The sequence below is a fragment of the Lepidochelys kempii genome, chromosome 11 (genome assembly GCF_965140285.1).
Source record: "Lepidochelys kempii isolate rLepKem1 chromosome 11, rLepKem1.hap1, whole genome shotgun sequence".
In the NCBI taxonomy this organism is placed as follows: Eukaryota; Metazoa; Chordata; order Testudines; family Cheloniidae; genus Lepidochelys; species Lepidochelys kempii.
Window position 1 is genome coordinate 20,645,659 of NC_136390.1, and position 288,358 is coordinate 20,934,016.

At 40.2% G+C, this 288,358-nt stretch overlaps 1 protein-coding gene across 1 annotated transcript; it reads right to left on the minus strand.

The window, feature by feature from the left end:
* Positions 1 to 36,496: 36,496 nt before the first annotated feature.
* LOC140895919 (von Willebrand factor D and EGF domain-containing protein-like) lies at positions 36,497 to 235,294 on the minus strand. The gene is given in 28 exon segments (XM_073306827.2): positions 36,497 to 36,627; positions 45,169 to 45,264; positions 47,423 to 47,518; positions 62,557 to 62,652; positions 64,435 to 64,530; positions 65,302 to 65,397; positions 66,171 to 66,266; positions 77,670 to 78,587; positions 102,797 to 102,949; positions 104,848 to 105,000; positions 107,493 to 107,630; positions 114,078 to 114,297; positions 116,010 to 116,260; positions 123,481 to 123,594; positions 150,720 to 150,899; positions 167,805 to 168,602; positions 170,171 to 170,265; positions 174,151 to 174,365; positions 178,234 to 178,507; positions 186,421 to 186,494; positions 189,751 to 189,968; positions 194,331 to 194,466; positions 197,886 to 197,975; positions 214,253 to 214,518; positions 214,781 to 214,837; positions 218,983 to 219,211; positions 234,326 to 234,510; positions 235,228 to 235,294. Coding segments are annotated over 28 exon segments (5,538 nt in total).
* Between the last annotated feature and the right edge of the window lie 53,064 nt (positions 235,295 to 288,358).

Genomic DNA, 288,358 nt, shown 5'->3' on the forward strand with positions numbered 1-288,358 from the left:
ACCTGTAATGGGAGGTTCTTTGAGATGTGTCGTCCCTATCTGTATTCCACTATCCACCCTCCATCTCCTCTGCTTTGGACTAGATTCCATTACAGTAAGAGGGAGACTGGAGAGAGTTGACACACACTACCTCTGATGCCCTCAGCTAGGAGCACAAGGAAACCCATAGTCAACGGACACTGCTAAGAAATGCTTCCAGACTCAGGCACATGGCACGCCTGCACACTGCACAGCTTGAAGAACCTTTAATAGAAAGACCTAGACCTATTAGAAACATGGGCAAAAATCCTAAATGAGATTCTGCTGTAAAATTACTGGCTAATACTTCTAGGGAAAAACAATAGAAAATATAGAGCACCAATGGGAAGGGAAAACCTGGAAGGCAGTAATCCTGAAAGAGAACTATGGTGGGATGTGACAATTGACAGAAAACTAGACATGCTTTTAATATGAAATGGTAGCAGAAAAGGACCAGCAATTTTGAGCTGCTATGTAGTTGAATAACATTGCAGGGAAATAATCATTCTCTAGTCAGCAGTAGAGCATCCACTCCTGGAATACAGTGTTTAGTTCTAGGAAGTTCTGCTCCCATTAGAAACCCACTTTGGGGTAGACTGAGCATTTAGGCATAGCCTTGTGTTAAGGGAGGGCACATCAGGAAGGAATTCTGATGTTTTCAGTCACAATTCTCCAATTGCTCCTTTGCTCCTCCACTTCTTTGGGAGAATAAGGGTTTGTCTATATGAACTTAAGTTGCCTGCAAGCGAGGGTGTAAATCTACCCCAGACTAGCCTGTCACGCACTAACAGTCCATGTGGACCTTTCAGCCATGCACTATAAGTTCCCTAGTGCGCTTTGATCTATGCTGTTTTGCAATGAGAGTAGATCAAAGCACACTAGAGAACTTTTGGTGTATGGCAGCAGGGTCTACACAGACACTTAATGTGCTGCAGGCTAGAGTGGGGTAGATTTACACCCCAGCTTGCTGCAAACAGAATGTTTGTACATACAAGCCCTAAATTACTTCACCGCTTTTAGGAGTACAGCTTACTCGCCTTACCCTGTAAACAGCCAGTTCTGGGGAGTGGGTGTGAGTCATGGCCCAGAACTGAAGTCCAAGCAGCCTGAACAGGAAGGAGGAGGAGAGTCCTTCCTCCCCTTACAAACCTGCAGGGCATTTTACCCATTTGCTATTAACTTGAATAAAAGCAGGATCAAGGCCTATATTCTGCAAAGCTATTAACAAACTAATGAACAGCAGCAAAAGTGATCAGGGAACTGTAGGATTTGACTCATCAGGAATAACTAAGAGTTAAATGCATACAGAATGGTGTAAATACTAAGCGAAGTGGTGGGCATATGATGGTTATCTACAAATATAAACAATGACAGAGAATTAATGAGATTGGTACTAGGAATAATGGGATATAATTAAGTAAGGGAAAAATTAGGCTGACTTCTATGAAATCCAGAAGGATGTCCCTATGCTGGTCATGGAATTGCAGGGTGATATAAGACTACTGAGAGCTACAAAGTGTATACAAAAAGAACAGGAGTACTTGTGGCACCTTAGAGACTAACAAATGTATTTGAGCATAAGCTTTTGTGGGCTACAGCCCACTTCATCAGATGCATAGAAATGGAGCATATAGTAAGAAGATATATATACATACAGAGAACACGAAAAGGTGGATACAATTATGTGCATACAATTATGTGACCTGGGCAGTGAGGTGAAGTTGTTGTGTATTGGGTTATGAGACTTTCTGGCTTAATGTGTGTGTGTGTGTGTGAGAGAGAGAGAGAGTGTGTGTGTGTGTGTGTGTGAGAGAGAGAGAGAGAGAGAGAGAGGAACAGACAGGAAGGCAATTCCATGACAGTAGCGTAGTTCCAGACCCCAGCCTGAAGTAACACAGCTGTTCTGCCTATGCTGGAAGCTAAGAGATCAAAGGGCTATAAACAGTTCAAAAGGGTCTTAAGAAAAGTGGGCAGGGGAGGTTGATCAAAATGACCAAGCAGCTTTTAAGTGAGACTCTCCCTGAAATGGGGAACAAAACAGTTTGAGAGTTAAGGGAATGGACTCTGCCAGGAGGGTCTATAGGAAGCTTAGATCTACCAGGTCCCCATGTGGATAGACACCTGGTAGACTAAACATGCGTATGGTCTGTTTTATTATTTTAAAACCTGTTTTTTCTTAAATGTTTTTGTTCTAATTAAATACTTTGCTCTACGAAGGCTGTCTGGTCACTGTTTATCATGGTCATTGCTTCTGGAAGGAACAGACCTGCAGGTGCTAGACATAAGTTAGAGAGTCTGAGAATGGGAGAATCGCATGGTTCCATCCTGAGAGAAGTGAGAGAAGGGGATGCATTCAAAGAGACCAGGAGAGGTCAGAAGTGCCCTTAGCTCAGTAACAGTGACAGTCCTTTGAGTAGTGGTTGAAGACTTTTCACAGAGGGCACTATAGAAAATTTATTTTTGGGAGCAAAATTGCTTTGACAAGGAGATGGACTAGATGATTTAATAGGTCTTTCATATCTTTCTAGTTTACTCGATGTTATGATTCATTGTAATATAGTGCCAAAATAGCAAATACTATATTTATTTTTAAGGGATAAAGAACAGAGTGAAAAAACACAAATTTTAAATCTAATTGTCAAGTGAAAATTGACAATTTATATTGGCAGTGATGATTTCTGTGCTTACAGGGATGAAAGTTGTTCTGGCTTTAAATCCATATCCTGCTAGAACAATATTTGGTCAGATAGCATCAATCTCATCTAGGTTAAAAAACTACTTTTGCCTTTCTTACAAGAAAAAGTATTATTGCAAGCTTGAAGCATTGAAGAAAATGTTATTGCCTCCAAGGGGGCATGCCATCTTAATAAGTCTTATCTTCAAGACAAGAAAAAAATGTACTTTCCAAATCCTGCTTGCATTATAAACCACTACTTACAAAACCTTTGTTCTAAAGTGCTGGCAATCTTACCTAGGGTAGACATTTTACTGTATTTAAAAGGTCTCCATGGATACTAGTAAATCTAAGGTGAACCCTAAAGCCCGATGGATATAATAAAATCTAAAGTTTTTGTTTTTCCAAGTTTTTGCTAGGCTTTTCTCCTGGGCATTAAAATGTAACTTTGATTTTGCTAGTCTAACTTAAGTATATACTTGGCAGACATTCTTAAGAGACAGGTTTCAGAGTAGCAGCTGTGCTAGTCTGTATCCATAAAAAGAAAAGGAGTACTTGTGGCACCTTAGAGACTAATAAATTTGTTAGTCTCTAAGGTGCCACAAGTACTCCTATTCTTAAGAGAAAAATAATTGAAATAATAAATGCATTCTGCTAAGAGAAGTAGTTGAAGATATAGTACTAGAACTATTAAAATGATTAGAACATGGAAATGAATTAACAACATAATCAAAAAGTCCGTCTGGGTGACAAGCCAGAAAGGCCATCTGGTAACGTGAACAGTTGGCACCACCTTATTATATATTGATAAGGTCTGGTGACTGTTGAATCACTGTAACGGAAAGAGAAATCACCCTTTCTACTGATGACAAGCTGAATAACAGGTAGTAATTAATACAAGAGAACAAGAACATGGCTAGGCACAGAATGTTTCCAGTAAATATAAACATGCTTCCCCCAAAACACAGTATCTTACTATCAAACATAGGGCTCCAGGAAGCAAAGCCTAAGTATAGGGGCTTTTCTATGCAAAAATGCTGTGAAGCACAGTGAATGTAAGGGAAGAAACCTTTAGTTACAGCATGTTTCTCAAGTCCATGACTGGCTACTACAAAATGCTGGGTGTGGAGGGAATGGAGCCCTTTCATGCTCTCTAATGCAAACTTTAAAGCCCTGTCTTGACTAGGGGGGGGAAAGGTGTGTTCTTGAGTTATATGCAATATAGTTGTAGCCATGTCAGTCCGAGGATATTAGAGAGAAAACTTCGGTGTGAGTTCATTTGAGAGCATAACGATTGTCTGGTTTCACCCACCTAACTGTTGTTGGGGCATTGAGTGTACTGGATGAGATATACCACATGTTGTGACAGGAATGTGTAGGATGCCATCTCCGCCTCAAAGAATTCTTTCACAAGAAGAATGACACCACTCATAATTACCATGTTCCCACTGACATTCCTAAGAAAAAAGAATAATCTGACTGAACAACACAGTGTGGACGAAACCACAGTCCTGATCATTACACTAATTTGCTTCAGGAAAAAAATTGACCGCAAAATCTTTAACAAACATCACATTCACGATAATCTCTCCACTGCCAAGAGGACATCCATACAGTCCCTGAAATCTAACCACAGAGGGGATGCCATTGTAGTCCTCAACCATGATGACTACGTTAATAAGGCCAACTGACAACACTCCGGGACCAACTACTATAAAGAACTCCACACCACAATTCACACAGGAATTTAAGGATATCCTGAAATCCTTCCTCGAACAACTGAGTCTACAAACTTATTCCCCACAAACCCACCCCAGGAACTTTCTAAATGCTTTCCAAAATACACAAACAAGGGAATCCAGGCAGACTGATCATATCTGGCCATGGTCAGGACGCATTGAAACCATCCTCAAACCACTCACGCACAAAGGGTCAGCTTCCTCTAGGACACTACTGACTTCCTCCCCAAACTCCCCAATATTTACATCTTCCCTCAGAACACCATCCTCTCTAACCTGGATGTCATTTTCCAATACACAAGCATCCCTCACAATGACAACATAGCTGCCTGCCTCAAATTTCTACAAGGCAATGGACAACCCTCAGATATCCACCCCAAACACATTGCCAAACTTATCCATTTCATCCTCACCCATAACAATTTTACATTCAACAACAAAACACTTTGTCCAAACCATGAGAACAGCCATGGGTACTAGGATGCTCTCCAATATGCCAACCTGTTAATGGGTCACAACACCTTCAAAAGATGAGCCTGAGAAGTTAAATTCCTATTTCTGCTAGACATTAAAAATCATGGACTCCAGAGACAATGGTTTCATGGCTATCTTCTGTGAAAACAACATATAGCTTATCTTCACTAAGATTTTATCTTGAGTCAGCTAACTAGAGTCAAGAAGACATCTTTTTTTCCTAGCCATGACAAGGCCTGAGGGTATTTGCTTGCATGAATTAGGATCCCTCAAGAGGTAATGCTGACCCATCAGTATTAACTACATTAGGAATATCCCTGGAGTTCCTCTAGAGATGATGAATGTAGACCTGCTATTTGCAAAGGTGACCCTCCCCACCCATCACAACCCTCCAAAACGTGTGGAATCCAGGCTGTATCAGCTGGAGGGAGAGGGGGCTTAATGGTTTGGAGAGAAAAATGGTGTCACAGAGGTCCCCTTTCTCCCTTACCAGCCATTTTCTTGGCTGGTACTTGAGTGCCTTTCAGCCCCTTGGAGCACTGGCTATAATAATGGCTATAAACATGTGATCTCATGCACCCCCCAACCACCATTAATGCAAGGTTAATCAGATTTTTAAACCTACTAAGATCAGGAAAGTAAGACCAAAAAATTGCCAATTCTATTTGGTTTGGAAATTTAATATATGAAACACAGCTTACAACTGTATATGGTAATGCAGCAGCATCTGTCCTGATGGTGTGAAAAATGTTTATAATGAGTTAACTGTTTCTCTGAGTGATCAATAGGCAGAGAAAATCAATGCAAAATTCAGACAGGACCACACAATGTGGAATGTAGTGTTCCTTGAAGCTAGGCAATCGACAGTTTTGTCTCTCCACAAAACCTCTCCACTCAACTTCCCAAAAGTCTGAATCTATAGGAATCTGCACTGAAATATAGAAAAACATGCCCTAAAATGTCCTCTCCTTCATTTTTGATATCAAGAAAAAAGTCTTTTAACATACTACTCCGTTATTAAGTCTGGCCTGTAGGCAGCTGCTTTCTGCTGGCATTTCCTGGATAATCGTAAATAAAATTACAAAAGTACCATTTGTGAAATACTTGCAAAATAAAATCCCTTTAGAAGGTGGAAGTTTGCACTGTGCAGTATTTATTAGAGAGCTGCAAGAAGGTAGAATGAAATGAGAAGGGAAGTCACATGGAAACAATTCTCCTCTTCCTGGCCTATCGGGATTTTAATTACATTCTGCTATTTCAGAGTCATCCCTATTTATTTACCCATCTTCAGTCATTTTTTAAACTTGGCCTTGGTGTTCTAGTGTGCTGGCTGTCTAATATACTGTGTCCTACATGATTTTCTTAGTCTGTAATTGGCCGTGAATGCTGTGATACTTTCATATGAATGGTGTTTTACAAAAATTCTCACTTTGTGATTTTCTATGCAGAGATACTGAAAATAGTGAAGTGTGGTGAAAATCCCCCAAGAATCAGGGTGTTTAACATTGCTTTTACTGTGCTTTTAATGATGCTTTGAGCTGCTTACAGTGAAATTGTAGTCTACTGTGAGGCCTCATATACACTGGAGAAATTTCCCCCAATATTCAAATTGGTTCAGATAAATCAGTTAAAAATCTAGTTAGAGCCAAATCATAGACTGGCCACCTGCTATTCAGACCTCTTAGGGTATGTCTAAGGGTATATATATACACTGCAATAAAAATACCCATGGCTGTGGCTGAGAGCCCAGGCTCCAGCCCAAGCTCAAACGTCTCAACTGCAAATCGTATAGCCCTACAGCCCAAGCCTAGCAAGCCCAAGTCAGCTGACATTGGCCAGCCGTAGGTGTTTTATTGCAGCGTATATATATACCCATGGAATCTGGTCTGAGGTTTGGATCTAGCTGTTTTAAAACCAATTGGAATTTGGAGTCAATTTTTCTCAGTGTAAATTGATACCACAGAGCTAATTCTCCTAAAAATGCAGCACCTAGTGGGTGTTAAGGGATAATCCCCTTGGGATGCAACATTTATCTCCTTTGATTTATGAGAGCAGGAGAGAAGCTGCCACTGTCTTCTGGAGGCATAGGTTGAAATTTTAAGAAAGGATGCCTTTTTATACATTTTCCCATCAAGGGATGTGGCCGAGTAGAAATTTCTGCTTGTGACACTCTGTACCTCAAAGAAGTACCCTGGAACCCCCATATTCACTACCATCTTATAATTGATATGTTTGGTACAAAGTATACCTTGTGAGGTAACATTTTTAAAGGCTCGATCTGTTGAACATTAATATCCTGTATGTGCTATCATTATATGTGAAGTTATGAAGTATTGCTCTCTGTGTTACTGAAATATGTTGTGAGGTTGGGAACACCTACAATGAGCCTTTCAGTTACAACAAAGGAGGGCCAGACTGACGTTGATGGCCCCTCAAGAAAAGAATCCACTATCCCAGGGACTCCTTACAGAAGTCACATATGAAATGGAGACACTGCTTGATGCAAATCTTGCTTAGTCTGTTTAAGTTAAAATTTAGACTGTGGATTTATTTTTGTTTCTTAAGTAACCAACTTTGATCTCTATGCCTGCTACTTATAATCACTGAAAATCTATCTTTTTGTAGTTAATACATCTGTTTTATATTTTACCTAAAACACTGTGTTTTGGGTGAAGTGCTTGGGAAAGCTCACCTCAGTCAACAAAGGCTAGTGTATGTCCACTCCACATTGAGGGAGTGATGAGCTAGATAATGAGCTTATACTGGCTGAGCTTCTGACCAGTGCAAGACAATATAGTTCTGGGGTGCAAGGCTGGGGAGCTGGGGGAAATTGGCTGAAGCCTCCCTATTGATGGTTCATGAGTGGGGAGATCAGTCCTGTAACTCAATTGGGTGTGTCCCTGCCTGAAGTCTATGTAAGTGCAGTGCCTGTCAGAGGCTTGTAGCTTGACATCGGCATCACCGTGTGAGAGGCAGCACAAATTAGTGGGTTTGGAGGGCTCAGTGATCCCACAGTCTATGTTGCAACCTGGGGACCCCGTTACAGTGCTATTATAGTGAAACTGAAAAAATAAAAGGAGTACTTGTGGCACCTTAGAGACTAACCAATTTATTAGAGCATAAGCTTTCATGAGCTACAGCTCACTTCCTCAGATGCATATCGTGGAAACTGCAGCAGGCTTTATATATACACAGAGAATATGAAACAATACCTCCTCCCACCCCACTGTCCTGCTGGTAATAGCTTATCTAAAGTGATCATCAGGTGGGCCATTTCCAGCACAAATCCAGGTTTTCTCACCCTGAATTGGAATTCATTTGCAAATTGGATACTATTAATTTAGGCTTAAATAGAGACTGGGAGTGGCTAAGTCGTTATGCAAGGTAGCCTGTTTCCTCTTGTTTTTTCCTACCCCCTCCCCCAGATGTTCTGGTTTAACTTGGATTTAAACTTGAAGAGTGGTCAGTTTGGATGAGCTATTACCAGCAGGAGAGTGAGTTTGTGTGTGTATGGGGGTGGGGGGGATGTGAGAAAACCTGGATTTGTGCAGGAAATAGCCCAACTTGATTGTCATGCACATTGTGTAAAGAGTTGTCACTTTGGATGGGCTATCACCAGCAGGAGAGTGAATTTGTGTGGGGGGGGTGGAGGGTGAGAAAACCTGGATTTGTGCTGGAAATGGCCCACCTGATGATCACTTTAGATAAGCTATTACCAGCAGGACAGTGGGGTGGGAGGAGGTATTGTTTCATATTCTCTGTGTATATATAAAGCCTGCTGCAGTTTCCACGATATGCATCTGAGGAAGTGAGCTGTAGCTCACGAAAGCTTATGCTCTAATAAATTGGTTAGTCTCTAAGGTGCCACAAGTACTCCTTTTCTTTTTGCGAATACAGACTAACACGGCTGTTACTCTGAAACCTGAAAAAATAAAACCCACTTTATTATAAGCAGATACTTGAAGGAATGCCATAGAGGCAATGTCACTCCATAAGCCTTTCATTAAGGATTTACTATATGCTAAAAAACTCATGGAGACCATCTGAAGAAAGGGCACAAAATCATCTTGAAGGGGTCCCAGGAACCTGGAGGCTTAATTATTGTTGTCTTTTAATGTTTGTAAGACAACCAGATATGAGGCTGATGAGGGTTATCTAAGTAACTAGACAGGCAAGGAAAGCCACAAATGGCCAGAGCTGCTGCAGACACATAGAGCCTCTGCAGGGAAGGACCTGACGTCCCGCTCTTCCTTAGAGTTTTGTAATAGTCCTGTTGGATTCCATGAGTTTATAGGAGGGGAAAACCCCATTCATCTGATACACTATGGGCAAAATCTCTAAGGAAAACCTCGTGGGGATTTGCTCTCCATTAATCCCTTCCAGTGGATTTTCCTGTGGGAGAGGGCACTTGGGATCAATAATACTTTACAAAGAGGGAAAATAACAACACATGCTTCTCATAGATGAGGTAACTGAGGCAGTCAGTGTCAGACCTTGGACTAGGACCTAGGTTTCTTGCCTCCCATTCCCAAGCCCTTGGCTGAGAATGGCTTTCTAAGTGAGTTCCATAATATTGGAACTAAATGGGCCCATCTCAGAGCAACATTTCTTATCGAGTCCTATTATCTCTCTTTAAAACGAATGAGTCTTATCCATATTATATACCTCTTGATAAACAAAAGTCACAGTGGATTCTAATCTTAAAATACTGTAACTTCCAGGAGGAAAACAAGTTAGGTAGCAGGCTAAATGACTTTTAATTGTAACTCATTGGTCAAATTTGCTTTTTGTGGCTAAAAGATTACTATTGTGTGACAAAATCTGTGTACCGAAGGCCAAACAGAATAATGTATCACACTTAAGAGTATTTCACAAGAGACAGCTTACTTCAGCGGAGTTTTGAGAGCCTGATCTCTCAAAAATAAATGGTTATTAAAGTGAAATATTGGGCTACATGTAATATTACTTAGCTTGTTGCATAAGAATGCTGAAAAGATGTTATTGGTAAAGTTAGTGACTGCAGTAAAGAGAAAATTAATATAATAGCCAGAAAGATATGACAGCTTATGGAAAATCCATTTTTTACCTTAAAGGGATTGTTCATAATTGTTATTGCTTTCCCCACAGTGGTTAGAAAATAACTTACTTTTTTCTTAAGTGGCAGTAGCCATGATAAATTTTCATAGTTGGTTTATCTGCAAAAAACTGAGATTCCATAATAAAATAATACAACCGTAGTAAAATTAAGTTTATTTGTATTTTCTCATTTGTTTGTGCTCAGAATACAGGTTTATCAAAATCAGACCATGTAGGAAGAAAATGTGCATACTATTTGTAGTCATGGTGTGCATTAATAACAGCGCTACTGCCTGGTAACACTGCACCATTAATACAATTTAGCACTGCTTATTTGCTGTAATTTCAGCTACGCACCCTCAGGCGTTCATGCAACAGTATACAATGCCTTCTGTTATGTTTACAACATACACATTTCCACAAATCTGCCCCATAAATTTGACTCCGACATGGTGATGTGATGAAAGTTTTAGACGTGGGAGGGGAATTGATTGAGCAGTGTATAAATTCTACTGGAGCTTTCTCAGGCAGCAGCCTTCAGATTGCTGCCACCAGTGTTCCCCATGGTGGGAAAACTTAAAGCAAGAAGAATACCTCCTTTCTTCTCCTGCCTCCTGCTGTTTCAGAAAACAAACATATAAGCTCTAGAATACTGATTTTGCAGCATTGTGGACTATTACTGTACAATACGGTCTTATTTTCACAATGGGGATACCCCACCTGGGTACTATAAGGGGGTGGGGGAGAGAAGAGGTTGTGAAGAGCTGATGAATTTTATAGTTCTGTGGATATCTTCTGATTGTGCTAATGGAATGTGTTGGACCTAAAATCTATGCTAGGGGAAAGCTGGTGTGAGATTCAATGTGAAGGTTTCACACAGTTCAGATAGTCAGACTTCTATTGTATTCTGAGGACCAACAACTATTAGAGAGCAGGGGTGCTTGTAGACACCAGGTAGTACTTTACAGCTGTACCTTAGGTAACTAAAGGTTACCACTAAAAATGGGCCAGCATGCTTCCTGAGGTGAAGACAATTAATTTGTTATAGCCGGAGTATGTGTCTACTGAAGGTTAAGTGCCAGTCCAAGGGTTTTATACTAGACTGAACTAACCTGGATAAACCAACATAGAAAGTAAGAGGAAAATAAGTCTTGTAACTTTACTAAATTAAACAATTCAACTATTGTGACTGGAATCATCACACCCAAGCAGCACTGAATTTTATCCAGTCATGTCAACTGGCCATCAAGTGCTAAGTCTCTTGTAGTGGCAGTATTCACAGTCAGTTCTGTGTTTTGCTGGTAACAATTGAAAAATAATGTGAACTATTTATATTAAAAAGTTTTCATTGACATCTCTTCTAGAATTTCTGATACAATCAGCTTTTATGTATGTAACCCCAACCCTGAAGCATGGCTGCAGCCTTCTCCCTTTTCTCCTCAGGGTTAGGGTTCTGGGTTTACCTATAAGTGTGCCTGGTGTCTCCACCCAAGGAAACACCTTCTAGAGTGGAGAACACCAAGATTTGATCCTAGGGAAAATATTTAACACCATCTCACACAGAGGAGAGTCAGTCAGAGCACACAAAAATAAAATAGTGATTACAATTCTCAGAGTAATAAAACTGTAACGGGGGCTTTATTAGGTATGGGGAATGCAGAGTAAGGGACAGTGGAAAAGGGGATTGGGATAATAAAAGATGAAAAGAACAATACATAAACTCTACCCCTCCCAACATTCACAGCCAGTGCAAACGACTCTGTGCTCCCTCCCAGCACAGGGAAATAGCCTCAGGGCATGTCTACACAGCCAATGTGAGCGGCAGCGCTCTAACACGTCTGTGTAGTCGCGGCGCTGGGAGAGAGCTCTCTTCAGACCCATCTTTCAGGCAGACCCCAGCAACTGCAGCTATACCCACCACCAGGGTCCTGGTAACCAAATCAAACTAACAGTCTGTGTCAGACCCACCCTCCCACAGGCTCTCCTTCCCAGTCTGCTCTCCTTCCCAGTCAGCCCCTAGCTGAGCTGTGGTCCCTCTTTTTAGCCTCCCCTTGCAGGCCTGACGTGGAGCATAGGTGAAACAAGGTGGGGCTGACTGGGGTCACTGCAGCTTATTAACCCTTCCTAGCCAGTATGGAGTTCATATACCCTATCACTGAAGACATGTAGTAAGATCTTCAAACAAGATACAAAATGCTACCAAGTTTTCTACTTCTGCATGCTCTCCACCTACCAATGCATCTGAATTTACACATCAACCACCCCCTAAAAATTATCCTCTTCCTGCTTGGGTGCATGATGGAGGAGTTTTCTTCTATCCCAGAAATGTTTCCTGCCCTCACAGCTTCCTGAGTGCTGAGCAGACCTTCCTTTCTCTAAGCCACATGCCCTCTCTGACTACTAATAATCAAAAATGCAACCTACCCTTGCTATCAGATTAAAGGGCCAAAGATTCTTTTGGTTTGTGTTCATGTTGTACATTGACTTGGGGATTCTGCTCCCCGTAAGGGGTTGTACTCTCTCTGACTGGGCTGAAGGCCTAAGTCACGTCTATAAATGAAGGGTGCTGAAGGCTCCACTGCGGAAACTGAGACAGTGCTGTGCCATACTGTGAGGGGTGTGCATAGATGGCTCCTCTGCCACATTCCCCAAAAAATCTTCTTTGGGAGGGATTGGCTCACTTCTAATCTGAATTTGAGGTGCACAATGTGGTGCTGAGTTGATACTTTTGGTGAATTTTGGAGGAAGCTTGGGCTTTTGTGAATGAGGATGAAGAGAATCTATCAAAATGGAGAAACAATGAGGTGGGAGAGGGACAATCAGCTACTGAGTCAAATGTAATGTGAGGTGTGTGTATAATATAATGACACAAACCCCTCAAACTATATACAAAAAAGCCTGTATTAAGAATGCAAAGTCAAGCACTTGAAAGCTGGTAAAGGGAAGGTTTACATTTGCCTGTCAAATCTTAATTCAGCTCCCTTGTATGTCTATCCTGTGCACTGAACAAGTGAGAGGTCTTGTGGGGGAAAAATGTGATGATGTAATTAGACTGTGTCATAATGAAAATGTGTGTGTGTGTATATATATATATATAAAAGTGGGGCAGAATTAAGCTTCCGTGGATAATTGTAAATCTGGCATTTCCTAATTTCCAACTTTGACATTGCAACATAAATTACATTTGCTTACAATAGTTTTTGTGTATAATTTCCTAGGTTTTTTAAAGTACAAAGGTAAAAGTATTACAGTTTTACATAGTAAAATTCAATCTTCCATCATGCTTCATCATAGGGTTTGAACCCTGAATTTTCAGCACTGACTTTTACTACTTGAGCTATAGGACTAACTACGGTAGCTGGTAGCAGGTAGCAGGAGATGGCTGTTATCCCAGGAGGAGGGATGGGTTGCTGACAATTCATATTGTGGCTGTGCGGGGAGGGAACCTGTCCCAGATATCTCTTCCCCACCCGAGAATGTTGTTGGGGTCCTGCCCCAAGAGGGGGGATAAGGCTGCTAGGGCCATGTTCTTGGTGTGTGGGGTTTTGAAGCAGAGTATGGCTTTTTTGCCCCTCTTAAACCCCAGGAGGTTAAGTTCCTGCTTCATGTGGCCCCTGAGGGACTATGAGAAACTGGAATCATATGCCAGGTCTGGGCTTATGGGGGCAGCTTAGCTCTGTGATCTCTTTCTCCTGTACCTAGGAATTGCGGGAATGCAGCTGCATGTAGTAAATGTGGGGAGATAGGTAGAAGGGAAGATAGGGAGAAAGGTTCTCAGGGGAAGCTCAGCTTGGCTTTCTCCAGCTGCTGTAGCAGCTCCCAAATGTTCCTAGTGCAGTGTCATCTGCTTCTGCTGCTTGTGGGACTGGTCCTTTAAAATGCTCAGTTCTTTTTAGCAGGCTGCTTCAATCTTACTGCAGAATGCAAGTGAGAGAAGGGCAATAGTGATTTTTAAGACTTTACAATACTGCTAAACCTGACTTGAATTTCACAGGAGACAGAAAAGGCACTACTCTAACCTGAGGGATTGCTTCCTGCTGCAAACAATGGTGGTGGTAATACTTCTCAAAAAAAAGGTTGCAAGAATCCTTTATAATAGAAAGTGTTAGGCAATCTATATATAGGGGTCACTACCGGCTCCCCCTAGAATGTGTGACATAGGCTGTCCATTTACTGTATTTTGCATTTCTTATTTGCTCATAGATTTCAGACCATTATGGACTAGATTGGCATAAGATCCTCCCCTTGTTCAGCCAAGTAAGGGCTCCCCACACTGTGACCTCTATCACTGGTGGGGAGGGGGGACTGGTAAAAAAGGTTACTTGACTAATTATCCCCCATAAGCAATTACGCAGGGCGACACTTTGACTCTGCTCCTGCCCCACACCCTTCATGTCTTGCCCCTCCCCAGCTGGAGTAGCTGGCCTGGCAGATGTGAGGTGAGTACCTTCTCCATAGAATGATTTGCGGAGCAAGGGGAGAGGAAAGGGGGAATTGTGAGTAAGTCACAGTGGAGTCTATGATCGGCTGTGGTGGCAGCATGCCCATGTGCTGTCACCTAGGCTAGATTGTAACTTCTTAATCTGGCCCTATGCAAAGAACTCTGTTCTCAGAAGATACGTCCCTTGTTTGTGGAGTCTTTCCCTTTTTTTGAGAGTCAGAACTTGCCCACGTCCATCCTCCTCTCTTGCACTTCTAAGATCAAGGTGAGATAGTCTAGAGACGTGGCCTGTCTGAAGAAAAGACCCAACTTGTACTTGTTCTGTTCCCATACCTGCTGACTTAAGAAAATGCAATGAAACAAAGGGTGTCAAAGCTCAATAAAAATACATAGAGCCAGTTGGTTAAAGGGCTTTATATGTTACCATGAGGGCTATACCCACAGCTGATGAAAATTGACTTTAGTGGAGTTATGATGATTTATACCAGCTGAGGGTCTGGCCTTCCATTTTAGTTTTGGTGAATTCTCCTACCAGCAGCCAGTGGCTGAGATTGAAGCAGCAGGCAAGCAGAGTCTCTCTTGTCTGCCCTTTAATGTTCCTTGTAAAATCTTAGGAAATTCCCTATTAGATCTCCCCTAGAGTTGTTAACACAAGCTATTGTTTCCATGGAGAATAATGTCCTACTGTCAAATTAACTTGCACTGAGATGCCTTAACAAAGCTTCATTATTAAGCGATTTCCATGATATTTGAATGCCCCTGTCATAAATATAAAGGGAAGGGTAAACCCCTTTGAAATCCCTCCTGGCCAGGGGAAAGCTCCTCTCACCTGTAAAGGGTTAAGAAGCTAAAGGTAACCTCGCTGGCACCTGACCAAAATGACCAATGAGGAGACAAGATACTTTCAAAAGCTGGGAGGAGGGAGAGAAACAAAGGGTTTGTGTGTCTGTCTGTAGTCGTCTTGGCCAGGGACAGAACAGGAATGGAGCCTTAGAACTTTTAGTAAGTAATCTAGCTAGGTATGTGTTAGATTATGATTTCTTTAAATGGCTGAGAAAAGAATTGTGCTGAATAGAATAACTATTTCTGTCTGTGTATCTTTTTTGTAACTTAAGGTTTTGCCTAGAGGGGTTCTCTATGTTTTTGAATCTAATTACCCTGTAAGATATCTACCATCCTGATTTTACAGGGGGGATTTCTTTATTTCTATTTACTTCTATTTTTTTATTAAAAGTCTTCTTGTAAAACACTGAATGCTTTTTCATTGTTCTCAGATCCAAGGGTTTGGGTCTGTGGTCACCTATGCAAATTGGTGAGGCTTTTTATCCAACATTTCCCAGGAAAGGGGGAGTGCAAGTGTTGGGAGGATTGTTCATTGTTCTTAAGATCCAAGGGTCTGGGTCTGTAGTCACCTAGGCGAATTGGTGAGGCTTTTTACCAAACCTTGTCCAGGAAGTAGGGTGCAAGGTTTTGGGAAGTATTTTGGGGGGAAGGACGCGTCCAAACAGCTCTTCCCCAGTAACCAGTATTAGTTTGGTGGTGGTAGCGGCCATTCCAAGGATAACGGGGGTAATATTTTGTACCTTGGGGAAGTTTTGACCTAAGCTGGTAAAGATAAGCTTAGGAGGTTTTTCATGCAGGTCCCCACATCTGTACCCTAGAGTTCAGAGTGGGGGAGGAACCTTGACATGGTGGCGCAGCGGTGGGATTAACCTGAAATCATTTTGAGATCCAGTTGAGATTTTTTGAACTAGAAATACAGATTTTAAAAAGGAATTTTTAGGAAGTCCAGAAGGCAGCTTTGAAACTGAAAGCAGCTTGGTTTCTCTCTGCTTTGTGGCCAAGCAGAGACAAAAGGGGATTATCTTGTGAATTGCAGGTTTCATTTGCCTGGAGGCAGGGTACTTAACTCCTGCAGGGAAATTCACAGTCTTCCAACCCAGAGGTTTGTTTTTTTTTTTCTTTTCTTCCTAAAAGTAAATAGGGGGTGTGTGCTCTACCCATTTGCCTGGAGACAAAAGTGGCAGGGTTTTTTTTAGGATTTTGATTTTTTTTTTTGTTTTACAAGGAGCACAGGTTTGAAAAGAAATTTTTTTTTTTTCTTCGTTGGGCTGGGTAAGCAGGTTTCCAAGTAGTTGGAGGTTTTTTGCTTTAATTTGGGCCCAGAGCAGAGACAAGGGAATTGTCTTTTTCTGTAGGCTGACAATCACTATCAGAGAATAGGTATTCTATTCCAGCACAGCAAAATTTTACAGCCAAGTTTTGTTTGTTTATTTCTAAACCTCAGGTGTAAAGTTAGTTAAAAACAGAGAGGTTAGAATGACCAAATCCTCAGCTCGACTACAGCTGGAATTAGCCAAATTTCAGGCTGAGGAAAAACAAAGGGAACATGAAAGACAGATAGAACTCATGCGGCTGAAGGAGGAGGTACAGGAGGCTGCCCACAAGAGGGAAATGGAGGCAAGGAAGCATGTGGAGGAGGTGGAGAGGATAAAGGCCCAGCAGAATATACCAACAAACCCTAGCAATCCTTCTCCAGGTACCACTTCCCATCCCAGAAAGTTCCCCACCTACAAGGCAGGTGATGATACTGAGGCCTTCTTAGAAAACTTCGAAAGGGCCTGCCTTGGGTACAACATCTCTACTGACCAATACATGGTAGAGCTGAGGCCGCAGCTCAGTGGACCCTTAGCTGAGGTGGCAGCTGAAATGCCTAGAGAACACATGAACAAGTATGAACTGTTTAAATCCAAGGCGAGAGTCAGAATGGGGATAACACCCGAGCAGTCTCGTCGGAGGTTCCGAGCCCTAAGGTGGAAACCAGACATGTCATTTACCCGACATGCCTACCACATTGTGAAACATTGGGATGCCTGGATATCAGGAGCAAGTGTTGAATCTCCAGTAAATTTGCCCTTCCTAATGCAAATGGAACAATTCTTAGAGGGTGTTCCTGAGGAAATAGAAAGATACATCCTAGATGGGAAACCCAAAACTGTAATCGAGGCAGGAGAGATTGGAGCCAGATGGGTGGAGGTGGCAGAGAAGAAGAAAACTGGTCGCAGTTGGAGCGGAGACCAGAAGGGACCACCCCAGACCACACCCTATTACCGGGGGCCGCCCAAAGCCCCACCTACCTCCCAAAGAACCCTCCAGACCCCTTATCGTCCCACCACCCCATTCTCCAGCAACCCTCCTCGTCCCAGTGACCCGTCAGCTGGACGATGTTTTAAGTGTAACGAGCTGGGGCATGTAAAGGCCAACTGCCCCAAGAACCCCAACAGATTACAGTTCATTGCACCGGAATCACACCAGAGGTCCACAGGCCCAGATACCTCCCAGATACCCTTGGAGCGGAGGGAAACTGTGAGTGTGGGCGGGAAGAAGGTCACTGCGTGGAGGGACACCGGAGCACAAGTGTCAGCTATCCATGCTTCCTTAGTGGACCCCAATTTAATCAACCCAGAGATCCAAGTGACGATTCAACCCTTCAAGTCCAACTCTTTCAATTTGCCTACAGCCAAGTTGCCTGTCCAGTACAAGGGCTGGTCAGGAATGTGGACTTTTGCAGTCTATGATGATTATCCCATCCCCATGCTGTTGGGGGAAGACTTGGCCAATCATGTGAAGCAGGCCAAGAGGGTGGGAATGGTCACCCGCAACCAGGCTAAACAAGCCGTGAGGCCTAGCTCTGTTCCGGAAACTTCTATCAGGACCCAGTCAGAGGTGATGGACCTGGACCCCAGGCCAATGTCTGCAACAGCAGTAGTGGATCCAGTCCCAGAGACCCAGACGGAACCAGTCCCAGAACCGGAACCAGCCGAACAACCAACACCAGACCCCGTGTCAGCACTGAATCCAGTACTTGCAACCTCAACACCAGAGGGCCCCACCGAACCTGAACTGGCAGCAGCCGATAACCCTACACAAGAGGCTCAGCCGGAGCCTGAATCCCAACATAGTGCACCAGCGGAGAGCGGTTCACAGTCAACAGAAACAGCTCCATCCCCTATATCGCTTCCAGAGGGACCAAGCCTAGGTCCACAATCCCATGAGGAACTGATGTCTCCAGCATCAAGGGAACAGTTCCAGACCGAACAGGAAGCAGATGAAAGCCTCCAGAGAGCTTGGACGGCGGCACGGAGCAACCCACCGCCTCTCAGCTCTTCTAATCGATCCAGGTTTGTTGTAGAAAGAGGACTTTTATACCAGGAAACTCTTTCTGGGGGACACCAGGAAGACTGGCATCCTCAGAGACAGTTGGTAGTTCCAACTAAATACCGGGCCAAGCTCTTGAGCTTAGCCCATGATCACCCTAGTGGCCATGCTGGGGTGAACAGGACCAAAGACCGTTTGGGGGGGTCATTCCACTGGGAGGGAATGGGCAAGGATGTTTCTACCTATGTCCAGTCTTGTGAGGTGTGCCAAAGAGTGGGAAAACCCCAAGACCAGGTCAAAGCTCCTCTCCAGCCACTCCCCATCATTGAAGTTCCATTTCAGCGAGTAGCTGTGGATATTCTGGGTCCTTTTCCGAAAAAGACACCCAGAGGAAAGCAGTACATACTGACTTTCATGGATTTTGCCACCCGATGGCCGGAAGCAGTAGCTCTAAGCAACACCAGGGCTAAAAGTGTGTGCCAGGCACTAGCAGACATTTTTGCCAGGGTAGGTTGGCCCTCCGACATCCTCACAGATGCAGGGACTAATTTCCTGGCAGGAACTATGAAAAACCTTTGGGAAGCTCATGGGGTAAATCACTTGGTTGCCACTCCTTACCATCATCAAACAAATGGCATGGTGGAGAAGTTTAATGGAACTTTGGGGGCCATGATACGTAAATTCGTAAATGAGCACTCCAATGATTGGGACCTAGTATTGCAGCAGTTGCTCTTTGCCTACAGAGCTGTACCACATCCCAGTTTAGGGTTTTCCCCATTTGAACTTGTATATGGCCGTGAGGTTAAGGGGCCATTGCAGTTGGTGAAGCAGCAATGGGAGGGATTTACACCTTCTCCAGGAACTAACATTCTGGACTTTGTAACCAACCTACAAAACACCCTCCGAACCTCTTTAGCCCTTGCTAGAGAAAACTTACAGGATGCTCAAAAAGAGCAAAAAGCCTGGTATGATAAACATGCCAGAGAGCGTTCCTTCAAAGTAGGAGACCAGGTCATGGTCTTAAAGGCGCTCCAGGCCCATAAAATGGAAGCATCGTGGGAAGGGCCATTCGTGGTCCAGGAGCGCCTGGGAGCTGTTAATTATCTCATAGCATTCCCCACCTCCAACCGAAAGCCTAAGGTGTACCATATTAATTCTCTAAAGCCCTTTTATTCCAGAGAATTAAAGGTTTGTCAGTTTACAGCCCAGGGAGGAGACGACGCTGAGTGGCCTGAAGGTGTTTACTACGAAGGGAAATGTGCTGGTGGTGTGGAAGAGGTGAACCTCTCCATGACCCTTGGGCGTATGCAGCGACAGCAGATCCAGGAGCTGTGCACTAGCTACGCGCCAACGTTCTCAGCCACCCCAGGACTGACTGAACGGGCATACCACTCCATTGACACAGGTAATGCTCACCCAATTAGGGTCCACCCTTACCGGGTGTCTCCTCAAGCTAAAACTGCTATAGAACGGGAGATCCAGGATATGTTACAGATGGGTGTAATCCGCCCCTCTGAAAGTGCATGGGCATCTCCAGTGGTTCTAGTTCCCAAACCAGATGGGGAAATACGTTTTTGCGTGGACTACCGTAAGCTAAATGCTGTAACTCGCCCAGACAACTATCCCATGCCACGCACAGATGAACTATTAGAGAAACTGGGAAGGGCCCAGTTCATCTCTACCTTGGACTTAACCAAGGGGTACTGGCAGGTACCACTAGATGAATCTGCCAAGGAAAGGTCAGCCTTCATCACACATCTCGGGCTGTATGAATTTAATGTACTCCCTTTCGGGCTGCGAAATGCACCCGCCACTTTCCAAAGACTTGTAGATGGTCTCCTAGCGGGATTAGGAGAATATGCAGTCGCCTACCTTGACGATGTGGCCATATTTTCGGATTCCTGGGCAGACCACCTGGAACATCTACAAAAAGTCCTTGAGCGCATAAGGGAGGCAGGACTAACTGTTAAGGCTAAGAAGTGTCAAATAGGCCTAAACAGAGTGACTTACCTTGGACACCAGGTGGGTCAAGGAACTATCAGCCCCCTACAGGCCAAAGTGGATGTTATCCAAAAGTGGCCTGTCCCAAAGTCAAAGAAACAGGTTCAATCCTTCTTAGGCTTGGCCGGTTATTACAGACGATTTGTACCGCACTACAGCCAAATCGCTGCCCCACTGACAGACCTAACCAAAAAGAAACAGCCAAATGCTGTTCAGTGGACCGGAAGGTGTCAGAAGGCCTTTAACAAGCTTAAAGCGACACTCATGTCTGACCCTGTACTAAGGGCCCCAGACTTTGACAAACCGTTCCTAGTAACCACAGATGCATCCGAGCGTGGTGTGGGAGCAGTTTTAATGCAGAAAGGACCTGATCAAGAATTCCACCCTGTAGTGTTTCTCAGCAAAAAACTGTCTGAGAGGGAAAGCAACTGGTCAGTCACTGAAAAAGAATGTTATGCCATTGTCTACGCTCTGGAAAAGCTACGCCCATATGTTTGGGGACGGCGTTTCCACCTGCAAACCGACCATGCTGCACTAAAGTGGCTTCACACCGTCAAAGAAACTAACAGAAAACTTCTTCGGTGGAGTTTAGCTCTCCAAGATTTTGATTTCGACATCCAACACATCTCAGGAGCTTCTAACAAAGTGGCTGATGCACTCTCCCGTGAAAGTTTCCCAGAATCAACTGGTTAAAATCGTCCTTGAGATGTGGAAAATATTGTTAGTCTTTATGTACTTGGTAGTATATTTAGAGATGCATGTGTCTTATTAACTCTGTTTTCCTAGAGCTCCAGGAAGAAATCCCAGCCAGTGTTTCACCCTAGCTGAGATTTGGGGGGCGTGTCATAAATATAAAGGGAAGGGTAAACCCCTTTGAAATCCCTCCTGGCCAGGGGAAAGCTCCTCTCACCTGTAAAGGGTTAAGAAGCTAAAGGTAACCTCGCTGGCACCTGACCAAAATGACCAATGAGGAGACAAGATACTTTCAAAAGCTGGGAGGAGGGAGAGAAACAAAGGGTTTGTGTGTCTGTCTGTAGTCGTCTTGGCCAGGGACAGAACAGGAATGGAGCCTTAGAACTTTTAGTAAGTAATCTAGCTAGGTATGTGTTAGATTATGATTTCTTTAAATGGCTGAGAAAAGAATTGTGCTGAATAGAATAACTATTTCTGTCTGTGTATCTTTTTTGTAACTTAAGGTTTTGCCTAGAGGGGTTCTCTATGTTTTTGAATCTAATTACCCTGTAAGATATCTACCATCCTGATTTTACAGGGGGGATTTCTTTATTTCTATTTACTTCTATTTTTTTATTAAAAGTCTTCTTGTAAAACACTGAATGCTTTTTCATTGTTCTCAGATCCAAGGGTTTGGGTCTGTGGTCACCTATGCAAATTGGTGAGGCTTTTTATCCAACATTTCCCAGGAAAGGGGGAGTGCAAGTGTTGGGAGGATTGTTCATTGTTCTTAAGATCCAAGGGTCTGGGTCTGTAGTCACCTAGGCGAATTGGTGAGGCTTTTTACCAAACCTTGTCCAGGAAGTAGGGTGCAAGGTTTTGGGAAGTATTTTGGGGGGAAGGACGCGTCCAAACAGCTCTTCCCCAGTAACCAGTATTAGTTTGGTGGTGGTAGCGGCCATTCCAAGGATAACGGGGGTAATATTTTGTACCTTGGGGAAGTTTTGACCTAAGCTGGTAAAGATAAGCTTAGGAGGTTTTTCATGCAGGTCCCCACATCTGTACCCTAGAGTTCAGAGTGGGGGAGGAACCTTGACAGCCCCGTATTATATAAAAATGTAAACATGCAGTCCTTACTGAGAGGAGGTTTGACCAGACTGAAGGCTTTAATCTACGTTTTGATGACAAGAAAAAACAAGTTGGGTTAATTTCTGCAGCCACTTCGATGAGGACTTTTCTGTCTGGGTAGTTCCATTCCTTTGAAAATGAGAATATTACATCTCCCCATAAATATTTTATGAACTATAATGTCATCACTCTTAAAAATAAAATATTAAACATTGTAAATGATATTTGACCTCAAATACATTTTTTTTACAGGCTCAAAGCCCACTCTAATTTAAAATGGTTTCCTGCCATGAATATTTGAAAAAAAAAATAAATAAAAAAAGGAGAAATATAGTGTGGTATTTAGAAAAGGAGGCCTTGTGGCACCTTTAGAGACTAACCAATTTATTTGAGCATAAGCTTTCGTGAGCTACAGCTCACTTCATCGGATGCATACAATGGAAAATACAGTGAGGAGATTTATATACACACAGAACATGAAAAAATGGGTGTTACCATACAGACTGACAGGTTTCAGAGTAGCAGCCGTGTTAGTCTGTATTCGCAAATAGAAAAGGAGTACTTTTGGCACCTTAGAGACTAACCAATTTATTTGAGCATAAGCTTTCATGAGCTATAGCTCACTTCCCTTACACACTGTAAGGATTGTGATCACTTAAGATGAGCTGAAAGTGTGGCATTTGTTTCAAATTTCAGTTTGAAACAGGAATTGACAATAAAGTATATCGTCCAGAATTAGCACCATGTCTTCATCAGTATCCCCTCAAGATTGTAGGCAGGGTGCCAGATATGTGTTCATCCTTTTAGTTACATCTTAGAAATCATGTTGGAACTATGGAAAACATATTGCTGTGACATCTGCAGACATTTTCAAAATATACTCCAGTAGTTTCACTTACGGTTTTTCCAGATATATTTTGTAAGGTGATTTTTAAAATGTGTTCTTACAGTTGTCAGCTGAACACTGAAGCTCTGAAAAACAAGGATGAATTCATTAGGCAGAAGTGCTGTATTTTTCCCAAAATTGTTTGGAATTGTTGAATAATTGAAGCTGACCTGTTGTTCCCAGTTATTCAAGACCATGGCTATTATAGAAATGGAAGTAGGCCCATACTAGAGTGTCAATCCTGCTCCCTTTGGAGTCAGTGGCATAGCTACTTCTGAGAAAAGTGTATGACTGTAGGGCTCTGGTCCTGCAATCAGATCTTGTAGCATGGACCGCTGCACCCATGCAGAGCCTCTACTGACTTTAGTGGGGCTCTGAGCTGAGTGGTGCGTCTACAATAGACAATCTGATGCAGAATCCGAGCCTAGTTATGTCCTCCTACATTGCAACTAATACTAAGAAATCCAACAATATGGCTCTGTGCAATCCTATCTCTGGGATGCTTTAAATTGCAATTTGATTTGTGTCGGAACTGATCTGGAGATGGGAGGAATTTCTCTGCTTCTGGTGGCTTTTTTACCAGACTGGTTTGGTTGAAGAACAGAGGAACTAAAAGTCAGCAAAAAGTAACGTGCACATTGTGTTTTTTCTTATCACACAAGGGTCAGTTTCTCTTCTTGGTTACCTCAATGTAAATCTAGTATAACTGCACTGAATTTAGTCTGGATTTACATAGGTATAATAAAAGAATTTGACCCCAAAGCATGGCTAGCCAGATGTGAAATAAACAGTAGGTATATTTAATGATCAGGTATCCAAATAAATGCATTAATTGGTATGTTTTTATTTGTGTCACACATTCAGTCCTCATACCAATTTAAATGTGTCATCAATTACAGTTGTTTGTATTTAAGGGGATTTAGTGTTTGTTACAGTTACTGGCTTGACTGCTCTGGTGACTGTGTAAGGAGCAATCACTATGCATTTGAGAGCTGTATCTGATCATGTACCCAAAAATATTCTTATAATCATTTCACAAATAGCAAATCCTGGTCCAGAACAGGGCAGATCATAAACTTCACCCCTAAAAGCAATGGAGTTACTCTGGATTTACATTGGGGTAAGTGCAAGCCTAATCTGGCCCAAAATAATTACCTTGGTTTAGAAAGTGAAGAAACAAACACCTCCAGTTGTCTCGTAGTAACAAAAAATCCCAGTGCAAATCAAGAAGTTGAAATAAGTTTCCTAAATGGATGTTACAGAATGGTGTGGGATCAGACTTCACTAAATATTCAGTATTATTTAATCATATATTTATGCAGTTTATGCACATAAGAATTTATCCTTGTTGAATGTCCATTCTCTCTCCCAGGGAGAGTTCATTTGTTTATTCTTGCACTTAAACTCATGATTCAATCTACACAGTACCTCATATCATCCCCATCTTTCCTCTTTGTGGAGAATCAGGGAGTTAGATGTATTTTTCATAAATAGCATGTGGTCCTCCATTTACCTGTGTGCTATTATCCTACCTGGCTGCATAGATTGAAATCAAAGGAAGCTGTAAGGGAGGAAACCAACAGGAAATGAAATGACGACAAGAATAAGGTTCTATCATAGACAATACCAAGGGTCCTTGGGGAAACAATAGGGAAGCTTTTAAGTAGGAAATACTGGCAGCCTGATGCCAACTGGGCTGGTAAAGTTTGCTATTTAAGATATTAAAGCCTTAAGCATACTAGACTAGGCAGATAGGAGGGGTTGAGTGGGTTGCCAGCAGTGAGGTGAGTTTGTCACAGACAGACAAACTGCAGTTAGCAGGTTGTCTCTCCCAGCACAGAGAGGCTACTGGACTGACTAGAATTTACCAACATTTGCAAGGAAAGATAAAGGCTTCTTTTTTATTTTATTACCCCCTTCCCCCCTCTCTTCCCCTCCCTTCTTTTTTTAAAGTAGGGTTCCAGGGTGATGTGATGACAGTGATCTGTGTTGCTAAACAGATGGGCTGCTGCATCTTGAATTAGTAGAAGCTTTTTCAGGCACCTGGTTTAATTCCTAAATAAGATTTAAAATCATCAAGCTTGGTGGTCATGAATACAAGGATGTTCTTGTCTTGAATAACAGGTGTATTCCTAACATTAAAATGCAGCTATCAATATCAGAAACCTACTATAGAATATAGGTGCAACACAGAGCTTTTGTATCAGCTAGTCTAGTTCCACCATGCTATTATGACAAATCTGCCTTGCACCTGACACACTTCTAGGGCGCTAACAATCTGACAAATCTATCATGGATAATGCATTCTGAAAGCTGCTTCACGGGGAGAAAAAAGCAGAGAATAAGTGCAGCCCACTGGCAAGTTTCTTTCCCCCTGAGGCCCTAAGGCAAATTGAGCAAAATTCTCTGGATTACACTGGCAAACTATTCACAGCAGTTGTTCAGCTGCTGGGAGATGATATTATTATAGCAAAGGTGCTAATGAAATGCATGGTTTAAATTATTGACGCAAGTCCTCAATAGGAAACAAAATAAGGTCTTGATCCTGTCCCATTGCAATTCATTGCAAAACTCCCATTGACTTCAATCGGTGCAGGGTCAAGGCATAACAGAGTTAAACATACAGAATAGAGCTGGTCTAAATTTTTCACTTCAGATTTTTAAAATAAAAATGGCCTCTTTTCAAAACATATTTTTTGTGTTCTGTGTTTTGTACAGCACCTTGCACAGTGCTGTTCTGGTCCATGGCTGGCGCTCCTAGGTATTAATGCAATACAAATAATAACTGATGTTGGAAGTGATAACTGTGTACAACATATAAAACTACTGAGTTCAAACTAGTATCCCAAAGGGTATAGCTGTAGTCTTAAAAGTACATACTGTATTATGAACACTACAGGTATTATAATGGCCCTGGTCCTGCTCCGATTGATATTAATGGCAAACAATTCATTGATCATAATGGTACAGGATCAGGCCAATAGAGAATTAACTTAGTAAGGAAAAACCTGCTTTTCTGTGTTAGTAGCTAAATAATCTAAATCTAAAATAGCTTTCTGTATAACTTGTGTATAGTTAAGCATCTTTAATTTGGGATGTGTTATGACTTAGAGAATTGGCACAGAACCTTTCTATAGGTCATCGGTTTGAAACCAGCCCAAGTCTGTACTCATTTTTAATTCATCATCTGTTAGCTTTCCAATGATCCATGTAGAGTAGGTTTTCAACAGGAAGACCAAGAATTAAATGAGCAGGGAGACTGGATTATACCTCTCACCGCTATGGATGGTCTTGCTAGGACAGTATTAGTGCCCCCTATTGCATTGCCCGTGCTGTACCTGGTCTATGGATAAATAATGGAATTCTGTCTGCAACCTTTCAATATGGCGCTTTTCAGGAGCATGATTCAGTTTATTCTAAAAATATTCAAATGCTGTATCTGAATTCCTAGCACTTTCTACTGCGAGTAGAATTGTTTATTTCAAGACTTATTGAATTTCTTAATTCTAAAAAGGCTAAAATATAAATGGTATGTAATAGTGGTAATATCTTTCCTTCTGATATACCAGCTAGCATGTTCATATTTCTCCACTAAGATTTTGCTTTATTTTTCTCCCTTATTGAATATTTCTTTTCTCAGAGATTCTGAATTAATTTGTTGCTAACACAAAAATAGTTTGGACAACTTTGTGTGTGTGTGTGTGTCTGAGAGACTATTTTAAAGTTTTAGTTAAGAATAATGATAGAGACATGGGACAAAGAAGATTAACTCCTCTCTCTCTTACTGCTGCCCCTCTTCCCCCCAAAATTGGATTTTTTTTTATGACTACAATATTGAGAAGTTATAGGGAAACTAGCTAGGCCAGGGGTTATCAAACTGGGGTCAGGACCCCTGAGAGGGTCGCAAGGTTATTACAGGGGAGGTCGCAAACTGTCAGCCTCCACCCCAAACCCCACTTTGCCTCCAGCATTTACAGTAGTGTTTAAATATAAAAAAGTGTTTTTAATTTATAATGGGTGGGGGTCGCACTTAGAGGCTTGCTGTGTGAAAGAGGTCACCAATACAAAAGTTTGAGAACCACTGAGCTAGGGGTCTGAAGAGTTGAGACATCCAGATAAATGGATATATAGGGTTTGAGAGTGAATTAGAACTCCTAATGCAGCCCACCGATAGATGATTAATGATGAGTAAAAAACAACTAACTAACAATTCTATTGTTTGTTTTAATTATTCCCACACAAGACAGTTATGAATGTTGTATTTTATTTGGACTTTATATGCTGTGGTTTTAAAATGATTTTGAAGGCAGTCTCCACAACATGCAAAGTATTGGAAGGTATCAAGATGATCTGCTAAAAAGTAAATTATTTATACAGTGCCTGTCCCTGCCTTGCATTACTTATAGTCTAATCTGGACACGGTAAAGCCAGCAATGACAATAAGCACAGAGTGGTGTATATGTAGAGGACAAGGTTTGGAATAGTAAGATCCTGCATTGGCAGGGAGATGGACTGGAGGGTTGGGCAGCTTGGCTATGAAGTGGACCTGGGAGGCTGGAAGCCCTTGGGTCCCTGGCAGTCTGCAGGGCTGCACAGCTCCTGAACCATATACCCTGGAAGCCAAGGCAGCTGTGATATTGAAATGCTTCTTGTCTGTTTCATGGCTGCTGTTCAGTGGTGATTGGCAGTGAAATTGATAAGAATCATGTCAGTTTCAGTCAACAGCTGTTCTGGGGAGCATACTTCCTTTCAGAAACACCATGTATCAATGATTTTGAAATGAAAAAGGTATAGACTGGTAATCTACACATCAGCTCAGCCTATGGTTTAGTGGTGAAAGAGCTAGTTAATGAACTGCATGGGCTGTGCTACCTATCACCAATTGTACGTGTTTCATGATTCTGCACAAGCTGGTGCTGGAGACGCAAAGAGTCTCTTCTGCTAACTGCACAATTTCTCGTATTCTGAAGATAAATGAAGATGTACATGGTCTTAAGTAGCCTCTTCTAAAAATGCATTGAGATGCACTGAGGCATTGCAATCTGTTTTAGGCTGCCAAATCCAATCTTGGCAAGGACTTTCTGTTCATTAGCACTGTCTATCACAGATCTTATGGAGGCAAGGTAATGGAAATCCGTCTCTTATTGATTAGGGCGATAGCTGGAAAAAAGGCATAATTGCCACCCTCAATTTAATCTTGTAGATACCCTCTGGTGCCAACATGCTGCCTTTGTAACAATGTCTTCCTGGCACAGCGGAAGTGAACTCTCAAAGCTTAAGATGAGATTAGCACCACCTAACTATGAATCTAGCTCACCGTGGAGCTAAGATTCTTCCCCGCTACCTTTTTTAATACCTCCATTAATGGTGCAGACTGTTAGTGAGTCTGACACCATTATTCATCTCTGTATATCTAATAGAAAACTTTTAATGCTCATGTCCGTTTAGTCATCTTTTGCATTCCGCATGCAAAACTGTTTACATCAGTATTTCATAATAACTGAATACAAATATTGTAGAAAGGTAAGGAATGAAGACCATTTATTTGAAAAATGGAGTATGGCCAAGTTTAAATGCACTTTTATATATACAATAGATGGTGTAGAAAGAAACAAATATATGCTACCCCTAAGTGGCCAGTAGGGATTAGGGGGAATTTTTCTGCAGGGTTACAATGCCAGCAGAATTTCCAAGCAGTAAACATCTAGTCTGTAATGTTGGAGGACACACACATTCTATATTTTAAATTTTACAAGATTACTGTCAAAAATCTTGTTTATTCCTTCAGTGTTTGTATGTAAAATACCCACAGATCAGATCTATTTACTGCTGCAAGAAAAACAAAGGGATCAAAATATTTTCTCAGATGAGTACAACCATTAAAGTCACTATTAGGTGAAGAAGGCAACACCAAAATTCCCATGTACAACTCTGTCAAGCACCTAGATCTTGCTCGACAGTATATCTGATTATTCTACCAAGACTTGAAGAGCGAGTGTGGGGTATCCCAATTTCATCCTCAGAGTTATTGTACAGTACCTGAGACTGTCAGAGTTTACATTTTTAAACTATTTTTGCAAGCAAACATATAGCCTGAGCATCTGTGTCCTTGTTTCTGGCCGTTGCTTCCACCAGTGTTAGTAATGTTGGCAGTGCTAAAATAGAGAGAGCTAGGCAGCTGTTGGCATTTTAACCACTTTGTTGTCTAATTCCATGTGATGGCACAGGGCTAGAGTTTTAAAGGTATTTAGGTTCGTAGTAGGGTTTTCAAAAGTGCCTCAGCATCTAACTCCTTGGGTGCTTCAGAAAATCCCATTAGCTGCCTATCTGCATCTTAAGGTATCTAAATGCTTCTAAATTAGCTGTGGGTACCTGGAGTGTTATCTGTATTGGCACATCTACCACTGGACGAGCTTCACTGATGGAGCAAAACTGGGAAATGTTAAGGTTGGGGAGGGGAGCCTAGTGAAGTCTAAAAATCAGCATTCCAACAGATACTACAAAGTTACCTCCTATTCTGAGTACAGGAGGAAACAAAGTCCAATATCTCAAATAGATGCTGGCACTTTTTTGGCAATTATTGGGCAGTTACCCATTCCTTTGCTTTGCAAGCCCTCAGTTAGCCATGTTTATCTAGGTGATCTTACAATCTGGAGCAAGTTCAAGAAAGCAATTCAACATTACTACGACCTCCTCTCCTGTACTCAGGGTAATAACATTTTTTTCAGTAAAAGCAATCTCTGAATTATTAATTCTTCTCAGCAAAGTGAATAAACAATCTGATTTAAAAATATAAAAAGAATGAGGCAATTGATTACTTCCACACTTTTACAACAACAAAAGAACACAAACGAAAGTGTCTTTTCTATAATGATCCGCATTTCATTGTGAAATTTGGCTCTTGCAGGAAGCAAGTACTTGAGCTGGTGACACTTCAGCTATAGAAATATGGATTTGAGCATTGCCACACCACATAACTTTGCAAAAGTAAGTAAATCTCTTGGTATACGCTCTGGAATCAATTATTCCTCATCACGACCATATGATGCAGGAGGGAGAGCATTAGCAATTTCTTCACGCTGCATCTTCAGCCAGCCCAGAAGAAAAACGTGCACAGTGCCAGATTACTAGCATCCAAATGATTGTCTTCATTGTCCTTCTGCTATGTTATCTTCATTCTATTGGGATCTGCAAAGCAGAAATGAGTATTCATCTGCTTAAGGGACTATGTAAGAAACAGCCTTGTGCATGTGGTGTCACGAAACAAGTTTAATATGAAAATGTCCAAATGATTTGTTGTAGCTGTCTTATTTCCTTCAGAATTTTTTATGTAATTACGGCAAACCCACTATCCACATTTTTCACCATTTGACCCAAGGAGCAAAAGTGTTTATTAAACTCAGTAATACACAAGTAATGAAGAACATGATTCTGAAAGGGATTAAGCAATGAAGTGATGAATGGAACAGTTTCCAAAGCATGCTCATAAAGTGATATCATCTAGCTAGGCTGATTTCTTCTCCATCACTTCAATAGGGAAATAGCTATATTGCTAAAATGGTGTGGCTTAGGCTCTCTTATTTGCAGTGGCACTTGGCACTTATGGAGCCGGAATTCAATTTCCTTCCTCTAAAGCAGGCATGTCTACAAAACCAATGTGCCATTTCCACATAACGCATGGAGATTGTTGGCTCCTGGCCCGCAGGTGTTTCAGGGCACTTATCCTGTTTTCACACTGCAGAGGTTGTCCGTGAACAGCATCTTAGTTTAAGTACTTGAGTGAATATTCTTGATCCCAAAACAAGATAATAGATAATGTGAAAAGCTTTGCTTTATGCTAATGCATACATTCAAGTACCCATTTTGAAAGGACAGTTTTATGGAAGTCCACATTACACAGCACATAAAGATTTTGACATTAATTTATTACTTAGGACAGGAGGAAAGGTGCTCCTTCATCTTGCTGTATCTCTCTCTATTTGATCACGTTTTCGTTGTTAGCATCATATCATGTTTGATTCTAAAATACTGTTCCTTAGGTTCCAATGGTGATATTGGTTTGCTGTGGTTTATTTATGAATAGTGCATGATATGCTTTTTGTTTTAAATTACAGCAAAGAGGATTTCCACAAGTGTCTGCTTGAATTTAGGTAGGTTTAGTTGCATAGGTAGTAGGTGGCTAGGGCTAGAGGGGACTCAGTCTTCCCAATCTACCAGCCCATCTCAGCAGGCAAATGCCCCTGGCATCTCCAGGGCCAGGAAGTGGGTGGGGCAGGAAGAGGGAAGACCCACTTGCACGTGACAGCGTGCCAGGCTCTTACAAGTGCCAATGGGCTGGATGGAGAGTCTGATTGGCCCAGCCTCATGGCAAAGGAGGCCCTGCTGCCTGCCTTCTTCCTGAAAACATCCCTAAATTCATACTAGAAGCTCATGTTCCAAGGCACAGGCCCCACTTTTGCGAGTTGAGCTCCATAGTAAGAGCCATTGTGAGGCAGGCTCGCTCTCCACATGCCAGAGAAAAGGGCTTGAGCATCCATCTCTCTGCCAGACAGAATGGGCTCCTCCTGCATGTACACCAGCATGGGAACCTGCCCACTCCTCACAAGAGAGCCATTCTCCATAGAGCTGGAAGCCTGGTCACTAGTTGTTTTACTCTGCATGTCCAAAGAATATTTTCACCCTCGGCCTATCTTTAATTGGAGTGGGATTTAGTTCTTACATGAAGAAATTTCCATAGCTTTAGGGAAATACTACTTTACAGGATCTTATAGGATGGCTGCATGAGGTGAGATATTAAAAAGTAAATCCAGGTGGAATATTTAAGTGTAACATGCTACAAGGGTCCTATGCTCCTTAAAAAAATGTCATTGAAGTTGCAATATTTACTAAGGAGTGCAAAAGTGCTAGGTATTCTTATTACACAATTATCTTTGCAATCGCACCAGGAACACTTTCTGTGAGATTATGGCAGCTGAAGTCAAAACAGCTCAAATAAGAATGTTGGTAAAATCTGTTTACTTCTGCCAGGTTGGAGTGATTTTTGATAGGTGGCAGACACATGAATTACAGTTTCCTTATCAGTAGTGCTATACTGGTCCCACATAGACTTTAAGGAAGAAGCATAAGGGAAGATGCATCCCTCCATTTGTGGAAGAAGTTGGGCAGTTGTCCAGGGATGGAATAAAATTAACCTTTTTGAAAATTTAAAAATTAAACATTCACCCTTTTGAAAATTTTAAAATTTAAAAAGAGAATTCTTTCAATCTTTCTCACCCTCCAGTCCTTCATAGGCTTTTGCTTTGTCTCAACAGCATATTTCTTCAGATACTCTTCAGCATCTACTTTATGGAGCAACTGTATGTATGCAATAACATGATGAGATTGCTATGGTAACTTGTTTTTAAATAGCAGGGTAATTACTCTTACAAATTCCCTTGTAACTAACTAGCATATAGTCTAGCACATTCAATATATTTGTAATAGAATAGCACATACATTAAATGTTTCTTTTTTCACATATATTGCTTCCTTTTTATTTGTCAAGTATTTTTGAGTATTTCATTTTTAAAAAACTCTGCTTTATCCCTTTTCTGACTTGTATACTCCAACAGGTGTATAATGGAGAGTTACTCAGTTACAAGCATGAAAAGTGGGGTTTAATAATGGTGTGTGTGTGTGTGTGTGTGTATATATGTGTATATACACAACTGAAACAAATATTATTGACATTCAGTATGTTTTTCACTGACTCCAACAAAGTAGTTTTAAAATACCTAAAACTTGTTTTCTTGTATTTTCAGGCTTGTACTGAAATCAATTGAATCTTTGGCATAATATTCACTGGATTCCTTTTTAGAGACTGAATGGCCGCTTGCTATTCATGTAGATTTACAGGTGAATTCAAGCATTAAGCAATGTCTGACTTCAGGCTTTTCTTTTTAATTATCGTTATTTTCTGCTGTGGGCTAGAATACTGAGCATCTAAGTCCCTTTATAATAAATGTATAGGCATTTGAGACATGTGAGTACAGTTTAATATAAAAACGTTAGTAGAAGGTAATTGGAAACTGCAGTCTGGAGCTGGATACTTCTCAGTGTGGAGTCATGTACCATTTATGGCCAAACAGAACAGTGTAGGTAGCTTCTGTTGATTAGTTATGTACCTATTTAAGGTTTCAGAGTAACATCCATTTTAGTCTGTATTTGCAAAAAGAAAAGGAGTACTTGTGGCACCTTCGAGACTAACCAATTTATTTGAGCATAAGCTTTTGTGAGCTACAGCTCACTTCATCGGATGCATACTGTGGAAAATATAGAAAATGTTTAAAAAAACCATTGGGGGAGGATTTGGAAGCCACTAGGTACACTACAAATAAGACATCTGTCACAGCTAGTGTAAGCTGCCATTTTTCAGTAAAACTTTCATATGTAACAATGTACGATTGGCTAGGGATTACTTTTGTTTCACTGGTTTCAGAGTAGCAGCCGTGTTAGTCTGTATCCGCAAAAAGAAAAGGAGTACTTGTGGCACCTTAGAGACTAACAATGAATTTTTCCACTGAATGCATCCCATGAAGTGAGCTGTAGCTCACGAAAGCTTATGCTCAAATAAATTTGTTAGTCTCTAAGGTGCCACAAGTCCTCCTTTTCTTTTTGTTTCACTGTTACTCTTACATTTTGCTAAAGTGTGGTGCTAACCACAAAGATCTCTATACTTTGATTATTTTGTTGGGATCACCTCTGCTACCCATAATCAAGCCTATCCTGATGGCTGCTTTGATTTTTAAAAGCTAGCAGGAACACTTGTCGTCATGCTAAATTATCTGCCTTGACTATTTGCAAGATTCAAATTGAAAAAATACAAAAAGGTATAAGAGTGATAATTGTGCTAGCAAATTCATTATTCCTTGCCATTATTTTGGCAAGTTGCTTTTAACAGAACTCCAAAACAAAGTAAACCAAAAATGTCAGAAAAATGAATTGCAATTCACTGGGCAACATAATATGCTAAATTTCATGAAGTGTAGATGATTCTTTAGGAATGCTGACAGCACAAGAGTCAGAATACCATGGAGAAAAGAATACCATGGAGAACACCATGGAGAAAGAGAACACAATGTGGTCTCAGAAATTTAGACTATCCTAGTCTTCATCCCTGTCTAAATAAGAGTCTCCTAAGATTCCTTTTTGCTTGTGGAAAGGAGCATCTCCTACCAATTATTATACAGAGATGTCTCTCCTCTTGCACTCCATCTCTGTCTTCAAGACAGTTTCTTACCCAGGCTCTGGAAAAGAACTACTAAAATGTAGCATTAGTTTTAACCTTTTCTGAGACTACTTCTAATGGACAATTGGACTGGCAATTAGTTTTAAGTGAGGGAAGTCAATCTTCTAAATTGACTGCCTAGTGATTACCTTACATTTCTTATTCCTTCTGTACTAGGCAGAAAGAGAGAGATGGGCAGAGATTCAGTTAGATGCAGAGGTATAGTCACCAGGAGCCTCCTCATGCAGCTGGTGCTGTGTGAAGAGGCTGTCCAGTAGCAATTTAATCAGGATTTCGTGACAGATTTTATATGCCACCACTATTGCATTGGTTCTGTTATCCAAAAGTTCATAATGAAAATGAAACAAAGCACAAGACTCTGTATATTTATGTGCAACATTTCTTCCCACCTATGCTAATAAACCAGTTTATTACTAACAATGTTAATGAAGTTGGATATTGGAGGAAAAGGTCTATTTGCATTTTGACTATTTTGATTTCCTGACATATGCTCTGAAACCAGACTCCAATGCACCAGGCATTATTAGCGCTGACTTTAGGATGTTGGGCTGTAATGAAGCTATTAGATAATAGGGGTAGGGAAAAGCCACCTAAGCCCCTTTCATTTACAAGATTTCCATCTTTTGATCAGGACAATGCATTGTCATAGTGCAACTATTGGCAGAGACCCTGGGTGGTTTTCGTTTTCCTCTGTGGCATGGGGCACAGGTCACTTGCAGGTTTAAACTAGGGTAAATGGTGGATTCTCTTTAACTTGTTGCATCCGATGAAGTGAGCTGTAGCCCACGAAAGCTTTTGCTCTAATAAATTTTTTTGTCTCTAAGGTGCCACAAGTACTCCTTTTCTTTTTACGGCTACAGACTAACACGGCTGCTACTCTGAAACCTCTCTTTAACTTGAAGTCTTTAAACCAGCCAGAGATTGGGGTCTGTTACAGAAGTGGATGGGTGAGGTTCTGTGGCCTGCTGGAGGTCAGACTAGATGATCATGATGGTCCCTTCTGACCTTAAAGTGTATGAGTCTAATTCTATATTCTTGCAGGATGGATCATGAAACTCAAGATTGTCTCACAAGTTTCAAAAGGGGTATGTGCATGTCTCCTTTTTTGGGTTCTCCTGCGTTATTGAGGATCCCCACAGGGCTAACAGGTATTGTAGATGGCCTGGCTCTTGTAAACATGTACAGTATGGAAACAATTATAGTAGCTTCTCTTTCTTCCCACACTTACTTATTGTGCTGTGGTACACTCATATGAAAAATGCATGCACAGTATTTTATTGTTCTCGACTATGAATTGCAACAAAGTTCCATTTTGTTTGTGAAATGGCATATTGTAGTGGACATTCACGAACTATAGTGATGTTCTGAAACAAACCTGATAATCCTGGTTTGATACACCAAAAAGGGCATCTCTTGCTGTGCTAACAGAAATCCCTTTGATGCAGACAATTGCTTTCAGTTATCTTGACTTCATATGAAAAGTCGAAGTGGGATATGAAATAAAGCATTTTAGAAAATGCAAAGCATATTCTCCTAAACCACAGCTGACCAGTTTAATAGATTTTATGTATCTAGAAAATTACAATGAACCTCATTCATTTTATCTGTAGCTTCTGATTTTAATGCCAAAATAGACGCTGTCTTTTAGTATGCTAATGTAACTGTCAAAATGCATAGTTAATGGTAATTCTGAGGTTAAAATCTAATTTTTAGTATAGAATACAGTATATATGAATATACTATCATATTTTCTCAGTTGTCATTATTTAGCAGTTGAAAATATCTTGACTTTCCCCAGCTCTTGAATATAAAAATCAAGCTTTCTTTAAAATATTTTGATAACGTTATTCACCCCTTTCATAAAGTTAAAGCTATAAATGAACATTTTCTCATAAAACTATGTAAAATACTTCAGTTAGATTGAATTATTCCCCCCATCTTACTAGGAGAATTCAATATTTTTGAATTTGCATGTTACCTTCTTTCTACAGGTTAAACCAGTATATCCACTTCTACAGGCACATACATTTGGTCTTATACACCTGCTTCCAAATAGACACTTCTCACAAAGAGCTACAAATAAAATAAAAGATCAAGTTAGTTAAAAATACCCTTGTCATAAGAATCATAATTAGATTAGGAATACTCTGGCTATTCTTCCTCCCCTACTCCCCACCCCATGCTGTGACAAAGTGAATTTTGATCCAACTTCTGAATTTGGGTGGGAAGAAGGGTTGGGGGCAAAAATGATTTTTCTTTAGTTCCAATAGAAAGAAAAATAGCAGCTTTAAAAAGATCCTTTTTTGACTTGAGATGGAAGAATGTTAAATATACAATCCCAAAGACTATGATATCACAAGGGGAAAAACAACAAGATTGTACAATTTAGCGAATTGCATACTGGATAATTTTGGAAACCAGGACTTAAGGACAAATTTCCTGCTCTTGCAGAAACAACTACTTGCAACCCATTCTAAGTTTAAAATGTAAGCCAAATTAGAAAAGTGTTGTTGGTATGAAGTTTTAAGAGCACATCAGTTCATTTATAGTGCAACCTATTTAAATATATTCAACTAATAAAACAGTCTCTTCCTCTTTGTTTAAAGTAAGAATTACCTGATTTCTAGCCTGTTTCTCATCCTAGGTTTCAGAGGAACAGCCGTGTTAGTCTGTATTCGCAAAAAGAAAAGGAGGACTTGTGGCACCTTAGAGACTAACCAATTTATTTGAGCATGAGCTTTCGTGAGCTACAGCTGCTGTAGCTCACGAAAGCTCATGCTCAAATAAATTGGTTAGTCTCTAAGGTGCCACAAGTCCTCCTTTTCTTTCTCATCCTAGTTAGCAGCTTGTGCTCCTAAGACATTGTTTTGGCAAGGAAAGAAGAAAACAACCACTTCATAAGGACCCAATCCAAGAAGAACACACATGTCATGTTGTTATTTTAATTAGATCTCAGGAGTTAAACTTTCCTTCAAATATTGCCAAAATGTTCTGTCCTAGCACAGCCATTACTGGGAGTAGAGCTGAATGGCTTTCAAACCAATCAGACGTGAATCAACTGGTGGATACTTTTAAGTGTATTTTCATGATTCTGTCTGGCAGAGACCTATGGAAAGTCATTAACCACACACTGTCAAATAGAAGTAAAATAAAAATATCCCTCTATCTAGGTTGTAATACCACCCCCCTCATCATAGTAGCTTAGTGAGATACTCCATTTTTATAGTCAAATCTCAGAGTTAGTGCACTTTAATATCTCATCCTAAAGTTTATTGCACAGGACACTGTGAAAGTCAAGTGTATCTACCTCAAAGTCAAAGGGCCAAGTAAATACTTCTGGAATTCCAACCTGTTGTTCTGGAGAGTCTAGTGCCAAGACTTTTAAACATTAGTGCTTAGAGTTAGGCTCCAAAAATCCATATTTAGACATCCACGTGAGTGGCCTGATTTTCAAAAGTGCTGAGCATGTTAAAGCTTTCATGGAAAACTGTTTGGCCTACTTATACAAATATGCTAAACCAATTTGATTTGTATGGAATAAAGCTAGTTCAGATCTGAAGCCACAGGTGAAACTTCTGGAGCTCATGATATCAGATTCTTAGATACAAAATTATATCCACTTGCAAACAATGAGAGTTGTCATAAGCAGCTCTGGTAGACAGTGGGGGAGACAGATGACATTTCTGAATAATGGTTCCTCATGCCATTCTTATGCCTGGAACTTGTTGCCTTCTGTCCACCACTGGAAATAAATTGGCAAATTTACAGCGTTGTCACAGCAACTAAAGTGGTTTGGGGATTGGTGGGTTTGCCTTATAAAAAAGATTAAAAGATTTGTATAGGTTGGCTAAGGCATGATGTGTGGGGTTGGTGAAATGGAGAAAGAGACATGATGGCAATCTACAGATGTTTAAACCAAAAAATAGAAACACCAAAAGCAAACCCTTGCTCTTCAAGTGAGAGCTATACAGTATAATGTGGTGGGGAATCATCCTTCTTCAAAGAGAGCGGTGTACATTCACCCTTAGTACCTGCTCTTCGCCTTGGCATATGTTACTGTGCATAGCATAAGCTCACAGAGACCTGTCCAGGCCCCCAGACCGCAGATAGCATGCCTTTGGGAGTGAAGAGTGTCAGAAGTGGACGTTTGCTCTGGAGCGCAGTGCTCCGTGGGGGGGGGGGGGTACAGAGTTGGTATCTCTCCTTGTTAGTACACTAATTAGGGCAAGAGTTTCCTTGCAATCCTTACCCTCTCCTGTTAGTACCACTCAGTGAGTTTTTGTCTTACACAGGGAGAGAAACTATTTATGGTGTTACTAGGTGTAATGTGATTAGTAACACAGGCTGTGGAATAGTGGGGAGTGATAAAACCTCATTACTTGGGATATGTGTAATCAGACTAGACAAGGCTCAAGGAGACGTATACTAGTGAACAATTCTACAAGGGCAGGGGCAGGAATTAGATGATCTAGCAGGCCTTTCTTTGACTAATTTTTTGAGTCTCAGATGATGCCAAAAAGGAAAAACTAGAAAAAAAAATCTGAAATGGAAACACCTGCCCTCCCCAACTCCCAGTGCTGTGAAAAAAAAGAGCTCAGTTAGGGAAAAGATTTTATAAAAATTCAGAAGACAATTGAAATTGAAATCAGAGAGGATAATAACATAGCTGAAGTCCAAATGAATATTTCATAAATGTATTTACAAGGGACTCTAAGCCATTAAATACTAAAAATGACATAGGCTCTGTATGCATTATCCTGTACAGACTCAGCAAGGAAAGTTGTTTAATAAGACAAGCTTATGTTAAAATTATAATCAATAAATGCTCACTACAATAAGGGATTTATCCCTGAGTGTTATAAGAACATAGCCGTAATTTGCATGCAAATGACAGTCTTCACTGACAGGTTTCAGAGTAGCAGCCGTGTTAGTCTGTATCCATAAAAAGAAGAGGAGTACTTGTGGCACCTTAGAGACTAACAAATTTATTTGAGCATAACCTTTCGTGAGCTACAGCTCACTTCATCGGATGCATTCAGTGGAAAATACAGTGGGGAGATTTTATATACACAGAGAAAATGAAACAATGGGTGTTACCATTCACACTGTAACGAGAGTGATCAGGTAAGGTGAGCTATTACCAGCAGGAGAGCGGGGGTTGGGGGAGGAGAAAACCTTTTGTAGTGATAATCAAGCTGGGCCATTTCCAGCAGTTGACAAGAATGTGTGAGGAACAGTGGGAGGGAGGGGAGTGAAATAAACATGGGGAAATAGTTTTACTTTGTGTAATGACACATCCACTCCCAGTCTTCATTCAAGCCTAAGTTAATTGTATCCAGTTTCCAAATTAATTCCAATTCAGCAGTCTCTCGTTGGAGTCTGTTTTTGAAGTTTTTTTTGTTGAAGAATTGCCACTTTTAGGTCTGTAATCGAGTGACCAAAGAGATTGAAGTGTTCTCTGACTGGTTTTTAAATGTTATAATTCTTGACATCTGATTTGTGTCCATTTATTCTTTTATGTAGAGACTGTCCAGTTTGGCCAATGTACATGGCAGAGGGGCATTGCTGGTATGTGATGGCATATATCATATTGGTAGATGTGCAGGTGAACGAGCCTCTGATAGTGTGGCTGATGTGATTAGGCCCTATGATGGTGTCCCCTGAATAGGTATGTGGACAGAGTTGGCAATGGGCTTTGTTGCAAGGATAGGTTCCTGGGTTTTTGTTGTTTGGTGTGTTGTTTTTGTTGTGTGATTATCACTACAAAAGGTTCCCCCTCCCTACCCCGCTCTCCTGTTGGTAATAGCTCACCTTAGCTGATCACTCTTGTTACAGTGTGTATGGTAACATCCATTGTTTCATGTTCTCTGTGTATATAAAATCTCCTACTGTATTTTCTACATCCATCTGATGAAGTGAGCTGTAGCTCATGAAAGCTTATGCTCACATAAATTTGTTAGTCTCTAAGGTGCCACAAATCTTCATTGAGAATCTTTTTTTATTTTTTAAAAGGACTCAAAGGGTTACAGAGAAAATCTGGAGGCAAGCATGTCTGAGACACTATTCAGAGAAAGGGAAAGAACAAGAATGCTCAGGAAATTATGAGGCTATCAGCTTGACACTTATACCATGCAAATAAAGAGAACATATTCTGAAGGGCAAATCAGACACCAGTATGTGTTCAATAATTTTAGAACTGCAGATAACCAGCATGAATTTTAATAATGAGGATCCTTCATGAGTATAACCTTCTACTTTATAATTTATTGGAATTATACCCCAATCCTACAGTCTGATCCACATTGACAGACTGCTATGCCTAGGTAGAACTCCACTGACTTCCTTAGGGTTCCATTCAGGCATATATTTGCAAGAGCAGGTTAAATTATAGGATTTTAGTCTTTGTTGTTTTGATTTGACGATCCCACGATGGCTCGAAGAGAGGGGTGTGTGTTTGTGCACACATGCACAAAGGAGAGTGCAGGGAGGAACCAGGTAGAGGGAGGTTAATAGGGGCCTCAACTTTAAACGAATTTGATAGGAAACTCTGCTGCCATGGAAACTGCCACAGCCTCAGTGATGTGTTCTATATATTTTTAAAGTTTGTTGTAGAATTTTTAGAACATTTGCACTGAAGTAATCAAAAGTCAGGGGCAGGAGACAGATAAAATATATTTCAGTGTAGATTCAGCCTTAATTATGAATAACATTTCACTCTTTTGTAAGATCATTTCCCTGCATTTGCAATAAGCTGTGAAATCTGACCATTAATCCCTCATACCATCAAGATCATACTGTATATACAGGGCAATGTGTAAACCACCATGGACCTTATTTGCTGGAGTGAAAAACCTATTTTATCGATCCTTCCTCAGAAGCTATTCTCTTCAGTTAAGACGAGTGGGGAAGTACACTGGTCTGCCAACCAACCTCTTTATTTAAAGCCTAGCAGATTGGGGCTATTGTGCTCTGTCCATGACTGTTGAAACAATGTCTCCTAAATGTTCTCATCCTAGGCTGTACCCTTGTCAGTTTTGATAACATGCTTATAGCCAGTGACAGGTGGAGGGAAGGTGCTAGCACGCTGGTCACAGAAGTCTGATTCTGAGTTTAACACACGGGATGCATCCGATGAAGTGGGCTGTAGCTCACGAAAGCTCGTGCTCAAATAAATTGGTTAGTCTCTAAGGTGCCACAAGTCCTCCTGTTCTTTCTACAGCATCAGGAGTTTCTAAACCCTATGCTATTAATTGTACAAGTAGCAAAGGAAGGTTTCTTTGTATCACAGCGTCTCAAAAGTGGCACTCAGCACAACTGTTCCACATGATGTACAACCTGATTAATCATCTGTGAGATTTATATCTGGTTGCAGAGTCAAGTGTTGCTCTCAGTGAAGCCTTTTCAATATACTTTGTAGAGAAAGACGATTCATATTTACACTGAGCTAATAATCTTCACTGCAGAGGAACTGTGAGGGGGGAGGATACGCACAGAACCTCGTCAGTGGCGTCTCAGCTAGTGGCGCTTACTGAAATGCTGGAGGAACTCTGGGGTGCAGCTTTCAATATAGATCCATGTTCGCCCTGTCGGGCAAAAGCCAGCAGGGGGATTTTGTATCATTACAGTTTTTAATTGTTTAAAGTAATTATTAGCCCCCAAAGTTGAAGAAATCCATATCTTAAATTTCCGAGTTTGAGGACACTGAGAGCTCCATAGCAATGTAGCTACATCTGGATCCTAAAGCTCTCCTTGACCACAGTCAATTGGAGTTGAGGCCTCTCTGAGATACAGACACCACAGTGGTCATGTTGGTCAGTGATTTCTTTCTGGTGATGGAGTAAAATCAGATGGCCCCGGTGATTCTTCCAGATTTGTCAGCTGCCCTTCACTACCAATGACCATGAAGTGTTGTTAGTTAGTAGGTGGAGGTGTCATGGAGTGGAGTCCTTCTTTCTGAGAAATCCCAGGGGATAACTGCTCACTGAAGCCTCCCGAGCATATATGAGGTTCTTGTCATTCCCTCTGGTACCACAGGTGGATGAGGCTATTTGGTTTATGGAGAAATATGGGCTGTAGTTCTTCTGTCTATGGATGACTCCTGGCTTTGTATTTTCATCGCTGGGGGTGGCCGACTGACTTACCCAATGCTGAATTCAGACTGAAGCTTAGCCGGTCAATCCAAGAAATTAAATTTATGACCAGTGGAATAAAGGTAAAACAAACATGTTGATGGTTGCCAGTAAAAGTGATCTGGATTGTGACTTGGGGAGTGGAAATTGTCTTTCATAAAGCTGAAATTGTTTGGAAACATGTACTGATATTAACCTACAAAAATGTGCTCTTGTATGTCTGCTGGCTACTAATTATCTTACAGTGCATTGTGAAAATGCTACTCTGTCTTTTAAGGCTGTGGGCGAAAATCTGTGCTTGCTTACAGTGGTGCAAGAATGGAGTGGATCCACTGAAATTCTTCTACAAATAAGAGCAGGATTTGACCTTGTGTGTCTAAGCAGAAAGGTATAGAGGCTCTCCAAGGATGAAGCAGGCCGTTTAGAAAGCTTGCAGGTTTGAGTTTGAAAGGCTTGATCAAAGCACTTTTGTGTAGGAGAGGCTATACAGAGCCCAATGCATCCTTGATATTATTTAATTAGTTTCAACAGAGTCACACCACAGATGGATTTGGCCTAGCATGAGTGTGGGCTGATTGGTGATAGGGAGCAGGCTAGAGTAACTCTAGTGTAATAACAAAGGATCGATTGGTAACCTGTGACTGGACCCAGGCCTCGGTAGCACCATTAGTAATCTGCCTGTCCGTGCCTGCAGCCAACACTGTGGGCAGTCCTATAGGTGAGCTGCCTCAGGAAGCTCATAACACTTGGGCATGTACATAATTTTGTATAGACTCCTGAATATTAGTGAAGAAAACTGTATTCAAAATGCAAAAATCCAGACATACTTTACTGGGTTATTTCCATGGGAAAATCTTTTTTTTTTTTTTTTATACTTAACATCTGTAAGGAATACGACTTATGGTTCCACTGCCTCGTCTTTGCTGCACCACTGAATACTCGAGAGCAACACTCTAAGACCCAAACATCTGCTCTCCCACTATAGTCTTTTTTTTTTTCCTAAAAAAAGCAAAATTCCATACTCAGTCATTATTCAGATTTGCTGTGAGACCTAGACGTTTCAGCCAGTTGTTTTTCTGGACAAAAAGCTGATTAAATTGTCAGGTGCCGTGAAAACACTGGAGGAAATAGTAAAAACAGAGTGAATGTCAAACAAACAGGTTTGGTGCTGCCTTCAAAAGGCCTGACAAAATAAACAGAAATGTGCCTAGACTCTGCATTGTGGCTAACCGTGTAAAGCAGCAGAAACTGATACAAATATTGAGTCTTGATAGTCTTTCCCAGTGAAGAACCTGCCTTTGGTGGTGGTGATGGGGGGAGGGATGAACTGGACTAGGTATGAGTCATTAACTAGTAAATAATTTAAAACATTAAAAAATGTGAACTAATATATGTGTTTGGGTCAGAGACAATTATACAACTGATGAGATGTAACTGGGCCAGAAAGATTGCAAGACATAATTATACACTGCCAATGGAAAAGGAGAGAAGGAGTGACACTTTACTTATATCCCCAAATGTTTACTGCCTTTCCATTGTGATGTTAGCAACATGCATGAATCCAAGGGACACATTTAAAATAACCAATGTTCTTCCCCTCGGGCCACACTGTTCAGTCTCTTTGCACATGGAAACTTTGCTGGCTTGCGGGTTTGCACAGTGCTGCAGCATTTGGGTTACAAATATAGTAAGGGGTTATTTTAAAAGTATTCATGTTGGCATTTTGAAAATGTGAAGATTTTCCTACCTTTTAAAATAGCATCCATTCAAGTAAATTAAGGCCTAATTCTCTCTCCTCTATTCAGGACTTGTCCACATGGTGGGATAATTCACCCTCCGAGGGTATGATTTCTAAAGCACACTCATGTGTTTATATTGTAATTGCATGTAGACCCTGCCTGTGCGCATACAATAAAGCTGTTTCAAACAGTATTCTGTTAAAGTGCACTAAAGAACCTCTAGTGTGTACCAGAAGTGTCTGCATCGATCAATTAACATGCAACATATTAGTGCTCTTTAGAAATCACACTTCTGTAGGGTGCATTACTCTACCATATACGCAAGCCCTTAAATTGAGTCAAGTAGTCCCACTGAAAACAATTGTTCTACACATGGAATAAGGGACTACTCAATGAGAGTAAGGGAGGCAGAATTAAATCCTAAGTGTTTTATTATCACGTTATTCAAGTCACATAAATATCATGGAGGATATAAGAGAGACAAGGCAGGTGAGGTAATATCTTTGATTGGACCAACTTCTGTAGGTGAGAGAGATGAATTTACACAGACCTGAAGAAAAGCTCTGTGTGGCTCAGAAGCTTTTCTCTCTCCCCAACAGAAGTTGGTCCAATCAAAGATATTACCTTACCCTCCTGTGTCTCTAATATCCTGGGATTGACACGGTTACAACTGCACTGCATATATGGAAAATATATGCAGTTTATAAGGATGGCTGTCATAGTGTTTTAATGAAAGAAGCACTTACGAGTCTGACACAGCATTCCTATCCATCCTTCAGAGTATGCACAGATACTGGGGCCTACACATTCTCCACCATTCAGACACTTCTGCCGACAAACAGCTGAAAAAACCAACATGAAAAGTGGGCAAATGAGAAGATCCATGAGTGTACTCATGTGCATGAGCTGTTTTAGAGGGTAACATGCTGGCAATTGCTTCACATAGTTATTTTCAAAATGGTGGAATCTCAAAGAATTTAATGAATCTTCTTCACAAGATACCATAATTAGCATTTTGAATTTCTGTGATATTACCTCCCCTCCCCAGAAAGAGTTCTCTCAAAATGAGTGGCTGCTGGTAACATCAAGAACTAGGTCAAGTACACTGGCACCAACAAATTAAGGTACTCTTTTCTGTATGATATATGATACACCCATATCAGATGTTCCAAATAAATAGGGTGTGATGTTCATTTACATCACAACACAGTTTAAGTGATTGTCAAGGTTCCTCCCCCACTCTGAACTCTAGGGTACAGATGTGGGGACCTGCATGAAAAACCTCCTAAGCTTATCTTTACCAGCTTAGGTCAAAACTTCCCCAAGGTACAAAATATTCCCCCCGTTGTCCTTGGACTGGCCGCTACCACCACCAAACTAATACTGGTTACTGGGGAAGAGCTGTTTGGACGCGTCCTTCCCCCAAAAATACTTCCCAAAACCTTGCACCCCCACTTCCTGGACAAGGTTTGGTAAAAAGCCTCACCAATTTGCCTAGGTGACTACAGACCCAGACCCTTGGATCTTAAGAACAATGAACAATCCTCCCAACACTTGCACCCCCCCTTTCCTGGGAAATGTTGGATAAAAAGCCTCACCAATTTGCATAGGTGACCACAGACCCAAACCCTTGGATCTGAGAACAATGAAAAAGCATTCAGTGTTTTACAAGAAGACGTTTAATAAAAAAATAGAAGTAAATAGAAATAAAGAAATCCCCCCCTGTAAAATCAGGATGGTAGATATCTTACAGGGTAATTAGATTCAAAAACATAGAGAACCCCTCTAGGCAAAACCTTAAGTTACAAAAAAGATACATAGACAGAAATAGTTATTCTATTCAGCACAATTCTTTTCTCAGCCATTTAAAGAAATCATAATCTAACACATACCTAGCTAGATTACTTACTAAAAGTTCTAAGACTCCATTCCTGTTCTGTCCCTGGCCAGAGCAGCATATAGACAGACACAGACCCTTTGTTTCTCTCCCTCCTCCCAGCTTTTGAAAGTATCTTGTCTCCTCATTGGTCATTTTGGTCAGGTGCCAGCGAGGTTACCTTTAGCTTCTTAACCCTTTACAGGTGAGAGGAGCTTTCCCCTGGCCAGGAGGGATTTCAAAGGGGTTTACCCTTCCCTTTATATTTATGACAGTGATGTTTGTCACTGGGATTATTTTATATGTATGTGTATACATAGTATATATAATACATTATGATTCTGTGTGTATATGTACTGTATATGTAAATATACACTGAGGAAAAATGATCAATATTATACTTTAGGAACAGCACTGAAATTAACATTGTGCTGATTCCCAAGCCTTATTCATCACCAGTACTCCTAGGGTGAAAAAGGCAATACATTAATCCATCTCCCACACAGTGTCATCTTGTTCTTAAATTTATTCAGCTTATCCGCCAACATCATGGTAATGAATAACTATGTAAGAAAAAATATTCCCTGAAACATTTTAAGATAAGGTGATTTTTTTAATTGCATTTTTATGTAAACTGCAGTGAGATGTGGTAGGCTTAGTGTAAGAATACATCAGTCTCAGAATTATGCACTGCAATGCATCTGATGACCTTGAAAGTATATCAGTTTGGAAGGCTTTACTACAGGCTTTAAATAGTCCTGTATTTTGAAATATATGACATTTCTCTGTAAAATATAACAAAATATGTGTAGTTGGTATGACCTAAAATCAATACTTCAAGTTTAATACCATAAAAATGAGTTTCCATAAAAATATGCATAACAGACAGCTGCATGAGATAGAACCCCTTGGTTCCCCCACCTTTCTTTTTTGTAAACATCAAATGTTTATATCATTTTGTACATAAAACTGTACATACAACTGTTTTTCTTTGTAAAATGCCGAAGTAGCAAAACAAGGTCTATTCACTATATTCTTTTCTAATATTAAAAATGATTACAAGTCATTCTGACTGGCCTATGTACAACACAATATTGTGTTTGCTGGGAGGCAGAGATACTTACGTTTATTACACCGCTTGCCCCTCCAACCAGATGGGCAGTCACAGACATCTGGGCTTATACATTTCCCTCCATTCATGCACATGGGATCACAGATACCTGCAGTTACATATTAAATGAGGAGCATGGTTGATGGTACGTATTCAGGCAGACTTTACTTCAGGATGTATTTACATCATTTTGTAAGGTTAAGTTGTTGTAATTAAAAACAAAAAGGTAATTTGGATGTGAAAGTTTTAAACTCTGGGGCTTGCTATCTTCGATAAATCCTTGTGAAATTTGCTGAGCTCCGTTGTGCAAAAAACCTTTCAGTGAGCCTTCAGTAAGAACTGCCTCAGCGGAGAAATGAGAGAGGCATTAATTACAATGATTCTTGAAAAAGCAAACAAGAAATCTTCTGTGGCAGCTGCAGACAGACCAGTACCACTTATTACTGTTGATTGCCAAATTCTTGTGAAAGCTTTCACCTCTTGATTGAAAAACATGTTCTCAGACATTCATCAGTTCAGAAAGGACTTGAAGAGAATAGATTAACTTCAGACAATTTCAGGAAAACTTTTTAGTATTTTATCAATCAAGGCTAAAGACAAGATGTTTCCCATCTGTTTTGAAATATGGCAAAATTGTTGCACGACAAGTTCAAATATTTAGTTTTTCACTAAATTTATGCATGTGATAAAGACACATCTTTATCTTGCTGCCAATCAGGATAAACTGTATAATTCTGACACTTTTTTAAAAACTGTGGAGTTTTCCAACTACTAGAATCATTTCAGCTGAATTCTATAACCTCTAAGTCACATGGCATTTCAACCTGCTGCTACTACACAGAATTTTGCAAATGCTGTGTTTGATTTAGATATTAATGCTGTGATCATATGCTGACCATTGTATAACAACACACTTTGAGACCTTGTGCAAATGATACATTCCATTTTGTGGTACAGCAAGTGCTTTGGCATGTCCTGTACAATGGTCTTGCCATCGAATGGGTTACAAATAAACCACTCAAATGGCTACAAAGAACAGGAATCTTTACTGTCTCTGGTCGAGGATAAAGTCATGCAAAAACTCTCCAAGCAAGAATATTGCAACTGTTTACAAGAAATTAGTGTCCAAAACGCCAGTAATTCATCGTGCAATAGAAGGATAACATCCTCTCAGGCCTGCCTCTGGTATTTTCTGATCGTTTGGGAAGCTAATGCTACCTATGTCTCTGGGACCCTAAACCGGGCACACTGCTTCAATAACTCTTCCTACCTGATCACTCGGTCCATTTCTTACACTTGTTTGCAGATGCAGCCATACTAGCAGTCTTCTCTTTGTGCTTCTGCACTGATCTCAGTTGTCTCCTAGTCTTTGATATTACTCTGTGCTAAGGGTCTTTCAGCACAGGGATCTGCTCTCAGATAAGCTGATTTTTACTCTGCTGGTGAGGTAAGATTCAAAGTGGTAGGGACTTCCAGGGACCAAGCCCTTAAACTGTCCCTCTTCTTTTTCCTTTTCCCTCCACCCTCTCTGTCTTGTACTACAGTCATTGTCCCTGGTCATTTCGAGAGGGAGGGGTATGCCACGGGGTAAGGCTAACAATGAGTCAGCACTCCTGGTAAAGTAACAGGTGTTGTAACTGCTAGTCATAACCAGAATGAGTTCAGGATGCAATGACAACAAAAACTTAATTCCTTTGGTGTATGTGTGTTTTGTTTGTTTCATGTCTCTCCTGTAGCAGACTTGTAACCTAAGTTCTTGTACTGTATTATAATTTAATTATAAAATATTTTAGAGGTTTAGAATTTAGTAGAGAGGACCTCAAAATCTGACTCTGGGTTTCACCCCCCACCCTAATTTGGTGGCGTTTAGCTTGCTACAAAGAGAGAGTCACACAGCAAAATCTGTATTTTTGATTCCAGGACACTAAACTTTTCCCCCAAAGTTTACAGCAATGAGATCGAGGGTTTGGTTTGGGGCCATCTATAAAAGTTAGATCATCTGTACTCATGTGACCCTAAGAGCATCCCTATGCCAGAAGGCAAGGGGCTCGCTGGTGTCCAGCAGTGAGTTTCAGCAGTGACTAGTCCAGTGTACCTATCTCTCTGGTGTCAGAATCTGAATCTAAAAGGTGTCATGCAAGGTACCCAATGCAAACCGGTAGTATGTTGGTCATTAATATTATTGTGTGGTGCATTTACGGGGGATGTATGGAAAAGTACAAATATGTACAGAAAACTGTTCTTAAAATGTGTGTCAGGCAGGGCATAAATTGCCCCTCCCTAGACAAAGGACTGTGGTCCTGCCTGCTCTCCTATGTAAATCAAACCAGAGTGGCCAAAGACAATGGGTATTGGAGATTGCAGGAAGATCATCTGCATTGTAAAAATCACCAGTAGGAGAGGAATGAGCATGGAATTTACATCGGGCAGCCTGGCATCTACACCCAGCAAGGGAAAGGTACTTTATCTGGGGACATGGCTCAGAGGAAAACATTTCAAAGGTTTACTGGACTATGAAGAAGGGGCCAGGTAAGCCTGTGAATTATGCTTCACCTAAGGAGTCTAAGAAACCAAGTGTTTTGAGCTCGGTGTCTTGGGTCCTGGCTAAAGGTCTTACCAGTAAGGCTGGAAGAAAGACTATGGTGAGAAAAACTGCTTTGAACAAAAGACTCTAGTTTGTTAAGACGAGTTTTATTCTTAGAAGGATATTTTTACTTCTGTTTGTTTGTAACCATTTCTATCCTTATTTCTTATTCTTGGTATCACTTAAACCTATGTCCTTTTGTTAATAAACTTGTTTTACTTTTACCATAAACTAACTCAGGGCTTTGACTGAAGTGGAGGGTTTGTCAACCCCAGTTATGTTCATAAGTTGCTGCGTATTGTCTCTTTAAAGGAGCAGAGAACTTGATAAGGTATTGTGGGTTTTACAGTAAGAGGGGCTGAGTGAAGCAAAGAAGGATGTCACTGATGAACTGGTGTTCACTGATTGTTACTTGCTAGGCATGGTTTGGACTGGCAGAGTCTTGAAGAGTTTGCTGGCAAGGCAGACAAGATGGAGTGTTACTGAGGCTGAGAGGATCACAGTGGATCACATATTCTGGGAACCCCAGCAGACAGTCACACCTTGCAATTTCTAGATATCACAGGCCCTTGAAAACATCCCCCCCCACTTTACCCCCCTGCAAAAGCCACGAAAGAGGGTGGTAACAAAAGCGTTGTAGAAAGCATTTAAGCAGGGCTTTGTCAAAAGCGAATGCTCCATGATTCAATTTACTAACTACTTTTTCTTCTCACCATATACCAAGAATCACACTTTAGCAGGTAGTTTCTAGGGTAGGTTACTTGTCTTAGATGCTATGTGTCCATGTTTTATTCCAATATATACCTCCTTTGGGTTTCTTAAAAATTAATTGATAACTATTTCCTTACTTTGCAATGAGAATACAACAATAAGCTCTCAGGTTGGGTTTTTTTCCTCCTGCCAGACCTTCCACTCCATACGTAGACAACAGCTGGAATCCAAGGGAGTTCAGGTGTAAATTAGGTCAGTGGGAGTTCAATTTGAGTAAAGGCTGAAGGTTCAGGGCCAAACATATTCTGAAGGGCTAGAGCCCTTCTAACTTTATGTTCATGTGTGCTTGTGCTCTCTCTCTCTCTCTCTCTCTCTCTCTCTCTCTCTCTCTCTCTCTCATTGATAGCAATCTCACAAGGAATCTGTATGTAAATGAAGATAACTTTCTTTCCTTTTCCCCCTTCCACTGACACTTCTGCCTCACTTTCCCTTCCCTTAACTTTCTTAACTAGAATTCCATTTTCATGCCCATTAGGCAGAATTCTACATTTATTAATTTTAACTAGTTTTGATCTTTCTTAGTCCCACCCCACGGCCTCTGTGGAAGAGCGCCAATTTCAAAATATGATGCACTGGAGAGGTTCATCATGGATCTATAACCTATCCTGAAGGACAATCCCTCACTCTCACAGATCTTGGGAGACAATCCCTCACTCTCACAGATCTTGGGAGACTACAGATAGTCCCCCAACCTGAAGCAAATACTCGCCAGTAACCACACACCACACAACAAAAACACTAACCCAGAAACCTATCCTTGCAACAAAGCCCTTTGCCAACTCTGTCCACATATCTATTCAGGGGACACCATCATAGGACCTAATCACATCAGCCACACTATCAGAGGCTCGTTCACCTGCACATCTACCAATGTGATATATGCCATCATGTGCCAGCAATGCCCCTCTGCCATGTACCTTAGCCAAACCAGACAGTCTCTATGTAAAAGAATAAATGGACACAAATCAGACATCAAGAATTATAACATTCAAAAACAAGTTGGAGAACACTTCAATCTCCCTGGTCACTCGATTACAGACCTAAAAGTTGCAATATTACAACAAAAAACTTCAAAAACAGACTCCAGTGAGAGACTGCTGAATAGGCTTGAATAAAGACTGGGAGTGATTACACAAAGTAAAACTATTTCCCCGTGCTAATTCCCCCCCCCCACACACACACATTGTTACTCTCACCTTCTTGTCAACTGTTGGAAATGGGCCATCCTGATTATCACTACAAAAGGTTTTTTTCTCCTGCTGATAATAGCTCACCTTAATTGATCACTCTCATTATAGTGGGTTTGGCAACACCCATTTCTTCATGTTCTCTGTGTGTGTGTATATATCTTCCTACTGTATTTTCCACTGCATGCATCTCATGAAGTGGGTTTTAGACCACGAAAGCTCATGCTCAAATAAATGTGTTAGTCTCTAAGGTGCCACAAGTACTCTTCGTTCTTTTTGCTGATTCAGACTAACATGGCTACTGCTCTAAATCCTATAACGAATCTGATATGAGACAGCTTGCTGGCAACGCAGGGCACTGTTATCAGAACTAAAAACCCACTGCCATGTTCTTTACTTTATGGAAAGTTAGGTTTACTAAGGTTAAGATAAACTAGGATGACCAGATTGCAACTGTGAAAAATCAGGACAGGGGGTGGGGTGTAACAGGTGCCTATATAAGAAAAAGCCCCAAATATTGGGACTGTCCCTATAAAATCGGGACATCTGGTCACCTAAGATAAACCCTTTTTTGGAGCTGATGATTCAGGTTTGGAAAAAGGGATGATCTCATGCAACATCTCAGGTGAAGAGTGATTTTAGTGGAGCAAGAAACATAAATGTAGGAATTAAAATAATAGACATCGACAATGCTCACACCGTCACACTGATGTATACAATTCTTTCTCCTGTGTAGTCATAGGTCGCCAGAACAAGCAAGATGATACATAGGAACTCTGTTCCCTGTAACAGCTATTCCTCTCCTGCAGCATTAGTGCCCGCTGACCGTATATACTTACCAACAACAACTTCCACTATACCTTTTTAAATCTCAACCTCAAAAGCAGCTCCCTTAAAATGTAACACTACCAAGCAAAGCCAAAGGAGCCCTGAGGCAATGTTAAGCACAGGGCATGCTTTCCTACAGCTGCAGATGATATAAGTAACCCAGAATATCTCTCTGTTCAAACAGTCACATTATTAGTCAGTGATAACTAATAATTCCTGATCAATTTGAAGCTAGTAATAAAAACCAATTGTTGCCCTTAGAATCTGAAGGAGCAAACAGAAAACTCTTCATGCTGAACCTAACACAGCAGGCTGAGAACTTCTGATTCATTCACCCCATTATACCTTGTATCCCCTTCATTGTTTATATCCCCTTCTGATGGATTACAGTATTGCTCAAACAGCCCAGACTTTAAAGCTACCCTAGGAAACTAGAGTTTAGTTATGACAGAGACAATATTAAATCAGTTGCCTGAAATCTTGACAGTGACAAACCCTTTAAATGTAGGATGTTTTCGGAGCACACTGCAGCAACTGAAGGACTGTGCACTAGCTTTTCCTGAAAATGATCATGCAGAGCCTATTTAGCTCTAGTACAATAATCACTGTCATCACCCATCCCGAATCAAGCTGGTGATAAGGAGACAGAGGCCTGCACAGCTGCGCTGACTGGGAGATATGCTTTTCAAGACAGCTTTGGGTTTCTTTGCCCTGCAGAGGCTGAGAAAATTGGCCTGAATGATACATTCTAGATGGAAGGCAGAAAGTAATCCCAAGCAATAACATCTATTCTGGCAGGCCAAGTAAATGTGTCAGGATATAGCTTACAGGTGATGCTTACAGAAGAATGAATGTAAGTGGGAAGGGGGAGGACAACACTCATTCTGAGATGCACACTTAAAATAATTCCTTTAAATCAAAGTCATAAATCTGCTTTTTTTAAAAAAAAACAACCCGCCCCCCCATGATTTATGAATCTGCAAACAGTGACAGTTCCTTAAAACTATCAATTTGGTTTTCAGGTGGCTTTTTAGGAAATCCTAGTACAGTTTTATCTTTCTTGTTACTTTTCTATTGTTTTGGAGAGCAGGGGGTTTGACTGGTCAAAGTGTAGCCTCTTGCACATGCACATGATTTTAATGTTTCTCCATTTCTGCTTAGTTTTTATCTTGATTTGCGACAGCATTCACAAAAACAAGGAGTGAGAACAGGAGAGGCATGACAGTAAGACTACGTCGTGTGGGACAGCTTCAAAAATAACTCTGATGTCACAGACTAGTCTTGTCAAGAAATGCAGATGGAAGCAAAGAACTCAAGTGTGTGGGGGGGTCGGGGGGAAATGAAACCAACATATTTGAATGTGGTGGGGATCAGTGTTAAAACTGGAACTTTGAGTTCTTTGGGTACGAGTATCACATGTATTGTCTGTTACTAGAAAAACTGGAGAGAGTGTCTATTCTGGTAACAAGAATATCTTAGTGATGCTGCTTGAATTTCACAGAAATAGCACTGTCCTTTTCCCTATGAGAGGAACTGAAGGGCCAAATCTCTGGTTGGGGTAAGTTGGCATGGCTCCATTGACCAGCTGGGGATCTGGCTCAAAGTCTCACTAGATGTGATATGTGTCTCAGGTAAGCTGCCCAAATGAAGCATTTTTCTGATTGCAGTGCGGAAAGCCTTGACTGGATGCTTCCATACTCCAAATACAGCCTTGAGCTGGCTGCATGCCATTTTCGCCTTTGAATCTGCCAAAATTAGTGTGCTTTGGCCATTGTGTCATTATTTTGGATTTACTGTCCTGACACTAACTGAAGTCCAGTTCCGGTAAAAGTTTTCATTCTGCCCTTCAGTGGGTATACCAATTGATGCTCAGCAGATCACTAGGTAGACAGATGTAACAATATATCTGCCTCTATGAAGGTCCCAATGCATACAGCTCTCCAAGAACATGTTATGGATTTGGGACACTGAGGACTTTTGTCCTTTTATTCCTCTGAAGGGTAGCATAGCTCTAGTTTTGCACGAGTCTTAAGCTTTAGATGTATGTGTTGCTGAGCTTTTTTATGCACATTGATTTGGCTTTGTAAACAAGATAACTAATTTTATGCCTAAATAACGTAAAACAACAAATTCAGTTCTACCTTGGGATGGGCGGGCCACAATATGTATGTAAAACCACACACATCTTGCTAAGAACACTTTTTTTGTGTCCTAAAGATTTCCTTTTACGGATCCAACATGGTCATCCCGTTCAGATGAGCATCCAAACTTTTGGATGCTTATCCAAATCAAACCCTTGTGAGGACTATGCATCGCTAGCTCTAGCCTTGCATGTCTTCCTGACAGAGCTGCTAACCACTTTCTCAATAAATTATCTTTCCATATGGTAAAAATAATCTTGTGGAAAGCTCTAAGGGATGCACTCCAGGAGAACAAATTGCTACAAGACACAGAAGCAGCTGCAAATGTAATTGGGATGGGTGTGGTGACAGTTGTTTGCATCCATAATATTCTCATCCTTCTACACCGCTGTGGTGATGTGAGTTACCTAGCTGGTGCTAGCGTCAGACTGATGTGTGCCTATATAAATATGATTATTTGAAATACAAGCATTATGGATTAGAAAAACATAAAGTAAATGAACAGCTGTATGACCCTGGAGCTTTCCTTTAGTTGTATTATGCCTTTAGTTCTGGAACATATCCAAATATATTTACTGATAATTTTAGAGCTATTGAACTCAGAGACCATCCCTACTTACAGTACTAGGCTATTAAAAATGGGAAAGATAATGAGATACTGAATGACCAAGGTGATGCAATGGACCAGGAAGAGAAATGAGCATTCATGTCAGTATGTAATATATTGAAAGTCTGTTGCATATTCATCAACGTTGTCAGATGAGTAATTGTAGTTTGTTACCTGGCAAGGTTGACCGTGCTCTGTCTCTAGCAGTCTCCTTCTCAGGCAGATAAGTTGATTTCCAGGTAGCTTACTGTGTGCACAGCTCTTGAATAAGAACTTACACCTAGGTCTTGTCTGCTCTTCTTGGATATTAATGATCTCATGGTCATTTTAATAGGGGTAGGGGATTTTCCCCTAACATTCCATGTCCCTTATTCTTTAGTGTTCTAATTGTCTGCTTACCAGCTGGCAGTTTCCCTCGAGGTATTTTCATTTCAGTGGTAATGGGCTGCCTATATGTATGTAGTTTATGTTGTGTTACGCAGTCCTTCAGAACGAAAGGCATTATACACATAGTGTGTGTACGTGCAGGTGCATGTGTGTAAATTATACATCTATTGATTTTAAATAGATTATTCCACTAGGAGCTGCCAACGATAAAGGTTATGGCCAAAAAATCATACTTATACTGTTGCAAATTGCATTGACTTCAGTTGCATTGCATCACTATATCTTAAGTAGAATACAGTAATACTTATTCTGTCTGTGCAGCCTTTTAATGCATAATATGTGGAATATCAAGGTGTATTCTCTGCATAGATTTTATTCCCATTTTTTTAGAAGTTTTGGGTTTGGAGAAATTTTCCCTTCATTGTAGACTTTATATTTCATTAAGTCATTGAGGCATTGTGGAAATGTGTATATAATTTGTTTTGCTCAGCAGCTTTCTTGTCATGCATGAATAAGAGGTGACAGAAGATTCTCTTATACATTTATGTTTTCCTCTGTTGATTGGTTTTGCAGCGTCTGTGCGTACATTATGACCAGTCAGTTAGACATGTTTTCATTGCTGTGAGTGGGCTAAGCCTTTGTTGATGCTTGCTGCAACTCAATTTATCTTCTTCTGTGCAAAGAAAAAGAAAATACAGGCAATCTTGACCTCTGGTAGGCTTACAGCATGAGTATAAGAACTATTATTGTCTTTAATATGTTTTCTCTGTTATGCTTTCACTTTAAGAATAAATGTGCTCGGTTAGAAAGAGCTGTGTGGTAACTGGTGACAGCTGGCAATTAAAGCTGATCATAGCCTTCAAAAAGTAAGCAGAGTGCAGACACTGTCTTGTTTAGGCAATTGGGTTTGCTGGTTTTATTTGCAAACATTGGATCAAATTCTAGAGTCCTTTCTCAAGTAAAATTCACAAAGAAGCCAGTAGATGTTTTGCCCATGAAATGAGTAAACACTGAGTAAGGACTTTTGGCCCACTCTTCAGTACATACTTTAACTCCTACCCAGATGGATTCTTGCACACGTTGATATATACAGATTAAGGGACAACTTCCTCCCATAGATGCTCAGAATTCCTATTAAAGTCAATGTAAACAACCACATCTGTACATCTGAGAAGAGAATGTCGTCTTTTAAAAAGGGCTTTGCCACGCACCGTGAATAAGGGGCAGCACTTAGTATTGCTGCCCCAGGAGCAGACAGGAACAAGATTGTGAGCCTCAGATGCAATCTTGTCCCTGTTTTCTTCTTTGCTCCGGGGAATCCTATATCTGGCTCCCCTCCACGCATCAGTGGCAATGATTGTTCCCCTCCCTCCTGTGTGGGAAGGGAGACTAGCAGCACTGCAGAGATTGTTCTCCCTCTTGTGCTATGCCCCATGATATGAATATCTGGGAAAAAGGAGTAAGGTGGTACCGTATGCTAATTTACTCTCCTGCATGGGCATGTAGGAGGAGTCACAACTGAGACCTCCATTTCCTTTTCCTCTGTCCCAGTGATACAGTGTTCAATCGGTTGTGCCTAATGAATGGAGATATTCCTGACAATATATTACAAATTGTCAAAAAGATGACTTGGTGCAGGTATAATTTGGTAAACTACCTGCTTCTACAATCTAGAAGGCTCTAATTTACAGAAGCCCACATGGAAAGGATGGGATACAATAAATGAGTGATTTACACAATATTGCAGTGGTTAGCAAAAGGCTATTTCACAAACCCACATGTTCACATTTCCAAATTAGTTTGCCTCTAGCTCTCAGACTAGCAACATCCTCATGATATCCAGAGGGGAGGAAAGCAAAGTTGGAAGAATAAGACTGAGTTATATTGTATGCAGTGTTTTGAAAATAAATCCTGCCTGCAGGAACTATTAGAGTGAAGAAAAAGTTGTCTACAAAGATTGGGACCCAAATGTGCAAAACCTCAACTTCAGTGTGATGACTCATGTGATGTTATGGGTTTGCAGAGTTGAGCCCCAATTTTTCTACCAGACTTCATAGAAGAATTAGAAATGTGCAGAATTTTGGGGTGTCTCTATTTTTTAAAACCTGTCTGTCCAACTAGCTATCTAGATTTGACAAGTGGCAACATGATATACTGCTAAGAGAGATATTAGAGTTCGGGTTGCTAATTTGTTTGGAGTTCCCAGCGTAGGGGTGGAAGAATGTTGTGTTGTTCTCACATGAATTTCACTTGCTGATGAGCTCCAGAGGGAGCTGTGTCCAGATTTTTGATTCAGAAAGGAAAATGCCAGAGGTGAGTTAGAGGGTAGATTAAAAAGGATAAATGGAAATCTCTCTTTAAAGAAAAAATAGAGGATCAAGCCTTTTATTGGTTTTAATTAAGTTAGCATTATTTTTAAAGTAAGCTATACAAAACATAGGTAATAAATATCTGGAATTCTACAACATTTTCATTACTGTTAATTTCTGTAAGGTGTCAATATGAATAGTGTGTTTAAGCCCCCAGGAAGAAAGTGAAGTTCCAAGATTGTTTTTACATGGCACTTTCCTTAAAGGGAAATAGAACAAACCATGAGTTGCTTTTCTTTATTACTGAAGCAGCTGTAAGTGTGTTTGATGTAAAGCCGATCACGAAAGATATTTTATTTAAAGGAACTGCCAGTGTTTGCCTCTTTATACTGAGTAAGACTGATTGTACAGAATGGAATTCTCACCCAGTGGGAATACAAAGTTGCTACAGTTACTGATCCGTAACTGTACATTTTGTTGTCAGGTCTGACATTTCCTCACTCTGTTTGTGGGTGTCTGGTTTGCATAATCACTGTGCGGTTGTCAGTAAACACAGGTGCAAATCCTTGTATTCAGCTTTCAGCCAATGAGAACTGTGTGATTTACATAGCTGTTGTCTGCTTAGACGAAGAACAAACATACACTCACAACTTGAATGTCTTTCCTTTTAAAGTAAGGAAAAAAGAAAGAAAAGGTCGGAATGACGGAGGCATGGTGCATCCTCTCTGTCTAACAAAATGGTAGCTGTCAGGCAGACTCATTTAGGAATGCAAAGGTGTAGAACACTGGAAGTGAAATAATAAATTTGGTAACTATTCAAGCCATAAATAAACTTGTATTCAATTTGCAAATATGTCTACTCTGATTGGCTGCTATGTTCCCTCTCCTCTCATTCTCCCCTTTTACTGAAAATGTGAAGCTGCCAGCAATAAATAAGGCCACTTCCTTCTCAGTCCTTCACCTGAAATATTCACAAGAAAAGGAAAAATGCCCCAAAGCACCCAAACAGGGTGTGGAGGTGCCCAGAGGGAAAGTGTTCTCAACGCAACACTGTTTGGACTCATTTTCATCTTTGCCTCCAACCTTTCTTCTCTGCAGACCAGCAAGACCCTTGTTAACATCACAAGAATACTGACTTCCCCATCTTCTTTCAGTTATGAAGAGAGAGAGAGAGAGTGAGAAAGTGTGTGTGTGGGGAGCTTTACTGAGCACTAGAAAAGGGAAAGGCAGAAGAAAGCGGAAATGAAACAATTTAATTTACATTCCATCTCATTTAATTTGTTTTAGCATCTTTTTGCAGCTTTTTCTTATCTTACATTTACATTTTGACTGTTTAATTTAAAATTTCAGTGGATCTGGGTAATAATGGTACACTGGGTTAATAAACATCTTAGCTGCCAGCCTTAGAGTTTGTTCATTTGGGATATGGTGGTTATCTAATCAGCAGAGAACTCCTTCAAGTTGCCATTTAAATAATTTGATTTAGAACCCTACTGTATATTCATCTTGCTGGACACTGACATGTTTCAACTGATACAAATAATATTTCCTCCTAGAATATCCCAGGTAGTTACTCACTACACACAGACTAAGGGTAGGATATCCTTTTCAGACTAGTGTGACACTAGTTTAATTCTAATGGAACTATTCCTGATTTGCACCAGTGTAAGAGAAAGAATAAAGTCCTAGGAATAGATCTACTCTGAGAACTTGGGGGAAAACACTAATAGCCTGGAAGAGTTTAATGTAACTCTGTTAGTTTATATTAAGTCTGTAAGGCATAATTAAAAGGACCTGATAGCGTGACATCCAATGGATGGTTTTCTCTTAAAAATTCTGCTGATGTCATAATTCCGAATTTTGGTTGAACTGTTTTAGCACCAATCAATGTGTTCTCACACATTCCAAAAGAACTGATGGCATTTAAGCCAGCAAGCAGACAATTCTCTCACCTTGCACAATTGACTTGAAACTGACATGCATGTAGGTCTTGATAGTCTGCAATTGGGAATTGTTATATCGCTAACCCCTCAATTAACTTATTTTCTAGTAACTCATTACAGCCTTTCTGTTGCCATATAGTTATTCCTTTCCCTTCATTCTTTGTGTAAGGATATCCACTGGCTCTATGCAATTACTATAGCAAGTAATAAATCCTGAAAGAAATAAAAAATCCTCACCCAAGGCACAGATGGATTATATCCTCATCTCAGAGGCACACAGAAAAGCCTGCCAAAGCGTTAGAAAACCCTCCCCACCAAACATTTATCTCCGTGTTTGTAATGTGATCTTTCCCTTTTCTATTCAACCCCCCTCTATATTCTTAGTCCCACCTTCCCATACACCACCTCCAATTAAATAGCCACTTTGAGTCACTGAAATGACAGATTTCAGAGTAGCAGCCGTGTTAGTCTGTATTCGCAAAAAGAAAAGGGGCTCCCCACTGTATTTTCCACTGAATGCATCCGATGAAGTGAGCTGTAGCTCATGAAAGCTTATGCTCAAATAAATTTGTTAGTCTCTAAGGTGCCACAAGTACTCCTTTTCTTTTTGAAATGACAGAAGTTCTCCCAAGCAGATGATTCTTTGTTGGGGGAGGGGGCCAGGAGCTCACTGCTGCCATCCCATATTTGGCTGGAGTCTAAAAGTCCTTTGGTCAGGTGGCTGGGGGCTCACTTCTCCAGATACTCCTCCTGCTTTTGACAGTTAAGACATTCAGTCAGGGAACAGTAAGCATACCATGTGTCTTAGGTGACCAGTCAGATGGCTCAAATAGTTGAATACAAAGAATATGTGAACAACCCATAGGTCCATATGTATTTGTAACACCACTTTATTGAACTATTATAAATAACATATTTATAAAATGGTGTGCAGACCTGTCTAAATGGGGAAAAAAAAAACACACCAAATGTGAATCCCGTTAGCAATCAGTGACCATTCAGCAGCATGTAAGTATGGAAATAATTCCTTGTACTTATTTCTGTATTCCTCATAGACAATTAATGGTCCTTAATTCAATCTCAGAGGATATTAAACCAAATAAAACAGACAGTTAATTGCTGGTTACTGGAGTGGAATGGAGGAATGGATTTTATTTGGCTAAAACGGGACAAGAATATTTTGATAGTCACTGAAAATTTTGTTACGCTAGTTAGTGGCTAGCCAGGTAGGCAGCAAAACTTCGTACACTTCTTGAAAAGAGCTTAAGTGGAAAGAAACTATTGTGTGGGCTGGTAGCAGCTAGACAACTTAGGAAAAGGCTTCCCTAAAGCTGCAATCATTATCAACTGCTTTTCTGCTGATCTGTCTTGAGCAATGGTAGCGTACTTTAAGCTAGAAACAGCACTTTTCTAATGTACTCTGACCTCAAAAACAAGATGCCGAACATAAGATATCCCCCCACGCCAATCTTCCCTCCAGCTTGTTCCTGCCAGAATAGACTTTTCAATTGTATATTTTGCAGCCAGGCAGGAACTGTGCATCACGATTCTCTCAGCTGAAGGGAAGCAAAGCTGCAGTATGGGGACTGAGAGAGCTGTTGTTGCTGGAAGGAATTTTTCACTGGCTTTTTGTCCCTGTGTGTGTGAAAAATAACGTGCTCTAAAAATTTACAAGTTCTTCCTGCCAAAAGCAGTTGTTTTCACAGTTCTCATTTTGCCAATTTCAACCTGGTTAAGGGGAAAAAAATAAGTTTTCACCTACCTACCTTAAGCTCCTTGGATGACACATGCTGGAAAGTGCAGTAGAATCAGTAAAAATGCCAAAATAACAAATTACCCCTTAAGAATAAAAGCCTCAAACATGAATAGCTGTGTGGAGTTGAAGAGACATTTGAAAGTGATAGGAGCAAAAGGAAAAGCAAAAAGCATTATTAACCAACTATATTAATTAAGTTAGAAGGAATGGTGTTTTGACATTTTTAGGATCCCAATCAGCTGCTATGGCTTTAGCTTTAATTTTCTCTTGCAGTAAATTTAATGAAAAATAATTAAGTCATCTCAGAATACTGACTGTTCAACTCAATCTAACTGCATTTAAATTTAGAGATAGGACTCCAGCAAAACACTTACTCCTAATGTTTGCTTGACATGATGGTATTTTCATTAACCTATCGGTACTGAATGCAAGCAAAGCTTGGGAAATGGGATGCTCTGTCTTTTGTACATAGGCTACTGATATACGTGCCATGGTATAAAAATCGAAGATTAGAGCATTAATACAAGTTAAATGTTCTATTTAACATGCATGGGAGGGAAATACATCCCTAGACAAAAACACATATCTGAAGCAGAAGATGTTCGGAAAGAAAAAGGGAAATTATATAGCTTACTTTTCTGACACCTTCTTCCAGCATAACCCTCAGGATAGGTGCACACATTATTTCTCACACAGTGGCCACCATTCTTACAAGGAGGATAGCAAAGAGCTAACAAAGTGAAAGAGAAGAACTTTAGGTCAATTTAGCATCATGATTTCAACATTTTTAAAAATTCGATTGAAATCAAACCCTGTAAATGTGCCACTGTCCTTTGAAAAACAAGATAACTCAATGCAAGAGAGTTGTTTAACTCATTCCAGTGTTACTCTCCCAGTTAAGAGTGGCAATTCTGTTGGAAATGCAACCTCTGTAATCTCAATGGGAGTGGGGCATTCTCTGGTCACTGAACAAAGGTGTCAGGTTCCATTAAAGGTCCTGGCCTCCTTTGATTGGGGGCAGAGAAGGAAGCATCACTTGCGGTGGTAGCTGGAGGAGAGGCTAAGGTAAGCAATTGTCCATGGGTGCAACTGCGGGTGGGTATATGTGCCCTATCCCTTCAGATGGAGTCCTCTTTCATGCCTGGATCAGGGACAACCTCTCTGATGGGGGAGAGGATATATTTTTGGCTCTTGTTAAGGAGGGAATTGTTAGCTATCTGGGAATTTGATTGTGGGTGGCAGGAGGCAACCAAGGTAATTGGTGGCACCTTCTTGTGGCAGGTGTCTGGTGCTTGTTGCATAGGAGGTCTGGTTCCCTGGTAAACCAGGGTTGGAAGTGGATTGAGGGAAGGCATCCCCTAAAGAAACTGGAGAATAGGGTTGGAGGAGTGGGGTGCTGATAGCAGCCCTCAAATATTTGGAAACAAGTATGGAAGGAATTATAACCTGCACTGTTATGAATTACTGCTGGATAGTTCCCAGATGAGTTAAGTTAATAATGCAGCAGCCTAAATAAGCCCTTGAATCTTGTCTTTCTTCCTGTAAGTCTGGGAGAATGTACTGGGGGGGGGGCGGGGAGAGGGAGACAAGCTTTGCTGTAGCAGGATGCTACATACCTCCCCTATCCCTGCAAACTAGAACCAAACCACAAGCAGTTCCAATGCTCTCCAGTGTGAATTATTTGGGAAATCAATAGGTGCTAGAACCATAGTAATTTTATGGGTGCTCATCATTTTAACTCCCTAAGGCAGAGGCCATCCTTGAGGAGATGAGATTTTTGACCCTTTTAAGAACTTTAGCGTTCTTGAAAGATGCATTTTTGTGTAACCCTACAGAACTCTATATGTATCATGACAACTAATGGAAGCACACAAGCATATATCTTGGTGCGCTCAGGTCTTTGTCAAAGGAAGGAGATAAGAGAGAAGTTTTAACTATTGATCCACTAATTGCAGCATCAATGGCCTATGATCTCTGCCTATTAGCAAAAGTTGCACTCTGCTGCTGTCTGCAGAAAATGTTTGGCTATCTAGCAACTTTCAAAATGGAACAAAGTATTGATGTGCAGAAAAAAGGTTTTTGTTTGTTAAATGTCACAGAAATATTTGTACTTTTTGGTTTGAGACGCACCTTGCTCTAAACCAAACTCACTATAGAGTAAGATGATGATCCCTTTTTTTGAAAAACATAAATACTTGTCAGAGCAGAGCTATATTTTAAAGTTATTAATTAGATGTTAATTTTGTCATGACTTGCTCTAATTAATTTCAGATGAATTGTTTAGTTCTCAGCAATACATAAATATTTAGTCCAACATCAACTCCTTGAAAAAAAACCCGCAGATTTCCAATGTACTATAACAGGAAAATGGCATGGATGGAGTTGACAAAACAAATTCCTTTGTATAATACGTACTGCATAAAGTCAGATAATCATTTAAATAGACTTTATCACTTACCATATCCATTAAAGCCTGAATCTACTATCCATGTGATATATTGAACTTTCTTACCAGTTTGGCACTGAGGTCCATAGAAGCCATAAGGACAAGCACAGGTATTTGGGTGTACACAGATTCCACCATTTAGGCAAACAGGGCTACAGATAGCTGGATATAAATAGAAATTCAATCAAAATCAATTACTCTCATTCTTTTAGTTTTAAAATATTAGGAGTTGGGTTCTCTTTGCTTCTGCATAAATCTGAAAGATATCCTAGCACATTTCATTTGAACAGAAGTTTTCTCCAATGCTAGCAAAAAATGTCCCATTTGTCTAGCAGGTCTGCTGTGTAGTGTATTGGTTGTCCTAGCAGTGGCTGGATTTCAGTGATGCCTTAGCATAGCTTTAAAGCATTTGGGGATCCTGTGGATATACTTTAATAGTTTATTTCAGATGTCTATCGATGATTTGCGCAATTCATTTGCTTTGACTTTTGTATCTTGCCCAAGATTTTTAAAGTTTATACTTTTTCAAAGTATAGTGGCTGTTTAAAATAGCTTTCCCTCTCTATCTCTTTTGTCTTTCTTGTTTCATAAGAATTACATTATTGCAAGTGCAAATGAAGAAATTAAGGGTCACTGGGATATTTCAGATTAAATTAAATGCAGCTGTATAAGGCTGGGAAAATATGAAACTATAGTTTGGATGAGAGGCTACCATGGCTTATGAAACAATCACCTACAAAATCAAAATGTGCATTCTCCATCAGTAAAGGCATTTTCTTCTTTTACACTTACATGATCAGTACTAGCTCCTCATTTCTTTTTTTATATTAATTCCTTTAGTAATTCCCAGTATGATCAGCATTTTGGGCAAATCACATGGGTTTCAGATAGAGAAATGAATGCACGAGACACCAATGCTTTCTAAATGTTTACCTGTTTCACAAGAAGGACTGCTCCATCCAGTTTTGCATTTGCACTCATCTGGTGATACACATTTCCCACCATTACGACGATGTCTGTTGCATATCACTGCAAAATAAACAATTGATTTCAAGAGTAAATTTAAACATGAAAAGGATTAGGGTCAGATTCTGCTATCAGTAATACTGATACAAATCCAGCAGCAACTAAGAGTTACACTGGATTTATGCTGGTAAAACTGCGAGCAGAATTTGTCCCTTTGGGTTTTTTTTAATCCTTCACGTTTTTGACAAAATCTTGCATCCAAAATTCTTAACTTTTATGTATCTCAACTATTCTGCTGCAGAGCTAAAATTATTTTCCTGTCAAGGCAACCTGATATTTAAATCAGATGCAAGGACTGCAGTTATGAAACTGTAATATATGTTTTGCGATTCAACTAATATAGAGTGTTTTGAAGGCTGACTTCCGCCCCCCCACCCGTGTGTTCTATATGTTGAACCTATTTTGTAACTTGTTTTGCACAATGACATGAATCTTAATGGCTAAGCTTGCCTGTTTGTATTCTCAAAACTTAGTATTACTGTATTCACTCACACAACCTTGCATTTCACAATCGTTACTGTAAATAAAGCTTTTTTGACCATAGGTGCTTTTATGTAACAAATGTGGATACAGATGTGCCTAATTTTACATAACATAAATGTACTTTTGGAAAACATATTCCAAGAAATGGTTTAGCCAGTGCATTAAATATATTTTACTTCAATTTTCTTGCTCTATTCAATCATAATTTTGAGGGAAAATATAGGCTTTTTGTGTTTTATAATTTTCTGCAGGTGCCAAAATGGGGGTGAAAGACTAAATTGACTTATACATACTTGTTTCACATCTAGGACCAACAAATCCATAAGCACAGGAACAGCTATTCTGAGCCACACAGGTTCCTCCATGCTCACAAGGTGGATCACACAACACTGTACAAATCACAAGTAGACAAGCAAAGAAAGGAACACAACTTAATGCTACAGAATAGACTGAGCACAGCTCTATGCATTTCTGAGTCCAATACTCACTACTTTTTTATTTCCTACAACAGCATTATTATTTTTAAATATTCCTCTACAAAGTGGCTGCTTACAATACCATTATGTGGGAAAACCCTGGCATCACCTTGATAAGACGGGAGTAATAATGCAAATATGATATAATATTAGTATGGGAGTGACCACCGCCACAGCATATTGATTCCTGTGTTAAGCCTCTGAGCACGCACATTTTGAACTCGATATTTTCAAATGTTTTAGAAGACTTGGTGTGAACAGGCTGCTTGTGCAGTTAATATTAAAAAGTCTTTGGTATTTCTTCTTGGCTTGTGAATGCTCAGTAAACATTACATGGTGTCAGAGTTGTACTGAACCAAAGAAGGAGTAATTACTTCCTCCAAGTCCAATGGCTTTGCAAGGAAATGTAGCAAAATGCTATCCATTTAAGCAACAGTTTTTGAATTTTTAATCTGCAATGTGGGATCTGCAGAGAAAGCAACTAAACCATAGGCAATAAATTTCTCTACAGGATGTGATATTGTAGTATACCATGGCTTTCTACCCAAAGAAGAAGAGGAGGAAGCATATGGCACAAATCATAGATAAACTTGGGACGTACTGCAACTCCAGAAAAACATCATTTGTGCGAGGCAGTGGGTTTTCATTTGAAATGAAGGCTATTATGAGCCAGTTTAAATAGTAAACATCAGTTTAGGGAACTATGTGATTCAATAAAATTGAGGCTTATATGTGGAATGACTAGTCAGAAACAGAATGCTGCAGGAAACTCCTTGAAACTTTGACATGTAGATTCAGGCTTCCAGTGACTCTGTACAAAATAAGCTGCTAGTAAACATGGCACGATTTCAAAGGGAAAAGCTAGAAATGAGAGGAATCCAAAATAGGATTTAAAAAGTTTCCTGAAATCCAAAAATTCGATATGCTAGTGGGGAAGTTCATCCCTGTACAGAGGACCAGCACAAGGCCTATGTACCACTTAGTTCCCACTCATGCACTCTTTAGAGTAATGGTCCCCAAACTTTTTCTGTCGCGCCTCACCTTACTCGTAATGGATCTATCTGCTGTGTCTGAGACCAGGGCTGGGGCCAGAGGGAAGTTGGGGGCAGAGCGGGGCTGGGTAGCGCTTCCCCCCCACCCTCTGTGGGGGCTGGCCTGCCCTCCTCCCCCACCTAAATGTTCCTCTGTGCCCCCTTAGGGGGGCTGCCCCACAGTTTGGGGACCCCCTGTTTTTCAGGGATGAATTTAATCCAAGAGGAAATACGCAACACAATTAAAAATGAATGTAGCCACATGCTTGGCAAACAGCAAGGCATTGGTTTAGATCATTCTGTAAGTACACAGAGTACAAAAGAAACAGCAGCTTGGTCCACAAATCTAAACATGAATGGCAGAGTTGTATCTGTTAAAATGGATATGAAGATAATGCAATGTTATTCCAATGTTATATAATATATAACTACCTAAATGTAAACAAAGCTTCTTCCACATTCAGATAATAAAGGACTACTAGCAGGGAAAGTAACTATTACAACTTGTTCTTAAAACCAGTAACACTTGATAATACCTTTTCAAAAGATAAATGGACATCTGCCACTTATGCTGGGTCTGAAAAATTATGCCACCAAGTTATTTTAAAAATGTTGGGTGTACACACCACACAGTTACATAAAAAGTAGACCGAAACATACTGAGAAACATTTGAGATGATTTCCTAGACCTGAGATATCTGGATAGAGAATAGCACATGAAGACCAACAAATCATTAACTGCTGTGATCTAGCTCAGTGGTTCTCAAACTAGGGCCACCGCTTGTCCAGGGAAAGCCCCTGGCGGGCCAGGCTGGTTTGTTTACCTGCCGCTGCAGGTTCGGCCGATCATGGCTCCCACTGGCCGTGGTTTGCCGCTTCAAGCCAATGGGGGTTGCGGGAAGTGGCGTGGGCTGAGGGATGTACTGGCTGCCGTTCCTGCAGCCCCCATTGGCCTGGAGCAGTGAACCGCAGCCATTGGGAGCCACGATCGGTCGAACCTGCGGATGCAGCAGGTAAACACACCAGCCCAGGCCGCCAGGGGCTTTGCCTGAACAAGCGGTGGCCCTAGTTTCTGATCTAGATGACAAGTAAAAATATATAACATGAAATAAAGTGAACTAGGTATTGAAAAGGTACACACACTCACCCTGTGCATTTGGAAGGCTAAATAAAGTATAGATGGATCCACAAGTTGCAGGGATTCACATGATTTACATAAAGCCATAATGTGAACATTATCCTCTCAAAACTTTTTAAGTTGCAACGAAGTGCTCGGAAGCAAAAAATATTCTGTGTCAGATGCAGGATGTGTATTTTGGTAATTAAAGTTAGAGAAGGCATACTCTAAGGAAGTGACTTTTAATAAACCACTTTGACACTAACAATTTAAATGAATGCCATTTGGTATTAGTTCTGCTCCTGAGGTATTTCAATGCATATCTTTGATGTTGAAGTTGTACTGGATGATTATTTAATTTGGTCTAAAGTCCTTAAACACAATGAAAGACATAGACAAATTATGCATTTAGTGTGTGAAATACATAAATCTTGGTGCATTTTTTGTTTACTGTATCTGTACTGGAAACATGTTGAACAAAGATGGATTAATTGCTGACCCAGATAAAATAAAAGTACTTCTTGAAACACCAATTCCTAAACATAAAGAAATCTACAGAGGCTCATGGGTGTGATAAACTGGGGAAGATTTAAGTCCAAATTTCTAAGATCAATAGATCTTTAGAGAACTGCTGAAAAATGATAATGCCTTAGATTTATAGCACAGATATAAAAAGGCATATCAATAAGCAAATACTTAGCATCAGTTTTAACATAATGAAGCCAGTTCCACTGCCAGTACATGGATTTTATGAAGAACTAGGTGTATGGCCAAGTACCAATATATTAAACAACAAATGTGTCCTTGTTCCATTTGCAAATGGTACATGGACTGTCCTGATTTCTGCACGTATATTTATCAATTGTAACTATTCACTAAATAACTAGATAATTTTTTCAGTTTAGGATTGTGATTGGTCATCTAAATCATAGTCTTGTTTTTGCTGCCTGAATGGATTACTGGAACTTTTAAAATAGGAGATAAGGAATGGCAGTTAAGAAACAATGAATAGCTAATTCTCTTTATAGTGCATGTCATGATAGTTATAAACCAGACTTCTGTAAAGGAAAATAAAGTGTCTCTACTCTATTAGAATTCTTTTGAGCATGTTACAAAAAAGAATTGATAAAGAAGAAGTGGTTGACATAATTTATTCGGACTTTCAAAAACCTTTAACAAGTCTCTCAACAGGCTATTTAGGAAATTGTTTATATTTATGGAGTGCATTTTTGTTTATTTGCATAGCTACAGTAAGTCAAAGATATAGGGTTTACATTTTGCTCAGATGAATTAGTTATATAGTTGGAAATGGCAACCTTAATATTTACATTTCCTGATTTCTTTTGATTTTTAACTATGCAGTCTTCAATACTGCATTAATATAGTTTTATGAATTTGAAATCCGTAAGACTGGAGAGCTTATCTGATTTGCTTTGGGGACATACTATGCATGTAAACTGTGACATGAAGCAAAATTCAGTGATGATGTAAGAGGGCCCAACTCCATTGGTGTCAACATTTGCAGTTCCAGTCCTGACTGAAATCAGGAAGTGCGGAGGTGCATGAAAAGGGGTCTGGGGTGGGTGGGTGGGAGGAGGCAGAGGGGGAGAGTCAAACTTTTCTCAAACATCTGAAGAGGTGTATGTAGCTTTAGTTTAAGTTTAGCAAATAAATCTTTCCCATACTTTATCTGAACTAATACATTCACCTATGATAGTTACTGGAGTAACTCATGGTGTCTCATACTGCAGGATTTTCATGATTCCAGAGTAACTTGTTCTACTGAATGTAACTATACTTGGTGGAAGCAGACGAGGGAAATAATGGATATTTATAAAGAAAAGATATTTGGCATCGATCCTAAATTATGTTAAGTAACTACAGCAACCCATATCTCTGGACTATAACAACCTGATCCAAAGCTTATGGAAGTCAATGGGAGTCTTATAGCTTGGAAACTAGGAGCCCTTGCATTAGTCGATCTATTGTCTGCATGTGCGTTTGAAAGACTGCAACACAGGGACAGCATTTACATACAAGATTTTCTTTATTAATCAGGAATGAACAGTGTTCTAACACTATGCACTTTTCTGGACACACAGGTGTCTAAAGACAGGCAGCAATGCACCATGATTTTAAAGTACATGACCATACGCTTTATTTCATAAAACTTGTGTGACCAAGTACTATGCCAGGCAATTTAAACTAAGTGACATTCAGATGTATTATTTCTTCCTTCACTGTGTATTTTGCATGCAAGATATCAAGTAATTATGTCCACTTCAGTGGACTTCCTTCCTCCTGCCCTTTCCACATTTTAAGAGGTATTTGAACTGTGGAAAAAACATGCTGTTTGTGATGTCAAAACATTTTACACTTAGTGTGACATTTGAATATTAAATATAGGGTAAAGAAATTCTGCTGCTGGAGAGAAGCAGAGGGTGAAAACAGTACATTAGCTGCAGAGAGAGAGAGAGAGAGCATGTGCTATCGCATAGTATAAGAAATGCATCTACTGGGCCATTCCCTCAGGAATAGAAATATACTGGGTGTTTTAAATTCTTTTCTAAAACATATTTCCTCTATATTATGACACACAATTTTCCACAAATATTTTATAAATTGTACAAAAGTATTACAGTGATTTTTTTGTTTAAAACCTTTTTGGATGGCATAAAATTTCAATAAGGAGAGAACGATTGTGACAGATAGTCAATCTTTCTGTCAAATTTATATAATATTTATAATGTAAAACCCAAAGATGAGAAGTTGAGATGTTGTTAGTGTTTTCTATGAACATCAGATTTTTTTTCAAAAGAAAAAATCTGCCACAACCCTCACCTCTGAAAGTACTTTCATTGTGTTTAATTTTTATTTTAAAATACGATCATATCATTTTTACAGGTCTCGCCACTATCCCCTTTGGAATACCTGCAAATTACAGGGGCTGTACACATTTTGAGACAGTTCTACAAATCGCTGAAATGATATAGACTTCTTACTTGAAATCTAGGTAATGGATATGGAGCCTGTACATACTATGACTTGAGGTCCTGCATACTTTCCAGTAAATCAAGGCTTCATGTTTGATTTCACTTATGTGCTATTCTGTTTCAGCATTTGAGAGAACTAAGCAACATCAGAACAGATATCATTAGAAACTGTTACTGTAACAATTATAAAATTATTTATCTTCCAACACAGATGAATAGAACAAGCCTCCAATAGGTAGAGATAAGGTTTGAATATGCACAGGGGAAAAATGGGTTATCTGGCCAGCATCCAACACCACAATTTTCCATTTGAATAAAAATGGATTGAAGCTTTTATTTGAATTTAGGGCACATAGAGAAAGAAGATACAGTAAAGGTGTATAACAAAAATGTATAAGTGACAAGGATAGACTTTTAGATTGGCAGTCTGTTTGCCATGGTAGAGCCCAATACAGTTCCCATGACAGTAAATGGAAAGAATCCCACTGACTTCTATGTGTGTTGAATCAAACTCAGTGTTCCTAGTACAGTATGTTTGTGTTTGGTCAGGATAGACTGCATTTAAGAAGAGTATTTTATTCATTTCTGTTTGTAAAAAGTATTTATCAGCATCTAGCACATTTTATCAAATAAGCAACAATAAAAGCATTAATCTTAAAAAAAAAAAAAAGATAGGCAGCTTCATTAAGACAAAGTATCATAGTGAGCTAATACACATCTTGGATTGGGCCCCAGACAACAGATAGAAAGGACTGAGGTCCACCAATGCTCAAGACCTCCTACACACAATCACAGGGAATGGAATACTTGGGGAGGGGAGAGTATTCAGCTAATCATACTGATGATCCCCATGAGAAGGCTGAAACCCCCATTGGCATATAATCCTTTCTAATATACCCTGGAAAAATATTCTTTTCTGTCCCAGATTCAAATACCACCTCAACCACTGTATGTGTGTGCAAGAATCACCTTGAGTAAATATTCTATCCTTTTCATACCCCAAACTATGGTGGTGGCTAGAGACCAGATTTACAAAAGTCCATGAGAATTATGCACCTAATTCACCTAGATGTTTTTGTAAATCCCACAAAATCCTGCATTTTTAGGTGCATAAGTACCTTTGTAAAACCGGCCCTAAGCAACTGTCTTTTTTTCCCTTTAGTCACATCTATGTGGAAAGTAGAAGACTCAGCTGAAGAAGATATAGATTATACAATGACATCTAAGTCACTTTTTACCTATAGAGCAGTTGTAGCCAGTGTATCCAATCTTACAGGGGCATGTGTTGGGAGCTGTACATGCCATATTCCTTCCACATGGATTTTGACAAACAGCTAATAAAGTAACTAAATAAAAGTTACAGGAACCAATAAAACATATAAAAATGATCACCAAGTTAGATAGTAATGGACAGATTCTACTCTTGGTTACCTGTGTACTTTTCAGCACAAAATTGAGCCAAAGAGTGTATCTAGTTAAACTATTAAACTTTCAGAGTGACACATGCCCCTCTGCAGAAGGCTGGCAAAAAGTATGTGCACTACCAAGCAAAACAATGTCTAGGCTATGTGCTGGCCTTTTGCAGAGGGCTGTATTTCATAAATGTATCAGGACAACTAAAAGAGCTATTAGATTTCAATGGTATGGCAGCTCTGATCACTGTTCCTAAAATAATCTCCCATCATAGCAAATAGGAAAGTAATAAGAATGACTTTCAGGTTGGGAAATAAATAGAAAATAGACTTTTATTTCATGACTAAAAATGCAGACAATGCAGTAACAGTTCTTGTTAGGCTGTATTTCTGGATTTTTTTGCAGAATGGCATGTCAGACTAATGTCAAGAAAAAAATGTATTTGAATTTTTGTCCAATTTAATCAGTTGTGAGTATCTGCCATCAGAATTCCATTTCCAGTGGCTTTTCCTTTCCCATTAAAACAAATTATAATTATTATTAATTTGGTAACGACAAAGCTGTGAGTTTTCCCGCTTGACAAGTGGCCATCCTTAATTGTGACTATTAGTGCACTGGTTCTAGTTACTCCCCCGACCGAGGTATATTGTAAGACCAGCATAGTCTGCACAACTCTAGAGACATCATGTGTTCAGGAGAATATCTGTTCCACATAGGTTTTATTTTCTACAGGAAACTTTTGTTCCCATTTAAAAAGGGATTAGAACGTAAAAATCCTTCAAACTGCTCCTAAGGCAATATAGTTTCAGGAAATAGCCTGCATTCCACAGAGATCGACTTCTACCTGTCTCTACTGCAAGGATTGTTATCTGTCAGTACCTCTACATTGAACATGCGTGGGGGTGGAGAATAAAGAGTTGAGCCGTGCATTTGGCTTGAATTCTATGTTGTTCTTGATTCTAAAGTTTTACATCTGCCAGTAACAAGCACAACAAAATACCAGAACAGAATGTTCTGTTGACCTCATTTCCAATGTTGAAATGATCTGCCTGGGATAGAAAATTACAGTACAAGCTCCATCCCTGGGTACCCTAAAGAATCCTATATAACGTAAACAGCTACTCCTAGTCACTCACTACTGTCCGTACACACCCTGTTAAATAAACCTAACCCCAGGGGAGGAACAGCATTTCCTTCAATATTTTAGTAGTTAAAATGCCTTTGAAGTTACAGGCTTACATCACTTTACTACATTGGGAAATGGAATCAAGAACATAAATAACATATTTCATTATGATTTAAAAATCATCACAGTGAACATTTCAGAGCACCAGTCTGTAAGGATATGTGGAACGTTAAAGTTAAAATGTACTGGACAAAACATGCAAAAATATATTCTGAACAAGAATCCTGTTTTGGCTAGGTATGGCTTAGATGAACTAATTTCATCTGTTGTTTCTCTGATTCTATAGATATGGTTTAAAAAGAGGTACTGAAAAATAACAGCTTTGTAAATATTGTGGAATGTCTTTATCACACTTGGTCAGTGATGAGCAGTGTGCCACAAGCCTGCTGAATGTGTACCACTATTATTCATTGGCAATTTGGTATTTGTCCTTTAAGGGTATGTCTACACAGCAAAGGAAAACTCACGGCTGGCCTGTGCCCGCCAGCCTGAGCTGAACTTGTAGGGCTCAGGCTGTGATGCTGTTTCATTGCTGTGTTGACTTCCGGGCTTGGACTGGAGCCCGAACTCTGGGATCCTCCCACTCCACAGGGTCCTTGAGCCTGGAAGTCTACATGGCGATGAAACAGCCCTGCAGCCCGAGTTGGCTGGCATGGGCCAGCCGTGGGTTTTGCTTTGCTGTGTGGACACATCCTCTAAGGGCACTTGATGCTGATCCTGATTCTTTTTTAAGTTTCCCTCCCTCACTTCACAATGTAGGTTGATCCTTTAGCACAAGCAAACACACTCATTTGTGTACACGTGCACAAACCTCAATAGGCCCCTGGCCCTCCTGTTTCCTTTCTGTAAGTCTGCAGTTGACTGTAGCGCTCTCCTTCTCAACCCTTCAAGAGGTTCTCAACCCTTCAAGAGATGTTCTCCATGATGTGCTATAGGTCCCCACTATCTCATTTTAACACTGAACTACTAAAAAATAACAATGTGAGTGCCTTCCACGCAGAAAGGACGAAGCCCTTTACAAACTGAGCATTTAGGAATAAAAAAAGGGTGGTGCTGTAGTGAAAGAGATGGGGAAGGACCCTCCTCTCAGCTCACCTGAAGAGGGCTGAGCTAGTGCCAGAGAGTGCAGGAGAGTTGGGGGTGGGGACTCTCGCTCTGCCTGCAGAGCTGGTGGCACCAGAAAGAGCAGGGTGAAGGCAAGACGGTAGTCCTGCTCCCACTTGCACAGTCAGGGAGCTGCTGAAGGGAGTGTTCTCCATCAGAGCTGCAGCACTTTTGGAAAATCTGGCCACTCCATTTAGGTACCTAAATCTGAGCTAAGATCATTGAAAAATCTGCCTGGCACATTCAAAAGTAGGAGAGTTATTTGGAGGGAAGAGTCTCTTAATGAAGGATCTCAAAGGAGGAGGGAGCCACAACTATGTTTAGAGTCAGAGAAGACAAGTCTTTGTCCTAAATGAGGAAAGAAAATCAAAAAAACCCCAAAAAGTTTGGTTTGGTTCAGGAGAAATATTAAACTCTGGGCTGATTCTTATTTGCCCCAAACCAGTTCCCCTAGGCCTAATTTTGAGCACTCATTAAAAAAAAAAAGTCTGGATTCTGTCACACAAAAAAAACATCACTTAGTGCAGTATATATTATCTTGGAATATTTTCAACCATTACTATTAAGCACAAATCATATTTCTTAAGCACCACAGGTATCAAACCTTGCTACAGATGGGCTGCTTCCTTTATCTAGACGAATTCCATTATGAAATAAGATGGTGGCAGCTCTCAGCAGACAGTTTGAGGCTGTCAGCAGTTTCACTCATTGTTAGATCACAATACCGGAGATGCTGCATCCAAGCGTAAAGATTTCAAAAAGCTTGGACTCGTTCGCGCTTTGATCATCTGCTCGGTTTTGTTGTCTGTTCTTAAAGGGTACTATTGTTTCAGGGGAAATCAGTACCGTCCTGGCTAGACTGTCGGCGTTTTAGCAGAGATGATGGCAGTCCTTAATGCAAGGAATTTTCATCATCTTTCCACCCCCTGTCAGGATGAGTCTGCTGCTTTTGACATGGAAAGAAACATTAACAGCTGGGGGTACAATAGATGTTCCTCAGGCAGATCCAGCAATGGAGGCATTTTTGGTCCTGTTCCAGGCAGGTGCACAGTGAAACTTTTGATGGAGCAGACTCACAGAAGACACAGACTTGTTATTTTGTCAGGTGACATGGTTAGCAGCAAGAGAAAAATAAAGGATGTTTGTGTATTGTATCAAACTCAGACAGAGAATAATGTTGGTAATAAAGGATTTCATCTTAAGGACTCTATAGAGGGATTTTCAGTAAGTCTAGTGATCCAAGGTGAAGGGAGGGAGCTAAGGAATGGCAGCTAAGATATTTTTTGAAGAAAAATAACCATCTGCTTGCTAACCATGCTTATATACAAAGAAGATGTGTGTGCCTCTGTAAGGCCAGAATTTGGGAACCAGCCATTCTGCACTAAGTATGGCTCTGGGAGTGCCATGGTCCTGAGGCTTCTGGGTATCTCTCCTGTCCCTGGGGCAAGATAGGGCAGCCTCAGGACTGCACTGCCTTATGCTTGTGTACCCTTCCTGGGCCAGTTCAGCTGGAGGTTATTGTGCCCTGATGTGGCCCCCTTTCCTGGGTAGATTCCAATATGCCTCCCCCAGTACTGGGAACAGTTTGCTGCATGGCACAGAGCTGGCTACACCTGCTGTACCCCACCTGGGGATTTCACCATATTGTGGGAAGCCCGAGGAAGCCAGTAAAGCCAGCTTGAATGCTGCTGTGCACTCCCAGAACAGTGAAAAACAAACTTAGTGGGGGGCAGAATCTGGCCCATTGTTTGTGTGTGCATAACATGAGAATGTGTGTGTAAAAGGGAATTAAACAGACAACGCAAACATTTTTGCCTATTAATCTTAGCAATGCAAGGCTAGTTACTGTATCGGCTTTTCTAAGGGATTTCAACAGAGGATTTAATGATATGTAAGCGAATTCACTTCTTTTAAACAGTATATAATACCATTGTTTCTCTAAGGTTCTTTAAGATGTCTAATAAATGAATACACTTCTGGAACTATGCATGTCAGGTGATAAAGTCTATTCAGAATACTAGTGATGGGATTTAAAATTGCTTTCCAAAGTAGCAGAAACTTTGTTGTTTAGCAAAATCTAAATTGTCCATGGCATATGAAGTTTGTGTAGACTTCTGGAGCCTAATTCAGATGTTTCTTACACCAATCTTGCATGATTGTAATTCCATTGACTTCAAAAGCATGACTCCTGCCTTGTCATGGTAAGTGCAATCAAAATCAGGTGCGCTGTTTCTATTGATTACACATTGGTAAAATAAAAATACCATTAAATTTAGGGAAAAAAGCTGTTTGTTCTGAGCTATAAAACAAGTTTGTTCATTATTTCAAAAGAAAACCAGGCTTTTGAAAAAATTGAAAAAAATTGTGATCCCAACTGACAAACCCTGCAAACTTATAATAAAAAAATCATTTTGCACAACGATTAGCACTGAAAATATTGAAGGGTGTTCAGCAGTTTCTTTTTCCTCTTACCTTGACATGTAATTCCATCACCATTGTATCCAGAGGGACAATGGCCACATTTAAATCCTCCATCTTTGGCTGGCTCACATTGCACTCTGTTAAAACACGGTGTATTAGCATATGTGATTTTCTTGTTTGGATGCAGCATCCTGTTAATAGTTTTTAATAGTGCCAAATGATCCACTCTTGAGGCACTTGACTTTCTGATTGCAGTTCTCTGTTCTGGAATCCTTGCTTGAGCAAAAGTTCTGGGAAGTACTGGGAAGTTAGCACTTTGGGGAGCCATACCCGAAAAAGGAGCTCTCAGATGGAATGAGGAGGTTAGTGGTGCTGTCAAAGCAGACATCTTTGGCTGCTCTGTTCTAAAAGCATGGGCTGGTTTAGTCTTTGTAGTTGCAATCCTACTGGACCATTTTCCAGGAGAAAAGTCAAATGTTGGCTGGATCCGTCGAACAGCATGTGGCCTTGTAACTAATAAACTTGTGTTCTTCTCATGATGGGGAGAAATAGTCCCAGCTGCATGCGATCTAACATTTAGTTTATAATCGGAGGAGATCTGGGTTGTCATTCTGACAGTTGCTGCTTTGGGAGTAGGTTCTTGGAGCAGAAGTAGATCATGTGTAGAATTTTTTATTTTTACTTTATTATGGGAAGATGCTCTTTGAAGTAGTGAGGAATCTGGATCAGTATTCCTTGTATCTGATGCCTGAGGCTGGGAAACCCTCCTTTTCAAAGTAAGTGATTGAATATCAGTGACTGTTGGGTTTCTTGTCATAAGGTAAGCATGTTCTAGTCTTGGGATTTGAGCCTGGGAAAGTTTAGAATCAATATTTCTTGACTTTATGACAACTTTTTCTTGGTAGGAGCCTTTAGTGTCTATATTACCTCTCTCAGCAGTGTCTGTACGACTGTAGGAAGATCTTGACACTAGAGTTAAAGGAAGATATGTATTAGTAAATCTACTGGTCTAAATCCACAAAAGGAACAATGACGCATCATCTTAATAAATAACAGGGTATCATCAACATGGAAGAATGAAATCCACTATACAGAGGAAGAGACATAATAAGTCCTGAATAACTGAGTCCCGAATAACTGAGTTTGTTGTTTGGATTGTGGTATCATCCAGGAGCCCAGTTGTGAATCAGAGCCTCACGGTGCTGGGCACTGTACAAACACTTAGTAAAAAGACTCTGCCCTGAAGAGTATACAGTCTAAGTGTAAAATGAGAGACAACAGATGGACGCAGAGAGGTGGAGCAGCAGGAAATGATGAGACAGTATAGTTAGCATGATGGGCAGTGCTTTTGACACACTAGCACTATTAAGTTTTTGTAGGCATCCTGGCAAAGGAGGGTTTTTTAAGGAGGGATTCAAAAGAGGACAATATGGTGGCTTTAGGGATGTTTATGGGGAGCTCCTTCCAAGAAGGAGCAGCATGGGAGAAAGCACAAAGGTGCTTGTTTGAAAATATAACAAGTGGATGATAAAGACTGGCACCATTGGCAGAGTGGGAGTTGGGATAGACCTTTCAGTAGTTGTATGAGATGATAGATGAGGAGGAGATGGGCTGTGAAAGGTGTTGAAAGTGAAGACAAGTAGTTTGAATCAATTCTTTCAGAAATATTAATTGCCATATGCTGTGTCTAATGAATGAAGAAGCTATTTTTAACAAGTTCTGGCATGCTCACTCCATGGCACAGGGCTCATTTCAGCCTGTGGGACTGTGCCCTAGGCATACAATCCTTGCATAATTACTCCACACTTTTTATATAGATGTTTAAGGACTACCTAAATAGCAATAATCTTTACAACGCTCCTTCTGAGGTTGGTGGTATTATCAGAGCTGACCAATGAAAAAACGGAAGTACAGAGATTAAGTGGCTTGACAACAGTGAAAGAGAGTTAGAATCAGAGCAAGGACTAGAACACAGGAGTTCCTGGCTCCCAAAGCAGAGTTCATTGAACTAGTAAACCATATCCTTGTCTCAGCTGATGATGATGTGTTTTTTTCTCTCCTGGAACACAATGGGGCATTGTACCAGAGTTGGACGCTGCTAGTGATTCAAGCAACAGACAACAGCAGTAAATAAATATAAGTATTGTACTGCACAATACAAGATTGACAAATGATCAGAGTGTAGAAAAACGGGCAGAGAGAGGAAATGAGAGAAGAAGAATTCAGAGATAACAGAGAAAAAGAGAAAATAGGAGAAGTAAAGGGATTTTTAAAAATGAATGAGAGAAAGAAAGATGAAAGAAATATCCCCAGAGATAATTACCAGTCACAGACAAGAAGTACTGCTTCTAGAAAATCCAATTCAGAGATCAAGAAGCGACAGGAGTGACAGTGGAGGCCTGAATCGCCACTTTGACAAATTTCTGAAATGAACACTAATAATAGCTTTGAGCTCCAGCCATCACAGTGGAATCAAATCGGTTTTATCCTAAATGAATGTTAGTAACTACCAAAGGGATCAGCCTGGCAAACTAGAAATGGAAATCTTCCATTTGCCTCCTGATCAGGTACAATAGATGCAGTGTAATCTTCCAAATAAGACCTGGCTAATGTGCTCCAAGCTGCACCTCTGGGAGGAGGGAAGCCCTCCTCTAGGTCTGAGTGTTTCTATGACCATTCAGCCTTTGGCCTCTCTGGTCAGAATGCCAACAAAGGTGGCAATTGAGCTAACCGTGGTTGTAAAATTGTGGGGGTGAACATCTGCTCACTATGGTAGTTACTGAATTAAGATCTCTGATAGCCATTTTCCGTAGGCCACCATAAAGCTATAAAATATTTATTTTGAATTGAATTTTGGACTCAATTCAAATGCGACTTAAAGGTGACAGTCTCAGTATCCCATTATCCATCCCCAGCACTACAGCAAGTTTTCACTAATATGGTCCAGTGCAAGCTAGTTAAGACGAGATCATGATAGAACTTTTCTGGCAGAGCCAGTAATTTTTACTGGGCAATTTTTTTAAACAGACAACAAAGAAGCATTCTAAGAGATTGCAGACTCAGTTGTCTGTAGTCAGCAGCTTTCTTCAATCCGGTGTACTTCAATTTATTTTCCATACAGTCGATCAATATCTTATAATGTATAACTTATTATCAATGCAGAGTGTGATTGGATGAATCTAGTTTTCTCTGTGATGCCAGTGTATGATTACATATTGGCATGGATGAAAATAACACCAAAATGACAGGCCGAAGTACTCAAGGTTATATTATGGTACAAAAATACATTTTTACTCACTGCCAGCCTTTCCACCTACGTTAACTAGGAGATATGCAGTGGTGAAGTGATTGAGTTTATTTTTTTTATAGGCACAGATAAGAGAACGAGGGCTGATACACCACTACACTGTTCCAGTTTCATGCTGCTGTTAACTCCATTAATTTCAAACTGGAGTAACATAGTGGTGAATCAAGCCCTGAGATTATCGATTTTTATTCTTCTTCTCTATCTGGTGAAGATTGGGATCTGAATGGCCGGGTCCAGATCTCAGAGACTGAACATTTAACCCCCACCCCACTCTCAACATGCTACTTTTGAACTATGCCACCTGGGGATTCCCCTCTATGGGATTTTCTCTACACTGGAAGTCCCCAGACACTCAGTTAAGACAGCTTTCCAGCTACTTTGTACTGGAGCAGCATGTAAGAGCCAGAGAGGAGGCCCAACCTGACCCACAACATTTGACCTAAAGTCCATCGTGACAGTGCTGAGAAGACACAGCAAATTCTGATTTTCTTTCTGATGTGAACTGCAGTTTCCAGGCAAATATTGCACAGCTGTAGTCAAAAAGAAGAAAGTCACGCCCATTCTCAAAGTAATAAAGGATCTGTATGAGCCTGTGAACACAATTGGTCTCAGATACAAGAAAATGGATCAGAGACACTCCAATGCTGCCACATTCCAGGGAAAGAAACAGACACTGAAAACCAGAAGAAAACAAGTCTAACGCATTTGTCGTCTTCTGAGTTTCTTGTCTGTCTTCTGTGCCTTGGCAGGCTTTCAAAAGCATGCCAAGTCCAAGGCCAGATTAAGGCCAAATGGGGCCATAGACACATCAAAACATAGGCGTCCGGTGTAGAACCTGCCCCTTCATCCCCCAAAACATCAGCAGCATGGGACTCCCTTCCCTCATTTCCCCCTAAGGCAGGCAGCAGTGGATCCTTCTCCCATATAAATAAGCCCTTTGTTTTCAGTTTAAACCGATTTTTACCAAAAATTCCCGAGTTTTACAAAAAGTATTATTCATTTTTTTCCTGATTTTTCACCCTACTTTTGTATCATTCAAATAGATAAAAATAACTTGTTTTATTAGGAAAATACAATCCATTGCATGAGATATATGTATTATGATAATGCATTAGTCTGTCTTTCTATATGCAAAGCTGCCTGTTGAAGTAAGGCTATGTATAATTCTATGTATAAAGTCTAGAAGTACACACAATGAACAAACAGGCACACATGCAAGCTCTGAAGTGCATGTGCATCTGAACATAATGATGAATGCCCACCGGGTATATATTTCAATCTGTTAGGAGATAATGGTTTAAAGATCTGACACACTAAAACTGGAAGAAAATGAAAATCTGTTTCAGAACACAAGGAAGTATTCAAAAGTTTAAAAAAAACAAAAACAGGAGAAAAGGATGAAGTTGAATGTATGTGCTGCAAATGGTGTGGCCCAATTATTAAATGTAAATACTTATAGGCTAATAGTTTTAAGTCTAGAACAGTAAACTGTTTATTCAAATGAAGAGTTTTATTTGGGGATTAGAGTTATACTGTTAAACTCAGAGGTGGCATTAAGATCTGAGTTCTTTTTTAGTTCTGCAGCAAACTACATAGATGATTGAAATTCAAAGCATTAATCAACTGAATACTTTTTTGCCCTGGCTTTCCGTCCACCAAAATATACCCCAATATTTACCCAGAAAAATTATTGTTTTTTGAACTGATTTTCACCTGTTTTTGTTGTGGTGGTAATAAACACCGATAAATTCCTGAGAAAAATAAAATAAAATCTGAAAACGAAGGGCCCTACATATAAAGAGGCAGGGTTGGCAGCAGGCCCCACAACATAGCAGCTGGAGTGTGCCTGCTTGACAGGTGGGTGGGTGGACCTGGCGCACTGCACTCTTCCCCTCCTGCCACACATACAATCCTCTTTTGGAATGGTGTGGGTAAGGGTGGCACAGAACAATGGGTCTTGGAGTGAACATTTTATTGAGATCCACAGAGCAGTTCACACCACTCCAAGCTATTGCTCCAGGCTACCTGCAGACTCAGTTATTGTTGCTTTGTTTATATCTGGGTCTCATTTTCAAGCTTTTCTTCACATGATGAGAGCTAGAAATGTTTGTTTCTTTTTTTAAAAAAGCATACATTCTGATGCAATCACATGACACCAAGATCTGTAGCCTAACACATGGTCTGATAGTGCCTATGCCTTAATCTAGCCCTCACTATGTCCTGAGACCTGACTAAACACATAAAAGTGATGAAGCACTACTCTCCAGCTCAAGAATTGGCTATGACATTCTCTGGCAATGCAGAGTATTATTTCACCTTTGCATCCTGTTAGCATACAACTGTTTCACAATGCAGTAGATAATTTAAGAATTCACCTTATTATTAACACAATTTAATACATTTACAGTTTGTATATCTTTAGAGCCATTCACATTTAGTAATACATTCTGTGTAGCACATTTCTCATTCAGAAAAATGTCCTCAGAGAAACGTTTTTCTGACATATTATACTGTGTGGTTCATCCTTTAAAATTTGAAACACCTACAAGCACATACATCTCATTTAAAGTGTCAAGAGAGAGCAGAAAAATTACGTTGGTCTAAGGAATCTTGTTACCAAAGTATAAGGTATCATTCTATTTAGCTCTCTCCCTCTCTGCATTCATACTTTTTAAAATTTGCCCAATGAGAGAGGAACACTGTGACCCCATGTTTGGTAGAAGAGGAGAAAGCAAGAGAGAAATTTCACAATATTTTGAAAAAGAGTGATCTCATCTTTCCATTTCCCCTGGTCCCAACCTGCCCCCTAACTGGGGAACCTTTCTACTATCATTTGTTTCCATAACAACACTGTGGTGAAACCCCCTTCCTCTCATCTATGAACAACACCTCCTACAACCATCATCTGTGCACACACCCTTGACTCTCCCCTCCCTGCTGTCAAATTCTTCAGAATTGTACCCCATCTAGACAAGTGTCTAGATGCTTTTTCAGTTGCTGTAGCCTCTTGCTGTCTTCCCATAAAAAGCAACAAGTCCCAATCCCCCTAGCTGGGAACCCTCAATCCCTCCCTCCAAAAAAAAGCCTCCCCACTAATCAACATATGATCTTGAGCCCCAAGCCTTAGAAAGGACCTGTTTTCAGGTTAAATGAGAAATGAGCACATCCTTAGTTAAGATTGGGATGGGAATGTACATTTAGATAATAGTTTCCATTTGAGGATTCAGATTCTCTTTTGTCTTAATGTCAAAGGTGGAAAGTTAAACACTGTGCAATAAAAAGTGAACTCTTTGCACTAATTTAAAGCATAGTTGTTAGGGGGCTTATTCCTTCACCCACTTACTTCCCTGGTCCTTCTCACATGAACAGAGAGCAACAATACCCGAAGTCCAAAGGTGCAAACAATTCGATGTTTATTGGGGTGAACTTCCAGCAAGCATGATTCCAGTTTCCTTCCTTAGTATCCTCCTTCCCAGCTCTGACACCACAGAGCCTTACACCTGTGTCCCTGTTCCCATTCCTACCCTTAGCCAAACATGATTCCAACTTCCTTACTCCCATTCCCTGTTCCCATTTCCCCCTTTAGCAAAACATGATTCCAATTTTCTTACCCCCATTCCCTGTTCCCATCTCCCCCTTTAGCAAAACATGATTCCAATTTTCTTACCCCCATTCCCTGTTCCCATCTCACACCCCCACCCCCACCCCATCACTTCCTCATTGACTACAGATTATATAGTAAAACTTGAGTTCTGCTTAGCTATACCTTAACCAATCATTTTCCTGAAATTTAACTAACCAATCCTAACATATTGTAACATGATTATGTAACCAATTATATCCCACCACCTCAATTAGTTTACACCCAGCAAAATTAATTATACAGCAGACAGGAACAATCACAGAACCAGACAGAGATTATACAGACAAACAACAGCAAAGTGGGAACTATAATGACAAAACAATACAGAAGTGAGGATTTCACATCCCAGCTATTGATAAGTGAGTTCTTGCCAGACAGGATGCTATCAAACTAAGTTTCCTTTTACATTTTCTAGGCACTTCCCTTTCTCTGGAGGTGATAGGAATACAATCCTGTCCTGATAGTGCCTAACAGCCCAATAGCACCTTATTTCAATGTGACTAGTTTGGAATGTGAGGATGTGACCGTTCGCTTCCCAGCTTATGGCTGCCTCTGCTGCTTAGCCAAAGGCCTTAGCCTAAGAACAGGGCCTCAGACTGTCACAGTAAGAGAAGGCCCTTACACCAGCAGACAGTGATTTTGATTCTCTCTTTTATACCTCTATCACTAGCCAAGTGATAAGAATACACCTAAATTCTTAGAGTACAGGCCTTTGCAGACAGGCCTGAATATCTATATCCTAACAATAGTTACCATGAGCTGCTTCTTTTTTAATCAATCACCGCTTTTAAAAATATGAAAATAGAGAGGTATTAATATTCACCTTATTTTTAAAAAAGTTTACATTGTCTTTTAAAATGAGTTTGTTCTCATCCTTGTAACTGTTTTCCCACATCACAAAATGGATTTTGGATGAATTGGCATTCTGGGCCTAAGTAGTGCCCGGGATGGAATTTACAAGTGGTAAAAGAGATGCAGTGGCAGACATGTGGGTGGAAGCCTGCCATACTATGCCTCATTGAAATCAATGTTATCAGTCCATCACTTCTGTGATCATTAAGTTCACTCACTAATTTATTTACAACAAAATAAAAGAATGGACATCTAGTTTTCCTTTCCCTACAGACATAGCTTATCCTCATAGAAAAGTTTCTCTTGACTTAGATGGTGATGTTGGTGTTAGGCTGCCTCTGTAAATTCTCTTCCCCAGTGCCCAACATGGAATCATGAACAATAATGAATATTCTAAGGTGTCGACATTCTCCAACTGCTTTCTTTTTACAACAGTTCCATTCTCCATTTTAGCGTTTAAGTGTTTTGTTTGTTAAATGTGGCCACATCTCTCAGAACATCTGCAGCGGTACATACACAATTCTACAAAACCATGCAGAACTTTGCAATGCAAATTTGTTTTGTGCATATGAAATAGAAAATTGCACAGCTCTGCCACAAAGCATTTGTAAAGGAAAAACTGGGATCTCCAGCCAGCTCTGACGTTAATATCTACGAAAAGATCTGTGTATTCAGAGTACAGCAGTCTCTCAGATTTAAAAAATGAATCTGCTTCATCTAGGCTTGTATTTCCCCCCTTCTCCAGGTTCATTTTCTGTGAACATTTAAGTGACTGAATTTTATTCACAAATATTTAAAGAGAAATATTGAGAGCTTGAATGCTCCCAGTCCTGAATAACAAATTGTAAACGTGTTGCCGGCACCCAGTGCCGAGAGGCTGAACAACAGCTTGAGTGGTTCGTTACCCGGTGTGCTACACCCAATAATCACAACGGGGTGGAGAAGCAGAAAAGTTTATTTGCAGCTGCAAAAAGGTACAGGGAGAATAAAATCTCAAATCCTGCACAACAGAGCAGGAAGTTACACAGGCTTTTATACATCCTTTTTTCCAGCATACTTATCCAATAGCAAGCTGCTCCAAGTATCCATATAGCCAGCCAATCCAGTTCCCAGCTAGTTCCCTGATTCTCTGTATCATTTGTTAAACTATACATAAAGCTGCTTTATTCAGCATTGTTCTTCCATATCTCCCCTGTTTGGCCTTGCTTAGTTTCAGGCAGTCTGACTCTGCAACATACTGTTGCAGATTCTCAGCATAACTGCTGTGTGTGCCTCCAGGCGGGGGGGCCAAGGACACTTGGGCCTAGCACGCAGAGCTGCTGCGAGTGCCTCCAGGCAGGAGGGGGGGGCCAAGGACACAGGGGCCTAGTGCGAGGGGGCTTCATCGACACTCGTGGTCTTCCATCCCCTCGAGTTACCTAGTGGCCATGCCCCAGTGTTCCCAACAAACGCACACTCAAGTATTTGTATTAGAATTGCTTTATTTTATAAGGAAGGGGGGACTACTGGACATAACACTGAGATAGAATCATGTTGTGGAGCAGGCAGAAATGGAGATCCCAGAGAGGCATGTGTGGTAAACATGTAGGTAAGCCAAGGGATACAATAAGCAGCTCAAAACTCTGGATATAGTGGAATCTCCAGTGCTAATTATTTAAATACCTTCCAGCACAGACAAGGGGGTGAAATCCTGTCTCCGTTAAAGTCAACATGGGTAGGTCTACATGGCCTGTGCAAGCCAGCCTCCTAGTTTGGGTCGACTAGAGGGGTTTGCACTAGCGCTATGAGAATACCCGTGCAGATGGCCCTTTGAAGTTGCAGCTCAGGTTTTGAAGTCTAGGAAGGGAAGTGGGCTTCGGAGCCCAAGTCACAACTTCAAAGTGCTGTCTACACAGTAGACAGCTATTTCTAGAACGTGAGTGCAAACCCCTGTCTGTCAACCCGGGCTGAGAGTCTTGCTTCCATGGACTGTGTAGACAGACCTTATGAGTTTTGCTATTCTGCGATTTCAGAAGAGACAGGATTTCACCCAGGGTTCACCCCAGAGTCCTAGAAGAGAGGCAATTAAAGGGCGGTGGGCAGAAATGCTCCCCTTCCACTGCTTTTGGCCTTACTGTACCCATACAAACAGACACAATATTTGGGCCATGGTTAGGGCCCTTCGTTTTTGGTTTTTATTTTATTTAATTTTTCCCGGGAATTTATCAGTGTTCATTACTGGAACAACAAAAACTGGTGAAAATCAGTGGAAAAAACTATTAATAACTTTTCTGGGTAAATATCTGGGTTTATTTTGGTGGATGGAAGAACAGGGAAAAAAGTATTCAGTAGGGTAATGCTTTGATGAATGGAATTCAATGTGGTTTGCATCCAGAACTCAACACATGCTACCTCTGAGTTTAAGAAAACAATATCTCTCTAATCCCCAAATAAAACTTTTCAGTTTACTGAAAACTCAACAGTTTACTGTTGTAGACTTAGAACTATTAGCCTATAAATATTTACATTTAATAATGGGGCCATAGCATTTGCAGCATGTACACTCCATCGTCTTCTCCTGTTTTTGCTTTTTTTGTTTTTTGTTTTTAAACTTTTGAATACTTGAATACTTCCATTGTGTTCTCATATAGATTTTCATTTTCTTTCGATTTTAGTGTGTCAGATCTTTAAACCGTTATCTGCTAGCAGCTTGAAATGTGTACATGGTGGGTGTGAGATTCATCAGAACATTCATATGCACTCATACTTCAGAGCTTGTATGCATGCCTGTTTGTTTATTGTGTTTTTCTTCTAGACTTGTACATAGCCTTACTTCAACAGGCAGCTTTGCATATACATACAGACTAATGTGTTATCATAATACATATATCTCGTGCAATGTTTTGTCTTTTCCTAATAAAACAAAAGTAGGGTGAAAACTGGGAAAAAAAGAGAATACTGCTTTGTAAAAGCCAGGATTTTTTTCAGGGAAAATCAGTTTAAACTGAAAACAAGGGGGCTTAGTCATAGTGAGGCACATACTAGCAACTTGATACCATAGTGACTGGACAGACAGGTAGATACTGAAAGATGAGCTACTAGAGCTGTTTATACTGGACTTCATTTAATTTGGGAATACAGCCATTTTGCCCCAGTACCGGCATTAACTGTTGGGCCTGATCCTGTGGGGGGTGCTGAGTGAGAAAGAAAGAAAACTCCAATATTCCTCCTTTTCCACTGACTTTTCCCCACTCCTTTTTTAAGGACCTTTGGGTTTTTGCAGCTTTCCCCCCATCCAGATTTCTCCATTTATTTGCCAAAGGAGTTATTTTGACCAGAACTGGTCAAAAAAAATTGACTAAAGGTTTTTTTCCCATCAAAACCAAGGGTTTTAAAGAAATGGCCTGGAGGTTCGGACACTCATCTAGGGTGACCTAGGTTCAAGTTCCTACATAGCTTGACCCCCGAAAAGTAGGCTATCTGCTAAGCTACAGCATTAGTCTCTCCCTCTGGTCCCCTGAGTAGTTAATTATTCATCTCCAAAAGACTGACTGTAGATTAGGGCACTTACCTGAGATGTGGGAGACCCAGGGTCAAGTTCCTGCTCTGAATTAGGATGAGCAAAGACTCAAATGTGGGCCTCCCAGACTATAGGACCGTGTCCCTAACCCCTGGCTGTTCTAGAGTGAGGGTCTTGCATAGACTTTTTTTCCCTCTCACAAAAAATGTCGAAAGATTTCATTTTCAATCCACATTGGAATAAAAACAGATTTTGAAACCTCAACATTTTTGGTGAAAAGGAATAGTCATTTTCTGGCCAGCCCTACTTTTGAGAGCAATGGGCTGCCTCCTCACCTTGGGATGATTGCTCAGCAGAGTCTGGTACAGCAAGGCTGTTCAGCAAATGTACTAATGCCATTTCCTAGAACTTATATCAGAAGAAAATTGGGATGGAGGCTGAAGACTTAATCATTGCAAAGTGAGTAATGCTGAAATCTTGTGTTATTTTATAAGAGAAAGGTTGTGTTATGAGGAGACAATCTATTTACTCATGTTATATTAATGGCCGTATTTATCTCCCATAATGAACAGTTCAGTATATTTATAGGATTTTCAATGGGACTCTTTGACATTTTAATCCATTTATTGATGCACTTAAATAAAATAAGATCTAAGAATTTGAGAGCTTAAGTCATTTAAGGCAAACATATCAATGAAGATACTGAATGAAGGTTGGAGAAAATTCTTTGCAACTGTTTGATATGAGAAGGAATGGAATTTATTTCTCACTGATCCCTTTAATACTCGAGGAGTCTCAAAACAACACCCTAGAAATAGTCACCTTATTTCTAACCACTTCATTATGAAAAAGACAATATGGAACAAAAAATATGCAACAGAAAGCACAATTCTGTGACTCAGGGAACGTAGTAATGCAGACAAATTAGGGGCAAGATGCTGCCCTAATTTATACCCATTTCACACTAGTGTTGCTTCATTTACTTCCTTGGAGTTACTTCCATTTATGCCTGCATAAGCTAGAGGAGGGTAAGGCCCTATGAGTTAAACTCTACTGAGGTAGACAAAATTATGAATGGAACAGGAAGAAAGATTTTTACTAATTATTTATATAGTGCCAATATAAATGTGCATCTGATCTATTTTCCCATGCATCATACTTGTTGGAGTTTGATAGTTAACTCTTCAGAGCAAAGACCTCGTCATTCTGTGTTTGGCAAACAAGATGAAGAGGGAGTGTCAAAGAGGAAGTCAACTGTCATAAATATAAAGGGAAGGGTAAATCCCTTTTGAAATCCCTCCTGGCCAGGGGAAAACTCCTCTCACCTGTAAAGGGTTAAGAAGCTAAAGGTAACCTCGCTGGCACCTGACCAAAATGACCAATGAGGAGACAAGATACTTTCAAAAGCTGGGAGGAGGGAGAGAAACAAAGGGTCTCTGTCTGTCTGTCTATATGCTGTTTCTGCCGGGGATAGACCAGGAATGGAGTCTTAGAACTTTTAGTAAGTAATCTAGCTAGGTATGTGTTAGATTATGATTTCTTTAAATCGCTGAGAAAATAATTGTGCTGAATAGAATAACTATTTCTGTCTGTGTATCTTTTTTGTAACTTAAGGTTTTGCCTAGAGGGATTCTCTGTGTTTTGAATCTAATTACCCTGTAAGGTATCTACCATCCTGATTTTACAGAGGTGATTTTTTTACTTCTATTTACTTCTATTTCTATTAAAAGTCTTCTTGTAAGAAAACTGAATGCTTTTTCATTGTTCTCAGATCCAAGGGCTTGGGTCTGTGGTCACCTATGCAAATTGGTGAGGCTTTTTATCCAACATTTCCCAGGAAACGGGGGGGTGCAAGTGTTGGGAGGATTGTTCATTGTTCTTAAGATCCAAGGGTCTGGGTCTGTAGTCACCTAGGCAAATTGGTGAGGCTTTTTACCAAACCTTGTCCAGGAAGTGGGGTGCAAGGTTTTGGGAAGTATTTTTGGGGGAAAGACATTTCCAAACAGCTCTTCCCCAGTAACCAGTATTTGTTTGGTGGTGGTAGCGGCCAATCCAAGGACAAAGGGAGGAATATTCTGTACCTTGGGGAAGTTTTGACCTAAGCTGGTAAAGATAAGCTTAGGAGGTTTTTCATGCAGGTCCCCACATCTGTACCCTAGAGTTCAGAGTGGGGGAGGAACCTTGACATGGTGGCAGAGGTGGGATTAACCTGAAATCATTTTGAGATCAATTTGAGATTTTTTGAACTAGAAATACAGATTTTAAAAAGGAATTTTTTTTTCCTTTGGAAAGGAAGTCCAGAAAGCAGCTGAAACTGAAAGCAGCTTGTTTTTTCTCTGCTTTGTGGCCAAGCAGAGACAAAAGGGGATTATCTTTGTGAATTGCAGGTTTTCTTTGCCTGGAGGCAGGGTACTTAACTCCTGCAGGGAAATTCACAGTCTTCTAACCCAGAGTTTTTTTTTCCCTAAAACTAAATGGGGGGGGGGGGGGTATTCTACCCATTTGCCTGGAGACAAAAGTGGCAGGGTTGGTTTGTTTTTTTTTTGAATTTTGATTTTTTACAAGGAGCACAAGTTTGAAAAGGAAAATTTTTTTTCCTTTGGGCTGCTGGTAAGCAGGTTTCCAAGTAGTTGGAGGTTTTTTGCTTTGATTTGGGCCCAGAGCAGAGACAAGGGAATTGTCTTTTTCTGTAGGCTGACAATCACTATCAGAGAATAGGTATCCTATTCCAGCACAGCGAAATTTTACAGCCAAATTTTGTTTGTTTATTTCTAAACCTCGGGTGTAAAGTTAGTTAAAAACAGAGAGGTAAAGATGTCAGGCACCAAGGCACTACACAAATTGGAGTTAGCCAAACTGGAGACATTGAAAGAAACCGAAAAAGCTCTAGAAGCTGCTCACAGGAGAGCAATGGAGGCAAAGGAGAAAGAAAGCGAGGCAGCGAAAGAGGCAGAACAACACCAAGCGGCTGCTCACAAGAGAGCTATGGAAGCAAGGGACAAAGAACTGGAGGAGAAGGAAAAAGAAAGGAAATATGTGGAGGAGATGGAGAAGATAAAGGCTCAGCAGAATATCCCAACAAACCCTAGCAATCCTTCTCCAGGTACCACTTCCCATCCCAGAAAGTTCCCCACCTACAAGGTAGGCGATGATACTGAGGCCTTCTTAGAAAACTTCGAAAGGGCCTGCCTTGGGTACAACATCTCTACTGACCAATACATGGTAGAGCTGAGGCCGCAGCCCAGTGGACCCTTAGCTGAGGTGACAGCTGAAATGCCTAAAGAACACATGAACAAGTATGAACTGTTTAAATCCAAGGCGAGAGTCAGAATGGGGATAACACCCGAGCAGTCTCGTCGGAGGTTCAGAGCCCTAAGGTGGAAACCAGACGTGTCATTTACCCGACATGCCTACCACATTGTGAAACATTGGGATGCCTGGATATCAGGAGCAAGTGTTGAATCTCCAGTAAATTTGCCCTTCCTAATGCAAATGGAACAATTCTTAGAGGGTGTTCCTGAGGAAATAGAAAGATACATCCTAGATGGGAAGCCCAAAACTGTAATCGAGGCAGGAGAGATTGGAGCCAGATGGGTGGAGGTGGCAGAGAAGAAGAAAACTGGTCGCAGTTGGAGCGGAGACCAGAAGAGACAACCCCAGACCACACCCTATTACCGGGGGCCGCCTAAGGCCCCACCTACCTCCCAAAGAACCCTCCAGACACCTTATCGTCCCACCACCCCATTCTCCAGCAACCCACCTCGCCCCAGTGACCTGTCAGCTTTATATATACAACTGCAGCAGACTTTATATATACACAGTTTCCATGGTATGCATCCGATGAAGTGAGCTGTAGCTCACGAAAGCTCATGCTCAAATAAATTGGTTAGTCTCTAAGGTGCCACAAGTACTCCTTTTCTTTTTGCGAATACAGACTAACACGGCTGTTACTCTGAATCCCAACATAGTGCACCAGTGGAGAGCGGTTCACAGTCAACGGAAACAGCCCCATCCCCTACATCACTTCCAGAGGGACAAAGCATAGGTCCACAATCCCATGAGGAACTGATGTCTCCAAGATCAAGGGAACAGTTCCAGACCGAACAGGAAACAGATGAAAGCCTCCAGAGAGCTTGGACGGCGGCACGGAGCAACCCACCGCCTCTCAGCTCTTCTAATCGATCCAGGTTTGTTGTAGAAAGAGGACTTTTACATAAGGAAACTCTTTCTGGTGGACACCAGGAAGACTGGCATCCTCAGAGACAGTTGGTAGTTCCAACTAAATACCGGGCCAAGCTCTTGAGCTTAGCCCATGATCACCCTAGTGGCCATGCTGGGGTGAACAGGACCAAAGACCGTTTGGGGGGCTTATTCCACTGGGAGAAAATGGGCAAGGATGTTTCTACCTAAGTCCGGTCTTGTGAGGTATGCCAAAGAGTTGGGAAACCCCAAGACCAGGTCAAAGCCCCTCTCCAGCCACTATTGAAACCCCATCATTGAAGTTCCATTTCAGCGAGTAGCTGTGGATATTCTGGGTCCTTTTCCGAAAAAGACACCCAGAGGAAAGCAGTACATACTGACTTTCATGGATTTTGCTACCCGATGGCCGGAAGCAGTAGCTCTAAGCAACACCAGGGCTAAAAGTGTGTGCCAGGCACTAGCAGACATTTTTGCCAGGGTAGGTTGGCCCTCCGACATCCTCACAAATGCAGGGACTAATTTCCTGGCAGGAACTATGGAAAACCTTTGGGAAGCTCATGGGGTAAATCACTTGGTTGCCACTCCTTACCACCATCAAACAAATGGCATGGTGGAGAAGTTTAATGGGACTTTGGGGGCCATGATACGTAAATTCATAAATGAGCACTCCAATGATTGGGACCTAGTGTTGCAGCAGTTGCTCTTTGCCTACAGAGCTATACCACACCCCAGTTTAGGGTTTTTCCCATTTGAACTTGTATATGGCCGTGAGGTTAAGGGGCCATTGCAGTTGGTGAAGCAGCAATGGGAGGGATTTACACCTTCTCCAGGAACTAACATTCTGGACTTTGTAACCAACCTACAAAACACCCTCCGAACCTCTTTAGCCCTTGTTAATTATCTCATAGCATTCCCCACCTCCAACCGAAAGCCTAAGGTGTACCATATTAATTCTCTAAAGCCCTTTTATTCCAGAGAATTAAAAGTTTGTCAGTTTATAGCCCAGGGAGGAGATGACACTGAGTAGCCTGAAGGTGTCTACTATGAAGGGAAATGTGCTGGTGGTGTGGAAGAGGTGAACCTCTCCATGAACCTTGGGTGTATGCAGCGACAGCAGATCCAGGAGCTGTGCACTAGCTACGCGCCAACGTTCTCAGCCACCCCAGGACTGACTGAATGGGCATATCACTCCATTGACACAGGTAATGCTCACCCAATTAGGGTCCAACCTTACCGGGTGTCTCCTCAAACTAAAACTGCTATAGAACAGGAGATCCAGGATATGTTACAGATGGGTGTAATCCGCCCCTCTGGAAGTGCATGGGCATCTCCAGTGGTTCTAGTTCCCAAACCAGATGGGGAAATATGTTTTTGCGTGACTACCGTAAGCTAAATGCTGTAACTCGCCCAGACAACTATCCAATGCCACGCACAGATGAACTATTAGAGAAACTGGGATGGGCCCAGTTCATCTCTACCTTGGACTTAACCAAGGGGTACTGGCAGGTACCGCTAGATGAATCTGCCAAGGAAAGGTCAGCCTTCACCACACATCTCGGGCTGTATGAATTTAATGTACTCCCTTTCGGGCTGCGAAATGCACCCGCCACCTTCCAAAGACTTGTAGATGGTCTCCTAGCAGGATTAGGAGAATATGCAGTCACCTACCTTGACGATGTGGCCATATTTTTGGATTCCTGGGCAGACCACCTGGAACATCTACAAAAAGTCCTTGAGCGCATAAGGGAGGCAGGACTAACTGTTAAGGCTAAGAAGTGTCAAATAGGCCTAAACAGAGTGACTTACCTTGGACACCAGGTGGGTCAAGGAACTATCAGCCCCCTACAGGCCAAAGTGGATGCTATCCAAAAGTGGCCTGTCCCAAAGTCAAAGAAACAGGTTCAATCCTTCTTAGGCTTGGCCAGTTATTACAGACGATTTGTACCGCAATACAGCCAAATTGCCGCCCCACTGACAGACCTAACCAAAAAGAAACAGCCAAATGCTGTTCAGTGGACCGAAAAGTGTCAGAAGGCCTTTAACAAGTTTAAAGCGACAGTCATGGCTGAGGTTTTTCATGCAGATCCCCACATCTGTACCCTAGAGTTCAGAGTGGGGGAGGAACCTTGACATCAACACACACACAACTTTGCAGAAGAAGTGGGCCTTAAAGACATATAATTTGGTCTGTTCCTTTATTTAAGACTCAGAAGTTTTATTTTTAATTTTTTTTCTAAGTTTTCAACCACAGGCTGGGTCTTTACAGATCAAATTTCTGATGAAAATCAGTATAAAAATATTAAAAGCTTTTTTTCAGTTATAATTCCAGACCAGAGAGATATAGATATGTTTCTCAAACCAAACCTCTGAACCCTACCATGTTTGTCCGCCACTCATTTACCACATATTTTAGTCTGGTTGGGTATGTAACTTTTTCCCTCTCCTCAAATAGCTCTACTGGTTTCCTTTCTGGTTTATTTCAAGATCCAGTTTAATGATGTATTCTTTGACTTCAAAACTCCCCTTGGATGTGCTCCAGCCACTCTCACAGTGACCTTCTCCTTCTCTGCTCCTTTGTTATAGCCTTCTCTATGTGTACCTTACTACAGTTGGGACAAGAGTCTTTTCTTGTGCAGTTCCTGTCCAGTATCTCTCTCTGCTTTATCATCACTTCACCACATTTCAAATCTCAACATATAATGTCTGCTATTTATTATTTAACTCTCTAATTGTATTACTTTAGCAACTATGTAAAGAATGTCAGGATAGAGTTTCCAGGAGAGACTGTATAAAAAACAAAATTGTATTTTGTATTCTGGAGATAGCAATATATTCTACTTCTGCTTGATATCATGAGTGTCTGAAATATTAATAAAAATGGCACTCTTATCTGATGCCTCATGGGCCTTCAAACTCTTTCTCTTGGCTTAGACAGGTTGATATATATTCTTAGTGGCTTAGATCAACCCAGATCCTGTCTGCAGTGTCCCTGTCTGTTTCCATACAGACTGCCTCAGAACTTTAATAGCAGGGTATAGAGGAAATTCATGTTTCTTCAAAGGAAAAATGGTTTGAATTTGAATATTTTACTGAAGTTCTCCTTTCACTTTATTCAAGTAGTAAATGGCCTAAAATTACAATTACATTGTTTTGAGTGGTAAATACATAAAAATGAGTTACTTTACATATGAAAGCCCAGAAATTATCTGAACTGTGTCTTGTTGAAGACTAATAAGATTGTCTTTTAATATCACATGAGCACATCTAAATGCCCTCAGTGAGATTTTTCCTTTATATAATTTCCCAAAATTTCACAATCACTTTCAATTGAATAAATCTGGACAACCATCTTTTAAAAAAAGAACATTTTAGATAATAGCTTTTCTGAGTACATACTGAAACTTTTATAGAGTTTTTAGCTAGAATTAACTGGCAACAGGTCAACCAAATGAAGCACAAGACATTTTTACTTATGGACAGTATTAGCATGTTAACTCTTAGCAACAGCTTACCAATTTGCTGTACCGAAAGAAATACTACAGATTCCGGATCCAAACCTGGTGCCAGACAACCCTAAATCCCATTTGAGAAATATATAAATAACTGATAACATTAGTGCTGAATTTGAAGTTTGCCATATATCTAAATAGCCTCTTTTCCCAAATGCAAGGATTTTTCAAAGAGGGACATGTAGCTATTATATTAAATATACACTTCATTGTGAAAGCTACTCCTGCATTTAGAAACTGACAGCATCCTTGACACTGACATAGTCTATTCTGATATCATCCTTTTAAGAAAGTGTTTATATTTTTCTACTTGAAAGGGAATAATAAGATGGGCAAGAAAGAGCATCTTCCAGGTTCACTCCAAAGAGTAGTTGTATTACATGTAATCCTTTCTCTTCTTAGGCTCTGGGAGGATACAAAGGATTTTATTATTTTCAAAGCTGCAGGAATGTCCATGGTGAAACAAGTTGGGGCCTCTTGGAGATTTGATACCAAAATGACAAGCAAATGGGAGCCAAATCTCTCTCGTTCTGTTTTTAGATAAAAGTAAGTGGAGAGAAAAATTGATCAGGCATAATGGGGACTTTTTGCCTTTCCTTTGAAGCATTATGTATTGGTCGCTACTGAAGGAAGGACCTCAAACTTAGTGAACCAATAGTTGGATTTGGTGTGTCAGATCTTAGGTTTCTAAGACTGTACAAATAAATACAGTAATTCAGTAAATAGAACCTCTTAGTGCTACTCTTAAATAATCTAGATTCCAAGTGATTTGTCAGCAGTCACATGATAGACCAGTAGGCTCGGAGCATGTTTCTTAGTGAGAGCTTCTGAGAGTCTCCTAGACCCTCGCTTTTTCCTAAATAATTAAAAAAAAATCCCCAACACTTTAATAATTGAAATTATCCTCATAATACTTTATGGTGCATATATCTCCTTTCATCCACAAAGATCCAATAGTGTTTTGTAAGCTGTGTATAGTAATCATATCACCATTAAAATATAGTAAATCTGTCTACAGAAATGTACCGATTTATTCCAGATTCTGATGCATTTATCTGCATTGAATATTATGTCACTCCATGAGTAGATCTACTGACGTGAATGGAACTACGGTTGTGAATAACTGCTCACCAGTGTGAGTGGGCATTCACAGCCTGGCCCTTAGTAACTTTAGTTAAGGGTAGTGGGGCAAACCCCTGTTCTAATGAAAAATGCCTTGTGATAATGACAACAGCAGACAGGACATTGATTTTTAGGGTTTCATTCTAAAAAATATCACCCACAGTAAGCTGCATGGAAGCCAATGTAAACCTTGGACGTGAAGGCCTACTTTGCCCCTGCTAACATACTGTGGTTCCAGAGAATCTAGGTATTTCACATTAAGCCCTACCCATCCGTATTATGTTTATAACCTCTTTCTCTTTAACAATTCCTGTGCTGTTCTTATTTCTTCTTTAATAGCAAAACTCCTGTTTGACTTCAATAGGGCCCAATATGAATTATTGTAATTTTAAGTGTCTTTAACAAAACTGCAACTCTACCATATTTATGAAAACAGGAACTTTTCCCTTTAAAAAGCTGCCTGATATTACTACTATATGATTAAAGGGGCTTGAAAATGTAAAAAAGAAAATAATCTGGCTCTCAGTTCTGTCACTGTAACAAACTACAAGGCCTCTGCCCTCTATAGATTATTTGTTTGGAGGCTGAGTTGTTATTATTACCGCTTAAGAATCATGATGGCACTGTGATTGCTTAAGCAAAAAAATGGCATGGTCTTGGTAGGAAAGGAATGTAATCTATACTTGATGTTCTGATTGAATGTAAATATTATTCATGGCATATAGCTTTGTCCTTTCCCTGGTGGTTTTATGACTTGGGCTTCATTGGTCTCCTATTGCTGAGTTACATCATTTGCAAAATATATCATCTGGGCTGGAAGCACTTAACTGATAGAGTATATGGATAGGCAAAGCTGGAAACCATTTTTCTTTTAAATTATATAAACATATTCTTCCCACTGTGTATACTTTAGGGTGGTATATCTGAGTCATAGAATATACTATAGAAGCTTCCTTTGATAATCTTTTGGAAATAGCTAGTATTTTAGTGAGTATTACTAAAAAGGAGAAAAATGGAAATGCTATCAGATCTTTCAGTTTCCTAACAGCTGAATAGGAGATGGCTTTTAGCTGCAAGCAGTTAAGCACTGATAGCACAGAGTTGTCACCCACCCCAGCAATTCCAGAATCTTCTTGATACTGTTGGGGTTATCCTGCATCCCACACTGAATGCTCTGTGAGTCCTTCACAATCATTTCCATTAAATGCCATCCTACTGTGACGTTTTTGATGCAATGTTACAATGCTTCTGTTACCATGTTGTCCCATTCCCTTATGTGTCAACACAATCCAAAAGATTGTGGTGCATAAATTTGTCCCATGGGTTGAATTTAGCAAAATGGCAAACCCTAAGCATAATGTGCAAAGGGTCTAAAAGATGGAGCATGGCACAGGCAGCTAGCGACTTCAGAATTCTAACCCCAGTTTTCTCATTCATTATGCTGTATGAATTTGAGCAGGTCACTAAACCATTGTGACACAATTTCCCCCCATGTATAAGGGGAATAAGTGCAGATAGATGAGGGCTGCTGTGACTCTGACTGATTAAACCAGACTAAACAAACACCGGTAACATCTGACTAGCACAGTTACTGCAACATGCAATACCAATAATGCCACTGCTACCTCACAGTAGGACGTCAGCTGTCTTATTTGTGAAGCCAAGAATGCCAGTAATATGACCTGTGATACTGTATGTTTTCATTTAATATGTCCCCCTCTCCCAACCAAAGGAGTGATAGATATTTTATCCAAAGCAGAAAACAGTGACTAGCAGTAGTGAATAGGACTAAATGCCTTAGGCTTTCCTTTTCATCACACTGCTAGCAAAAAAAAAAAAAAAGGATATTGATACTACTACTAAATAAAAAATCCTAGGTTACCAATTTGTTTATTTTGGGGTAAATACGGGCTTGTTTTGTTTTTTGCCTAAAAACAGAAAACAGACATTCCTTTTTAATAAAAGCAATAAACTTTGCCAAGTGCATGAAACCTCATACAATTTCTGAGACGGGGCATGACTATATATAAGTGATATGAATCAAGAATTACTGCTTTGAAATCTAGTAGGTGTAAATGACATATAAAACTAAAGGTGTAAACCATTATAAAAATGTGCAAGTGAGAGCAGATTTAGGCCTGTATTCAGCTCAGAAACTGATCTGTGACACCGAGGAATTAACTGTAACTTGAGTACATCATTAGATTAACTCTTACCACAAATCAGTGGTCAGTAAATGGCACTTTGGTATTTATAAATCGCAATGGAAAGACATGAATGTGTGTCTTCTCATCAGAGACTGTTTTAAGACACAATTTTCTGAAGGCATGAAATAACATCTTTTCGCCTCAGCTAATGTACCAAGGCATTTTAGTAAAGATGGGCAATTCTGCAATTTCTGTATCAAAACATATTTATCCCTTAATCCTTAAATCATGACAATTGAATATAATACAAGTCAAAACCGTCCAGCAAAAGATGAAAATGGGAATTAGCAAAAAGAGCTTTAGATTAAAATTTCTGGCCCTGGAAACAACCAGTACAAAATCTCAATACCTCCTCAAGCGCTTTAGCAACTCGGAGAGGATTCTGTATGTTTTGTTGAATGAATGACAGCAATAGTTACAAGGAAGAGAAGCTGTTATTCAAATGGGGATTTCATAATAATCATAATCCATAAATGTACATAAATGTAATTGAAAGCTTTTGTATCTTTTAAACATCAAGTACTATATGGTACATCTGCTTAAATCACAGAGCATTTGCGCAAGAAAGTTAAGCTTTGCATTCCGGATATAAATTAAGACACAAATACAAACTAATTGTTTGATGTCTGTTATCCTCAGCTGAGCTGCTGTAGCTATTTCCTTTTTTCTCCTATATACTAAAGCAAACTGCTTTCTTCTTACCTTGAAATATACATGTTTGTAGAGCTATACAAGGGCACTTGGGTTGACAATAAAATCTAGATAAATGATACAACAAAAACACAAAGGAATGAAGTAGTGGTTCATGTGGTCTGCAAAGGCAAACATATTTACCCTTCTCCAGTGCGCACGAGAAATACACACAACTCTGTGAAATCCCTGGAATTATGAACAAATGATTGAGCACTCACAGCTCTGATGGAATTCAATGGGAGTTGAGTAGCACAATCTTTGAAAAATCAGGCCACTTTGACATAAATGCCTACTTCAGGCACGCGCATTTGCAATGAAAAAGGCTAGAACTGTAGGTCAACATTTTAAAAGATATTCTGACTGCTAAAATGGAAAGGAACAAGCAAGTGGGCTCCTATTCTGGAGCAGGAGGCTGAGGAGAGAAGTAAAGACTCTCTCACAAATGGTTTACATAAAACGGGCCAGTTTAAAGTTTGGACATATCCAAGGAATCATCTTGCAACCCTTTCCCCCCCATCCAAAAAAAAAATACTCAGGCTATTTACCACAGAATCCTAAAGGTTTTTCCCCCCAGGTTTATTCAATCTCTGACATAAAAATTGCTTTTAAAAGAAGCGTTTTAGTTTTAGAATTAATCTTCCTTGGAGCTGTGAATTGCATGCATGAATCATAATAAACTGTACCTCCTCGATAAGTGTTCATTTTAGAAGACACACAACTTCTTCAATTAGTAATTCTATAAGTACAATGCAAGAAGCGTATCTGATTTACCCTATCAATATTTTGTACCAATATCAATTCAATACCTAGACTGTAGAATGTATGTCCTATGCAATGGCATTTGAATGACCTTAAGGGCATAGACTATGTATCCTAACATTTCATTAGCACAGCAAGGTGAACTTCTGTGCAACAATGCAAAGGTTAGTTTATTTATATGCACAATTATTTATTTTTTTGCTCATCTGCATTCAGGGCCTCATCAAGTTATAGAACAATCAATACCTGACTTTGTGACTCTGACAAACTTAGTAACATACTGCCATACTTACATAGTCATTGCTAGAAAAGAGGAAAGATGTTTGGTTTTGTTCTTGTTACCTGTAAATTCAGAAAACTGGCTAAAATCAATATGCAGTTCAAAGTGGTTGGATGACGCCTACACTAATTGGCAAATTTGCTTCCTTCTTGACAATGTTCACTAAAATATCACACAAGACATGCTCATTGATTTGTAACAGAAATGTGGTTTTCCAGAATGAGGCTTGAAGGGTAGCTTGAAAATCAGGAGAGTCCAATTTGAAGACTTAACGCAATTTAAAAAGATCCTCAATGAAACATGACTTCTTTAAACACATTCTGGGCAGGAAGCAATACGAAAAGAAAAAGTATCCTCACTGTTCTTAGAGATTAGAGAGGATTTTGTAAATTTCATTAAGATTAGAAAGCAAGATCTAATGATGGATGGTTGGTGGGTTGAACCCCTTGCGAGGTCACATGCACTATTGTTTCCTCCTGTTTTAGGTTAGGGTCCATCTTTGCTTCCATCACAGCAGAAAACCTCTTCAAATGACCCACCCTCCAAGAACAACTGAGTTTCAGAAAGCTGCAAGGAAGAAAACTGTTCAGCTTATGGAACACACACTGAAAGATTGTTTGGACATTTTAATTATCTTTTGACCCCGGCTATTGATACATGCCTCCTTGCTTACCTCCTCCCTTACAGGTCACCTTGACATATGCATGTCTTGTAACCAATGAAGCAGGTAAGAAGGAGGGTAGGGTGCTATTGGCACAAATCGTGCTGTTCTGACTGATAATAGCACAAATTTTATGCTTGCGGCCCTGTGTTAGAAATAAAGGTGGGGTGATTCTTCTTTACCATGGCACCCATGAAGTCCTTCACCACAAAACTGTTACTGTTGTAGACAGCCTGCTGAGTCTGGGTTATCTCCACTCAGAAAGAGTCAAATATTTCTGGCTGTGACACTTTTCTAGCTACTCTGCCAATTATTGTTCAAAAGTTTTGACTGATTGAGCATTATACATAAAAAAGAAATATGGTATATCATAGTATTACACCACCACAGCTTACATTTTCTCATAACCTTACCTCAAAAAACATTTTTAAAACCCCAAAAAGTACCTGGTCTAGGAGTTTGTGTACAGATTCGTCCATTTCCAAAAAAGCCTGATGGACACCGACCACAAATGTACCCAATATCAGGAGGTTTACGATCAACACATAAGACCCCAGGGAAGCATGGCCTATTGGCAGGTCGTTCAGGAGCTCTGACACCTAAAAGAGTATCCAAGAACTTTTCTTTATTAAATTAAATCTTTATTAAAAGTGAAACAGTGACTATATAAGCCTAGCCAAGGCTTTACACTACTTTTATTCTTTTAAAATATAATTAACATCAAATGTTTCCCAAATCTTATGCCAAACATAAGAATGTCCTGAAGGCACAATGTATCAGAACATCTGTTTCTTATTAAAGCAAGATTTATTAGTCCTCTAATTATGTGTTTTAAAGTTTATTACTCAGAGTTGCTTGGCGTTTATCATGGACAGAATAGAAATTGTAATTTTCAGCATAAGTGAAAGATTAACAGGGTAAGAAACTGCATTATTCAGATATCCCATATTTTAAAAAATCATTGGAATCTATTTGGCAAACCATATTTTGGCAAAGGTAATACATTACCTTTAGAAATATATTGTAGAGTTCTGCATATGGTTCTGATATAGAAATTGTCCAGGAAAGTCCGTTATGTGACACAAGACTCTTTAAATTCATTTAATTTTGTACAGAGTTAAATAATAGTAGAGGTTACCTGGCAATATGTAGTTATCTGGCCTAAAACAGAGATAACAAAGGATGTATAAAGTCTGAATGGTGGTTGTATTTCTTTTTAAACTGTCTTCAGTGGGCTCTAGATTATGACAATCAAATATTTTCAGTGTTAATTCTGCACATTGGTTGCAAAAGAACTAGTACAAAGTAAACTGAAATATTTATGGATTTATGTGGTTTTAATGCAATGTGTAGACTTACTTTGGATAGTGGCTACCACTGTACAACTACACAAAAGGGTAAGAGGACACAAAAAACAGTTCTCCCACATGAACCCCTGAACAACAGCCAGTCACAGACCTCATCTTTCTGCTTCTTGAGTGTACTATAAGTCCCAAAATGGTGCGGACCAAACTGCAGGCTCATGCCAGCATAAGGGGAGTGAAGGATTCCCCATGTTAAGGGTGGAGCAGTGTCCATTGTAGTGTACGTTTGCTGCTCCTGGCGGCATTATGTCTGCTGAAGGAACAAAGATTTTGGGAGATGTATGTTCCCCCTCCAATTATAGGCTGTGGCAAAAAAAATCCACAATAGATTCTTAATATATGCTTTGAGTCCATATTTCTTGCATGACTGAAGCTCCTGCATAACTCTGGGGCTGGACATGGACTCCAGGAGAAGACTCCTGGCAGCCCATGACTAGGATAACTTCCTATTAGACGTCAGTGCCTTTGTCTATTTTTTTATGCCAGCAAAAGTGGAGTCCCTCCGATAGGCATGAATAGAGATTTCAGTGCTAACCCATCCAGAGCTGGAGAAAGTTTTCTGGATGAATAGTTTATTCACTGTATAATACAGTTTTGAGTCAACCAAAACTATTCCCAAACTTGGGTTGAATTTGGTGAATGGTTTTCTCAGGAATTTTTTTTTAAGTCTAAGTGTTTTGATGTTTTTAAAATAAAACATTTCAACTTTACATATAGAAACAACATTTCATTGTGAAATTTAGCTAGATTTCTTAAAAAAAATAGAAAAAAGAAAACTCTGAGAGCTAAGTTAAACTAAAAAAGGGTGAAAAATTGTTTTGGGTTGAACAAAATGTTTTGCTTGACCCAAAACAATTTTTATTTTTATATTTAGTGTGTTTTGGTTTGGCCACCAAACTGAAAGATCCACCATGAATCTTATCCACACTAATAGTTCCCGTACCTATGTCACATTTTCTAGTAATAATGCAACATTTCTGTGTTCTCTGTTTTTTGCATTTGGCTCTGTCTTATTGTGATGTGCTGGAAACAATTATTTGTGATTATAAGGATGTAAAATGTATGAAGTCTTGGTACATAAACTGCAAATCTGAAAAGAAATGTCATGGCATAGCATAACTTTACATACTTACCATGTGTGTCACTACCGTTAACACTCTTAATTGCAGGAGCTTTCTTTGCCTCTAAGGGTTGCATTGGCCATTCACCCTCTATCTTGTTCAATTCACCTTTGGCATTATTATTATCAGTAATGAAATCTTCTGTAATGTCAGCAGTGGCCTCATCTGTGATAGGAAAGCATATGGAGGTCAGGGTAGCAAGGTGTTAGAGCTTAGCTGTGACTGATGATAAAAACCAACAGTAACAGCAAATCAAGTAACCCCCCTTTGTTTATCCTAGAAGCCAACCATAAAACAAATGCAAGCAAAGCAGATGAGTCAGCTGCTGAAAGTCATCAGGACTTCAGTACAAAAATTATAAGAAAATATATACTAAGCCCAAATTACCCAAACTTTGCTTAAATGAGAAAAACACCCAATATGCATAGTGGTCATAGAGATGTAGCTGTTAAGGGGTCCACAAGTTCCGATGTGTAATGTGGCCTGGCTTTTCAGATCTAGATTGAATGCTGGGATCTATAATCTCTCTGCCCCATACTTCTATATGAAAACGAGGACAGCTGTAAGCTATGTAGTAAAAGTCTGTGGGCTGATTTTACAGCTGCGCACATTGGATACTCCTGTACACCGTGCACAGAGATGTAAAATGAAAGGACTGATCATTAGAGACTTTTAAAAATATTAATTTCCTGAACACATTAGGGAAACTACCTGAATGAGTTAGGGACAGTAAAGTCCATCTGGATTCATATTAGCTAGCTTGATCGGGGAAGTGTGTGTGTGCTCAATCTATAGATGGAAGCCTGGAAGAGCTATGTGAAGTTCTAGGCAGAGACTCTACAGTGAAGCAGAGACAGAGATAATATGTTTTCCAATAAAGCTCCTTGCTCTGTGCTAGAGGAAAGTGACTCTGATTCTTTAAAATTGTCACATGACTGGAAGAACTGAATGAGAATGCAAATGAATACCTATTTTTTTGTTCCAAGGTTTTTTAATGTAAACTGAAAAAGGTTTGTTTTTTAATGTAATCTCTTCCCCCTCACACAATTAATCAAATTAACACCAAAAACGCAACAAAAAAAAGCAGACACAGCGGCAGCATTGGAATTACTCAAATTGATGGAGTAATAATGTATAGCAAACATTTATGTCCGAGAAAAGTGTAAATTTCACTGAAGGAAGAGTCAATAGGCCTGACAATACAGCTCATTGATTTCAACATTCCTCTATTATAGACGTGTATAGAAATACCCAGCAGCTTTCTTTCATAATCAACAAAAGAAAGAGTAGGTGTCTTGGCAAGTCTGTCTCGTACTGCTTGAAATTTTTGGAAACACTTACAAATGAATTTCAATTGTTGATTTATTTCCCCCCCAAAAATATTTTTTTTATTGGGGCTGGAGTGGCAAGAGCTGATTGAGGCTTCCCCAGCAGTGCCCTGCCACAATGCACAAATGAAAAAAGTAAAGGGACAGAGTAGATCAGATTCTTTGCACCTGGGACGGTCCCTTTGAACTACTGGAGCTGCACAAAATGACCTTAAGCCTCTCCAAGGAGGCTGATGAGGATTTCTCAACATGGGGTAATCCTGCGTTTCTATAAAACCTCTCCTTGTCCCAGCTGTATGCCCAGCTGGGAGCTGTGGCTTTCCAGTGCTGGAGGAGGCAGTGAAGCCCAGTGTACTCCACTGGTCCACAGAGGGCTTAATTGTCTGTAGGAGAATGTTCTAGCTGGTTCAAGGCTGCTTTAATTGGGGCTGGTGTAGCTCCCGGCTGCTCCCAGGAACATAGAGCCACCTTTGCCTTCCTCTGTACCTTTCCAGTTGTGCCAAGCATAAATCCAGCAGCACAGCTGAAGATAGCATCCAGTATGCAAACACTCAGCAGACATACAAGTGAAATTCACTTATGTGCAAAGGGCTTGCACAAGTGCCTTCTCTCCACTTAAGCTCCACACAGGGCCAGCTCTACACTTTTTGCCGCCACAAGCAGCGCGCCGAGTTGCTGCCTGAAGAAGGGAGCTGCCGCCGAATTTCCACCACGGAACTGTGAAGATACAAGCTGACGCCAAAATGCCGCCACGGTGAAAAAACCCATGCCGCCCTAACGATGCACGGACTGCCAGTCCTTTAAGATTGCCGCCCCAGGCACGTGCTTGGAACGCTGGTGCCTGGAGCCGGCCCTGGCTCCACCCTATCCCTTAGTATGGGGACAGAGCAATCTTTTACAGATGACTCCACAACCGATGTGCACCATAGAGGTGGCTCTGCATTCATCCCAATATGGCTTCAATGGAGGAAACCGTTGTGGAGTAGGCTAGAGGAGCGGGGAGGGAACCACACATACTCAGATCCAGGGACCAAACGCCATGGCAATAGATAGGCAGATTATTTTCCAAGTACTGTCTGTGTAATCATGGATATGCTGTAGGGCTGTGCATTAAAACAAAGATTTCAAACACCAGAAAAACCCACAGCTAACAGAGCCCAATATGAGAATAGTCAAATTGGTAATATAATAGTAGCCTGATCTGTGTATTTAAAGGCCTGACCTTACTCCCATTAAAGTGAGTGGCAAGACTCCCATTAACTTCAGTGTAAACAGAATTGGACCCTAATTTTTGTCTGTCTATATAAGTAAATCATGCAAAACACTTACATCTGCAAGATTTACCATCCCCCTCCATTCCACTGGGGCAAGTTCCACATATATAAGATCCAAAGGTGTTTATGCAAGACACTCCAGGAAAGCAAAGATTCTCTTCACATTCGTTCACATCTTCCTGACAAGTAAGCCCTGTGGCAAAAACAAAGGAGAGGTTAATAAGAAGGAAGGATCTGTGTTTATTCCTCAGCTGAAATGTTCAGGTAGACTCTTGAAAACTCATTACAGGGTACATCACTCATTTTAGAGCCAAATTCCCCAGTCTCACTTAAATCTGCTGTTATCTCACTGTTTATTATTACTGTCAGTTTTTTGCATCAGAACTGTTGAACTTGAAACTGCGTGGAAAACTTTAGACATTTTAAGAAAATGAAGCTTCATTTGAAGCTTTCGTCTCTGCTTTTTCTTTTTTTCTTTTTATGTCATTTATCTGAGATCTTTGCCATTTATTTAAAAATTCAGTGTCACCATTTGGACTTTAGCATGTTGAGAGCCATGTTCTGATGTATTGTGCTGTTGTTTTCTATTTGAGCCATATTATTAACAGCTTGTTGCTTGTCAACCCAATAGGGTTTGCTTGGAACAAATCTTACAAAACAACCAGATGGTTTTTGGAAATTTTCATGCTCTGTTCTTATAATGTAATTTAAAGGGACACGCTCAAAGCAAATTTGGGGCAGAGTTTAAGTGTTCTAAAATAATAAACGACTGTAAAACTCAAATAGAGTGTGCGTCTTGCATTCTCTGCAGTCTTTACATCCCCAAATTTACAGCACTGGACCAGTTCAGGGGAACCTAAAAAGGAAACTGACCATCTAGCGAAACTGACCATCCAATAAATAAAGTGATCCTGAGTAATCTGTGTTGAGAAAATTGCAAAAGGCAAACAATGTAAATGAAAAGTTGAATCAGACTTTAAAAATGTATTTTACTTTAATAATAACGTAAGGATGATATGTTAATATCACTGGTAATGGCATTGGGCTTAAAATAGCACCTGACCATCTCAGGGGCATATGGACAAGGTAGCTAAGGTTCAGGTGGAGTATCCAGAAAGTTTGTAGCATATCATGGCCTAGGCGTGGTGGGGAAGCAGAAGAAGTGGTATCACTGAAAGGTGTTTGGGACAGGGACTGTGTATTACTGTGTGTGTAGGGTCACTAGAACAGTTGGGCCTCAATTCTGATTGGTGCCTCTGGGCAGGGCTACAATACAAATAATAGCAACAAGGACTCTGGACAGATTATGCTGGCCTCAAATGGGTCCCTCGACAGATGTGGAGGCTGAAAGTGCTGCTGTTGTTGTGCAAACCGTGCTCCCTCATCTCTTGAGAGAGAAAAAACAACGAAACTCTGAGAAGGGAAATATCCTTCTCCTTGTATTTATGGAGAAATGACCCACTGAGGGATGCAGGACCAAACTCTTGAGTGTGATCCTATTAAATATACTGAAGAATAAGTAACCGACCATTTTGAATTATAGGGCTATAATATCACTGAGGGATTCTGGGAGTATTATGTAGTGTAAGAGAAACTAAAGTTTGTTCCATTACTGGAGAAATAGTATAAAATTAGAAAAGGCTTCTAAAAATAATTAAGGGACTATTCATTTCATAGATGGATCCATGGTGGTTTTGTAATTAAGTTACTGCACTTGAGGTTGGATTCTAGATACCTGGGTTCTATTCCCAGTCAGTGGATATTGAGGTTTTTTGGTTTTGTCATCAGTAGAGAGAGGACAATATTCATGTTGAAGGGAAATGAATTAATATTTGTGATGTGAATTGAGGTAGATAGAAGGCACTTTCCTCAGACTTTTCAGAAGCTCCTGCCCATGTCTATTCCCATTCTCACTTCCACACTCACTGAAGGCTAGTCTACGCTACTGCACTACATTGGCACAGCTGCACCAATGCAGCTGTGCCGCTGTAGCGCATCTAGTGAAGACACGCTATGCTGATGGGAGAGCGCTCTCCCATTCGCATAATTACTCCATCTCAATGAGAGGCGGAAGCTATGTTGGCTGGAGAGCATTTCCCACTGACATAGCACAGTGTGGACACCACTTTAAGTTGACGTAACTTGCATCACTCAGGGGAGTGGCTTTTTCACACCCTGAGCGATGTAAATTGCATTGATTTAAGTGGTAGTGTAGACAAGCCCTGAGACTCTGATGTCACGCTCAGGAATGCAGGGATATAATTCACTTGGATCACAGCTACTTAATGCATCCTGTATTTAGTAAGTTTCTTCTCTAGAAGTGGCATTTGGGAAACTCTCAAAAGAGTTAACATTTTGCTTCTACTACCTGTTCACTATCCTTTGTAAAGATTTGTTGCTAAAATGGTGTTGTCACTTGAGCATGATAGCATTGCCTTCTCATTAGATTATTGATGGCTTTCTAGGGAATTGAGACATAAACACAACATCCAGGATGAGCTTATATTGTTGTCACAGAACCTGCCCTGAAGTAAAATCATCTACCTCCCAGCTGGTTTTAAGCTTCACTGGCTTATAATTTTTCACCTGCTATTAAAACATTGAGATGTATTTCTGTTTTACTCAATTATTTCTTTATTTTGTTGTTGCTTTGTTTGTTTGTTTGCTTGTTTGTTTGTTTTTTTAAGTATTTTTTGGTCAGGAAAATACAGCAAAAATAATGTATATTGAATATAAATGTCCAAGAAAAAAATGTGATTAGTGAAGCCTGGTGTGTCCTTCAACAGACATGAATCATACATCCATGGCTTTATAGTCATGGTAATAACATATTATTAAGTGTTAGCTATTCTTCAATCTGCTGTTTATCCATTGTCCCAACAAAATATAAGTAGAAGCAAAGTGTTCTTTAAATCATACTGAAAATATCCCATAAGGATTTTTAAGCAGCAAGCTGCTTATGAAGACAAGCTGGTTCACATGGACTCATAGGTCTTTATTCTCATATACTAATATAACACCAATGGGTCTGACTCTCCACATGAATGAGTGCAGCAGGATAAAACTGGTGCAACTCAGTGGAGAATCAGGCTCATTGACTTCACTAGAGTTAGTCCTGATTAATGCCGGTGCAAATGAAATCAGAATCAGGCCCACAGTCAATTAATCCATCTCCCTGGGCCCAGTGAAGAATTGTTCCCTATACTATGTTTCTGAATGTTTTATCAAACCCAGTTTTAAAAGTCCCTAGTAATGAGGTTTCTCACACTCTCCTTGGGAGACTATATTCTCCAGCCAAATAGAAGATTCCAATCAGCTTCACTGTTAGGGTATATTTTAGATATTCATCCTACACTTTCCCTTTCTAAATTTCTTTTCCATACTCAGTCTCACATAGCAGGTTTTTTTCAAGATTTCTTTCTCTCACTTACTATCTGAATTTGCTGTCCCCGAATACATTGGCTTGCATTTTTCCACGTCTCATTTAATTTACTTTCTGCCCATGTTTTTAACTTTCTCTAAGCCCTTTCTCACTCCGCACTGCTGTTCATGTATCCTTCTACATTTTGGGTCATTGGTGAATTTCATTAACATGTCATTTACTCCATCTTCTTGAACATTAATGAAGATATTAGAGGAGGCGTAACCTAATACTGATCAATATACAGTATTGCTGACTTGCCTATTGGATTGCCCCCGCCATTTTAGCCCCCACTCTTTTGCAATCCCATTTATTTTATTTAAGTAGTTGGCATATTACTTCCCCCTCCCTGTTCCCTACTCCAGAACTTGCAGTGAGAATGCCAGTTTCCAACTAAAACACTGGAGTTTGTACAATGTATGTAGCCTGGTGAAGTGCTTTGACAGAGCTTTAACAGCATGGGTGGAGGGGTGGGGAGGGAGGCGGAAGGGGGCTGAGATGCCCCCCAGGATCTTATTTGCTAGTGCATAGTTTGCTACGAAGGAAGCTGAGAAAGAAGATCCTGGGTTATAGCATGAATATGTGTGTGCTTTCTTTGTGTGCCAGCAAAGGGAATCCTAGGCTGTTTTTTAGCCTCAAAAATATAAGTTGTCATGTCTCAGTAAGAAATATCTTTCTTCATTCCTGCTGCAACTTTACAGTTGTCAGTTGCTTAGAAGAAAACAAGCAGGAGCAGTGAGGGAATTGCTGAAAGAGAGGGTGTGGGTTTGCATGACTGTTCTTCGGTTTTCAGACGGGTTTAGTAAAATCTGTTGGCTGGCTTTGGCTGAAAATGGATATTCCTCCCTCCTAAACTGAAGTCAGGTTTTTCCATGGGCCTACTGTGCATTTGGGCATTCTGACCCCACTTTTAGTCACCTTTCCAACACTAGGGCAGCAGTTTTCTAGTGTACAGCAGCCACTACTATTTTATTAGGGTGTGTTTTATGTCTGAACTTGATTGTTTCAATTTTTGAAAGTGGAGTGTAACTTTCAGTACGGAACTTGTGAGTATCCACATTGACACGTGGTTTAGTTCCAGGAGACACACGCTCAAGAATGGTAATGACCTTTCATCACTAGACAACAGATTTTAATCTGGCATGGTTTGACAGCAACTGAAAGTTGTTACTCTTTGATGGCTGATTCAGCAGACTTTGTGAAACACAGAGGCACCTGAGTGGTATTGTTCCAGAGCTATAAATGGCTACCATATTAGTAGCATCAGGGGCGATGCAAAGGAATAAGTATTTGAAGACTTGGTGAGAACAGGGGTGAGCCATATTGGAGGAAGCTTTTGCTGCCACTGTGGTGTTGTAGTTATTCTACCAATAAATAAGTGACTTCATTCAACAAGGTTTCTTATCTGGTGCAAACATTTAAATTCAATTTTTTCACATTTCTCTAGTTCTTTTTCTATTCTTGAAATTGGCTTGCACCTTATATTAACATTCTTGAAGAAAGTTCCTGCTATGACACGCAAAATATCAAAACAATAAGAACTTCTGTAAAGTGCATTCCCAACACAATGTGTACTGTCCATTTTGTTTAATCTCTTTGTAAGGTTTCTCATGTGCTTTCACACTCTAGTTTTTCAACAACATCTCAATATTTCCAATTAGCCAGAGTAAGCAACTGACTTGAATCTTTTTATGAGCAACAGGAAGTTATGTTTGTAGCTGGCTGGCTTAGTTTTATCTTTCTCTAACTTATACCTTAAAATGAAAATGACAGAGGCATATCATCTGAGATAAGTAATTTTAGCAATTTGGTACACGTACTATTTTGTATTGTAAATACTCCTCTGAGACCACTTTGGTTTGTCAGCAAACAGTCCAGGGTTTATTTAAGTATCCTCTCAAAGAGTGTAGAATTATGCCCATGCCCAAAATTACTGTAACAGCAAAACCACTTAAAACAGAAAAAGAGATCATAGGATCATAAAGAGTCACCAGGCCTGGTTCACAGCGGGTGTAGATCTGTGTACTTTGTTGGCTTTAATCAAACTGTAACAATTTATACCAGGTGAAGATCTGCTTTATAACAGCTAGAGATGGAAATTCCTCCTGCATCTACCTGCTCACTTGTACAAGTGATTGAACTATTCACTGCAAATCAAAACCAAAGGCCTAAATCCTTTGTAGGAGGTTCAGCTATGTCTGTCCTTTAGCCTACACTGTTTGTTTGATGCTTATACTATCTCTTTCCATGTTTCAGTCTTTTACCTCATTCTTTCCTTTCATTGCATTTCCTGCAGCTTCCCATCTGTGTCTGTCCCTGCATTGCATTCTCTCATTCCTTCCCTCATGTGCTTTCAAGTCTCACCCTGCCCCCACAGTCTCTTGCTCCTGGTAAATGAAAGGTCAAATACGTCTTTCTCCTTTATGCCATCTGCATGAGAGCCATCCACAGTTGCAGTGCTTGTGCTGTCATGAATGTGCATTGCCGCTTGTTTATCACCGTCTGCAGCAGCAGATACCCAAAAAGGTGACCAGGAAGAGGTGAGACAATGGCTCTGTATGTCCTACATGGGGGTCAGAAGAGATGGCTAGCCAGGCAGAGAAGAGTACACTGTGCGAGCAAGATGTCTGGGAACTCCAGAGGTGTTACGCCTGACGAAGGCCCGATGACTAATGAAGCTTCAGGTAGGGTAGTGTGGTTCTGCTACAACAATAAACCTCTTAATCTCTCTCATGCCCTTTTCAGCTCTTCTTCCCTCTCTCCCAACATCAGTCATCTCCTTTCCAGTCGCCTTTCTATTACCCATTTTCAGTTCTGCCCCCTTTCTGCTCCTTCTCGGACAGCATTGACAATGCTCCTTGGTTCAGCTTAGTGCAGCCCCAGAAGCCCATAAAGATGACCACCTGCCTGTTCTGGGCTTCCCAGCTCTCTTGCTTGGATGACGGAGTGGGAGTTAGAAGGAGATGAACTGAGGTCAGAACAGTTCATAACACCACAGGCTCCAATCTGATTTCAATGGGCTGGAGCTTTCGGTTGCTTGATTCCCTCAGCACCGACACCAATGGCTGTCCACATGCCTTAAGCTAAGAAAGGGAGTGATGGCAGCAGAGAGAGGATTCATGCAGCCCACTTGACAGATGTTTGTGGACATCCTACACTGCGTTTGAAAACCCCACAACTTATCAGATCAAATAGGAGTTAGAAGCAGTGATGTGTTACCTTTTAAACCAGCTGGACATTTACAAATGTAGCTATCTACACTGTTCATGCAAATGCCACTCCCACATGAGTTTGGTTTGCAGTCATTTATATTTTCCTGGCAAAAGTTCCCATCAAATCCACTGGGGCATATGCAGAGATATTCACCAATTCCTGGAGGGAAGTTAATATTGGTAACACATGATCCACCATTCATGCAGCTGCAAGGCTTCACTAAAACCTGGAGAAGGCAAAAGGGAGTCATAAATATGTTTCTCCTATTGAATAATCACAGAGGAAAGGTGCATCTAGCTACCTTTTAAGGTTTGACTTGAAATGCAAACTCATGATACATTATTATAAAAAGTAGAGTTGTCAGGAACATGTCAACAACACTTCTTTTGATGAAAAATGCTGATTTGTTGAAATCTAAACTGTTTGCTGGAAAGCACTGGTTTTGATGAATTTTTTGACTTGAAAAAAACATTGCAAAAAATGTCAAAATTGTCAATGTCCAATTTTGACATTTTTAAAGCATTTAATGACATTTTTCATTAAAAACAACTTTGCATCTAGGAATTTGACTTAATTTATAATAAAACAAGCTTAAAAAGAAGGAAAGGCTGTAATGAACATAAAACGTATAGAAATGAATATAACAAGATATTTTGATGTTTGTTGTTTTGTAAATGAGTGAAAATTTTTGAGATTTTGACTTTCATCCCAATTTGGGATGCAAATTTTTTTTGAAATCTGTTTACCATCCATTACTAATAAAAACTTCCTTCTAACCAATGTACTATTTGCATAGAGCTAGTCTCACAGTGAAGGCTTTTTATTTATACTATTGAAAGCTGGATTTTAGCTTCCATCATTTAGGGGCACAGTCTAACCTCAAATATGCAAACAAAATTCCTGTTGGCTACAATAGCAATTGTTATTGAGTATCTGAGGGCAGAATTCCTTAGTTCCTTAGTTTTGAATGAAGAAATAAATAATCTTTTAAACTGCTTGCCTGCCTTTAGTGTTAACCACTAATTCTTTAACAAATGTCTTTGCAGGCATGCATTCCCTAGATAGTCTCTATTCCAAGTAAAGAGAACAGCTTCAAGTGCAGTTATGCTGTGTACTTGCAAAGACAAGATTTCAAAGAATTTTAATAAAGAAACATTCTCTCTATAAAATCTAGCTATACATTTCTAATACACCCATCACAGTAACAACCAATACATCTGTTAGTCTATAAGGTGCCACAGGACTCTTTGCTGCTTTTACAGATCCAGACTAACACGGCTACCCCTCTAATAACTAAGTTATAGTTTCCCCATTTCTTTAAGAACTCTACAGATGATTATTTTGGCTAAAACTTTGTTAGGCATCTGAGTCTCATTAGCATCTCCAACAATTATCCATTATTAGCAAAACTGCTCTAATATTAAGAGTCTGCACCCCACCTCATTCATCTCATTAGCTCATGCTATCACAGGATTAATGTAGCACCTTACAATAAAGACAAAACAATGTACGAGAAACCAAAAGTGGAGTAATGACATAAGAGCAAGGTACCCTCTAAAGATATAATTGAGAATGAGTTATAATCTCCCCTTTAGAGCTAAAACTTGGTCTTTTATGTTACGTGCTTTTTTCAAAGATCCAAATGCAGACTGTGAATGTTAAAGCCAATTAATGAACTATTAAGAGGCTGTGCAAGAGTGTTCTTTCAAATAGCAATCAATAGAACCTGCTCCTGTTCAATGTATATATTGGTTCTATGCTCTCAGAGATATTTATTTGATTAATTGATCATTACTGCCATACTGGATTATATGCACTTACTAAGAAATAGCTGAAGTCTCAGTTTTTAAGACAGTAACAAATTATTAGCCATAATGGAAACTGCACTAAACCAATAGCATGATAAACAGTTTTTTTTTCTTAACGTTCCCCTCCTACCTCAACAGAGTATCTGCTTTGTGCATTGCATTCATCTGACACAGAGAATTCAAAGATCTGCGGTTCTTCCAAATCGACTTTCCAGATAAGAAGGCCAGCAGGAGACAGCGTGGCATCCTGTGGCCCAGCCTCTAAGATGAATAGCACTGCCGACCCTTCAGGATCCACTGCTATTAACTGGTAAACAAAATTCTCACCAATAAACGTCAGCAGCTGGCTGGAAGGGACTTGGAACACAGGAGGTAGATTGTCTAAAAAGCAGAAACGAGACAACGATTATGTACATTCAGACTTCTGCAATTTAAATATTCACAGGGCAGATTTTTTTAAGTAATGTGGTAAATAGACTAAGTGAACTAAAGCTGATGATAAGAGTAAAGTAGGTGTCAGAGATAACAAAGTGCTGTACTCCATCAGAAAGCACAACCTCCTCCATTCTAACTGGTTCATCACTCATATGGAACCTTCATCATTTTTGTGATTCGTCGGACATATGGGAGCAGTCCCAATATGAAATTATACCCATCCACTGCTTCCCTTTCCCCATCTCTTACCTGAAGTGGAAACTGTAATTCTAATAGGGGCAAAGACCTGAAAGTACTGAAACTTCAGCCAGCTGTTTCTGTATGTATGGCTCATGCAGCTCTATTTATAATGTGATCCCCCTGTTTCTAACTATGCATCGGACAGGACTTATCACAATGGGGCACAAATCTTGGCTGGAACATCCAGTTGCTGCTAATAATAGCACTTGTATATTTGGTAATATATATAATGAAGTCTTAGGAATATGAGAGCTCCCTGAAGCAATCAGCCATACATTGATACTAATAAGTGGGATTTGTGTGTGTTTAATGTGTGTGTTATAAAGTATGTGGATTAGTGAGGTTGTTGAGCTTTAGTGACTATTGGAGTGAAGCTCAGCACTATAACCTAGTCTGGGAGTTCAAAGTAGTAAAATCTCATTCTGTGGGCAAGTTAGTGATAGAAAGGTAAGGGAGGTGTTATTTGATTCATAAAAATGGTGTCATCCTCTGTGGCATGGTGAGGAGGGGACTCATTACCCCCCGGGGCTTCCAGTTGTAGATCCTCCAGTTTGTGGAAATTTTAATAATACAGTGTCATTGGAAATGGGTCGAGTTGGGTATCATTCGTAAGCCCTTTCTCCTACAAACATAGTGGCAAATATGACATATCCAGAACAATTATGTAGACATATATTCAAGACAATGTTTAAAAATCAATGTTTATTTAATTATATTTTAACACAGAGATGCACTGCTTACATTAAAAAGACATTGATCTTTGGTAATCCTAGGGAAGTTAGCCTTGACATGCAGGACTGAAAACATTTATTCATCAAAGTCATCAGCAGTGTCATCTGAGTTTAGGGCATCATAGCTAGACACATCATGCTGATCCTTGTTTCAGCCAGATGTACACATCTTTGTACAAGGCAGGCAGCTGGCCAAACATTTGCAGGGTCATGAGTACCTGGTCTTTGCACAGGAGCGTTTGATTAGCTGAAGGATTGATTCGGGAGTGCACGGTATTTCACACATAACAGGTGTGATCAGTCCGTCCTCCGAGACCCATCTGTGCTCGATAGGGAAGGGTAGTTTTGGATGTGCTTGATCATTCCAGAGCCTCTCCCCTGCTTGATAATTTGCTCTCTTGATAGCAGGTATAAATGCATCCCCCATCATGGCAATTTTTTGCTGTCTGTCTACTTCTTGGAAAACATCCACTAACATTGCTCTGCAAGTGTTGGAATGCTGGTCTTCAAATGGTAAGCTTTGGCATATAAATGCCTACGGTTCATTTATGACCTCATCAGGAACTGTCTCAGCCATTCTGTGCACCTTCAGAGTGAGGAAAGAGACCTTGGAGGCTGAATCAACTGCCTTCCAGTAAGACAATTTAGTCTTTCCAACCAACCTTCTGGTAGTGGTCATTCCCTGAAAGGGTGTGGAAACCTGGCAGTGTGGTAGCTTTTAATGATCCGAGTGATAGGAACACATCCCTGAGGTATATAAAAGGTTCTGCTCCCCAGCAGCAGGCACAAAAGCTGAAGTCTTGGGAGCATCTCACAGAGAGCACTAGAACATCTGTGACTTGTGCAAAAAATCCAGAGTTTAGTAGCACCACTCTCTCTGGCACTGATGGCAAGATAATTTTAGTGTCAGCCTCCTCATGGGAACTATGAAGAAACTTCAAGGAAAAGTGCAAGGCAGCAGCTTCCTTATGCCACGCAACAATGAAATTCTTTGAGCAATTCCTGCAAGGTGTGCAGTTAACTCGACCTTCCTGTGAGTATGAGAGAGTAGTTTCTTCAATGTGACATTGGATATGTTTGATGAGCCAATGATTTTTGTACTGGACAGGTAAAATACCATGGAGTATTTTTAATTGATTCCTCTGCCTGCATGTCAAACACGAGGTGGACTATGTCATCGGTCCAGTATTTTCTCTGTGGCATCCTAATGAAGTATTCAGCCAAATCTCAGCAGGCGTTAACAGTTTCTAGTTTGTTGAGAGCTTGTACTCAGGCATACCATCCATGCTGAAAGGCCTCTGCTGACATAAAGTACCCATCATGTTGTCAGTAGACACTGGCTTAGGAAGATCATGTGAGATATCCATTAGTTTGCTTTTTGTCTGTTATGTGCATTGTTCTGTCATATTTGAACATCAATCATGCAACCACCGAAAACTCATATTCTCCCAAGTCTCATGTAGAACAACATCATGCTGAGATCTGGACACGAAAAACAAACAATGACCTATCTGTGATTAGCTCTGTAATAGTCCCTGACACCTTCAGTCTGACTTTCTTCTTTGCACTAGAGCCCAGTTTAAGTCTGTTCTTCTTGATTGGTGCCCATAGATTGATGGAGTCTTGGATAATTATTTGGGTTTTGGAGGCTTCGTTAATTCATTACCCAAGATATCCATTCATCTGACATATTTAGCTATCTCATCACAGAAGACTGCTTTCATCATATTAATAAGCTCAGTTCTGTCATATACAAATGTGTTGCCCGTGTGAGTAATCTCATTTTGTAGCTTTAAAATTGCCCTTTCTTGGCATTAAACAGCACCTAAAATGCTGCTTGGTTACTACTGAGAAAGTCATCCAGCTACAGTTAATGATTCATTCAAAATTTGATGGAGTTCTAGGGTTGTCTCACTACAAGTGACAGCTTCATACAGATTCTCATCTGTCTCACATGTTGAAACTGTGCTTAATGGGTGCCTTCAGGCTTCTGGCTTACTGCAGAAGATGTAGATGTCTTCCCAAAATGCACACCATGGGACCTAGTATAAAGTGAGTTTTGCCCACAACTGACACTTGTCCCATCGTCTTCAAATGTTTCCTGGTGCTTGCTGTTTTCCTCTCCAATCTTGCCAGATTCAGTTTATGGGTGTACTTCTTATAGCATGTAAAGTGCCACTGAGAGTTGTGTGTAACCAGGTCCTCTGTGGTCACATTCTCCAAAGATTCAGTTCCTAGTCATTACATTTCATCTCCCCATTGATGCCTAAAAATGATCAAGACCAAAGTAAAAACAAAAATTCTGTGATAAATTACTTTGGGATTGTAACTAATTAAGTTGTGTAATGTATGTCAGGTAACTATGTGCATACCGTTTGTGGATGGATTCCAGAAATTTCTGGCTGGTTGCTGATGTCTTAACCAGTGCCTCATTATAATTCTTTTGGCATAATAAACAAAGCTGATCATCTTTACCACTGAACCAATTCTCTTTTGCTGATGATGGCAAATCACTTTGAAGCTCTCCTTCCATATACAGTAATCTGAAACACTAAAAAATGATCAGGTATCATGTTCTGAGCATTAACTGATGGCACACTTGTCGATCAAGGCTCACAGTTTAATTTTGTGAGGGCTGCATTTTGACATGACTGTTAAAAAACAATTTTTAAATTATATTTTACACATTTTCTTGAATATATATCTACATAATTGTTCTGTGTTTGTTATGTTTCATACCATCTGCTCCTGGGAGAAAGGGCTTTAAATGACACCCAAGTTGATCTGTTTCTGATGACACTGTATTATCAAAATTTCCATCAACCGTAGGACCTGGAACTGGGGGGATGCAGTGAGTCCCTCCCACCACACCACAGAGGATGACATCACTGAAATTATAATTCTATACATATATTTTTATGTGTCAAATGACACCTCCCTTACCTTTTGACCATTTACTTGTCCGTGGAATTACACACACTGCTAGACTGAGAATGTAGAAATCAGAAAATGACAACACATTCGTATTACTTGTGAAAACATGCAGGACAGGATATTATAGTAAGAGGTTTAAAGTAACAAATTCAGAAAGCAACGCTGCAAGCTCTTGTAAGCCTGATGCTGTGATTTGCAAATGCAAACTTTTTTCAAGGGATGAGTGAATATTGCCCACGTGGTTGGATCTACCTTATAAGGAGCACAAAGGAAATAAATTGAAACAAATCCTCTTTACCTGGAAGAGGAAAGATCAGTTACAACAAAATGAATGCAATAGCATTTCAGAGTTCTGAAGAGGATACTGTCCCTTCACTTCATCAGTCAAATATCACCTTGATTTCTGAGGTTTAATTATTTTCAGGGATTTTTAATATTTTTATCTATTGTAAGAAAAATTGCATATTGAAGTATACAATAAATCTCTATGTCTACATGCCTTGTATACATCTGTGAATGTGTGATTAAAGATGATTTCTTTGCATACTAGTTAACTGTATTTGAATTTGAAACTTGTTTGTTTCCAGGGGTGTATTATAGGCATTGAAGACAAGAAAAATTATAACTACATACAAATATATGTGTATACTTACAGCATATGTAATTCATATTTTAAATTTAAGTAATCTAATTGCCAAATTGATGAATGACAAATGAATTGAACAGGCAACTTTGAGAAAAAGTATTGTAAATTAAACAACCAGCCCATTGAACCGTTTCTGATACCATTAACTCATGACTTCAGTACTACCTTGCTCCTTGAGTAGTTCCATGGATTTCAATGGGTATCTTGAGGAATAAGGTGCTTGTCAACACGATTAAAGGTATCACAATTTGATCTCATATACATTATTATTGTACTTCAGTAGTGACTAGATGCCTTAATCAAAATTAAAGCCCCTTGTAGCTAGGCACTGTACAAACACAAAATAAGAGACAGACCCTACCCCTAAGATCTTACAATTGAAATAGATAAGACAAAGGGTGGGAGAAAGGAATTATTATCCCAACTATAAAAATTGTATACTGAGACATAGAGAAGTTAATTCACTTGCCTGAGGTAACACAGCAAGTCTGTAGCAAAGCTGGGCATTTGACCTGACCTCCAGAGTCCTAGTTCAGTGTTTTAAACTCAAACCCATCCTTTCTCTCTTTTAAACACCAGTACAAGTTTACATTTTTTTATGTTTAAAAGAATCATGTCATAATGGAATTCATTCATAGGTATGTTTAGCTTTGAGTAACCCTCCAATATATATGAAGATTAATTTCATTTCATAGTCTGGTATTTTAAATCTATATCTCTCATAAGAACTGGATGCATCTTTGCAATAAATTTTGGTAAACAGCATGTGGAGCAGAATCAGCACTATCCTTTTATTCTTGAGTATCAATTTTTCAGCCTTTGCTTTCCAAAGCATGTCTTACATTATGCAATTATTTAAATAGGATTCTCCATTTGTCTTTGCTGTGCTATCAAACCTAAGTTGCTTGTCCAGCAGACTGTCATGGCATAACTGCTGAAAGCTTCTATCTATTATTCATTTATCTTTTATGTCACAAACACTCAAAACAACTAAGCCCATAAAGGTTATGCCAGAAGCAATCAATGGCATGCTCAATGGGTATGCAGTTGCAGATAAACACAAAAGGTGTTAATTGGATGGAGAGTTACAAGAGGAAGTAACAAAAACAGATTTCAGAGTAACAGCCATGTTAGTCTGTTTTACAGGTTTCAGAGTAACAGCCGTGTTAGTCTGTCTTACAGGTATGCATCTGATGAAGTGAGCTCTAGCTCACGAAAGCTTATGCTCAAATAAATTGGTTAGTCTCTAAGGTGCCACAAGTACTCCTTTCCTTTTAACAAAAACAGAGGCACACGAAATGAGGTGTTCCTGAAACAGACTGTAAAGAGGAGTGTTTTGATTTACATGGATTCATTCTACCCAAATATATGAATATAAAATATCACCCTATTTACTTTCTCTAAGTGTCTCAGCAATTCTGGACATGGGACTGAGTCCCAATCATGGACCTTGGCACTATTGAAACTTGGGGTGGTTGAACAAGGATCTGTGTCCAGATTTCACAAAGGACTCCTATCTTTACTAAAGCTTAAACCAAAATCCCAATTCCAATACTTTAGGGCATCAGAAATCCAAATCTAAATCTTACACTGTTCTCTAGATGATCCCATTGCATTTACAGGTATCCCTCAGCCATCCTCTACATGATAGCATATAGTATGATTTGTTTAGTCTGTTCCCCCCCAATATTCTGGTGGACCCTTTGCATTACAACATGACCAAGTTTACAGAAGACCAACACAGAATCAAATGCTAGGTCTACATGTAATTGCTCTCCGCAACCAATGCATGTATCTATTGCAACAACAGTTCAATAATAATGCTGTGCACGCACACGTGTGACCATGAACATAAACCCATGACAATCATTGCTGTTAGGAGCATGAATAATCTGCACAAGGGGTTTCTGGGTAATGGCTATATCAAGTTTTTGGGTACATACACAAAAATGTAGACTGCAGGCCTTAATCCCTAGGAGTTGCCTCAGAAGCCTTCACCATGACTTCTGTCATGGGGGCCTCAGAGGGGCACCTGTAGGTTTTGTGGAGAGGAATACGGGTGGATGTTTTCTGCCCTTTGCTCCACTTTCAGATTGTTGGATTTCTCCTAGATACCTTTGTGCAACACCTACAAGAATTTAGCTGATAGCCCATTTTAAAACCCCAAAATAATCTGCTTCCATTGGTGTTTCAAATACATTGTTTTCCTTGAGTGGTTTCTCTTTAAAGCCTGTACTCTTGAGAGTAGCATGGATGTCTTTGGGACCAGCAGCCCCTTGGCTAACAGTTTTCAGTATTGCAGAAATGATAAATCTCAAGTGTTTGCTGTGTGGATAGTTCCTAAAATCCTGTTTTCGGGGGGTTGTTTATTTGGCTTTTTTTTTTTTTTTTTAAAGTTCTGTGAAGTTTTGCCAGGTTTCAACCTAGAACCAGAAACTTGCATATATATGTGTAGCACATATACACAATCACAATCCTGTATTCCTTGTGCACACAAAACACACACTGGAGGCAATGCACACAGATTACAGAATCAGGCCCCAGTTTAAAACTTAATGAATGTAATACTGCATTCTTACCAGAATGCCTGTAAATCTTACAAAAATCTGTCTTACTTTCATTAATAGACCACGTGAATTTCGAAGTGTCAGGTTCACAGAGAAGACATGAACTAGTAGGGCTTGAATCTCCTTCACTGTAGCATAGTCCATCTATGTTAAAGTCTCTTCCTGCCAAATAAATAAATAAATTAAAAAGAAAAAGACCAGAAAAATGACAGAAATTAGCAGTTAGTAATTGCTTGAGGTAAGCATGATCTACTGTTTCTCTAGGAATAGAGAAAAACAATTTAAATGCTAGCACTTTGTCCCCCAGGGAGAATACCAGTGCATCTTTACATTGCTGAAACACCAAAGAGTTTTCCAGTTTCATTGCAAGATCCTAGTAGCAGTGTCTGTCTTATCCTAGGCAACTTGCAATGTCACTGTCATGGACAAATTTGATAGAACACAGCTTTTTTCCTAGAAATGTGTATGTACTGTATGTGATTATTACCACCAGCTGTGGCTTGCTAATATGATGATTATGTGGTGACACTCAAAAAATAAGCTCCATAAAAACACTTAAGGGGCACTTTCTAAAAACTTTGACGTTCTGGAATTTTACTCTGTTTTTTAAAAAATTAAGTGCTTCTGTCCATTCCTTTTGAAATAATAATAATAAAATTCAATGGCAATAACAACTCAGTACAGAATGAAATAAAAATGTAGTAAGGAAACATTTTATTTTTTAGGTTTCCATGACATTATTTTAACCAACAGTAACATTTTCAAATGCACCTAAGTCACTTAGGAGCCTAAGTCCCAGTGAACATCATTAATTTTAGTCAATTGGATGTGGACTTCATCTCTATATAGGGCATATGTTGAATTTCCATAGTGACTATGTGCACTGGTTATTGGATATGTTTCAAACAAAACCCTATCCTTTTGGGGTGTATCTCCCTCAATATCTCCTGATGAAGCAGTTCCACTTAGTATAAATAATTAGTCATTGAAGTAGGGATTGAAACCTGACTCTCCCACATCCCAGGTAAGTGCTCTAATCACTGGGTTATAGAGTCTCACTCTTTCTCTGGCCCAGGGAGCATTGCTTATTCCATGCAACGTGTAGCAGCTTCAATAAGAAAAGCTGAGGAAGCTTCACCCCGCAATATTCCAGTGGTGAAGGCACTCACTTGGGAGACCCAGCGTCAGAGACTGGGACCTAGGCAGTCATGCCCAGTGGTTGAAGCAGGAGTTGGCAGCCAGGAATAGAAGGTCAGCATCAGAGCCAGAATCAAAGGCCAGATACCAGAGCCAAGGGTCAAAGCTGAAGTCAGGATCAGAGCTGAGGGTCAGAACTGGAGCCAGAGGTCAGATGCCAGAGCCGAGGATCCCAGATGCCAGAGCCGAAGTCAGGAATCAGAGTTACATTACCAGCAGTAAGGCAGGGTTGCGTTCATGGCAGGAGCAGGGCAGAGAACAAGGAGGAGCTATCACACCCTTGACAACCACCAAGCTGCTGCTGCTGGGTTTAAGAACTGGTCAGTGGACTCTTCCCACCAATCAGATGGAGTAGCCAGTCAAGCAGCCTACTAGAGGCCAGCTGCCCTCATTATGTTTGCCTGGAGACTGGCTGTGCTGCAGGCACTGAATCCTGACAGTACCTCCCCTTCAAGAGTGCCTCCTCAGGGCCCAGTTTCTCAGAGTATTACTGACGGAGTTCTAACAGTAGGTCCAGGACATGGATGTTCTCTGACTGGTTTATGAATGTTATAATTCTTGACATCTGATTTGTGTCCATTTATTCTTTTACGTAGAGACTGTCCAGTTTGTCCAATGTACATGGCAATGTGGTCAAACTGGACAGTCTCTACATAAACGAATAAATGGACACAAATCAGATGTCAAGAATTATAACATTCATAAACCAGTCAGAGAACACTTCAATCTGTCTGGTCACTCGATTTCAGACTGAAAGGTCACAATATTAGAACAAAAAGACTTCAAAAACAGACTCCAATGAGAGACTGCTGAATTGGAATTAATTTGCAAACTGGATACAATTAACTTAGGCTTGAATAGAGACTGGGAGTGGATGTGTCATTACACAAAGTAAAACTATTTCCCCATGTTTATTTCCCCCACCCTCCACTGCTCCTCGGACATTCCTGTTAACTGCTGGAAATGGCCCACCTTGATTATCACTACAAAAGGTTTTCTCCCCCTCCCTCCTCTCCCCCAGCTCTCCTGCTGGTAACAGCTCATCTTAAGTGATCACTCTCCTTACAGTGTGTATGATAACACCCATTTTTTCATGTTCTGTGTGTATATAAATCTCCTCACTGTATTTTCCACTGAATGCATCCGATGAAGTAAGCTGTAGCTCACGAAAGCTTATGCTCAAATAAATTGGTTAGTCTCTAAGGTGCCACTAGTACTCCTTTTCTTTTTGAGTTTATTCATTGTATAATCCTGAAAGAGCCCAGGTTTTGATAGTTTGGCGCATGGGTGGCTCGATTTAAGATCCTGGGCAGAGCGCCACACCTTGTCTCCTATGCCGAGATTGGAGCAGCCTGACGGTCTTGGTCCCCATGGTGTTTATAGGCTTCTTTGGCAAACTAGAAGTGTTCCCCTGATCTGCTGGTGAACTTGTATAGATGGGAGGCTAAATCTGCAGCGGTTGGTACTGGATAACTTACAGGTATGTCTGTGCGGAACTAGGGGTGAAAGCCATAGTTTGTAAAGAATGGGCTATGTTGAGTTAAGGCATGGAATTTATTGTTACATGCGAATTCAGCAGAGCACAGCAGGGGAAGCCAGTTGTTCTTGTAATAACTCAGAAAACAGTGAAGACACTGTGCCAAGATTTGATTGACTCTTTTTGTTTGCCAATTAATCTGCGGGTGATAGGTGGACAATGTGATAGGAGGAATTTGATACCAAGGAGTCTGAGAAATTCCTGCCATAATCAGGAGATGAACTGGGGTCCCAAGTCTGATACAATGCCTGTCGGTAAACTTTGGTGGCAGACAACATTTTCCAGGAGAAGCCAAGCTGTCTCCTGTGTGGTAGGAACTGTACAGCATAGGATGAAGTGGGCCATCTTTGTTAGAAGGTCGATGGCAACCAGGATTACTGAATGTCCTCGGATCATGGCAGTTAATGAAGTCTATTGATATAGTAGTGGCCACCCGAAGCTTCTTGAGACCGGATGCCAGGTCCTGAATTGACCAAAATGGTCCACAAGTGGCAAATGCAGGCATTGTTTCAATACCTGAAGCCTAGTTAGTTCCTCTGGAATGTAAGTGCAACCCTTGTGACTAAGGAGGTTATTCTAAAATAGGAACTTGAAGTTGGGTTGGGTACCTGCAGCGTTCAGTGTCTTGTGGATCTGGGTTATGAAGGAGTTATCAGAGAGTGGATGGTGGATGTAAGACTGCTGTTGATCATCTGATTGACAAAGTTGGACACCTTGAGCATGGTGGTAGAGAGATCTTCACCAGGTTCAAGATTTTTGTCTTTGTGGGATAGGGCACCTGCTTTTCCATTTCTCATCTCTGCATGATAGTTTACCACAAAGTCAAATGAGTGAAGAAAAGGGATGAGTGGATCTGGTGTTGGTTAAGGTGTCTAGCAGTCCAGAGGTAGTCCAGATTCTAGTGGTCCATCAGGACTTGGACTGGGAATCAGGCTCCTTCTTGAAGGTGGCACTGCTCCTCAAAAGCTACATTTATAGCTAGTATCTCCTTGTCCCAAATATAATTTTTTCCGATAGGGTTAGCTTCTGAGAATAAAAGGCACAAGGATGGAGATGGTTGTGGGGCTTGTGTGTTGAAACAATACAGCACCTATAGCAAAATTCGAGACATCAGCCTCAGTTGTAAATGGCTTGGTGGATGAATCAGGATGGATGCCGAGGTGAATGACCTCTTCAATTAATCAAAGGCTGACTAATCCTCGATGGACCAGGCAACCCAGCCCCCCTTTTCTACATGCACCATTATGGGTGTAACCATGCAAGGGAATCCTTTTACAAATTGCCTGTAGAAATTGGCGAACCTGAAGAATTACTGCACCCCATGTACATCCTGGGGTATGATTCAGTCAGATATTATTGCCACCTTGTGCAGGTCCATGGTAAGTCCTTCAGGTGAGATGATATAGCCCAAGAATTCTACTGTGGTTTTATCAAACTTGTGGTGGCTTGGCAGTGTGTCTCCAAGAATGTGAACATCTGATGACTGTGGATGGCCTGACTTTAAGAGAAAATTAGGATGTCATCCATGTAAATAATAACAAATGTATTGAATACTGGAAGGTTGCCAGGCTGTTGCACAACCCAAATTGCATGACCAACTACTCAAAGTGATCACACCTGGTATGAAAGGTGGTTTTCCATTCGTTTCCTTCCCAGATCTGCACCAGGTTATAAGCTCTGCAGAGATGCAACTTTGTGAAGTCCTTGATGGAGCAAAGTCTTTCAACAACTCATTAATGAGTGGTAAAGGGTAATTTTAAAATTGTAATCTTGTTCAGAGATCAGTAGTCCACACCAGGATGGAGGGAGCTTTCTTCACCACAAAGAAGATTACGGCCATCACTGGGGATGTGGAGGGGTGAATGAACTCCTTTTGCAGGTTTTTCCTCGATATAGCTTGGGAGGGGTGGGGGTGGGGGGCTGTGGTTCAGTTTTGGAGAGGGATTAAATGCACCCAAAGAGAAACTCTACTCCCAGATGGAGATTGCTGGGGCAGGTGTAGCTGCAATGCGGTGGTCGGGTGTCAAGTTTTCTTGTTGTTAAATATGCCAACAAGGTGTTGATATTTAATAGGAAATCCTGGAGCCATTGGGGAGGTCATGGGAGGTGCTGGGGTCACCTTTGGATTTTCTCTTCACATCTCTGAATTCTGTGGAGGACCAAGTAAGCTCCAAAAGAGTTGCTGGTTCCAGGTTGGCACAATAAAAACAGGATTGTTGGCGAAATAGGGAGTCAGAGCATACCGTGCCTGACCACCAGGGGATGGATGGGTCGTGGGCAATGAGCTAGCAGGGAGTCCAAGGACAACTGGTGGATGCAGTGCACAACTTAGCCTGAACTGGAGAATTTCTTGGGGCCTCAAAGGGTAGTTCCCTCTAAGGGACCCATGTGGTGGGCTGTGATGTTATTGACAAAATCTGTAACCATATAGATCACTGTTGCAACCACTGTTATATATTTTCAGAAAATATTGTACAGAGGTTGTCGTGTGAGATGTCTATGGGAAGGTTATGATTGGCTGGTTATAATTATGCTATCTGTATATGTGTATCATTTTTGTAGTTGAAGTTGTGAATATTGGCTCTATACTGTCTGTATTTCAAACTTGCACTATGCTTCTGGGGAACACCTCAGGCAAGTTGGTGTCAGCTCTGCCTAGCCTGCTTGATGGCCCATTAAGAACCATCAGCTATACAACTGACCCATTGAAAGAAGGTGGATACACCTTGTGACTCAGCAAGGTATGCAGGATCATGCCTATGGACAGAACTCTAAGGTTTTTTCTTGCATGTGTCTTTGGAACAAAGAAAGAGAGGCCACCTGATAAAAGACTGCTGCAGCTGCTCCATCTTGTCTTCAATCCTGCTTCTTACCTCTGAAGGAACTTTGCTACAAACTGAAGCTCTACACAAAGGACTGATGACCCATCCCAGCTGTGGATGTACTCCAGAGACTTGATTTGAACCTGCAGTTTATTATATCACTGCTACAAGCCTGAACTAAGAACTTTACCATTACTGTATGTAATTTATTCCATTTAACCAATTCTTGCTCTCATCTATATCTTTTTCCTTTTATGAATAAACCTTTAGATTTTAGATTCTAAAGGACTGGCAACAGCGTGATTTGTGGGTAAGATCTGATTTGTATATTGACCTAGGTCTGGGGCTTGGTCCTTTGGGATTGAGAGAACCTCTTCTTTTACTGGCGTATTGGTTTTCATAACCAATTGTCCCCATAACGAGTGGCACTGGTGGTGATACTGGGAAACTGGAGTGTCTAAGGGAATTGCTTGTGTGACTTGTGGTTAGCCAGTGGCGTAAAACCAAAGTCCTCTCTGTCTGGCTGGTTTTGTTTCCCTTAGGGGTGGAAAAACCCCAGCCTTGGGCTGTAACTGCCCTGCTTTAAGCAATTTGTCCTGAATTGGCACTCTCGGTTGCGTCCCACCAGAACCAGCATTGTTACATGTGTGATGGGTCCTGATGAAAGGAGTAACGTGTATATAGACTCCACTAATTCATGGGAGTCCTTGCGTTTGGTGGGACTTTTATGTGCTTGGGCAAACTCCAGGTCCATGAAATTGTCTGAGGCACCTGAGTCCACCAGTGCCTCTGTCAAGGTTCTTTCCCCACTCTGAACTCTAGTGTACAGATGTGCGGACCTTCATGAAAAACCCCCTATACTTATTTTGACCAGCTTAGGTTAAAACTTCCCCAAGGTACAAACTATTTTACCTTTTGCCCCTGGACTTTATTGCTGCCACCACCAAGCGTCTAACAAATATATAACAGGGAAAGAGCCCGCTTGGAAAAGTCTTTCCCCCCAAAATCCTCCCAAACCCTACACCCCCTTTCCTGGGGAAGGCTTGATAAAAATCCTCACCAATCTGCATAGGTGAACACAGACCCAAACCCTTGGATCTTAAGAACAATGAAAAAGCAATCAGGTTCTTAAAAGAATTTTAATTGACGAAAAAGTAAAAGAATCATCTCTGTAAAATCAGAATGGTAAATACCATACAGGGTAATCCGATTCAAAACATAGAGAATCCCCCTAGGCAAAACCTTAAGTTACAAAAAGACACAAAAACAGGAATATACATTCCATTCAGCACAACTTATTTTATCAGCCATTTAAACAAAACAGAAACTAATGCATATCTAACTAGATTTCTTATTAGCCCTTTACAGGAGTTCTGACCTGCATTCCTGCTCTGGTCCCGGCAAAAGCAACACACAGACTGAGAGAACCTTTGTTTCTCTCCCCCCCCCTCCAGCTTTGAAAGTATCTTGTCTCCTCATTGGTCATTTTGGTCAGGTGCCAGCGAGGTTATCCTAGCTTCTTAACCCTTTATAGGTGAAAGGGTTTTTCCTCTGGCCAGGAGGGATTTAAAGGTGTTTACCCTTCCCTTTATATTTATGACAGCCTCTAAACTGGTGTCAGGCATCTCTGGGTGCCAGAGCCAGAGACGGAGTCAGAGTTGTGTTGGACTCTGATTGGCCATCACCAAGTGTTCTGTGGACTATTCTGTGGAGGACAAGTGTTGCTGTGGACTATTGGGAAGGGGAAGGCTGGAGCTGGTGGGACTGGCGAGAGCTGGGAGGACCATCCATTTTCTTGGTGTTATTCAGTCAAGCAGCTGTCGATCTTGATGCACAGACTGACTAGGCATCCAGGCCAGATGGGGATTCCACCCATGTCAGTTCATCTTTAATATAATTGTTTAGGCTGAGCTGGAAATGAAAACTCTGTGTCTTCATTCCATTCGGTGTCTAGTACCAAGCATTGGAACTCTGATGCATATTTAGCAACTATCTTGTGTCCCTACTGCAACACCTGAAGTGTGGCTTCGACAATACGCTTGCGACTTGGGTCATCAAAGATCATCATCATAGCTTGAACAAAGTCCTTGAATTGTCCCAGACTGAGTCTTGATTTTTCCTGGAGTGGAGATGCCCAAAGCCAGGGCCTCCCTGGTAAGTAGGCTGATAATCAATCCTACTCGGGCTTGGTCAGAGCAGTATGACTGCAGGAATAGCAGAAATAGGAGCCAACACTGATTTAGGAACCCACAAAATTTGTCATGATCACCACAGAACTTGTCAGGCAGAGGGAGCTTGGCCTTATGGGGAGCAAGGGTTAGACCTGAAGGCGGAATGGCTTGAGCTTGCATTACCTCATTCTGTGCCTACGGGGTGGCAACCTGGGTCTGAAAGGTGTGTAGGTGTATATCTCCATCATAGAGATATTGGCCTTTGTAGGACCCATACTCACCATATCAGCTGTAGTTTCCTTATTGTTTGTGGGTTCTGGGTTGCTCAAACTGTCAGAGACATAGACATGCCTAGTAGTTGGAATACAAATCAGGCCCAGTGGTTGGAGCAGGAGTCGGTAGCCAGGAATTGGAGCTGAGGGTCAGAATCCAAGTCAGACACCAGAATCAAGGATCAGAACGAAAGTCAGGAATCAGAGCTGAGTGGCATAGCCAGGTTACCTGGAGCAAGGCAAGGCCAGGGCAGGGCTGGATCCAAGGCAGGGAACCAGCAGGCTCAGGAGCTATAACAGCCATAGACAAATGCTTCGAGGAGCTACTGAAATGCTGCTGCTGCTGCAGGGCTTAAGAGCTGCTTTACTGACTCTTCCAATCAATCAGACAGTGTAGCCAATCAGGCAGCCTACTACAGGTCAGCAGCGCTTGTTAGGTAGCCCTGAGACTGGCTTTGCTGCAGGCCCTGATTCCTGATCCATCAATTCCTCCTCCACCAACTCCTTCTCCTCCTCATTTTTTTTGTGAGAAAAGATTGATTTGGCTTACACGTAACTCCAGGAGATGGTGGACAGCTGTGAATCCCGAGTGATGGGAGGTACTTTCATCCCACGTAGAGTGAGGCACCTAACTCCCTTTGAGGGGAGGGGCATTGGTCACACTCCTCTCCTCAGCACGGCCTTCTGGCTAGCTTTTGGTGGCTTCCCACTTTAGGTGTTGGCTTCTAACTCTCCCCATGCATTGTATAGGGAGCCTGGAACCCTAACTTGGGACTGAGAATTCACTAGGCAGCAAAGTGCATAAAAATTAGGCATTATATTGCTTAGCATTGGAATGCCTAAAACCCCTTTTTGAATGTAGCCCTAAATCTCTGAGTTTTATAGTCACTGAATCCAAACCACCAATTTTATTGTGGAGTTATTCCTGAAGCATACATTTCAAACTAGACTTTGTCTCTTTAAAGTTTAATCATTTTACTTTTTGACATCGCTCAAATATTAGAGCCCAGTCCTTCAGTCCTTATTCAAGTTAATCCCATTTTCTTCACTAAGCGTATTACCAGCATAAGGTTCCAAATTCAGACATAAGGCCATATTCTACCTGACACACAAATAGAAGATAATGGGATTACTCTCCGATTGGTTCATATACTGAATCCTGTCTTTTCTAAGGATCTTTTTTTAGTTTCTCAGAATCCTTACAAAATATACTACATAATATATTACATTATAGTAATTTGTGAATATTCTGTAAAATAAAAGAACTGAAAGGATTTTCATGCAGTACCCTAAAAAAGAAAGACCTGGATCTTAGCCATTATAATTTGGAGGATAAGAAGACTTCATTATATTGTTGTTTTCTGAGGAATTAGACTTGGTTCTGGTGAAAAAGGAGAGTACTTTTCTGATGTGATAATGTGGTGATGAATGGGCTCCATAGAAGAGGAACACAAAATGTGAAATGGCCTTGCATAAAATATTCACTCACTGAAACGCCTTTCCTAAAAGCAATTTAGGTGTTATAAAGAAATATTATAGCAGGGGTAATTAGAATGTGGTTTAATGCATTTTATAGCCAAATTCAAACAGTCTTGTGGAGAATTTTACAGTAGAAATTATTATAATCTGGGGGAGGCATGAATCCTGAGGAAATGTACATACTTCAGAATTTGAAAAACACAAGAATGAGGAAAAAAACTTGAAGAAACAGTGACAAGGTTGGTGAAGTAATTTCTTTTACTGGACCAACTTCTGTTGGTGAGAGAGACAAGCATTCCAGCTACACAGGCTCTTCAGGTCTGGGAAAGGTACTCAGAGGGTCACAGTTAAATACAAGATCAAACAGTTTAGCATAAGTAGCACATATTCTAAGCCTGGGACCATTCAAGGTGAAGTGGCCCATTAACACCCCTGTTGTCAGAGGACAAAGGGGGGGCTAGTGGGTTGTAGATTGTTGTAATAAGCCATAAATACAGTGTCTTTGTTAAGACCATGGTTTTTAGTGCCTAGCAAAGTGACGAATTTAAGCTCCCAGGCTTGTCTTTTGAAAGTGTTGTGCAGTTTCCTTTGAGGATGAGCACTGATAGGTCAGATATAGAGTGATTGCTTTGTGAAAAGTAAAGGAGTACTTGTGGCACCTTAGAGACTAACCAATTTATTTGAGCATGAGCTTTCGTGAGCTACAGCTCACTTCATCGGATGCATACCGTGGAAACTGCAGAAGACATTATATACACAGAGAGACCATGAAACAATACCTCCTCCCACCCCACTGTCCTGCTGGTAATAGCTACCAATAATCTCTGTGTGTATATAATGTCTTCTGCAGTTTCCACGGTATGCATCCGATGAAGTGAGCTGTAGCTCACGAAAGCTCATGCTCAAATAAATTGGTTAGTCTCTAAGGTGCCACAAGTACTCCTTTTCTTTTTGCGAATACAGACTAACACGGCTGTTACTCTGAAACCTGTCTTTGTGAAAAGTGTTCACCGACAGGTGTTATGGTGTTTTGACCTTTTATCCTTCTCCTGTGTGAGTTCATCAACAAGTATGTGAGTGAAACCAGACAACCACTAGGCTCTCGAATGAACTCACAAAGGAAAATGCAAAAAGACAAAAACTACTTATGCTAAACTATCCTTTGATTTTGTATTTAGTTGTGACCCTCTGAGTACAAATACTCTTGGTTTTTTTGCGGATACAGACTAACATGGCTGCTACTCTGAAACCTTTCCCAGACCTAAAGAAGAGCTCTGTGTAGCTGGAAAGCTTGTCTTTCTCACCAACAGAAGTTGGCCCAATAAAATATATTACCTTACCCACCTTATCTCTATAATATTCTGGAAGTGACACAGCTACAACAACAGTGCATATATTTAAGGAGTGGTATAATTTACAGTATGTTTTGATTGTAATGTATCTGCTTTAATTCTTTAATTCTTTTTTTTTAATCAAAAATTGAAGTGATTTTGTTCAGGATTGGATCCTTTAATTATTTTATGTTACTGACTTAAATTGAAAGGTAGGAATTGCCATTTTATTGTGGTAAGTGATATGGTGTTTCAAGAGCAATTTTCAGTGCAACTCTGAAGGCATTATTATCTGATTATTAGCCTCATCTGGAGTACTGTGTCCAGTTTTGGGCCCCACACTTCAAGAAGGATGTGGATAAATTGGAGAGAGTCCAGCGAAGGGCAACAAAAATGATTAGGGGACTGGAACACATGAGTTATGAGGAGAGGCTGAGGGAGCTGGGATTGTTTAGCCTGCAGAAGAGAAGAATGAGGGGGGATTTGATAGCTGCTTTCAACTACCTGAAAGGGGGTTCCAAAGAGGATGGCTCTAGACTGTTCTCAATGGTAGCAGATGACAGAACGAGGAGTAATGGTCTCAAGTTGCAGTGGGGGAGGTTTAGATTGGATATTAGGAAAAACTTTTTCACTAAGAGGGTGGTGAAACACTGGAATGCGTTACCTAGGGAGGTGGTAGAATCTCCTTCCTTAGAGGTTTTTAAGGTCAGGCTTGACAAAGCCCTGGCTGGGATGATTTAACTGGGAATTGGTCCTGCTTTGAGCAGGGGGTTGGACTAGATGACCTTCTGGGGTCCCTTCCAACCCTGATATTCTATGATTCTATGATTCTATGATTAATGTTAATGAGAACAAGGCAAATGAAGTAAGAAGAGGATGTACCTGTGTGAAACTTATTTTATACAAAGGGAAGATTGATGCCTATATTGTATTTATTTTTATATCAGAACTGAAAAGATGGATTAGGACAGTGAAATATTTTAGCCTCCAAAAAGATGTTTTAAAACTGTATTGTCATAAATATAAAGGGAAGGGTAAACCCCTTTGAAATCCCTCCTGGCCAGGGGAAAGCTCCTCTCGCCTGTAAAGGGTTAAGAAGCTAAAGGTAACCTCGCTGGCACCTGACCAAAATGACCAATGAGGAGACAAGATACTTTCAAAAGCTGGGAGGAGGGAGAGAAACAAAGGGTCTGTGTCTGTCTGTATGCTGGTTTCTGCCAGGGATAGACCAGGAATGGAGCCTTAGAACTTTTAGTAAGTAATCTAGCTAGGTATGTGTTAGATTATGATTTCTTTAAATGGCTGAGAAAAGAATTGTGCTGAACAGAATAACTATTTTTGTCTGTGTATCTTTTTTGTAACTTAAGGTTTTGCCTAGAGGGGTTCTCTATGTTTTTGAATCTAATTACCCTGTAAGATATCTACCATCCTGATTTTACCGGGGGGATTTCTTTATTTCTATTTACTTCTATTTTTTATTAAAAGTCTTCTTGTAAAACACTGAATGCTTTTTCATTGTTCTCAGATCCAAGGGTTTGGGTCTGTGGTCACCTATGCAAATTGGTGAGGCTTTTTATCCAACATTTCCCAGGAAAGGGGGGGTGCAAGTGTTGGGAGGATTGTTCATTGTTCTTAAGATCCAAGGGTCTGGGTCTGTAGTCACCTAGGCAAATTGGTGAGGCTTTTTACCAAACCTTGTCCAGGAAGTGGGGTGCAAGGTTTTGGGAAGTATTTTGGGGGGAAGGACGCGTCCAAACAGCTCTTCCCCAGTAACCAGTATTAGTTTGGTGGTGGTAGCGGCCAGTCCAAGGACAACGGGTGGAATATTTTGTACCTTGGGGAAGTTTTGACCTAAGCTGGTAAAGATAAGCTTAGGAGGTTTTTCATGCAGGTCCCCACATCTGTACCCTAGAGCTCAGAGTGGGGGAGGAACCTTGACATGGTGGCACAGTGGTGGGATTAACCTGAAATCATTTTGAGATCCAGTTGAGATTTTTTGAACTAGAAATACAGATTTTAAAAAGGAATTTTTAAGAAGTCCAGAAAGCTTTGAAACTGAAAGCAGCTTGGTTTTTCTCTGCTTTGTGGCCAAGCAGAGACAAAAGGGGATTATCTTGTGAATTGCAGGTTTTCTTTGCCTGGAGGCAGGGTACTTAACTCCTGCAGGGAAATTCACAGTCTTCCAACCCAGAGGTTTTTTTTTTCTTTTCTTCCTAAAAGTAAATAGGGGGGGTGTGCTCTACCCATTTGCCTGGAGACAAAAGTGGCAGGGTTTTTTTTTTAGGATTTTGATTTTTTTTGTTTTACAAGGAGCACAGGTTTGAAAAAGAAATTTTTTTTTTCTTTGGGCTGGGTAAGCAGGTTTCCAAGTAGTTGGAGGTTTTTTACTTTAATTTGGGCCCAGAGCAGAGACAAGGGAATTGTCTTTTTCTGTAGGCTGACAATCACTATCAGAGAATAGGTATTCTATTCCAGCACAGCAAAATTTTACAGCCAAGTTTTGTTTGTTTATTTCTAAACCTCGGGTGTAAAGTTAGTAAAAACAGAGAGGTTAGAATGGCAAAATCCGCGGCTCGACTACAGCTTGAATTAGCCAAATTTCAGGCTGAGGAAAGACAAAGGGAACATGAAAGACAGATAGAACTCATGCGGCTGAAGAAGGAACAAGAAAGGGAGGCAGAACAACACCAAGCGGCTGCTTACAGGAGAGCTATGGAAGCGAGGGACAAAGAACTGGAGGAGAAGGAAAAAGAGAGGAAGTATGTGGAGGAGATGGAGAAGATAAAGGCTCAGCAGAATATCCCAACAAACCCTAGTAATCCTTCTCCAAGTACCACTTCCCATCCCAGAAAGTTCCCCACCTACAAGGCAGGCGATGATACTGAGGCCTTCCTAGAAAACTTTGAAAGGGCCTGCCTTGGGTACAACATCTCTACTGACCAATACATGGTAGAGCTGAGGCCGCAGCTCAGTGGACCCTTAGCTGAGGTGGCAGCTGAAATGCCTAAAGAACACATGAACAAGTATGAACTGTTTAAATCCAAGGCGAGAGTCAGAATGGGGATAACACCCGAGCAGTCTCGTCGGAGGTTCCGAGCCCTAAGGTGGAAACCAGACATGTCATTTACCCGACATGCCTACCACATTGTGAAACATTGGGATGCCTGGATATCAGGAGCAAGTGTTGACTCTCCAGTAAATTTGCCCTTCCTAATGCAAATGGAACAATTCTTAGAGGGTGTTCCTGAGGAAATAGAAAGATACATCCTAGATGGGAAACCCAAAACTGTAATTGAGGCAGGAGAGATTGGAGCCAGATGGGTGGAGGTGGCAGAGAAGAAGAAAACTGGTCGCAGTTGGAGCAGAGACCAGAAGGGACCACCCCAGACCACACCCTATTACCGGGGGCCGCCCAAAGCCCCACCTACCTCCCAAAGAACCCTCCAGACCCCTTATCATCCCACCACCCCGTTCTCCAGCAACCCTCCTCGCCCCAGTGACCCGTCAGCTGGACGATGTTTTAAGTGTAACGAGCTGGGGCATGTAAAGGCCAACTGCCCCAAGAACCCCAACAGATTACAGTTCATTGCACCGGAATCACACCAGAGGTCCATAGGCCCAGATACCTCCCAGATACCCTTGGAGCGGAGGGAAACTGTGAGTGTGGGCGGGAAGAAGGTCACCGTGTGGAGGGACACCGGAGCACAAGTGTCAGCTATCCATGCTTCCTTAGTGGACCCCAATTTAATCAACCCAGAGATCCAAGTGACGATTCAACCCTTCAAGTCCAACTCTTTCAATTTGCCTACAGCCAAGTTGCCTGTCCAGTACAAGGGCTGGTCAGGAATGTGGACTTTTGCAGTCTATGATGATTATCCCATCCCCATGCTGTTGGGGGAAAACTTGGCCAATCATGTGAAGCAGGCCAAGAGGGTGGGAATGGTCACCCGCAGCCAGGCTAAACAAGCCGTGAGGCCTAGCTCTGTTCTGGAAACTTCTATCAGGACCCAGTCAGAGGTGATGGACCCGGACCCCAGGCCAATGTCTACAACAGCAGTAGTGGATCCAGTCCCAGAGACCCAGACGGAACCAGTCCCAGAACCGGAACCAGCCAAACAACCAACACCAGACCCCGTGCCAGCACTGAATCCAGTACTTGCAACCTCAACACCAGAGGGCCCCACCGAACCTGAACTGGCAGCAGCCGATAACCCTACACAAGAGGCTCAGCCGGAGCCTGAATCCCAACATAGTACACCAGCGGAGAGTGGTTCACAGTCAACAGAAACAGCTCCATCCCCTATATCGCTTCCAGAGGGACCAAGCCTAGGTCCACAATCCCATGAGGAACTGATGTCTCCAGCATCAAGGGAACAGTTCCAGACCAAACAGGAAGCAGATGAAAGCCTCCAGAGAGCTTGGACGGCGGCACGGAGCAACCCACCGCCTCTCAGCTCTTCTAATCGATCCAGGTTTGTTGTAGAAAGAGGACTTTTATACAAGGAAACTCTTTCTGGTGGACACCAGGAAGACTGGCATCCTCAGAGACAGTTGGTAGTTCCAACTAAATACCGGGCCAAGCTCTTGAGCTTAGCCCATGATCACCCTAGTGGCCATGCTGGGGTGAACAGGACCAAAGACCGTTTGGGGGGATCATTCCACTGGGAGGGAATGGGCAAGGATGTTTCTACCTATGTCCAGTCTTGTGAGGTGTGCCAAAGAGTGGGAAAACCCGAAGACCAGGTCAAAGCCCCTCTCCAGCCACTCCCCATCATTGAAGTTCCATTTCGGCGAGTAGCTGTGGATATTCTGGGTCCTTTTCCGAAAAAGACAGCCAGAGGAAAGCAGTACATACTGACTTTCATGGATTTTGCCACCCGATGGCCGGAAGCAGTAGCTCTAAGCAACACCAGGGCTAAAAGTGTGTGCCAGGCACTAGCAGACATTTTTGCCAGGGTAGGTTGGCCCTCCGACATCCTCACAGATGCAGGGACTAATTTCCTGGCAGGAACTATGAAAAACCTTTGGGAAGCTCATGGGGTAAATCACTTGGTCGCCACTCCTTACCATCATCAAACAAATGGCATGGTGGAGAAGTTTAATGGAACTTTGGGGTCCATGATACGTAAATTCGTAAATGAGCACTCCAATGATTGGGACCTAGTGTTGCAGCAGTTGCTCTTTGCCTACAGAGCTGTACCACATCCCAGTTTAGGGTTTTCCCCATTTGAACTTGTATATGGCCGTGAGGTTAAGGGGCCATTGCAGTTGGTGAAGCAGCAATGGGAGGGATTTACACCTTCTCCAGGAACTAATATTCTGGACTTTGTAACCAACCTACAAAACACCCTCCGAACCTCTTTAGCCCTTGCTAAAGAAAACTTACAGGATGCTCAAAAAGAGCAAAAAGCCTGGTATGATAAACATGCCAGAGAGCGTTCCTTCAAAGTAGGGGACCAGGTCATGGTCTTAAAGGCGCTCCAGGCCCATAAAATGGAAGCATCGTGGGAAGGGCCATTCATGGTCCAGGAGCGCCTGGGAGATGTTAATTATCTCATAGCATTCCCCACCTCCAACCAAAAGCCTAAGGTGTACCATATTAATTCTCTAAAGCCCTTTTATTCCAGAGAATTAAAGGTTTGTCAGTTTACAGCCCAGGGAGGAGATGACGCTGAGTGGCCTGAAGGTGTTTACTATGAAGGGAAATGTGCTGGTGGTGTGGAAGAGGTGAACCTCTCCATGACCCTTGGGCGTATGCAGCGACAGCAGATCCAGGAGCTGTGCACTAGCTACGCGCCAACGTTCTCAGCCACCCCAGGACTGACTGAACGGGCATACCACTCCATTGACACAGGTAATGCTCACCCAATTAGGGTCCAACCTTACCGGGTGTCTCCTCAAGCTAAAACTGCTATAGAACGGGAGATCCAGGATATGTTACAGATGGGTGTAATCCGCCCCTCTGAAAGTGCATGGGCATCTCCAGTGGTTCTAGTTCCCAAACCAGATGGGGAAATACGTTTTTGCGTGGACTACCGTAAGCTAAATGCTGTAACTCGCCCAGACAACTATCCAATGCCACGCACAGATGAACTATTAGAGAAACTGGGACGGGCCCAGTTCATCTCTACCTTGGACTTAACCAAGGGGTACTGGCAGGTACCGCTTGATGAATCTGCCAAGGAAAGGTCAGCCTTCATCACACATCTCGGGCTGTATGAATTTAATGTACTCCCTTTCGGGCTGCGAAATGCACCCGCCACTTTCCAAAGACTTGTAGATGGTCTCCTAGCGGGATTAGGAGAATATGCAGTCGCCTACCTTGACGATGTGGCCATATTTTCGGATTCCTGGGCAGACCACCTGGAACATCTACAAAAAGTCCTTGAGCGCATAAGGGAGGCAGGACTAACTGTTAAGGCTAAGAAGTGTCAAATAGGCCTAAACAGAGTGACTTACCTTGGACACCAGGTGGGTCAAGGAACTATCAGCCCCCTACAGGCCAAAGTGGATGCTATCCAAAAGTGGCCTGTCCCAAAGTCAAAGAAACAGGTTCAATCCTTCTTAGGCTTGGCCGGTTATTACAGACTATTTGTACCGCACTACAGCCAAATCGCTGCCCCACTGACAGACCTAACCAAAAAGAAACAGCCAAATGCTGTTCAGTGGACCGGAAAGTGTCAGAAGGCCTTTAACAAACTTAAAGCGACACTCATGTCTGACCCTGTACTAAGGGCCCCAGACTTTGACAAACCATTCCTAGTAACCACAGATGCGTCCGAGCGTGGTGTGGGAGCAGTTTTAATGCAGAAAGGACCTGATCAAGAATTCCATCCTGTAGTGTTTCTCAGCAAAAAACTGTCTGAGAGGGAAAGCAACTGGTCAGTCACTGAAAAAGAATGTTACGCCATTGTCTATGCTCTGGAAAAGCTACGCCCATATGTTTGGGGACGGCGTTTCCACCTGCAAACCGACCATGCTGCACTGAAGTGGCTTCACACCGTCAAGGAAACTAACAAAAAACTTCTTCGATGGAGTTTAGCTCTCCAAGATTTTGATTTCGACATCCAACACATCTCAGGAGCTTCTAACAAAGTGGCTGATGCACTCTCCCGTGAAAGTTTCCCAGAATCAACTGGTTAAAATCGTCCTTGAGATGTGGAAAATATTGTTAGTCTTTATGTACTTGGTAGTATATTTAGAGATGCATGTGTCTTATTAACTCTGTTTTTCCTAGAGCTCTAAGAAGAAATCCCAGCCAGTGTTTCACCCTAGCTGAGATTTGGGGGGCGTGTCATAAATATAAAGGGAAGGGTAAACCCCTTTGAAATCCCTCCTGGCCAGGGGAAAGCTCCTCTCACCTGTAAAGGGTTAAGAAGCTAAAGGTAACCTCGCTGGCACCTGACCAAAATGACCAATGAGGAGACACGATACTTTCAAAAGCTGGGAGGAGGGAGAGAAACAAAGGGTCTGTGTCTGTCTGTATGCTGGTTTCTGCCAGGGATAGACCAGGAATGGAGCCTTAGAACTTTTAGTAAGTAATCTAGCTAGGTATGTGTTAGATTATGATTTCTTTAAATGGCTGAGAAAAGAATTGTGCTGAATAGAATAACTATTTCTGTCTGTGTATCTTTTTTGTAACTTAAGGTTTTGCCTAGAGGGGTTCTCTATGTTTTATAATCTAATTACCCTGTAAGATATCTACCATCCTGATTTTACAGGGGGGATTTCTTTATTTCTATTTACTTCTATTTTTTATTAAACGTCTTCTTGTAAAACACTGAATGCTTTTTCATTGTTCTCAGATCCAAGGGTTTGGGTCTGTGGTCACCTATGCAAATTGGTGAGGCTTTTTACCAAACCTTGTCCAGGAAGTGGGGTGCAAGGTTTTGGGAAGTATTTTGGGGGGAAGGACGCGTCCAAACAGCTCTTCCCCAGTAACCAGTATTAGTTTGGTGGTGGTAGCGGCCAGTCCAAGGACAACGGGTGGAATATTTTGTACCTTGGGGAAGTTTTGACCTAAGCTGGTAAAGATAAGCTTAGGAGGTTTTTCATGCAGGTCCCCACATCTGTACCCTAGAGTTCAGAGTGGGGGAGGAACCTTGACATGTATTGAAAAATTATTCATTGGGATCCTCTGAAAAAGGGGAGAAGGTTTTTGAAGGGGGTCATTTAATAGGTAATTTAGTAGAGCACACAGGAAAACAAAAGGGTAGACTGCTTTCTCACCACTTCCATGGTGTACCGGCAATTTAAAATGTAGCACTAGACTTTGATTACTGTTTTGAATCGGTCATATTACTCTATATCTGCACTTACAGATATTTAATGCAAGCAAAGATGTTTTAAGTTATCTCAAGGGTATCTCTATATGAGAAAAATGCATAGCACACACCCTGATATACCTACTGCTGCTGGAGGGAATGGATATAGAGTTGTTATGACTTGTAGTTACAATATCCCTACAAGATTGAAGTGAGGACAGATAATAGCCTACCTCCCACTGAGAAATCAGAAATCTTCCTCGCAAAGATTCTTCCCAAGAGGAGGTTGGTTAGAAATCCTTTCAGCATGAGGGAGTCCTGTCTATCAGGAATGACCCCAGCACCTCTGGTTCTCCCTAGTTCTGTTCACTTGTATACATATTTCCAATTTACAGATATCAACAACCATGGGCTTTTGGAAATGTCATAATTAGTAAGATCCCTTGTAAAGTGCAGCAAATGTAATCCATCAACTATTTATGTCACATAGAAACTGTTCAAATCACATAACGGTGTGACCATTTTCAGAAAGAGGACAAAATACTTAGCTATCCAGATGACCCATAAAACAGTTTTTCCTCTTCCAAGACTGTTAAAGCACACATTAGACAAAAGTGAGTCAGAGTTAAGAAAAAGATGAATGATTTGTATTAAACCTTTACACTCTTTAAAATTACCTTTAACTTACAAAGTCCAGTTGGATGGAATTCACAGACCTGGCAGGCTCAATCGTACAGGGTCAGAACTTTGGAATTGCTGTACTGGAAGCCATCATTAGTAATCTAAACGATACAAAAATCATCATTCTAAGTAATAAGGTTCCATATGGATACTGTCTGCTCATTTCGGAGCACATAACCATTGCACCCTTGAACTGGATACCTGCCAACAAGATAAATTAAACCACTTGTGACTTACTTCCCTACAAGCTGACAAATTGCTTGATGTTGCAAACTGGAAACCATTATTAATAACCAAAAGATCTTTTGGCTCAGATATGAAGTTTTGTGATAGCTGTTAGCTTTGTCAAATAGCCATGCTTTGAAGTGTTACTTAATATATTTTCAGTAGACAAAACACTTGTATTCTTTCAACAGTACATCCTACCTTGGACTGTTTGCCACCCTTTCCCCATAATGAAAAGCAAATACCAAGAGCAGTTTGTGTGTGTATATGTGTGTGTGGGGGGTGGGTGGGTAGGGGTCACATTCCCGCGGCAATCAATTAATGTATTAAAATTGTTTAAGTGGATTCATAGGATTTCCTCACCATCACTTTACTCACAATCGCTATTGTTCCTATTCAGAGTCCATCTTTGGTTTTCTTGCATCATCGGTAGCGTCACAGCACAGACTCTCGACAACCTGTAATTCTGCTCAGTAACAGCCAGCCATTTGTTCCAGTAGCAATGCAACCCATATTCAACCACCAGAGGTAGTACACCTTTTAGAACTGCAGATTTTAGTCTGAAATTGTGAGTAGCCCATACCTCTCAACCTGCCAAAGCCCAGATATCGGAGATATTGTAGGTGATGCACAAAATGAGGGGCACAAAATAATGATTAATGCAGGTAACTTTAAACACTGTCAGGTTCATGCCATTAAGTGAATGACTGTTTCTATAACCCAGATTTCATTATTCCTTATTTCTAATATAAATAATTTTTGACAATAAAAACAGATTCATGTGGAACAAAGTTAATTTTGGGACTAAAGTGAGAGATTTCTCAAAATGAGAGACACTTGAGAGGTATGGAACATTAGCAAGCAAAAACATTCCAGAAAGTATCCAGTGAACACTCACTGAACTAGCAAAGCACATAGTACACTGGCAAGACAGCAAAGAGGCCCTTCTTTATGCATATCCTGGAGATATAAAATACTTTAATCAACTTTAAAAATGGAGTGCGTAAGGAGTTTGCTAAAACTGAAAGGCTGTTGACATATACTTAATTCAGAGGCAGGATGCAAAAACATGTCTCCTATTCAGTAACATTTTGTGCTTTGCTAGGAGCCACTGGACCCAGAGCAAAAAAAGTACTTTCATCAGCTAATAAGGTATTTCAGTTCACAGGAGGGGAATGTTATTTATAATCCAGTCATGCAAAAAACATTGAATGAATATAAAGCAAAATTAATGAATGAATAAATAATACACAGAGCCTCAATTATCACAAGTTCAGAAAGAATAACAAAAGTTCCTTTGGAACATGATAAAGTGAATATTCCCACAATATAGCCTGCAATTGTCCTCAGCTGACAATACATTACTCTTTGAACACACTCACTTCCACACAAACCAATCTAACTAGAAAAATTATTGTAATCGTGGGCTTTTATAATTTGAAATTCTGGAAAAGAAGGAAAAGCAACATTAAATTAAATTGAAATGAAAATGTATTGGTACAGTTTTAAAAAGAACTTAACTCCCTCCTGAACATCATATTCAGTAGAAGTGATATGTATTGGCACAAATTGGAAAAGAGCTTTAAAAAAGGAAGACTTTATTTTTTAATTCAATGGCAGCAAAAACTTCAATTTTTTTTCTATTATAAGATTTTGCTTGTTTGCAGGCAAGATCTCCATTAAGAAAAGACCATTCTTAATACATTTTAACTTTAATTTCATTCCTTTACCAGTACCCTCAAGGTGTATGTTTTGTCAGCACTAGTACACATGGTAATAAACATCAATAATGGTAAAGATTAGAATAGAGCAAACTCTATATAAGGAACAATTCACAGGACTCATTTTTCTGTTTGTTCATTGTGCTCTGAACAAACTATAACTTTTCCAAATTGCTCAATATTTTTAATTTTTAACACATTATAATAACTTTCAGTCTGTGGGGTTTTTTGAACAGTTTGTTTCATTATTCATTGTTGTCATTTTGTAATTGGTCACTTAGTGATATTGGAGGGAATTTGTAAAAGTGCCTATTTGACTTAGGAGCTCAAGTTCAATTTTCAAAAACAACTTGGGTGCTTAGGAGCCTAAGTCTCATTGAAAGTCACTGAAAACCATGACTCAGTTTCTGTATCAACTTCAAAGAAACAGCAGGGCTTTTAGACAAATGACTGGGTAAGTCAGGAAGTCTGTTTCTGCTGCTTGAAATGAATTTAATTCATCATGGAACAAAATGTTGTTTGCATTATTCATAATCATTTGTACAACAACATTTGGCTTGTACAAGAGTTTGTGAATGAAAAAACAAAATGTGTGAAAAACCAACTGTCAAGGTTCCTCCCCCACTCTGAACTCTAGGGTACAGATGTGGGGACCTGCATGAAAAACCTCCTAAGCTTATCTTTACCAGCTTAGGTCAAAACTTCCCCAAGGTACAAAATATTCCACCCGTTGTCCTTGGACTGGCCGCTACCACCACCAAACTAATACTGGTTACTGGGGAAGAGCTGTTTGGACGCGTCTTTCCCCGCAAAATACTTCCCAAAACCCTGCACCCCACTTCCTGGACAAGGTTTGGTAAAAAGCCTCACCAATTTGCCTAGGTGACTACAGACCCAGACCCTTGGATCTTAAGAACAATGAACAATTCTCCCAAAACTTGCACCCCCCCTTTCCTGGGAAATGTTGGATAAAAAGCCTCACCAATTTGCATAGGTGACCACAGACCCAAACCCTTGGATCTGAGAACAATGAAAAAGCATTCAGTTTTCTTACAAGAAGACTTTTAATAAAAATAGAAGTAAATAGAAATAAAGAAATCCCCCCTGTAAAATCAGGATGGTAGATATCTTTCAGGGTAATTAGATTCAAAAACATAGAGAACCCCTCTAGGCAAAACCTTAAGATACAAAAAAGATACACAGACAGAAATAGTTATTCTATTCAGCACAATTCTTTTCTCAGCCATTTAAAGAAATCATAATCTAACACATACCTAGCTAGATTACTTACTAAAAGTTCTAAGACTCCATTCCTGGTCTATCCCCGACAAAGACAGACTATAGACAGACACACAGACCCTTTGTTTCTCTCCCTCCTCCCAGCTTTTGAAAGTATCTTGTCTCCTCATTGGTGATTTTGGTCAGGTGCCAGCGAGGTTACCTTTAGCTTCTTAACCCTTTACAGGTGAGAGGAGCTTTCCCCTGGCCAGGAGGGATTTCAAAGGGGTTTACCCTTCCCTTTATATTTATGACACCAACCCAACCTGGTGAATCCTAATTCAGTTTCTAATTTGTTGTATTTTTTTAGATAATTGTTTCAACTTTTCACATAGCTCTAGCAATATTAATAAATCAGAGAAAGAGCATGCTTTCCAAATCTGACAGTTACCCACCAACCTCCTCCCACTTTTCCCCCAACCCACATGTAGGTGGATGGCCTAACTCATCGTCATCATGATGACAAATGCCAAAAGGAGGGGTTGACGTGGCCTCCTGGCAGATCGAGCGCCACCCAGATCAATCTCCGGCAAGGCCCTTTAGGTAGACGGGCGGGAGATTCAGTTTATATTCATCACTGGCAATATTATTGCCCCACTGAAGCTGGCAGCAATGTGGGCTTCACAAGCTATGTAGCCAATCCTTGGCACACCTGTTTTGGAGTTCATTGGTCTTCCATTCAAATAATATGTTCATACCAAGAAAGCCTCCAAAACTGAACTAGTGCTGATGGAGGTGATTGCTGCATTCTGCTTTGGCTAGCCTCATTTCTGATCTCATTCTCTAAATAGGTGTTTGTATTTTGATAACTGCACAAATTATTCTAAACTAACTGACTGATGTTGCACCTGATACTGTCTAATCTACATTCAGTAGCATAGGCATGGGAGAAATAAGCAAAACCTGAAACATGAATAGGAGAGGAGATAAAATGAAAGAGCACGGAGAGGTCGAGCTGGTTGGAAAACGCAGTTACATTGAAAGCAAAATGCTCTGCTAAATTTCACTGAAATTTTGTTTCTGAGGGAAAAAGGGCCAAAAAAAAAAGTTCTGACAACATCCCATTTCAATATTTTTGGAGTGAAACAATCTAGTTTTTCCTTTTAAAATTACTTTTTGTTTCATTTTTTGTTTTCTATTATATATTATAATATTAAATCAGCTTTGTTGAAATGGAACTTTTTTTTAAAAATTTTCTTTCTAGGAGAATTTCAATATTTTTCACTTTTGTTCTGAAGAGGTATGAAAAAAAAATTCAAAATCCTCTGTGAAACACAATATTCATTTTCTGCACAGCTCTACTAAGGCTTTTAAAACTATAGTCTGGGTGCTTCCTTCATAACCCACCCACCAAACAACCAGTGTGGAGAATATAATATTCATGCAGCTGGATACATTTGGCACATAAGGGTTTAATTTTGTTTTCACCAGGTAGCCATGAACCAGCTATTTCTAAGAGGATTGCCCTCAAAGGCTGGGTAGGTGAAGAGTGCTCAGAGACAGATTTCCTTGAACTGTAGTTCAGGAAGAGAAACATTCTATGGAAACTTTGGAAGGGAAAAATAAAGAAGCTGCACAACCCAACTATGAATGTGTGTGGCACCAGAAAACAAAATGAACCATAATACACAGTAAGCATAAGGTATAAAACTATCAACCTAATTAATCAGCCTAGTGAAAAGTGCCCTTTATTTAGACACAGAGCTACTAATTATACCCTCGCAAGGAAAAGCCTGCCACACGGGATCCAGAAAGTTCAGTTCCTCCAAATTATTCCATTAGTGGGCAGTGTTTCCCCTCACAACGCACATAACAAGCAGAGGGTGTAGCATCTCCTTAGATCTTGGGAAACCTGGACCTACAAATATAGGAAATGCCATAGTGCATCAAAGTCCATCTAGTTCAGTATCCTGTGGACAATACCCAGGTGCTTCAGAGGAAGGTATAAGAATCCTCCAGTAGGCAGATGTGGGGTACTCTTGCCCCTTACATAGGTCTCATCCTGATTTCCAATCGAGACTGGTTTAAGATCTGAAGCACAGGCTATCTATCTATCTATCTATCTATCTATCTATCTAGTTATTAATAGAGGGCAGGAGTATAGATACAGAGACTAAGGGCCTCCACATCCCTGGACTTCTCCCATTGACCAGGGCAGCATGGATTTTAGCATGCAACTAGTATGTCCATATTACAAACAAACAGTTACCAAAGCACTGTGTTGCAATGAAAGCAGTGATAATGGATTGTAGCTAGTTTATTAAATGTTTGCTGTTGACATTTGAGGTATAATAATGATTTTCAAAGCACATCTACAATTGCTCCTAGAGTCTCCCTGATTTTTCCAGCTACAGTTTGTTTAGTCGTTTTTTATCTCAGATTTTCAACCTTGACAAAATTGCGTTTTGTGGAAAAATACAAAGCTAGAATGTGTGTGTGAGAGAGATGCACATATATTTTCCATAAAATATAATAGTTAATAATTGTCCTGTTGGAGGGGTGAGACTACCCAAGTAGAAGCAGCAGGTACAGGGTCACCAAGGTACTGATTTTCTGTAAATATTTAAGGCTGATTAAAGTGAGGGGTTGAAGTCACAGCAGAGCCAGGCACAGTGTGAGCAGGTGCTCTGAAAGCTTTCTCCTATAGCTCTGCCAGTGCACTTCAGTCCTCATCTGATGCATCGTTGCTTGTTCAGTGCTAATCCTGGCGCTCACCTCAGAAAAGACTGTCAATTCTACCAGTCTGTACAGTGGTCTTGTGATGTACAGTAAAATATACAATACAACATGATGAGACAAGATTCCTTTTTACTTGTGATCTTATCAGAATTTTGAACCTGGGCCTCCAGAAGTGAAATACTAGTGATTAACAATTGATTAGACTAGTGCATCAATCTTAGATGACTACCAGGAACAGTGATTGTAATTTGCACCTTATCCTTGCCTTTAAAATATGTCCACAATATTGTGACTTTGTTTTGCTTTGTTTTTTCCTGAATGGTATGAAAGGTATCTATTTCTATATACATTTAATGACTGGTGAGAATAATATTTTACTCTGCATTTTAGTTACCAGACAAACTGATATTCTCATTAATTGTCTTTTAGTAATATAAAAAATTCCTACTTTCACTTGCCATCTTGCGAATGGTTCATCATCAGCCATGAAGCACGCAGCCTCTGTTTCTGTGCTGTTCAGAACAGGAATCTGGCAGTCAACAGCCGTAGAGCTGAGAAAATCTGCTTTTGTGGGTTCTTGTTCTCTTGATATCCAGTTGCCATTGAGATGCTACAGAAGAAAATGTATGCAGGCAGAAGCCAGATACAAATGAATTCCAGTTGTCAGCACATATTTATATTTCTAATTAATAAGGTAAAGAATTTATCCTTTAGCAGCAAATCTCACCTCCCCCTCCAAGGCTGCAGAGGGCCCCAGAAAAAGCAGAATCAAGATGGTTCTGCTACACAAGGGAAACCAGCTCAAGCAGGAGTCCCCATTCACTGTGTGCTATGTAGCCTGCCTCCATCTGAGACACCTAAGTGATGGGATTTGGCAGGTGTGAGGCCCGTCAGAAGAGTAGGCTACTTGAAATCCAGCAGCCAATGCCTCCAAGGAGCAGTGGACCCTACAACAGGCTTCAGAACTGCAATAGCAACTTTAGAGCTGTGCTGTAACCATTGCAGAGTGCCCACTGCCTCCTCCTGGCTATTCTTGGAACAGGGTATAGCCCCTTCTGACTTCAACAGGCCACTTGTGTGGGTAAATGCACAGGGTTTGCCCCCTAATCTTTTGATGGGAACAGCTTCATTTTGAAAAATAATCTATCCTGTCACTATATCAGGGAAGCCTTCTTTAACTATGATTTAAATATTATATTTCACATTCAAATACATTTAGAAATACAGCCATGCATACAGATTCCAGATGCACAAAATGAGAAATAATACCGTGATTTTAGGCCTCGTTGAATGCGGGTATAGCTGAGCCAAAAAAGAGCTAAACAAAGCTTGCAGAAAAAAAGAATGGTGAGAATATATTGCTTTGGCTCACTTATGACCCAATCACGTTAGATTGGCTTCAGTTACCGTTGCGTACAATGTATATGCTTGCACCTGGAGTTGAAGGTGTTCTGCACCTGGTAATGACAATTGGATAGGAGGGGACTCAGGCCCAGATCCTAAATTAGATACCTAATTCCTATTGAAATCAATTTATTGAAATCAATCAGTATTCAGTACTATGATTCTATGATCTGGGCCACTGATCCTTACAGGATTAGGTGCTTTTACAAATGTAAGCATGTTCTACCGTATTGCTGATTGACTTTGCGCTCCCATGGTACATTGCTTACAATCAACCTGGTGACCTCACAGTGCAGATCAGGAGAGTCTCTGAAGCTGAGGCCAAACACCCGGATCCTGTTACAATCAGAAACTCGTATATCACAGAGACCCCTGTTCTCTAAGTCTGTGATCTCCAGAGTGTTCTCTGAAAGGGTGAAATAAACACAGAACTTTAGAGAGAAGCATTAAACTCATTTCATTTTTACCAAATTGTTTTTACTGTTGCCCTGCTTTTTAAAAAAAAACACTTTCCCTTGTATTTATAGCTCACATACCGCCTATATCTGCTTTGAAACATCACATACAAATAGCACAGCCGTACAAGGGTAGCTACAGCAATCAGCATCGAAGGGGATGAACCTCTAGTTAGACAGTAATCCTATTGAACACACAGTGCTGCTAGGCTGATATCAATGAGTTTTCTGCAACTCATTTAATCAGTTAGCTAAGAGATATCACTTTTAAAGGAGCTGTGTATATAATAATACTAACCGACCTCACAGGTATGTTGTGACAGTGAGGGTTAAGTCATTAATGGGTGAAACTTAACTCTGCAGACAGCCAGAATTAGGCCTGGGCATCACTTAAAGTATACTTAAACCCTACTTTGAGGGCTTATCTGGGACAGAGGGTATGTCTACATAGCAAATTAAAACCCACGGCTGGCCTGTGCCAGCCAACTTGGACTCCTGGGACTTGGGCTGTGGTGCTAGTTTCATTCCTGTGTAGACTTCTCGACTCAGGCTGGAGCCCGAGCTCTGGGACCCTCCCACCCCACAGAGTCCTAGAGCTCAGGCTCCAGCCCGAGCCAGAAGTTTTCACAGTAATGAAACAGCCCTATAGCCCGAGCCCCATGAATCTGAGTTGGTTAGCACAGGCCGGCTGTGGGTGTCTTGTTGCTGTGTAGACATACTCTTAAATGCTGCATAGTCCTTGCTGTCCCTCTGCACCAGGTGGAATTTCACTCATTTATGTTTGTAGAGTCCTTTATGATCCTCAGGTGCGTAGCAAGACAGAACTACTGAGTTTTATTGTTTTTAGGGCTTCCTTATGCTATGGTGGAATCACTGTCCAAAGAATATACAGAAAGAGAATATTTAAATTGTTAGCATATTGAGTTAAAGTCCAACCCAGGAATTTACCTTTTCTCAGATGTACATTTCCCTTGTAATTTTAAAGTTGTTCTTCATTTCTCTTCTATACTGTTGTTGTATATCTGGGCACTTTTAGGTAGTCAGAATGCAATGCCCAAATAGAAATTTAGCCAGCATGCTGAAGTTAACACCTCTACTCTTGCAAAAAGTGCCATGGGATAGATCTAAGTGTCAGCCCCCATCAGCACAGTATCTGAGCACTTGTCGGTCATCTATCATGACTACAAAAGGTCAGGGTACCAGTTTCATGTTTCATCAGTAAAGATTCATAGATTTTTTAGGCCAAAAGGGACCATTATGATCAACTAGTCTGACCTCCTGCATAACGGAGGCCTTAGAATTTCACTGTTTCTTGTATCTAGCCCATAACTTTGGTTTGAGCTACAGTATATCTAAGTCAGCTCCTTCAGAAGCACAGTATTACTAATATTACAGTATAATGGTACATTGGCTCTGATTCAAGGGACAGAATGCCACAAACTGAATTGACAATAGGACCGCCTATAGCACCTGTCTTTCCCTTGAAGGCTCTCCTATCAAAGATCTGATAGGGACTAATGATGCTTAAATGTTGTGATCCCATCAGATCACAGCTCAGGTAGAATAGCTGCATGCCACTTATTTTTTGAGGGGGGGAGAAAGCACAGCAAATGTAGAAAATTGTAAAAGGCTTCTCCTGTGCTTTTGAAATGCTTTTAACCTCTTTTTGTTAAAGGTTTTATTGCAGTGGCATTAAAAGTACTGTTGGGCACAAATGCTATATTTACAAAAAGAATGTAAAGCTTATTAGCACTCATCAGCTGGTTGAGTAGCCGTGTAAGATACAAAACTATTAGTCAGAGGTGGTGAACAGTTTTGATCAATTGCTTTCTTCTATGGTTAGTGCATTAAAAAATACAAAAAACCCACTTCATTGTGTATTTAATGATAGTAGCAGTGCCCGCTAGTACTGTTGTAGCTAACATTGTGTTATTTCCATTATTTCAGATTTGAAAGCTTTATAGAGCTTAAAAATCATATTAGGTTAGAACCATATAGGAGTGGGAGAAAGGAATATACTTATATAGCCATTTCCTGTACGGGAATACATGTGGCTACTCCCAGGGTGCCCCTTAAAGCAGACGTGTAGTTTGCAGTAAAGCAAGCTCTGCTCTGTTTCTATAAGGTTTGCTCACATCCTGTGCACATCTCAACTATATCAAGTATGTGTTAGGGCCAAACCAGAATTATCCAGCCATGCTAAACTCTCAAATGACTTACACAGTCAACTTGACACATCTAGTATTTACTTCACCTCCAGACCACCCATTCCATAATTTCTTAATATTGATCTGAAGTCAGGTAAGCATGTTCCCATATATATTTATGGTATCTTCTACCTGGATTTGTAGGTCTAAGGATTCCAGGTGGTTGAAAATGGGATGAATTTTTGATGAATATGTTTTTTTTTTAAATTATCCTTGGTGTTTTTTGTTTTTGTTTTGTTTTTTAGAAGAATATGTCAACATTTGAAATTTTTCTACCAGCTCCACTTGGGATCACCTTAGTACCTAATCATGGAGTTAGGAGTCTAATTTTTGGCATCCATTTATGAAAACTGTGGTCTAGTTATGTGATGATAATTTATGTCTAACTGTGTGAAAGCCAAATGGAAAAGAAATCTAGTGCATTTCAAATCCTTCTCTTCCAAATTCTGCTTATGTACAGATTTGTTTTTCAAATGTATAGGCCAGTACTGTTCTATGAACTTGACTGATAGCAAAAAGGAGAAGTAAAAACACAACGTAATTCAATGCAAAGTGTTCCAAAGTGCTTCACAAACTATAGATGTGTACACTATTGAAATGAAGCCATTTCTGGTGGTAGGATGCCAACCAGCTGCTGTGCCGCAAGTGGCACAACAATTAGTGTGCAGGAAATTGAAGAGGTAAATCCTCTTTTCTTCACAAAAGTGTCATGATGTGCAAAGGAAACAGGACTTTGGATTTGAAGGTCTCATTTGAATATTTTTGACATCTGTGTCCGAGTTTGGATTCAAATAAGTACCTAAGCATAGGTTCCTATATCATGCCGGTGAGCAGTAATAAAATAAAAAATACTATGGTCCCAATGCTGTAAACAATTATGCTTCTTAGTGTAACAGTAGCCACTGGAATCAGTGGGTACTGGCCCACTTCTGTATGTCAGAACTTTCTTTGTAGGATCTGATCCAAGGCCCTGTAGAGTTAATGGGACTTTGGATTAGGCTCCTGGTCAGTATCTTTAGGCATGTGACTAGTCACATTGAACTCTAAGGGGCTATTTATGTGAAGTTACTTACCTACGTTAGTGTCTGCAGGATAAGGGCCTATATGTCCACAGCAGAGCAAGATGAATTGTCCATAGTGAGTATTTTAGTAGGTGAATGTTGCCTTTTTTTTTTCTGTTTGCAAATTGTAAATGAGCTTTGGTTCTTATGAACATGTTTACTATTCAAAATTGAACAAGCTTTTTATGGGTGTTCATGAACTATCCTGTAAGGAAACTAAGGTTTCCCATTTCATTTGGTTTTGGTTTTGCAAGATTTAAGTCTGAAACTTCCTGTAATGCCTTCAAGCAGCACAGTATAAAGAATTATACACTTACATTTGAATGTTCTGGCTGTTGTCAGACTTCCCATTTTATGAAGTTTTGTAGTATTGAATTCTCCATAACTCAGAAAATGCTCTTGTTTAGCCACATGCTTCACTGAATTGCTTTCACTGCTTTGCATTAAAGCAAATAAACTAATCAGCAGAAAAGACTAATCTCCCTGATCTGATCTTCAGGGAACAATATGGATCACTGAGCATGCAACCTTCCACGTACCCTATGATAAGAATTTGATATCCTTTTAAAATTCAGTTTCTATTGACTTTGTAACTATCAAGCTAATAACCCCACTCTAACTCAGCCAGGATGGATCCATCCTGGATGGAAAGAATTGGGAATTAAAACAATAGATTGAGGGTGATATTGATGTTTGTCTTTTCAAATGTGTGTTTATTACATTATCACTATAAAAATTTTAAACTAAAATTGCTATGGAAAGAAAAAGACTTCAAAACTAAACCAGGCTTGTTAACCCTTAAGAATCACTTACAAAACTCTTAGTTAGAAGTCTGCTTTATGTGGCTGTGGAAATCTCTTACCTTTAACATACATCAGAGTATCTCAGTAGCAAAACCTGTAAGGATTAGTTCAAAAATGTTTTATTTTAGTTTTTCATGAGGTTTGTATATGCTATGGTGGTGATTTCCCAATATATGGTCCTATTGCAGCATTGGTTTGTTAAGTATAAAAGCATCTGGGGTACATTTTTCAAAAGCACCTAAGTTCTGTTTTCAAAAGGGACTTTTGAAAATGTTACCTCTAGTGACATCCAGGCCTGGGTTCCTCCTTGCTAAAAGGTGTTTATTGTGTTTGTTTGAACACTTTGTTCTGCATCCTAGAAAAGCATCTTTCTGTAGGTGTTCAGGGCCTACTTCTGGACATGCCCATTAAGTAATTTTATTCAGATGAAAGGTCCCACTGATGTCAATGAGCCCACTCAAATGAATAAAGTTATGTTTTTAAGAGTGGGCAGTATTGGGCCTTTGTATGGCTGTGTGTGCAAGCTGGGAGGAAGGAATTAATAGTGCTAAAAGCAACTTGCAGATAAATCTGAAAAAAATACTTAATATCCATATTAAAACATTATTTGATGTAACTGAAAAATATACTAAAGCAATAACCAAACAGTTGACAAAATCCAATATTTTTGCAATGTTTGATATACATTTTCATATTCCATCCACATCTGTTTTCTGAGATACTCATGTAGGCTGGGAAAAATTTATTAAGTTGAGATTTTGACCCTCAACATAAAAGTTTCCATTTACAGACTTTACACAGCCCCGTCTGCAAAATAGAGTTATCTCAGTGCATAGGCCATACTCCTTTGGAGACACTAGGAATATCAGCTTGAAGGAAGTAAGAATGTATTTTTAATACATTTAAGCTCTACCAAAAAACCCTGATCCTAGCGGAGTGGCAGCAGCATGTTAAACAGCTACATACTGTACATGTGAAACCTGCATACCATGCTCCTGGGGTTTCAAAAATTAGTAGTGAAGGAACAGGAATATGATGGGATAAGAGGGTGTTAGCTCTTAGTACATAAACAACTCTACCTCACTTGCCATCTTTGTGTGTGTTTGGAGGAAGTATGGGAGCATCTATTATACTGGACAGTCACAGGAAACATTCAAACATTTACAATCAGCTAAATAAGAAAGAAAAATCAGAATGATGGAATGGAAAAGTGGAGTCAATAACATGAAGAGGGACTTTGGGAAAAAGAAATGAATATTTTTAAGACAAAAGGCCTGATATTCTCTCATGTATGCTAGTGAAAATCAGCCCTAACTCATATAAAGTCAATGAAATTATGTGGGTGTAAAGGAGAAGAGACTCAAGTCCATTGTCTTAGATTTAAAAGAAAGAAATCTTCCAAAAGAATAATGCCCGTTTAATAATTGCAGTGTTTCATTGTAATAGCATGGTCTTTTGGCCAACAAGGCTTAAATGGTAATCACTGTGATGTCCACTATCTCCACTATACCTAAGAATATGTCAGCATTTCTTTTAAAAGACAATTTTTGATAGATTGCTATAACTTGTCCCTTTAAAAATGTATTTCAACCTACACACAGGTATATAAGGTGATTTCCAAAATTACCCCAAGAGAAGGTGTTTTGGTTTTGGTTTTTCTATAGTAATTTAATTCTAACTTCTAAAAATTGGATTCATTTGATTTGTGTGAGGGATGTTTTGTGATTTCAGATGACTATTCCTTAGTAAAAGCCAGCACTGTCCTATAAAATACCCTACTGTGTTCATCAAGTGTCTAATCATAGTCCCACTGAAGTCACTGGCAGAATTGATGCTAATTTCAAAGGACCAGAATCTACCCCATTTATCTTCATTGAGTAGCACCTTACCCTGCAGGTTGTTCTACTGATTTCCATGGGGCTACTAGCAGAATAAAGTACTACCTAACACGAGTATGGGTGGCAGAGTCTGGGCCAATGAGAGAGAGATGAGACTCCATGAGCAGCTATTGCCTTTCTGTATAAAAATCAATGTAAGCCAAGTTTGAAAAATTAACTGTTTTTCCATTCAGTGTTTGGTATGCAGTAGATAGCCTAATTTATGCATAGAGATTGTCCATGACCCAATGCACCATAATGGCCTACTCAAAGCTGTTGTGATCTATCATGTCTATAAACCACATATTAAATGTGCCAAAAAGTATGTATTTGCTTGACAGACTAATGGCCCTTAAATAATTTCCACAGCCCGTCATGATCTGGAGATTAAGGACCATGGAGCTGATAGCAGTGAAAGCACCATATTTATTTCAAAGTCAATATGTACTCATATAAAATCTCAACAGCAGATTTTTTTAACTAATAAAATCTGAAGATAGCACCCTTCCCCTTAGGACTCAAAGCATTTTCAATCTTCCCTTTTAATTTTCTCTTCTGTTTTGTTCTATAACATAAACAATGAGAGCAAAATAATGTTTAGGGTCAGCTTTAAACTTCATTCCCCATGATATTCCACCCTTGGCTATCTTTCTACTCCATCTTGGGCCAGAGGAGTCAGAAGGGCTTAACAGATCTCATATGCCATCTGTGCTACAAGATCGTGGGAAGCCTTCATTCCAAAGTTTTCCACTTCGGTAGCTTTAACACCGTCCCATAGCATTATATAATATAGCTTTTGTTTTTCATTAATATTCTCTAATTACAGCTGCAGTAAAAGAACAAGATTTGGGCCAAAATCAGTATAATAAAATTCAAAATGGTCAATAGAATTATTTTAAAAATAACACAGCGTAACTCATGTAACTGCTATTATAAGTGGCTACAGGGGACCTGTTTGGCTGTGATTCAGAGCTCTAAAAATTCAGCTAGATCCAAACAGCTTCTTAGCAGAAATGCTGAAATCAAGAAGCATATTCACATCTCAGCATACAAGGGTTTAAACACATGGCTCCCTCACCTTCCTATGAGAATGATACATTCCTAAATACGGTGGTTTAGCATTAGCTTCGTGTCGTCCTGTAATATGTTTTAAGAAGTTTATTTTCTTTTGCTTTGATGGCTGGAATTTTTTTTCCAGAACTTTCCACATTTGAATTGAAACTTGCAACCAGAGCTCTTAAAGTGTCATTACCTCAGTTAAACTGATTTGTCCTTATTATTCCTCATTACCTTTTATTTTGTAATTGCTCTAGAGAGCTTTATACAAGCTGCATATAATATCCATCTATGTGTACTTTACTGGTTATGGATTTTTTTATAGTCAATGTGGTCAATGTATAGAAATTGGAGGCGCCAACCTGATTTGTTAACCATGGTAATTGGATTCTCCATTTAATTACAGGTGGTAATGACATTTTAAGCACCGTCTACAGGTGTTGGGAGTTTTTATTAAATGTGAAGCAGCATTAAGAAAGTCTAAGATTCTGGAGCAATGCCAAATTTCAGAGGTGCCTTTCAACTCTAAATTGCAGTTTTCATTTGAGGATAATTATAACTCTGGCCACCTGGACAGCTCCTTGTTGAAATCAACATTACATGAGGAGTAAATCTACAAGAAACATTCACCTCTCGTGAATTCAAACATGCTTAAATGCTGAATTATTTGAAATGTGTTCTGGGTTGTATTTGCATTCCTTAAAAATATTATATGCACACCTTATTTTCCTATACCCTTCAGGGATATACATTTCCAATGTCAGAAACACATTGTCATGTACAATCCTAAGGGTAGGATTTTGGTGAGTGTGAGACAAGAAATTTCAAACATGCTCCTGGTATTATTCTCTTTGCTGTTGTGACAATTTTAAGACATGCATGCAAATTCTGGTTTGAGAAAGTTATACTATACTTTGTTCTGCAGCTTATGGGTACAGACATGTTCAGAACAAGGACTCTTCTTCTGCTTCATTATTCATGTATCTTTCCCCCTTTGGTAACTTCTTCCAGAGAGTGGAATTTAACTAAGCATCACAGAGGACAATCTTTGTTCAATATCAACATACACTTTATTGTATCTGGGGACTTGCACCTCTTAAAGCAAGCGTGAGGCAACTTTGTACTTTCTCCTACAGAAACCCCATTCCATTCTTTCCTCTTCCTTAACTTCTACACCTTTTATTCTCTAAACGAGTGTATTGAAATCTGAGGCTTATGCTGTTTGTCCTTGTCCACGAGTGACTGTACAAGTGTTCCTGTACAAGCTAGAATTAGGCATGCATGACTTGCAAGTCAGTTGGTTCATACTGTTTTTATTAGCATATACATCTTTACTGGTGTGGGGGTATTTTAGTTCTTTGCTACTAGGAGTGTTTTCTGGTGCGAAAGCCTGACCCTACTGATGTCATTGGGATTTTTCCACTGTAAACTCTCATTGACTTCTGCGGGGCCAGGAGTTCACCCTTGATATCTTAGAAGAGTTGAGATAAAAAGATAGAGAGATACTCAGTTCTGAGAACTGAAGATAATATTATAACTGCTGTTTAACAAACAGTATTGCTGTTTAAATTGCTCCCTTTACTGTGTGACACTATAGCACTCATCTCTGTGAATAGGTTTAATGCAGGCTTGGCAGAATTTAATTTTTATTTTTTAAATAATTTTGATGGATAATAGCAATGTTAATTTTTATGCATTTTTTTCTATTTTTATTGATTTAAATTTTCACAGTTGCAGGAAATTTTGGGGGTGGTTAGACAATTATTTAATGGCAGTAGTAGATGATGAGATTCAAAAAGCTAAAGCTTCATAATAATAAAAACATAAATTGTTAGCCTCATGTCAAAATATTCAAAGCAAATAGCCTTAAATCAAACTCTAATAAGTTCTCAAGCAGCATTTCATCATTTGGCCTATCTGTAAATTTCAATTATTATCAATGGATATACTCTTTCATTAGTTTGTGTGTGCACAGTGAAACTCACATATACTGATGTTTACTGATAAAAATCAAATCCTTCCAAGCCTAGTTTTATGACAAACACAATCTTCTCTTAACATTTTTGTCCATTAAATGTAAAAAAAAAAAAAAAGCTTTGTGTCGCTGCAATGTTAAGCAAGTACAGATTAAATCATAAAGTCAGTGACTGTAAAAGTGAAGGTTCAAACAACATTAACTTTGGCACGTTTATACTAAACACATTAATTTCATAGGTTCATAGATGGCAAACCCAGAAGGGACCATCATGATCATTTAGTCTGTCCTCCTGTATAACACAGGCCATGGAACTTCCCGAAAACAAATTCTAGACCATTTATTTTAGAACAAACATCCAATTGTGATTTTAAAATTATCAGTGATGGTGAATCCACCAAAACTCTTGGCAAATTTTTCCAATGGTTAATTACTCTCCCCGTTAAAAATTTACACCTTATTTCCAGTCTGAATGTGTCTACCTTCATCTTCCAGCCATTGGATTAGTTTATAACTTTATCTGCTTGACTGAACAGTCCATTATTAAATATTTGTTGCCCATGTAGGTTCTTATAGACTGTAATTAATTCAGCCCTTAACCTTCTCTTTGTTGAGCTAGATAGATTGAGCTCCTTACGTCTATTGCTATAAGGCAGGGTTTCTAATCCTTTTAATCATTCTTGTGGCTTTTCTCTGAACTTTCTCCAATTTATCAACATCCTTCTTGAATAAGACCAGAACTGGACACAGTATTTCAGCAGCAGTCGTACCAGTGCCACATACAGAGGTAAAATAACCTCTCTCCTCTTAGTCAAGATTCCCCTGTTTGCATCTCAGGGTGGCATTATCTCTTTTGGCCACAGTATAAATGTCAGTGGGAGCTGATTGTCCATATCCATCCCTCTGATTTTTTTCAGAGTTACTGCATCCCGGATAGAATCCACTGTCCTGTAAGCATAACCTACATTCTTTGTTCCTAGATGTATGTATTTAGTACATTCAGCTGTATTAAAATGCATATTGTTTGTTTCCATCAAGTTTACAAAGTGATCTAGATCACTCTATATTAGTGACCTGTCCTCTTCGTTATTTTCCACTTCCCCAGTTTTTATGCAATCTGCAAACTTTATCAGTGATGACTTTATTTTCCTCTAGGTTATTGATAAAAATGTTAAATAGCATATAGCCTAAAACAGATCCTTGCAGGACCGACCCCACTAGAAACACACTCACTCAATGATGATTCCCTATTTATAATTACATTTTGAGACCTATCAAATAGCCAGCTTTTATTCCATGTAATGTGTACCATCTTAATTTTATATTTTTCTAGGTTTTTTAATCAAAATGTGTGGTAGCAAGTGAAACACCTTAAAGAAGTCCAAATAGATTACTTCAGTGCTATTATGTTTATCAACCAATGCTCTAGTTCAAACAGAAATTAATTCCAGGAAGTCCTATAACCTGCATCAAGAGGAGGTCTGACTAGATGATCACATTTGTTCCTTCTGGCCTTGTAATCTATGAATATTGTGGAGATGAAGTAGCCTCTACATATTTAAGATTGCAACCAACTTCCATTGCAAAGGCCCATTTTTTCTCCCCTATAAATTTCGCTTAAAAATTAATTAAGCTTGAAAAATTATAGAATTCATCTGAAGACAAAGGAGAAAAGTTCTGAAAAATGGGAAACATGAGTTAAGTCATTAAAATATTACATTGATTTGACTTTTGACATTTATCTAATATTTCTTTTATTCCCTGTAGCTAAAAATCAGTTTGTTCCTACCTCTTCAAACTTTAAATCTTCCTGAAAACTCATATACCAGCTATATTTGAAGAAAATAGAAACAGTGAAGCAAAGGATTTAACAGTCTTTTGTTGTGGATAACTGGGGGCCCAAACTTGCTCCCATTGCTTTTAATAACAATTATAGCCAAATCTTGCTATCGATGTAATTGTGTTTTTGACACCGAGTTCAGTGGGAGTAAGACTGAATGCAATATGTATATGTTACACACAAACAAAACGACATGAAAAGAACATTATTAAGGTTGCAAAGCACTCAAAATTTAGGAAATTTATGCAAAAATTAAGATTTCCTTAATCATTAGTCTTTGCTAAAGTCTTAGCAGTGGCCATGAACATGTTCAGAAGTAATTTTCAACAGTATGTTCCTCAACCCAAACAAAGATTTCAGTCCTCAGAAAGGACTATCTTGATGCAAAACTTGAAACTACAGTATGAGCCATTTCTCTGTAGTCTGATTCAGCACTAGCGAAAACATATATTCCTTGTACTCATCCCATAACTGAAAAAGCCCAAAGGACTTTGTCAACATGTTCTTTAAATCACTTTTGGGAAGAGACCAAATATAGATATTCACAACCCCAAAGGTAAAAATGTTCCAGAAAATTGTGTGTGTGAAAACAGACATGAATTCTGTGAACTGCTTCACAAGCTGTGCTATGTGACCAATTCTAGTTGCTTGCTATAACTAGAGTTATGTTTAAGGTAGAACTGATTGAGAAATATTTTCTGTCGCTGTGAGAAACTGAAATGAAAATAAAAATTTTCATTTTTGCCAAAATGTTTCTTCAAAGATATTCATTGAGAAACTGAAAATGTCTCTCTTTTCTTCAACAAACTCTCCCCTCCCAAAAATGTTGGCTGAAAACCTACATTTTTCAGGCTTTAAATATTTTTTTTGCTTTTGGTGGTCCCAGACTGCACATCTTCAGCTGACATCTATATACCTCTATATAGAGATATATATTTGGTTTTTGGCAATCAAAAACTAAAAAAATTGAGAGTTTCAGTTTTTCAATGAAAATAAAAAATGAATGGCAAATGAGCATTCCCCATAGAAATTTCCATTTTGACCCCCCCAAAAAAGAAAAAAAGCCATTTTTGTTTAAAAATAAATAAATTAAATAAATATATAAAAAAGTTTTGAATGAAAAATTTCAACCAGCTTTAGTTTCAGGTTGTAAGAATAGCTAGGAGCATACAGAATACTGCCAACCAGTGGGTGAACAGATTTTTAAATATGAAACAGCTCTTGGTTCAGTCATGTTTGTGTCCCTGTGTATACAGTATTTGTAAATATTCATGCAAAAAGATTTTTGTTCATATTAATGTTTGGGAAATGACAATTCTTCATATGAATACCAGTATTCAGGCATTAAACCCTTCAAAAAGGCTTCACAGGGGACCAGGGATGATCCATAGACAAGTAGGGTCTAAAATCAATCTGCTGGCAAGCAATTCACAAATGAAAAAAAATGCTAAATTTTTCAGATAAGTTATTTGCAATTAATAGTTTGACCACACCTAGTAAGACTGTGTTGTGTAGCTGTTTGTTTTTAACTTTTTTTCTGTTGATGTGAGTAGCTATTGGATGTCTATGGATTGGGTATATCGGTATTTTGTGGCCGACTGTTGCTTTAAGTCCAAAGAAACTGCTTGCTGTTTCTCAGAAGGCAGCATGTATAATCTCACTGGTATTGTGGAAAATGGAAAAAAGCAAATGTTAAAGGTTCCCCAGGTCAGCTGCATCTGCTTGTTTTCATTTGTTAAGGATTTTTCTTTTTTCAAAGAAAAATGTGCAGTAGTGACTCACTTTAGCGATATTTACTCCTTTTTAGTTTGATTCTCCCCCATTTTTGTGTCTTTCCTTTGCCCTCTCTAGCTTGTGTAACTATAAAGCACCCCAAGATGGATGCCTGCAATAAAATGTTTTAGACAATTTCTTGTATAAAAGATGTACTTTGCACTTCTATAGTTGTTTTTGTCCATGGATTTCAAAGCACTTTATAAATGTTAATTAGGTAAAAAATATGATCCAGGCTCTTAGGCCTGGTCTACACTGGGAATAACATAGCTGAAGTCGATGTACTTAGAGCTACTCACTGCGGTGTCTTCACCGTGGTGAGTCGAATGCTGCTGCTCCCCCATCGACTGTGCCTGTGCCTCTCACGCCTGTGGAGTACAGGAGTCGATGGGAGAGTGCTTGGGAGTTGATTTATCACGTCTAGACTAGATGCGATAAATCCACCCCTGCTGGATCGATCGCTGCCTGCCCATCCGGCGGGTAGAATAGACATACCCTTAGTTGCAAATGAGAAATGTACAGCAGAGGAGGTTGCAGAAGGAAGCACTATTTACTATACTAAAGAACAGAATGATCAGATACATAGATGAACATGATTTATTGGGGGAGGGGTCAACATGGCTGGTGTAAAGGGAAATCATGCCTCAACAATCTATTAGAATTCTTATAGGGGGTCAAGAAACTTGTGGAGAAGGATGATCCAGTGGATATGGTATATTTGGATTTTCAGAAAGCATTTGACAAGGCCCCTCACCAAAGGCTCTTAAGGAAAGTCAGCAATCATAGGATAAGAGGAAAGGTCCTCTCATGGATCAATAAGACAAGAAACAAAGGGTAGGAATAAATGGTCGGATTTCAGAATGGAGAGAGGTAAATAGTGGGTTCCCCAGGGATCTGAGGGTCCTCCAGGGGTATATGCTGTTCAACATCGTCATGAATGATCTGGAAAAAGGGGTAAACAGTGAGGTGGCAAGTTTGCAGGTGATACAAAATGATTCAAGATAGTTAAATCCAAAGCTGGCTGTGAAAAGTTACAAAAAGATCTCACAAAACTGGGGTAAGTGGGCAAGAAAATTGCAAATGAAATTCAATGTTGATAAAAGTAAAGTAATGCACAATGGAAAACATAATCCCAACTATCCACACACAATGATGGGGTCTAAATTAGCTGTTACCACTCAAGAAAGAGATCGTGCAGTCATTGTGGATAGTTCTCTGAAAATATCTGCTTAATGTGCAGCAGCAGTCAAAAAAGCTAACAGAATGTTAGGAACCATTAGGAAATGGATAGATAATAAGGCAGAAAATATGATAATACCACTATATAAATCCATGGTATGCCCATACCTTGAATACTGGATACAGTTCTGGTAGCTTTATCTCAAAAACATATATTAGATTTGGAAAAAGTACAGAGAAGGACAAAAAAAAGGATTAAGGGTATGAAACAGCTTCCATATGCAGAGAAATTAAAAAAACTGGCACTGTTCATCTTGGAAACAAGATGACTAAAGGGGGATATGATAGAGGTCTATAAAATTCATGAGTGGTGTGGAGAAAGTGAATAAGGAAGTATTATTTACTCCTTCACATAACACAAGAACCAGGGGTCACTCAATGAGATTAATAGGCAGCAGGCTTAAAACAAATAAAAAGAAGTACTTCTTCACACAGCGCATAGTAAAGCTGTGGAACCCATTGCTAAGGGATGTTGTGATGGTCAAACCTATAACGGAGCTCAAAAAAGAACTAGATAAGTTCATGGAGGATAAGTCCATCAATGGCTATTAGATCAAGATGCAACCCCGTGCTCTGGGTGTCCCTAAGCCTATGACTGCCAGGCGCTGGAGATGGATCACTTGATAATTGCTCTGTTCTGTTCATTCTTTCCGAAGTATCTGACATTGGCCACTTACAGAGAAGAGGATGCTGGGCTAGATGGACCATTTGTCTGACCCAGTGTGGCCATTCTTTCTTACATATATGCAATATATACGGATCACATCATCCACTTCAGTCCACCTTTTGGAAGGAACACAGGAGCTGTGTTTTGTTGCAGTGTGGTGTTAACAGGTAAGAAGAATCCTATATCCAACTGAAACTGCAGAAGAAATATTTAGGTTGACAGAATATAAAGTATACATGGTTTAACTGAAAGAGCTTCAGTGTGTTTCTTTTTAAATGAAATGTGATGAAATTCTGAGAAAGGTGCCTGGGGAAGTGGTAACAGAAAATGTCCTTCTGTGGGTTTTTTTTTAGAAACACCGATGATGATATGAATGTTAATTTTATACCTAGGATAGTGAATTCATGTTCAGTAGCAAACTGGATATGAGAGTTACATTTTCCAAACTGCCACAGTGTGAACTGGCCCTTTAAGGTGCTACAGCTCAGCCAAATGTGCCAAGTTTAACCCAGGACGGAGTAAAAGGCGCATGTGATGGGGGAGGGTGGGGAGGCATGTGACTAAGAAACAGACCTTCTGGAAGATAAAAGGGTAGCCTGTCGACATTTGGGGAAAAACTTCAGGGAGTGCAGACTTTTATTTAAGAAAAGCTAGTGAAGAGCCAATGAGGAGGCCTAGGCCGAGAAACTGAACTTCAAGGTGGAAGGTCTGGGGGAGAACCTATGAGGAGGAGGAGGAGCGTGCCTTTGCAGCAACAGGATTATGAATCCTGCATCAAGGGCGTGGGACAACTAGGAAGGCTAGATGGAAGATCTGTAGTATTTTGAACTTATTAGAGTAATAAACTAAAGTCCCCAAAGGGAGGAATTATTGAGAAAACACCCTCTGGAGTTTGATTGAGCCCCAAATCAAACAGTCAATACACAGGGATGTGTATCAGTTTGTATTTGCAGCAACTGATGTGCATTTTTGTTTTCAATTTTTTCCATTCTGTGCTGTCTCAGGCTCTTTTCTCTAGTCTGCTGCTTGTTAGCAGTCAAAGCAATGTTGCCAAATAAAGCCATATATAACTGCTACCATCATTTATTACTTGATAGGTAGCACTGCTGACTGAAAAACCAGAAGGGACTTCTAAAAACCTCCCTCTCTCTCTCTTGAATTTTATCCATAGGAAAAAATCTGTTCAAAACAATTTCCCCACATCGATTGAAGCTGGGCAAAATAGAAAAAGACATGAAACATTTGGTCAGGAAAACTTTGCAAAATTCAGCAAATAAATTATGCACCAAACATAATAATGTATTAATATTGTATCAGCTGGGTAAATAACTGAAAAAACCCTCTGCTTAAACAAGCAAAAGTTGTTCAGTAAACTACTGTGTAAATATTATTAGCCCAGCATTTCCACAAATAAAAAAAAGTTTTCATGTTTGCATTACATTAAGTCAAAACACTTAAGTACGTGCTTAACTTGAAGCACATGAGTCTTCTCATCCTTATTCATAAATGCACTTATGTGCTTAGATCTTGCATTCCTAAGTTTAAGCATGTGCTTGAACAAACTGCTGAATCGGAGCTTAAATTTCCAAAGTATAACTCTATCTTGCAAACATTTATGCACACGCGTATCTTCAAGCACTGTAAGTAGTCACATTAGCACAATGGTTCCTCATTTACACTGAGAGGCCTGAGGTTAAATGAGAATCAAACCCATAAACTTCAAGGGGCTACTTATGTGCCTGAATGTAAGTATGTGCATAAATGTTTGTGTAATCAGGACCTTTGGGCCAAATTATGTCCACAGATGCATGTTAACACCAAGCAACGTCTATATAAGCCCTGTGAACATATCTGAGGCTAACATTGATCCCATAGCCAGTTACATGGTCATTTAACTTTGCAAACATTACTTATTCCTTTAGCTGCTTTGGATTACTGTAACATTTGAAATTCATTTACAAATTTTATTTTCTAATAGTAAAGAAGAAAGAGCCATCTATGCAGTGCTAGCCTGTGTATCGACCACAGTATTAGCAGGACCCTCATTCTTGGCAGCAGTGTGTTTGTCAGTGTGCAGGTGACAGATCAGATGTAAAGAAAATCACTTCTGTAAAACCAATTTGTTAAGGGGCTTCTAAAATCCATTTTTAAAATGTTACTGAGGTAAAAAAGCGAAAGACCAGCCAACAAGATATTTTGTTCAGCTTTTCAAGGTCAAAGCACTGATTACTAATTCATCAAATAATTTACTGGTAAAGCTATTTGAAGAGCAAACAACTCTGTGCAGATGTTTCACCTAATAACTCTAATACCATAAGAAGATGGGCAGAATAGGAACAAACAGAATGTTTTACTCACTCTTGGCAATGCTACAGTCATAGGAACTGTGGTCTTCAAAGCATCGGCACCCCCATTCTGTGCACTGTCCGTTGCCATTACAGAAATTGGGACACCTGAGAGCTGTGAGTATTTCCTCGTGAGTGGCAAGTAACCCATTTGCTGTATGAAACAGCTTAGTTCTATTTTCTAGCACTTTTCTTTCACACTCATTTTCCAAAAACGCTATCATTGCACCTTCCCACGCCAGGTCATCCTTGAGTTGCAGATCTAAAAGGCACATATCAATTGCCTTATCCAGCTGTCTCCCAAGGATGTCTTTACAGATGGAGCCAATAGTAGAATTAGCAAGAACCTGCTGACAGATCTCCAAGGCTTTGGTTGAGGTTAGGCCACCTGGAGTAGGCCATATTGACTGAACTTTCGGCTGAATCCCTTCTAAGTAATCCTCTGGGAAAAAATATGCAAAGCTTTCCAAGTCCTTTTGAGTCTCATTTTGAAATGGATAAAAAGGTAAGTATTCAGAAGAGTCTTCTTGCCTTTTTGCTCTATCTAGCACTTCTTCTGGTTTAGTAGAGTTAATAAAACTGTTGTTTTTTTGATTTTTCAAGGAAACTTTTTGTGCGTATTGTTTTAATCTGCTATCGTGGCTATCTCGCTTTTTGACTGATTTAGGCAGATATCTTTGATCAAATGCTTTGGCCAACAATTTCCCATCACTTCTTAAAGTAGATTCTATTTCTAAGCGAGTGACATATTCTGATGTAACATCTAGATGTGGGATTGCAGAAGTATAATCCACATTATCATAATGGCAGCCTAGAGATTGTGGAAAAGAACTCTGAAAGGCATTTAGTGTAGTTACAGAGTGCAGAGATAGAGTGTGCTCCTTCTGACATCTGCAGTAATTTTTCCTTTTCTCCCCTTCAGAGATCATAGAATCATAGAATATCAGGGTTGGAAGGGACCCCAGAAGGTCATCTAGTCCAACCCCCTGCTCGAAGCAGGACCAATTCCCAGTTAAATCATCCCAGCCAGGGCTTTGTCAAGCCTGACCTTAAAAACCTCTAAGGAAGGAGATTCTACCACCTCCCTAGGTAACGCATTCCAGTGTTTCACCACCCTCTTAGTGAAAAAGTTTTTCCTAATATCCAATCTAAACCTCCCCCACTGCAACTTGAGACCATTACTCCTCGTTCTGTCATCTGCTACCATTGAGAACAGTCTAGAGCCATCCTCTTTGGAACCCCCTTTCAGGTAGTTGAAAGCAGCTATCAAATCCCCCCTCATTCTTCTCTTCTGCAGGCTAAACAATCCCAGCTCCCTCAGCCTCTCCTCATAACTCATGTGTTCCAGTCCCCTAATCATTTTTGTTGCCCTTCGCTGGACTCTCTCCAATTTATCCACATCCTTCTTGAAGTGTGGGGCCCAAAACTGGACACAGTACTCCACATGAGGCCTCACCAATGTCGAATAGAGGGGAACGATTGGTGGAGTCTTGTCAAATAAACTTTTCCCTGTGGGTATCTGATTAAAGAAATAAAAATAAAGAGATTGGGGGAAAAAATAAACAGCTTTCAACAAACTGGTCCACAGCATTAAATCAACTTTTTTTTCTGAAGTCTCGGGGACTTAGGGTCCCAATCCAGCAAAACATTTAAGCATGTTCTTTACTTTAAGCATGTGAATAGTTTCAGCGGTTTTACAGCCACCTTTGCATGACCCTTCCTGAATTGCACTATACGGATGCAATGGGGCTATTCGCTAGCATGTGCTTAAGTGCTTTGCTGGATCAGTGCCTACTTGCATGACTTCAATTTACAGAATTATTTTAAAGGACACATTTTTCAGAAAATGCATATTATCATTTTTTTACATAAGATGTCTGATATATTCCTATATAACTCAACTGAAGCCAGGGGAATTACACTAAGGATGAATATAGCTCAAAAAATTCATTTTAAACCCTTGTATTAATTTAGCACTCCCTGCTCTAATTATTAAACAACACCTTCTCTCCCTTCTGATTTAGTGCATTCATATTTTTGCCTTTTAAAAATGTTACTCCTTTCAAAAACATTTGTGTGGTGTGCTATATTTCATTATTATAATGTAAGGGAACAACTTTTATTTGAACTTTCCTGTCATTGACACACACAACTATATCTTATTGATCACAAAGATGTGGCATCACATAAGACAAAACTAATTACATTCCTTCCTTAATTTAGTCCAGCAGTAATGAGGGGGTAATTCTAGAGAGTTTCAGTTTGAATAAGCAACCATAATTAAAGTTTGGCTGTAAGTCTCATGAGAACAGAATTTCTTGTGATGTTATTTATACAGCATCAGGAGAGTTCTTGGAGCTTTATAGTTTTGTAAGATACAGTTCCTGCCCCAATCTTTTGTTGGACTTGACATATGAGAGAAACAAAATTTCTTGAAGTATTTTGGTAATTCTGCTTCCCAACCCAGGCTAAACCTAGAAGTTCAGGAAAATAAAAAAGAGTGCACCAAAATTTCGGAACCTCAAAAGAGGTCTGGTACTGCTGTGGGGACAGGGTTATCTTATCCAGTTCATCCATTGAAAGCAGTACATACAATAGAATGATTATATAGACACTAATACAATACTAAAATTTTTACGAAGTTATCAGAGTGACAGAGGAAAAGGGAACCGTTATTGGCTATTCAAGAGGTCCCCTTCTAGGTATGATATATGAGTTTGGCATTCTATTAAATATTTTGCAAAATGAGCAGATACAACAGAACACAATTTGATTTGAGGTTTTCATAATCCTAGAATTTTTCAAATTAATGACACTGAGCTAGATGTTGAGTTACTGCTCTGACTGAACTGGTAAATATAACAGCCATTATGCACTCAAAATTAGCTTTCATACAGTCTAAGACAATAGGATGTGTTTCCTTGAGAGAGGGGATGTTGAAATTACTTATTGTTCTTTTTGAAAAGGGCAATGAGAGCTTTAACTTCCAACTGGATGCTTGCCAGACACCTTCCCTTGTGCTGCATGGAAGCATCACCCACAAGTGAGGCTGGCTAAGAGGAAAGAGTCCTAATATCATCTGAGTTTTAAAGACACCTAACCTAACTAATGCAGCAGAATTTTTAGAGGTGCTCACAGAAACCTTAAACTCAAAGGCAATTATTTCTAGAGCTAAAAGAAAAATGGAATTTTCATCCAGTAGGAAATTCTGATATTTTGACATTTGATTTCATCCTGATTCAGGATGTAATGTTGAACTATTGAAACTTTAATGCAAATGACAAGTTCAATAATTTTTATTAAGATATGTCAAAATGTTCCATTTCAACATTTAATTTGGTTGCCAATCTGAAATGAACTGTTTTGTTTCTGTTTGAGTCTACATTATTCTCTGCATCCATCTGATCCACTGCGGTGCCTCTTGGAAGTTGTAATTTGGGTGTCTCATGTCCCATTCCCCAGTACAGGCAAGACTACATCTCTAGTGATATATCATGGTATATCTCCCTCTGGCTGAAAGCTTGAAGAGTCTCATGGGAGTCCTATGACCATGGTTCACTGTGGGAGATTTAGTCTGACCAGGGAGACTGACTCAAAGGAGAGAAAGGAAGCCTGAGAGACCCGAACTGCAACTTCCATGCACAGAAGCTCCAACAGATTCAGAGATTAATGTCAAATCAAAACTCAATGAAATGTTTCAATTTGGGTTTACCTGAAATGAAACTAAATGTTTCATTGTAATTTTCCTTAGGGAAAATTGAAAAGTTTAGGCACAACTCAACATTTTCTCAGAAAAATTATTCAGTGTTACTCTTGAAAATAAAAGGAAAGAGCATGTTTGCTGCTTTCTGATCAGGAGCTGCTATGGGAATTGCATGTCATAGAACTTCTATTCCTTATTGGTAAGGATGCTCTTTTAAAGACTTGGAGGGTTGGATGCAATTTTATGTGTAAAGTTGCCATTTGGAAAAGTTGACGTTTAAAGAGCTCTGTGCCATCCTGAGCCCTGCAGCTTTTTTAAAGAAGTTGCAGCCAGGGAGAGAACTGAATTGCCAGGTGGTGAATGATCCAACTAGCTTCTGGTGCTGGAGAGTCCTAAAGTCTAAAGTACTAATTTGTTGTCTAAAATTAAATTAAAAACAAAAGCAGGGAAATCAGCATACAGGTTTTACTCCCTATTTTGCAATTTTTCTGTGGGTGTATTATAAGGCCTGATCCAATGTTCTTTAAAGATAATGTGAGTCTTTCCATTGACTTTAGTTGGTTTTGGATTATGGCCTTGATTCTTAGAGTCCTTATTTTTATTTACTTAGGGTCTACAGCAAAAGTTATATTTGTCACCAGTCCCTCTCCCCCAAAAGGAGTTTCACCCGCCTTTCTTGAGCACAACAAGGTCTCGTCCTAGTCCCTGACAAGTGCTGGAAAGCTCTTCTCCTTTCCAAGTGGACAAAGAATGTAAAGTTCCCCCTGAATACTGTATCTTCCATTGGCTGCTGGTTCCCACACAGAGCTACTACAAATTCTCCAGTCACTCTCTTAGCTGTAGATAGCTTACCCACCTCTTGCCAGCCTGTTGCCATTTTGTTCTGAGGAGTGGGTTGGCATCCAGTAACAGGGACTAGTGGTTCATGTTGGAGCTACAACCCAAGAGAGCTAGACAAGTTCCCACAAGAAAGGAGGAAAGCTGGGAATGCTGGGAATAGGTTTTTCGCAGGAGTGGGTGGGTGAAATTCTGTGGCCTGCGTTGTGCAGGAGGTCAGACTAGATGATCATAATGGTCCCTTCTGACCTTAGCATCTATGAATCTATGACTCCTGCCAGGAGTCCCAGATTTCCCGTTCTTGTAGTCTCAAAAACCATCCTTCCTTCCACCTAAGTAACCCCCCAGTACCCACATCTACATCTAGGAAATGGATAAGTCCCCAAAAGATTAAAACCCAGGGGATTTAGCCACTATTCTATGGATTAATATAAAGGAAACTGAGTGCCTCTAACTTTGAGTCTTGTATGTGCTGCTCACAACTACAGCTCAAAATATTCATCAACTAAATTAGGATGATTAATGGCTTCAGCTGATTTTATGTAAGTTGAATACAGTTTATTTGCGTGTTCATTTCCTAAAAGTCAATAGCTTTGAAGTCTTTTCTAGTTACAACAGAGATGGGTGCTGGATGCACTGACAGGGTGCAGAATCAGGATTAGCTAGACTAGGGTTCAGATCTGAGGCAGAAATAAGCGTTAGGGTTTGGGTTCAGATTCAACTGTGCCACATTTCCTGAACTGTTCTTCAGGGCCGGCTCTACCTTTTTTGCCTCCCCAAGCAGCGAAACAAACAGCAACAACAACAACAACAAGCGGCCGCCGAAGAAGAAAAAATAAAAAAGCTGCCGCCAAAGTGCCTCTGAAGAAGAAAAAAATAAAGCAAAGTGCCGCTGCCGAAGGGCCGCCGAGGAAGGAGTGCCGCCCCAAGAGCGCCGGAGCGCTGCCCCTTCTGATTTGCCGCCCCCGGCACCAGCTTCCTTAGCTGGTGCCTAGAGCCAGCCCTGCTGTTCTTCCAGTCCCAAAGGATGGAAATCTCATGTCATCAGCTGATCTTGCAATATTTCTCCTGGTGGGCACCTCACAAGGACAGAGGTCTTCATCATATTTTTATTTTGGACCAAATTTTGTAATAGCCGCTGCCCTGAAAATAGTTAATCACCAACCAATCAAACACTGCAGAATAGTTCCATTCAGGTTTTGAAATGACCTGGACCCAGAACTATAAGGCTATGTTTGGATTCGGGAATTAAAATATGGGGCAATGGAAGTCCCTGATATGGAAAGGGATCAGAATCCATGTTCCAGACTCTCTCTCTTAGAAAGCAAGAGTTTCAAATGTCCCATTATTTTTAACTGAATAGATATTAAGTTTTAGCATGCTACATTTATTGCCACTCTTTGTCAAAATGTAATATTTAATTGTATAGTCACATGTTGTAATTAGTTTTCAGGAATAAAAGAACAAGGGAAATACCAAACAATTAATCCCTATTGTCAGTTATCTACATTTTTCAGAGTGGGTGAGAACTGCGTTTTTTAACAGCTGAGTGGGATCTTAACACAGCTGTTAACATGATATCTCTCGTGAATATAACACGTCTCTCTCAGTAAAAGAGCTTCTTATGTGTAGTGTACAGACTGAAAAATAAGCTTTCGTTATGTTTGTGGTGATAATGGACCTCTAGCCCTCCTTTGACAGATTAGGCAGAGCTCTTTTTCAGGTCATTAAAAGACCATGTAATGAAGTAAATGTATAGACACCCCTTTAAACGATGTTACAGTATGACTTTTAGGTTTGGAATCCTTTAGCTCTGTACCTCCACTCTTCTATGAAGTCTTCCTCAGGCATGTTACTCTGGTGTGATAGTAAAGGACTCCCGCTGGTGTTATGGAAGTCATTATGACTGTTCCCATCAAAGATGCCACACAAACCTCTGGTGCTGTTAAAATCGATGCTTGGCGCCCTGACTGTCAAACTCATTCCCCACTCACTTACATCAGCTCGAACAAATGCTCCTGAAGGGAAGATGATCTGAAGAGGCAGAAAAAACCCAGTGAATTTAATCCATTAGCAAGTTTCTTCTGTAATAAAAAAAGTGTGTTCCCTCCCTCGCAAAAAAAATCAAAGCAGGAAGTTGGCTATGCAGTTGGTAATTTAATGCCACTTAGACACTCTGTAAACATTTATTTTACAATGATGCTGTTGGTTTTATTTACAATGATGCTTTCAGAGTTTTTGGTACTAATATCTGATAGCATCATATAAATATAAACCCACACAAGCGCCTTCCTTTTTTAAATTAATAATTACATTCACTGACATTTTCCCATTGGTAAGTTACCAGCTAATTTTTGAAGCTGTCACCATGATAAGACCACCCCTGTGTTTTTGCCTGGGAAATTGTTTCTTTTCGATAAATTGCTAAGTATGGAAAATAGCTTTCTTCCCTCTTGAAAACTGTTGAATTTTCCAGACATGCTGAGAACTTGCAACCCCCATTGATTTCAGCTGGAGCTGTGGTTGCTTAGCACTTCTGAAACTCAATGCACTTCAAGCCAAAAAGCACTTCAACCCAAAATCAGTACCCACTGTTGAAAATTTTGACCTTAGCCCCCGAGGGAAATTTGTCCATGTCACACAACCAGCACACAATTTGGCTCATGTGACACCCTCATATTTCTCCCCTGACATCAGTGGCAGAACTTCCACTGACTTCAGTGACACAGGAGGAGGAGGAGCTACCAGAGCCCAGAGCATAGCGTGTGTAAGGGGACTGCTACCCTCTTACTAACAGTCAGTGGGGGTGTTTTAGTTGCTAGCTCCCAGTATTAAAAAGGGGGAAGGGTCGATAGGGAATCAGGACCCTGAGACTGACAGCCCCCAGGAACAATGGGGAGAGGCCAATGCTCCAGGTCAGCCTAAATGACAGGGCGAGCAGGCTAATCAGGGAGTCAGGAGGCCAGGGAGGTCCCGTCCCCTGTGTGAGCTGGATTTGCCTGGGTCAGACAGAGTGGGGCCCAGCTAAGGAGAAAGCAGGGGCCCGAGCTAAGCTGGGGAGCAGAGCTGTGCCAGATCCAGAGGGACCAGAAAAGCAGCCCAGAGAGAGCAGACCCTGTCCTGGGAGCAGAGCTGCAGCAACCAGAGCCAGAGGGGCCAGAAAAGCAGCCCAGGAAGCAGGTCAGTGCTGGGAGCAGAGTCACAGAAGCAGCCTGCAGAGCAGACCTGTCCTGGTAGCAGAGCTGTAGCAACCAGAGGCAGAGGGGCCAAAGAAACAGCCCAGGGAGCTAGAGGCAGAGCAGCAGTGCAGAGACAGAGTGGTGCAGCTGGGGCTGGATCCTGGGCAGCGGGCCCAGCCCAGGGAGATGCCTCAGCGAAGAGGCTCTGCAGGTCAGGCTTGGATCATAACCCTGACAGGGCGGGGGCGACACTGGGCAGAAGGGTCCTACCACTTAGAGCCTGAGAGCGTGTGGCCACCACCAGAGCAAGTGTCCAACCCACAGCATCCCTGCAGCACAGCCAGGGCCTGAGAAGAAGGCCGGGGACTTACAAGGAACAGACTGTGAACTGCCCTGACATTCCAGAGACACGGTTTGTGATGTTCCCTGCCACAGAGCGGGGTGATGTGTTTCCTTTAACCTTTCCCATTTTTTCTTATTCTTTTTAAAATTAATTGTTGATTAAATAACTTGCATTTGCTTTAAATTGTATGTAATGGTCAGTGGGTCAGAGAAGTGCCCAGTGCAGAGAGAGTACCCCGGAGTAGGGACACCCTAGCCCCTGTCCTCGGTGACCACAGCAGGGTTGGGGGTCGAGCCCCCCAGGAATCCTGGGCCCAGCCTTGTTGGGGTTACGAGGACTCTGCCAGACAGGAGAGTGGAAGGGGAGTTCTCAAGGGCAGGGAGGCCACTGGGTAAAGGAAGTGGGAGCGAGGACTCAGATCCTTTTGCTAGCCTACTTCACCAGGGTAGTACAGAAGCCAGGAAAGTTCCCCACAATAGCGGGACTATTCCCCCCCTTACACATGGGATAATGCACATCAAGGCTAGTACAAGCTACAGAATCATGTGAGGGTGTCTGCATAGTGCCCATGCGCTAGGCTCAGTTCTGTTTGGATGTTAGTCCCCCTGAGTAAGGAAAGCAGGATTTAGCCTATTAATTTCTTACTTTCATAGATAAGAAATTTAAAAAGCAAGTATATTTTAAGAAGCAAATTTCTGTAGTGTTACACAAGTGAATGGTGGAATGATTCACTATACTTGAATCTTGCTTATAAGTTTGTATTTCCTTAATTTTTAATTTAATTTGTAGGCCAGGACAGCTGCTAGTTGAAACAGAGCTATAGTTACCTCAGTTACCTTTTTGAAACTAACATAGATCTATGTGAGTAACTGATTTTTAAGTGTTTGCTGCCAGTCCAAAAAAAAAAAAAAATCTTTCAGGTCAGTCTAAAATGATATTTTACCTTTTTTTTTCTACCAACCAAAAAGTAAAAATAAATAAATAAAATATTTCAGGTTGAATAAAACATTTTGTTTGAGTATAAATGAAATGTTTCATTTTCAAGATTTTCAAAACAATTTTAATTAAACTGAAGTAAAGTTTGAAATGCAGGGTCATTTCAGATGATAACAGTTCATTTTGAACATGTTGAAACCAAACATTTTGAGTTCAGATTTTTTTTTTAACTAAAACAATTCAGCGAATTTGACATGAATCTGTGAAATGTTTTGGTTGACCCAAATCTGCATTTTTTGGGTGGAAAAAAGTTTTGGCTGAAAAATTTTGCCATGTTCAACTAACACATGCCAACTGTCTTCTAATTACACACTTTCCTTCAAAAAGGAGTTTGTGTTTAAAATCTCTGCTCTCAGGACACTATCTGCTATTTCAGTGTTCTGCACTGGTTGGACTAGATTTTCCCCTCACTCATGTCCCACAGAAACTCAGTTGGATATAAACCCCAGTGGAATCAGTGGGGTTTACGTGAAGTTAAATTAGGACAAAATGTGGCCTTATAACTCCAAATTCAAAGAAAGTGATTCACATTTTCAATATATTTTGAATATTGCTAGTAAAGATTATTCTAGTAATAAAACTGTAATTATACTGTATTCAGTAGTAAGGTGAAATGAAAGGTATTTTCCTGCTTTTGCTTCCTTTCTGCAATTAAGAAACTTTAAATAACTATGTTATCAAGATCTATTCCAAGGGAGAAGAAGATGGTGAGAGCCAAAGCTCAGAACCCCCACCCCCACCCTAACATTGTTTTGGCTCCTTATGGCCCCTTTCTTACCCGGAATATTTTCTAGTAATAAATCTTGATGTTGAAATTTTAGGACAAAATTCTCAGCTTGGATCTCTTTAGTGCAGTCTGCACTTGTTTGTCCAGTGATTTCAAGGAACACCTGGACTAGAGATCTTCAGTGTGGATGAGAGATACAAAGTGCAAACTGGAAAGCACAGTAGTGCTTTCTAAGTAAATAATTTGTACTAAAGCAGATGTGCTGCAGAACCATCTTCATTGTGTGATCTTTCATCTTATACTTAGATCACAAGTTTTTCAGGGCCATCTCTTTGTTATGTAATTGTACAGTGCCTAGCACAGTGGGTGCCCGTGGGACTGCTAGACACTACCATAATACAAACAACAAATAATATTCATATGACTCTTGGCTATGTCTTTGAGAGTAACGCCCATCCACTCTTATTAGTTTCATGTTTTGTTTTATGTTTGGTTATATTAACACGTTAGCCAGCACTTTCCCTCAGTCTGGTTTTCTCAATAACTGTGACTTTCACTGTAAGCACTCTTATGGCTATAGGTGTGTGTGTAGTAGTTACTTAATTCAGAAATATATAGTTAAAGTCAAAGCAACATGTAAAAAAAAGGTCCACCTGCGGTAATTTTTTTCCCTCCATAGGACTTCACGATTTTGACACGTTGAGGTGATGCGCCAATGCTCTTAATGGACAGCTGAGGTCTGGTTTCCTGAAACTGACCATTACACATGTCTAGCAAGATGATGTCATTACCCTCCCAGGCAGCTACACTGCAGTTGCAGGCAACAGCATACTGGCGGCTTCCACAGTCCCACTGTCGTACATGTACCTCAAACACATGGGCCAGGCTCTTGCACAAAAGAAAGGTTCCAATTTTATAATTGTCAAAACGCCTAAACAACAAACAAACAAAAACAGGATTTTCAGACCCCGGGTGTACACCTATCATGACTGTGTGTTTATACTCCAACAGCCACACTCTTTCATTAGGCTAGCATGATGGCTGGCCTTGGAGGAGAAAGAAAATTAACACACGGGGAAGCCTATATTCATCACCATACACAAGCTAATACCGTTGGAGTTATTAGCTGGAAATGGATAAGAATTCATGTGAGAGCTGTTAGCTGTCTAAGAGCTGCTGCTATGGCAACAGGCATCGATGAAAAAGATAAACATTTGAGAAAAGCAAATGGGAAATAATCCCTGCCTCCAGGACTTAATAAATACATTTTGGTTTAACTGGATGCTCTACAGCATGGCATTCTTCACAGCAAAATCAGTGCTCAAATTACAACTTCTGTGACTAATCACTAACTTTTACAAGGCTGATTGGGGCTAGGTGAACATTTCATATGAAAAGTTAGGACTCTCCTGGAACCCTGTTAAAGTGAAGTCATTTCCCACCCCCTTAGAATGACTTCACTGTAAGCATAAGTTTTACTATAACTGGATTTGCAACTGGCACACTGCCTTGTGTTGAGTAATTTGGAACTTTCATTGTGCTCTACTAAAAATGGAGTTTCAGTCTGTCTGAATTCACTGTGGAACTAATTTTGCAGTTGTTAGTCAGCCAGTGTTATTCTGGCAAATTTCCCACAGACACCAGTCTGAATTTTGCTTGAGTAAGGACTGCAGGATTAGGACCTAAAAGTGGATTCTCTTGTATTTCCAAATGCCTATGTTTTCTCACATTGTAATTACTTCTTGCTCTTGTCCCATATATTGCTCTGACAACTGGAGGAAACAGTGGCTATGCATTTTACGGAAATTGTGAGGGACTTCTTTGAGTGGATCAATTGCTAACCACCTTTAGAAAGCAGTGCTTGGTAACACCTTCCTTTTAAACAGCTGTGTTTCATTTTAAAACAGATTTTTAGGAATCTACAATTAATAGAAAATAAATTACTATTTTTCATGTTGGAATTTTCTATATTATGCCAGGAAAGTTAAATGAAAATAAAGATCAGGAATGTTTTTGTAAAGTACTGCTTCAGAAAGAGCCCTATTTCCTTTACAGTTCTCCCTCACCTCCCCCGCCCCTTATAGAGAAGCACATTCTGTAGAAACGTATTTAGTTTGGAATAAAGCAAGAAAATAGAGTTTAACTGTCTGTTTATTGTCATAAAATTTGATTTTACTCGGTCTTGAAAAACTCAGCGAAGTTGGCTGTAATGAGATAACACTTTTGATGGGCTTGTCTCATCCTATTTACTAATCAGGTACATAAATTCTGAGCACGCTATTTAAGAACTGGGGCAAAATACTGATTAAAACTAAAGGGAGCATTAAAAAAACTTCATATAATCCCTTGTAATGTCAAACAATATGCTCCTATGGATATATCCACAGGAGGGAGATAAGGAGATGGAAAACTCTGAGAATCATCTTCCAAAACTTCCTTCAAATAGTCCTTTTTCAGTGCAGGCATTTTGAAGGAGCGTGGTCATGAAAGAAATAGGGGGTGCATGAGAGTGGCTGCATCTGAACTCTGCTGGTCTATCATTTAAATACATAAGACTCTCTTAACACAGGTACATAACTGTCTTTCACAGAAATGGAACTACTCATTCATATTAATGTGTATAGACTATGGGAGCCCAATCCAACTCTTATTGAAGTCAGTGGGAGTCCTTCAGTTAGGTCATGTCATAGATCATGTAAAATGTCAGACTTGCAAAATGTCTTCATTTTTAAATGGAAGCCTTAAGCTGGTGCTGAATTACTTGAATGCAAAATTGAACCTAAACAGATACGCTTTTGTGACACTCAGAAAAATGTCATGACAGTCATATAGGCAGCAGTGGAAAATTAAATACCGCTAAACAGTAGGAAAAGATTTTACTATATGTATTTTTTTATATTTGCCCCAAATGTGGAAATCTTAAATCAGAAGAATAACCTTAACCCCCTCCTCCACACCTCCCGCCATACACTTATCTATCACTATGCTGTTATACTGTACTTTACTGTTGCTATATAACCCACTCCCAAGGACACTCCAGCACTCATTCACTTTTCCCATGAGGCTCCCCCTCCTTGTCTCTTCCATCTTCTGATTTAATTTATTTCATTACTACTGCTCCCAAAACATCAGCCACTGAAAGGCACCATTTACGATTAATCTGTTCACTTATCCGTAGGACTGCTGTCCTTGCCAGTGAGAGCTGTTTTATGTTAGTCTGTGTCCTTATGAAGTGTTAGTCAGAGGGAAAATGAAGGATATACTTGGGATCCAGAATACATTCACATTTTATTTTTTGTAGCAAGCATTTTATAAAGGAAAAAGAGGCTCAGTTGATTTGCATGACCCTCCTGGGCCAGATTCATCCCTGGTCTCACTTCACTCAAGTCCTTGGAGCTACCAGAGTCCAATTTAGGTCAAGATAAAGCAGACAGAATAGAGTGGATCAGAACAAAGAGTTGTGATTCGTTAGTGGCATATGGCTTCACATCCCAAATTGGATGTGGATAACACCATGTACCGGATAGTTAGGCTTCATGGAATTCAATTTTTATTGTTTTATCATTTTGTTGGTAATATCAATGTTTACTGGTAAGCATTTTTTCTATTTTAATCTCTTTAAATTTTCAGAGTTGTGGGAAATTATGGGGAGGTCAAAAATAATTATTTAATGACAGTAGATGTTGAGATTCAAAGTGTTAAGGCTTTATAACTGAAAACACAAACTGTCAACTTCACATGTCAAAATATACAAAGTAAATATCCTTAAATAAAACTTTAATTAGTTTTCAAGCAGCATTTTTTTTACTCGGGCCTATCTGAACATTTCAATTATTATCAATGGAAATATTTTTTGTTGTTTAGTATGTGTACAGTGAGATTGACCAACATTTTACCAACATTTATCTATAAAAATCTAATTCCTCCAAGCCTAAGGCTATTCAGTTTTAAAGTAATCATGGCAGCACTGAGTAGGAGAATAGAGGTGCCATCAATTGCTGTTCCTAGATGAATAGGTCAGTGTACATGGTAAAGACCCTCAAGTTTTAATATTCCCACTCCCCTAAAAACTAGGATATAAATAAGAGCCCTTTGCCCTTGCTACGTTTAATAAAGGCAAAGCAGATGAGAAACTGAGCATATCCATTACCTCACCCATGTTTTTGTAAGATAGTTACTCCATCCCAGGGTTAAATGAACTTCCAGTTACTCTGCTGTGCATTATAGGTGTGGAGCCTTTGAAGAAAGCAAAAGTCTTGACTTGATTACATTGCCCAACAGTTTGGACCTCAGTGTGCACCAAAGAGCTGCATTGTAACTACTCCTCTGTGCAGACGCTGCAGGTGCAAACTAAAAGATTCCTAGTTCACTTTAACATAGTCTTCTTCAAATGGGATTATATTAAGGTGAACTAGGAACCTTTTAGTTCACATCCACAGTGTCCAGGGGGACTTACAGCACAGCACTTTGGTGGATGCTGCTATTCACAACCCTATAGTTTGATGTGAGGGGAAATGTAGTCAACCTGCAGATTCTGAGGAGCATGAGGGGTGGAGAACTCTCTTATAGAGTTCTCATCCTCCCTGGAGATCTGTAGCTTGTGATCATAGAAGAGAGGCTTTTTGCTTTTAAATAGGCATTTGCAACAGGACGGTTTCCCACAGAGCCAAGATCTATGACTTTCCTTGACTTGTGGGCATCAAGACAAAGAATTTTTCTTGCAGCCTGGGACTTCCATGTTGCAGGATGAAATTAATCCAGAGGAAGGCAGCCCCCCTGATGCAACTGCAAAGCAGAACAGCTGCACAAGGGGGTCTGTACATTGGCTCTGCTCAGTGTGAAGGAGGCTGTTGTGGGTAGGCTCAGGAACTACTGGCTCCATGCTTAGGTGAAATCCCAGCAAACCGACCAAGTTGCTGATGGGCTAGAACAGTAGCTATGGAAGGGTTGCATTATTATCCCAGTGACTTACCTCCAGGTTGGAGTGGCAAATTCCATTCCCTCCATCCTCAGGCATAGAACTTTAAATTTACCTCCCTGCACAAGTGCAGTTATTCTGTTCAGGAAATGGTGAATTTCACCCCTAAAGAATACTGATGCATAGATTTAATTTACATGCTCCAGAAATCTCAAAATTCTCCTTTATAAGGTGAAATGAAAAATAACACTAATTATATATAAATTACCAGCCGAGCAATCTTAGGTGTTTTAGATATGGCCATAAAAGAGTTATCTTAGTACTTAGCTTGAAACTGATAATTCACTTTTAAGAATCTACAATTTATGATGTGAAAGGCTTTTATATTTATAATGCATCATAACTAATAATGAAGCCTATACTTTCTCTTTGCCAGGCTTGCAAATTTGTTTCATTTAAAAGGCATTTTGCTATAAAAGGAAGTGCTCTTTCCGAGCTTTAGCCAGTATAATTAATGTCATTGCACTTCTATGCATCAACACACTCAAACTGTTGTACTGTAAAATATGACACTTTGCCCTCCGTCTATTAGTCTCTCCCTTTGGTCAAAAGAATTATGAGGTAGATGTTTCTATAGAAATGTATTACTAAAAGGACATGACAAACTGTTTTTTATGTAATATGCATTCCTTGAAGTAGGCATTCAGAAAGGGGAAACTATTGTCCCAAAGATAAGGTAGGTATTTTAATTATGTAATTAATAGCCTCACATTATGCTAACCCAGATGGAATGTGCATGAGGTAGACAGCTTACAAGCTGCTGAGTGGTTGTTACTCACTAGGAGAAGTTTATTTTAATAAAAAAATAAAAAGTCATAAAATAAACTCTGTTCACTAGAGCTGGTCAAAGTTTTTGACTGAAAATTTCCCAATGGAAAATGCATTTTGTCAAAATTGACATTTTCCATGGAAAAATGTGGATTTAAATTATGTATTTCAGTGTCCTAACTGATTAATTCAAAATAAAAAGATAATTTTCAACCGAATATTTAAATGATTTTTTTCATTTCAATGTTTTTTCTTTTGATTTTTGGAAACAAGGCATGTTCACTTTTGGTTTTGGGTCTGGTTTTCCCCTACTTCTCTACCATTTTTTACTTCCCCCAACTTTTTCTGGTGGGAAAGGGCTAAATATAAGAAAGTATGGGGAAAATCTCACTCATCGCTGGAAAAAGTTGCCTATCTCCAGCTCCTGTCTCCCCCCCTAGGTCTCAATCTCTCAGACAACCCTTCATGGTGTCGCATGGAGAGCTGATGGAAAGGTGACAAAGCGGCATTCTCCACACCAGCATTCCCTGGAAGGTGCTGGGCCAATGGGATCTGCTACCCTGTCCTTAGGCTGGTGGGGTTCTAGGCACAAGGGTAGGAAGAATGTATTTGCTTGGGTTACAGTGCTTTACTGGTCTGATATCAATTCCTGAGGAAGAGTTGATTGTCTGTCTTTTAAATTCTTCATCCTCTTTATCTATCCATGACTTGCTAATGTGTGTTTACATTGTTTCTGTGTGACAGCCCTTAAGTGTCTCACTTCCTGCTGTCCTTCCAGTGAAACATTCTTGCCCCAGTTCCTAGAGTCTACTGACTGCTTAAAATCACTGTAGTTCCTGGCCTCCAAAAGCTATTATTCTGCTGTTTCACTCATCCCCTCAGCCTGTTTTTTTCTATTGGCTAGCAATAGCTTCTGTTAGATTATTTCCCCCTCCCTATTTCCACACTGAGCAGTGTGTAATACTTTCTGCAACAGTCCTTAGGCCACCTCTGATGATATATTAGTATTGTAGTGCACGTTTGTGGATTTTGCTCTGATTTGCCTGCCCACTAAGTTTTCTGTGCCCTCTCTCTGCAGGGACCCAGTGCAGTGCAAGATGCACATCTCCATTCAAACACAACTTTTTCTCACATGTGCTTTTTTATGATCATAAGGAGATGATCAAAATTTGCCTCAACATTTATCTGTCAGCTGTAGGCCTCTAGCAAGGTACAAGCAAGGATTGCATACCCAATATTCCTTAGATGCAGGGTAGCTTTAAAACCAGTTCATCACATATATTAGAATTTGAAAGATTAACATTGTGGAATATATAGATAGAATGCTTGGCTAACTGATGACTAATAGGGCAAGGGGGAACATAATCATATTGGAAAGAGAGGAATTATTTACAATAATAGAAGAGACTATAACTAGGAGTGATGGGATGGTGAAATTAGGAGTAGGAAACTTGGCTGAATATCAAGAAGTTCCTGAAAGTGAGATGTATTAGTCTGTGGAATAAATCTCCTGAGAGAGCTAGCAGAAGCCCCATTACTTGGCTCATTTAAAACTAGACTGGATAAAACATTAGTGACGATCCAAAAGGAAGAAATCCTGCAGTGTCTGGAGTAGTAGGTAGGATGGTTGAGATGACCTGCTGGGCCTTTTCCATTGCAAGATTCTGTATTCTGAAGGAGAACTTGCCATATACGGACATTCCTTATCAACCCCCAATGGTAACTTCAGATCTATTATTTGTAACATTTCTAAGAAACATCCCTACTTGCAATCAATAACAGGATAGCACAGGTGTAACTTGTAGCAAATGTTGGCCTAATAACATTAATTAATAAGTGGATTATTGAATAAAATAAAATGTCTTATAGGCTCTCTCACTCTCTGATATAATGTTGTGCTAGATAGCTGAGAAGGCACTTCCGGTCTATGATTCTGTCCTCTCTGGCTTATGACTTCCTCAGAATTGCCTATTGGGAGGACATTTGTCATTCCAAGCTTAGAAGTGAAATTATTTGATGTTGTCAAAGTTTATTCTTTTTGGCAATTTTTGAGTTATCTGGTTATGAAAAATAACTGGGATAGTGAAAAACTTGTTTGGAAGTCTGACTGGTGCTGAGATGACCTAAACTTAGTCGGTATTTAGAAGTCCAAACTTGTAGGGCCAAGTCTTCTGGTAGAGTAAACCACAGAGCTCCACTGAAGTCAATCAAGCTAAATCAATTTACTCGAGTGGAGGATCTGGCCCATAGTGCTAGAAAAGGAATGTGGGCTTTGCAGTGTTTGAAAAACACAGTTAACTTAATTCACTTAATTTCTTAACTATCAGTGAATGTAGAAAATATACTGTATACATTATTTTCTAAACTCAGTTAATAGCTCAGAGTGTAGATAATTCCAGGTATTCAGTGAGCATATATAAATATTCATGCATACTAGCTTTTAATTCTTCCTTGTATGTCTCTCTGAATTACTATACCTACCCGTAAAATGGCATAAGGAGTTCCACCATCTGTGTCAGCTTTTCTACTGGGGCCCATTTTCAAAGTAAGTATCCTGACTAAAGTGTACTGCAACCTACAGAGCATGTAGTATTTGAAATTGGGACGATTGGAGTTCAGCAGGTGGGACACCAGACTTGCTGAGCCTCTTCTGATGCTTCAGGTATACCATTATGACCCTGACTAGTAGCAGGCTTACCAACAGAAACTGGAAATCTGGGAGACAATCTGAGAGGATCTGGTTCTAATTCTGTAGTCCTTAATCAAGCAAATATTTGAATCAGGCAAAACTCCTGGAGTCATCAATGGGAGTTTTGCTCAATCAAGGGTTGCAGAATTTAACACTTTGTTTTGACAAAAACTAGTAAATCTAAGAAACATTTTAGCTTCAAAATAAATAACTCACATCATTTTTTTTAAACACGAATTTAAACTTTTGGAAAAGAACAATGATTTTTCTCCAAAGCACTGTATCAATCACTAATAACAAACTATTATAACACTCCTAGGGTATTCTGATGGAACACCATATGCTGCATTCAGGAACTGAAAACTACAACAATCAAGCCAAATTATTTCAAGGTAGAAAGAATACTCACCTTCCATCAAATGTGATAATGTTTGGATCAGTGAAAGAGTAGCAGTTCCCTGTTGGGAGGTCTTGAACTGTGACCTGGTTAATATAAAATGTGTAATGAATATAACCTATGCAGCAGTTTCTCTTCATTATTTTCCCTCACAAAACTTTATGTGTAGCATTCAAGTGACAAGTACAAACTGAAATCTGACTTATAAAACATGATGCAGAATAGAATAGACTTCCTTTTTAAACAATTTTAGTTTAATCACATACTGCCTGGGAGCTGGATGTACTATTATTTCACCTACCTCAATTTATTGTATTTCTTTACCCTGTTTGGTAAAAGAGAATCTTTTCCTGCTAAAGTTCCTATTAAGACGCAGAATCCCACCTAGAAATTACCAAGAATGTAGAACACTCATTAAATCACAATAATTTTAAAGCCTAAGGTATGGCTTAATTATGGATAATTAGCATGATTTGTAGCCTGTACTACTACAGGTCCATAGGTTTGACCTTAATCCATATTTTGAATATTTAATTAATTTGTGATGCAGACTGTGGACCAGGTTCTAAGATCAATTACATTGTAAATCCAGAGTAAACCCCTCTGGTGTCAAGGAATCGGTGCAGTCTCCCTTGACTTCAAGGTTGTGGGAGCCATCAAAATTGGGTGAAGGATAAAGAGCTGTACTAAGGCTTCTCTCAGTTACAGCAATGTAAACTGTCTATCTTAAATTAGATCAGCAATAACCCCTAAGAATTTCAGCCATGTGGGAGCAGAAATGGCATGAGGAGTCAGGAACCCTTGGAGATATTATGCCTGCAAAAACTAGGAGAATACCCAATACCTCCAATGATGCTGTGGGGGAACACACTTACTTGTGGCACTTGCTACACCTGCTCCCTGTAGAGGTCCTTTGCATCGCCCATCCACTGGACAGAGAGACAAGACTATTGCCACATTGCTGCCCAAAAGGTGCCTCTTGGTGAAGGTGTATTGCATAATGTAATATCTAGTTCTCACCTTGATAATGTAGAATCAGTGTGCTATTTGCACACAGCCTATAGTAAGTTGTGGTGCAAAGGGCCCCATTTGCACTGGGGGAAGGATGAGCCATTTGTGACACCCCTTTATGGGATGCAACATGCTCCCATACATGCAGCCAGCCTACCCCCATTCTCTGGCCATGGCCGTCTACTCTTTGCTTGCTTTGACTATCTGCTCCCAGAGGGATGCATCTTAGGTGCACACTCTGCACTTCATCAGGCACCCAGAAATGCAATTCAAATAGTTGTGACATGGGGTGTGAAGCAGGGGGAAAAGGTGGAGGGGTCCTTGCTCCTCCCTTTGTCATTGTGCAGCCATGTGGAATTGGTCATCATGTAGTCTTTAGGAATAGGGGTGATTTAAACTAATGGATGAATGGGAGAAGGCAGGCTTCTCTTATGGAGATGAGCACCTCAAATGAAGAGTTTGTACTTTTGTATACACATCAACAGCCTTGTAGTGACACCACTCTGACACCTCTTGTACGCTGGCCACCCACAGGTGTTAGGGTTCACTCCTTGAGGAATGCAGAAGTGAAGTCCTCCGTGAAAAATGTTTTGGCCTGAACTCAAATATTGTTGTATCTACCAAAAATGATGTAAAAGGATTTTCTCTATTAACACTATCACCACATCCCAACTCTCTCTCTCTCTCTCTCTCTTTCTTTCACTCCAGCTCTTTTAATTACTGAATGAATGCAAAGAGTGCAGTATATTTGCTTCCTAGGTTAGTGGGGACCTGAATTTCTCTCAAATCATTCTGCACGCTTCAGCCATTCCATTTCTAGGTAAATTTTGAGATTTATTAGGAAGCCTGCAGTATCCAAGGACTATTTTGATTTTAATATATCATCCTGAAATTTTTCTTGGCTATGCTGGCAGAGGTGTTTCACATTAATGCCTCTAATTGCTTGCAAAACATCAACAGTAAAGTGGGATTTTTTTTGTTCTTTCTATGGATAAAGCCTGCTTTACTGGGATCAAATTTAATTTATTTTTAAAATAGTTAATTCAACTTTACATTTGCTCAGTTCTCATGTTTTAATAGAAACATGAATGCCATCAAAAATTAATATGTTTGATAGCATTGAGCTAACTGCATTGCATTTGTATTGAACTAGATTAAAGTTGCCTTTATCATCATAAGGACAATATTTAAAATATTAAAGATAAAGACTATATTGAGGAAGAAAGGAAATGTACACACGTTTGTCATTATACGTTTTAAAGATACAAATAAGTACTGTGGATCTAATTTTCACCTCATTTCCTCCAGTGCAAATCATGCGAAACACCACTGAAATCATTGAGGTAATACCATTGTACAGCCAGGGTAAGTGAGAATAGAATCAGTGTCACTCTTTGGGTCTTGAGGTAAATGATGCACATAAATCAGGACCATATAGTTCATTAATCAGGAGTATGTCTTCTATTGCTAAAAATGCGCTACATTGGTTTTGTCACCTCTTTGTGAACTTTAGCTGAGTGATATGTATGTTCTGGCACTGTGGTCCTTTTAGTCTATCACATCATAATATAACTGTGGACTTCTATCAGAGCTCTCATCTGAGAATCACCGGGCCACAAACAATGAGACAAATCGTGTGTGCCTCACTCACTTGAACAGGCCTACTGAAGTAAATGTAAGTAAAGGAAGCAGGATTTGGCTCATTAATTAATTCTCATTATATTAATAATGCCCATTTTATACATGGATAAATAGAGATACAGAGAGGTTAAGTGCCTCATTAGAGACCTCATAATTACTGGCAGAGCTGAAAATAGAACACCAGAGTCCTGACTCTCAGTCCCCTTCTCAAATTACCAGGCCACTCTCCAACCCTGTATTTATTCTGTTGTTCAGTGGGGAATCATAACCAACAGAAGCGTTCTTGCAGAGAAGCTTTGCCTTTGCTTTGCTCTACGAACCACAATTTCAGTGTGGGTTATGCGCTCTTTTGGAATTTCTTCCCCTGAGTGTTTTCTTTTCCTCCTAAAGAATTGACAGTTCCAAACCAGCCCTCCCTCCTCCCAAAACACACACACATACAAATGTGACTGTGTGTAGAATCCAGCTGTTGGCCCTACTAATGTCCTGGCTGATAATCAAAACAAACCTGTTAAAGCAAAACACTCCACATATTGATTTCTTTGGCATATTAAGTCACTGTGCTGGGTTAATGTGCTCACAATGAGGAAGATTATACAGCTAAGACTTATTGATTTTTCCCCCGTCTCCCTTCATAGCAAAACTCCCACTGAAGTTTGCCATGTTTTCCACGCTATTTGAGTAACCAACCTTTACATCCTTTGGCGCATAAGCTCTCCAGAGTAGTTCGCTCCTTGTGACTGGCTCCGCTCTGATATAGCTGATGCGGTCTCCATCCTGGGCAAAGTCTGTCACAGCTGTCACAGTGAGAAAGGCTCTTGCACAACTGTCTTCTGCACAGGGCATATGCAGGAGATCCACCTGGCATGCTGAAAGGGCTATGTTTGGGGGCCCCAATAATAGGTTATCTAAAATGAACAGGAACATTGAGCCTGAGAAAATATATTACCTGGTTGTCCCCACCTTCTTTACTGTCAGACATAAATGTTCTACTTTCAGACACACACATTAATCAAAACCACATGGGTTTTGTGTGAAAACTGTTGTTATGACTTAACTTGATCTGATATCGCTATGCAAATGGTCACTGCATTTCTTCTCCCAATAGATGTTTTTATGAAGACCCAATTGCATGCCTTTGTATTCACAGATGCAAATATCTTATCAAGTGACCCTCTTATCCATATGGGGAAGAGCCCATGGGATGAAGATGGATAATTCTCATGACAAGGAATAAAACTATGTTTCAGGAAGATGCACCTGCCAAGGTACTTACAAAATTATTATCAGCTTATGCCTGAGACAGAGGATGGTGCAGTGGTTAGGGTCCTAGTCTAAGACTTGAGAGACCTAGGTTCAACTTCCCGCTCTGCCACAGACTTCCTGTGGAACCATGGGCAAGTGCCTCAATTCTCCATCTATAAATTGGAGATAATAGCACTTCTCAACCTTACAGTCAGATTGTGAGGATAAATACATTCAAAGATTAAGAGCTGCTTGGGTACTAAGGGAATGGGAGCTAGACAAGCATGTAACGTAGATAGAAAAGTGCTGGAGAGCTGGGGACTGAATCTGGCTACTCACAGAGCTGGCGAGGCAATGACATTGTAAGATTACTCATGCAGCTCTGCCACTGTGCTTCAGCTCTTACCTAAATGACCTCCTCTATGGGTGAGAGGGTAGCTGTCTCCATGCCTTTTCAGTCATTAGCCTCCATTTTTAAGGTCACAAATCTGGGGTCCTGTTAGTGCCATCTATTGGTGTTTTTTCATGTGCACGCTTATCCACTAAGAACTGGACTGAGACAGGGTTGCTGCCTCTAAGGGACAAAAAACTGAGACATCCAGGATGTTCCTGAGCCCAAAGTGATCCATTGAAAAGGCCAATGGTTTCTTTGAACACACAAGGGGAAATCGTGGCCCTATTGAAGTCAACAGAAAATTTGCCATTGACTTCAGCGGGCCCAGGATTTTACCCAGTTTCCACAGTCTGAGCCAACACCTACAGTATGACAAGAAATGTCGGGAATGGATTAATTTGGTAAAAACAAAGCAATTATTCATAATTCATGGATTTGCTTCTTAATTTATATTCAGAACTCATAAAAATATTCAAAAGTATTTCCAAAAAATCAGCATTATAGAAAAGACCTATACAATATAACTGAGATTAAACCCATAGATTCTATACAAATTGAACTATGGCATAGAGAGGTATCTCTGATATCAAATCCTTAAAGGCTGGCTTACAATTGTATAGCAAAGTTCTGGATAATTTTCAAGTTTTTTTTAGCCAGTTAAACAGAAGCTTTCCACAAAGGATAGTTATTGCTCTTGTAACCATGTGAGGTTTGCTCACAGAGCAAAAGTTTAAAATCAAACAAAATAATCTTGTTGAAGTAACAGTGGTACACATAAAACAAGCAGCACAACAGCTCTGTTGTGTCCTCGGATTAATTGTATTATCTAAACGTAGAGATATATTTCTATGCTTTTAATTGGCTTTCTCAATGCTTATTACCTATATAATTTACACAACAGTGGTGTTAAATGGACTCAACTCAACATGGAGTTTGTCATTTAATTTCTTTTGGCATAAATGAATAAAAACTAAAATAGCCTTTATTTCCAATGTGTAGGAGTGTGGCCAATTTAAATCTTACAGTATTTAAAAGGCTGTAGCTTTCTTTCAAACAAAAAACAAATGCAACTAAAGCATTGAATAAACATTCTTGCACAGTGCATATGCATACATAAAGGAGAAGATGTTTATAGACATTTAGCATCTCAGTTGAATATATGTGGGCCAGTGACACATAGACAAACAGCTTCAGGGTGGACCAATCAAGGGCAACAGTTGGTTATTAGTTTAAACTACATAAATTAGATGATTAAAAGGGACAGAAACTTGCCACTTCTGTAACAGCTTCTTTTCAAGGCTAGTTAATTGGTACAGTTGTATCTCCATCTCTGCACCTCTCAGCACCAACTTGTCAAGTTCATTAACACATTGAAAATAAATCTACTTCTGGAAACTTTCTCGGTCAGTCTCCCTTAGAATATTAAGAGACTGATAAAACATGCAGTGAAAAGGGAGTGGGCTCCTGCCAAGCAAGTTTGTGTTAGATGCTAACTTTGGCAGAATGGCTTCTGCAGTCTTGTTAGCTCGCTGCTCATAAATTTTGTCATCAGCCAGATTTTCAAAGGTGCCTAACCTGCTCTGGTGCTTTTGAAAATTCCACTATGTGCCTATCTGCATATTTACACACCTAAATACCTTTACAAATCTGACCCTGTGAGTTTAAAGAATGCTCACTTGGTAGGCTGACACAGCCAGGCCATCAAGAGGAATATGCAGATCAGTGCACCACTAAGTCACGTGCAAATTCAAACCACTCCATGTATGGAAGCTAACAGCTGCTGAAACCACAGGTACAGTTCATCTTAGATCACTGAGTTATGTTCTCATTTTGAATGCCTTTTTATCCCCTTTGTTGTCTGTGCGTGTGCTGAGGATTGGGAAGAAAAGTAGAGGGATTTCAGATCATTTAAATGCATGTTTCTGAACATCAGGGAGATTAAAAAAGAATGAGAAGAAAGAGTGGGGTGGTAGACTGAACCTCAGTAGAGGATTATTGATTTTTTTGTTTCGTTTTAGGAGAAGTTCTATGTAATGTATACGTCAGTGGCAAAGATTTGGGGTGAAATCCTGGCCTCATTAAAGTCTAAGGGTACTTTGCCATTGATTTCAGTGGCTCCAGGATTTCACCCGTGGAGCAGGGGTTGTTTAAAAAATTCTTACCAGTGGTAAAACCAGCACATAGCAAAAGTCACACTTTCTGTTATTTTGAAGAAAAAAAAATCTCAGAGCTTGTATGTTGTTTTGCCTTGAGTTTTTAAGATGAGATACTACATTTAACAGGTGGACAAATGTTCTGGTGGGCCTGATATTGTGATCCTGTCCCCAAAAGCAACTCCCATTGACTTCAAGGGAACCAGCATACACTGGAGGGCAGCGGAATCAGTCCCTTGATAGAAAATTTGGTTGTTAGGTGATAAAAATGGACAATGAATAGCCATAATTTCTGGATGTGAGCAGAATTACATCACTTTGGCCTTGGGAAAAATATTTGCTGATTAAGATGGCAAAATGTTTCTTTAGATAAAATTTGCTAACATTCCCAAGCAAACAACTTAGAAAGTAATCAATAGTATGTCACAAAAATTAATCCAGTGTTGTTGTTGCCATGTTGGTCCCAGGATATGAGAGAGACAAGCTCTGTGGAGCTTGAAAGATTGTCTCTTTCACCAACAGAAATTGGTCCAACAAAAGATATTAGCTCACCCACCTTGTCACTATCATGTTCCAGTCCACCAAAAAACCCCAAACAAATGAAAACCAGAAAACAAACCAATAAAAAAACCCCCATTATATTTTCATTTTCTAGAAAAGGAATGTAATGTAGAACTAATTCTTGATATTTTTAAAAGGGAAAAACTACTAAATTCCTAACTTCTACACCCTTCTTGGGGTATGTACTGTTACTGGGAAAATTAGGTTCTATGGGATACAAAACAATATCTATAATGTTTCATGATTTTCTTCTCTGTCCAAAAGTCTTTGAGGTCCTGATGGTGAAAAGACTTAAACATGTGTATAACGTTACATAGATGAATAGTCCCACTGAAGTCATTTGGACTCCTCAAGTGTGTAAAGTTACATGTGCTTATTTCTTTGTAGAACTGAGATTTTATAGCGTAGGTTCTTTGGGATACTGACTGGACCTAACCATATGTTTCTAACATCAATAAAATCACAATTTATCCAGAAAAAGATACAAAATCCGTTCAATTATTTATTTATTATTGATCCAGCTCTTGAATTATCTGATGATGATGTTCTGAGTGACCATCAATAAGTGATGAGATTGTTCTGAGTGTCACTCTGGTTAAGAAACATTCAGAATGCAGAACCTTGCAATGCTATTTTATAACCCTAAATGTTTAAAAAAATCCTTTTCTTTATCATTATTTCTCTAATAAATCACAATGAACTATGATGTAGCTATTATTGAAATTGCTTAATGTACCGGCAACAAACCATGAGTGATTTTTTCATCTACTTTTTTTTACAAGCTAACAAGCTATTTAGTTTTGTCAACTATTTAATGTTATCTAAATGTTATAATTTTCCTTTAAATTCATTGTACCATATAAGTTGCAAAAAGTAAGTAGTCACAATGAATTAACTACAATGTACAAATCTCTTACCAGAATCTTCAGTTTTCAGCTGTAAAGTAATTTTACAGATGTCACCTTGACCTTGGCAGATAATAGGTACAGTACTTAGAATGGTCAAAACATGTTCTTTGTCATCCTCTGCAATTTGTAGTGACTCTGGTGTAAACTGGAAGTAAAATAGATGATCAATCTTAGATAATTGTGACAGAAAAATAAGGCAAAATGGATATTTCTGAAACATAAAAAATGATTTTTTTTCTTTTTAACCAAAAAAACTTACAAATTCATGATAAAGTAATCATTGTCTCTAATTTCAAAAGGTAAAATTGCTTTTTAAGCTTTTACGGTATGTTCAGGAATTAGGAAACTATTTGCAGTTGTCATCAGTAGTCTGTAACAGTTTCTTATTTCCTGGTCTGAAAAGAATCTTTTTTTAAAAAAAGAAGTCCTGACAACAATAGGATAGCATGGAATCATTTTTTTTCCAGTATCACTTTAAAAAAAGAACTAATTACAATGCATTGAGCGGTATATTTTCACTGGTCATAGGCTAGAGTCTGACAGTGCCACAAGCCCTATACAAGCGTATGAGGTGGCACATTGGCACACTGCCCCAGGAGCAGGGCAGTTAAGTGCAATTCCCTCCTTGTTCCCGGTTCTTGCACCAGGGGAAAATAATCGGTTAGTGGCTCATACGTGAAGCAGATTATTTCTCCTTCTATGCCAGCACAGCTCTGCTGTCTTGTGCATTCCAGAGCAAAGCCAAGACTCCAGCCATTCCCCACTCCCTCCTTGCTCATCTGCTCTGGTGGGAAAGTAGCTAGTACACAGCACTCTTAACCTTGTCCATCTGAACCCAAAGTCTGGATAGTGCATACATATGAGCTGGGGCTATCTCCCTTTAATGCCCCTGCATGGGTGTGTAGCCCAAGAGACACTCTGGCTCTGCATAATTATGTATTTCATTTATACAGGACAATGCTTTTCACTACTATGGATCCAAGTATGTTTTGTGATAACCTGTGGGTTGAATTTTGCTTTTGGTTGCACTAGATCAGCTCCTATTGACTTCAGGGGGAACTGTGCACATTTATCTAGAGGCACATCTGGATCTTTATACGGTGGTTGCTCATAAAAATGCTCCTATTTTGCCTTTGATAACTAAATAACATTAACAGGGTACTTGCAGTATTCTCTGTATTTAGTATAGGTAAATCCTAGAGAATAATGTGAATACTACACTAGTACTACAAGGCATGGCCACTGGACCAAAGAGCATTCAAAATTGAACACAAAATGATGTGAAAACAATATTTTGTTTGGAAACAACTACCAAATCCATTCTCTATCATTCTATACTGCAGCCATCAAAGTGGTATCTAATTACCTTCCAAAATTAAATAATCACGTAAGGCAGTCTACCCATAAGCATGATTTTTCAGTCTTTTCCTTTGACCTTATCCAGGTGTTCATTAGTATTTCATTTTTCTCTCCTCATCCTTATGGTCTGAATGCAGTGATATTCCGACTTAAATTCATAGACTTTGAGGCTAGAAAAGACCACCATAATCATCTAGTCTGAGCTCCTGCACATTACAGACCACAGAACCTCACCCACCCACACCTGTAATAGACCCATAACCTCTGGCTGAGTTACTTAAGTCATCAAATCTTAATTTAAAGACTTCAAGTTACAGAGAATCCATCATTTCCTCTATTTCAAACCAGCAAGTGAGTCATGCCCCATGATGCAGAAGAAGGCAAAAACAAACAGACAAAGAAACAAACAAACAGACAAAGAACAGTCTCTGTCAATCTGATCTAGGGGAAAACTCCTTCTAGCCCCAAATTTGGTGATCTATTGGATCATGAGTTTGCTGGCAAGCCCCACTAGCCAGATACTTGGGAAAGAATTCTCTGTAGTAACTCAGAGCCCTCCCCATCTAGTGTCCCATCGCCAGCCGTTGGAGACATTTGCTAATAGCCATTACAGATGGACCATATGCCATTGTAGGCTACCTAATCATACCACCCCCTCCATAAACTCAGTTTTGAAACAAGTGAGATGTTTTGCCCCCACTACTCCTCATGGAAGGCTGTTCCAGAACTTTACTCCTCTGATGGTTAGAAACCTTAGTCTAATTTAAAGCTTAAACTTGTTGGTGGCCAGTGTGTATTAATTTGGCTTTGTGCCAACATTGGCCCTTAATGTAAATAACTTCTTTCACTCCCTAATGTTTAGCCTTCTTATGTATTTCTGGAGAGCAATCATATCTCCACTCAACCTTCATTTTGTGAGGCTAAACAAGCCAACCTCCTTAAGTCTCCTCTCATAAAGTAGGTTCTCCATTCTTCTGATCATCCCAGTAGCTCTTCTCTGCGCCTCTTCCAGTTTGAATTCATCTTTCTTAAACATGGGAGACCAGGATTGCACACAGTAGTCCAGATGAGGTCTCACCAGTGACCACATCACACTGGCGGCTCATAGTCATCTGGTGATGAACCAATACCCCCAAGTCTTTCTCTTCCAACTGATAAGTCTCCAGTTTACAGCAAAAATTCTTGTTGTTTAGTCCCAAAGTGCATGACCCTGCACTTCACACTATTAAATGTTGTCCCATTTCCATTACTCCAGTTTTCAAGGTCAGCCAAATCTTCCTGTCTTATGTTACAATCCTCCTTTGTATTGGCAATACTTCTCAATTTAGTGTCATCTGCAAATTTTATTAGTGCACTGCCACTTTTTTGTGCCAAGGTCATTGAAGAAAATGTTAATGAAGATTGGTCTCAAGACCAATCCCTGACAAACTCCACCAGTAACCTCCCTGCAGCCTGATAGTTCATGTTTCAGCATGACCCATTGTAGTTTCCCCTTTATCCAGTTCCTTACCCACATTTTTGATTCTCATATTAATCACCATTTACTCCAATTTAACTAATAAGTTCCAAGTAGAACTATATCAAATGCTTTTCTGAAATCCAGGTAGATTAGATCCACTTCACATAGCTCTGGCACTCCTAACCTTGTACATAGTTACTGGAATGCATCTGGACATGTGCTAGAGGGTGCATGGAGCACTTTTGGATATTTTTTATGTTCTGACAGTGTCAGCACCTAGACAGTACCGTGAATGCTTTAGAAAGGCTTACAGAATGGCACGTAATTTATTAGGACATTTTCTCACTGGGCGTGTAGAAGCTACATTAATTATAGGTTTCAGAGTAACAGCCATGTTAGTCTGTATTCGCGAAAAGAAAAGGAGTACTTGTAGCACCTTAGAGACTAACCAATTTATTTGAGCATAAGCTTTCGTGAGCTACAGTTCACTTCATCGGATGCATACTATGGAAAGTGTAGAAGATATTTTTATATACACACAAAGCATGAAAAAATACCTCCTCCCACCCAGCAAATAAATTGGTTAGTCTCTAAGGTGCCACAAGTACTCCTTTTCTTTTTACATTAATTATGATCATCAAATCCTATTTTCTTGCATATTGTGTTCCAGAGTATGTTGGTTAATATTCAAATATTCTTCAGTGACATGCTGGATAAGTGCAGTAAATCAAGGACATTTGCATTACCTTAATCCCTGCATAGAATCCATCGCTCTCTTCAGGCAATGACTGCTGATCAGGAGAGTCCCTCATAAAAGCGGTGACAGTGCAAAAGATCTGTAATAAATAAATGGCTTTACTTGAAATAAAGTGGAAGGGAAACATAGTTATGCATCTTCACTAGTTATCTTGCTGGTGGCTGTTTTTACCTCTAGAACTGACTTTTTTTTTAGGAGTTGTTGTTTGATTCATATTTGTAAACTCTGAGGAGTTAAAGTTTAAACCCTGAGGATTTTTGATCCATTTATTTTAAAAAGAAGGAGTTTAAGGTCCCAGTCTCAGAGATGAATAGCACTTAACACTTACGTAGCACTTTCAGATCTCCAAGCATGTTATAAAGGTGAGTATTATCATCCCCTTAGAGGAAGGCTGATTCAGAAGCTGAAGCAGCTTGTAGAAGGTCACACTGTAGTCCAGTGATAGGGACAGGAATAGAGCCTAGTTTGCAGACCATTGTCCATCCTCTGGCTCTCATAGCCTCCTTTTAGTCCATATTTTTTAGGCTATATTTTATGTTGGACCGGCCTCACAATCATCCACCCTCAGAAATAGTCTCAGCATCATTAAAGCCCTTTGTGACATGCTTTGGAAACATGGAATATTCAAAGACTATTTTATCTATACTATAAATGTTATATAGGTGCTGTGGCTTGTATTCCTGGCTCAATGGGTGAGCTAAAAGATGTTTCCTGCAGGTACTAAAGTCAGTGGAGTGTAATTAATGCAAATCCCCAATCCTGAAAAAAGAAGCAGGACACAAGTCCTTTTGACGCTTTACCCCTTGGGGAAATACCATATCCTGGGTTGACCATTCAAGATACCTAAGAATGCGAAGGACTTGAGATCATATATGTGGGAGAGGGGTCACTCGCCTTCAAAACAGAAATGACATGAGACTGTGATCAAGAGAGACAGGCCCTGCAGAAAGGATCTGAAGTACTTTAAACCCTACCCAGGTCTCTGTGTGGCAGATGGGTAACTATCTGCTAAACTTAGGGTGACCAGATAGCAACTGTGAAAAAACAGAACAGGGGGTGGGGGGTAATAGGCGCCTATATAAGAAAGTCCCAAAAAACGGGACTGTCCCTATAAAAATGGGACATATGGTCACCCTAGCTAAACTAGACGTGTACAAGCTGTTTATTGTTTTTATGACATGTTTTTTCTGTGATGATTTTGTTCTGGATGGCTAGTACTTTGCTATATGGAAGCTGGTTGGTTACTGGTGAACCCTGTCATTGCCCTTGAAACAACAGGATTGTACATGCTGAACTAGTCAGACCTTGTGAGGCCATCTGCAGGAGTCTGTGGCCTAATTCTCCAGTCTGGAGGGAGAGGGTTGCGGGATCCTGCCCCAAGAAAGGTGATGGCTAGAGGCCTGAGACTTAAGTGGGGTTCCCTTACAGAGTCCAGGAAGGGGTCAGAGGTACAGTTACCTCAGGAACTGTGACACCCTCTTTACGTGTTGTCTCAAGTACTAATCATGAGAAGCTGTGTACTCCATTTTGCTTGGTGTATTATAAAAGTATCTAAATGATAAAGACATGTCAACAAGGTTTATCTTTTAAAAAGCACAATCTATCAGGCCAATTATGTTTTATTCCTAGGACAGTCAGGCAACCTTTTTCTCTGCTGAGGCTGCACACTATCTACTATCCTTTTTTTTTTTTTTTAATAAATGGTTTCTTGTTTCAGAAAACCAAAACTGCACACCTCGTTCCTTTGAGCACAAGATTACACAATACAAATACTCCTTAAAACAAACTACAACAGAATACTAGACTGTAGTTATTAATTTCTGGTTACTCCTCATCAATGCAATAACAGATTGTGACCCACTAAATCAATTCCAGAGTTTCAACAGTAATCCGACAGGGGGAGCTAGGCTGACCTAGCTTATTTGGTATTATGAGTAAGCTTCTTTTGTCTGATTATCAGAAGCACTCGGCACTTTCGATGTTGTGTTATTTCATCCAGAGGTGTCACACTGGTAGCTACTGGCTTCTGAGCAATTTTGGAAAATCAGTTCTTATGTAGGAGCCTAAATAGGAGATGAGGGTTTGGTTTTTTTTGTTTTGTTTTTTAAATCTGGCCCCTTATGACTAGGAATGTGCAAACTGGTTCAGAACAAATAAGAATACTCTCAAAAACTTGTAGCCATGTAAACCCAAATCACTTTCCAGGTTTGTATAAGGCACTACTCTCCGTCCCTCTTCAACTCCCTGTGTATCATGGCTCCCTCCTCCCCTACCTGTATGTTACAATTTACCTTCAAATTTTGTAACTGTTCTGGGAATCCTTCCATCCTAAGTTATTTGTTCCCATTCAGAATACTAGAAATATTTCAAGTGCTGCAAGGCTCTCACCTGGATCCTTGAACCTGAAGAATTAAGTATTTCATTTACTCTTCCCTCTAAATCCAAGTGGATTATTCCCAGTTCCTTCTCAGACACTCTTTTTCTCAAGGCCATTTTAGTGTGCTCTCCAGTATCTTCCTTTTTATTTCAGATTTTCTTATTGACAGACCATCTACCATACTACCTCAGGTTGGTGAGGGGAACCAGTATTCTTCCTTATTTTGAAGAGACAGAATCCTTTTCATCTTACCTCAGGTTTGCCCCTTTCTAACAACAGAAGTAAGTAATCACCTGCTACTCTAAAGTCACAGTTCCTCAACGTCTGGGTATTTAGACAGTTTCTCTCTAGAGCACCATAATAAAAGAAGTGTGTTGTACAGTTTAGTTCCTTGTTATCACTAGGGATTTATTATCCCTCAAGACATTATCATTCCCTAATGGCCCACATTCAATCTATGAAGTTTTAAGAAAGATCTTTTTCTTTCATGGCAGAGGGTAATTGCTGCTGTTCCCCTCACCAGTGCTGATGGAGGGAGTCTTCTCAAAAATCAAGAGCCGACAAATCAGTGGCAGCAGAAAAAAAGAAGTAAGTCTGAAAATATCTGTTCCTTCTTGCCCCTCCCCTGAAGTGAAAAATATGATTCCATTACACATCTCAGTGCGCGTATCCAATGGAGTTGCATTGCAGATATAATATTTACACAGACTATGATAAAACTTGCTGAGCTGTTTTGCACTTTTTGCTTCAACGGTTTTATCCAAGAATGTTCACACGGTGACTTCCATTTGAAAACACCACTTTGAGAATCCCTGTCAAGAAGAGAGAGACAATTAAAGCTGTCAGGATTGCTCACTAGGAGGCTGAAAAAGAAAGCAGGGGGTGGATCTATCAAAGGATTCCAAGACAGATTATAAGTAAGATGACAAGCATCTTTGAAAATGCATCAGTAACCCAGTCTTGTTTCCTGTTCCCAAAATGTATTTTCCCTGTTGCAGAACAAAGTGACTTATTTGTTTATTTAGAAACTTTTTATTAAAGCAAATTTAGAAAAGAACATTAACATACCATATCGTACACTATTTATTCAGGATCACGTTAATATTAAAATAACCTGGCTAAAGATTCTGGCTTACCGGCTGGGGAGCATCCTCCTCTGAGTATGCTAGAAAGGGTGACCGAATGTCTAAATATCAGACCTCTAAGAAGGTATGCTTTTAGGATACAGTCTGCACATAAAACATTACACTTAAAAAATATAGAGATGATACATAGCTATATTTAAAATACCATTAAAATACCATCCCACACTTGTATATGGTCATCTATTTTTGGCAAGCAAAAAGTAGAATACCTTGAATAGTAGGGCACCTCCTATGTATTCGGTAAGATCAATAGGACTTGTGAAGATTAGTACACTATTTGCAAATTAAAATATATAGACACTGAACTTGTTCTAGTATTACATTTTATTTCTGTCTTTTTTTATTGTTCCCCCCCCCTTTAGTTTCTTCTTTACCTAGTAGGTGTACACATCTCTTCATAATCATCAGATATGTTCATTGGCCACTGAGCTACAAGATAACAGTTTGCCACATAATTATTATTATACTTGAGAGTTTTTTTGCCTTCAGCCAAATACCAGCTCTTCTTCTCCAGCTCAGGAATCAGCAATATTTTTTCATATCAACATATCATTTAAAGCAAGGAGATAACAACAACACTGATGGCACCTTGCTGACAACAGTGACAGGTGAGATGGTATTTTTCACAAAGTCCTCACATGTTTTTAAATAAAATTCTATTTTGTCTTCATCCCTTTTAAAGCAATAACAATCGGTGAAGGGGACTTCAGACACCATAATCCAATTGCTTCAGGTTGTGGTTTGTTTCCTTGCATCTATGCATATGAAATTATTTCTTTAGGGCAAAATCCACTGTTAGGTAGAAAACGATAAAACAAAAAGGGTGATTTTTTAAAAAAAATTCTTTTCAAGTTAGGGCTGACTTCTGCCCTCAGGTGCAATTCCCACTGACTTCTTCAGATTCACGTCTGCTTCATTTTGAAATCAATGGGAGCAGTGTATTCAACCGAAGGCTGAATTCGACCTTTAATGTTGGAGCGGGGGTCCTGGATGGCTTTGGGAATTGGTCATGGTATATAGAGCATTAATCTCTAAATAGGCCTAGTTCCAGTTATTGACAATTTTTTTCCTCAGCACCTTGCATGACAAACTCTCATAGATTCATAGAGTTTAAGGCTAGAAGGGACCTAGTCTGATCTCCTATATATTACAGATCATTAAAATTCATTCAGTTACCCCTGATTTGAGTCCAGTAACTTGTTTGACTAAAGACATCAAGAGATGGAGAATCCACCACTTCCCTGGGTAGTTTGTTCCAATGATTAGTCACCCTCAAAGTTAGATATTTGTGCCTTATTTTTAATTTGAACTAGTCTGGCTTCAGCTTCCAGCCATTGGAATTTGTTATACCTTTACCCGAAAGATCAAAAAGTCTTTTAGTATCTTGTATTTTCTTTGTGTGAAGGAACTCATACACTGTAATCAAGTCACCTCTCAATCTTCTTTTTGCTAGACTAGAGATTGAGCTCTTTAAGTCTCTCACCCTAAAATGTTTACTCCAGCCCAGGAATCATAAAAAACCCTCCAGTTTTTTAACATCCTTTTTAAATTCTGGGAACCAAAACTGTATACAGTATCCCAGTATAGGACTCACAAATGCCATATACAGAGGTAAAATCACTTCCTGCTCCTACTCACTGCTCCCTCTTTTATACTTCCAATGATTGCATTCACCCTTTTTGCCACAGCTTTGCATGTTGTGAGTTGCTTTTCTATTATGACCCATAATCCTTTTAAGAATAACATTTCCAGAAATGTACAGTCCCACATTCTATACGTATGACCTGCGTTCCTTGTTCCTACATGTGTAACTTTGCATTTGGCTGTAGTAAAATGCATTTTATATGCATGTGTCCGGGCTACCAAGCTATTCATATCTCTCTGTATGGCTGCCCTAGTCTCATAGTTATTTACCACTCTGCCAAATTTTATCAGCAATGGTTTTATATTTATTTCCAGATCACTGATGAAAATGTTGAATAGTATCAATCCTTGCAGAATCCCAATAGAAATTCCCATATTCAATGATTTCCCTTTGATAACTACTTTGAGATCTCTCAGTTAGCCAGTCCTTAATCCTTTTAACATGTGCTTTATTGGTATTATCTGCTTCTAATTTTTAATCGGAATGTCATGCAGTACTAAAGCATATGTCTTACAAAAGCCTAAGTATATTACATCTACACAGTTACCTTTATCAACCAAAGTTATAATCTCATCAAAGAATAAAAGCTGATTTGTTTACAAGACCTATTTTCTATAAAACCATGTGTCAAGGTTCCTCCCCCACTCTGAACTCTAGGGTACAGATGTGGGGACCTGCATGAAAAAACCTCCTAAGCTTATCTTTACCAGCTTAGGTCAAAACTTCCCCAAGGTACAAAATATTCCCCCCGTTGTCCTTGGACTGGCCGCTACCACCACCAAACTAATACTGGTTACTGGGGAAGAGCTGTTTGGACGCGTCCTTCCCCCCAAAATACTTCCCAAAACCCTGCACCCCACTTCCTGGACAAGGTTTGGTATAAAGCCTCACCAATTTGCCTAGGTGACTAGAGACCCAGACCCTTGGATCTTAAGAACAATGAACAATCCTCCCAACACTTGCACCCCCCCTTTCCTGGGAAATGTTGGATAAAAAGCCTCACCAATTTGCATAGGTGACCACAGACCCAAACCCTTGGATCTGAGAACAATGAAAAAGCATTCAGTTTTTTACAAGAAGACTTTTAATAAAAAATAGAAGTAAATAGAAATAAAGAAATCCCCCCTGTAAAATCAGGATGGTAGATATCTTACAGGGTAATTAGATTCAAAAACATAGAGAACCCCTCTAGGCAAAACCTTAAGTTACAAAAAAGATACACAGACAGAAATAGTTATTCTATTCAGCACAATTCTTTTCTCAGCCATTTAAAGAAATCATAATCTAACACATACCTAGCTAGATTACTTACTAAAAGTTCTAAGGCTCCATTCCTGGTCTATCCCTGGCAGAAACCAGCATACAGACAGACACAGACCCTTTGTTTCTCTCCCTCCTCCCAGCTTTTGAAAGTATCTTGTCTCCTCATTGGTGATTTTGGTCAGGTGCCAGCGAGGTTACCTTTAGCTTCTTAACCCTTTACAGGTGAGAGGAGCTTTCCCCTGGCCAGGAGGGATTTCAAAGGGGTTTACCCTTCCCTTTATATTTATGACACCATGTTAATTGGCATTAATTACATTCCTATACTTTAATTCTTTATCAATTGAAACTCTTATCAGCTTTTTCATTATTTGTGAAATCCAACATCTCGGCCCCACTGGCATTCTTAAAACTGTCACTCAGCTAACCCAGTAGGTGCCTAAATCACCTAGTACCTAAATTTGCACCAGTGGATATGCACAAAAGTGCCTAAGTCCTGACACCATGTGACACTTCCAAGGGGTACCCAGTGTTACGTGGCACCTTACTACCACCTGCCTTTAGCATGAGGAAGTCTTCTCTGTGCCTGCAGTGGATCAGCTCCCTGACTCTACCAGCCTCTGGTAATACAAGCATTGCCTTCTAGGCACAATGATTAAGAAGACCAGTGTGACATGTGCTTTCAGTTGAGACCTTACATGACCTCTTTTGGTGAACCCAGGGATTCCTGTTACTCTATGTACCCCTGTGCCCTCTGCCAGTTGACATGAAGAGGTCTTTGGGTCACACACTGCCCCTCAGCTAATGAGCTGCTCAGAGCCCTAGCTCAAACCAAAGGCCCAGATGCTCCAAAACAAGAGTCTCAAATTAGGTGTTCCCCCATCTATCTTATCAGGAGGACGTAATCCCTTAGGTGTCTGTCTTATTGATTTCAAGGGGAATTAGCGATATATCCTGCTTGGAAGCTTTTAAAAATCCCACTAGGTGCCCATCTCTACTTTTAGACACCTAAATGCCTTTGAAAATCTCACCTTAAGTGCCTAAGTCACTTTTTAAAATGGAATTTAGGCATCTAAGACACTTAAGTGAGTTTGAATATTGTACCCCATACCAATGTCTGCCTGGAGTGTGCCCAAGCAATACTAAGTTTTAGGATGTGCAGACAATAACTACAAATAATCCCAGTTTATGGATTTGGGCTTGGGTCAGTGCTTAGGTAAGGTAATGATGCACCATGTTGATTGCAGCATCCTTATAAGCGGGAGCCTGCTTCATTAGAGAGGGAGAGACCAGGGGTTTCAAAAGACTGGGGAAAGGAAGAGTGGGTACCTGGTGCCAGGATACGAGGGCAAAGAGGAGAGGGACCAGCAGGGAGGCACCGCCAGGGGATCCAGAGGGAAAAGTCTATCTGCAGTGAGGGACAAGAGCAAAACCTCTTAGAGGGAATTAAGATTCCAGGAGGGTGTAATGGACTGCCAAGGGAGAGTCTAGCTTTGAGATATTTTAATGAACCAGACCCTGAAGGGAAGAATAAACACAAAGCACCAGTTGTAGCTTGTTTGGCCACTGAAGGAAAGAAACTGAGGCAATAGTAGGATCTGACACCTGATGAGGTGAAATGTTACACCATGCAAATTCTAGCATTAACATAGCAAAAATACATGGGAAAGCATGATGTAAGCTAGCCTCATCAAAGCTAACCTATATATAAAACCACAGTCTCTACCAACCTTCAAACAGCCAAACTGCAGTGCACAGGAAAACAGCCTCTATGTAGCAGACCTTCACATACACCTAGTGATGGGGAATTTCAAAGGTTTCAAAGTTTGGAATCTGATCCAAACCAATAGTGGATCAGCTCCTTTGTGGATGACATATCCTTCTTTGCCCACAGATTTCCCCCTTTAGACCTAGTAGTGATGATTTTCTGCTGGGAAGTAGCAGTGGGCTGATCACCATGTTCTGCCAACTACCCAATTCAAAGTCTGGAGAAGGCATTTGAAAATGTATTTTAAGAATGTCTGCAGGCTCCTACTAGAAAGATTTTAACATTTATGTCAAATCACGTACTTAGAGTAGGTGGTAATTAAAGAAGAGAAAAACCTCCTTCCCTACTTTGAGTGGAAGTTAAACTGTTCTCCTTCGTATGTTAAAGCAGGATAGATACTAGATTACATTCTTTTGCACTAGGTTCTATATTTCTGGTGTCACAAACGGTTTATGTGTCAGCAACCAGCTTGGAAAGGCCAGTTTTATTTAAACATTTTATTTTAAAATGCATATTATAGTTTATAGATGGTGACAACTGCTTTCTCACCATATGAAATTTCACAATTGCTGCGCTGAGCAAATCTGCCCCCCCCCATTTCTTAGCATAACTCATTACACACACTCTGCCTACCATAATTTACAAATGCCTGTGCCTCTAGGACTGGCTTGACCTCTGTCAATATTGTATAAATAAGACTTGGGACTGCTAGGATTTTCAAATCAGATGGAATGGGCTTCTTTCAGTGTTTATGTAGCAACAGCAGCGTATTATAGATATGGTCAATGTTGCAATCATTTCACTAACATTATGCTGGCATCATACTGTCTGAAATAACAAAATCAGAGCCCAAAGTGTGTGTGTGTGTGTGTTGGCGGGGGGTGGGGGGAGGGAAATGCACACATGAGCATTTTGAAGAACTATCTTTGGCTGTTTAGACTATAGAGACGTCAATAAAAGTTCAAACATCATTGGCCCAGTAAGTCTGAATTACTCTTTAAGGGCCTATTAAAGCTATTAAATCATTTCAATGTATATTGAAACATATTGATGGATAGTCTGTTATACGCCTTATATTATCAGGAGACATTATGATGAATGAAAAGTAGTGTAGATATCAATCACATAAGAGAAACAAAAATCTTTACTCTTGACTATATTATATCAAGGAATGAAAGGAGAAGATCCGGATTTCAGATAAAGATTATAAATAAAGCAACTCCTAAAATTCATCTGCAAAAACATTAGTGCTGAATTTAAACCATGTGTAAGTGGATGAAAAATGGAATAAGCAGAACCAAGTGATTTTAGTAGAGTTATACCTGATATACTGGGTCTTAATTTGGCCCATTTGGAGTAAATTCTACCCTCATTTACACTCATGCAACCTCACTTACTTCTGAGGGTAGAATGTAATCCTTAGGACTCCCGCTCTGGATTGCGGAAGGGGCAGGGAAAAGCCAGTGAAAGGATGCATCTGACTTATCAGCCGCTCTCTTGCACAGCCTCTATCTGCAAGGCGCTGGCCGTAGTTTAAAGATAACCTGACCCCGCAGAATCCCTTGTATTATGTAGCCTCCATGGGTGCAGGGGTTTGCAAACTGCTTTCCCTTGTGCTTACAGGGTTGACTCTGGCCCTTCTGGCCTGATTCTCTTCTCACTTTCGCCAGACTTAACCTAGTGTAACTCTACTGGTCTATGGATTTACCCCTGATTTACACCAGTGAAAGGAGAATTAGGCCCTTCATAACTATTATTAGGAACCCAAGGTGGAACAGCAAATGTGGTAAAGTGCTTTTTAAACTCTTTATTATGTGAAATATTTTAGACTAAAATCCCTGTTACAGCTAACGTGTCATTGCCTGATTTCACCGATGACAATTTGTGGATAATTATAATTACTCAAATAGGCCATGAAAAGCTTAAAAAAAATTCTAGCAGTGAACTGAACATCTCAGTCTAAACTTGCTAAATTAAATATCTGTGTTTCAGCAAAGGACAGAAGGGCTTTTGAAAACAACTTTTAATATAATAAAAATTGTCTCATAACAGCTAGGTGACACTACTAGTTAACAGAACTGCTTCTCCCCATCCAGGATTGTTTAAATCTGGATTGAATTGATTGCAGGTGAAATTATTTTGATTACAATAGATATCTCTCTGTAACACAAGCTCCCCATGAAGTCTGGCAGAATTAGTTTGTCTGACTCAAATGCAGGTAGCATAATTATGAGAAGAAACTAGCAAAAGTGTCTAGATTTAACCACGGTTATAAATGACTCACCTTTATAAGAATTTAAATAAACACATTCATATTTCTTAATGTGAATTCTTATTCAAGAAAAGATTCAAAACACCAAGGCTGTTTACAAGCTATATTTAATATGGGGCTATTATAGCTGGCAGTGTTTATTCTTTCAGTACTATTTAGCATCACTAATGGTTCTTTGTTTATAACAGTTATGAACCTAATTTAACTTTTAAAGTCTGATTTTTGTGCTGTGGAAGGCCATTAATTTATATACATATCAATTTGTTCATGTCTTGCACTGGTGTCTGGTTGTGGTGCTTTTGTTTCTGTTTTTGTTGTTGCTGTTGTTGGAACTAGACCAGGGTTGCTATGTAAGCCATTAAATGTATTGCTTAAAGATTGTTCTGTAATGAACTTCATCTTTCAGCATACAAATGAACCAGTCTCAGAAAGGCAGAACACCATGAAAAAGACCATGAAATAAACCTCCATATACTTTAAAATTTCATATTCTTTAATATTCTTTTTTGTGAAAAGATATTATTATGGGTCTGTCCATCAGTATAGAAATTACTCAATGCTTGAACTGGATGTGCATATAGGTGTCTGTGCCTTTACCCCAAGTTCATTCTGCTGTTAGGTGGAAAAAATACTGAGTAAAAATTGGAACAGTTTTCTCTGTCTCCCCCGGCCCTGCAGGTTGTGCCAACTTTATGGCATTTAACCTGCAATATATACATCATATATTCAAGCTTTTTAATGTCGGTACTTAAGGAATTAAGTACACTAGTTCTAGTGTTACCCTGGGTTTTCAGAACCCCCAACAGGGGCCACTTAATGATTTCACTCCAGGCGGTGTAAGGAATAAATCAACAGGAACACAGCACTTCTGTCTGATAAGATTCATGCAAGTAAGCGTGCTCTATCTAAAACTGCAGTTTATTAGATTTAAGCAGACACAAACATAAACAATAGGTTTAGAACATCCCAGATATTTACCTAACATCTGGAACGGTGTTGAGTAATTAACAGCAGGTTTACAGTGGCCAGTTGCTCACCCACCGGGGAGAAAGGGTGTCAGGAAAAAGTCTCTCAAGATGGCTTCAGAGGACTGCTCCAAAGTACACTCTATTAGCTAATAATCTTTTATATAACTTCTACAAAACACATAGGTCATTATGACCCGACTGTATCTTTACTTTTCTAACTTTCAATAAACTTTTAACATCAGAGGCATCTAGACTCAAGGTTTTTCCAATCACCAACGTTTTTAGTTTCAATTGTTTACTTGTTTATGCCCTTCTCCCATTCTGATTAGCAGAAACTGTAGCTAGTTTTGACCTTGCTTCTGAAAGCCTATCTCCAAATTAACCCTTAACTATGTGGTGTTCTATTTCATTAATTCAGGGTGGCTGAATGCACGAAATATGGTTGAAATTAGCTTGAGCACATTCTGGGGTATACACACCCCTCAAATCCAGGGCAGTACTAGAAGCAGGAAAACTCACCCCAAAAGAGATGCCTACCTCTGCCCCTAGAATGGAGGCATCAGTCTCAGCCCATCTCAGGCGTAGGTGTCAAGCAGAGCATGCAGGGGGAACTGGGCCCTCCCTCTCCAGCAAGGCCCACCCAAGGGCCCTATGGGAAGTATCACCAGCTGAGTCATAGAATCATAGAATATCAGGGTTTGAAGGGACCTCAGGAGGTCATCTAGTCCAACCCCCTGCTCAAAGCAGGACCAATCCCCAACTAAATCATCCCAGCCAGGGCTTTGTTAAGCCTGATCTTAAAAACCTCTCAGGAAGGAGATTCCACCACCTCCCTAGGTAACCCATTCCAGTGCTTCACCACCCTCCTAGTGAAAAAGTTTTTCCTAATATCCAACCTAAATCTCCCCCACTGAAACTTGAGACCATTACTCCTTGTTCTGTCATCTGCTATCACTGAGAACAGTCTAGATCCATCCTCTTTGGAACCCCCTTTCAGGTAGTTGAAAGCAGCTATCAAATCCACCCTCACTCTTCTCTTCTGCAGACTAAATAATCCCAGTCCCCTCAGCCTCTCCTCATAAGTCATGTGCTCCAGCCCCCTAATCATTTTTGTTGCCCTCCGCTGGACTCTTTCCAATTTTTTCACATCCTTCTTGTAGTGTGGGGCCCAAAACTGGACACAGTACTCCAGATGAGGCCTCACCAATGCCGAATAGAGGGCAATGATCACGTCCCTTGATCTGCTGGCAATGTTCCTACTTATACAGCCCAAAATGCTGTTAGCCTTCTTGGCAACAAGGGCACGCTGTTGACTCATATCCAGCTTCTCATCCACTGTAGGTCCTTTTCTGCAGAACTGCTGCCTAGCCACTCGGTCCCTAGTCTGTAGCAGTGCATGGGATTCTTCCATCCTAAGTACAGGACTCTACACTTGTCCTTGTTGAACCTCATCAGATTTCTTTTGGCCCAATCCTCCAATTTGTCTAGATCCCTCTATATCCTATCCCTACCCTCCAGCATATCTACCACTCCTCCCAATTTAGTGTCATCTGCAAACTTGTGTCATCTGCAATCAACGCCATCCTCCAGATCATTAATGAAGATATTGAACAAAACCAGCCCCAGGATCGACCCTTGGGGCACTCCATTTGATACCAGCTGCCAACTAGACATGGAGCCATTGATCACTACCCATTGAGCCCGATGATCTAGCCAGCTTTCTATCCACCTTATAGTCCATTCACCTTCTATACCAGGTGTGATCACTTTGAGTAGTTGGTCATGCAGTTTGGGTTGTGTAACAGCCTGGCAACCTTCCAGCATTTCATAAATGCCATCTTTAGGGACATGTTGGATCAATTTGTTATTATTTACATGGATGACATCCTAATTTTCTCTTAAAGTCAGGCTATCCACAATCATCACATGTGCACTTTCTTGGAGACACACTGCCAAAACCACCACAAGTTTAATAAAGCCACAGTAGAATTCTTGGGCTATATCATCTCGCCTGAGGGATTTACTATGGACCTGCACAAGGTGGCAATAATATCCGACTGAATCATACCCGAGGATGTACATGGGGTGCAGTAATTCTCCAGGTTCACCAATTTCTATAGGCAATTTGTAAAAGGATTCCCTAGCATGGTTACTCCCATAATGGTGCATACAAAAGGGGTTGTCTTGTCCATAGAGGATTAGTCAGCCTTTGATTAATTGAAGAGGTCATTCACCTCGGCATCCATCCTGATTCACCCACCAAGCTATTTACAACTGAGGCTGATGTCTCAAATTTTGCCATAGGTACTGTATTGTTTCAACACACAAGTCCCACAACCAACTCCATCCTTGTGCCTTTTATTCTCAGAAGCTAACCCTATCGGAAAAAATATGTTTGGGACAAGGCACTACTAGCTATAAATGTAGCTTTCAAGAAGCTGTGCCAGGAAGGAGCCTGATTCCCAGTCCAAGTCCTGACGGACCACTAGAATCTGGACTACCTCTGGACTGCTAGACACCTTAACCACCACCAGCTCTGCTGGTCCCTCTTCTTCACTCACGTTGACTTTGTGGTAAACTATCACCCAGGGGATGAGAAATGGAAAAGCATTCAGTACATTAGCTTTTTCCACACCCTCTGTCCCTAGGTTGCCTCCCCCATTCAGTAAGGGGCCCACACTTTCCTTGACCTTCTTCTTGTTGCTAACATACCTCAAGAAACCCTTCTTGTTACTCTCAACATCCCTTGCTAGCTGCAACTCCAAGTGTGATTTGGCCTTCCTGATTTCACTCCTGCATGCCTGAGCAATATTTTTATACTCCTCCCTGGTCATTTGTCCAATCTTCCACTTCTTGTAAGCTTCTTTTTTGTGTTTAAGATCAGCAAGGATTTCACTGTTAAGCCAAGCTGGTCGCCTACCATATCTGCCATATTTTCTATACATTGGGATGGTTTGTTCCTGCAACCTCAATAAGGATTTTTTAAAATACAGACAGCTCTCCTGGACTCCTTTCCCCTTCATGTTATTCTCCCAGGGGATCCTGCCCATCAATTCTCTGAGGGAGTCAAAGTCTGCTTTTCTGAAGTCCAGGGTCCGTATTCTGATGCTTTCCTTTCTTCCTTGTGTCAGGATCCTGAACTTGACCATCTCATGCTCACTGCCGCACAGGTCCCCATCCACTTTTGCTTCTCCTACTAATTCTTCTCTGTTTGTGAACAGCAGGTCAAGAAGAGCTCTGCCTCTAGTTGGTTCCTCCAGCACTTGCACCAGGAAATTGTCCCCTACACTTTCCAAAAACTTCCTGGATTGTCTGTGCACTGCTGTATTAATCTCCCAACAGATATCAGGGTGATTGAAGTCCCCCATGAGAACCAGGGCCTGTGATCTATTAACTTCTGTAAGTTGCCTGAAGAAAGCCTCGTTCATCTTATCCCCCTGGTCTGGTGATCTATAGCAGACTCCCACCACGACATCACCCTTGTTGCTCACACTTCTAAACTTAATTCAGAGACTCACAGGTTTTTCTGCAGTTTCATACTGTGACTGTGACTGCTCTGAGCAGTCATACTGTTCTCTTACATACAATGCAACTCCCCCACCTTTTCTGCCTTGCCTATCTTTCCTGAACAGATTATATCCATCTATGACAGTACTTCAGTCATGTGAGTTATCCCACCAAGTCTCTGTTATTCACAATCACTTCCTTCATGTGGAAGATCAAAGTCTGCTGCTTTGGACTACTTCCTACCTCTGTTCTCTTTCAGCTCAGGGCATGGTCCCATACAGTCCAAATAACCATGAGCTGAACAGAGTTCAGATGATCAGAGCCCCACAGGGACTGCCAGTTCTCAAAAAGGGTGAGGGGTTTGGAAAAAGCACTGCCCGTTGGCCTCACGGTCCCATCGCACTTTCAACCGTCCATGTGACTTTTCAGGCAAAGGCCTGTCTTCCCTCCAATCCGTTCACTCTCTCCCATTTGCCTGGGCTTCTAAGCTCCTTTTAGCCTGCTCCTCCAGATGGAGCATGCTCTACAGGCCTGGGAGTCTGGGGCTACCTGGACCCAGCATTGTCCTTTAACCCCTTCAAGCCCAGTGTGGTGTTTGGTATACCTAGGGTTACCATAGTCTTTATTTTCCCGGACATGTCCAGCTTTTTGGTTCTTAAATTGCCACCTGGGAGGAATTTTTAAATATCTAAAAACGTCCGGGATTTTGCCATTATTATTTTTCCCCAAAGAAGAAATGATCATTCAAGAAAGAGAGTGAATGTTGATCATTCGAGAAAGAAAGTGAATGCTGATCACTCGAGAGAGTGCCTGCTTCCCCCCCCCTAGCTCCCAGCACTTGCGCTGCGAAACAGCCATTTTGCAGGGTTGGGAGGGAGTGTGGGGAGAGGGAACGCTGTGCACTCAGGGGAGGAGGTGGGGCCAGGGCAGGGATTTGGGGTAGGGGTCCAATGGGGCAGGGAGGGGGGTGGAGTTGGGGTGGGGATTTTGGGGAAGGGGTTGGAATGGGGGTGGGGAAGGGGTGGAGTTGAGGCGGGGCCAGGGGCTGGGGGGGCACGAGCAAATACTCCCCTACTCCCCCATGGAGAGTCCTCTTTTTTGAATGTTCAAATATGGTAACTCTAGTATACCCCATCACATATCATTAATGAAAATGTGAAGAAAATAAGTGTAGTGGAAGTATAGTATATTTATATGAATAGCATCTAATAGAGATGTTAGAGGTTCTGACCTTGACAAATAGTATTTAATAATCCTGCTTTAAAATGCAATCCCATTTAAGCAACTTCTCTTACATTAGATGTAAGTGCTGCCAGTGGGGAATACAGTTAATAAACGCTGAACAAAAATTCTACAAGAGGATTCAGTTCCTCTGAATGTTTGATCTTGTTTGCTGAGTTCAGGAAAGCATTACCGTATCTCCCAATCTGAAATTAACTCCATCCATCTCCATGTAAGAGAATGTCTGCAGAGTTGTGTCACGATGAATCTGTTCTTTCATGCTGGATGTGGAAAGGCGTGACCAAACCACCACGTACTGCAAAGGCTGATTTGAGGCTGGATGATGGTAAGTACATTTGAGATGGACACTGGCTCTCACAACCTCAGGAGTAATTACTGGTTGTAAAGTCAGGTTTGGGAGTTTTCCTGGAGAGAAAAGGGATAAATAGCATAACTGCTCTTTCATCAACCAGTAATGAACATAACTAAATACGCCAATAATATTACATTGCTATTTTCTTTCAATTCCATTATTTTGATATAAATAGGAAGAAAAATAGTATTTTTACTACAGTGAAAATAAAGAATGTAGCTAATCTAAAAATAATTAACAATTGCTCTTATAGTTCTTGTATTTTACCTGTAAGTTTGTTCTGTATATGAAAAGAATATGTCTGAATACAAATCATACATTTGCTATTAGTTAATTTTATTTAATTACCCTGGCAAATACCTTCAACTTCAGATTGCCCAGGAACACAGGCCTTTGGTTTCAACTCTGCAACAGCTAAAGAAATGGTGTGTGAATTTACTATACTACAGAGATGAGTTGGTATATAAATACTTCTTCCCCACTGGCCCTCAAAGAACACCTAACTCGTAGCCCCATATAATGAAGAACACTTTTATGGTATTCTAAGATGTATTTGGCACTCTACCAATAGATAGAATAATATGGAACATGTTGGTGCCCACACTGGCTCACTCCCACTACACTCTGGATAATTACCTCTGTTCTAAAAGCTATTTTGCCTTCTATATGCTTCAGTAAATAATTTGAGTCTAAAACCTTGCCTGTAAACCTTATGTTAAGAGTGGAAACAAAAAGTGTAATACTGGGAGTCAATACGTTATCCTTCCATTGCTAGAGGCCTGGATTCAAATGGAACACAGAACTATTTCAGATATTTTGAAGGGACTTTTTGGAGGAATGTTTTGGGAGCCTGTGACATTAACCCCCCTGTATTCACACCATACCAACTACTGTAAAAATCTTTGTACAAAATATGCCTTGTGAGGTATTATTTGAAAACTAATAAGTCACCGATCATTAATATTCTTGTATGATGTACGTACACAGTGGGTATTAACAGTTATGGAGATACGCTAGAATTATGATTAAAGTGTGTTTAAACCAGGCATGTCAGGGGGAGTTCATAAACTGGTCTGCCTTAGACAAAGGAATGTGTATTTGATGCTCTAACCAGCCCAATCTTTAGGCAAAGACAATGTAAGTCCACTTTCACATATTAGGCAAAGAAAAGCTATTAAGCTAAAAAGTGGGGGAAGAAAAAGCATGGAGCATCTTTAACTACCAGACTCCATGTTGCCTTTCTCATAGCTTGCCTTTGAGAGGTAACCTTGAGAAGAATCCATTTCAAAGATTTACTGGTCTATAATGATGTGCGGGAGGGGCAGGCTGAACCTCAAGTGATAAGAAATTGAATCAACTGATTGTATACAATATTACTGTATTATAAAAATGTACAGAGTGAGGGATTTTCTGAAAGCTAAGGGTACACTGGTGACTGATATCATTGTGAAATGTATGTATTAACATTATATGAGGAAATATGGACACTTAATGATATGTTTTTATATTTGTGGTTAAATAGGGAGAAACAGGTTCCATACCAGATAGGAGTGAAATCAGCTATTTATCTGTCTCCTATGTAAATTAAGCATGGTGGAATCAAAACAATTGAAGCCCCATTTACATGCAGGGGGGTGGGAAGAATAGCATCAGGTCATCCTGCCTCTTGAAACAAAGTCACTGAACTTTGGAAGATATAAGCAAAAATGAGAGCCATCCTTGGCACCTATCCCTAGACAGACACAAGGGAACATAGCTCTTGGAAGCTGAAAAAGATGGCTTCTTCAACTGGGGTGATAGGGGGGAGGATATTGATGTCTCTGGGAACTGAGTATAGGTGAGAAAAAAGATCTTGAAGAAAGCCTGTACCTTGCTCGATTAAGTTTTAGATTTTAGGTGCGCGTTTTCACTTTCATTTGCTTGTAACCCTTTCTAACTTTATCTCTTAGATTTAACTCACTTAAAATCCACTTTTGTTAATTAATTTGTTTTACTATTAATGTAAACCACAAGTGCCATGTTTGAATTAAAGGGACTGTTAACTCCAGTTAATGTGGCAAGCTGGTGGCCACATTACAGCATACATGGTTTTGGGAAAATTGAGTCATAGGAGTATGTTGGGGTCACCCTGCAAGCAGTAATCAAGGCTGGTGGAAGCCAACATGGGGCTGGGGAGCTGTAGACAGGCTACTGGGGTCAGAGCTGCTGAACCAGGACTGTTTTATATATTAAGAGTTTTATATATTAAGGCCACAGATGTTAAAACATAATAGCACATAGACACTCAGGGTGTGACCTGCATGCTAGTAGGCTGATAGTGAGCATCCCAGGTTGGGAGCTACAGCAGCAAAGCATTGTAAGGCATCCAGGGTTGCAAGGCAAGTGGTGACATAACCCTTTACTGGCCTGGATTGCACCCCAAACCCTGTGACTGAGCCCAAGAGATTAAAACATGAAAGAGTTATATCAGAATGAAGAATCGGTATGTTAACATCTGGTTAGGGCAAAAAACATGAGGTAGAAAAGGGAACAGCAATTTCTTAAAATAGGGAGTCAGTAGCTAGAGGCTAGTCCATTTATGAACTAAGGGAAGCTGCCTCAAAGTGTGGCTCAGATCATGACTTCCTGCAGAAAATGATACAAGGGTTTGAGTTTAGGAAACCAACCCATGGGAGGGTGAGAGCAGGATAAGCCTCTCTACTCACACACATACCTTTCCCAGCCATGTCCACTTCCTGAACTTAAGAAGGTCCAATCACATGGAGTTTCTGAGTTTTTCATGCTGAATGTGGAAAGTACTGAATAGTTTTTATAGTGTTTGGCAGGAGAGTCATTAGCTCTACAACTCTTCCTCAGAAAGAATTTTTGACACATAGAGTGGGTTTTTCCCCCTCCATGGGAAAACCCTGAATTACGGTTACCACCTGTTCAGTTTTTATTACTCCTTATCCAGTCTTTTGGATCTTTTTCTGTGTTTGCAATGAACTGTCACCTACAGTGTGAGAGTGTTATTCATGTATCTCCCATACAGCTGGGCTTGTTGACTTCAGGATCTCTGATTAGTGACCTTGTGAGTCTCCCTGTGTGAAGGCAGTGTACTAATCATGAATCCAGACACATGAGAATGGCCGAAATACAGGACTGCTACTGTAGTGTGTAGAGGAATGAAGTGCAAAACCTGCAACCTAGAGGGAAAGGAGAATAGTGCAAACTTCCCTCCATCCCAACTGGAAAACTGGGTTAATTCTCCCAGGCAATGACGATGGTTTGCCATTGCTGGTGACAGTTTAACAGGAAGGCTAGCAAATTGAGTTAGCTGGTAAGGGTGCTTGATTTTTTTTGAGAGGGGGAATGGCTCTTAAATGATTAAAAATTACTTTTGACGTAATTTTTCATTTTTCAGAAAACTTCAACCATAAGTTTTTAATCTTTATTCTTAAAAATTTTCTTTTCAAAATAGAGGGAGAAATCCTACTTTATCTCAGTTTTTTTTATATCCTCCTCTCCTTTTTCCAGTGGTAAGGTAAAAAAAGAGTTGCTGAAAGTGAGAAAACAAAACTACTTTCTCCTGAGTGGAAAAAGTTGGAATAAGTTGTTTTTTTTTTAAAAAAAAAATGAGAGTGAGCATTTTTTCTCCCATTTTCTACTTTTTCCCCTTAAAAAAACTGGAAAAAATAAAAATATGAACATTTTTAATAAAATGTTTTTCTAAAGGATACAGCATTTTTCATTTCATTTAGAAAATTCCATTTGGAATATTTTCATCATCATCATCATCATAAAAAAAAAAAAGAGAGATGTCTTTATATTGTGCCTAACCATACGTGGTAATCCTAGTTTCCCAATGTGTCATGTTCATGAGAGCTAATATGCAAAAAAATGCTGAAATGAAAGTATAAAGGTATATTTCCCTTTGAGAAAGGAGAACCATTTCTATCTGAATCTATACGCACCTGAACACTTTAAAAGTTCAGAAGGTGTAAGTGCATGAGCAATTGCTTTCTGCTATTCCTTTGTTTCCTAGCTAAAGAACAGAGGTTAGAGCTCTTGTAGTAGGCTGGAAATTATTTCTAACTAGAGTAATTACATAAATGTCATGAAAAGCTGCTATCTTATCAGATTTTTCTTTTCTTTTCAGGGCTCCAGATTTATCTTTTTTGGAATACTGGATTACTTAAGATAAGAGCAAGTCTTAGATACACTACCTGCAAAGAAACAGAAACCAAAAAAATAAAAAATAAAAAAAATGCCAGCTTCACCACTTCAAACCAAAATGGAGACAAAGACAGTAGTAAAGTTTATGTGTGAACTGTAAGCAAACTAAGTACACTTCAGTACTATACACCAGATTACATTTAGCACTGGTAATAACAGCTATTCCTCAGGAACACATTGGAGTGCTGCAGATTTATTCGCGACACAGTCTGCATCTTACTAGGAGCAATGCTTGATTTGTAAGGTCACTAAGATGTGTATTACAATACCAGGACCTTTGAACACGTAGCAAGAGAGGCACATACCATGTTATTGATAAACCTTACTAAACCTACCTTCTGCACAATAGCCCATGCATCCTTGAGTAGGTTGCAAGAGATAAACAAAGAATTCTCCACAGTTTCTAACTGAGATAGGTATCCGGAACAAACAACAGTCTTTGGTGCTTCCAAAGAAGAATTGCCAGGTAGCACAAGCCATTAGCTGCTTTTTTCTCCCAGGTAGTGGGAGAGATTCAGATTTTAGTGAAAGCCACACCGGAGCTTATATGCCACATTTACTCATCTGAGGATAAACATAAAAGAAATAATTTATAGCAACCTGCAATATATTCGTTCAGTGCTTGTGTTAGCATTTTGTGTGTAATTGTTTAAAAACAGGATTATCAAATCATTCAAAACAGGAATTTACAAAAATTTGGGACACTAATTTGTATTTCATTGAGAGGGAAAATGAGGTTAGATAGGGATCATCTCTAAAGCTGATGTTGGTCTGTATGCTTCAATTGTATGCAGTATTGGTGAACCTGTGTCGGTCCCAGGATATTAGAGAGACAAGGTGTGGGGCGTAATATCTTTTATTGGACCAAAATTGGTGAGAGAGACAAACTTTTGAGCTTTTTCTTCTTCAGAAGAGTTCTGTATTGCCTGAAAGCTTGTCTTTCTCACGATCAGAAGTTGGGCCACTAAAAGATATTACTTGGCCCACCTTGTCTCTAGTAAGCACCAACACATTTACTAAAGCATTTTCTGTGTATGTTTACTTGAAAGAGAACGATAGTGTTTTAAATGGAGTCAGAAAAGAGAGTTCTCTGTTCTGCTAAATTAATTTTGTGCTGCATATGCTGCCCATGCCAGCTGACACTCCACCCCCAATGCAAAAGGCAGGATGGGCACACTGAGGGAGGGCTGTGGGGTGTATCAGGGGCATGATGGAGCAGAACTCTACTATGTCTTCTCCCCCCACTGCCATAAGTTGTGGGCCGACCTTATACAGCAGCAGAAGTTGCTGCTGCTCTAACTTCTGCTGCCTCCCTGCAGCCTCCATTGTGCCTGAGTTCTTTCCTTTAGGCTGAAGGGTGGTTTGTATACAGTATCAGGTGTCTTCCATTTCTTGTGTATTAACTTTGAGCTTCCTGTGTGTAGTTTGAGTACATTAACTAAGACCTGAAAACATGAATATGGCCAATTACAAAACATATGTTGTTATAGGGCACTAGACCTTGGAGGGAGGTGGGCACATGCACACAGCAAAGTATTCCTGTTAAACTCCTTTAAAAGCAAGAGCTGTAGTTACAAGCACATGACTGAGCAAGCATGTGACATACACAAAGCCAGTCATAAGATTTCTTTCCTTTTAGGCAGAGGCAGCAGACAAAAGAGATCTAGGATCAGGGAAGCCCAAATATGGGTTGTTCTGTAATAGGAAGGGATCCTAAAAGGTAAGTGGTGTCCTCCCCCACTCCCAGCTGGTAGGATCTGGAAAGACCTCAGGAGGTTAGTACCCAGTTGTTTGAATTCTGTGATGTTGTGTTTTTGGAAACAGAGCAAGTTCTGAAAACAAGGATGTGAAGAAACCTGTAGCTGGGACAATCTATTTCCATTCCCCCACTGGTGAGTCTTGCCTATGTATGTTTTACAAATGACAAACACAAAAGGGAGTCCAGGTCTTTCAACCATCTCAAACATCTAGAAATTTCCACGGAGGACTGAAGTCCATGTATGGTCTATGTAACTGATCTCTTTCTAACGTTCCTATCACCAGAAAATATAGATGCAAACTGTACCATATTGATGATCACATTTCTTATTAACAGCTTACATTTTTATGCCACTTTTTATCCCAAAGGATCCACAAGCACTTTACAAACTATACAGTCAAAGTCATGTAAATGTTATTGACTTGCAGGGGGGGTGCGATCTTTTTTCTCTATTAGGAGTTCAAGGAAATTCCCCTTTGCTTGCTAGTAACACATGCAGTTGATCAGAATTGTGTTTAAGCAAAAATTTCTCTGTCTATTTTGGAGGTAGAGTATGGTAGTTGTTTTAATTATGCACAGTGATATTACACACAATTTTGGATTGGAAGGGAAGAAAAAACATTTCATATTGAAACAGAAAAGATAATTTAGGTAGGCAGTATATACTCACATATATTTGCATTTCCTGGGACATTAGGTTCGATATTGGTACACATGTGGCAAATGCTATGAGATCTCTAATGAGACAAGGTCATGAACTCAATTTTGTATTCCATCAAAAGGATATTATGTGAAGACATTGGCTTTGTGTGGACTCAGAGTGAAAAGTGTCACCTATAGAATGCCATATTATATCCAGCTGAACCTTAAGTTTGTTGTGAGGCCTGAGGCTGCTTACCGTAAGCAACCCAATGAGTTCAGAGCCAAAACTGGCATTGGCTCAGCCTGTCAGCAGAATAAGATCTTAAAGTATGAATGTGAAGATTTCTGTTTTCTGGATGTTTCAAATTATTACCAAATGGTATTTTTAAAATAATTCATCAGTTACATTCTGTGCAAGTGAGAGTTTCTCTTTACTTTCTATTTCCCAAGTCAGGGATGGTGAACAATTCTACTTTAATCTGAGAGTTATATGAAGTTCCATGTAAAGTGAAACCGGTGATTTGGGGCTTTATACCAGGGTTGAAACATGATTTTTAGAAAGTCATTTTCCACTGGTGCAGATTTTCTAGTTCCTGCTTAAGCAAAAACAGCTCTTTTGTAGCAAAAGTGGATCTTATGCATGACAGTACGGTGAGCTTTGAGGTCAAAGGATAAATTACGCTCACTTCAATATTTTTGCCTACTGAATCTTAACTGGCAGTCACACAGCCAAGAAGGCATAGCCAGGGAAAGGAAGGCTTCATGAGTGCTTGAAGAAAAATGGTTAGGAAAAAGTGGCCTGCTATATAGCATAGTTTCATTTTCCTTTGTTTCCAGTTATAATCATCATGCTTCAGACAGCAAAGTTGTACTCGCTTCATGACCTTGCTAAGACACTTAGGTGCATAAATACCTTTGAGCAGTGATGAGCTGCCAAAATCTTAATGGGTTCCCTCCTCACCCCATGAAGGCGTCGTTGCCCACCCCCGCCCCCCAGGGACTCCTGCCCCATCCAACCACCCACGTTCCTTGACCCCCCCCCGGACCCCTGCCCCATCCACCCCCCTCCCCTGTCCCGTGACTGCCCCCAAAACCGGGCAGGAGGGTCTCGTGGGCCACCGTAGTGGGTGCCCACCCCTAAGAGCCAGAGGCACCTGCCGGGGGGCGAGGTGGGGAGTCCCGGAGGTGCTTACCTGGGGCAGCTCCCAGGAATCATCCCGCAGGTCCCTCTCGCTCCTAGGGGCGGGGGAGTATAGCTACGGGGGGAGCAGGGGGAGTGGCCACTCCCCCACTGATCACATCAAAGGTGGCACCTTAGGCGCTGACTCCCTGGGTGCTCCAGGGCTGGAGGGCTCCAGGGCTCCAGGGCTGGAGCACCCACGGGGAAAATTTGGTGGGTGCAGAACACCCACCGGCAGCTCCCCGCCCCACGCCTGCCCCCAGCTCACCTCACCTCCACCTCCGCTCCGCCTCCTCTGCTGAATGCGCTGCCCCGCTCTGCTTCTCTGCCCCCTTCCCCGGCTGAGCGGGAAGCCGCGGCCTGCTTCTCAGCCTTCTGGAGAAGCAGAGCGGGGCGACGCGTTCAGGGGAGGAGGAGGAGGCGGAGCGGAGGTGAGCTGGGGCCGGGGGTGGGGCGGGGCCACCAAATTTTCCCCTTGGATGGTCCAGGGCTGGAGCACCTATGGAGTCGGTGCCTAAGGCGCCACTTTTGGCTGGTTAAATTTAGAAGCCCTTTTAGAACCGGTTGTCCCTGGTGGAACAACCGGTTCTAAAAGGGCTTCTAAATTTAACAACCAGTTCTAGCGAACCAGTGAGAACCGGCTCCAGCTCACCACTGCCTTTGAGGATCTGGGCCTTAGGTCTTGATCTTCCTCTTACTCATGCAAGCTAGCCATTGACTTCAATGATATTACTAATGTGATGAAAGGTGGTGAGACTGGGCCTTTAGATTTTCTTTTCCTAAGTTTAAAATGAATGCAATTATTTATCTACCTCACAAGTGCAGAGATACCACAGAGATAAGTGCAGTGTAAGAACTAGCATTGACTGGAAAGAGCTGTTGTGAAGTTTAAAGAATATTGTAAAGCTATTATATTATTTATATGGTAAAGATCGTGAATAAAAGGTGCCAGATAAGGAGTGCAAAGTACTACTGTAAGCCTAAAGTCTGTGTCTCAGGAAAAGTATTATCTCTGTCAAGCTCTAAGGACTCTATGGTAACGTGTTTTCAGTTACAACACAAGGGCAAGGACAATGAACTGTGGCCCACTGTAAAAAAAGAGTGTAAGAAGAACAAGCCGAAATCGGTAAACCTAAAGCCAGTGGAATGAAAAATGAGAACAGCATGCTTAGCAGCAGTTTTCCCTCCTCTTTTTTTTTTTACCTTAGCAGCAGCCATACAACCGATTAGGAGCCTGTCGCCAGGATCTTCAGTCATCCCCTGAGGTAGACTCATGATCCAACTAACATGTCGCGTTTGCACTTACTCTAGCTTCTCAGATAATGAGGACTGTTTGGAGGCTAGGAAGGATGCTGTTGCAGGAAGTGTTCACAACACTGAAAACACTGATCATGTAGGGTTACTACAAGCTACAGTGTTGCTACGGTTTACTAACTGTGTTGTTGCTGAAAAAATACTATTGATCTTGTTACAATAATTAGATAATTTCACTCAGATAAATATTGTTGTGTCAAATGATAGTGATACATACATACCATATATTAAGTTTAGGTCATATTCTAGTGATTTTCCCTAGAATATCTTCTGTTGTTTAAACACATTAGAATGAATTATTTGAAGATCTGCCATATAAATTCATTTTTACATGTTTAAGTATAAGTGGCCACAATATGTCACTGGTGCTCCACTATGGAAGGATAGTCCTGTGGTTAAGGCACTGGCCTGGCTCATTTTCTTGGCAGCCTGACCTTGGGCAAGTCATTTAATCTTCTGGATGTTTAAAAAACAAAAGATGAAATGTGATCCATACAGAAAAGGAGTCTGTCTCCACAACTCGTAGGAAAATCAAACACCAAATTTATAAAATAGCATCTTATTTTTCTATCTTTTTCTTTACTATAACTTTGTGAGTAAAATTAATTCTCAAGAAAGTGTGGGAACTATAACAGTAACCTAAGCAAGTTATCATGTGGGTAAGCTTTTTGTTATAGCACAATTCTGTCTTGCAACATCCCTAGGCTTCTCCTGAGTGGAGACTGTAAGTCAAACACAATTGAGCTAAATGGTTTGCTATTTTTGTGATGTGCACAAATTGGGAACTGGGATGAAACTATAGACTCATTTTACACATGATCAAAGCCAGAATTCAAGAAGACTGGTTATTCTAACAAACTGTGACTGGATCGTACATATGGGCAGAGTAAGGCCCAACTTCAAGTACCTAAGTCCAGAATTTAGGCACCACTGAAATCCTTAAAACCCCTGCTCAGCTGCTGCCTAACTCACCTACATTTTCACTGTAAAAGTCCCCTACACACCTAATTTCTGCTTCTGGACATTGAATTGAGGCACACACTGCCTCAATCTAGGGTCCCAGATGCCTATCTCATGCTCAAACCCCAGTGTGATCCTCAAACCAGGTGAAGATGGCATTCCATTCTCACTCACTTTCTGGCCCAGTGCATATTTAATTTTTTGTACACAGTGGCACTCCTTCAACAAGTGTGATTCTCACACCAGAATAGTCCAGCGAGTAGGCCATGTTACTTGAGAGATGTGGGAAACCTAAGGTCAAATCCCTTCTCCTCATCAAAGTAGCAGGGGGGAATTGAACTAGGGTCTCCCACAACCCAGATGACTACCCTAACCACTGAGCTAAAGATTATAAGGAAGACTATTGTCTCTTCTTTTCTTTTCCCACCCCCAGTTATTTTGTGTGGCATTAGGTATGCTCTGAGAGTGCCTGCCAGACCAGGCCCAACAGGAAAGATAGGAAAGGAATGCCTACTTTGAGGAAGCTGCCAGGGCTTAGGTATGAAATAGGTGCCAGCCATCAATGTGCATGCCTAGCGGCAGAAAGGTAGGTGCCTTGGTTATTTTAATGTCAGAAATGAGGGACTTTATACTGCTCCAGAGTAAGACGGGATTTGAGTGGGAGTTTTTGAGGATCTCAGTGGCATCTAAATGTTAGACTTAGATGCCTAAAATGGGAGTTAGGTACCCAAGTAGTTTTGTGGATTGGGGGCTTACAGCCTTAGGCCCCAATCCTGCAATATAAGGGAGGCCTCCTCCTTCTCCCCACTCTCCTGCTGATTCATATGGAGTTAGGCATGTGCCACCATTGTTGTTGAAAGAAACAGCTTAAGCACCTCACTCCAGCCTGGGCCGATGTCCATGAGAGGGGACACAACACTCACAAAGTTGGCATCTGCTATTGGCTAGCTTACGTGGTGGCTCCTTGTCTAGTGTGCTGGATTTTATGGATTTCATTCTTAGGCATCTCTCTCTCCCCATGCACTGTAAAGAGAGCGTAGGTGCCTAACTCAGGGTTTATAGATTCCACTGGGCGCTTACAACTGGAAAATCCCCAGCTGCCCTGTTAGGAGCTGGGGTAAAGATTACTGTGAGTTTACTGGAATCCTCTCAGTTGGCTATATAATTTTCAGTAATATACTAGACAATGAACCAAGAACAGGTGTATTTTTGATTAATGTCTTCATAGTAGATCACCTGCATTTGATTAATCAACTTTCAAATATTTACTGGGGCTTGCAGTGGTGAAACTTAATGCAATAAATTATTGGAGTAAACCACATTGGTATAACTCCCAATTTACATTAGTGCAATGCATCTGCATTAGGGATTTTGCAGTGGTGCAATTTACATCAATTAAAACTTCTCTAATGCAGCTAGGAAGCTTGGAGTATGTCAACAATAACCTCTCAAAATGATACCGTTGGGAATCGATAACACAGTTGGCCAAATCCACTGAAGGTCTTGACATCATGGACTTCAATGGGAGTTGTCAGTGCTCAGCACCTCTCGTTTTTTCAGCTCAGTAACAATGTTTAGCACTTTACCAACATTATCTAATTAATTGTCCTATACTTCTATGAGGTAAATAAGTATTATTAAATAATTTTAATTCATAATTAGGCAACCACTAATCTTTTCAAAAGTCCTAAATAAAAAAAAAAGTAAATTAATTTCCCCATTGCCAGTAACAATGGAATGCGACTTTACTGTTGCTTCATCCAGTGGTGTCTCTTTCCATTTACTAGCGATTTGGACAATCGACTGCTCTGATTTATAAAGAACCTAGCAATGTTCAATCACTGTACAAAGAAGTTAAGTTTGATTGGTTCTGTCTCTTGGGGAATTCACTGAAAGTATGCTATTAAAAATAAGTGTGCCATGTGTGAGAAACACAGTTTTTATTTAGTTGGAGATAGATGGCTCTTTGGTACACAACTGCATGGTGGTTACAGCATTGTGATATTGCATCTTTTATCCACAAAACCTTTGCTTTGGCTTTGCTTTCAGATGTTTTTTCATAATTTTTAGTAAATAAATTTACCTATTTCAATCTGAGGCATCATAAAATCAGTTGAATATTCCTGGCCACTAGTACTTATTACTTAATCTTGTATGTAAGAATTTGCTTTTATACAATAAAGGTGAAAATTCTGGTTTATGAAAGAGGCTTTGTGTATTCCTGAGAAACAAAAATGAAGGACGAAACCTCTGGTTCACATCTGTCATTATGATACGGTATTGGTATCTGAGGTTGGTATGTGTGCAAGAAAGAGAATTAGGAAATAATACACAAATTTTTAAAAATTGTAATCCAGGGAGGTGTTGGATTAACAAAACAAAAGAAAAATAGAGAATAACTGAGCATTTTGATTTTCTTCCCAAAAACTACTAGAAGAGGTTAATCAGGAGAGGGTGGGACTTCAAGTGAATCTGAGAACAAACAGAAACCCCAGCTTAGTTTTATTTCACACCAATGACTAGTGCCTATGCCTAATATTTAGGAGTTTATTTTGTGATGCAGAAAACCTAGTCATTGAGGAAATATTTTCAGTCTTGTGTGAGGAAAGCTCTCCAATTTCTGTACTAGAATTTAAAATGTCTCCAAAGGTGGTGACTATTTTGCCAAATTCTGGAATGACTTTGTATGCTGATTTAGAAGATAGAAATTCTAAAAAAACTCAATACTGAAAATAATATTAAATGACTACCAAAAAAAGGAATTGGAGGCTTCCTGTAACAGGGTGGCTTGCCCCTTAAGGACCCCTTAGCCAACTTGTGATTTCACACCTGGGAGAGATCAGGGTGATTTCCCCAAAAGAACATCAAAAGGCTGCAATGAAGGGGAGAATTCTCAGCAGTTAGACCAGGGGTGGGCAAACTTTTTGGCCCAAGGGCCACATCGGGGTTCCAAAACTGTATGGAGGGCAGGTGTAGTGTATTAAATTGCTCCCCATAGGAATGTGCTACTTACGGTGTACTACTTACGTCTACCCCTCCTGGTGCACTGAGCAGCATGGTAAGGGGGCGGGGAACAGGGTGGATTGGATAAGGGGCAGGAGGTCCTGGGGGGCAGTCAGGGGACAGGGAGCAGGGGGTGGTTGGATAGGTGTGGGAGTCCCGGGGGGCCTGTCGGGGGTGGGGGTGTGGATAGGGGTCAGGGCAGTCAGGGGACAGGGAGCTGGGGGGGGGGTTGGATGGGGGTGGGGTCCCGAGGGGCAGTTGGGGTGGGAGGTTCCAGGAGAGGGCGGTCAGGGGACAAGGAGCTGGAGGGGTTGGATGGGTTGGGAGTTCTGAGGGGGGCAGTCAGGGGGCAGGAATTGAGAGAGGGTGAATAGGGGGTGGGGGCCAGGCTGTTTGGGAAGGCACAGCCTTCCCTACTCAGGTGTAGTGTATTAAATTGCTCCCCTTAAGAATGTGCTACTTATGGTGTACTATTTACGACTGCCAGTCCTGGTGCTCCATAAGTAGCATATTCCTACGGGAAGCAATTTAATACACTACACCCTGGGGGCTCTCGCAGCTGAACTGCCTGGCAGGAGCTTGCAGCCCCGCCGCCATGGCGAACTGAGGCTGTGGGGGAGCAGGGACAGCAGGGGAGGGGCCGGGGGCTAGCCTCCCTGGCCAAGAGCTCAAGGGCCGGATAGGAGGATCCCGTGGGCTGGCCCGTGGGCTGTAGTTTGCCCACCTCTGAGTTAGACACTGCTAGTGTAACCTAGGTGCCTAATCAGGAGATATCTTTTTAAGAGATCTGTTGAGGGTGGGTGGGTAGAAGTGAGTTGTGTCTGGGTCATTGTTGTTAGGCAGGTGTACAATTAGCACTCCACATCTGGAAGTTTCTCGAATTGGGTGTGGTAGTTTTGGGTATGCTCAATAGGTTCCCTGTAGCTTAGGGGTTCTCAAACTGGGGGTCATGACCAGGGGGTCACGAGGTTATTACACTGGGGCTGCGAGCTGTTAGCCTCCACCCCCATACCCTGCTTTGCTTCCAGCATTTATAATAGTGTTTAATATAAAAATTGTGGATTTAATTTATAAGGGGGGTCATACTCAGAGGCTTGCTGTGTGAAAGGGGTCACCAGTGCAAAAGTTTGAGGACCACTGCTGTAGCTGGACTCAGACTCCATGAGGGCAAGCAGCCAGGGCAGTTGCTTTACAAAAGGCTGTGTGTGGGCTGAGAGAAGCTGAGCCCAGGAGCAGAAAGCAGGCTGTTTTCCCTAACTCTGAAGCATTTTGCAGCAGGGTTTTTTTTTTTTTTTAAATCTATATAATTGATGGAGTGGCTGGTTAATCAGCTGACTGGCTAACCATGATTTCAGCAGAGGAAGAGTGTGCAGGGATTCCAGTTTAAGATTCCTACACGCAAGTGGAGGGAAGATGTTGCTTTTGACTCAGCCAACTGTATAGATTTAATGATCAAAGACTCTAACGGAGACTCAGATTTGGGAACTCTGAGTTCCTTCTCACTGTGTTTCTGTGTGGACTGACCTGCTTAGATTTAATCTGTTTTCTTTATTTATGTTTATGTATACCTGGGAAGATAATCTGTGGATGATAAAGTAGCCATGTTATGTTGTAAAAATTAAGTTGTTATTATTTATGTTTCTTTATCATAAGATTTTATAAAGTTGGTGCTTAAGAATTAAGTTCCTTTTGTTCCTTTGACCCTGTGAAATCCTTACTGAAAATCCTTAGAGACTGAATTTTGGGTGTCCAGCTGCTTTTCTATGGGAGTTGCAAGTTTTTTTAGGCACTGGAGAAGGGCAATGAAGTGAACTCTAGCTCACCCAAAGGTCTCACTAGGAATGAGCAGGATCTAACAGAGAATCAAGACTGAGGGTAGGTCTACAGTTAACATGCTGCATCTGTGCAGCTGCGCTGCAGCGGTGCTTAAGTGAAGACACTCCTACACTGACATGAGAGCTTCTCCTGTCAGTGTAGTTAATCCCCGAGAGATAGTAGCTGTGTTGACAGGAGAAGCTCTCCCATTGACATAGAGCTGTCTACACGGGGGGGGGTTAGGTCTGTATAAATATGTCGCTCAGGGGTACCCCTGACCCATGTAGTTATACTGATACAGATCTGTAGTGTAGACCTGGCCTGAGACTCAAGCCAGGTAAGACCTCGGAGTGGTTTGCCAAAGCAAGAGAGGCCCCAAGCAGGAAGGCCTGGGAGGAGGAAGAGCAACCTTTGTGTGGACTTTTGGATGAACTAGAAAACTTTATTTGGAGTGTTTATTAATGTAATAAAGCACAACCTGAGAAGGGATGGGAATGGACAAAATTGTTTTTGAGTTTCTTGAACAGTCCAAGAGGGGGAACTTAGGCAAACTGCCAGTAGTGTGATCCTAGGCCATGAGGGGGCATGAGGGAGGCAGACTGCCAGTAGTGTGATCCTAGGCCATGAGGGAGCACGGGGGAGGCAGACTGCCAGTAGTGTGAGCCTAGGCCATGAGGGGGCACGGGGAAGGCAGACTGCCAGTGGTGTGATCCTAGGCCATGAGGGGGCATGGGGGAGGCAGACTGCTAGTGGTGCTGCCCATCACAGATGGCTGAGGAAGATTCTACACAGTTCGTGGAAAAAACAAAATAATAAATGTGAGAGTAAGGGAGATGACAGAGCGGACCTTAGAAAATATCATCGGAGAAAGAAGGCTTAGGTGGTTGGGAGACATGCTAAGCAAATACTGAACAGGATACCCAGGAGAAGAATGAGAAAGTGAGGAAGGCTAAGGAAGAACTGGTGGAAAACAGTGACAGAGGATATTGAATGTGCTGCCATCGTCTGGGAAGAAGTGTCACAACTAGTGAGTGTCTGTAATCAGTGGAGGAACGGAACTGCCTAATGTGTCAGCAGCACAGGAGGATCTAAGGTAGGGATTTGAGTATGATTATGACTAGACATTGCCAGTCGTCTCTTAAAGGAAAAGTGACACAAACCCCAACACTGAACTTCCCCAAATCATCAGGACAGATAAGATGGTTGAACTGGTGCTGGTATGTTGATAGAAACCGCTGATTGACATGATATTCTGACTATGAATCATTTGGAAAGATCTGGACATCAGTGACCCTGCTCGTCTAAGCCAGTTTAAGGGAGTACAATAATTCTTGGAGATAGTCCATTAACAATACATATGAGTCCTCGTGCTGAAGAAATCTGGCTCCCCTTTACCACACAGAATGTATGTTAGTGGTGGTGGTTCTAAATTTTGTGTCTTGTTTGTTTATAATAACTCTAAGCTGCAAACATTAGGGCTCTTTTGAGAAGCAATGACGAATCTGCGACGTATCAAAAATATTGTTACTGGCCCCAGACTCAGTCATCATTTGGAGAATCAAATTGTTAGTTTATACTTTTCCTAAAGGTTGCAGAGCACAATCTATGTTCTTTTTTTCCTATCTGTAAACGGACAGGAGGAGCCACAATTCTGACTACATATGATGGGCCTCAGTGTTCATTGTGGGCTAGTGTTGCAAGGTTTGCTAGTCAAATGTCATTCATATTCATTGCTTCTCAAAACAGCCTATAATTCACGAACTGCTCTTCTAGTGGGATATAATGTCTGTGTTTATTGAGAATCCTTCATAATGTTAGCAGGTGATGCTCTGTTATCTTTGTTTTGTATTTGTTCCTTTCTAGTGGCTTGCTTGCATACACTTTTTATAATTTTTATTAGGAAGCCTGTTTCATTATCCCATTTATGCTTTCCCTTTATTATTCTACATTAGGTCTGTACTTTATTTTTTTTTAATTTGTTTGTTTTAATTTTCTAGGATCTTTTAATTTGGATGCTACTTTAGTTCTTTCTGTGAAGGTCATTTTGTCATGATTGGCACCGACAATTGCTCTTGCATTCCTCTCCACCCCACCAGTACTATGGAGTAATTCTAGGAATAGTGAATGCCTCTCTTCCTTTGTGTTTTTTTCCCTTGTGCAGTGAATTTGGCAGTACTTTCAGAAGGAACTGTTGCTTGCATCTGTTAGCAGCAGCCTGGACTCCTTGGGGCACAGACATTTGCAAGTTTGTGTTGTGTGCCCGCTTGAATTGGCTGTTGGGGGCAACTTAGCTTTGTGCCTAAGTGAAGGCTCAAAGTACACGTTGGGGTGTCTGTAATTGGTTAGCACCCTCAGAGAACACAGAGGTAACAAGGTCAGTATCGCCCTTTATCCCCTAGGGAAATTCAAGAGGCAATGTCTAAATTGGAAAGCTGTTTCAATCAAAAGTATTTTGCTATTGGAGGAATGTGTTTGTGGGCAACACCTGGATCTAAGTAATGCTGGACCAGGAATATACTCCACATTTGAATTCCTCTACATAGGGGAGTTCTCACTTTTATTTTTTTTTTTGCTTTTTCAGTTTGTTTACTTTCTTCATTTGTTTAATTAGTAAGCAAGAGACAATCTCTATAGATTTGCTGTTCTTAGTCTCAGTACAGAAGTTGTATATGACTCATCAGTGTCAGGGCTGACATCTGAAGCTTTCTCCCCTACTGTAAGTTTATTTTTTTTCCTAAATATGTCTGAGTCGCTTGGTTCTGATATCCCCGACAAAGATTTTTTTATATGGTCATGGAACAATATTTGGAAATGGCTACACCTACATTAATGTTTATAGAAACATTCAGTAAGAGTTTCAAAAGAGCTTAACAAACATCTCCCAGTCAGGCACCTAAATAAATAGCCAGATTTTTAAAAGAGCTCAGCCTCCCATTATGCACCTAAATGGTGAGTTCAGGTTTCCCAGTGGGACCATTGTTGTGCTTAAGTGCTTTAATGAGGCAAGCCCTTGATTTCTTTGTTATCGTTTAAATCCCATTTGAGTTCAGTTGAACTGCATGAGATAAAACCTGAATTCATGCCTAATATTGCTTAGAATTAGTGAGTTCATTGTATCAATTGATAAACAGTTAATTGTATCCACCTGATATCACCTTGGTGCATGTCACATTTACATAATACAAGGCAGTGCTTATGATATCAACAGGAATGTCTGAATTATGCTCTTAGCCCTCTGTAGCAATCTTTTACTAGAACATGGATCACATCTGAATGCTTTTTCCCTTCTATCTGTTTAGAATTTTGTCCCTGCCTCGTTAATTAAAATCAGCTCACTGCAGCCAGTGATTGAAATATCCAATAATAAGTGCTTATTAATGGGTGGAAGCTGAGCTATTATTAATACAAATTATTTTGTTCCAGAGGTTCTGCTCAAATTAAATGGAAAACCAAATTAAATGGTGATTTAATTAAGTGGAATAGAATGTAGAGGACAAGAATTAGAAGGTGAAGATCTAAAAGAAGCACATTCTTCCAGTGGTGACATATAACAGGTATAATCCTTCATCAACAGGATGAAACAGGTATTTCCTACCATTCAGATAAGACTTAAGGAACCAATGGTAAGAATTACATTACAAGATAAGAAACTAAACAAACGATAAAACCCTACAAACTGGAATAAAGGAGTTGAAGGAGGGGAGGCTAAAGAAACAAAGGATGTATTGCTAAAGATACATTGTGCAGATGAGTACTACCAAATACTGAAAATTACTGAATTGTAAAGACAACATATATTATAGAATAATTGCACATATCCAGAACAACCTGGGTAAACAAAATATGACTTTTTGAACAATTTCTTCCATGATTGACTAACAGAAGCAAATGTATATTTTATGCTTAAATTTATATAGTATTAATAATCCTAAGAACCCCATAAAAGCGACAAGTATGATTTAACATTCTATATAATGTAAAATTATGGAAATCACTTTTCTTTGTCTTGACTAAGCATGCACGGTTAGCAGTTGCTCTTACTGTGACTGTATGATGTTGTTTTCTAACTTCATAAATGTAAATGAATGTTTTTTATGTACATACATAAATGAAGTTTTGTATGTAGAGTGGTATATAATATTTTTAAAAAGGGACTTTATATTGAGTTTTTCATCTTCAAAGTGCTTTACAATTAGCAATTAATCTATTCTTCTACAGAATAGACTCTTTGTTTGCTAATGCATTGGAAATTATTCTAATCTCATACAATGGTCCTCAGTAAACTATTGGTATTTGATGACTTGATAAGGATACAATGGAGTTAATCTGGCAGAGCACCCCTGGTACAGAAAGTCTGAATTTGACCCATACATTCTGTTTTCTAGGTTTCAGTATTGTACATATTAACTCCATATCAATTTTCTTATCCTTTTCTACAGAGTCACATGTGAAACAACTAGTTTATTTCTAGAAAGCAACTAACCCACTTATGAGACTAAGTAATACACAGTGGCAACAATACTAATTAAAAACATTTGCATCTTGTTTCTCTCTGTTATTTGTCAATTATACTCTTTTTCAATGGATATAACTCCATTGCCTTCATGTGGAGTTACTCCTGATTTACACTTGTGTAAGCGCGAATGGAATCAGGCCCTTCAAATTCATTCCAGTAGTGTGGAGACCAGAATTACTTGGAATAGACTAACCTCTAAGAAGTACTTTGGGGGGATGACCATACAAACCGCGAGGGCAAAATCCTCCTGTCAGTTAGATCCACGCAACCCCATTATAACCTTTTGGTTACCTTCTCTAAAGAGTTTTACTAGGGTTGTTGAGCTTCCAGGATTGTCCTGGAGTCTCCAGATTATGTAGTGATGAAACCCCCAAGAATATGTCCAACCAAAATTGGCAACCCTAGGTTTTACAGATGTAACAGAAAGGAGAAGTTGCACCTACTGGATTTATTAAAGTACACAGATGTTTAGTTCTTAATTTTACTAACTTCTACACATTTTTTTGGCATTTCTGCAGGCCTATTGTTGATCATGAAACGATACCACCCTTGTGGCAGTGAGTGATCACAAACCAGCTCCTGAATTGCTGTTTGCTGTAATTCCAATGAATCAAAATTGGTGCTGTGGTAGGGATTGTGCAGAATCTGGTGTCCTTCTGGAAAGCATTCCGGAGCTAAAGAAAGGGTAAAAAGAATGAGGGTTACAAAATATCCATTTCAGTTTCTCATCATTAATAACTGCTGAAGATGGGCTAAGAAGCCGGTGTTCAAATCCAGAGTAGGTTCAGGCTAGGATTCAGGGCCAAATTATGGCTACGGCTCAAGTTTGGATTTGTCAACTCTAAAATCTCAGGACCTTTAGTTATAGGATGTGTGCCATCTTGGTCTGAAATCTCACAAGATTTTGACCACATTTGAAACAGAAGCAGAAAGTAAAGCCCTTCTTGTTTTGCATCCAACTTGTGTTTGGTTCTAGAGACTGGCATCTGAGGGCTTTCCTACACTGCCGTGCAGTTTGGGTGTGAATAGCAGTTAGCATCAAAATGATGCACTGAAACTTCCCTGTGTGGACACTGCAGGCACAAACTAAAAGGTTCCTAGTTCACATTAATGTAGAGTCAGTCCTGTTTGAAGAAGACTAAACATGAACTAGAAACCTTTTAGTTCATGCCTGCAGTGTCCACATGAGGGGGGTTACAACACTGCACTTTCGTGTGCACTGCTGTTCAAACCCCCATACTCTGAACTGCAGAGCAGTATAGACATAGCTAGAGTCTCCTCTCCTCTCCCCTCCCCTCCCCAAAATTCAAAAGGGAAAGAGAGGTTGATCTGAGGTTCCAGATTTGGTAATCTGATCATACAATTTTTTGATTTATTTTTAACTTAAGTACAGTGTTTATGATTATTTTTAGTTTCATATAAAGAGATATCCCCTAGCACTAAAATATGGAACATCATTCTCAAACTTTTCAATATTTATCATTCTAGATCAGGGGTCAGCAACCTTTCAGAAGTCGTGTGCCGAGTCTTCATTTATTCATTCTAATTTAAGGCTTTGCATGCCAGTGATACATTTTAACGTTTTTGTAAGGTCTCTTTCTATAAGTCTATAATATAAAGTAAATAAGGTTTTAAAAATGCTTAAGAAGCTTCATTTAAAATTAAATTAAAATGCAGAGCCCCCCGAACCGGTGGCCAGGATCCGGGCAGTGTGAGTGCCACTTAAAAAGTAGCTCGCATGCCGCCTTTGGCACGTGTGCCATAGGTTTTCTACCCCTGTTCTAGATCATGAACTAGTTTTATTTATACCAAGAAAAATAAAATATGAAGAGTTTGCAAAGAATTAATAAAGAATAAATAGCCTGAAAACAACTTGTTATATTCAGAATGAAAGCTAAGGTAGAATTTATTTGAAAGCATTTATGCTGAAAGTTACACTGTGATACTTTCTCATGTCTTTGGTTAAAGAATATATTTTTCAAAGATTTTATTTTCTTTGGTTTACTTGGTTTTGGTTTCCCCTTCCCCCCAAATAACTGGGGACTCTTATATTGTATAATAAATAAAGTACACCTTCTTAAATACTAAAAGACATATAAACATTTAACACTGTAAAGCCTTGAAAATAATCTAGTTGTCTAGCACTGATACAACTCCCTCTTACTGCTAGAAGTTCAAAACATGCAAAAATTGTATGAAAATTGTTCCTTGGAAACTCAGGCATTGTCAGCATGTTGAATCAACACTGTTACAGATGGAAGGTCATTTTGTCTATCCCTCTTCCTTGTTTTATTGTTCTCCTGAGTCTTAGTATCCTATGGTTTCTTGTTAAGCAATGGCTTGATGACTTCTAGTGATTTTATTTATTTTCCAGGTGTTTGTAGTCAGAAAATTAATGTGTGATTAGAAAAAAAAATGCACCTTTTTACTCAGCTTTCCGTCTGTTTCCCTGAATCCTATCTGCTTTCTTTACAGAAAAAAACAAATTTGACCATATTAGTACTGTAGAGTCAATATAGCTGTAGAAGAATGAACGGGTCTCTAGTCGGCTTCATGCCACTTTTTCAACAGAACTGTCAGCCAACTTCTCACAGCAGTAATCTGTAATTACTAGTGATGATGTAAAAGGCAGAGAGAACATAGCAGGATGTTCACATCCAAGCTTTTATGTGTAGGGCTGGCAGTAGTTGTCTTTATAAACAAGGGGTATTTTATATGAAATCCCCACTATATCATTTCTCATATGTCACTTTTCAGATCATAACCCTGTTTTAATATTGCTCCAGTGACACTGAAGCAGATTTATCATTTTTATTTTGTTGACAAGATACTCAGAAGGTAAAAGTCAATCTACTTACATTAATATTTTTAAAGATTATTTTTATTCTGTCGATGGTAAAGCAATGGTACACAAGAAAATGGAGCATTACAGAACCATTGTCACAGCTTATAGGGCACTTAACCCATCAAAGGCCAGAACCATATCAATGCAAAGTTTCAATTAAATTAAAATTATGGTATTTTTTTAAATTTTGTAATGCCCCAACCTTTTTCCCTAGAAGGGTAAGAACCATTTCACAGTGACTGCTGGAACATACTGTACAAATAGTTATGTCTAGTCCTGCTTTCTTCAGAATTCCTTTGTGTGGATGTGCAGCCAGTCCTGGGACTGCATTGCATTAAAACTGTCCTTTGCAAAAGGGGGTTAAGTTATCTTAAGTAGTGCATAGGCCTTGGGCCAGCCTTGTGCACAAGGGTGAATTTTACCCTGAGCTTAATAGCCTGCTAACAGCTCAAAGAGCTTCTGTGCCTTACATAGACCCTTTTCTGGATTGTTTACTCATGTTTGTATTATAAGATCAAGTTGTGACAGTACCTATTAAAATGCCTTTTTGTACCTATGTCACATTGGTTTGTTGCACCTTCAAGATGAATGTTTCAATGGGAGCCCAAAACTTTACATTAACATTGCTGTAATACAGAAGGAATTGAACTCTGGGTATATATTGGGCCTGATTCTCAGAATTGTAGTATTTTACACCAATTTAGTATTGAATTTGTACTCATGAAAATGAATACACAAGGTGCAGGCCCTTTGTACTTGTTACACTGTATTTTATGAAATATACCACTCTGAAAATTGATGGGGAAAACTGATGAAGAAGAGGTCTGGAGACTGTGGGACTCCCCTGTGGAATGGGCCATCACCAAACTCAGTGAATTTCCTGAGACTAAGAAGAGGAAAGGGCCTAATCCCAGACAGAGGCTTTAATCCCTTCTGCCTGCTGTGTGGGATGCCCATGGCTTCCCACCTGCCCACAGTTACACCTACAGAAATTAGTCAGATTTTCAGTCTTCGCTCTCAGCAGTTTGCCTTGTATTCAACGGGCAGACTGAGGCCCACTGTCTCAGAACCACAATAGGTTGCCTTGTTCTCAGTAGGAGGTGCTGAGCTCTTAATTTAGATGCCTAACTTGCAGCAGGACTCTCTTGGAAATCTGTTGTATTTCTAAATTCCTGACAAAGAATTAATAAAAAAAAAAAAAAAAAGAGAGAGAGAGAAATTATGCAGAAAATAGTTAAGGGTAGTATTGCTGTATACATAGTAATACTATGTAGTAGCAGGAGTTTATGCCTTGCTTTTTGTGAAGAATAGTACCTCGCAACTTCCATCCCAAGAACTCAAAGTGCTTTACTATCCTTTTTTATGCATGGGGAAACTGAAGCATAGAGAGCTTAAATGACTTGCCCAGCATCACACAATGTATCAGAAGTAGTCCTGGGAACAGAACTAAGATTTCACAATTCCCCGTTGCCTATTCTAATTACCTCCCTTTGAAATGAAAAACAAAATATTCTACATGTAAATGAAGTTTAAATATTATTCTACACACAGAATTACTGCAGCAGTCCTGTGATATCATTTTAAATGTCATTAATAATACCCAGCTTTTCAATAATAACAAGAAGAATATTCTGTTTAAATGTAATTAATAACTGCTCAAAATGAGTTAGTAATAATACAAATCCACAAAACATGTTGTGGTCTTGTTGATGACTAACTACTCTCTCAAAACAAGGCAAATATATTAGATGTTGAGGACTTGGCTAATTATTTTTCATTCTTCACATCTTTATGTTTACAGTAGCTTAGAAAATCCTGTTTTGCATGTTAACATTAAGAAATTCGACACAACTAAAGTTTTCAAAGGAGCCCGGGAGAGGGGCACAGTAGGACAAGACAAGAGGGAAGTTAGCAAATTCAATTCAAGAGAGTATATTTGGACAAAGATAAGAATGCTCCCCCCGCCCGCCCCTTAAGCACATGACATTTCTGAAGGCATGATTCAAACAACCACAATCTCTTAATGTTTTATTCTTTAAGGATCAGAATGTGTTTTACAGCCTCTGACTGTGGGATACGTATGCTTACAGGCTGGAGAAGTGCCAAGGCAAGCTGATCAGCTGCCAACTTTATCACAGTTAGAATGCTTTATTCTGCTCTCATTTACACTGGTGCAAATCAGGAGTGACTCCATATGAAGCTGGAGAAAGCCAGAGCAGAATCTAGCACAAGTCATTTACTGTGTAGTTACTGAATTATTGACTTTCCTAGGCAAAAATGATACATTTTAGAAGCTTATGACAGTCCATGTAACTCCTCCCATGCAAATTGCAGGTCAGGGTACAGGCTAATTACCACTTCTCTAACAGGAAAAAAATCTTTATAATTAGACTATGTTTGGAAGTGTTTAAAAAAACAAACCCAGAACAACAACCCTGTTATTTATTGAAGCAGTTCACCTGGAAACTATTTGCCTCTGTGTGAAGGGGACTTCTGCCGTATTGACTTTAGTCAAATGAAGATCCTTTTGTTCTTTTTAATGTGTGACAGAGTCAGATGCCATGTCAAGCTTGTGTACTGTGATGAAAGTGCTCAATATAACAATTGTCCCCCTCTGCTGTGGGGAACAATAAAAGTCAATGTCCGTGTCCTGTACTGAATTGTTGTTATTCTCCCAGGGGCAGGCTAGATTGCCTTTAAACAGAAATATTTCTTTTTGTATGAGACAACTGTACATTTCATTTAATCTCACAGCTCTATTAGTATAATTGTGTTACAGATTTATGAAAAGATGCTGACTTTTCAGGGGAGCCAAGAGGTCATTGTCATTATGACCATAAAGATTTAAAATACGTAGCCAGCTTTCTTCCTGTCCAGTTTCAGTGCATATTAAGAATTAAATGATGTACAGTAGCTAGAACTTATATTAGTCTTTCAGCTCTTATAAAAAGATTCTTCTTGAATCATTATTACCATCAATACTTAAAGAGGTGTTGCTAAAAAGACATTATAATGATGTTTGCTTGACTAGATTTTAAAGCTTTTTTTTTTTTTTTTGAAAACGAACAGTTTTGTGACAGCAGCTCCCTGCAAAAAGACACTAGAAAAGGTTCTTTTTGGCACATTCAAAGCAAACAAAACTCAATATATGTTGTGGCTGCTAAATAAAAAAGAGTGTTTGAGTAACGCTGTCAGCATTATAAAGAAAGTCTTTTAGGGCAGGTCTACACTACAAATTTACATTAGTGCAGCTGCAATGCATCTGGTGAAGATGTTCTCAGCCGATGGGAGAGAGTTCTCCTGTCAGCTTAACAAGTCCACCTCTGTGAGAGGCAGTAGCTATGTCAGTGAGAGAAGCTCTCCTGCTAGCACTGTCTACATGGGGGGTTCAGGTCGGTATAACTACATCACTGATGGGTGTGGATTTTTTACACCCCTGAGCAATGTAGTTATACTGAAGTAAGTATGTAATGTAGACCAAACTTTAGAGTGAAATTCTAGTCCGATTTAAGTCAGTGGGAGTTTTGCCATTGATTTCAAGAGAACCAGAATTTCACCCTTAGTTGCTCAATAGATGTGCAGTTAATTAGTTATGCTCAGCTGAAACTATATAGGTGGAAAGGCGCAGACCTAATGGTGGAGAAACTGGTGCAAGGAAAGTCAGATGTGTGAACTGCTACAGGACCACTATTTTAATGTCCTGGGTATTCTGACAAAATTGTGTTCCTGCCACAGTGCTACTAGACATAGACGTATCCAGAGACATGTAATGGCCAAGGGAAAGATGGCATGGCCACTATACAGTTTGTTCCCTTCTAGCATTGGCTGAAGTAAGAAGGGTACAATAAAAGTGCCCCAGCATGCTGTCAAGTATTCCATCTTAGATTTTAATTTTTTATTTACTTCCATTATATTTACTTTCCATTTGGCAAACACTGATTCCTTCTCCCTATTTCTTCTAGGTCACTGGCCATATCCTCAGTGGCTATAAATCTCTGTAGCTTCATTGAAGGCTATGCTGATTTACACCAGCTGAGAATCTGGCCATAGGAACCATCAAGGCGAAGGTTTATTTATTTCCTTGATTTTCCAAGGTTGGCTCAGCTTTCTGAGGTAGATACAGACTACAGTGGTGTTAACTGTACATCAGTCCATTCCTTTGCATTGCTTCTGCCTTAGCCATCTGGCTTCAATGGGGCTAGCTTGAGCAGAGCTTGCATGGGGATTTCTGTACAAGCTGGGAATCAAACCTTCCAGCTCAGATGTAGACATATCGGAGAAGCCATGTAGCTTGTCTAAGATATCCAGAGGGAGGATGGTAAAGATGGTTTTAGGCTCCCTGTTCCACAGCTGTGCAGAGTACTGCCACCAGGTGGCTCAAGATCTGGCCCCAAATTCCAAACAGCCCCAACTTCCATTGGTTTAAGATTGTTATATGAAGCCTAGTGTTAACAGCCAGCCCAACTGTGCTGCATGTAGCCATTCATTTCTCTTTCAGTGACGGTGACGAAAAGGTTACAGCCCCAAAGGGGCCCGTTACTTCCTGATTGATGCTCTGATTCCGTTTGGAAAGGAGCAGGGCCCTGCAGTGCTGGCAGAGGATGGGGTAAGAGGTATATAGCAGAGGGAATTGGAGCAAGACAGTACAAATTTAAAAATAAAGCATTCTTCATTTTGTATTGATTTACAATGGCATGTTAGCTTTGGTGAGCTAGAACTCTCTCTGCCATCTGCCCTCCCAGTAAATTTCAATGGATTACTCAGACAAAGGCTTAGGAGGCTGAGAGCTTGTTTGTTTACTTTGAATAGTAGCTGCCAGTCAAATAATATCAATAGGTGGTAGCAGATAGAAAACACTAAAAGAAATAAGGTCTGTGAGGCTGAGATTTGTATTTATTTTGGGCAAAACAGTGCTAGACACACAATATATTTGAAAGCACATTCTAACGCTCAGAGAAATAATTGGCTAATTTGACAACAATTAATGAAAAATAAGCATTTCTGACACACGTGAAAAGACTAGTTCCCATTCAGCAAGGTGCTTTGGTTTTCTGTGATTTGGATTTCTTTAAAGTTACAACCCTAAAACATTAATATACTTTTGGGACCAAATCTTTCTGCACACAGCCTGAGAAATGTGGACTTTCACTGCATTCCTCCTCTGAACCCCAGGCTGTAACTGCCCCTGTCCTTAATTGCAGTGAAGGTTCCTTGACATTGGATCCATGTAATTATTTATCCATACGCTCTATCCTCCCTTCGCCCACCCATTCTCCCACCCTCTCCTTGCTGCAACATAGTAAGAACCCCCTTGGGGCTGAGTTTGCCTGGTGCATAGCATCATGCCTTCTCCATACTGATTCTACTGCAGGCATGGCCCTTACTGGACACAGAGGAAGGGGCGGGTTTGATTCTGGTGCCTACTGGAGGAAAAAAATTTGGAGATTCTAATGTTTGGATAAAAAATACAAACTGCCCTGCTCTTGCAAGGTGATGAGTTCCCTCAGGTCTCATTGAAGCCAGCCCAGTATGCAAGCTTAGCACCTGATAGGATCAGGCCCATAGGGCCAAGGCTTGCAGTCCTTCCCCCAATCCTTACTTTAAAAAAAAATCCATCCGAGGCAGGTTCTGGACATTGTTCCAGCCCCTATATGCTGCTGCAGAAGTATAAAGAGACCATAAAGGGAATGCAACAGCCTGAATGGGAAGTCCTTCAGTGCAGGAGTTATGCAGGGCCACGCGAGCTATCTCCATGCTCAACCCCTGGCATAGGGGTCATGCCAGGGCCAGGCCTAGGTGCTTTGCCAGCCAGGGCAGATACAAACACATACAAACTGACTTATGAGGAGAGGCTGAGGGAATTGGGATTGTTTAGTCTGCAGAAGAGAAGAATGAGGGGGGATTTGATAGCTGCTTTCAACTACCTGAGAGGTGGTTCCAGAGAGGATGGTTCTAGACTATTCTCAGTGGTAGAAGAGGACAGGACAAGGAGTAATGGTCTCAAGTTGCAGTGGGGGAGGTTTAGGTTGGATATTAGGAAAAACTTTTTCACTAGGAGGGTGGTGAAACACTGGAATGCGTTGCCTAGGGAGGTGGTGGAATCTCCTTCCTTAGAAGTTTTTAAGGTCAGGCTTGACAAAGCCCTGGCTGGGATGATTTAATTGGGGATTGGTCCTGCTTTTGAGCAGGGGGTTGGACTAGATGACCTCTGAGGTCCCTTCCAACCCTGATATTCTATGATTCTATGAAACATACCGGAGCAAATGAGCTTTAAAAAAAAAAGAAAGAAAGCTGGTCAGCAGAGCATTATGTGCCCGGCCAAGTTGGCACCAGGGCAATTGCCTTGCACTCCCACCCTTAAACTAGTCCTGCCAAGGGCAGAGACTGTGGCAGAGGAGAATGTGTCAAGGGAGGGTGGGGGAGTGGTCCTGCAGGGTTGTGGAGAAGCCCATTGGGAACTGTTGGCATGCGGCTGTAAATGACAGCTGTCTTTGGGGTTGATCTATCTTATGTCATAATGTCCTCCACTACAGAGAGAATCCAGATGGTGCACAGGAAGCTTAACAATCATGTCTTGCACCTTCTATGCTGCACTAGTTAGGAATCACAGCACAGAATCTAGCCCATTGAATCTAAGGCCTCAGTAAGGACTTATTGCTTTGGCTCATACATTGGCTATAAATCCTGTAGACAAAAGAACATAGTGATTTACATAAAATTTTCTAATATGGTCAAAAATATCTAGAGCATTAGGCCATAATTCTAAATGAACTAAAATAAATAACTTGTTAACTTTCTATTTCATAGCTGTTTTAATACTAAATACCTCCATGCCTTGCAGCAATATTTCATTGTTCAGACATGATACAAAATTGAAGATTTCAGAGTCTGTCAATGAAATCAATTTTTCATTAATGTTATTTACCTTCCGTGGAAAAACACTACTGGGAGAAAGAGAGGAAACTAGATGATGAGGAGGAATTCTCTCCAAACTATTAGTGGCCAAATTCACAATGGTAAGAGAAGAATGTGTTCCATTTAATTTTTATGCTAATTTTAATACTATGTTTCAGGGAGGGGTATTATTGTGATCTAACAGGTAAAGCCAGGTGAATTTACATCAAAAAAACAAAAACCCTATTTGTCCATATTCTTTTGAATAAAACTCATTGACTTTTTTCACAAGTATTTGCGACTCTTTTTATTTCATAATTGTGAACATTCTGGTGAGAGAAATTTTATTTGCAAGAAATTGTAGTGAATATGCGTGTGAATAAATATTTGAGAACATTGGAACCATGTGTGCTCTCGTGGCCATTTAAAAAATATGGCAAAGAAACTCCATATAAACAAGTACAAATCACAACCTGTTCGCAGATAATTCAAAAACAGAAGAGTACTCTTATTTATGAAGTTTATGTAATTCAATCAGGAAGCAGAGCTAACAGAATGTGCACTAGGTGACCAATCATGTGGCACAACTAGCGCATACTCGTATTCCTAATGACCAGGCCCTAAACAAGTCATATTGTGTTCACATACAATATTAATGGGACACGTGTGTATAATGAGCACCTATATAGAAATCATGACCCATGAAGAGATAACTAGGGGACTGAAAAACTGATTGTTTGTTGCATAGTCTATACTTAATGAATGATTCAACCAGCTCTAGTACACAGAAGTTAGAGAAAAAATTGGGCCAATCAAAACCACATTTTTTTCTATAGCTCTAATGATAAAAATATATTTTTGAATGTTTTGAGACTGTTATTGATGTAGGTATGATATACCAACCATTCATACAATATATATATTTTAGTCTGTTCACTTCTTTGGGCATACTGTATATTCATAGAATCATAGAAATGTAGAACTGGAAGGTACCTCGATAGTCCTGAGCCAGGACTAAGTATTATCTGAAGTTTATTAACCATCCCTGATAAGTGTTCGTCTACTCTAACATGTTCTTAAAAACATCCAATGTCAGCAATACCACAACCTTTCTTGATAATTTGTTCCAGTGCTTAACTACTCTTACAGTGAGGAAGATTTTCCTATAGTCTCACTTAAATCTCCCTTGCGGCAATTTAAGCCCATTATTTCTTGTCCTGTCCCCAGTGGCTAAGGAGAACAATTTATTGCCCTCCTCTTTATAACCTTTTATGTGCTTCAAGACTGTTGTTATGTCCCTGCTCAGTCTTCTATTCTCCAGACTAAACAAAGCCATTTTTCTCCCCAATCTTTCCTCCTGGGTCATGTTTTGTAGACCTTTAATCATTTTTGTTGCTCTCCACTGGACTTTTTGCCAATTTGTCCAAATCTTTCCTGAAATGTGATGCCCAGAACTGAACACAATACACAGTACTCCAGTTGAGGCCTTATTAGTGCTGAGTAGAGTGGAATAATTACTTGTGTCTTGCTTACAACACTCCTGCTAATACATCCCAGAATGAAGTCTTCTTTTTTTTTTTCAAAAGTATTACATTGTTGATTCATATTTAGTTTGGGATCTACTATAACCCCAGGTCCTTTTCTGCAGTACTCCTTTCCAGGTAGTCCTTTCCATTTGGTATGGTTTTCCAGCCAGTTGTGCACCCACTTTATAGTAGGTTATCTAGGTTATATTTTCCTACTTTGCCTATGAGAAGTTCATGTGAGACACTATCAAAAGTGTTACTAAAGTCAAGATATATCACATCTATTGCTTCCCCCCCATCCAGGCTTGTTACCCTGTCAAAGAAGATTATTATGTTGGGTTGGTTTGACTTGATTTGTTCTTGACAATCCCATGCTGGCTGTCTCTTATTGCCTTAGTTTCTTCTAGGTGCTTTCAAATTGAATATTTACTCCATTATTTTTCCAGGCACCGAAGTTAAGCTGACTGGTCTATAATTCCCTGGGTTGTCCTTATTCCCTTTTATATTGGGTACGGTCCATATCACCGCCCTGTGAGGTATCCAAGACAAATATGGCTTCTCTCTCACTGGACCTGGCCCCCAATGCTGTGAGTTGCCCAAATGGAATCTGTGATATTTTTTCCATTCCACACTGATTATCACAGCTCCTTGCCACCAGGCAGGATGTAAGAACATGAATCCTTATTGTGGGTTAATCAGTTTGTCTACACATATGAGTTAGCCTGGAACACTGTAAGAAGGTTGTGACTGGAACATTCCAACAGCCCAAACGTATCACTTTCATGATGCACCAAAGTTCTGTTTGCTTGGGAACAAGGTCACTTATCACCCTGGGTCTTCCATGAAGTAATGAAACATGCTGTTGCCAAACCACAGGCCAGCTGTGTTCCATTTTTACTTCCCGACAAAGCAATTACCTATTCATGCTTTGGTCTGTTATCTACAGTTTGATTTCTGTTCTTAACGTGTAGATTAGAAAGAATTGAATTGATTATACGAAACATCTTTTGTAGTCAGAATTCCCCAAGAGAACTTTAAAAAGTAGTATGCTAAATATTGATAGTGCAGGAATTCTTCAGGTAAATGTAAAAGCCTAACTCTCACACATAGCCTTAGATGTGCTTTACTGAGAGACAGAAGCAATGTCTGACAGGAATACCGCAGTTATCACTTGCTGTATTTGAAAAGTGCTATGGGATACTATTAAGAAGGGAAAATATAAAGTTATATCTGAAGAAATGTTGAACAATGATGTATAAATTTCAAGACCAGAAGGGATCATTTTGATAAGCTAATTTGACCTGTATAACACAAGTCATAGAACATCCCCAGAATGATTTTAGAGCATATCTTTAAGAAAAACATGCAATCTGGCTTTAAAAGTTGTGAGTGATGGAGAATCCACCACAACCCATGGTAAATTTTTCCAGTCATTAATTGCTCTCCTATTGAAAATTTACATTTTATTTTCCCACTCTGAATTTGTCTGGCTTCAACTTTCAGCGATTGGATCATTTTATATCTTTCTCCACCAAATTGAAGAGCCATTATCAAATATGTGTTCCCCATGTAAATCAAGTCACTCCTTAACCTTCTCTTTATTAAGCTAAATAGGTTGAGCTCCTTAAATGTATGACTATAAGCCATGTTTTCTAATCATTAATCATTCTTGTTTCTTCTCTGAAGCCTCTCCAATTTATCAAGATCCCTCTTGAATTGTGGACAGAACTCAACACAGTGTTCCAGCAGTGGTTGCACCAGTGCCATATACAGAGATAAAATAACCTCCCTTCTCCTACTCAAGATTCCCCTGTTTATTCATCCATCAGTGGCATTATCCCGTTGGTCCACAGTGTTGCACTGAGAGCTTAGGTTCGGCTGATTATCGCCTCCCCCAGTCTTTTTCAGAGTCAGTTTCTCAGCACAGAGCCCCCCTCCTTTAAGTATGCCCTTCATTCTTTGTTTCTTTAAATTTACTTGTATTAAAATGCACATTGTTTTTGTGTTCAGTTTATCAAGCAATCCAGATCACTCTGTATGGGTCACCAGTCCTCTTCACTATTTACTACTCCCCCACTTTTTGTGTCATCTGCAAACTTTATCAGTGATGACTTTGTTTTCTTGCAGGTCATTGATAAAAATGTTAAATAGCATAAGCACCAAGAACCAATCCATGAGGTACCTCACTAGAGATACACCTGTTCAGTGATGAGTCCCCTTTTACAATTAAATTGTGAGACCTGTCAGTTAGCCATCTTTTAACCCATTTAATGTGTGCCATGTTAATTTTATATCATTCTAGTTTTTATAATCAAATTGTTGCACAGTACCAGGTCAAAAACCTTATAGAACTCTAAGTGTATTACGTAAACACTATTACCTTTATCAACCAAACATGCAATCTCATTGAAAAATAGAAATTAGTTTGACAGGATCTATTTTCCATACATCCATATTGATTGGCATTAATTATATTACCCTCCTTTAATTCATTATTAATCAAGTCCCCAATGAGTCATTCTGTTATCTTGCCTGAGATCGATGTTAGAATGACACACCTATAACTACCCAGATTGTCCCATTTTTCCTTCCCCAGTGTTCCAAGACTTATTGCAAATCAACATGAATGGTCCAGCAAGCCCCTCAGCCACCTGTTTTATAGCTCTTGGATTTATCTTGAACTTATCCAAATCCTGCTGATTTTAAAACGTCTAACTTTGGTAGCTGCTGTTTTACATCCTCCAGTCATACTAATGGAATGGAAGAAGTGTTATATGATAATAGTGCATCATCTGTCTTTTTCCCAAATACAGAACAGAAATATTTCTTAAAGACTTCTGCCTTTTCTGCTTTAAACTAATAATCCCACCATTTCCATCTTGTAATGGACCAATACCATTGCTAGGATTCTTTTTCTTCCTAGTATACTTAAACTCCTTCTTCTTGTCCCTAATTCTTCTGGCCATAGGTTTCTCCTTGTGTCCCTTTGCTTCCCTTATTAGTTTTATACAATTCCTAACTTCTGAGTTATATTCGTTGCTATCAACCTCCCCCATGAGATCTATAGTATTTAGCTATGGAATAGTGTCCCAAGGGAAGTGGTGGAAGCCTCTTTGGTTGGCATACTTTAAAAAATACTTTAAAAAGCAACTGAAAATGTACTGTCAAGAAACATTCTGCATTTGTAGCAAGATGGGCTGGATGAGCTAAAGGCCTTTTCCTCTGTCTATGTATCTTCTGTGACTCTATGCATGCCAATGACCTCTTTTTCACCACACCAAAACAACTGTTAAAGATTACTTGAAATTTTGATAATGGCAGACACTTTTATTACTAGACTGTCATTTCTAATCCATTTTAGGTCAGCTGTTATTGTCTTGGCTTTTTGATGGCCTATGCAAAATCTTTCCTGTTCCACAATGCCCATATCCCAAAAATCTGCACCACAATTGGCACTAATTCACCCCTTGTTGACAGTCTCAGAGAGGCCTACGCTTGACTGGGCACTGAGATTGAACTACCTCCACTCTACCAGAGTCTGTTCTCCTAGGATAGGGTTTATGCACATTGGAGGGACAATGGGCTCAAACCCACTTCTGTAAAAGTTAGCATAAAGACTCCCATTGACTTCGGTGAGAGTAGAAAGCTTGCACTGCAGCTGCCTGTGCTACATCTGTTTTGTGGATGAATAAAGTTCTTCAGTTTCTAGGATTGTCTATCTGGCACCTTTTGTCAATCCTAAAGTGACACACAAATAAAACAATGGGCACAAATAAAGAAAATGTGCTGGCATTGCAAACAGAAACCATGGCATTTAATGGAACAGGGGAACCTGATTCTTTTGCTGCTTTTAAAATATAGTCGTATGTATCTTCTCTTCCAGTTTAGAGAAAGCAAGACAGCCAAAATGTGTCAATTACTGTATTAATTTTTACCAAGTGTCATTTTCACTTATTCTGGCCTGGCTATGGAATGAGAAATGTTAAGCATTTGAATATAGAAATAACTTACTATTACTTTGTCAGGAGAGAATTTAAAACTGCATAAATTTTCATAAGTTAGCTTTAAGTTAATGATGATGCCTTTAAGGACTTTTGAGAAATCAATAGAAAGAAAATTATTATTATAGTTATTGATTGGTCTCCTTTGTTCTCATCTCTCAGAATGAAAGAGTGAGACAAAAATGAAAAGCTTCTTTCTTACCTCCTAATCTCATCCAAACATACACCTTGCAAATGGTGCTTTCCTTGACAGCAGTAGCAAAAACGAACTTGCATGCTTCGATTTTACAACCCATTGCGACTCTATTCAGATGGAAATTTGATGTCCATGGTTTGTCCTTTTGAGGATCTGGCTGGTCTAAGCTTGGATGCAGGCTAGATTCAAGACTCAACGTTTTTCCAGACTGCTCTCCTGGTGGTAGCTGAACTTTGGCAACATTTCCCCAGTTAGTCTGACTAATTCATACAACCTTCCTTGTGCATATAATGCCCTCTGGAGGATGATCTATGCTCATACTATGGGTTACTTACTGTCAACTGACTAGATTTACAAAAAAGAATGACATCAAGGAATAATGATTCCAACTGGAGCCTGAGTAGCACTGTCGTTGCCCAGGTTTTACGAACCAAATTTTCTAAAAGTATTCTATGTTTGTCTATGTGCACAACACACACCCACAGACTTTACATGCACAAACAGGTGCATCTGTGGATGTTGGAATCTATGAACTGTGCATGTAGACATCTTATCAAAAAAGGTAGGACAATATAAGGTCAGAAATTAGCCCATTAAAAGCAGGTGTTTGAATACACATACATCAAAGCTGGGTCTAGATCCTTTGAAAATTTCCCCTAAATATAAATGTCCTGCATTTGGTTCTGGATCAGGACTGCGAGAGCTGTTTGCTCTGGTCATAGCCACTTACTAACATAGGCATGTGAGGGTCATCATAATATACTGTTTCATTCCACTTCCCCCCCTCCCACCCCCCATGGTCCTTTGTCGATTTTTCAGCACTTGCAAGATGCAGTTTCTGTACCTATGGTCATAATTCACTTCAAATATTCAAATACATGAGTCTCTTTATTACACTCTGTATGATTAGGGTAGTAACAAAATGGACACAGATTTAATTAGCAGTTTCAATCTGCCTGGATGATGTTTCTTTGGGGGTCTTATACTTCTGGCTATAGAAAAGTAGCTCACTCTGTATGGGTAGGCACCAAATGTTTTCTGTTCTAGGCTCTTCACTTTTATGTGCCATACACTCCTTGAAGTACTAAAAAATGAGCAAAGTTTTCTGCTTTTCTTAGCCTAGCATAAAGGCTTCTATACCCTTCTCTGAAGCACGTGTCACTAATTAGCTATAATTGTGAGCAAATATTAGCCATATCTTGAGTTCTATATGTGGTTTAGGTTAGTATATAAGGTGACTATATAACAATTCTTTTTTACTGGACAAGTTTTCCTCTCCTCCCCTCTTCCCCCTGATATTATTCACTGCTTTTCAAGGTAGCCAGAGCAATAATATTTTGGGCAGCCACAAGTTCCTTGTACATTCAGGGAATGCTCTTCTGTCACCATTTTGAAATAAAAAAAAAAGTTTGGTTCACTCTATCTTTAGACTGAAGGTTATTTTCAGTGCTCCAGCAGCAAAGACATGGTCCATTGCACAACTAATTTACAATCCAGTAAGGATTTTATAATCTAGTAACCTTACTTCCAGATTCATTTGAACCAGGTTGTAAATGGCTCTATCTAAAAAAAAACTTCATAGAATCAGAGAATATTAGGGTTGGAAGAGACCTCAGGAGATCATCTATTCCAACCCCCTGCTCAAAACAGGACCAACCTCAACTAAATCATCCCAGCCAGGGCTTTGTCAAGCCAGGCCTTAAAAACCTCTAAGGATGGAGATTCTACCAGCCACCCTAGGTATCCCATTCCAGATCTTCACCACCCTCCTAATGAAATATTGTTTCCTAATATCCAACCTAGACCTCCCCCACTGCAACTTGAGACCATTGCTTCTTGTTCTGTTGTCTGCCACTACTGAGAACAGCCTAGTATAGACTGTTGTAACAACTTGTATAGATTCTATCCCAAGTATGCTTCTCCTTTTGCTTAAGTATACTTTTGTAGATGCAGAAACTCTAGCTGTCTGTTACATCATATGAAGATAGCTTTAAAAATATTAAAATAAAGGACTATAGACTGGAAGTACTCAACAGGCCTGCCTGGCCAGTAGAATAAAATAAAGCTGTACTCCCAAGTATGGAATTAAAACATTCATTGTAATAGCTTTCTTGAAATCTTGTTCGTTACCAATCCTTTGTCGATTTTTCAGCACTTGCAAGATGCAGTTTCTGTACCTATGGTCATAATTCACTTTAAATATTCAAATACATGAGTCTCTTTATTACACTCTGTATGATTAGGGTAGTAACAAAATGGTCACAGATTTAATTAGCAGTTTCAATCTGCCTGGATGATGTTTCTTTGGGGGTCTTATACTTCTGGCTATAGAAAAGTAGCTCACTCTGTCTAACTCTTGAATGAGATCTGCTGGCTTTTATAGATATTCACACCTGAAACTGCAGTAAATCAAAACCTTTGTTTGCTGGATAAGTACTTTAACTTGTTTTACGTAATGGAATTTTGTCCTGTTCATTGTCTAAAAGATGCTATTTTTTCTCTTGGTTTAGAATAATCTGTAGATTAATTACTGTAGAAATCTTTAGTAATTTATCAGAAGGACCAACAACATTTATGAAGATAACAAGTTTCCAAGTATCTACAATGACTTTAGCTGTAAGCCTGTTGTTTTTTTTTAATATATATATATATATATCAAAGGGAATCGAGTTCAACTGGTTTCAGTTGAGGTCCTCATTAGATTTAAAGTTGCTAACCTGTAGTAATCTTTTAGGATTAGTAACCATAATAAGAAAAATACTTGCATAATTCCTTGCATGCAGCAGGACACCATTATACATGTACAGTACACAGCAATAAGGTAGCACAGTTATAGTGAGAGATGAATGTTAGCCCATCTGCTGCATATTAAAGGCAGATGTATGTTGATCAGTACCAACTGTGCAGAATGTAACAGGCCAAATTCTTCTTATTTACACTGATGTAACGGAGAGCAAAATCTAGCCTTATGTGTTTTATAAAATGATGTTATAATAAAAATGGCTTCAAAATGTATTGGGTTGAATTTGGTCTTCCGTACATCTGGGCAAACAATTTGAAACCCATTTAGCTTTTTCCCCTCATTCATGAGTCATTTGTGAACAGATTTGGATTTTTACAGCCTTGCTCATTATTTAAAATTGTTTGTCAAATAAGCTGAAATTTGTTTGCATTTATTATTGGTTATTCATGAACTATTGACTTTTTGACCCAGGTTTTGAATACTTGCTACTTCTTACATTGTGAGATTGGTCACCTAGATCACATGCTATTGTTTCTACTCCCTGATTAGATGATTGTAGCTTTCATAAACAGAAGGATAATCAAAAAGATTTCAAGATGGCCATTCAAGCGTTTCTAATACAAATCTTATATGAAAACACATATTTGCATAAATATTTTAAAGACTTTTGCCTTCTTCCACAAATATTCTTTCAAACAAAATAAAACTCATACAAATGTTCACAGAAAATAAATTTTAAAAGGTTGGAAATCCACTGAAGAGAATTCAATGTTTTTATATGAGTTAATGTTTGTACATATCTGTTCGCTGAATACGGTCAGGGAAATAAATTAAATGACCTAAGGGATCTTTTAAAAAATGGCCTCCATTTTACAGATACAATGGTGGACACAAATGTTAGTATTTAGGGATCTGACTGCATCCAGCAATCTGGAAGATCTGAATTCTAACATGTGTGCCAAACATTTATGCTGTCTGTAAAAACACAACTAAGAAAACTGGACACTGAATTGAGATCTTTAAATATTTAGCCCTATAGGTCTTGCCTATCTCTAATATGTATAAATCTGTGATACACAGAAATTAAGTGACTTGCCCAGGGCCATCTAACGAGTCAGTTGCAGAGCTGGGATTAGAACTCAAGTGTTTCTAGCTCTCTGTCCTTTACTTAGACCACACTATCTCCACTGGATGGCTCCAAGTACGTACCTCAGAGGTTACTTAGAGTGACTTTATCTTGCTGTGGTATCCATGGCAGAACCAATTCATTGCAAAAGATATTTCAGTCCCCGGTGCTGTAACTACCACATCAAAACAACTTATTTAAGCAGCCTTAGTGGAACTCCAAACTTGTGTAACTAGAGGGATACCCCTTCTTTTAAATGTACTGTATGTATAAAGCAGCTGTATGTTTTAATATGTAAGGCCATGTAATTATCTGACTAGACAGGAAATGATTTCCCCTTAAATTTTCAAAGCATAACATAATGATTTTACTGCCATTAAAGCCAATGAAGTGGCTCAGTTTAAATCCCACACACCATTTTGTAAACTGAGGAGTTAACACATTACTAGCCATCAAATTATCAACCTGTAACAGTGTGTAATGATCAGGGACAGAATGATGCAGACGTGAAAAAGGCTAATGTAATCCTTGGATGCAACTGGTGAGGTATTTCCAGTAGAGAGGGGATGGTATGATGATATTGCATACAACGGCATATCGCCCATCCGCAGCTGCTATTGGCAAATATCTGGAGATTGAACACTAGATTGAGAGGGCGCTGAGTTACTTCAGAGAATTCTTTCCCTGGTGTCCGGTTGGGGGGTCTTGCCCACATGCTCAGGGTCTAACTGTTTACTGTATTTGGTGTTGGGAAGAAATTTTTCCCCAGGTCTGATTGGCAGAGACCCTGGGCTTTTTTTGCCTTCCTCTGCAGCATGGGGCACAGGTGACTTGCTGGTTTGAACAAGAGTAAATGATGAATTCTCTGTAACTTGAAGTCTTTAAATCAAGAATTGAGGATTTTAGTAACTCAGCCAGAGGTTATAGACCTATTACAGGAGTGCGTAGGTGAAAATGTGAATTCTCAGAAATGTTGCTCTTACTATCAGAGATACTGATGCCTACTATAGCTTCCTTTGTTACTGCTGGACATAGTGAATCCTAATGTATTCTTCATTACTAGCAAGACATGCTGTTATCTTTCATACCCATGCTCTGACCATCTCATCCTGTCAAGGTTCCTTCCCCACGCTGAACGCTAGGGTACAGATGTGGGGACCTGCATGAAAAACCTCCTAAGCTTATCTTTACCAGCTTAGGTCAAAACTTTACCCTTTACAGGTGAGAGGAGCTTTCCCCTGGCCAGGAGGGATTTCAAAGGGGTTTACCCTTCCCTTTATATTTATGACACATCCCAACAACAATAAATTTAAAAAATTTGCCCTGTTCACAAAACTCATTAAAACAGAGTGTGACAGGGTTGGGCCAGATGGCTACAGGAGAGTGTTAGAAGGCAGATATATTAGCTCCAGATTAAGCAGGTCCCTTTCCCCTGAATAAGGTAACGGGCAGTTCCAGAACAACCAGGAACTTGCTGGAACCAACTAAGGCAGGCAGGCTAATTAGGACACCTGGAGCCAATTAAGAAGCTGCTAGAATCCATTAAGACAGGCAGGCTAATCAGGGAACCTGGTTTAAAAAGGACCTCACTTCAGTCAGTGAGGGGTGCGGAAGGAGCTGAGAGTGAGAGGGCATGCTGCTGGAGGACTGAGGAGTACAAAAGCTATCTGTCATCAGGAGGAAGGTCCTGTGGTGAGGATAAATAAGGTGTTGGGAGGAGGCCATGGGGAAGTAGCCCAGGGAGTTGTAGCTGTCACACAGCTGTTACAAGAAACACTGTAGACAGCTGTGAACCACAGGGCCCTGGGCTGGAACCTGGAGTAGAGGGCGGGCCCAGGTTTCCCCCATCCTCCTGTCATAAATATAAAGGGAAGGGTAAACCCCTTTAAAATCCCTCCTGGCCAGAGGAAAACTCCTCTCACCTGTAAAGGATTAAGAAGCTAAAGGTAACCTCGCTGGCACCTGACCAAAATGACCAATGAGGAGACAAGATACTTTCAAAAGCTGGGAGGAGAGAGAGAGAAACAAAGGGTCTGTGTGTCTGCTTAATGCTGTCTTTGCCGGGGATAGACCAGGAATGGAGTCTTAGAACTTTTAGTAAGTAATCTAGCTAGGTATGCGTTAGATTATGATTTCTTTAAATGACTGAGAAAAGAATTGTGCTGAATAGAATAACTATTTCTGTCTGTGTATCTTTTTTGTAACTTAAGGTTTTGCCTAGAGGGGTTCTCTATGTTTTGAATCTAATTACCCTGTAAGGTATCTACCATCCTGATTTTACAGAGGGGATTTCTTTACTTCTATTTACTTCTATTTCTATTAAAAGTCTTCTTGTAAGAAAACTGAATGCTTTTTCATTGTTCTCAGATCCAAGGGTTTGGGTCTGTAGTCACCTATGCAAATTGGTGAGGCTTTTTATCCAACATTTCCCAGGAAAGGGGGGGTGCAAGTGTTGGGAGGATTGTTCATTGTTCTTAAGATCCAAGGGTCTGGGTCTGTAGTCACCTAGGCAAATTGGTGAGGCTTTTTACCAAACCTTGTCCAGGAAGTGGGGTGCAAGGTTTTGGGAAGTATTTTGGGGGGAAAGACGTGTCCAAACAGCTCTTCCCCAGTAACCAGTATTAGTTTGGTGGTGGTAGCGGCCAATCCAAGGACAAAGGGTGGAATATTTTGTACCTTGGGGAAGTTTTGACCTAAGCTGGTAAAGATAAGCTTAGGAGGTTTTTCATGCAGGTCCCCACATCTGTACCCTAGAGTTCAGAGTGGGGGAAGAACCTTGACACCTCCCAACTCCCTATTGGATACAGAAGGAGTTGTCCTGGACTGTGGGTCCCACCAGAGAGGAAGGTTCCCCCGACCTACTAGGTGGATCAGCAGACACTGTGGGGATTGTTCTCCTTCCGTGTCCTCATGCTGGCTAGTGACGATGTTAGTTGAATGAATGGCAAATTTGAGCCACTAGCAGATTTGAGCCACTGAGAGCTGCCGTGAATCTCTGAGGCGAGCAAATCTGCCAATAAGCGCAGGACCCACCAAGGCAGAGGAGGAACTTTGTCACAGGAGTTACATTTTGCATAGCAAAAACAGTTCGCAAAAAACAACCATGTGAGATAACTGGGGAGACAACAGCCAGAACTAAATTCTTTATAATACCAAGATAATTCAATAAGAATTTACCTGCACGTTATAATCCAAAATTACAAATAGTGACATTATTGCCAGAGTTACACAGAATTTAACTAAGTAGAATTATGGTCCACCCACAAAACATTTTACAATTTTCTTCCATCTTTCATGTAATGAAAAAAAATAAAGCCAGGTTTACAATCTCAGTTCATAGTTCTGGAAATGGGCTAATAAATGTAATTTTCATCTTCATGAATACAGGCTAGAAAATGCTGTAAAAACATTGAGATCAATTCTTCATTACAGTTGATGCACAGTTTACCATAGACATTTCATTTTTAATGTATGTTTAAAAAACAAAAATCTAATCAAACAATTTAAGGTTGGAAAGCCATAACACAAATTAGTGCACAAAGAAACAATAGGCAATCAATTTATCATTTGCTGCTTTATTCATTTGTAATTTGCAGTCACTGCAGAGCTGCTTTTTGGAACTTGTTAGTTTGATTATCTGAAACATGATGGGCTACAGTTGTTGGGCATTTCTATAGAGTGTATCATGAACTGCCTAGAATAGAGATTCTGTGGAGACTGATCCCTCCAATTTCTACGAATATTCTGCATAGATCAATGTGTTAAAACTTAGCCTTTGGTGGCCCCTGAAGCTATTGTGTTTGTTTGTTTGTTTTTGTTTGTTCGTTTTCCGACATTAATTCAGTTCAGAGAAAGTTCAGTTCCCATGGACACAAGCTGCACATGAGCCATCATTTCAAAAGATAAAATAGTGGAAATACCTCTTGTATTAGTGTAATAGTGTATTAGTGTAATAGTGGAAATACCTCTTGTAACAATTGCTTTTAAATGCATATAAATTATCGCTAGAATATGGGTGTGGTTGACTAACATAGATGTTATATTATCTATTTCTATGTAGGGTAGATGCCTTTGGCAGACGTGTAAGGATATTTTTAACAATACGGTAGGAAAAATATTGTCAGTGTTATGCCACACGATACCGTACAAAAAGTAAACCTGTTCACACTTATTCAGAAGTGACCTAAGGGTCAGCTATGGGCTTTCTATTTTTAATCTTCTACATAGTTAGGCAGGCTTTCTATATGTGAAAATGAGAATTCCATTAACCTTTTTAGCCTAGGTGTCAAACTGAACTGTCTCCCCCCACCCCGTGTTGTTGTAGCCACGTTCGTCCCATGTTGGAGAGAAAAGGTGGGTGAGATAGTATCTTTTATTAGACCAACTTCTGTTGGTGAGAGAGACAAGCTTTTGAGCTTACACAGAGCTCTTCTTCTGCAAGGTGTTAACTGAAAAGGAGTACTTGTGGCACCTTAGAGACTAACCAATTTATTTGAGCATAAGCTTTCGTGAGCTACAGCTCACTTCACCGATGAAGTGAGCTGTAGCTCATGAAAGCTTATGCTCAAATAAATTGGTTAGTCTCTAAGGTGCCACAAGTACTCCTTTTCTTTTTGCAAATACAGACTAACACGGCTGTTACTCTGAAAGGTGTTAACTGTGCACTTCACCTTGAATGGTCTCTTGCAATTTGTCAGCTCCTTTGCTGAACTATCTGTTGGCTGTGATAATCTGAGTACCTTTGCCAGAATTGAAGAATAGTTCTGTGTAATAGTTCTGTGTAAAATATTACATGTTTGGAATTTATGGGTGATTCATTGCAGTGCTGCAGTGAAATTACTGCAATAGATAGTATCTCACACCTAGCTCTTATATGGCACTCTCTTTTCCTGAGATTATTTAAAATTCAGTTGAAGTCGTGATATGAAGGAACAAGCTTCCCAACACAGAGTCAGATTTTTCCTTCTGTTACACCCTGGATAATTTACAGATGTCAAGTGGAAGAGAAGTCAGACGAGTTGACCAGTCATAATTAAAAGCAGAATGTGGCTCATCATCATTTATGCATCTAATTCTTTCTCTTGAGAGAGAGATGCTTTTCTTTTGTTGATAATAGTATACAGAATCTCTGCAACAAATTCAAATATCAGCTAGCAGAGTCACAGGATCGTTCAAATAGTATTATAATGCCAGCCAAGGATTTCTCTTGCCCAACGCCTGTTTGGATCAGTTTTGTATCCCATAAAGCATTGGTGCTGTGGTATTCTTGTTTGGATTCTTTTGCATTGGCTAGACTGATTCTGCAGCTGAGTGTGTTTGGCATATCTTGGTCTCAGCAGTCCTAGAAATCTGCTTTTGTCTATGGAGGTGTGCACTACAATACTTACTGTCTTTTACTCAAAAACACATCATGGACAATTCTGTGTTTCTGCTTGATAAACACCAGAATACTGAACATGCAGGCCTGCCAGGATGTGAATCATGATGGTAACTCAGAACAGCCACATTTTTTCCCTTTATCGTTCAACCCCTGACACCCACCTCTTCTAGCTGCAGTTTCTACTAAAGGTTCAACTATCTATATTATTTTTTTGTGTTATGTTCAAGATTAAGGTGAAAGAAAAACTAATGTTTTGTATCAAGAACTAAGGGAATCTCTGATCACGTTATTGCAAAAAGGTTTTTTAAAATTATCTTTAGCTTCATTCTGAAAAACTCTGCTAAATATGTCTTAAATTTTGTAGCTCTGGAGCCAAATTCTGTCCTTAGTTATACTAGTATAAAATTAGAGACACTCCATCATGGACTAACTGAGAGTAGGATTTGGCCCAAATATAACAGACTAGCATTGGAAAAAGGACTAAGGTTCAAGATAATTTCATTATGGTGCATGTTCCATCACCGATAGTTTTTAAGTCTAGATTGGATGTTTCTTCTAAAAGATCTGCTCTAGGAATTATTTTGGGGAAGTTCTGTGGCCTGTGTTATATGGGAGGTCAGATTAGATGGTCACAGTGGTCCCTAGTAGCGTTGGAATCCATGAATCTAGATTCAGCAGTATGACTCACTAATATTAATGGCATCTGAATGACTAAACCCCTGCAAACTGCGTTGAAAGTTTACCATTAAGAATCCCGGCAAATGCACTCCCAATGCTGAATTATCATAATACTGTAAATAAGCTCTTAGCAGAAGCAGTGGGCCAAACTTTGCTCTGTGTTACAGAAGTGTAAATCTGGAAGAATGGGGTTATCCAACACAGAATAGATTTGGCCCAGCATGTGGGGACTTGTGGTACAAATGGAATCCTTAGTCTAGCTGCTAATTTGCTATATTGTTTCTGCCACAATATTTTTAATTCAGACAATACCCTTGTAATGGAACAGATCAAGCCAAAGTGAAAAAGAATGGTGACTAGACATTTCTACATAGATTCACACACAAGAGAGGTAAAGGGATATACTTAAAATATCAAACTGTGGTAAATTCTGCACCAAACATTAACTCTTTGGCAAATGCTAGCCACACAGTCATAAGAAACTGGTTTGTAAGAGGACTCCTATACTCCTTGAGCTCACTCTATGCAGCCACCATTCCTATATCAGCTGCCTTTTCCTCTTTCCACTCAGTTATAGATATGAACAACTCTGTATCCTGCGCCCTTTGTTCACATTCCTTTACCCTCTTCTTCTGCAGGATTGGCAGCTCCTGTAGATACCTCTGCTCTCATTCATCCTTCATGGCATGACCCACTGGACGCTAGCTCCTCCTCCTCAGGGCATCCAAAAGGCAATGCGGTGAGTAGTATGTACAGAGCTCCATAAGTCTATAAAGTATAATAAAGTGTGCCCTGCCAGGGTGTTTATCCCAAGTTTGATCACCCAGTGCAAAGAAAATGGAGACATTTTTGGCATCAGCAATGCTGAGAGGAGAGTCAGCCTGCTACCTGTCATGCTGATCCTTCTCATCCCTAAATTATTGCCACAGGGGTCTTCACAAGAGCACGAGGCAATGAGAGCACTTCAGTCCCTTGACTACCTTTCTAGAGTAGATGGATGGATTCTTCAAGTTCCTGTCCCCTACCTAAGGCAAGGTTGTCAAACTCTGATTTATCTCCCAGGTTACAGTGATCAACCAGATGCATTAGTGAGTCCTCTCGCTATAAAATCAAAAGACTGTGGGTGTGAATGTGACCTGAAAACTTTTTTATATATCCTTTCCATAGCAAAACAAATACAGGTATCATCTTCATCTGTCGTGATGGCCTACTGCCTTCCACCTTTCCATCTCTGCATGTCACTACTTTCTCTGTGGATGTGATGAGTCCTGATGTGAATTTGGTCCACATTAAAATGGGGCCAAACCTGCCATCAGGGAGTTCAATCATTAAAAAGTGTTGGTATGCCGAATACAATACAAACATGTATAATGAGGTGATTGGCTGACCCAATTAATTTCCATGTTCCTATTGAACTAGAATAGTGATATTAGTTAAACATTCATTATGAGTCTCTGAGTACAGAGGATATGTCAGGACTGAATATTGACTTCAAATCAGAGAGCCCCTGAAAGTCATCAACCTATTTATGGGATTCCAAAATTTGGGCACTTCATTCATAATGGGTGCTGAGTGTCAGAAAAATTGATCTTTGAGCTTTCCATTTAAACCCCCCATTGAAAAGATCTTGAGCATTGCCAATCTCTCCCAGGAAAGCTACGGAGAGGTGTTTATTTAAATTAAGTCATGCTTGCAATAGTGACTGCAGGACCTTTCCACCCAAAGCCTTCTCACTGGAGCAATGGGGTTTGGTTCCAGTTGCTTTCAAAAAGGAGGATGGGAAGGGTCGGTCAGAGAACTTTTAAAGTAATCAGAAGCCAGGGCCCTTTTTCAAGGAGAATGGGAAGTACAGCTGAACAAGAATTTCTGAAATCTTGACTTTTTTTGTGTGAAATTGTTTTGCTGCTTTTCTTCCCATTTATAGAGTAGCTGATTTTTTTGTGTAGATTTTTCTGCATTTTTCAACCACCTCTAGCAGGAATAAAGGCTGGGAAAAAAGCAGCTCTAAAGTTAGAGGATGAGATAAGGGAACTCCAGCAGAACAGAAATCTCATCCAGAGCTCCTGAATCATCCTCTGCAAGCCCCAATCAGAGTAGCTCTGATAACACAGAAATCCAAGACACCTTTACACTGTCGGTGAGGACCACAGGGAAAACTCCAGGCCAGAGATAAGACTCTAAAGCAAGAGAAGAGAGAGAAATATATTGGAACAAAGGGACTGCCTGTCCTTGTTCTCCTCAGATGCATCTGGGTCCTCCACTCAGACAGGAGCAAGGAAATGTTGAGAGGTCTGGTCAGCATCCAACAGTTTAATACACACCCCACATCCTATACTAGCTCCCACTCTCTGCAAGCCGAATAGCATTTGTGCATGTAAGAGTGAGATTTTTACTATTCATTCTTATCTAAACGTTAGTGTGTGTTAAACTGATACTGGACTTATCTTCCTGAGGAGCCTACACAAGTTTCCTGTAAACCTGTGTCTTTTGCTTAAAGCCTTAATTGCTGCCTATAAAGAAAGGGCATGGAGTCCCTCTGTGAGAGTGGCCCCATACAGTTACTCATTGTGGGTTTGTTAATGCTATTATCGGCTCAGGGTGTGTGTGCGCGTATGTTTGATTTAGGTTGTCTTTTGAAAACTTGCCTGCAAGTATCTGGAATGAGTATAAAGTGAACATAGTGAGATACTCTTATGTTAATTCCCAGTATGGGTTTTGGCTGATAAAAGTGAAAAGCGAGGTTATTACACATAAATGTGTTAAGGCAATAGCATGAAAAGCCTAGAACAGCTGTAGCTTTACTCATTAGGACTGTATCTAAGTAGTTCTAACATTCTGCGGGGGGGGGGGGGGGGGGAATGGCTGGACAACAAATTCAAACCATCCAAAAATCTGATCTCTGATCTTACAAAGATTTTCAGAGAGAAATTCTCTAGTACAACTAAGAGATAGTTAGTATTCTGACTTTTCTTGCTTACTGTCTATGTTTTATTTCAGTGGCACCCTGCATATTCTCTTGCTTAGGCAGTTGTGTATAATTTTATACCTTACATATATTTTCTCAGACAGGAAAATGTAAGTAGTAAAGAAAAGGTAACATTTCTTGAAAGAGTTGTTGTCTTGATGTTTGACTCAATTTATCCAACCTGAAAATGAGTAATTAGTAACACTGTCAAATAACCTCCTCATAAATTTTGCTATAGAAACAGTTAGGAGCTATGACGAATGAAGTGCCTGAAATGAGTAACAATGTTTTCGAGTGTTAGTTCTTGTTTAAAAGAAAATACATTTATTTTCCTTATTTTTGTGTAAAAATACAGTTACAAACATACTAAGTATATATTTATATATATATATATATATATATATATTAGGGCTGTCGATTAATTGCCGTTAACTCACATGACTAACTCAAAAACAAATAATCATGATTAATTGCAGTTTTAATTGCACTGTTAAACAATAGAATACCAAAGTAAATGTATTAAATATTTTTGGATGTTTTTCTACATTTTCAAATATATGGATTTCAATTACAACACAGAATACAAAGTGTACAGTGCTCACTTTATATTATTTTTATTTCAAATATTTGCACTGTAAACATGATAAAATAAACAGTATTTTTCAATTAATCTCATACAAGTACTGTAGTGCAACCTCTTTATCATGGAACTGCAAATTACAAATGTAGTTTTTTTTGTTACATAACTTCACTCAAAACCAAAACAATGTAGAACTTTAGAGCCTACAAATCCACTCAGTCCTACTTCTTGTTCAGCCAATCGCTAAGAGATACAAGTTTGTTTACATTTACGGGAGATAATGCTGCCCATTTCTTAATTACAATGTCACCTGAGTGTGAGAACAGGCATTCGCATGACACTGTTGTAGCTGGTGTCACAAAATATTTAACGCATATTTAATATTTAATATTTAATTGCTCCTTTCTAGAGCAACAGCAAATACCTGTGAAACCCATCAGCAAACTGTCTCATTCCCTTTCAGTGCTGATCCACATAGACTTGCAGTGGTCCCCAAATGTTGGGGCATGCCCCCCTTCGGGAGGACAGAGGAATGTTTTGGGAGATGTGTGGCAGGGCCGGGCCAGCCCCTATGGGGGCAGCGAGGAGGGAGCGCCACCCAGCCCCACTCTGCCCCCAGCTCTGGTCCTGCCCCCATCTTCAGCTCTGGCCCCTGCCTCGGCCATTGGCTCCTGGCCCCAACTGTGGTGTGGTTCTGCTCTTGGTCCTGGCCATGGCTTCACTCCCAGCTGGGCCCCAGCCACAGCTCAGGCCCTGGCCTCGGCCCCTGGCTCCCGACCCTGACCATGGCTACAGCTCCTCTCCCAGCCCCAGCCCCAGCTCCAGCTCCCACCCTGCTCCTGTCCCCAGCTCCCGGGCGAGGGGTGCGGGAGTCACGGACAAATTCCATTATGGGTAAGGGAGGTGTCAAGGTTCCTCCCCCACTCTGAACTCTAGGGTACAGATGTGGGGACCTGCATGAAAAACCTCCTAAGCTTATCTTTACCAGCTTAGGTCAAAACTTCCCCAAGGTACAAAATATTCCACCCTTTGTCCTTGGACTGGCCGCTACCACCACCAAACTAATACTGGTTACTGGGGAAGAGCTGTTTGGACACGTCTTTCCCCCCAAAATACTTCCCAAAACCTTGCACCCCACTTCCTGGACAAGGTTTGGTAAAAAGCCTCACCAATTTGCCTAGGTGACTACAGACCCAGACCCTTGGATCTTAAGAACAATGAACAATCCTCCCAACACTTGCACCCCCCCCCGTTTCCTGGGAAATGTTGGATAAAAAGCCTCACCAATTAGCATAGGTGACTACAGACCCAAACCCTTGGATCTGAGAACAATGAAAAAGCATTCAGTTTTCTTACAAGAAGACTTTTAATAAAAAATAGAAGTAAATAGAAATAAAGAAATCCCCTCTGTAAAATCAGGATGGTAGATACCTTACAGGGTAATTAGATTCAAAACATAGAGAACCCCTCTAGGCAAAACCTTAAGTTACAAAAAAGATACACAGACAGAAATAGTTATTCTATTCAGCACAGTTCTTTTCTCAGCCATTTAAAGAAATCATAATCTAACACGTACCTAGCTAGATTACTTACTAAAAGTTCTAAGACTCCATTCCTGGTCTATCCCCGGCAAAGACAAAATATAGACAGACACACAGACCCTTTGTTTCTCTCCCTCCTCCCAGCTTTTGAAAGTATCTTGTCTCCTCATTGGTCATTTTGGTCAGGTGCCAGCGAGGTTACCTTTAGCTTCTTAACCCTTTACAGGTGAGAGGAGCTTTCCCCTGGCCAGGAGGGATTTCAAAGGGGTTTACCCTTCCCTTTATATTTATGACAGGAGGCATGACATAAAAAGTTTGGGGACTACTGACATAGAGGATGACATCCTATCACTGCCATCAGTTAGTTCATTAGCTCAAGTAGAAGAGGTCTATGTGGTTGCAGAGGCATCCTTAATTCTGTCATTTCCTAACTTTTGAGTGTTTGACTTTGCAACCTTAATAATATTTAACATATTTGTGTGTGTGTGTTTGTGTGTAATAAATATTAACTATGACTCACAAATACCCATGTTAGCATTATGTCAGCTTCTGTAAAATACAGCATAATCTGGTCATATTCCTAGCATTTACTTTGTCTATGCTTTGTAATCAGTGTTGTGAACATCCTTTACTTTGTTCACGGTTTTTGTAATTCCTTCTCCATGGAGAGAGAAAACAGTAGGCTGCATGTGGTGAAATGTATTAAAAGGACTTTCTAGCACTCTCCAATGTAGTATCTGAGCCCTGCATAGGTTGTGCTGGATTGTTTTTATTGTGTCCTGTAAACTCTTTGAGACTAATTGGTTCTTGCACAGTTTTGTGTACAATTACAGCACTGTAGAAATTAATCATAATATAGGGTGCATTGCAGTGGGCTAAATCCTCATGCCAAGGCAACCACTTGAAGGTGGTTTGCAAAGGTAGCTTTCTTCAATCTTTCTGTCTCCCCAACTCGTTTCTGGAAGTTGTCATGGACCAGTTTGGCCCAATGTGATTTAGAACAGCCTTAAGGCCTGCTGCAGGTTGCAGAAGCTTGTAATGGCTTCCTAAGGGGCATTACACCAGTGGAGATCACTGGAGTAGAGTAGTCTGACTAACACCTTACATGCCCTTGATATACCCAAATGCTGGGAGGCCCAGAAGGGAGCGATGAAGTCGGATAAACTGACTCTATACCAACCAAGATTTTCTCCACACACACCAGAGAAATTCTCATCTGGTGACTTAGGGCAGGTTGGAGATCCTTTTGCTGCTGGAGAAGTTGAAAAGGGACTTAGGATGGGTCAGGATCTGGCCTGGGTCTTATCCTGATGTTTGTTTTTTGTTTTTTTGTTGTTGTTCCACCCCTACTCTCCTTGTCTAGTCTGGCTGCTAAGGATTTTGGTCCCTGGCTATCTTCTGAATTCTGTGCCCTAGAAAGTATGATTAATTATATATGCTTCTCCTCATGTGTGTTCTCAAACAGAATGTTTTTTTTTTCCTGTCACTAGTTAGTATAGTCATCATTTGCATTATGAACAAAAGGCATCTAAATAAAGGATCTAAATTTTGCACTCTGCAGGCTGTGCAAGTCAGCTCAATGTGCATCCTCTCATGTCCTTTATCTGTGTTCCATTGTCTCTAATGTCCTTCCAGCTTAATTTTAGTTTGCCCCCTACTTTCACCTCCATTACTGTGTTACACATGGGCAGTTGACTATGTGACTTAATCATATCAGCCTCCTCCTGCTTTTTACTTCAATCATCTCCAAGCTTTCTCCAGTGAGCTGGCAAAGGTACTTTCTCCTCCAGCATGGAAAGTGTGATCTAAAACGATATGATAGAATTGGAGTCCTGCATGTATACTTTTAATGATGTTCAGCGTCACCAGTCATCTGGCATTCTTTATAAAGTCACTTTCATTATCGGCCTTTTTCATTCAGCTCTCACAAAGGATTGCCTATAGCATGTCATTCTCTTGCCATTTTGACATCTCTGTGTAGGAGATCAGTAGAGGAAATGTAAGACAGCACATCCAGACAAATCATTGGAACAAATGTAACATTTAGGAACTGTGATACAACAGAGAGCTTTCAGTGTTTCTGCAGAAAATGAAACTAAGGCCTGCAAACATCACTGGCTTCATTAACAGTTTTTTCCCTCAAATTGTTCTGCTGTGTCCATTGTGTAGCCCTGAGGATTCCCATCTTCATTTTTCATCATGAAGTCTTGTGCCCTCAAAACTTTCTTCCAGTCAAGGAGGACTTTGGGAGTTTCACAGTGCCAATGGTTAATCAGCCAGTGTGATCAAAACTGAGCAAGCATCATTAAGCCCTGCTAGGATGGTGCCAAGGAGAAAGTGAGTTCCCTTCTCTCCCCAGCACCGCTCCCAGTGGAAGGGATATCAGTGAGGTCACACAAAGGGCCAGAGGAAACCTGCCCATAGGGTGTCCCTTCGCATGTGGAGGTGCTTCTGGCTGGAAGGCATGACTTAGGCCCATGGTCTACATAATAAGTTGTTTACTAAGTAATATTGCATTACATTAAATGTGTACAGCACAAATTGAATACAGCAATTAGGCTTTTCCTAGATACTTTTCTTATCATAAGAATATTTTTGCAAAGTCTATTGGCAATTGCATCATTACAAAACTTGCTTGGCACTATGTCTGCTGATTGATGGCCATGAAAATGTAGCATATTTCATTTTCTTTTCCTAGACATGAAGCCAGCTGCTGATGCTCTTCACAGGGTGAAGTTGGCAGCTGCAAGACCAGATCTCAAGGCTCTATAATGTACGTTTCCAGAAGCTGCACCTGGGTATCTGGCTGTTCCATTATTGGTCATTACCACTTTTTAGAAGTAACCTAAATGAAATGGGTGCTGCATCCATCTGTGATTTCTTGCTTTGATTTATATAACCAGCATCGTTATCATCAGATCTAATTGATCTGAATGATCTAAAAACCTGCCTTTATACTACTGAAACCTCCATAGGCTATTTCCAAAACTGAATTAGGGCCTATGATTCAATAGTTTCAGTTCATTTAGTTTTAAGTGTCTTTCCTAATCTGAAATGCATAAACAAAACAATACAGGGAAAATTACTTTTTCAAAACTTCCATTAATTGCACATGCTAGCTGTGGACTGAATTAAACTATAAACTCTCTTGATTGCAACCTGTATGGTACCAGTATGCAGCATGAATAGCAAGGTTGTGTTCTGTGGATATTTACAGGGGTTAGGGTTAAGTAGGTAATCACTCACAGGTCTGAGGCCTTGTCTACACTGGCAAGTTACTGCACAGTAAAGCAGCTTTCTGCGGTGTAACTCCCGAGGTGTAGACACTGCCGAACCACTTAGTGCGCAGAAACTCCTCAGTTGCAGCATTGCAAAAAACTCACCTTGACGAGAGTCATAAGCCTTAAAGCCTTAAAGCGCATAGGCTCCAGCGCTGTATTGGCAGTGTAAACACAGTACAGCTGAGAAAGCAATCAGTTGGCCTCCGGAAGTGTCCCATAATCCCTTACGTGGCTGCTTTGCTCATTGTTTTGAACTCAGCTCATTGTTTTGAACGTGCACTCCTCCCAGTGGCGGATTAATGATTTTGCGCTTCTAGGCCCTGAAATAATTGCTGCCCTCATATGAACTTGTTTTTAGTTTTTTTACAAATTCACACTGACATTGGTGGTTTCAGTACGCGCTATGATTGGTAGAATTGCAGCGTCCATAGATGCCTACTCTGTGGGTGCTCCGGGGCTGGAGCACCCATGGAGAAAATAAATCTGACTCCACTTTCTCCCCTGAGGTCACCACTGGGTCCTGCTTCTCCCCGCTCCCTGCCAGCATTTGTGCGCAAAACGGCTTCGCGCGGCTGGGAGGGATGGGGGAAGAAGGAAGAACGCTGCGTGCTCAGGGGAGGAGGCGGGGCCGGGGCGGGGATTTGGGGAAGGGGACCAATAGGGGCAGGGAGGGGGCAGAGTTGGGGCGGGGACTTTGGGAAGAGGTTGGAATGGGGGGCAGGGAAGGGGTGGAGTTGGGCCGGGGTGGGGGGGTGCAAGCACTCACTGGCGCCGGGGGAAGTTGGTGCCTCTGGCTGCTATTATAAATTTGCCGCTCCTGCAAATTTGCCATCCTAGGCCTAGGCGATAATACGCTGCTGACCCCTCCCCTTTCAAAGCACTGTTTCTGACAGCCCTTGTGTGTTGTGCTCATCTGCTCCGGGACACAAAGCAAACCATTCATGTGGAATGCTTGTGCTTCTGAATACAGAGGCAGGCATGTGTGTTTGTGAGAGAGAGATTGCTGTGCAGAGAGCTGGGGAAGGAAGCAGGGGCTGATGTTGGGGTTTTCCCCTCCCACTACCTCAAGACTGGTTGCTTCCTGCTACTGTCTGAACTTACAAGAAAGCATGCTGACACACTCTCTGTCCCCCAAAACACACTGTCCCTCCCCCTCCTCCATACACACACACTCCCTGTCATACACTCTGCCCCTCCCCTCCCCCTTCAGTTGAAAAGCAACTGGCAATGTGGCAGGATGCCCATGGAACAATGGGATTGGGAAACCTGCATCATGTGAGGCTGTGCCTGCCCCACGAGGCATTGCAAACCCTTCCCAAAGCACCCTGCAGCCAGTTGCACAGTGGGATAGCTACCACAATGCACTGCTCTCTTTGCTATTGCAAGAGCTGCTAATATGAATGCACTCCACCATCACAAGGCACACAACAGTGTGTGGGCACACAACAGTGGTTTAATTCCAGCGCTTTAATAAAAGTGGTATAACTTTTGCAATGTGCAGAAACTTGCCAGTGTAGACATACCCTTAGAATTGCAGCAGAATGGTTTCAGCCCTTCCTACATGTTCCCTCCAGGTAGTTGTGAATCCATTAACCCCATTCCATACATACCAGGGAGAAGAGCTCCATGGTATGCATGGAATGTGGAACAGCTCTGCTGGGTCCTCAAATCCTGTCCTGCCTCCTTTTCTGCAGCAGAACTATTTCTATATTTTCACTGAATCAAGGCCGCCTGCAATCATGAAGAATGAAATCAGAGGTCCCATATAAATATATTGTTATACATAGAAGAATATGTCATATTCTGCTAAAGTACAGAGGCAGGTGAGGGAGTAGGTCAGTATAAATGGATCTTAGTGGCACTGTATGTAATTTATTGGGTTGGTTTTTAACTGCTCTTGCTATCTGTTCTTAACAGTCAGGTTCAACACTTTATCTCTCCTTGGGAAAGGAAGAATCTCTGATATGAAAATCCTAGAAAAAAAGCCAGGACTGTGAAAAAGATTCAACATCAATTTTGCAAGCTTCTTTCAGCCAGGAACCAGATCTGTCTGCATCTGGCTTGACATCTCTGGAATATTTCACAAGGGATCAAATGGGCAGCCAGAAAGTCAAGTCAGATGAAAATATTAGTGGCCTGGGAATTCCTAAAAGTGTTGAGCGATTTATATAATCACATAACACTGGTGCTGGAGAAGGATTTCCTTCTCCAGTGTGTTGTGCCCATCATCTCCCCATAGCCCATACTCTGCATGGGACTGAGGATTACATTCCATAATCAGCAGATTTATTGTAAATATGAACATAACTTCCAGAGTTTGAAAGTACTGTTTTGCCTGATTACAGCCGTAAACCACTCAAACAGGGCCAGGCAATCATAATTGTGAAGGAGAGGATGAAAAGTGGGCCTAGAGTTTACATTGCTTTACTGTGTGAGGCTCTGCAGATCTATTTCTCTTTCATGAAAGTGTGCCACAGAGGTTTTAAATAGGAAGGTGCTCAAAAGTAGCAGAGTGGGGATAGTAATTACCTCAAAAGACTTATATTTACTGAGTTTCCCCTTTGTACTTGGGAGTTAGAACCTCTTTTCCTGCTGTGCATTTGTCTCTTGTCTGTAGTAACAGGTTTCAGAGGAACAGCCGTGTTAGTCTGTATTCGCAAAAACAAAAGGAGTACTTGTGGCACCTTAGAGACTAACCAATTTATTTGAGCATAAGCTTTCGTGAGCTACAGCTCACTTCATCGGATGCATACTACGGAAAGTGTAGAAGATCTTTTTATATACACACAAAGCATGAAAAAATACCTCCTCCCACCCCACTCTCCTGCTGGTAATAGCTTATCTAAAGTGATCACTCTCCTTACAATGTGTATGATAATCAAGTTGGGCCATTTCCAGCACAGATCCAGATTTTCTCACCCCCCCCCCCCCCCACACACACACAAACCCACTCTCCTGCTGGTAATAGCTTATCCAAAGTGACCACTCTCCTTACAATGTGTCTGATAATCAAGGTGGGCCATTTCCAGCACAAATCCAGGGTTTAACAAGAACGTCTGAGGGGGGAAGGGGTAGGAAAAAACAAGGGGAAATAGGTTACCTTGCATAATGATTTAGCCACTCCCAGTCTCTATTCAAGCGTAAATTAATGGTATCAAATTTGCAAATGAATTCCAATTCAGCAGTTTCTCACTGGAGTCTGGGGGTGGGGGGGCGGGTGGTGAGAAAACCTGGATCTGTGCTGGAAATGGCCCGACTTGATTATCATACACATTGTAAGGAGAGTGATCACTTTAGATAAGCTATTACCAGCAGGAGAGTGGGGTGGGAGGAGGTATTTTTTCATGCTTTGTGTGTATATAAAAAGATCTTCTACACTTTCCACATTATGCATCTGATGAAGTGAGCTGTAGCTCACGAAAGCTTATGCTCAAATAAATTGGTTAGTCTCTAAGGTGCCACAAGTACTCCTTTTCTTTCTGTCTGTAGTAGCTTCCACTGAATGTGACACAGCAATTGATGGTCTTTGGGGCTGTCTATTGTATATTTTTGGGGGCATTGTCATTTACTAACTGTTTTAGTCCTGTTCACATAGAAATGGTAGCTTCATGATAGTCGGGCTATGCCAAACATTAGTAATCAATCAAAGTAATTGGAGCTACCTTGGATGTAGGTTAGCATAAGTGAGAGTAAATCAGGCCAGTCCTCTTTATTTTCCAGAGCTGTAGCATGTTCCTGGTTACTGTGAGCTTTAATTTATAAACAAAGAACTAAATGGTGGCTGGTCCTGCAGAGGTGCCCTAGGAATGGGGCTAAGTGAGCACAGGGAGTTTTCCCGCACACATGCTTCTTCCCATCACATCTAGTCAGGACCTAGCCCTGCCTGAGGCATTCTACCTCCTTATGTCCTGCTCAGACAGGATGCCTCCAGTTATCTTTGCTTGGCCGTCACAACTCCATTTTAGGATTTAACACCTTGTAATGTTTCAGATATTGAACATGGAAATGAGCTAATAAGAATTACATACATACATACACACACATTTATTTCAGAAACATATCTCATCACAACTTCAGTTGAGGTAGTTAAACTGGAAGGTTCAGGAGACTGGGGAACTTCTAAAAGTTTTTAAATATTTTCTCTTTTTAGCCATTACTAGCCTCGCCATTACTTCTCACAGGTTTGATTTAATGGCTAAAGGCCACCTAATATGTTTAACATTTTACTGTTTGATAAATTGTTAAAATAACAATTGATAATAGTTTTTAACATCAATCACAGAATTATTGTTTAGGATTTATTCACTCACCATCTTATAATAAATATTCTGGAGTGTAGAAAGTCTGATCCATAGACTCCTACTATGAATAAATTAAACTGGATTTATTATGCTTATAGCCTGTTTTTTCCCTGGTCTTTGGAGGACTTTATGAATGTGTAATGAAAACTCTTATTTCTTATTATGGAAAGTCATAGGTACCGTGTGCAGAGATTATTATGTGAAGTATAAAGAGAGATGTATATTTGTTAGTGAATTGTTTTTTCCCTTTTTAACATGGAGAAGAAAATCTGAAATTTTAGCAATATAAATTAAATAAAGATCAGCTTATACATGTTACTGTGTATATTGAGACAAGAGACAATTGAAGCATCTCAGACAAACAGACAAGAGGCCAGGAGTAGTGATAAGAAGCAGGGAACTGCACACAGTTTAGCAGAGATGAACAGGTTTCAAGAACAGGTTAGCCCCCATCCCTAAACTCAGGATGTTATACTGCCCTACAATGCAATAAACCTCCAGCAAAGTTTCTAACGATGCTAAACAGGTCTCCTGTTCCCTGCTTGCATTCAATATAAATTCTTATGAGATGGAAGAAGAGTCACAGGTACACAGGGAGGCTAGACATGTCTGGGTCTGTTGCAGTCAGAAGGAGGAAGAGAAGCCCAGAAATTATTTTGGACTCTGACTAACAATAATACTTTGCACTTCAGTAACACCTGTCTGTAGCCCCAAGTATTTTATAAGCATTAATAAATTTAGACTGTGATATAGGTAATAATATTATCCCCATTTTACATGCAGGAATACTGAGGCACTGTCATAAATATAAAGGGAAGGGTAAACCTCTTTGAAATCCCTCCTGGCCAGGGGAAGCTCCTCTCACCTGTAAAGGGTTAAGAAGCTAAAGGTAACCTCGCTGGCACCTGACCAAAATGACCAATGAGGAGACAAGATACTTTCAAAAGCTGGGAGGAGGGAGAGAAACAAAGGGTCTGTGTCTGTCTGTATGCTGGTTTCTGCCAGGGATAGACCAGGAATGGAGCCTTAGAACTTTTAGTAAGTAATCTAGCTAGGTATGTGTTAGATTATGATTTCTTTAAAAGGCTGAGAAAATAATTGTGCTGAATAGAATAACTATTTCTGTCTGTGTATCTTTTTTGTAACTTAAGGTTTTGCCTAGAGGGGTTCTCTATGTTTTTGAATCTAATTACCCTGTAAGATATCTACCATCCCGATTTTACAGAGGGGATTTCTTTATTTCTATTTACTTCTATTTTTTATTAAAAGTCTTCTTGTAAAAAACTGAATGTTTTTTCATTGTTCTCAGATCCAAGGGTTTGGGTCTGTGGTCACCTATGCAAATTGGTGAGGCTTTTTACCAAACCTTGTCCAGGAAGTGGGGTGCAAGGTTTTGGGAAGTATTTTGGGGGGAAGGACGCGTCCAAACAGCTCTTCCCCAGTAACCAGTATTAGTTTGGTGGTGGTAGCGGCCAGTCCAAGGATAACGGGTGTAATATTTTGTACCTTGGGGAAGTTTTGACCTAAGCTGGTAAAGATAAGCTTAGGAGGTTTTTCATGCAGGTCCCCACATCTGTACCCTAGAGTTCAGAGTGGGGGAGGAACCTTGACAGGCACAGAGGTTAAGTGACTGGTCTGAGTTCACACACAGCTCCCCTGACTCCCAATCCCGTGTTTTACCTACAAGACCATCCTCCTCCCTTATGCCACTCTCCTTCCCTTCATCTTCGAAACATAATAGCATAATATCCATACATGTGTGTATGATATCCATGCACACAGCCAAAGAGGACACAAGAATAGTTCACAACAGATGAGGAAAGACCTAGACTGCTGTGTGTGTGGATGGATAGCAACTAGAGAGGACTGAAATGGCCATGAAGGAGAGAGGAAAGATTAGGAACAACTGGGAAGAAGAGGGAGCTTTTAAGGCCGAGTGGCATCAGACAGCTAAAGAAAAGACATAAAAACGGACTTTACCTAGTTAGACAGGAGGAGTCTGGGGGAGACTCTGCTTAGGCATGCACAGGAAAGCAAAGAATAGTAAAATGAAGGGATCATACTCCTCCCTCCCCCAGGACCCTAAAGCAGGGGGTCACTGGCTCAGTGACATGCTTCTCCCCTCCTTGTGAGTCTGGAGCCACCACCATGGTAACTCTGCAAGGAAATGCTCGGGAGTAGACACTTTACACAGTAGGTTTTCCTTAAACCACTGGAAATTGCCACTAGGAGTTAATGCTGCCAAGGGCGAATCAATAGCTCCTCTGTAGAGCTGGAACTTACTTTCACCCCTCCCCACAGATCCTGCCTTCATTAACGCCAATAGGAGTCTTGCCATTGACTTCAGTGGGAACAGGATGGGGACCTAACGGAGGACAAGTCCAGAATGAGGGCGACACTGCTGAACTCCATAATTTTGGAGTGGGGGTTGATTGCTGTCTTTAAAATGTTTTAGATTAAAATATTTTAATCTATATTACAAATAAGTTAACCTGTCAAACCTGTTTTCTTTCTGCTCCAAATCCATGACCTTATAGAGGCATTCTAAATAGAATGGGTAATTTATTTAAAAGGGTAAGATTACACTGGTTTGTAACAATGCTGAAATTTTCCATTGTTTATCACACTTCAAGCTATTCTGGGTGCTCAGTGATGTCACAGGTTATTTTTATGTTTCACTGTGAAATTCAGTCAGATTTCTGATTTAAGGGTCACTTGAATTTACATAAATTATGTAGATGACATGCTGTTCAAAGTCTATTCCCAAATGAAAAATATAAATGGTAGGTTTTATAAAAATATCTTAATTAAAAATTGACTTGTGCTCGCTGTTAGCTTCAGAGATGTACATGAAGTTCAAGTATGATGGATTGTTTTGCTCATTGAAAACCATAACAACCAAAACAGGAGTGAATTATGGTGATAAAGAACATATTTTTGCTATTTTATTCATCTTGTTATAAGGGCAAACTCTGCTTGCCTTTCTCCTGTGCATATTCTTATTGACTTGAATGTGGCCAATTGACTTTTTGTGGAAGTAAGGCAAGCAATAGTTGTCTCACGCTTAAAAAAAAAAAAGAAGAAAGATTAAAAACCAAAGAATGTGTGTTTGGGTCAACTGCAGAAATATAAAAGAAACCAGCTTCATAAAAACTCAGGTTATTTCTCCTGTATGGTATAATCACTCCAGAATTTATCTTGTCTCCTCTTTGCTCACCTCAACAATCTATCTATTCATATCATGAGAAGTATTTCTCAATAAATTTATTTGGAGGAAGCGGTGGGACAATATGCAGTATGAATTCCATATATCTGTGATGTCATTGTCAAATATTTTAATTAAAATGTTCATTTCTGAGCCTTAGATTATCAGGGGAGGCTGGGAAAGTGAAACAATATGCCAAATTCTACACTCTGTTTTCCTTGTACAACCCTGTTGAAATCAATGGAGGTACACGGATGGAATGGAACAAAATATGTCTTAGTATTAAGGACACGAGCAGCATGTTTTTGGTATTAGTATAAAAATCAGATGTTTGAATGGGGCAAAAAATGAAATATTAGATGTAGCTCATTCACAGTGCTACAATTATTATTAGTTAAAGAAAGGTGGAATGAAATTGGTTTAAAATCCTAAAACATGCTGCTGAACTCTCATACAACCAGGCCCATCTGATGTACAGTTTCAGGAAAAGGACAACTGTCAGCTGAAGGCTTCCAATTGATTGGTTAATCATAATCTTTACTAATACAAGAAAGTGCATATGATAAAAAGTGAACATATGTATAGAAGAAAAATCTCCATTTTGAAATTACATATTGTTCTACAGACTAATCCTTGCAACTAAATGCCCCATTAGTCAGTGTAAGCAAGGGGCAAACACACAAGCAGCAGTATGAAATGGATATTGAAAGTAATTTTTGTTCCATATACCAGAATGATTGCTGTTTGCAGTGATCCCTGAAACTTAATTCCACTCTATCCCTGTTTCAGTGTTTGTAGCCTGAATTAACCTTGATTTCTTAGCTTTTGGCAAGTCTGTGGCATTCCTTATAGACACTTCAACACTATTTTTTAAAGAGACATAAAAAACTCAATAGGAGCAGCCAGGAACTTGCAAGCATCCCTGTAAAAACAAAACAGCAAATGCAAGGTAGAGTAAAGAAACACATTGGTAAGACAAGAAGTTTCAATTTGAAGCTTCCGCAGAGTTATTGTAAATTTGAAGTGTTATGTGAAACATAAAGGAATGACTGCAGTTGGTCAGCACTATTGACTATTGACCCCTGACTTGATCTTGGAGGGCTTATAGGTTGGGGTAACTTATAATTCCTTTACTTAAACATGCTTAATGGAAGTTATGAAAGTTGTAACACCAAGTAAGAGAGCACACATAATTAAGCTAAAAGCTAGTAGGCCCAAGCAGATAACTCCAGGTCACAAATTCTGCACTTTCATTTCAAGAGACAACCAAGTAACCACAAAAAGTACAGTGCATCACAGCATTCCACAAGAAGGGAGTTTTGGGGGGGGCTTTAGCAACCTGTTAACTAGGCAGATGGACTGTGATAACGGATAGGAACTATTAAGAAATGTGTGATGTTGTTTATTAATATTCATGATTAAAGGCATAGTTATGGAAAGGCAGAATGCCATGCATGGCTAATGGGAAGTATTAATCTTGTTACAGCCAGAAATTGATAAAATATATTTGTGTATATGATAAAGAAGGGGTATAAGGAATCCAATGTAGTTCCCTCTTTTCAGCTGCGTTCAGTCCTGGAGATGGCATAAACTGAATCAGTGCCTCCCTTCACTTATTTTTCCATCTGTCTTTGTACTGAAATGGTCTCCATACTGTTGTAAGTATGCGCAAAGCGAGTTTGTAAGTATAAACAATGCAGGAAACCACTCTGCTGTATTTATCTTATTCTTATACTTATGTATGTTTTCCTATGACTTCAACTCTATTTATCTATAGTAACTACAGCCCATAAGTTTCTATGTGTGTTTCATCAATTTTCATAATTAACTCTAAATAGCCACCTGAAAAAGAACCTGTTATCTGTGACAAGTGCATGTTGCACCCCAATAAATAATATTACAATTGCAATAATCAATCAATCTCTGGTTGTGCTTTGTTCCCTACATTAATTAAAAGGCTTCAACATCTTGAGGAAACTACATATGCTATTCTATGCTACTAATTTTCTGATTTCTAGTGATGTTAGTTTGATAATTCCTTTGCAGCCTCACCAAGTTTTCAAATGAACAAATATACATTGGTATATTTTTTACAGAATATTCTGTATATTTACAGAATGCTGGCATATTTTTTCTGCTTTCTTGCATTGCGTGCTAGCAGCAAAGTGAAACTAATAAAACCTTCCAGCAATATTATCTAGGGTTCAGACATCAGAGAACTTTTTGTTTTCACTTTTCCACTCACAGAAAAGAGCAGCAAGAGTCACCAGAGAGGAGGAGCAGTGATGTCTATTTAATCCCAAATTTTCTTAGTAGCGAAATGTCCTACTTTTCAATGTATCTAGCTTTGGTGACAATTTGGCTTTCAAAAATCAAAATACAAGCAATTTTTCTAGAGATGGTCAAGAATTGGTCAGTACTTAAAATGATGATATTGTATAAGGGCAGTGTAAAAAAAATCAGAATAGCTGTTATCTATATTCTAGTTCTGACAGGATTGCCTTATACTGTTAAATTCTTAATTTGACTTTGAAATTTTAGCTCAAGGAAAACTAAGACATTTAGCTCTTTTGGTTCAGTAATCAGTAATAGAACATCTGCTGCTGTATCAACTTCAATCTGTGAATTTTAATTTTTCAGCTGGGCCAAAACAGGACAGTCATGAATTTCTTTTTGTGAGAACTCACTGCATACTTGAGATGTCTATAATTTATGGAATTATAGACTGGTATTTCTCAGAATTTGTTCCAAATTTCTGCCTATAAAGTTTATAAAACATGTTGAATGAGGTGATAAGAGATGTATCTAAGGATATGTGAAAGGATATCTTCTCAGGGAATGAAAAAGTATATTTTGATACACTTTCAGAGAAAGGACCAAGTTCACCCCTAGTGTAACTCCAGTGACCTAACTGGATTTATCCTAGGATGAATTTGACCCAGTACGATTAAGCTGTATAGACAGAGCAACTATAGTCTCTCTCCTTTTATTATATTACTAATACCTAGAACTGAGCTAAAGCGAAATTTCCATTTGAATACACTGTCAATGGCCAATTTGACTTTTAAAAAGTAAGAACAAGTTAACCAGCACAAATTAAACTAAAAAAATTACTTATTCCAGGATTTTCTCCCCGCTTGAGGATATCCTTTCCTAGGCATAACCTTTCCTAGGAGAGGTCAGTTTTTACAGAGATGCTAGCCTTAATTTATTCTGAAATGAAAGATGGAAAAGACCTACTTGTTCTCTATTAGGTTGTCTATTAGGTTCCCCATACCATCCACGTAAATGCATGTTCTTCAGTGCTTTGTCCTTTCTTGTTTCCAAAGGGTAACTAAAACTGGCATAGGTGTTTTTTCTCAATGTGTATATTTTAAAGTTAATGAAAAACCTTAGGACATTGATCTTGAATATATATAGTGCCTTTCATACCAATGGACGCAAGAATGCACACAAACTATATGGAAGGATCATTTCTACCAGAAATGGAAAAACACAGCAGCTGTTTAACAGCACATTTCAACACTAAAGAATGGTTTAGGATAGGAAATGAAGTCGAAATTATGAGCAGGAATAAACCCATGCTCTTGAAAACAGCACAAAAGACCATATGTAACCAGAATCTTGTCCTTCCTCCTCATCTAAAATTCTGCAGCCTCAGCAGTCATGGCTTCAGTACTGACTCAGTGGGAAGGGTCAAACCCTGCTCACTCAACTCATATGAATCCCAGATTAATACTGTGCATATGGTAAGAAACAACAATTGTTTCCCCATTCTTCCAGCATATGTCACTGAGATTGAAGTGCTCCTTTGTAACACAGTTTCCTCCCCTGGACATTATTGGTAGGTCTTTAAGGAACTGGCATCCTGTTATATAGTGTGATTTGGTGATCTGAAGCAGACACCAACTAGTATCCTATCTTGTGCTTGAACTGTTAGAACATTGATCAATAACCATTCAAGATAACTTGCTTCTGAGTTGTCAGTGACTCAGAAACAAGCAATGCCATTATTGCCCTGGAGTACCAGGGGATGTATAAGTAGGGGCATTGCCAGCAGATCGAGGGACGTGATCGTTTCCCCCTATTTGACATTGGTGAGGCCTCATCTGGAGTACTGTGTCCAGTTTTGGGCCCCACACTACAAGAAGGATGTGGAAAAATTGGAAAGAGTCCAGCGGAGGGCAACAAAAATGATTAGGGGACTGGAACACATGACTTATGAGGAGAGGCTGGGGAACTGGGATTGTTTAGTCTGCGGAAGAGAAGAATGAGGGGGGATTATATAGCTGCTTTCAACTACCTGAAAGGGGGTTCCAAAAAGGATGGATCTAGACTGTTCTGAGTGGTAGCAGATGACAGAACAAGGAGTAATGGTCTCAAGTTGCAGTGGGGGAGGTTTAGGTTGGATATTAGGAAAAACTTTTTCACTAGGAGGGTGGTGAAACACTGGAATGCATTACCTAGGGAGGTGGTGGAATCTCCTTCCTTAGATATTTTTAAGGTCAGGCTTGACAAAGCCCTGGCTGGGATGATTTAGTTGAGCATTGGTCCTGCTTTGATCAGGGGGTTGGACTAAATGACCTCCTGAGGTCCCTTCCAACCCTGATATTCTATGATTCTATGACTCTACCATGCCCCCACCCCTTTAACCTACTCATTTCTTCTTAAAAACAAAAAGCCCTCTAGTTTGACGTAGCCATTGGAGTGAAAGTACCAATTAATTCAGGGAAGTCCAATGTTCTGTAAAGATTATTACAATAGTCCCTTCTGGACTTAGAATCAACAAATTTCTAATCAATTTCAGAAAAAAAATCCAAGGCAATGGATTGCTTTGTACAGGACTGTACATGCTACGTGAGCACCATCATTTTCTGAGCCCTTTCCATGCGTATGATTCAATAGCAGTACTGGTACCAATAGTGAATGAGACTAATAGTATTAGTGATGCCACAGACTGATACATTCTAGGATGCTCTACACGTACAGCCATCTACACTATCTGGTGGCGATCTTGCAAATACTCACACAAATGCCTAGTTTCATGCATGTGACTAGTTCCAATGAAGGCAAGGAGACTATTCACATATGTAAAAGTTAAGCACATGCATAATGTTTTGCAAAATCAGGGCCTCTGTCTGAAGCTGGAACAAACAAACCTTCACTCCCTGAATGGCTGCAGGGATTTAAATCCAAGATCCATAGGTCAAAGACCAACAATTACGCAAAGATTCCTCACACAGACCATGATTAGCCACCAATGAAGAATTTCTTACCCAGATTCATTAAAGAAAACAAAATAAAGCCCCCTGATGTGAGGATCTTTAAAAAAGTAGAAAATAAAGGGGTTTTTTCCCCCGCCAAGGTTTGTATTTACAAACACTATAGTGCATGTGGTTTCTGTAGCATCTTTCTGAGCTGCAAAAGATTTCCTGAGTTGGAGTTGTTTGGTGTTATGAAAGCTTCTGCATCTAGAATCTTTCTGATTTACAAAAGGCTTAACAGGTCTGGATTTCCTCGTCCTCCCCCTCCCCATCCTAATTCTTTCTGCCATTTAATGAGGCTGCTTAGCATTCTCAGTAGGCACTCTGCAAGCTCAGCCTTGAGACAGAAGATGGAGTTGTTTTGAAACAGAAGATGAATAATATTGTCAGAAGTATATTAATGAGCTAACGTGACTACACACCCTTGCAAGGAGTATAGGTAATCAGAAAACTGAACAGAAATGTTAATTAAGGATGGAGAATATGGTGTAGTAGGAATAACTGAAGCCTGTGGATGATTTTCATAACTAGAATGTCAATTTTGATTGTCACCAAGAAGGGAAAAAGGAAGAAGAGGTGGAGGCCATTAATGTCAAAGCTATTTGCACTGCAAGGGAATTACAATGACAAAGAAGAGAGTGGTGGTGAAATTATTTTGGGAGAGAGATTGCATATGTAACAGGCCAAAGGCTGAGTGCTTTCAGATGCCTGAGGTCTCTGGCCTCTTGTCTTGTCTTGCAATGTAAGAAAGGAGAATATTAGTGGGTCAATAAAATGCATCCTGTTACATCTTAATCCTTTATTCCTATCTTGGAATAACACAGACTACAACAGCCTTCATCATGAAAAGGATTCAGTGTTGCTCATCAGAGATTTGACCAGGAGAATCAGTGAAAATGACAAGTCTAGGCAAAGGATTGTCAGGCTGGGTAATAATATAGGGAAAGTTTTCAGAGGCCTGATAAGGCCAGGACTGGAAAAATATTTAAAATTAGAGGCTCCCTATTTATATAGTGAAGGCAGGGATTTTCAAAGGATCCTTAAGAGCCCAAACCCTATTGGAATTCAATGGGATTTGGGTGCCTAACTCCCGTAAGCTATTTTCCCCATCTGTAAAATGGAGATACTGATAATGACCTTCTTTGTAAAGCACTGAGGTGGGGTAGTCACCCCACTCCAGCCGGGAAGAGGTTAAAGCAGCCCTGGAGAGAGCTGCGTCTGGGAAAGGCGAGGCTGATTGGGAAAGCAGCCACAGGTGTGGCCGACTCAATCAGTACCCAGCTGGCCCTTATAAGAGGGCTGGAGGCCAGAAGCAGAGGAATCTCTCTCTAGCAGTGGAGAGAGAAGGATCTGGCTGCAGGGCAAAAGCAGCTGGGGAACTCCAGCCTGGTAAACCCCCAGGCTGCAGGCCTTGGTAAAGGCCTAGAAAGGTACTGGGGCTGCAGAGGGGCAGCCTGGGAATAGGCAGCTGGTCCTAACCCCTTGCCAATGATGAGTGGCCATTATACTGCAGTCTGCCCCAGTGAGCAGGGGTTAGATGATGACTGGCAGTAGCCACTGAGGCAAGGTGGGTTTAGAGGGTTGGGGGTTCCCCTGGGAGGGGAGACCCAGAGTGTGGGGGTACTGCTGGGGCAGAACCTCAGGGTAAAGGGCACTGGTGTCCAGGAGGGACATGGGCCAGCAGCAAGCGAGACATTGGCCTGCAGAGGGCACTCCATACACTGGAGAGCTAATTCCCAGGATGACCAGCAGGAGGCGTCGCACCGGTGAGCCGTTGCTTTGCTACACGCACTTTGAGATTTACTGATGAAAAGCTAGGTATTATGTCTATTTTATTTTGAAAATTTCAGCCAAAGTAAATAGATCTTTATCTACTGGGGATTGGTCCTGCTTTGAGCAGGGGTTGGCCTAGATGATCTCCTGAGGTCCCTTCCAACCCTGATATTCTATGTTAAATAGGTGGGAGCATAACTTATAATAAAGCTACATAACGGAAAAGAAAAGACCAGTCTGACATAACCAGCAAGAAGCTTTCTTTTACCTTTTAGGTTTATTGCTGCTTATTATGCATTTATAAAATGAAATCTCCACATATCAACACAGTAAACAAGAAAGATGAGTCATCAATACATTGGGTTAGGAAATAAACAGCCTTGTTCACATTTTCCTTTTTCTTCTTACAAAATTGAAGTAAATTATTAATTAGGCTTCTTCCTGTCTGTGTCTTTGTTGCGCATGCTAATCTTAACAAGTAACAGTTAAGGAACAGTACAAAAGATCATTTTTTTTCTAATCCATTAAGAAGAGAACAGAACTGATGATAAAATAGTCCTGATGAATCAAATAATCTGTGTTATGTTTTTGGAGGGAAGTTGTGTCAGTCAACTAATTTTTACAGAACAACCATAGTTGGTTATAGCACAAGTGACTGGAGAAACACAGGACTGTCATAAATACAAGGGGAAGGGTAACCACCTTTCTGTATAAGGTGCTATAAAATCCCTCCTGGCCAGAGGCAAAATCCTTTCACCTGTAAAGGGTTAAGAAGCTAAGGTAACCTTGCTGGCACCTGACCCGAAATGACCAATGGGGGGAGAAGATACTTTCAAATCTGGAGGGGGGGGGGAGTTTTTGTCTGTCTGTGTGATACCTTTGCCCGGAACAGATCAAGGAAGCAAGCTCTCTAACTCCCGTAGAGTTAGTAAGTAATCTAGCTAGAAAATGCATTAGGTTTTCTTTGTTTTTTGGCTTGTAAATTTGCTGTGCTGGAGGGAATGTGTATTCCTGTTTTTGTGTCTTTTTGTAACTTAAGGTTTTGCCGAGAGGGATTCTCTGTTTTGAATCTGATTACCCCGTAAAGTATTTAACATCCTAATTTTACAGAGGTGATTCTTTTACCTCTTCTTTAAATAAAATTCTTTTTTTAAGAACCTGATTGATTTTTTTTCGTTGTTCTTAAGATCCCAGGGTTTGGGTCTATGCTCACCTGTACCAATTGGTGAGGATATTATCAAGCCTTCCCCAGGAAAGGGGGTGTAGGCCTTGGGGGGATATTTCGGGGGAAGACCTCTCCAAGTGGTCTCTTTCCCTGTTCTTTGTTTAAATTGCTTGGTGATGGCAGCATACTGTTCAAGGACAAGGCAAAGTTTGTACTTTAGGGAAGTCTTTAACCTAAGCTGGTAAGAATAAGCTTAGGGGGTCTTTCATGTGGGTCCCCACATCTGTACCCTAGACTTCAGAGTGGGGAAGGAACCCTGACAAGGACGAAGGGGGATGTTCAGAATATCACAAATATGAGGTGTTTCTGAAAATAATCTTTGAAAGTATCAATGCAAATCAGATACTTGATCATTTGACCAAGAGAAGGGATGAGAGAGTTGGTACTAATGATGGATTTGCATTTCCCAGATATTTTTAGCTGTTAACTAAACTTTAATTTAGTTATTATGTTGTTAAGCAAGAATGTGACACTATCTTTACTCTTTTTTCTTCCTATAGTAATCTGGATGCCCAGGGATGCAAACTTCCATAACAGATTATTAGAAACCCAAAGTGGGTGCCATACACAGGATATAGGTTAGAGTGACACATTCACAACATGTTCAACATTTTTCCTGAACATTGTGGATGGTCTTTCTGATGGGTGAAGGGCCAGCAAATCATTCATAGTCCATGGCACTTAAACTGAGTAGGATAAGTAGGAGTCAGCATAGTGCAGGATTTCCTTCCAAATGCAAAAGTCTATTTCAGATCCCAGCTGTCTTTCCCAATTTACAACTAAAAGTCATTATAGCGGTATTAATTTTAGAGCATTACTTGCCCTTCCTGTCACATTCATGTGATCTTCCTGAGATTTTGGCATATATTTGATTTCTGAAAATACTGAATACACAAGGTAAAATTTGAAGTTTTCAGCCATTTCAAAAATGAAGAAACTACGCCATAACCTAGCTTAGTTATCCTGTCCCTATCTAATATAAACATTTGTAGCACATAAGTTGACCTTTTATTTATATTCTAGTTCATGAGAAGTAGAGCAGGAGCCTTTAAGTTGATGAGACGTTAACAAGACACTACATGAGGGACCATTTTCTGAAACTGTCAACACTCCAAGTTGTCAAGAGACAGCTGAGTTGTAAAATGCTCCTGTCACCCTGGGAGATGCATCATACCATTGAAGCATGCGGATAAATTGCTATCCAACTCATGGAAGTTGCTATATGAACAAAATAAGGGAGTAAGAAACTCACCAATTGATCAATTAATATAAAAACAGCAGAAAGAATACAGTACATATATTTTCTTGAACATATGCGGCAATCAATTTTTCCTGCAATATTAAATGTATTCCCTCATGGTTCCCAATGGATGCCATGGACTATGAATACAGCAATCCGCATAATAGGTGTCAGAATAATCACAGTAATATGTGTCAGAAAGAAGCAATGAGTATATAGTAATTAAACAAATCTCCCAAGAGCTTAACATACAAAGATCTTAAAAATAAAAAACAAAACAAAACCATAAATACAATTTCATGCACAAAAGTGGTTTTACTGCAGTTTCAAGGCCAGATAATAAGTATTCTTCCACCTGATGTAGTTCCTCACATTTCACCATGAATAAAAATAGCCTTTGCATTAGTCAAACCACACAATGCAACACACACAATGAAGAGATCATGGTCAATATTCACATTCAGCTGAATTTGGACTTGATCTGAACCTTAACTCACATAATCAGTAATGTATTCTCTCAAGTTAGAGTTGATGATAACTTTCATTTAAACTGTGGATCATGTCCCAGCTACATTAAGCCAAAAACAAGGCATTCCTAGTTAAATGCACCTGTAGAGGAGAATAGACAAATCTAAAGTCTGATCATCTATAGAAAATTATGCAAAACCAGAATTAAATAGCCCAATATTCCCCGTCCCTGCCCCATCCCCCTGTCCAAATGAAGCTCTACCCCAAGTAGAACTTCGATAACTAGAAAAGACAGAATCCATGAAGTCAACTATAGTTTTGATGTTACCAACCTAATAGTCTGAAAGATGATATTATGATGGGTGAGGTGACAATTTAGGGAATATATGTACAATTTATGAATTTTGGGATTTTATGAAATTGTTGTATCATTGAAGTCTCAGTCTATGAGGAATCCCTTGTCTGCTGTCAGAGCTGTCTCACATATCTCCCAAATGAAGGACAAGGGAGAGTCATTAAACCTTGATGGTTGCCCACTCAAACAGAAGCACCTTAGGACAATGGGTTAGCTGAAGCTAGGAGAACTAGTTTTATCCAATTTTTCTCTAAGGGGCTGAGGTTTAAAGGAGTGGAATTTTCCCAGAAGCAGAACAACCTTTGGCTTGACTCCTGACTCTGGCTCTGATCTTTGGCTTAGCACTTTGGTTCCAGGCTCCTGGCTGTAATCATTAAGTCTCACCACCCATGGCCCAGTCCCTACGGTAAGTGTCCAGAAGAGGGAGCTTTAGTAGGGCTTTGTCAGGTGGCAACATAAAACCTATGGTCAATAGTGCTTTGCATCCCAAAGGGTCAGAGCTTACTTTATTTCTAAAGGAATAGAGACCAAACCCAATCAAGAATAAAACATGCTTCTCACAATATCCTTGGTTTTTCATTGGAAGTCTTCCATTCAAGGTCAGACTAGGCTTGACTTTGCTTCATTTGTGAAATTTGAATAGATAACAACCCAGGTGATGTGGTAGGAAAGATATAGAAAAGAGACGGATCCACAGCCAAATAAAGCCAGCAGGAGTATTCCTGTGCAGTTCAATAGGCTTTTGATCAGCTCTGAAGATAAGTATGAAAAAACAAGGGTAAATCCTGGCTCCATTGAAGCCAGTGTTTTAAACTGAGGCATGATTTTACCTAATGCAGCAATAAGAGAACAACAAAATACTCTTATGCTAAGTATGAACAGTGCTTAGTAAAATGGAGCCTGTGATGGGACAAAGAGACTTCACAACAGCAGAGAATGGGTTAGGAGAGTCTATGGGCCCAGCTAGCCCCACCCTGCTATACCTGTGGCCAATGCCAAGCCTGGAGGGAGAATAAAAGGAGAGAGCCTGGCTCAGGAATGAGGATGGAGCTCTGCCTCTGCCTGAAGCAAGCTTTACTGGCCGAGAGATGAACGTACTAGCCGGAGCAGCCACTGGGGAGGAGTAGTTAGACTTCAGGAGAGAGCAACACTCAGTTAAGAGACTGCATGTGGACTAAGAAGAAGGGAAAGGGCAGGGACACCCCACTGGCAGACTGGGAATGGTCCAGTATTGAGTTGACTTTGTTTTTTGTTTTAAAGCATTTCAGGGATGAGATCCTCCAACCCCACCCCATTCCAGAAGGAAGTAAGACTGAAGGGATGATTTGCTGTTAGGCTGAAGCCTGCCTTAGTGAACCCCCGGAGACAGACTTCCTCTCCCTCCCCACTTCTGCCAGGAGAATTGTGGCCTTGTCAGAGCATCAGGAAGCTCCAGGGTGAGCTGTGCTCTAGGCAAACCACTACAGATTTGGTTGAGAATGCAAGTATAACCTAGTCCGTGTGCAAGGGACCTAGTCAAGCCTTGAAAAGAAAAGGGGTGGATACCCTAAAGCAAATGTCTCTCCTTCCCTGTAGCTGGATGGCTATGGATCCACTGCTAAAATGGATGGCTGAGCAGAACACTCAATACCAGCAACAACAAATCTTCCAGCAAATAGCCAACCACCAGCAGCCATTTAATACATGATCTAATGGTCCAATAGCAGCAACTAGTACAATAGGTGATCACTGTACTATGGCTGCCTACTATAGCAGTATTGGCAAAACTTGATTCAGCAGTAGCCCCTTTCTCGTCAGGCGTACAAAGAGGAGGCCCGACAACAAGGCCTTCCTTGAAACTTTGGGGCAAATGGCACCTGCAGCTCAGTGACCCCTTGAACAATAGGCAGTTTTGCTGGCCCCATACTTAACTGGGATTGAGCAAACAGCTAATCTTGCTTTTAGACCTTGTCACTGTCTGAAATTATATGCAGGTCAGCAGCATCTTTGATACTCTGGACATCTCATAAGAGACACTCCACAACATTTCTGGGAAGAATGGTATCCTTTCAGAGCACAGTCCTGCATGATTGCCGAAAAGCTATGAAATTCATGTTGGAGATGGCTCAGACCTGAGATGAAGACAGGAACCCAGATGGCAAAGATGACTACTTGAACTCTTCACCCAGATATTTCCCACCCTAGGGGAAAGGACTGTGTCCTAGGCCATGAACCCAAGACCATGGCAAATGTCAGTCACCTAATGAAGAGCTATCTGCTGGCCAAGGACCATGTGGACCAGATGGAGTCAAAGGAACGTCACAGCCAAATGAAAAAACTGGCCATGAAGGCTGACATCTTGAGGGGTGACCCTCTGTTCCCCCGTCACCCAGACTCCAGAGTCCCCATGGATTGTGGGGACCATGGATTTCCTGCACAAAAGGTCTGGAGCTGTTGACTCAGCCCCAGTTTGAGAAACCACCAATCTACCTGATCTTAAGAAGGAAAAAAACATGGAAACCAAAATAGGGGGACCTCATGCAGATGGGACCTTCTGGGGACCTAGGGAAGTTCCCCAATTGCAACAGCAAAATCTCAGACATTTACTTTTTCAAGTGGCCATCTTGGGCACTGGTCCCAAGATTACCCCTTCATGGAGGGCAGCTTTGGGAAAATCTGGACTGCTGGAGCCTGAGCTCAACAACCAAAGCTTGTGACATTGGCTAGCTTTGTAAAGGTGAATGGGACAGAAGTGGTGGGTCTCAGGGATTCAGGATACTCTGGTGTAGTCCCTCTGTGATCCCAATCTTGGATCACCTCCAGGTACCATCCTTCTATAATGCATACATGGGAATGTATGCAGATGTTGTGACAGAATGTACCTGTGCGCATACCCTACATACTGTTGTAGTAATCTTTGTACAAAGTATACAGTGTAAAGTATCCTCTGAAAACT